The sequence below is a fragment of the Ranitomeya imitator genome, chromosome 2 (assembly GCF_032444005.1).
Source record: "Ranitomeya imitator isolate aRanImi1 chromosome 2, aRanImi1.pri, whole genome shotgun sequence".
In the NCBI taxonomy this organism is placed as follows: Eukaryota; Metazoa; Chordata; class Amphibia; order Anura; family Dendrobatidae; genus Ranitomeya; species Ranitomeya imitator.
In genome coordinates this window covers 599045730-599289522 of record NC_091283.1, presented here as the reverse complement: position 1 = coordinate 599289522, position 243793 = coordinate 599045730, and the positions used below count along the sequence as shown (strand labels likewise).

The following is a 243793-nucleotide window of genomic DNA, read 5'->3' as shown; positions in this document are numbered from 1 at the left end:
TGTCACAGGCTGATTGCCTCCATGCCACGCCGCATTGAAGCAGTCATTTCTGCCAAAGGATTCCCGACCAAGTATTGAGTGCATAACTGAACATTATTATTTGTTGGTTTTTTTGTTTGTTATTAAAAAACACTTTTATTTGATTGGATGGGTGAAATATGCTAATTTATTGAGACAGGTTTTTTGGGTTATCAGGAGTTGTATGCCAAAATCATCAGTATTAAAACATTAAAAGACCTGACAAATTTCAGTTGGTGGATAATGAATCTATAATATATGAAAGTTTAATTGTAATCATTACATTATGGTAAATAATGAAATTTAACACTATATGCTAATTTTTTGAGAAGGACCTGTATATATTTGTAAGAAAATATATAACATTTTTCATATAGAAATGTTTGCAAACAGTGCAAACACTGCATTAATACATTTAATTACTATTTTAAGCTTAATTCCACAAAAAACGAACTACAAGAAAACTGGTGGCACCTTCCCTTTAAGTTTACAACTTTCAGCTTTAGTTACATCTTAAACAGCAACTAAACTTTTGTGAGTTTTTTCATTTTTTTTTTATTCAATCACATTATTATTTTTAAGTACACTCTGTTGGGATGTGCAGCAAAAAAACAGAGAAGAGGCAAGTCTGCAGAGACGAGCTCGTACGGAGAAAAGTTACCCTGGCGTCAGGACCAGATGAAGATTTCCAATCAGAGAAAATGTCACCTATAAAATACCTGGATCTAAGAGTGCATTTACCCTGGTCAGTCGAGGATACTAAACGACCACCAATCGGCTATATGAAGCCTATTAACAGAAGTTTAATTGCTTGTTTAGACAGGCCCATTGCTTGTTTATGTGCACAGAAGGATTGATATCTTGATAGGTATGAGCGCATAGAATAGCTTTGCTCTCAGTAGCACATCATGCTGATAAAAGACGATATACTGTCAAAAATCACAATAGTTATGCAAACTTAGCATGATTGGCAATATGTTTGGAAAGGCAGAAAACTAGTTCAAGATTATCGGTTGTGCTATAAATGCACCTTCAACAGTTACTAAACTTTTTGGAGATTTATTTTATGTGATTTAGGCCCAGTAGACAGTTAAATACATATGCAGTGGGGAACAGATGCAATGGACAGTCATAGGTTTTCTTTACCCTCCTGAACAAGCCTTTTGAGTTATTGGTGGGGTTCTCTTGACCCAGACTATTTCAGAATTCCAGGGCCTAAAACATATAAAATATTGTGTTACCTATTTCATCTAATTATTACTGTAGTTAATGTATGGTCTGCAGTCTAATGACGGCTGGTAACAATAGATCACAGCATTTCCTTACCCTTTTCAAAAACATACTGTGGAAACAGATTATTGCTATACATTTGTATAGGGCGGAGACAGACCTGATATCGCAATTAATTACTGTAACCAAGTTTGTGCTTTATTCATGTACTGATGACCGTTCTGGTGCTATGTTCTTGTACTGATGATGGTTCTGATGGAGTAGTCATATACAGATGATGTTTCTGGTGGAGTATTCATGTACTAACAGCTATTCTCATGATATATTCATGTGCTGATGGTGGTCCTGGTGCTGTATTCATGTACTGATTGATGATGGTGGTTCTGGTGTTGTATTTATGTGCTGGAGATTTTAGCTCTAAACAAGGCAAATTGTTGTTCAGACTTATTTATGTATTTGGCAGACATAAATAAAGAGCTTCACTTTTAATATTAAAAAGTGCATGAGTGCTATTTAAGCTTTATTGTAAAATACCAGCCTCAGTCAAGAGGAAGTCATATAAAATATTTTACTATGTTCACACAAAATCAATTATACATGTATTTGTGTACCCATAAATTCCAAAATATATACAATATTAAATTATTTTTATATTATACTGTAGCTACATATAGGCACATAAAGATCTAAAAATCACAATCATGCTCACATGTGCTGGGTTTTCCAGCACGCAACCAGTGGATGGCAAACAAGAGACTACAATGAACAATATTTGATTCCATCATGTTAACTTCACAGTATACGACAAGTCCTAGAAAAATACGTAGATTACAGAATGCACCACACATTACTCACTGGATAAAATGAATGTAGATAGCATGAAGCTTAAAGTGGCACATGTGAGAATGTTCTTGGTGCAATGAGGCAACTTGCTATTGCTGGAAGCTATAACTAACAGATTGTCTTGACAGAGGCGGTTACAGGCCGCTCTTCAGGTGAGCAAAAAGGCTGTCATACAACAGTGTTGTCACTGTCTTTGCAGACATATGCCTGTCACTTTTATGGTGTGTAATGGGGTCTTAGCCTGTCACTGGTATGTGACTATATTTGGGTCTGTGGCTTTCACTGTTACTTGAGGTCCTATGGTGGCAGAGGCTTTAATAATTGTAGAAATTTTTATAAATTGTACAGTTACTTGGAACCCTTTTCCTCAACAAGAATAATAATGGTAATAATAATAATATTAATAATAATAATCTGCTGACACTACAATGTATTTGACAAAAAAAATATTGAAAATTTGGCAAAAGGGATGCTACGCTTAGTATAAGATTATATGATCAGAGGCATGTGTTTCAGAAAATATGAGGCGTACAAGGTTTGATTTGTGGGTTTGCTTTTCTATTTAAATTTCAGAAATAGAAATTAATAATTTATAATTCTGTTGCCATATGTTGTAAAAAAAAACCATTTTGTTCTATTTCATAAATCAATAGCACACATGAAAATAATTTTTTTGTAACATACTGTATGTTATCAGAGAAATCCACTTCTTTATTTTCCTGAACTAATTATTCATTCTCAATTCACTCATAAAATCTGTCTTCAGTGGGTACAGATTTTGCCATTATTGAGATAGGAGATGGTAGCTGGTGCTCCTTAAGTTCAATGAAACTAGCAGCAGAATGTCTGTGTCTGTCTCCAGCTACTCCCTCCTCTCCATAGAATTGTAAAAATATGACCTGCCATCTCCTACCTCAGTAATGGGAATATCTGTCTTCACTGAATACAGATTTTATCCATTAACTGAAAGTGAAAGATCAGTCCAGGAGGAGAACAAAGGCAATTTATCTGAAAAGATATACCATATATACTCGTGTATAAGACAAGATTTTCAGCACATCAATTTCAGGCATGAATATGCGCTCCATGCCTATGGGAGTGGAGACGTGTGCATATTCATTACTTTAATGAGCGGTACCACGTGACCGCTCAGCACAGGAAGGAAGACAGGAAGAGAGATGCTGGCATCCGAGATGCAGGGACAGATATGCAGCGCCAGGAGGGTGACTAGGACTGGGGGAGGGTGAGCCATGCGATATTTACCTGTTCCATTCCACCGCAGCGTTGTGTCTTCCGGGTCCTATGGCTGTGATGTTCAGTTCAGAGGGCGCGATGACGTGGTTAGTGCGCGTCCTCTGCCTGAACAGTCACTGCAGAGAGCCAGCGACGCTGAGGAGCAGTGGGCAACGACGAGAGGTGAGTATGTTATTTTTTTTTCTTTTTTATTCGCAGCAGCAGCATTATATGGGGCATATTTTAATATGGAGCATCTTATGGGGCCATCATTAACCTTTGTGCAGTATTATATGGGGCATATTTTTGTATGGAGCATCTTCTGGGGCCATCATTATCCTTTGTGCTGCATTATATGGGGCATATTTTAATAGGGAGCATCTTATGGGGTCATCATTAACTTTTGTGCAGCATTATATGGGGCATATTTTAATATGGATCATCTTATGGGGCCATCATTAACCTTTGTGGAGCATTATATGGGGTATATTTTTGTATGGATCATCTTATGGGGCAATCATTAAATTTTATGCAGCATTATATGGGACATATTTTTGTATGGAGCATCTTATGGGGCAATCATTAAACTTTATGCAGCATTATATGGGGTATATTTTTGTATGGAGTATCTTATGGGGCCATCATTAACCTTTATGCAGCATTATATGTGGCATATTTTTGTATGGAGCATCTTATGGGGCCCATCATGAACCTTATGGAGCATCTTATGGGGCCCATCATGAACTTTATGGAGCATTATATGGGGCGTATTTTGTATGGAGCTTCTTATGGGCCATCATTAACCTTTATGGAGCATTATATGGGGCATATTTTAATATGGAGCATCTTATGGTGCCATCATTAACCTTTGTGGAGCAATATATAGGGCATATTTTTGTATGGATCATCTTATGGGGCCATCATTAAACTTTATGCAGCATTATATGGGGCATATTTTTGTATGGAGCATCTTATGGGTCCATCATTAACCTTTATGCAGCATTATATGGTGCATATTTTTGTATGGAGCATCTTATGGGGCCCATCATGAACTTTATGGAGCATTATATGGGGTTCCTGATTCAATATGGATATTCAAAAACATTTAACTACCGATGTCTCAATTAGTTTTACTTCTATTGGTATCTATTTTTATTTTTGAAATTTATCAGAAGCTGCTGTATTTCCCACCCTAGGCTTATACTCGAGTCAATAATAAGTCTTTAACACTTTAAAGACCGAGCTAATTTTCATTATTGCCCTTACATAATTCCGTGTCCTTCTTTCAAGAGCCATAACTTTTTTATTTTCCTTCTCCTTCTATGAGCCGTAATTGTTTTTATTTCCATTCTGACTGAGCCATATAAGGGATTGTTTTTTGAGGGACTAGTTGTACTTTTGTATAAGGCTAGGGTCACATTGCGTTAGGGCAGTCCATTTAGCGCATAGCGCTACGGACTGCGCTAACGCAATGTCCCAAAAGGGATTGCGTTAGCCGATCCCGCTAGCGCAGATCCCCGTCACTCAAATGACGGCACATCGCTAGCGCACGCCCAATGTGGGCGTGCGCTAGCGATGTGTTCGCCATAGACAGTAATGGCGGCGTTAACGGACTACGTTACACCGCATTATGCCGCGGTGTAACGTAGTCCGTTAAACGGGGTCACATAACGCAATGTGACCCTAGCCTAACACTAACGATTTTATCTTGTAGTGTACTGGAAAATTGATTTTTGGATTTTACTTTTTCAGTGTTTCTGCTGCAGTAAAAATGGCCTGGAAATATGATCCTCCAGCTCAGTATGATTATATTGATACCAAACTTGCATTTGTTTTTATTTAAGTAGAGAAAATAATTTCAGAATTTTGTAAAAAAAAAAATATTTTTTTGCTTAAGTTGTCATTTTCTAAAGCCCATAACATTTTTATTTTTTGCTGATGGAGCTGTTTTTTTGTGTGGTGAGTGACCTGATGCTTTTATTGATACCATTTTTGGGTAGATACGCTGCTTTGATTGCTTCTTTTTGCATTTTCTCTGGACTTGCATCAACCAATTTTTTTTCCCTTTACAGTTTTTAAAGATCAGGTTAATTAATTTTATATCGAGATAGATCTGACTTTTCAGGACAAGTTGATACCAAATATGTGTATTTTTAATTTTTTTTTACATTTCTTTATTGTTAATTGTGGAAATGGGTGGTGATTTTTATATTTTTTAACATTTTTAAAAACTTTGTTACTTTACTTTTTACTTCATTTGTCAGTTAATTTAGGGGACTTGAACCTGCGATTGTCTAATCGTCTCTTCTATTTACTGCAGTATTGCTGTATATAGTAAAAACCACTGTCATCTAAGATGCCCAGACATAGAATGCAAGTCACAGGGGAGATTAGATGACAGACACTGGTGTGCAGCTGGCCCCTCCTGTCAAATATTCCATTTGCTCTCCTTGATCATGTCTCAAGGAAGTGGGTTGCCACCTGAACTAACGTTGGGTCGCGGTGCTTAAATGCCGCTGTCAGCAATTGACAGCTGCATTTCAGAGGTTAACAGCATCAATCAGCAGATGCGAGTCAGAGAGGCAAATGTCAGCTATATAATATAGACATTTGACCTATATGGAGTGGGCTCTCCTTTTGAGCCCTCTACAAAGGTCCTGACACACTCCATGACGGGTGTGTCCTTCAAAGAGCTTAAGTGGTTACCAAAAGTTACAGACTTATTAATTGTTTATTATGGACATTGGATACAAGTCCATTATTATTATGGCCTGTTACTGACTAACCCTGCATTACAAATCAGGACACACGCATTTCATTAAAAACTAAACAATAGTATTTCATTCATTATTTTCTACAAATAATTACAAAGATAAAAAAAAGTCTTTCGATGCTAGAACACAATGAGGGAATTCCATGTTTCCTCATCTCAAGTTCTTAATTTTCCCTCCTATTGTGCTGTCCTTCAATGCTCTTTATCCTCTGCATTTCCAGATCTTTATGCAGCACATTCTATGACATTCGAAACACTTCCAAAAGGCTGGCAGCTCCATGCATACGATAGAAAATGCCAAATGGTAAGCTGATGTTAGTGATTATAGCCCATACTGAAGGTCCATAGAACTTCAACTCTAAATCGTTCCTTAACTGTGGTCGAGCACCAAACGCAGGCAGTAACCAGAGCTTTGAGGGGAAAAAAAACGGAGATACATAAGACAATAGTATGAGCACAATGTTTTTACATAGGTAAATGTATTTAAATTGGCAACAATTCTTGATTTTTAGCAAAATGGTGGACATTTTCATCTAGCTCAATTTCCTTTCAGTGACGTATTCTGGGAAAATACTCTATAAACATATTGCACTTTGGTGTATAAAAAGGCAGATTATTCTGGTATAGGACTCTTGCACACTTCTTTCATTCGCATTCCCTTTTCCACCAGATGGCAAGAACTTGTACACGAATAAATGGGGTTGCTAACTTACCGTATTTCCCGGCGTATAAGATGACTTTTTGACCCCTAAAAATTGTCCCAAAAGTCGGGGGTCGTCTTATACACCGGGTACGGCGTGTGCAGGGAGCGATCCTGCATGTCGGTGTGTGGTTTTAAAAATAAAAAACATGGATATACTCACCCTCGGACGGCCCCTGGCTCACAGCGCTGCCAGCGTCTCCCTCCGTTCCTTAGGAATGCAGAGGGTGAAGGACCTTCGATGACATCGCGACCGGTCATGTGGCCACAACGTCATTGAAGGTCCTTCACTCACTGCATTCCTCAGGAACGGACGGAGCCGCTAGCAGCGCTGTGAGCCAGGGGCCGTCCGAGGGTGAGTATATCCATGTTTTTTATTTTTATTCTTTATTTTTTACATGAATATGGATCCTAGGGCCTGAAGGAGAGTCTCCTCTCCTCCAGACCCTGGGAACCACACGCCGTATAAGATGACTGGGTGTATAAGATGATCCCCGTCTTATACAGCGGGCATATCCCAAATTCCATATTTTATATGGAAATGTTGGGGGTCGTCTTATACACCCAGTCGTCTTATACACCAGAAAATATGGTAATTTTTTTTATGGATAATATGTTCACATATCATGGACAGCCAACAACATTTTAAAGACTAACTGTAAAACCCAAGTAAATGATACAGATTATGATTAATACATATTTACACATACATACTGATATACTGTAAACTTATTACCAGCTTCTAATTAGAAATGAGCAAAGCTTTTGAAGTTCAAATTTTCCATCTATACCAAAGTTTTGCCCTGAAAAAGGGGTATAATCTGTGGACTGAATCAAATCTTTGTCAAACTATCTAAAGCAAACACAACCTTATCAATGTCAAAGTGACCTCAACATTTATGGCTATGGGGAAATGGTAACTGGTAACTAAAGATGTGCGAACCCAAACAGAAGCACTTTCTGCTGAAAATTGGTGCAGTGTTCAGCGTAAGTCCAGAAAGAGAGAATATTTTTTTCTTTTCTTAGTAGTTCGGGAATTAAAAATCTGTAATCTAAAAGTTTAACTTCTATATGATGGTGGAAGAGAACTAGGCAGAACAGTTATTTAATTTGATGGTCAGAGGAAGCATCATCTTGCTGTGACTAAGATGAGTTGTGTGCCATGTTGTGGCAGACCACATATGCCATGATGTCCTTCGCTTCTTCCCCACTAATACATTTGCTGGTGGCAAAGGAGGACAATTAGTGCTATCGGTGAAGCTGCTTGTGGTTCTCACACTCTTATTGCCAGATGTTATAGTATGTTTTCTTTTCCTCTTTTATGTTACCTGGTCTATTGCAATTGAAACTTTTTCTTTTACAGTACATGTTTTACTATACCAGTATTAACTGTTGTCACTGTTTTAGAACACAGTTCCTCCTTCCCAAAAATGACTGCACAAAAATGCTGTGTACATCTTAAAAAAACAGCAGTGGAAATAGGTCACATAGAGAGTGGCACAGTTAAAGTTTTGGACTTTTTAAAGTTCTCTTTTGCGTTTTTTAACACAATTATTCCCTACACCCAAAACAGGAATTAACAAAAAATGCAAGATACACTGTATGCCTAAAAACAACCCTAGGCGCATTCAAGGCCATGTAAGCATTCTCTGGCTGATGCCAAATTCCACAATGTATAAAATGGTGCTGGATATTTTAGGTTATCACAAATTGTTCCACTTTTCCAGATTCAGCGAATTCTCAAAAATTGCACACAAACTTGATATGCATTCAATTAATTTGCTCATCTTTACTGTGAGCAGCAATAAAATTATGATAATTACAAGCCATTTGACCTACTTGAGCACCATCAGCCATCAAAAGCATGGAGATGTACATTTTTTTCTATTGTACTGAAAAATAGTTTAAAGGTATTATATATTGTAGAAAAGTTATAAATACTTACTATAATGTTACATAGGAGCAGAAAAAGGGAAATTTCTTGGACAAGTCTTCTTTTTAAATTCCATGGGCGTATATGTTCCATTGGCATTTGACTATTTTCGGTATTTGTTCCAAACGGGACTGCGGGCTCTGGAGACGTTTCCACTGGTAAGCTAGGTGCAACAGATTCGTTGGTGTAAACAAGTTCTTTATGTGGATCCAGAGGGGAATCTCTGAAAGGTTCCCTATGCAGTCCTTCAATTATAAAGGTATTTTGCAATGTAAGCTGCACAATCATAAGCAATGAGTACATCAGATTCAACGCATTTAGCAGCTCTCCAGGGGTTGTAGCCACCATAGCTACTATGGAGTAATATGAAATACAGTATTGACCAAGTGCTGCTCCAAGTAGCAAAGTCACATCTAAAGTGCGAGTTGGATTCTTGTGGCCATCCATGTCCCTCTTATCAAACCGGTAAATGATAGAGCCTGTGAGTGAGCCCATAGACATAATACTGAGGACAACCACATTGAATGAATAAAACATAATATGGGCCTGGTAGCTTTTATCTCGAATATTGACTTGTACTTTGTATGTCACAAGAGCCACAATGCCACCAAGAAAAACTATTCCTCCAAGCAAGAGTCCAACAAAGACACTATTAAAGCAGAAACAAGGGCTAATACGAGGGTGGCATGGCATGTTGTCATCCATCTCACGGCCAACGTTTTTCCACATAACATATGTCATAGCTGATGCGAAGAGGCTATATTCTATGTTAAATGGGTAGAGGTAATAATATCCGGTCTGGAAGATGTGGCACAAGTGATTACTGCAGCGGCAAGTATGGCCGTGTGCTCCACCTGCATCTAAAAAAGTACAGAAAATATTAATACAAAGATAAAGACTTGTGTTGATTGTTTTCTCTCCACATTCTTGTTTTATACCTCTATGATCATGGTATCCAGTTGTACTGGTTTGCTCTTTCAAATCTATATCCAGGCTTCGCGTCTCATGGACAGACTCATCAGTCACAGCAGCCATCCATATACTGAGATTTGTTATCAGCACTAACATCAGACCATACCTGAGGAGTCAAAATATATTTACATCACATTAGTATAATACTAAAAGACATTTTAAAAGATATTACGAAATATTGTATTATGAATAAGTACGACTTAAGAAGTTAGCGTAGTTTCAAATAACATTTCCGATTAGGCTGTTTTGTGTCTGTACATTGGAATTTAAACTATTTCTGGCCAATATATAATTTGTATTGTCAATTTTCACCAATTTTCTGCACTGCATGCTCTGCTTCTAATTTGGGAGCTGAGGGAAAGAAACAAGCTGCTGTGATTTCTGTTATGCACAGCACACAGAGATCAACTCCTTTTAATTAAATTTTTAGCACACACAGACAAGCAGCAGGGACATTGGGGAAACTATACAGCAGAGCTGAGCTGTTTTGATCTGAATCAAGTCCTGGTGCGAGGAGAAACACTTGTTTGAAAACTTTGCAAAATGTTTCTGTCTCTCTGCCTTTTTCCTCTCCCTGATCCTCATTTCTCCTATCCTCTCTCCTCTCTATAGTGTTTGACATGACACTTGTAGTCCGTTAGTCCATCTTTCAAGATCAATGTGAGATGGTTTTTAAGACTGCATGACAAGTTTAGGAGGAAGGGTGAAGGGCAAGATGTTGCTGATAACTGGGAAAGAAACCGATTTCTCTGATATGATATATTGCAAAATTTCTTATATTGATTTATGCAAACTTTTTTGAAAGTGCAGATCCATTTTAACGTCAGCCAGTCATCCCTATCCCTTCTTGCAATGGGCTGTAATTTGCTCACTTCCTGTGACAAGCATTCAGCCACAAGGGGCACAGCTTGAGATAAAGAAAAAACAAACATGGCACATAAAACAATGTTTATCCAGCATCTAGTCTACCATTAAGGATGATGATGTGTGAAAATGTTTAGATATTTATAATCAATTCACAGCTATCATCCTTGATTCACCCAATATCATATATATTTAAATGGGCAAATGTTAACCCTTTCATGCCCTATGATGAATATATACTGTACGTCATGGAGTGTTTCAGATACTTTGGAGCAGGCACAGAGTTAGAGTCCACTCCACACAGGGCAGATGTAAAAAGAATTAAAAGAAAATATTTGGTATTACTGCATAAAAAAAAAGCCAGTCTATCAAAATTAAAAATTAATTAACATGATTGATAAACATTGTAAAGAAGAAAGAAAGTTTTTGAACAAGGAGAGGAAAAAATGAAAATGGAGAAATAAAAACTAGCTGCCGTCTTTAGGGACATAAACATGTTACCAATTTTTTAATCTATTTAATACTTCGTACAAAAGCCTTTGTTGGTGATGACAACTTAAAGATGTCTCCTGTAGAGAGAAACTAGTCACATGCATTACTCAGATGTAATTTTGGTCCATTCTTTCACACGAACACTCTCCAAGTCCTGAAGGCTGGTTGACACACCTTTAAGGATTTGGCCCAACAAAGAGGTTTGCTGTGTTGTGTCAGCTTAATACAGTGTGATCAAAATTAGGGGTGAGCTGATCCATGGATATTTGGATTTGTCGGTTTCTGACGAACTGTCGGCCAAAGTTTGGTTCTGACCCGAACTTGACCCCGAACCGGAATCCAATAGAAATCAATGAAGACTCAAACTTCAGTGATGTAAAATGGTGGTAGTAAGGGCAAGGGGGGGGGAAATGGGTGTAAGGGCAGGACAACTGCCCTGCAAACAAATGTGGATAGGTAAATGACTTAAAATAACATAGATTAACTAGAACTAAAATAATCTTGAGCCAGGAGACTGAGGTCCAAACAGAGGAGGAGGTGTAGGTGGATGTGGCAGTGTAGGTGGAAGAGGTGAAGGAGGTGGTAGCCAACGCTGTTTTTTGTTGTTGTAGGGAAATGACTTAAAACGGTGTAGGTGGAATAGGCTGAGGAGGAGGTAACCACCACTGAGTTGTTGTTTTTTTTTGGGGGGGGGGATATTTTTTGTATTTTCTCAGAGAAATCCCTAAAAATAACAGAATAAGAAAAAATAACAATCTTGAACCAGGATGCAGTGGTACAATTGGAGGAGGCAATGTAGATGGGCATGGCATTCTAGGTAGAAGAGGCGGATCAGGAGGTAGCCAAAACTGTTTTTGTGTTGTTGCTTTTTGGGGGGGGAGGGGTTATGGGAAATTATTTAAAATAACATAGAATAAAAAAAATAACATTTTTGAAAAAGGAAGCGGTGGTTCAAGGGGAGGAGGAAGTGGATTTGGCAGTGTAGGTAGAAGAGACTGAGGTAGCCAACACTGGTTTTCTTTTTTTTTTCTTTTAAGGGAAATGACTTAAAATAACATGGAGTAAAAAAAACAATCTTGAAAAAGGATGCAGAGATCAAAGTGGAGGAGGAGGTTAAGGAGAAGGTGGAGATGGACGTGGTGTTGAAGGTGGAAGAGACAGAGGACGAGGTACATTTTTTAGATTTGGGGAGGCCCCAAAACATTAGGTATGGCAAATAGAACGAGCAACCTGCAGTGAAATATAACAATGGCTGGGTGCAGCTGGTCTACTTCTTTACTCAGCCATAGGTATGGACAAGTCCTGTGGAATCCACGCCTGGTTAATTTTATTGAATGTAAGCTTGTCAATGTTGTGGCAACCTGTCGTGCTAAACACACGTTCCGACAGTACACTTACCGCAGGGCAGGCCAGCACCTTCAAGGTGTAAAGGTCAAGCTCAGGCCATGTGTCCAATTTGGAGACTCAGAAGTTAAATGGGGCAGACCCATTAATAAGTACATGGAGATGTATGGACACATTCTCTTCCACCATGTTATTGAAACACTGTCTCCTGCTAATGCGGACCATATGAGATCGTGGTGCCGAATGTTATCGTGTGCTGAGGAAGGTTTTCCACATTTCGGCCATGCTAACCCTCTCTTCTGAGGTGGTGCCACTGCCCCATCTGCAATGGCGACTTCCTCTTCCTCCTCTGTCTTGGTCTTCCATTGAGCCCCCTCTGTCATATGGTGCATCTATGAGTGTGCTCTTCTATTTCTGCATTTTCCGATTCCACTTCAGTGACGGAAGTAGGGATGGTATGTTGTTCTTGTAGCGGGGATCCAGCAGGGTGGACATCCACTAATCAGCACTGGTAACAATCTAGGCAACTTGATGGTTTTTGGGCAGGCACAGTAGCATGTATTGGCTCATATGTGCCAGGTTGCCCAGACACAACACTAAGTTGTCTTTGGTGGGGAGATTATTATTATCATTTATTGTTATAGCGCCATTTATTCCATAGCGCTTTACATGTGAGGAGGGGTATACATAATAAAAACAAGCACAATAATCTTAAACAATACAAGTCATAACTGGTACAAGAGGAGAGAGGACCCTGTCCGCGAAGGCTCACAATCTACAAGGGATCGGTGAGAATACAGTAGGCGAGGATAGAGCTGGTCATGCAGCGGTTTGGTCGATCGGTGGTTACTGCAGGTTGTAGGCTTGTTGGAGAGGCAGGTCTTCAGGCTCTTTTTGAAGGTTTCGATGGTAGGTGACAGTCTGATGTGTTGTGGTAGAGGGTTCCAGAGTAGGGGTGATACGCAAGAGAAATCTTGTATACGATTGTGGGAAGAGCAGATAAGAGGGGAGTAGAGAAGTAGATCTTGTGAGGATCGGAGGTTGCATGTAGGTAAGTACCCGGAGACGAGGTCACAGATGTATGGAGGAGACAGGTTGTGGATGGCTTTGTAAATCATGGTTAGGGTTTTGTAGTGGAGTCTCTGGGGAGCCAGTGAAGGGATTGACAGAGGGGAGAGGCCGGGGAATAGCAGTGGACAGGTGTATTAGTCGGGCAGCAGAGTTTAGAATAGATTGGAGGGGTGCGAGAGTGTTAGAGGGGAGGCCACAGAGCAGGAGGTTGCAGTAGTCAAGGCGAAAGATGATGAGGGCATGCACTAGGGTTTTTGCAGATTCTTGGTTGAGGAATGTACGGATTCGTGAAATATTTTTGAGTTGAAGTCGGCAGGAAGTGGAAAGGGCTTGGATATGTGGTTTGAAGGAGAGATCAGCGTCAAGGATTACCCCGAGGCAGCGAGCTTGTGGGACTGAGGACAGTGGGCAGCTATTTACTGTAATTGATAGGTTCGTTGGGGGGGTCGCGTGAGATGGGGGAAAGATGATGAATTCTGTTTTGTCCATGTTAAGTTTCAGAAATCTAGCGGAGAAGAAGGATGAAATGGTGGACAAACATTCAGGGATTCTGGTTAGTAGGGAGGTGATATCTGGTCCAGAGATGTAGATCTGTGTGTCATCAGCATAGAGGTGATACTGAAAGCCATGAGATTCTATGAGCTGTCCCAGGCCAAAGGTGTAAATGGAGAAGAGCAGGGGCCCTAGGACTGAACCTTGTGGGACTCCGACAGATAGTGGGCGAGGTGAGGAGGTGGTGTGTGAGTGGGAGACGCTGAATGTCCGGTCTGTTAGGTATGATGAGATCCAGGATAGGGCCAAGTCTGTGATGCCAAGGGATGAGAGGGTCTGTAATAATAGGGAAAGGTCCACTGTGTCAAAGGCAGCCGACAGGTCGAGGAGGAGGAAGACAGAGTAGTGTCGCTTGCTCTTGGCGGTTAAGAGGTCATTGGTGACCTTAGTTAGGGCAGTTTCAGTGGAATGGTGTGACCAGAAGCCAGATTGTAAGCGGTCAAAGAGGGAGCAAGAAGAGAGATGGGAGGACATTTCAAGGTAGACGTGTTGTTCCAGTAGTTTGGAGGCATAGGGGAGAAGTGATATAGGGCGATAGCTAGATACAGAGGATGGGTCTAGAGAAGGCTTTTTGAGGATAGGTGTGATGGAGGCATGTTTAAAGCTTGAGGGGAAAACACCAGTTGTTAGTGATAGGTTGAAGAGATGGGTTAGGGTTGGGATGAAGACTGTGGTGAGGTTTGGGATGAAGTGGGATGGGAGTGGGTCAAGTGCACAGGTAGTGAGATGCGATCTTGAGAGTAGAGTGGAGAGTTGATCTTCTGTGATGGTGGAGAAGTTGGTTTTGGAGGCGGAGGGCTGGGAAGTCGGGAGGAAGGGCTCTGGGGGTTGTTGACCAAAACTGTCTCTGATGTTATCAATCTTCTGCTTGAAAAATGAGGCAAAGTTTTCAGCTGAGATAAGTGGGGAGGGAGGAGGTGCTGGGGGATGGAGGAGAGAATTGAAGGTGTTGAATAACTGTTTAGGGTTGTGAGACAGAGAGGATATGAGAGATAAGAAGTAGGTTTGTTTAGCTGTGGCGAGTGTGGTCTTGAAAGTAGTGAGAGACTGTTTAAATGCAATGAAGTGCTCGTTGGAGTGGGATCTTTTCCATCTGCGCTCAGCAGCCCTGGAAGCTCGCCTCAGTTCTTTTGTCAGGCTGGTGTGCCAGGGCTGTCTGTTGATTTTGCGAGCTTTGGTATGTGTAAAGGGGCAGCAGGTTCCAAAGCTACAGCTATTGTGGTGTTATATAGAGCGGCAGCGTCATGCGCATTGTGTGAGGAACTTATATCTGTGAGAGGGAGGAGGGATTCAGAGAATGAATGTAGGTCAAGATGTTTAAGATTTCTGCGAGGGTGTGAAAATTTGTGGGGTGGGGATTGTAGACATGGAGTGGAGAGGGAAGAGAATGTGAGAAGGTTGTGGTCAGAGAGAGGAAGAGGTGAGTTAGAGAGGTTAGATAGGGAGCAGAGGTGGGTGAAGATGAGGTCCAGTGTGTGACCATCTTTGTGGGTGGCTGTAGAAGACCATTGAGTGAGGCCGAAGGAGGAAGTGAGAGATAGAAGTTTAGAGGCAGCTGAGAGGGAAGTGTCAATGGGGATGTTGAAGTCGCCCATGATGATAGTGGGGATGTCCGCGGAAAGGAAATGAAGTAGCCAGGTGGTGAAGTGGTCAAAGAAGGTGGTGGCTGGCCCTGGGGGTGGTAAATGACAGCCAGTTGGAGGGTGGAGGGGGAGTAGATGCGCACAGAGTGCACCTCAAAGGAAGGGAGGGTAACAGAGGGTGGCAGTGGGATTGGGATGAAGGAGCAGTTATCTTACAGGAGAAAACCAACTCCTCCACCATGTTTGCTGCTGGGGCGGGGTGTGTGAGAAAGGTGGAAGCCACCGTAAGAGAGTGCAGCAGGGGAGGCTGTGTCAGAAGGGGTGAGCCAGGTTTCAGTGATGGCGAGGAAGGAAAGTTTGGTAGTAACAAAAAGATTATGGATGAAAGAAAGCTTGTTGCAGACAGAGTGAGCGTTCCACAGAGCTCCTGTTAGTGGGACTGGGGAAGCGGGGGCTGGGTGAATGGGTATAAGGTTAGAGAGGTTACGGAAGTTTGTGATAGAGCGTGGATGGGAGGTAGAAATGACTGTGGGAATGTGGTGAGGAGGACCAGGATATGGAGAGATATCACCAGCAGTGAGAAGGAGCAGAGAAAGTGTTAGCAGGAGGGACTTTGAGAGGGCATGAGGGGGCTGTCTGTGTTTGGAGGCAGGGGATTGTAGGTTAAGGAACAGTACTGAGGAGGAGGTGATTCGGATGGGGAGGATTGAAGCAGAGATAAACAGTTCCTTACTTGGTGTGGGGATTAGGGGAGGTAGCATAAAGTGAAGGATTATAGGGGTGAGAGTAAAAATAAACAGAAGCATTGTTTACAGTGACGGTGTCCAGTTACCTTCAGTTCCCTTCAGTTTTAATTCAGGTTTTAATTCTACTGTAATCTTCACACTTATAGGACACACTTATAGGAATCACACTGCAGACTGAAGTCTATGCAGACTTGAGCTATGCAATATATGTACAACTAAGTGCATTCAGGTGTGAAGCAGAGAGGAGTGGTCTCTGCTCATCATGGTCAGAGAATTAAGAGTGGGCCAGATGCATACAATCAAGCCACAGTAAACAACGTCATAAATAACACGGGTAGGGTAAAGCTGGGGTTAGCTGAAAAGCATACCATGTGAATGCTAGGTGCAGAGGCGGGTCTATGTACAAAGCTGGGTGATGTACTATGCGCACTTCATAGACAGACAGATGGGAGATGTATTGTCTGGGCCCGCTGTAACCCCCCAGCATTCCAGTGATGCCAGCAAGCATGTATGAGTGCCACTCTGGTGAATACAGATCTTCCTCCTCCTCCAAAACTGTTCCCTGGCTGGACAGTTGTCTACCTGGCTGCTGTTGGTACAGGAACTCACCCTAATAGCCATGCATGGGCTACTGGCCTGTTGATGATATGGATGGTCCCTGTTCCTCCTGAAGGAATTTTCCTGAATCCTTTTTCAAGCAGGCATAGAAGTGGGATAGTAATGCGGATGATCGCATCATCAGTGTTGGCCATGTTGGTGGAGTACTCGAAGCAGCACAACATGGCACACACATCCCACATGGAGGCTCACTCTTTGCTGGTGAAGTGGCATTCTTTGGCAGAGCGACTCACCCATGCATGCTGCATGAACGGCCCACACTTTTAGCAGCAGCACTGACATATTGGGGTAATTTTTAAGGAAGCTCTGCACCATCAAATTCAGCACATGCTTCAGGCAAGGGATGTGCGTCAACTGGCTAAGCCCAGAGCTGCTACAAGATTTCGCCCATTATCGCACACCACCAGGCAGGCCTGAAGTTCAGTGACACCAACCGCTCGGTCTGTTGTTTGATCCCCATCCACAGCTCCTGCACGGCATTTGATCTTTCCCCAAAACAGATGATTTTCTGAATAACCTGCTGTCATTTCCCCCTTGCTGTGCTGAAGTTGGTGGTGCAGGTTGTCTACTGACCGGATGAGAAGGCGGTGGAGGAAGCAGAGTAGGAGGAGGAGGTGACATAGACAAAGAAATGTACAACAGCCTTCAGTGGTGGTAGGACATGCAGCAGAATCCCTTCTGCCTCACGCCCAGCCACCACTACATTTACCCAGTTGGCAGTTTAGATGATGTAACGTCCCTGGCCGTGTTTACTGGTCCACGTATCGGTGTTTATTTTTTTAAATCTTGCTATTGATGTTGTTGCGCAGTGCACATCTGATTTTGTGCACAACATGTTTGTGCAGTATAGGGATGATATGCCTGCAAATGTAGTGGGGGCTGGGAACAATGTACAGTGGGCCAGCCACTGCCAGCAGTTTCATTAAACTGTCTCCATCAGCCGGAGTGACAGTATTTCAAAGGCTAGGAATTTTGAATTTCTGTCATTCAGGACAGTGAGGGGCAAGGGAGACCCCATTTTGGATTTATTAATTCAGGCCCCATAGATTATCCAGAGATCTATCTCCACTCCTGTAGTGGCCCCCCACCCTTGGGATAAGAACACAAATTCCCAAAAGAACATAACTTTTGCCAAATGGCCAGAGAATTAGAGGCCACGTGTTAATGATGGCAAGGAGGAGCAGAGCTGGGAACCCTTGCTGTCTTTTGTACAAGGCAGCCTACATCAATCAACTATCAAGGGAAAGTGTAGACACTAAGGCACCGACACCTAGAAATGAATTATGAGAGCACTGTGCATCTCAGGGTTAAGTCCAATATACCACCAGAACCCTGGGAGCCCTCCGCACACACCCCAGTATCTCATAATTCTCTAGCTGTCCCGGATACCGAGCTATTGAGACTGGCTCTCCAGAACCACTTAGCCAACCCAAGTTTGGACTCTCCGTATCAGTCCAACCTCAACGAACCCGTTGAGACATCAGTCGTCCCGTTCGGACCTCCCGCTAGGAAATTATGACCCATCCTAGATATTGGGAATTATTTCAGCTAGGAGGTCAAGGGAGGAGAATTCAGTCCAACCCAAAGGGGTGGTGGCAAATATGGGAGATTAAAAACTAGCTACACACCTTTAGCCTTTGTCATTGTTTTGCCATGGAAGCCGCATCGCGTCACATGTGGAGACAGACCAGAAACTAAGAAGGTGCCTATGGATACGCGAGCTTCCCTCCATCCACAAGTAATAAGAAACAGTAACGTGACACATACAGCTAACTGCTATCCCCAACCTGTACTCTACTTTTATCTGTACTTCTGGCTGTAATATCTGTATATTACTCTGTATATATTTGTAGTATCTAGTGCGCCTTTCGGCAATTAAAATATCAATTAATTTTGGGCTGGTCTTTTATCTCGAAACCCGATTTCCAACATTCGTGAGTCCGGCTAGTACTTATATGCTACCTGGGGTTGGTTTCTGACTCGATATAAGCTTATTAACAGACCGGGCTTATATCTATCGAGGAACTGGTGGCAGCATACCGTCCTGGTGTTTTTGGGGGATCCTGGCAGTGACGGACTTGAGGTTTATATATATATATTCCTGGCCTGGGACTGGTGATATATATACCCCCCTCACTGCAGAGTGCTCCGATAACCATTACGTGACAGGGCAGCCTCACCGGCGACTACTTATCCTAGGTGCAGTTCCCCAAATGACCTGAGGGTAAGGAGGGCACCAGAGAGCAATGACTGCGTAAGCACTGTCACAGATTGGTGACGGTGGGGGGATATCCATATTCCCCGGCTCTCCTCTCGCATGTGTTTTCCTTACAAGGACCATGGCTCATGGGTGTGAAGGGAGGTACTTTCTCTTTCTCTGCAGTGTTTGGGGGAACAGCTGAATACTTGCATGGGACAGTATGGAGATGCCCTATGAAACTGCTCATAGTGGTGCTATCACATACTCTCTTTGTGGTGGTGGCCCTGTTGATTGGTAGCGGGAGGAAGAGGTTCAGAAGATTTATACCTCACTTCAGGCTCTGAAGGCACAGTGTGCAAACCACCCATTACTTGTTATCATCACATTCCCTGGAGAAGTGCCAGGGAGCTATTTTGAGGTGGCTTTGCTGTGCTGAGCTCAGCAACGCAGTGGGAAGTAGCAGCCTACGTACCGGCTACGGCCACCTGCTGTGCTTTTGCACCCTAATACAATGGAAAGACCAATGTACATAGATTCAAGATCACCTATAGCATGCAGGGTGAGTATGCAAAGAACAAAGAAAAAAGATTATGCTATACAATGTATGTTTTTTATAGCATGATCTTTTTTCTTTGTTCTTTGCTTTTGCATCCTGCTCCTTCTTTTTCTGTGCACCTGGGGCAACATGGCCATCCCCTCGTCCTCCGAACTGCACGTGTTGTACAGATGGCCTTCACTCCATGTGGGGTCTATGACCCCACATCATCTTTCACTCAGCTCTGCCCTCCTTGCTGATCTGCATACTGTAGAAAAATGCAGCTATCTCACAAGTAAAAAGTGACTGCTGCATGACTTGAGGTGTCATTGCCACTGCCAACCATGTCCTTGCCCTGCAGCAGCTACACCACAACTAGCAGAAGCTACAGCAGCATCACAGCCACGTCCATGTCCCCTATTTGATACTCTCCTCATTTTTTCCACCTCAAAAAAGTGCACAGTAGAGAAAAGATAGAAGCCTTTTGTCAGAGTGTCACACAGAGACACGTGCAGAGTACACACACAGACTTTTTGGCACAGTACTCACACAGAAACACAAGCAGAGTGCACACACAGGCTTTTTGTCAAAGTACTCACTCAGAGATGTGTGCAGAGTACACACACAGGCTTTTTGGCAGAGTACCCACATGGAGACATGTGCAGAGTACTCACACAGAGATGGGTGCAGAGTACACACAGAGGCTTTTTGGCAGAGTACTCACATGGGGACATGTGCAGAGTACACACATAAGCTTTTTGTCAGTGTACTCACACAGGGACATGTGCAAAGTACACACTCAGACTTTTTGGTAGAGTTCTCTCACAGAAATGTGTGCAGAGTACACACAGGCCTTTTTGCAGAGTATTCACATAAAGACACCCATAGAAAACACACAGGCTTTTTGCAGAGTACTCACACAGAGATGCATGCAAAGTACACACAGAGACTTTTTGGCAGAGTACTCACACAGAGATGCGTGCAGGGTACACAGACTTTTTGGCAGAGTACTCACACAGTGATGCATGCAGAGTATGCACACAGGCTTTTTGGCAAAGTACTCACACAGAGATGTGTGCAGAGTAAACAGACAGACTTTTTGGAAGAATAATCACAAAGAGAAGCATGGAAAATACACATAGGCTTTTTGGCAGAGTACTCACACAGACTCATGTAGAGTACACACACAGAGGCTTTTTGACAGAGTACTCACATAGAGAAATGTGCATAGTAAACACACAGACTTTTGGCAGAGTACTCACACAGAGATGGGTGCAGACTACACACACACAGGCTTTTTGGCACAGTGCTCCCACAGAGACATTTGCAGAGCATACACACAGGCTGTTTGGCAGAATACTCCAAAAGAGACAGTTGCAGAGTGCACAAACAGAGACTTTTTGGCACAGTACTCCCTCAGAGACCTGTGCAGTGTACACACAAAGGCTTTTTGTCAGAGTACTTCACAGAGACACATGCAGATTATACACAGAGGCTTTTTGGCACAATACTCCCACAGAGATTGGTGCAGAGTACACACAAAGAACCTAACCCTGTCCCTACTCTAATCAGAGCAAAATAGAGCCGCAGTTATACAGGCCGAGTCATGTAGTTTGCCAGCCAATCACAAACTTGCCAATACATGGCATTGGCTTAGGAAGTAACCACAGCTTAAAAGTATGCTGATTGGCTGCACTAATTATCAGAGAGCATAAAGATTCCTGTTTCCCACAAGTAGAGGTCAGACATGTACAGTCAATTGCATACAGACAGAAGAGAGCTGTTTAGCAGCAGAAAAAGACATGTTAGATAGCAAGCATCAGTCTAAGTGGGGAGTTAGATGGAACATGAAGGCTGATGCTTGTGTATGGAGAGGGAAGAACACCTGACTGTGGAGAACTGAGCAACAGGCTGTGACCAGCACATTGTGTGAAAAACTGCATTGACAATTACACAGGGGCTGTGGCAGAAAGGAGGAAATGCTGCTGAACAGGGTGTCTGCAGTCTATGTCAGTAAAGTGTTGCAAGTGACAGCTCACCATTGTTTATAATAAAATATCTACAGAGGTTGAAACCAAGCTGCTTCTTCAATACTTTGTAACCATCAAGCTCATTGCTTCATTGTGAGCAAAGTTATTGAACTGTCATCTATTTGCCTGCTCCCTTCCACCATCTCTAAGAGGGAAACTACCGTACCATGAAGTGCATCCAGATACAGGGGCACGGCACCAGCTAAGAACCCCTAACGGGTTACATAGGTAAGCTCATAAAAGGCAATAAAGGGGAACATTATTTGAAATTTATAAAAATTCTAAACAACACTGTAGAATCTATTCATTGACTCACCTGGAAATGTTGGTATGAATCTGTACACAGTGTTTGCTGGAGACCCAGAGAAAATATGTCTGAAAATCAGAGATGAATACTGTTCATTACTTAATTTAAAATGATTAAAGTCTAAAATAGAATTGTCGGAAATCAAGGAAGACATTATTCCATTTGCATCTAGATGGAGTTGTTACCTGAAGGATTATGAATGCGCTCTGCACCATGGGATGGATGAGTTTGATTGGAGACTCACAATCAATATAACTAATATAATATCCAATCTTAAACACATCAAGAACCAGGCTGCAGATCCCAAAGAACACCAAGCCACCTGTCGGAGGAAATAAACAGAGACATTAATGACCTTTATTGAATAGGGTGTAAAATAATTTTGTAATTTAAGTTTGAAAGGAGTCAACTATTTTACAAATTATTTTTTAAATAACTTAAGATCAAATGGATCACATAGTTATCACTGAATTTTAAAGTGCTTGTTCTAAAAATAAACCTTATAGCTACATTCACACATTAGACTGTATACTGATCCATAGAGTTTCATTGATCTATACATACATTTTAAAAACAGCTGTGAGACTTAGAACATGCTGTATTCCCACCCGCTTTGCGGATCAGACTCAGCCATTAAAGTCTAACGGTATTTGTTAGATCAAAATCAGAAGACACTGCGGCCGATTTATCAAAGCTTTTACACCAGAAAGTTGTGCAAAAATTTAGGGGTGGGAGGAGCCAGGGTGGGACAGGTCACAACATTTTTCACCTATACATTGTTAAGATTATATAGATAGGTAAAAGCTCAGGCACTATAACTGCTTCAATTGTTAAAAATGAATGAGAGAAAAAAACTTATGCCAAATGGATGCAAAAGGGAATCAGGATAAATGACACGTGAGAAAAATAGTACATTTTACATGGATATAAAAAATATACAAGGATGTGTGAATATAGCCTAAAGCCCATGGGACGATTTTCGCTAGTTAATGAGCACCGGTTGGCTACATATAAGTGGTGCAGTGGTTGTTTACATGGACCCACATTGCCTATGTACATGGAGTGATGGGCTGCCAATAATAAATTTTATGCTGGCATGAACAGCCAATGAATGAGGAAACCACTTATTTTCTGGGTTTTCTCGTTTACTGGTGATCGACGACATGCTTCTACAGGCTAATAATTAGGAACAAGTATTTGTCTGAATGCTGGTTTGACGATCGGCCTTTGGAGTCCTTTTGAGTGAATGACGTTTGAATACAGGAACTTGTTGAAAACGCTGAAATGTTAAACAGCACTGTGTCCCCTTTATTCTAAACATTGGTGAAAGTGCTCGGAGTTTGAACCCCCAAAAATGATGGAATCTTCTAGCTTTACGTTATGACTTTCTGTGATAGTAAAACCAGCGTAAAGGGGTTGCCGGATTTAAATATCTTTTTTTGAATTGTTAAAATATTCAGAGTTACTAAAGTGGGGGGGGGGGGGTCCCAATTCTGGACCCTTATTAACTGGCTATACTGGAGTGCAGTAAAAATGAACGACCCAACATGTTAATGCATTTCATTGACAGTCCAATGAATTTAATGCATATGGCAATACTTCATTCTCCCTGTAGTATTATTGCAAGAAAATAAATGGTTGCAGCGCTCACAGCATATTAATCTAATTTTCATGGGACCCTGCTAACCAATCAGTCACCCCTTGAATACTAATATATTCCTATGGTTTTCCTCAAAGAGATTGTCAACGACTTTTATATGGATCCTTAGTATAAATTCGCCATAAATGGAATATAGGAGAGGATAGGAGCTGATCCCTATGGCTGTGATTTTTGGCTCCTTTCACTGATTGGAGTACCTGCCACGTAATAAAAGATTTTCACTGTTATCATATATAGATAAATTTCACCAGATAAAGCAGAAGAATGATTGTGGAATATGCTTCAGGTTATCAACCTAGAGCACTGGCGGACACAGACCAAAAAGGGCCCCTCTGCATGAACATTATTGGGCCCTTTACAGTCCTGTAGCTTATCAAAATGCAAATTTCACCTACTTTGGAGATAGAAATGAGCCTCCTTAACTCTTGGTCCCCTGTGCAGCTGCATAGGTTGCACCAATGATATGTCCGCCCCTGACCTGGAGCATTAGTTTTTTCAATGGAGGTGATGCCATATACAATGCAGCGCTGCAATATGAGGTATGCCATCATATGACGTAGTACCATGTAGCAGTAACATTTAATGTTATTATTACCAACTATGCTTTAGTTGGTTCTTAGTATCATTGTTTGTTCTGCTAGAGGATATTTAAAGAATAGACTGATGACTAGGCTAAGTTTTAAAAACCTTAAAGGAATTTTCCATCCTATACATTTACTGTAAATAATTTTTAGATTTTATTCTCACATTACCTCTTAACCAGACAGGGCCCGCATGTGAGTCTTTGTAGAGTACTGCATTTTTCCGACATGAGAAATAAAATTGGAATATCATCCAGAAGGTGGAGAGCAGCATCAGAATGACCAAAAAAGCAAGAACTTCAGTGTCCTTAACAGAGACTTTTTCTAAGGTGCCACTGCTCACAAGAACACAAGCAATCAGACCAACATTAATGGCCAGCAGTGCAGACAGCAAGCGGCCTCCTTTCTTCCAGATATCAGAGGGAGCCTGATGGTTAACTTGATGGTTGCCTTGGATCTGATTTTGGGCAGGAATTTCAGCCTGGTCCACTGAATTGCCCATAGTTCTGTCATCTGCTGGAGGAAAAGACAATGTGTCCTCATAACCTGAGTTCGGAGCTTTTACTTCCTGGCTTTGGCTAATCGGGGGCACTTCCATTTCTTGTTGGGCAGATTTTGAAATGTCCATCTTTCACTGACCAGATCTGAAAAAAAAGGAAAAAAAGAAGCTTAGTCTACAAACCCCTTTTTCTACGTCTCTTAATTAAGTAATGCATTTCCAGAACTGGCCAATGACGCTGGGATTCCATATCTTAGTTACTATGAACTTATAAAGGGATTTATGCAAGGTTAATTCCAACTTAATTTTAAGTTTCTCCTATTTCACCTCATGACACCCTACATACAAAACCCATCCTGGCAAAGCTCCATCGCAGTAAAGGGTGAACATAAAGGGTTAACTCTGCGGGAACAGCTGTAGCTGTTTTAATTAACAAAGCCCAAGTCATCTCATTTAAATGCAAATATGTTCAATAAATCCCTTGCAGAATTTGGAAAGGTCAAAGGTCAGAACTCTCCGCTCCTTTTAGATACATAGAATGTCATAGCTGTATTTCCTTGCAAACCATAGATGGCATTTTTATGATGTAAATAGACCTTTGGCCTTTGATTGATAATTACATTGTTGTGAGGAAGACCATTTTATCTTTTTATCCCTTGTTAAATTAGATTTCACCATGTTCAAAGAGGGGATATTAAATTACCAGATACTAGTGCATTGGTTTCAGTATCGTAAAACTATACGTTACACATTTAACAATATCTAGAAGTGACTGCCTATTTTAGCAGAACACAGCTAGATGTTATGGGGTAAAACAAATCTGCTTTACTGACCTTGAATGGTTGTGCAACATTGATTTATGTACAATACCAGTGAAAAGATTGGTCAGATCTGTTCATGCAATGGTTTTCCTTATTGTTATTGGGATGTGCGCATTGTAGATTCAGACTGAAGGTAGCAAAGCAATGAAGGAACAGATATGGAACCAAGGAGTAAAGAAACATCTGAAACAAGCCATGATGACTGCTTTACACACCCTTGACATTCTCTCCTGCAGCTTCATCAAGTATTCAGTCTAAAAGGAGTTCCCAGAGGAGCTGAGCACTTGTTGGCTGGTTTGTCTTCGCTCTGCTATAAAACTCATCTCAAATATCTCAAATAGGCTAAATCTTATGCCATGAATATACAGTTAGGTCCATATATATTTGGACAGAGACAACATTTTTCTAATTTTGGTTATAGACATTACCGCAATGAATTTTAAACAAAACAATTCAGATGCAGTTGAAGATCAGACTTTCAGCTTTCATTTGAGGGTATCCACATTAAAATTGGATGAAGGGTTTATGAGTTTCAGATCCTTAACATGTGCCACCCTGCTTTTAAAGGGACCAAAAGTAATTGGACAATTGACTCCAAGGCTATTTCATGGACAGGTGTGGGCAATCCCTTCGCTATGTCATTCTCAATTAAGCAGATTAAAGGCCTTGAGTTGATTTGAGGTGTGGTGCTTGCATTTGGAAGGTTTTGCTGTGAAGTAAACATGCGGTCAAAGGAGCTCTCCATGCAGGTGAAACAAACCATCCTTACGCTGCGAAAACAGAAAAAACCCTTCCAAGAAATTGCTACAATATTAGGAGTGGAAAAATCTACAGTTTGGTACATCCTGAGAAAGAAAGAAAGCACTGGTGAACTCATCAATGCAAAAAGACCTGGGCGCCCACGGAAGACAACAGTGGTGGATGATCGCAGAATAATCTCCATGGTGAAGAGAAACCCCTTCACAACAGCCAACCAAGTGACCAACACTCTCCAGGAGGTAGGCGTATCAATATCCAAATCTACCATAAAGAGAAGACTGCATGAAAGTAAATACAGAGGGTTCACTGCACGGTGCAAGCCACTCATAAGCATCAAGAATAAAAAGGCTAGACTGGACGTTGCTAAAAAGCATCTAAAAAAGCCAGCACAGTTCTGGAAGAGCATTCTTTGGACAGATGAAGCCAAGATCAACCTCTACTAAAATGATGGATAGAGAAAAGTATGGCAAAGGCGTGGTACAGCTCATGATCCAAAGCATACCACATCATCTGTAAAATACGGCAGAGGCAGTGTGATGGCTTGGGCATGCATGGCTGCCAGTGGCACTGGGTCACTAGTGTTTATTGATGATGTGACACAGGACAAAAGCAGCCGAATTAATTCTGAGGTATTCAGAGCCATACTGTGTGCTCAGATTCAGCCAAATGCAGCCTAACTGATTGGTCGTCATTTCATACTACAGATGGACAATGACCCAAAACATAAAGCCAAAGCAACCCAGGAGTGTATTAAAGCAAAGAAGTGGAATATTTTTGAATGGCCAAGTCAGTCATCTGATCTCAACCCAATTGAGCATGCATTTCACTTGTTAAGGACTCAACTTCAGACAGAAAGGCCCACAAACAAACAGCAACTGAAAACCACCGTATTGAAGGCCTGGAAAAGCATAAAAAAGGAGGAAACACAGCGTCTGGTGATGTCCATGAGTTCAAGACTTCAGGCAGTCATTGCCAACAAAGGGTTTTCAACCAACTACTAAAAATGAACATTTTATTTAAAATTATTGAATCTGTCCAATTACTTTTGGTCCTTTTAAAAACAGGGTGGCACATGTTAAGGAGCTGAAACTCCTATACCCTTCACCCAATTTTAATGTGGATACCCTCAAATGAAAGCTGAAAGTCTGAACTTCAACTGCATCTGAATTGTTTTGTTTAAAATTCATTGTGGTAATGTCTATAACCAAAATTAGAAAAATGTTGTCTCTGTCCAAATATATATGGACCTAACTGTATCCCTCCCTTCACCTATTGTTTCACAACTCCAACACAACTTTCCGTTTCAATGGGCCACTAACCACCTTGACTACCTAGGGGTGAAACTGACTGCCAGTTTAGACTCCCTTTATGCAGCTAATTATCCTCACATGCTCCGCAAACTCTGTCTACTACTTCAGTCATGGGAGAAGCTACATCTCTCCTGGCTCGGCCGTGTATGTGCACTAAAGATGACCATTCTTCCCAAATTACTTTACTTATTTCATGTCTTGCCAGTCCCTGTCCCTTCACACTTCCTCAAAATAACGATTAGTGGATGCTTTTATTTGGAGAGGAGGCCTCCCCAGGGTTAATAGAGCTACCCTCTACCGACACCATTTGAAAGGAGGCTTGGGAGTTCCCAATCTTTCAAAATATTACCGTGCAGCCCAATTGGGTCAACTGACCCTATATCATGCCTACTCCGAACCTCCACTGTGGCTATCTCTAGTGGCCCCTGAATTTTACTCAGGTACCCTCGACAAATTACTATGGATTCTCCCAGCCTAGCGTAAACACATCTCGAATCCCATTATAACGCACTCTCTTAGGATTTGGGACTCGTTGAAATATTCCTCGCAGCTAATGTCACTATTTTTACCCCTCACCCACCTTTGGGGCAATGTTCAGTTTCCCCCAGGCATGGAATCCCTTAGGAACTTTCATTTATGGGTCGCTGCAGGGATAACCAGAGTCCACCATCTTTTCAACGTTGATGGGATTATTCCATTCTCGGTCCTGAGTGAAAAATATCATCTCCATCCTGGAGAGGTATTTCGCTACCTACAACTTAAAAACTTTGTCAACTCATTACTAAAAAATTCTACCCCTCCCTACTCCTTTACTCCCTTTTGAACAAAAATGCCGTCAAAATCCACATGCTCCAGGTACTATATCTCTCCTCTACTCACATATCAACTCCTTCTCTCATAGGCGCTGCTTAAAATACACTTCTCGCTGGGAGTCCGACATTGGTTCCACCTTGACTGACTCGGAGTGGTCCAAAATTTGGTCCTCCTCTACTGGAGGAATATTAAATACCCTTATGCTGGAAACTAACTATAAGGTGTTAACCCGATGGTACCTGACCCCAGCCAGAGTGGCTAAGGCAGTCGCCAACTACCCTCCAAATTGTTTTAGAGGGTGCAACTCCGCAGGAGATATGTTCCATATATGGTGGTTATGCCCGATTGCACATAGATGTTGGATCAGAATCTACCATTTGGTTTCCTCTATAACAAATATAAACCTTAATAAAAACCTTGGAGAGGCCTTACTCAACAAACGCATCCCCAACATCCCTAAACACACTCAAGCCCTCATTGCATTCATATTCCTGGCAGCCAAACATACCATAGCTTTGGCATGGAAAAAAACAAATCTAGATTTATCTGCGGTTAAAACACACCTTTCTTGGTATATGATCAACGAAAAATTATCTGCCATACTTACAGATAAAGTCGGTAAATTTGAGGAAATATGGCTTCCCTGGGCGGAGTACGCCAACCACACCCCCTTTGCCACACCTGTACTTCATCTAACCAACCCTGATCCGCCTGATTCTGATTGAATCATTAATGATAACTGGACACAATATACCCCCCTCCTCGGGCTTCCCTCCTCCCCTCCCTTGCCTCCTACCATGTAGTTAGTTCATCTGTTTGTTTGTTAACCGTTTACATGCTCTTTTATGCATATTGCAAATACAGCTCTGTATTGAGATTTTTTATCACCTTATTTGTAAAATGTAAACTTTCAATAAAAATTTATTGTTCAAAAAATCATCTCAAATAGGCTGATGTTAAATCATTGTGGTCACATATTCCTTACGTAGTCTAGAGGTGTGTTTTAGTTAATTGTCCTGTTATAAGACAAATGATGCTCCCACTAAGTGCAAACAAGATGGGATGATATGTTTTTGCAGAATGCTGTTGTAGTCATACTGGGTAACTGTGGCATGAATTTGACATAAATCATCAACATTGTCCAGCAAAGCACCTCCGCACCATCACACCTCTTCCTCCATGCTTCACGGTGGGCACCACAAATGTAGAAACCATCTGCTCTGCACCTCCCAAACATGACTGTTGGCACAAAAAAAATTCTAATTTTTACTCATCAAACCATAGTACAAATTTCCATCAATCTAATGTTCAGTCCTTGTGTTGCCTGGCGCAAAAAGTCTCTTCTTGTTTGTGATCCTTAGTAGTGGCTTATTTGCAGCAATTCCGTCATAAAGGCCTGCTTCTCACATTTGCTGTTTTTGATGCTGGCATGTCTTATGAACTTATCCTGAACGGGAGAGTAAATTCTTGGTCGTCCTTTCATGTGGTAGTCCTCATGAGAGCCAGTTTCATCATAGCAATTGATGGCTTTCATGATTGCACTTGAAGATACCTTCAAAGCTATAGCAATTTTATGGATTGATTTTACTTCGTGTCATAAAGTAATGATGAATTATCCTTTCTCTTTTCTTAGTTGAGTGGTTCTTGGCATATTTTGGTTTAGCACAGTAGTGGAATAGCACACGGCATTGTGTAGAACTGTGCAGCAACACTGTCTCTGGAAAATGTACCTGATGATTCCACACACTCCAAATGGTGGTGATTCGACAATTTAATTTTTAGTGAGGCTAACTTGTTAGTTTGAAGCCATTCCAGATGTTGACTTGATGAAGCTACTTGTCAGAATGCAAAGGAGTTTAAAGCTGCCATCTGAATAAAATGAAGGTACTTTGAGGAATCTAAGGTTTTAACACACATTTTGGTTTCTTTCACACGTGTTTCTTTATGGCTTGTTTCCATATATGATCTTTTGTGGTTTTGCAACCTTTGGTCTGAATGAACAATCTAATAAGAGCAAGGAAAACCATTGCATGAACAGGTTTGTCCAAACTTTTCAATGTTATTATAAATGTTTCCATTGTGCAAATGATACAGTTCTTTTGAAACTGGGATTGTTTTTCTTTTGTTCTTGTGCCTCTCCAAGTTGTCCTTCTTGAGGACCATGTCAAATTTGGCTGAAAAGAATATGTTTACATACAGGAAAGATGAGGTAATCTCTTAGGAATGAAGAGGTACAGGAACAAAAGAGAAAAACAACAACAAACTCAGGAGAACAATATCATTTACATCAATCTAAAAAAATCACACATTTAGAGTGCCTTGCGAAAGTATTCGGCCCCCTGGAACTTTTCAACCTTTTCCCACATATCATGCTTCAAACAAAAAGATACAAAAAGTAAATTTTTGGTGAAGAATCAACAACAAGTGGAACACAATTGTGAAGTTGAACGAAATTTATTGCTTATTTTAAATTTTTGTGGAAATTCAAAACCTGAAAAGTGGGGCGTGCAATATTATTTGGCCCCTTTAACTTAATACTTTGTTGCGCCACCTTTTGCTGCAATTACAGCTGCAAGTCACTTGGGGTATGTGTCTATCAGTTTTGTATATCGAGAGACTGAAATTCTTGCCCATTCTTCCTTGGCAAACAGCTCGAACTCAGTGAGGTTTGATGGAGATCATTTATGAACAGCAGTTTTCAGCTGTTTCCACAGATTCTTGATTGGATTGAGGTCTGGACTTTGACATGGCTATCCTAACACCTGGAAACATTTATTTGTGAACCATTAAATTGTAGATTTTGCTTTATGTTTGGGATCATTGTCTTGTTGGAAGACAAATCTCCGTCCCAGACTCAGGTCTTTTGAAGACTCCAACAGGTTTTCTTCAAGAAAGGTCCTGTATTTGGCTCCATCCATCTTCCCATCAATTTTAACCATCTTCCCTGTCTCTGCTGAAGAAAAGCAGGCCCAAACCATGATGCTGCCACCACCATGTTTGACAGTGGGGATGGTGTGTTCAGGGTGATGAGCTGTGTTGCCTTTACGGCAAACATATCGTTTGGCATTGTTGGCAAAAAGTTCGAATTCGGTTTCATTTGACCAGAGCACCTTCTTCCACATGTTTGGTGTGTCTCCCAGGTGGCTTGTTGCAAACTTTAAACAACACTTTTTATAGATATCTTTGAGAAATGGCTTTCTTCCTGCCACTCTTCTCTAAAGGCCAGATTTGTGCAGTGCAGGACTGATTGTTATCCTATGGACAGACTGTCCCACCTCAGCTGTAGATCCTTGCAGTTCATCCAGAGTGATCATGGGCCTCTTGGCTGCATCTCTGATCAGTCTTCTCCTTGTTTGAGATGAAAGTTTAGAGGGACGGCCAGGTCTTGGTAGATTTGCAGTGGTGTGATACCCTTTCAATTTCAATAGGATCGCTTGCACGATGCTCCTTGGGATGTTTATAGTTTTCTAAATCATTTTGTATCCAAATCCAGCTTTAAACTTCTCCACAACAGTATCACGGACCTGCCTGTTGTGTTCCTTGGTCTTCATGATGCTCTCTGTGCTTCAAACAGAACCCTGAGACTATCACAGTGCAGTTGCATTTATACGGAGACTTAATTACGCACAGGTGGATTATATTTATCATCATTAGGCATTTAGGACAACATTGGATCATTCAGAGATCCACAATGAACTTTTAGATTGAGTTTGCTGCACTGAAAGTAAAGGGGCCGAATAATATTGCATGCCCCACTTTTCAGGTTTTGAATTTCCACAAAAATTTAAAATAAGCAATAAATTTCGCTCAACTTCACAATTGTGTTCCACTTGTTTTTGATTCTTCACCAAAAATTTACATTTGGCATCTTTATGTTTGAAGCATGATATGTGGGAAAAGGTTGAAAAGTTGCAGGGGGCCGAATACTTTCGCAAGGCACTGTATGTTGAGTCAAAGATCCTCTTCCTTTTTAGTATGCCTTACATTAATATGATTTGAGTGTGCATCCTGCAAGTGAATGAAGCTAATAAGAGACACAGAACACTTCTGTTTTAATTACAGGGCACAAAATTTTACTTACATAATGAAGTGCATAGCTTAAGCGAATTGTGGTGAAATATGTGTATATATATTATATATTTATATCTATATGTGTGTAGGGACATCTGTCTAGGATTATATGTGTGACTAGTGATAATGTAGCATCTGTCCTGAAGGCAATTCACACCTAGGTGTTAATAGGTACTTCCTTGGGTCAAGTAAGACCTCTGTCTCCAGATCTCACCAGGAGGCCTAGCTAGAGCCAAGAACAAAGAAAAACTTGACACCTCCTAGTGATTGGAGGGGAGATGTTAATTGCTTGAGGGTTAGCTATTCCTGGGAACCATCTCACAAGTGTATCCAGAGGAAAATAATATATATTCATTAGTAGCGCGGCCGTGGCCCAATCAAACAGGCAGCAGTTATGATATTGGCTTGAGGGGCCGTCTAGAAACCTGACCTCAGACCAAAGTTATAAATTTAGGCTGCAGACAGAGAATTGTGTTCACATGTGAGGGCAGCCTGAGAAGCTGCTGTGATCCAATCTATATTCACCCCCTCAGGGAGCAGAAAGCAGACTACCAGTTAGATGATTTCTGTAAGTTTATCCTGTTTATTTTGACATTGTTTGGATAAGTTGTGTGTCTTTTTATTATCATATTTTTATACCTTTTTCTTATTGTAAGCATTGAACCTTTTGCTATTAAAGTATAAAACTTTAATAAGTTGAACCTTGAATGTTCTAAAGAATCCATAGCCTAGAGGTGTGCGAGCCTTATGAGTGATAAACATATTTTTATTATTTATTTCTGGGACTCATCGCCCGTGTATTCGATGAGTGGTGGCAGCGTGTATGAGCAGGTGTGTGGCCTGGGTTGGTGTGTGATTTATGCTCCCATTACAGCATAGGACAGAGGTTGATTGCTGGACTGAGAGTGGGGAGATAGATTAACCCTTGCAGGCACAACCCCAAGTCATGTGTGAGAGCAGGCACGTGATGAATAAGTGACACCACGGAGAAGGGATCTGTGACATTTATGTTTGAAGCATGATATGTGGGAAAAGGTTGAAAAGTTGCAGGGGGCCAAATACTTTCGCAAGGCACTGTATGTTGAGTCAGAGATTCTCTTCCTTTTTAGTATGCCTTACATTAATATGATTTGAGTGTGCATTCTGCAAGTGAATGAAGCTAATAAGAGACACAGAACACTTCTGTTTTAATTACAGGGCACAAAATTTTACGTACATAATGAAGTGCATATCTTAAGCGAATCATTAGCAGTACACTTTAAATATAATTTTTTTTTAATTCCTGGCTCCTAAATACAAAGCAAAAACTAAATACAGGTTCAAAATGGAAGAAGAGATTTTTGGAAAAGTTTCTGGAAAGATATTTCCAGGTGTTGGCACTCAGGCTTACTGCTTCAATTACAACAAAATTGCTAACTAGTTATGATGTTCAATTTCACAACTTGACTTTGAATTAAATACTGTAATTTCTATATTTAAAACTGTCTTCAAGACTTTGCTATCTATGGTCTATTATTAGAATTAGATGGCTGGTGGTCCAATTTCTACCTGATATCAATGGCCCCTTTAAAGGAAAACCAATAGAAATCAAAGTTTCAGAAGACCATTATACACACAGGTATTTAAAGGGAACCTGTCACCCCCCTGGCATTTGTAACTAATAGAGCCAGATTGTGCACCCGGGCGCCGCCTCCTCTTCCTTCAGTAGCGTCCCCAGCACTTGCGCTGCTATTTTTTTTTCGGGCATGCGCAGTTGAGCTGCCCTTCGATCTTACAGTGCAGGCGCTGGGGATGCTACTGAAGGAAGAGGAGGCGGCACCCGGCGCGCAGAGGCCATGAGTGATGGATGTGAGGCATCTGGATTAGGAGGAAAGACCTGCCCCCAGACGATTTCACAGGTATGAGGGACAAATTTCAAAAGCGATTATCGCAGCAGTGCCAGGGACCCGAACTAAAAGAGTCACCTTGTCAGAATGCAGCATTAGTGCTGCACAAGGTGGCTCTTTTAGTTACAAATGCCAGGGGGGGGGGGGGGTGACAGGTTCCCTTTAATACCACATCCAAATCTGTAAATATACATAGCAACAAGTCTTGTAGAACATAGTATGCTGCACCTGCATTGCTGTTCCAGCTCTGTGGAACTTTGGCATTGGCATGGCTCTGTGACATTTTTGGTACCATGCAGGAATTAGTGGACAGGGTATTAATTATACCATTTTCAGTACTATTATTAGACAAGTATAGCGAAATAACCATAGAACTGTAAGCCCAAACATCTAGCGTAAAAAATATTTGAGAGGCTGCAAATAGACTGCATAAGGGACAAATAAGAAAATTATATTATTAGAGTATAGTCAGCATAGTAAAGTAGCACTGTGTTATGGTTAAAAAGAAATATCTAATAATCTGCAAACACCATAATGTACATCCTAAAGATAAAGGAGGAGAAAAAAATGAAAAATTCATTTGTAGAGAAAGATCTGGATTTATGTGAAGAACATAGACTTAACAACAACAGGCAATGACACCAATTTTTAGAAATAAAAGGTTGTTTTAGAATATCCCCCTTTGGAGTCAGACACAATTGGCCTACTAGGAAACACTTCCTTGGCCTCTCTGCGCCAGTTTTCAAATTAGACTAGTAAACAGGTGTGCTACAACACACATACACAGATAAATGTCTACATTTTTTCCTATTTTTTATCAAAATTGATGACCCCTCCCAAAATTAAAAATAAATGCTAGTTAGGCACATGTCCAAAAAGCAAGCACCAGCAATAGGCTGCTGTATTGGTGAGGCATGTGCAGATGAACCATTTCACTTCTTAACCCCTTTTACTCCAAGGGTAGTTTGCACATTATTGACCGGGCCAATTTTTTACAATTCTGAGCACTGTCCATTTATGAGTTTATAACTCTGGAACGCTTCAACGGATCCTGATGATTCTGACTTGGTTTTCTCGTGACATACTGTACTTCATGACAGTGGTAAAATTTCTTTGATATTACCTGTGTTTATTTGTGAAAAAAATGGAAATTTGGCAAAAATTTTGAAAATTTCGCACTTTTCCAAATTTGAATTTTTATACCCTGAAATCACAGAGATATATCACACAAAATACTTAATAAGTAACATTGCTAACATGTCCACTGTACATCAGCACTATTTTGGAACCCACATTTTTTTTCTGTTATGGAGTTATAAGACTTAAAATTTGACCAGAAATTTCTCATTTTTACAACACCATTTCTTTTTTGGGACCACATCACATTTGAAGTCGCTTTGAGGTGTCTATATGATGGAAAATACCCAAGTGTGACACCATTCTAAAAACTGCACCCATCATGGTGCTCAAAACCACATTCAAGAAGTTTATTAACCCTTCAGGTGTTTCACAGGAATTTTTGGAATGTTTAACAAAAAAATAATATTTAACTTTTCTTAAAAAAAAATGTATTTCAGCTCCAATTTGTTTTATTTTACCAAAGGTAAAAGGAGAAATTGGACCCCAAACGTTGTTGTGCAAGTTGTCTTGAGTACACTGATACCCCATACGTGGGGGTAAACCACTGTTTGGGCGCATGGCAGAGCTCAGAAGGGAAGGAGCGCCATTTGACTTTTCAATGCAAAATTGACTGGAATTGAGATAGGACGCCATGTCGCGTTTGGAGAGCCCCTGATGTGCCTAAACATTGAAACCCTCCACAAGTGACACCATTTTGGAAAGTAGACCCCCTAAGGAACTTATCTAGATGTGTGGTGAACACTTTGACCCACTGTTAGGGCTAGCGGAACGCACCAAATAATTAAATAGATACAATAAGGTGCGTTCGCAGCCCGGGGTCCACCGTGCAGGGATGGAACCTGCTGCTAAGTAATGACGGACTGTATGGTGGTACAATGAGGATACACACATGGGTTAACTTCACCCTGTATGAAGAAAGCGATCCCTGTTAAGTCACAGGGTCGCGGTACCGCACAGAGAGCGCAAGCAAGGAACCACATAACTCTATCCCAGGACACAGGATTAGAGTTAGTGTACACCTCTTGTGATCGACACCACAATTGGGGTATCAGAGTAACTAATATGCACAGAAGTGCATGCTGTGCCACGCTAGCGGACGCCACAAACCACCCAGACTTGGGTAAGGTAAGCGCTCTAATAGCGCACAGCGCTGCACTGGCGGTCACAGCAGTTAGACGCTGTTTCGTGCGTTAAAGCTGTGAGTTCAGCCGGGCGCTAGATTGCAGCCATACACCTTACGCGAACAGTCATACACAAGGGATGGGTTTTTTAAGGAACGACTTGCACTCATCAACACACACACGATAACAATTGTATACTAGCAATGGCCGTGTGGTCATGCGAAGCTTATATAGCTGCAGCACGTTCAGGACCTTCCAATAAAGGACTAATGGGAAGCTGCCACAGAAGTTTAGCACCTTCAGGACCTTCCAATAAAGGACCAATGGGATCTGCTACAATATCTGAGCATGTGACCCCCGACCTCCAATGGGAGGTCATCCCATGGGCATGCTCAGAAAGGGAAAACCTGGACTTAGTCCCAGAAAGACCTGCTCGCTGCTGAACATTGCTGGCTACAGAACAGAGCCTGGAAGGGCAGTAGTAACCAGTCATCCAGTATTAGCCTGAGCTAGATGCTGGGACCGACGTCTCCACTGAGCAGACTCCACTGCGGCTGGAGAAGAATGGGAGACCACAGCGGAGATGGTTCAAGATTCGCCCTGTGCAGAAGCGGGAACTTGACACCTAACACCCACCAAGTGCTTCACAGAAGTTTATAATGTAGAGCCGTAAAAATAAAAAATCATATTTTTTCACAAAAATGATCTTTTTGCCCCAAATTTTTATTTTCCCAAGGGTAACAAAAGAAATTGGATGCCAAAAGTTGTTGTGCAATTTGTTCTGAGTACGCTGATACCCCATATATGGGGGTAAACCACTGTTTGGGCGCATGGCAGAGCTTGGAAGGAAAGGAGCACCGTTTGACTTTTCAATGCAAAATTGTCTGGAATTGAGATCGGACGCCATGTCACATTCGGAGAGCCCCTGATGTGCCTTAACAGTGGAAACCCACCAATTCTAACTGAAACCCTAACCCAAACACATTTCTAACCCTAATCCCAACCCTAACCATAACCCTAACCACACCCCTAACTCGAACAAGCCCCTAACCCTAATCCCAACCATACCCCTAACCCCAACACACTCCTAACCCTAAAGCCAACCTTAACCACACCCCTAACCCTAATCCCAGCCATAATCCTAACCACACCCTAACCCTGACCCACCCCTAACTCTAATCCCAACCGTAAATGTAATCCAACCCCTATCCCTAACTTTAGCCCCATCCCTAACTTTAGCCCCATCCCTAACTTTAGCCCCAACCCTAACCCTAAATTTAGCCCCAACCCTAACCCTAACTTTAGCCCCAACCCTAACCCTAATGGGAAAATAGAAACAAATACATTTTTTTAATTGTATTATTTTTCCTTAACTAAGGGGGTGATGAATGGGGGTTTGATTTACTTTTATAATGGGTTTTTTAGCGGATTTTTATGATTGGCAGCTGTCACACACTAAAAGACTCTTTTTATTGCAAAAAATTGTTTTTGCGTCTCCACATTTTGAGAGCTATAATTTTTCTATATTTTGGTCCACAGAGTCATGCGAGGTCTTGTTTTTTGCAGAACGAATTGATGTTTTTATTGGTACCATTTTCAAGTACGTGACTTTTTTGATCGTCTTTTATTCCGATTTTTGTGAGGCAGAATGACCAAAAACCAGCAATTCATGAATTACTTTGGGGGGGGGGGGGGCATTAATATCCTTCGGCGTTTCGTAAAATTGATAAAGCAGTTCTATTTTTCGGGTCAGTACGATTACAGCGATACCTCATCTATATCTTTTTTAATGTTTTGGCGCTTTTATACAATATAAACTATTTTATATAAAAAATAATTATTTTTGCATCGCTTTATTCTGAGGACTATAACTTTTTTATTTCTTCGCTGATGACGCTGTATGGTGGCTCGTTTTTTGCGTGACAAGATGACGTTTTCAGCGGTACCATGTTTTTTTAAATCCCTCTTTTTGATCGCATATTATTCCACATTTTGTGTTCACTGAAGGGATTAACTAGTGGGACAGTTTTATAGGTCGGGTCGTTACGGACCCGGCGATACTAAATATATGTGCTTTTATTGTTTTTTTTATTTAGATAAAGAAATGTATTTATTGGAACAATATATATAAATATTTTTCTTTATTTAGGATTTTTTTTTACACATAAATATGTTTTTTTTACTTGTTTACTTTGTCTCGGGGGGACATCACTATATATTATCAGATCGCTGATCTGACACTTTGCAGTGCACTATGTCAGATCAGCCATCTGACAGGCACTGCAGGGAGGCTTGCTGGCACCTGCTTTGAGCAGGCTCTTGCAAGCCACATCCTTGCAGGACCCGGAAGGATCCCCGCAGCCATTTTGGATCCGGGCCCTGCAGGGAGGAGGTAGGAGACCCTCGGAGCAGCGTGATCACATCGCGTTGCTCCGAGGGTCTCAGGGAAGCCCCCTCCCTGTGCAATGCTTCCCTGTGCCAGCGCAACGCTGCGATCATGTTTTATCACAGTGTTCCAGGGGTTAATGTGCCAGGAGCGGTTTACTAACTAATTTAAGGAATTTAAGTCATTTTTCTATCCACATTTGTTTGCAGGGCAATTTTCCTGCTCTTACCCCCATTTTGCTTATTCTTAGAGCTCCTAGCTCTTACTGTGACCATTTTACAGTCATTTTACAGCACCAAAGTTTGGGTTCCCATTGACTTGTACTGGGTTTGGATTCAGGGTCAAGTTGGGACCCAACCAGAACTTTTAACTGAAGTTCAGCTGAACCTTCCTAATCTGAACTTCCTTGGGTTCGTTCATCACTATTGATTACCTATCCTCAGGATAGGTCATCATTGTCTGACTGGCTGGGGTCCGACACCCGGCACTTCTGCCGATCAGCTGATATCGTTGTCAGCGGCTGCTCCAGCTGGACGGAATTTCTCACTTGAGGAGCTGCTTCACGTTCTGGTAGTGACCGAGTCATGATACTACACATTCACCTCCTATTTAAATCAATAGGAGGCAGATGTGTAGTACCCAGCGATGGCTACTATCAGAAGCCGGCCAGCACCACAAGTGAGGACTCCTGGACAAACCCCAGTCGATCCTAAGGATAGGTCATCCATGAAAAGTAGTGGACAACCTCTTTAAACAAATGTGCAAATAAAAAAATGTTTGTGACATGCTCACTTTGTGGGATAGAAAGTCACAGTTAAATTTCTGCTTTGCGGGGAATTTTCTTTCATATTTAGATAAAAAACAATTATCCCCCTTCACAAAAAGGATTGCATGAAAAATGAAAAACCTCAATACAGGTGATGATCAGTAAACACACTATTTCAGACTAGCTGTGGCTTGCTGTTGCTTTCAAGTGGATTAAGTATGAAGAAAGATGTGTGATTACAATTCAAATGTATCAGGATAAATGCCAGCTCCACCATCACTGATGAATCACACTGAGTCTGGCATTGCTGTTGTTGGCTCTTCTGCTCTCTATTATCAATTGAATCTTTGTATTATTCACAGACTACTACATTCATCTTCTTCAGTGATGTAGTCTACAACATATTAGAGTCAGTTATATTTGTCCAAAGTTTTAGGGCTTTATCTTGTCATTTCTATTCCTGAGCTGTGAGCTCAGATATCCACTCACTATCCTAAATCATCCATAAATGGCTGCTGTATTCCCTGCTTCAACTTTTATTCACACTATGGTAGTCCATCCAACTTGGTTGCACAATACTATGTGATGTGATAACTGCAAGGCAGGGAACTGGAAATTTGATAACACTCAACTTTAATTTGATTTGCATCAGATCAATTCATTCATCTCTATTTTTTTCCATTTGTACTATCTGCGGCATAGTCATCACAGGATCTGGTCACATCGGTTTACAGAGGTATCTTAGGACAAAAAATGCTTTTGTATAGAGTTCTTGTATGTACTTGAACCGGTCTGTTCAATGCCTGTGATAAGGAATTTAACTTTTCTCTTTCTGGCTGATTTCCTTATACCTTATGTTTTATTTGTTTTGCCATTGTTTGGATAAGTAAAAAGAGTCTAAAATATACCATTCATCATCCTCTTCTTTCCTCTGGGTTGCCTTGATGCACATTTCGCTTTTTCTACTGAACTATGTTTGTAGCTATGTAGTATGTATTTTATCACTGGTTGCTTTGTATGGCATATTATTTTGTAGAACCGTGCAGTTTACATTTAAACTTAGGAAGATAAAATCCTGAAAGTTCAGTACACCTATTGAAATGATCACTAGACAAGTAGAGTCTTGACAGGCCAAACATGTAATGCCTCTGGACAGCTTATGAAACCGGGCAGGGAAGTCTGTAGAGTGCATTAATGCTGAGGAGGAAGGAACTTGTGGAGATTACACATGACATTTAATGAGTTTTCAGAAGGACTTGTGATTATCATAGTGAGCCAGTAATAATAAGTTTGCATTAGCAGAGTCCTTAAAGCCCTGCATCACAATGCAGTAACATAGCGCGTGAACATGAATTCAAGATTTGTAGCTAATGCCAAATGTATGCTGTATATGTGACTATGCAAATGAAACGTGGGGGGCCTAGTATGGCTTTTCCATTGGGGTCCAGAGGCTTCATGTTATGCCTACTTATGAGTGGTTGCAATATATATTATTTTTTGTGTACACGTTACATACAAAGTAGTCTAAGGCTGGTTTCACACTTGCGTTTTTGAACGCATGCGTTTTTTAAAAAAAACGCATGGTACAAAAACGCATGTAGACGCGTGTAAACGCTGCGTTTTTTTGACGCACGCGTTTAACGCGTGCGTCAAAAAACGCAGCGTTTACATGCGTTTTTGCATGCGTTTGCGTTTTTTTGGGGATTTAAAAAAAATAAATAAATAAAAAAAAAAGGTTACCAGACACAACCAATGGGAACAGAGAGGGCGTACATGATTGGCAATCAATATATAGACCCTAGGGGAACAGAAATTTTCAGAGCTTGCTACTGTTTACGGTGTCATGATGGATCTTTCAATGGCGAACTTTTATTTCAAACTGGAGTTCAGCTTCAAGATTTTCCTTGCCTGTGTTTTTGCTTGGGAGCAAGACCGAAACCGCCAAAGATGGAGAAGGAGACAGCGTCGGCGTTTTTGGAGGCACCCCATCATTGAAGTGCGTGAGACCCGTGGAGCATATCACACGCTCTATGCGGAGCTGAATGCCAACCCGGAGAAATTCCAGGATTACACCAGAATGTCTCAGGATTCTTTCCGGGATTTACTGTCTCGTGTAAAAGGTTCCATACGGCGACAGGACACACGGCTCCGTAGAGCAATTCCACCCGAGGAACGTCTGTTAGTGACATTACGGTACGTTCCAAAACTAAACCAATGACAGTCCAAATTTTTGGTTATGACATGTATTTTGGGTTTTTTTTTTTTACCTTTTTCTTATTTAAAAACACCATTAAGAGCAGATTTTAATTTTTGTTTTTGTTTCCTTTTCTTCTAGATTTCTGGCCACAGGAGAGAGTTTATCTTCCCTGCACTTCCAATACCGCCTTGGAATCTCAACCCTGTCCGGAATTGTTGTGGACACCTGTCGTGCGTTATGGAATGTACTCCGTGAGGAGTTTATACCCGTACCCACCGTGGACATGTGGCGGGAAATATCAAAAACATTTTTGAACGTGTGTGATTTTCCAAACTGTTTAGGGGCGGTGGACGGGAAGCACATCCGCATTGTTAAACCTGCCAGAACCGGATCTGAGTTTTTTAATTATAAAAAATATTTTTCGGTAGTGCTCATGGCAATAGCGGATGCGGAGTGTCGCTTCATCGCCGTGGACATTGGAGCTTTTGGCCGTGGCAATGATTCCCAGACATTCAAGAGCTCGGATATGGGCCGTCGGGTATATGGCAACAATTTTAATTTTCCCCCTCCACAGCCTCTCCCCAACACTCAAGGCCCACCGCTGCCATTTGTTATGGTTGGGGATGAGGCCTTCCAGATGTGTGAAAATCTCCTGAAGCCCTATTCTAGTAGGGACTTGGACCACACACGCAGAATATACAACTACAGACTGACCAGGGCCAGAAGAACCGTAGAATGCAGCTTTGGCATTCTGGTTGCTAAATGGCGCATTCTTGCAACAGCCATCAATCTAAAAGTGGAAACTGTGGACGAGGTGGTCAAAGCCTGTGTGGTTCTACACAATTATATAATGGCTAAGGAGCGACCCCACATTGAACTTGATGAACCAGTTTCACACCCATTGCCAGATTTTCAGCATCACCCGATGCGGTCAACTGCAGCCGTTGGTCTTATGCGGGACCAATTTGAGACCTATTTTGTGTCTGATATTGGACGGGTTTCATGGCAGGACAATGTTGTTTAAATGTCCTGTTGTATGTTAATGTTTACCAATTATTAAATACTGATACAAATTTTTCTAATTAATAAACTTTGTTGTGTTCACCAGGTCTCCTGTCTTTTTCCTCTCTAAAAAAAGGTTGAACAAAGATGGGCAGTAGATATGTATATCATAATTTGTAATCCAAAACCAGGAGTGGGTGATAGTTGATGAGGTAATAATTAGATTTTTTTTTAATCATAATTGACCTCTGTTGCACTCCCTATTTTGGTTTACAAAGAATGATATAAACACGCATACTTATAATAATGTAACCAGATTTAAATTTATTTATTGGTAATCTTCTTGACGTCATTGCGTCAAGACTGGCACGCTCTCTATACCCGTCAAGTGTAAGAAATAATGAATTCATGACGAACATATACATGATCATGAATTCAAAATTTCTTACACCTGCCCAGGTGAGGATAGATAGTTAGCGTGTGCCAACCATTGTCCTATCAGTTTGACAAAAATTGTCACATAATGTGCTATATAGAATAGGGTGAATATACAAGTCAGTAATCAACTAAACAGGTCAGGTGTCTATTTTGACATCTGACCGGTTCAGTTGAGTTCTGAACTTGATTGCCACCATTTTCTCTTTGGACAGTGACACTACACTAGTTAAAAATTAAAAATAAGAGTATGGAAATAACTGCTATTTTTTTGGCCAACTCATATCTGTATACTAAAGAAACACATATAGATGTTGTCTGGTATTTTATACTACTGGAGATATGTGTAGGCCAAAAGAATAAGTGTGTGACAAACTTTATTGGTGTGTATTGAGAGCGGTGAAAGACACAATAAACCAAACATAATTGTTGCAAATAATCTTTTTTTTTATAGAGGAAAAACAACAATTTATTTCTTGGTACCGCGCCGGGTTGAACCACGCCGGCTTGGGGTTGAGTGACGTAACTGGGGGGTATTCAGAACTGAAGCCTGGCTCACTGTGGAGGAGGCAGAGGTGGCAGGAGAATGGGCAAGAAAACTTGAAGGGTCTGGAAGTTCGGGGATGGGGCTTAAAACATGAGGGGCTTGAGACACACTGGAAGGTTGAGACACATCGGTAGGTGATGGGGGAGGAATAATCAAAGTTTTTTGTTTTTTATGAGTTTTGCCAGTTTTATGTTGGGTTTTCCGGGTTGGGGGAAGTCTTCTGGGGCTAGGTTGTAAAGTGTAGGCGGGAGACACGTCAGGACCCGGCTCCACAATTAAACAGTCAGTCTCCATTGTGGAGCGCTCGGCAATGTCTGAGTCCAATGGGGGAAAAGATAAAGTCCCGCCTGGGTCCTGGTGCCTCTTTGGGGGGGGGAAACAAAAACCCTCCCAGGATCCTGGTGCCTCGTTGGGGGGGGGGGAAACAAAAACCCTCCCAGGATCCTGGTGCCTCGTTGGGGGGGGGAACATAACACCCTCCCAGGTTCCTGGTGCATCGTTGGGGGGGGAACATAAAGCCATGGATGGGTCCTGCTGCATCGGGGTGGGCTGCATCGGGGTGGGTCCTGTCCGGAAAGGTATGGCTTGGTCGTGCTGCATCATGGGGGGCCCGGTGCGATACGCCATGGATGGGTCCTGCTGCATCGGGGGGTGTCCTGCCCGGAAAGCAACGCCTCGGTCCTGCTGCATCGGGGTGGGTCCGGTCCCATATGCCAGGCCTCGGTCCTGCTGCATCGGGGGTGGGCCGGTCCGATATTGCATGGATGGGTCCTGCTGCATCGGGAGGGTGCCGGGCCGATAAGCCACGCCAGGGTCCTGCATCATCGTGGTGTGAGCGGAGGAGGTCCAAGCCGGAGCAGCGGTCGTCACGGTGGTGGCGGTGGGATGTCCAACAGCACTCGTCATCGTGTTGGCGCTGTAGTGGAGTACACCTGTAGAGGGAATAGAGGTGGCCGTGCAGTGGTATGCAGCAGAGGTAGGAATAGTGTTTACTTGTGACAGTGATGGCACAGTTGGATATGCCGCCACATTACGACTCTGACTCTGCTGCATAGCCTGCACAAAAGCAACATTGCAGGCCTGCATCACACTCAGCTGGAGATCAGGGCTAAGGTGTTCCGACATGCCCTGTTCGATTTGATTAAAAAAATGATGAGCTGGCTTCTGGAGGTCGGCTTTCACTTGATCAACGCTTTTGGCGACATCCTGGATGCGGCACTCTAACAGGTTATGGGACACATCCATTCTGTCACCTAAAGCCTTGATAGCTTCGTGTAAAACCGAGCTCAAGTGCAAAAACTCGGGCATGAGGGACCTATCCGAAGCCCTCTGTCGCTGCCGGGATGAGCCCGCAAAAATGGGTGCAGCGAAAGAGGACTGCGAAAGGGGAAGACCTGATGGGCCAGCCCCCTGGTCTCCAGTGAGTGTGGAAGACCCACCTGGTGCTGCGCTGCTGGATGGCTGGGACGGGTCCGTGGCTGCCGGCTGAAGGACCGCTCCAGAACCTGTGGCGACAGTCGTGCAGTGTGTGCTGTGAAAAAAGAAAACAGAAAATTAATACCAAACTATAACAAGATGGTACATCCTGTGGAATTAAAAATGACAGATTATGTCTATGCAATACAACCGGAGGCATGTGAGAAATACTTACGTTCTCATGAGAAGGACCGGTCTCAGGAAGACCAACACACGGTGGTATTTGTAGAGCCGGTGCCTTGCTCCGGAACCACTAGCTGCACTCTTCTCTGCACGCAGGTCCTTGTTGAAGCGGTCCTTCATGGAACGCCAACGTGTCCTTACTTTGTCCACTGTGAAATAACAATAAAATATAATGGTCAGAATAAGGACTTTTGGCCGTGCTCTCGTGACTGTGTGTGATGACAGAAACTACGAAAAGTTTCTTTCATCACACACAGTCAAGAGAGCATGGCCAAGGTCTGTTGCTTCACACTACCGTGCAATACTTACCAAATGCATTACGGACCCGTGGCGGGGAATTCTCCCAGCCATCGCACAACGCTTGGGCCACCTCACTCCACAAACGACGGAGAATACTATTGACGGAGTGCTGTTGATCCTGGCTGTCCCACAACGGGACTCGCTCCTGGACCAGACTGATCAGCAGGTCATTATCAATCCGGTCGTCGTCCAGTTGTGAAACCTAAAATTAAAAGAAAATCATTTAAGTTTGCTCAACCACATTTGGAAAAAATAAGACACGAAGATGAGAAAGGGCAGGAATATGAAAGACAACTTTCAGAAAAGGATGATACAAGAAAAATGTAAAGAAAAACAAGGGTACAGAAAAGTAAAGAATATTACAATAAGGACAGTCTGCCTGGTATACATACCCGCTGCCGTCTTCCACCTGGACCTTGACTCCGCTGCTCAGTACCTCTCTGTCCCTCAGTTGAAGTGCTCTATAAAATTTAAAAAAAAAAATTGCCTCATGTGTCGATGTGACAGTCAATACTTACCAAGCTGACGGACAAAAAAATTACCTCGCTCACGTGATCCACTTCTGATTGCCGTGGCTGGAACTCCTCATCAGACGAAGAAACCGGAGAAGACATTCTGATGCGTGTTGAAAGAAAAAAATTGAAGAAATTAGGACATGTAGATCCAAAAAATTGAAAATGAATGCATTGGCTAGGATATACTCACATTGCTCTGTGTCTTGTCCAACAATGTGTCCGGGCAGGGTGCTGTCTTCTTTGGAGTCTGATGAGAAGTGACCAGAAACTTCCCCCAACCTTCCTTTTATAACCCTGCTGCTATGGGGGAGGCTTATCAGTGTCTAGACATCCTTATCTACAGTTAATTCAATGGTGCCAAAAAAAACGCATGCGTCAAAAAAACGCATGCAAACGCATGTCCAAAAAAACGCATGCGTCCCCACTGACTCCAATGCATTTTTTGTCCAAAAAAAAACGCATGTAAACGCATGCGTTTTTTTGGGGAAAAAAAACGCCCCTCAAAATACTACAAGTTGCATTTTAGAAAATGAACGCATGCAGTAAAAAAACGCATGCGTTCACAAACGCGTGCAAACGCGTACACCAAAAAACGCATGCGTTTTCAATGTTAAATATAGGGAAAAAAAACGCATGCGTTTTTTGGGTAAAAAACGCTGCAGACAAAAACGCAAGTGTGAAACCACCCTAAGTTCAGCTCACCGTTCTGCACACCTCCAATGCATGGCAGTAAGGCATTATGGAGTAATGCAAGTAAAAAATAATTATTGTTTAGCATCTAGGTATCATGTAAAATGTCAGGCTTTCTTCAGAATCCATATAAAATCTCTGCGAGAGTTGAGTCCTAGTAGTGGACAACCCCTTTAACCCTTGTCAGGCTGCATAATTTTACAACCTTAACAGGCTGCATAGGTACAATTGTACCTTCACATATACCTCCACTGTGGGAAGACTTTACTTGGTTTCAGAAACTAAAGTTCATTCAGCTACAAATGTTATGCTGATATCTATTGTTCAGTGTTGTTACTGGTCACTTATGTTGCTGTCAATTAAGTTAATTCAAACTGGGAGTGGCTTCTACTTGTCTTCCTGCCTCCCTCCTCTCATTAGCCATTTTGCTGTTCATCTCATTGCTGTGAGCACACATTTCTAGGCTTGTGAAGTCTTCAATTTCTTGGAAACGAAGGTAGGAAAGTCTCACAGCATCTAACAGCCAGTTATACCTTTATTCTCATTATGTGGGGACAGAACAGTCAAATTGTCTTTCAGCCTGGACTTGGCTTACATATATTTTGTATGAAACTTATCACTATAGGTATAATTTTTATACGAAAAATGGATAATAATTAGTATCTACATATTGTTTTACGATGTTTTATTTATATTCAGCACAAAATACGAAGCCAAAATTCATCTAGCAAGTCATCATGAGTGATAGTAATGCTGGATCTAGTTTCCGCCATAATCCAAGAAAACGTGTTTGCAGGTTAGTATAATTTTGTGAAAAGCCAATAATGTAGTATTTCGGAAAATTATTTATTTTACATTTTTTCATATTTACAGATTTACGTCTGACGAAATAATGCGAATGCTAGAAGAATCTGATTCTGAGCATGAGGATGAACCATATGTTCCATCTGATGATGAAAACTATGTACCACAAGTGGATGTTACTGAAGAAGATTCAGACATTGAACAAGAAATGGTCATAGAGCATGAAAATGAATACGAATCAGACGAAAGTGTTGAGGATGATTCTGTGCCTCAAAGTGCAGGCGACATTTGGACTGCTAAGGATGAAACTCAATGGTGCAGTAATCCACTGCCAAATGCACAAACAAAATCTCGTAATGTCCTACGACAAAGAGGTGGCCCTGCAGCAATCAGCAACCTATATACAGCAAAAGAGCTATTCAAGTCCATCATGACTCCCGAGATGTGTGACATCATATTACGGGAAACGAATCGAAAGGCCAAGAGAGTTTGTGATGCTTACAACAACGAACTGGTACAACGTTTTCCTGATTCTTCCAAACGGCCACCACAAAAAACATTCAAGCAATTTACTGAAACTGAACTTCATGCATTTTTGGGCATACTGATTGCTGCTGGTGTGCACAGAGCCAACAAAGAGAATCTGGAGGAAATGTGGAATGTTGCTGCTCTGCCTCTTATACGTGCAGCCATGTCTCGTGACCGCTTCAAGATGATACTCAGATTTATCAGGTTTGACAACGAAAATACACGTGCAGAACGTGTGCAAACAGATAAAGCTGCACCAATACGGGACATCTGGACAATGCTGAACAGTAATCTGGAGAGAGCCTACAAGCCATATCATTGTATCACCGTCGACGAGCAATTATTTCCATTTAGAGGTCATACTAAATTTACCCAGTATATACCTTCAAAACCAGCTAAATATGGCATAAAGATTTTCTGGGCTTGTGACTCATCAAATGCCTACCCTTTACAAGGTCAGCTCTACACTGGGAAACCAACTGATGGTCCTCGACAAGTAAACATTGGAGAACGAACAGTATTGGACCTAGTGAGCTCGTATAAAGGCTCTGGAAGAAATGTCACCACCGATAACTTCTTTACAACCATGGAACTAGCTAAGATATTGAACTCCTGGAACATGACACTAGTTGGTACAGTGAGAAAAAACAAAAGGTTCCTACCTAACAACATGCAGCCTGCCAAAGAAAGGCCTGTATACTCGACAAATTTTGCCTACAATCATGATGCAACAGTCTGTTCATATGTACCAAAGAAGAACAAATCAGTCGTGCTTCTATCATCTATGCACATGACGGGAGAAGTTGAAGAGACACTAGCAGCCAAGCCAGAGATAATAAAATACTACAACATAACAAAAGGTGGCGTTGATGTTATGGATAAAATGTTGGGAGAGTACACTGTGAAACGATGAACATCACGTTGGACTTTGGCATTTTTCTACAATATGATTGATGTCAGTGGGTTAGCATCCTACATCATCTACAGAGAACACAATCCAAGCTTCAGGGCAAAGGATCAACGAAGAAAGTTCCTGAAAGATCTCGCAAATCAGCTGTGTATGATTGCAATTGAAGATCGTAGTACAAACAAAATGATAATGAGAAACCATTTTCTTCGAGGTGCAGTAGAAATGGTGCTTGGACGATGCATTGTGGTAGCATCGCAGCCAGCAGCTGGCCCCAAAATACCTCATGGTAGTCGTGGACCCTCCCCTGTTGTTGGTAGTTGCTATGTCTGCAGAGACCTGAGGCGAAAACAACGCAAGACTAGAAAGTCTTGTGTGGTTTGTGTGAAACCCATTTGCGATGAACACTCTGTAGCAAAGCCAACATGCATTACTTGCAAAGAAAATCAATAAAAAAAAGTTTCTTACATTTTCTTTTATAATGTAAATGAACAGTTTTTTACTTGTTTATAATAGTTAAATAGCATTATCATTAAAAAAAAATTTATGCTTTTTCCCTTGCATTATCTTCATTCAAAATATATGAGGTACATTTGTACCTATGCAGCTTGTTATGGATGCAAAAAGATCTCGACCCCTTATCTCGGAAGCGGGTGGAGATATTTTATTGAAATTTGGCCAATATATTCTGGACCAAAAATGTAGAGATGTCACGAAATTTCAGCCCTCTACGTCTTTTCAAAAAAAAGTTATTGCAATTTTAAAACGGAATAGTTACAATTGTACCTATTCAGCCGGATAAGGGTTAAGAAGACTCCTGTTTGCTCTGAAGACTGTGTGGAGAAGCAGCTTACATTTGGAAAAATTATTCTATGTGAACTTGATATGTCTAATAGAGTAGTGGATCTATATGCATCAAATTTGATAGATGGGGATTTGCTATATATGCAGCATGTGCTATTTGTGGGGGAGGGGGACTAGTCTATATCCTGTATGCTATATATGTTTGAGACTTGGCTATATATGCTACACGTGGGGGGATGAGGACTTGTTTACATACTGTTTTCTATATGTGAGATTGGGGGACTTCGCTATATATGCTATGTGAGGGGGAGTGGGACTTGTTTATATACTCGTACTATTTGCTATTTGTGGGGTAGGGGGACTTGTTTATATACTCATACTGTATGCTATTTGTGGGGGAGGGGGACCTGTCTATATACTGTATGCTGTATGTGGGGAGGATTACATAGCTATATATGTTATGTGTGGGGGAGGTGGACTTGTCTATACACTGTATGCAATGTGTCTGAGAAGTATTACTTAGCTATATATGCTATTTGTCGGGAGAAGCACTTGGCTATATATACTATGTATGGGGGATGGGAACTTGGCTATATGTAAGTGTGGAGAAGTTGTATCCTCTATAAATTGATTTTATGGGGGTAGCTTTATTGTAAATGTATATGCAGTGTATGCAATGCGTTAATGTCAAAATGAAAATAGTAAACAACCATATTCCTCACCCGTCCGACAAGAAGATAATCCATTTCTTCCATGCCATAATTCACATCTGCTACATCTGGAAGTCTTGATGAATGGTGGCATGATGCATCTGTTCACCCTCACACCTAGGAGACACTGAGCTAAGTTTTGGGGTGCAGCTTCAGTGATGAGCGGTAACATCACAGAGGTTACCGCTAGTGATGAGCGAGTGTACTTGTTGCTCAGGTTTTCCCTAGCACGCTCGGGTGGTCTCCGAGTATTTGTGACTGCTTGGAGATTTAGTTTTTGTTGCCTCAGCTGCATGATTCACAGCTGCTAGCCAGCCTGAGTGCATGTGGGGGTTGCCTGGTTGCTAGGGAATCCCCACATGTAATCAATCTGTCTAGTAGCCGCAAATCATGCAGCTGCGGCAAGGAAAACTAAATCTTCGAGCACTTACAAATACTCGGAGACCACCCGGCGTGCTCGGGAAAACCTGAGCAACGAGTACGCTCGCTCATCACTAGTTACCGCCTGTCACTGCCAGCTGTTCCCATGCTCAGTTCACTGTGACATCAATAAGATCATCGCTAGCATCATGAGAAAATTCTCACGGTGCTAACAGTGACATCATGATTGATACCCCAGTTCAGCGGCAGTCTCACAGTGAACTGACCGTGGGAATAGCTGGCAGTGATGAGAGCTTCCATCAGCACTTGGTGCCTTGGATCAGCGCAAATTGTACCAATTCTTCCCAGGCGCCAGTATGTGTTACACATGGATGCTATTCGCGTGTCATCTGTGTGCACGTGTGCCTCTCTTGTCCGTGCAGCACAAAAAAGCGACATCTGCGGGTTTTTCACACGGACACACAGTCCGTGTGAAAAACCTGACATGTGCGTACCACCATTGAATACAATGGGTGATGTGTGTGCATGTGTCTGTGTTTGCAGACCTTTAAAAATGGACCACTTATGGAAACAAAAAACGGACGTGTCAAGGGGGGCCTAACACGTTGTATTGTATTATACCTCACATACATGTACATGAGGCTGAAGTATGAATAGGTAGAATGTCTACGTAGAGTAGCAGAAGGGTGGGCCCTGTAGAATCAATTACTTGTAAGTGAGAGGCCTATCAATCAGGGCTGGGAATAGCCAGCCGGGGTGTAACTAGACTAGTCTGGTCTCAAGCTATGACCAGATCTTCAAAGCATATGTTCTCCGAAAAGCCAGCACAATTTAACAAATAATATACCTGGCTGCAATTGTGTAGAAATACTATGATTCATTCTTACTGTGGTTCTGGGTAGCGTTGATTGTCTGACAGGTTCTCTTTAAAGTGTACCTGTCATTTATTTGGAAATGTATATAAAAAAAGCACAATGCTGTATAGCACGTGTTACTTATGTTATTCTATCACCTTTTATGCCTCCTGGTTGCTTTTATGTCTCCCCAGCAGCATCCTCCGCCAGCACTACTTGCGGTTCCCTCACTAATGTGCTGGCTGAGTTTGCCAGCAGTGGGGGCTCCAACCTTACTTCCCTTAGTTCACACAATGCACTGCTTAAAAGGTAAGTGCTACACACATTCGGAGAGTGATAGCAGACAAGGCTGAAATGAAGAGAGAAGGGGAGAATAGATGTGCCAATGTGAAACATTACACAAGAAGGCAAGTGGATGACATGTGGAGATTGATGTACCAAACACAGCAAATGTGTGGAGGAGGAAAGCAGAGGGGAATAGCAGACAAAATAAAATAAGACAAACACAGAGGAAAGGCCTATCCAGGCATGATAAAAGTGCAGTAATTTTCCTACTGTGTGCTGTGGAGAGACTTTGAGCTGCCGTAGAACCTGTAACACACTGTCTGTAAGAGCCGGAAGCATCCACCACTTGCTGTAATCCCTCCTGCTTGTCTGTAACCAGGGCCGGCTCCAGGTTTTCATGGGCCCTGGGTGAAAGAGTCCCAGTGGGCCCCTTTAACACATACCACAATTCATAATGCACCGATACGGCAGAGAAATATAGGTATAGTAATGCCAAAGATTTCACTTACTTCTTACATTATATGAGTGATATCTATTGAGCATTCTACATTAGCTCAGAAACGGGACAGTATAGTCCTCTATACAGAATAATGAGACCCATATATTGCTCCAAACAGAATAATGAGCCCCACAAATTGCCACATACAGTATAATGTCCCCATATAGTGCTCCATACAGTATAATTTCATAGAATGTACAGTAAGTCCGCAAGGACAGGGTCCTCTCCCCTCTGTACCAGTCTGTCATTGTAAACTTGTTTATTGTAAACAATATCTATAACTCTGTATGTAACCCCTTTCTCATGTACAGCACCATGGAATTAATGGTGCTATATACATGAATAATAATAATAATAATAATTTGCACCACATAGTCCTCTATATAGAATAATGAGCCCCATATATTGCTCCAAACAGAATAATGAGCCTCATATAATGCTCCATACAGTATAATGGGCACCACAGAGTGCTCCATACAGAATGAGCCGCATATATTGCTCCATACGGAATTGACCCCATATAATGCTCCATACAGTATAGTGAGCCACATATAATTCTCCATACAGTATATGATGGGCCACATCTATTGCTCCATATATAATGGGCCTCATATAATGCTCCATACAGTATATGATCAGCCCCATACAGTGTACTGAGTCCCATATATTGCTCCATACAGAATGCGCCCCATATGATGCTCCATACAGAATGGGCCCATATAATACTCCTTACAGAATGGGTCCTATGTTATGCTCCAAAAATAATTGACCCCATAAGATGCTCCATGTATAATGGGCCCCATATAATGCTCCATATATAATTGGAAAATGCTCCATATATAATTAGTCCCATAAGATGCTTCATATATTATTGGCCCCATATACTGCTCCATATGTAATTGGCCCCATATACTGCTCCATATTAAATTGGCTCCATAAGATGCTCCATATTAAATTGGCCCCATATAATGCTCCCTATAGAATTGGCTTCATAAGATGCTCCATATATTATTGGCCCCATAAGATACTCCATATAGAATTACCCCCATATAATGCTCCATATATGGGCCCCTTCTGATGGTCCCCATATATTGCTCCAAATATTAAAAAAAAAAAAATACTCACCTCTCGTTGCTTGTCGCTGCTCTGCTCTGGACTCCTCAGCGTCGGCGTCTTCCTGCCCTCTGTGCTGCGACTGCTCAGGCAGAGGGCGTGCACTACAGACGTCATCGCGCCCTCTGACCTGAACGTCACAGTCAGGGGATGGAAGACGCTGCAGCGCTGGAACCGGGAGAGGTAAGTATCGCAAGTGCCGGGGCCCGGAGCAGGCGGGGGGTCCACTCGCGGCGGCCGGAACTATAGTGCGCCAGTGTCCCCTGCTGACGCCCGGCCCTGTCTGTAACTATAGACTAATCAGCCCTAAGAAGAGGCAGTGGATAGTGAATTGCAAGAAACACAGAAAACTAGTGGCCATAACTTGGCCATTGTTCACCCTCCCGCCACACCTAAAAAAAACAACATTGCATTTGATGGAGAAAGTACATTACGTTTTTGATATTTTTGATAGTGTCTGTGTTGTCAGTATACAGCAGGTGAAATAAAAATTGAACCCAATACCAATTTTCAAAGTAAATATATTTCTAAAGGTGCTATTCACATGAAATTCTCACCAGATGTTGGTAACAACTCATTCAATCCACACAGGCAAATAAATCAAACCATAGATGTCCATAAATTAAGTAATGTGTAATAATGAGAAATGATACAGGGAAAAAGTACTGAACATGCTTACTGAAATGTATTTAATACTTCATTCAAAAGCTTGAGATGGGTGAACTCGAATAGTAAATTTCGGCGTCCGAACAGAGCACGTACTGTTAGGGAATGGACACCAAACACAGACTTCACCAGGAAGTCCGTGTTACTGTCTGGGTTCAGCCCTCCGAACACCGGGTGTTTGTTGCACTGTCATGTGCGTGACAGAGCGGCAAACATTGCTTCTGATCGGAGGTAGAATAATTGCTGCCAGCCAGACAACCGCAGTTCCGGTACTCTCAAATGACAGCGTGAATTTGCAGCTGTGATCATAGGTAAAAAGTTTACCTCTGGTCACTGTCATTGGCTGATGGGACTACTGCTCCCATCAACCTTTGCCTGCTGCCGCTACAAACAGTGAGTGCAGGTGGTGGTTGATGGGAGCATTCATCAGGCAGCGCCTGCACTCTGGATAAATAATTTAATTTTTTTTAAAACTGCATGGGTTCCCCTGTATTTTTGATAACCAGCCAGACAAAACTGACAGCTGGGGGCTATAACCATCAGCTGTCAGCATTAGCAAGGCTTGTTATCAAGAATATAGGGGTCCAAATAAATTATTTAAAAAATGTCATGGGGTCCCCCCCATTTTGACAACCAGCAAGTTAAATATGTCACCAGACAATACAAATGTGACATCAACCCCACAAATATGAACCTATCTTGCCACCGCTACAGGCAAGTGGGAAGAGGTGGGCAAAGCACCAGAATTAGCACATCTAATAAATGTGCCTTTTCTAGGCGGCTGTGGGATGCTATTTTTAGGCTGGGGGCAATATCCATGGCCCCTTACTAGCCTGGGAATACCAGCCCTCAGCTGTCTGCTTTAGCTTGGTTGGTTGTCAAAAATTGGGGGCACCCCACGCCGTTTTCGAAAATTGTTTATTTATGTAATTAAATTTAATTTAAAAAAACAGTGTGGGGAACCCTCTATTCTTGATAACCAGCCCTGCTAATGCTGAGAGCTGTCAGTTTTGCCTGGCTGGTTATCAAAAATACTGGGGAATACACGCCATTTTTAAAAATTATTTAATTAGAGCGCAGGCATCAGCTGATAAATACTCCCTTCAGCCGCTCCTGCTCTCGCTGTTATTAGCGGCAGCAGGTGTAGGCTGATGGGAATAGTAGTCCCATCAGCTGACGCCAGTGACCAGAGGTAAACTTTATACCTCTGAGCACCACTGCAGGCTCATGCTGTCATTTCACAGCGTGAGAACCGCGGCTGTTTGACTAGCGGTAATGATTTTACCATTGTTCAGAAGCAGTGTTTTCCGCGCCGTCATGATAGCGTGGTAAAAGCTGGATGTTCGGACACCCCATTCAAGTGAATGGGGTCCGGGTTTGGGTAAGGGTCCGGGTACTGTTCTTGAGCCCAAAGTTTTTTTAACTGTTCGTCCGAACCAACCGGACTCGAATATCCAGGGGTCCGCCTATCTCTAACAAAAGCCTTTGTTGGTGATGACAGATTACAAAATGCCTCCTGTGGAAGAACTAGTTGAATGCATTACTCAGCTGTGATTTTCCGTGGCCTCCATCTATGAACTCTGGCCTTTAGTTCCTTCCATACGTTTTCTATTGGATTCAGGTCTGGTGATTGGCTGGGCCATTCTACCCGCTTTATATTCTGCTTCTGAAACCAATTGTGAGTCTCCTTGACTGTGTGTTTGGGATTATTGTCTTGCTGGAATGTCCATTCTCATTTCATTTTCATCATCCTGGTAGATGGCAGATTTTTATCAAAAAAGTCTCAGTACATTTGCCCATTCATCCTTCATTTATGTATGTGAAGTTTACCAGTGCCGTATGCTGAAAAACAGCCATACACTATGATGTTCAAACCTCCAAACTTCACTGTTGGTATGTTTGTTTTGGGGTAATATGCAGTGCCTTTTTGCCTCCAAACATGGTGTGTATTATGGCAATCAAAGAGTTCAATTTTGGTCTCATCTGACCAGACTATATTCTCCCAGTATTTCCCAGGCTTGTCTAAATGTTGAGCAAACTTTAAACTCACTTGAACATGCTTTATGTTCAGCAATGGAGTCTTGCATGGTGAGCATGCATACATTCCATGGAAGTTGAGTGCAGTACTTATTGGTTTTGGCTGATTCCAGGTCTTTCTGTAGCTCTCCACAGGTGGTCCTTGGCTCATGAACAACTCTTATGATAATTCTTTTTCTCCCTCTGTCTGAAATTTTGGGGGGAGCACCTGGTTTTCACAGTTTATGGTGAAATGATGTTTTTTTTTAATTTCCAGATTATGGCCCCAACAGTGCTAACATGATCCCTAGGACTGAGATAACTGTAGGCCTTGTATACACATCTGTATTGTGATGCTGTACAGATTCCAAAGCGTAAGGAGCTGTTATATGGCACAAGTAGAAGTTTAAAGGTGCTTCCTGTATCTCATACCTTTGATTGCATTTTCAAAATTGAATCTTGCTCTGCCATGACTTGTCCTATTTCATTCCAATTGGTTTTAACTTGGTATTAGAATCCTACACCTCCACTTGCAACATAATACTTGCTGTTTTGTGTCTCTGATTATATGCTGCATGTGTTGACAACAACAAGAGCTTGCATTAAAAACAACAACATTTGACCTTCACCTGAAAATGTAAAAAAAATATATATATTGCACACATGAAACAACTTTTGCTCTATCACAATGCACATTTTTCCAAACACAGACAACATGTCGTCCATTAGGCTGGGGTCACACTTGGGAGTGCAATGCGAGAAACTCACACAAGTTTCTCGCCTCAATACCCGGCAGTGCCGCCGGCACTCAGGACCAGAGCGCGCAGTTGCATGTATTTCTATGCAGCCGCACGCTCCAGTCCCGAGTGCCGGTGGCAGTGTCAGGTATTGAGGTGAGAGACTCGCATTGCACTCGGAAGTGAGACCCCGACTCTAAAATGCAACTCAATACCTGCCTTTACTCAACTTTGCAACATATCCTCGTGAATGCATGCTGAAGCTGGGAGGAAAAGTCTATGGCTTGTCAGGAACCATCTGTTACATCATTACTCCCCTATTTTACAACAGACCAATGAACTGTTGTCATTGTTAGTTAGCCATGCAGCAATTAAGGCGTAGGAAATATATTACTAAATAACAAAATAAATTTAGTATACAGGAAATAAAACTATGAAAGAACTGTAGTGAAGTTGTGACAATGTAGTAGAAGACAGCTCTATTCTTGCTTTAAAATTGCAACCTCAAATGAAAAACGTAATCTGCAAAAGTCTTAAGGTACTGTCACACTAGACGATATCGCTAGCGATCCGTGACGTTGCAGCGTCCTCGCTAGCGATATCGTCCAGTGTGACAGGCAGCAGCGATCAGGCCCCTGCTGTGCTGTCGCTGGTCGGGGAAGAAAGTCCAGAACTTTATTTCATCGCTGGACTCCCCGCAGACATCGCTGAATCGGCGTGTGTGACACCGATTCAGCGATGTCTTCACTGGTAACCAGGGTAAACATCGGGTAACTAAGCGCAGGGCCGCGCTTAGTAACCCGATGTTTACCCTGGTTACCATCCTAAAAGTAAAAAAAACAAACACTACATACTTACCTACAGCCGTCTGTCCTCCAGCGCTGTGCTCTGCTCTCCTCTCCTCCTGCACTGGCTGTGAGCGTCGGTCAGCCGGAAAGCAGAGCGGTGACGTCACCGCTCTGCTTTCCGGCCGCTGTGCTCACACAGACAGTACAGGAGGAGAGCAGAGCACAGCGCTGGAGGACAGACGGCTGTAGGTAAGTATGTAGTGTTTGTTTTTTTTACTTTTAGGATGGTAACCAGGGTAAACATCGGGTTACTAAGCGCGGCCCTGCGCTTAGTTACCCGATGTTTACCCTGGTTACCGGCATCGTTGGTCGCTGGAGAGCGTTCTGTGTGACAGCTCTCCAGCGACCAAACAGCGACGCTGCAGCGATCCGGATTGTTGTCGGTATCGCTGCAGCATCGCTAGGTGTGACGGTACCTTTAAGCCCCACAAACACATTGGACTAATGATGGACGCCTATGGTGACGAATTTGGTTGAGACTGTAATGTGTATTGGGGTGCCGGTGAACTGATTGTAGAGGGAGAAAAATATTGGACATGTCCAATTACAGACTGGCAATTAATTTGTTCTCCTGGAGATAATCGACCGGCACAGATATCTGTCGGCAGCTTTTCTGTCGACAGAACAATGGAGCTTTCAGACGAACAATCGAACTTGTGTATGGAAGAGACGGCTGAGATGGCTGTCAGCCAAACGATTGGCAGAATAAGCATTCAACTGTCACAATAGCCATTTAATGTGTATTGAGCTTTCAGATAAAAGTTACAAAAGTTTGTGTCCTCATAATATACTATTAGTTTATCATGAGCAACTTCCTCACTGTTTGATTAATCTGCGTCACCTGGATGCAAATATTGCAGTCAATTAGACGGTATTTTGTTTGGGTGGAAGGAATTATGTAGGTGTGTTGGCGAGACATGCTAATTAAATTTAACTTCATCATTGTAAAATGAAAACATAGGCCCCAATTTATCATTAGCGGATTTTTTTTAAGTCTCTTTTCTTTTTTTATTTCATGGTATTTGTTGATGTTTTCTGCTCCAAATTCTTAAAAATAGCCACATGGCTCATGAATAGTGTTGAGCATTCCGATACCGCAAGTATCGGGTATCGGCCGATATTTGCGGTATCGGAATTCCGATACTGAATTCCGATACTTCCCGCGTATCGGATACCGGAATCGGAAGTTCCCAGAATTCAAATTGAACGCAGCAGCCAATGAGGAATGAATGAAAGTGTGGGCACATCCTGTTTAGCATGGTGGGCATGTAAGTACTGGCAAGGCTTGGATTGGCTGCTGAAATGATGTCACTCTGCACTATAAAAAAGCGCTGCCGCCATTTTGCGCTCACTCTGCTGTGATTTCAGTTAGGGACAGGACGCTGTGTTCTAACTGAGGGCCAGTTGAGCTAGCTAATTGCTTTATTTTCCTTTCCAAAGGCTAATTTAGCAAAACGCTGTGTGTTCTTCACTGTTCACCTTGCTCTTGCCTTGCAGCGCTGTTTTAACAGCGTTCTGCAAGGTCTCTGTGTGTGTGTGTGTGCAGCTCACTCTGTAGTCTGTGTGCAGCCATATACCCGGTTGTATTCAGCTCAGGGGGGGTTCACACTGCCTCACACAGTTGTTCTTTTTTGCTCTTAGTGCAGCCTGCTGCACATTTTTTCTCAAATTTCCTATTAGTGTTTTTCCACCAGTCTCCAGCTCTATTGTGGAAAAACACTACATAGGATAACCTAGAGGGGGGTTTTTGGGCCTTGCAGCGCCGTTTACGGCTGTCTGCACGGTCTCCGTGTGAGCCCAGCTCGCCCTGTAGTCTGTGTGCAGCCATAGCCGGTTGGATTCAGCTCAGGGTTCGTTACTGGCTCATACCTTGAGAAAAATTTTCCTTTTTTTCAAATAGTGCAGCCTGTTTAAAATTTGAAAAAAAAAAATCCTATTAGTGTCTTTCCACTCGTATCCAGCTAAATAGTGGAAAAACACTATATAGGATAACCTAGAGGAGGGTTTTTTGGCCTTGCAGCGCCGTTTACGGCTGTCTGCACGGTCTCCGTGTGAGCCCAGCTCGCCCTGTAGTCTGTGTGCAGCCATAGCCGGTTGGATTCAGCTCAGGGTTCGTTACTGGCTCATACCTTGAGAAAAATTTTCCTTTTTTTCAAATAGTGCAGCCTGTTTAAAATTTGAAAAAAAAAATTCCTATTAGTGTCTTTCCACTCGTATCCAGCTAAATAGTGGAAAAACACTATATAGGATAACCTAGAGGAGGGTTTTTTGGCCTTGCAGCGCCGTTTACGGCTGTCTGCACGGTCTCCGTGTGAGCCCAGCTCGCCCTGTAGTCTGTGTGCAGCCATAGCCGGTTGGATTCAGCTCAGGGTTCGTTACTGGCTCATACCTTGAGAAAAATTTTCCTTTTTTTCAAATAGTGCAGCCTGTTTAAAATTTGAAAAAAAAAATTCCTATTAGTGTCTTTCCACTCGTATCCAGCTAAATAGTGGAAAAACACTATATAGGATAACCTAGAGGAGGGTTTTTTGGCCTTGCAGCGCCGTTTACGGCTGTCTGCACGGTCTCCGTGTGAGCCCAGCTCGCCCTGTAGTCTGTGTGCAGCCATAGCCGGTTGGATTCAGCTCAGGGTGCGTTACTGCCTCATACCTTGAAAAACAATTTCCTTTTTTTCAAATAGTGCAGCCAGTTTAAAATTTGAAAAAAAAAATTCCTATTAGTGTCTTTCCACTTGTATCCAGCTAAATAGTGGAAAAACACTATATAGGATAACCTAGAGGAGGGTTTCTTGGCCTTGCAGCGCCGTTTACGGCTGTCTGCACGGTCTCCGTGTGATTTAAACTAGCTCTGTAGCCCGATCTGCACCAAAAAAAAGGTTAAGTTCACCAAACACAACTTACACTTGTGTAGGCCACATTTGAAAAATAATAAAGTTTAGTCCACAATTTACAACATTAGTGTTTCTTACACCTGTTAGGAGGAGCATTACAGGAATAAGCACACTAAGGCCTTAGTACTTTTCTGCTTATCTTTATCTGTCAACCAAGATGAAGAGGGCAGGGAGTAAGGCACGTGGGCGTGGGCGCGGAGCAGGGAGAGGAGCAGGGAGAGGACGTGGTGATTCTGTGCCTGCTGCGGGCGCCGGTGACTCGTCGTCACTCAGTTTCAGCAGGGAACAGTCCTTCATGCGCAGCTTTGTCGGAGAGCGCCGTGCACCGCTGCTGCGTGAAGACCAAATTGAAGCCGTTGTCGGGTGGATGGCAGCTAACGCCTCGGCATCGACTTCAGTTAGTGCCACATCCTCTCAGGCACAGAGCACTGGAGAGCAGCCATCTGTCTCTTCACCACCTGCCAAATTGGCCAGGCAGTCAGAGAGCCCAGGACAGGAGCCGTCTCTACTTCTGTTCTCTGAATCTCTTGGCTTGGAAACAGGGGGCCAGCCAAGCAGCATTGGAGAAATGGAAGAAGAGGCAGTGTGCAGTGATGCCCAACACCTTTTTCTCTCTGACTCTGAAGAGGCAGGTGGGCCAGTGCCTCCGGTGACCACAGCGCAGTACGCATCTGATGATGAAACTCAGGTGCCGCTTTCTCGTGCGTACTGTGCTGCTGAGACTACCCAGGAGGAGCAGTTGGTGGCAGAGGGTAGTGGAGATGATGAGGTCCTTGACCCATCGTGGCGTGAGGAACAGGAAGGTGGTGGGAGCAGCTCAGAGGAAGAGCTTCCTCTTACGGGCCAAAGAGGGAGAGGGAGGGGGAAGACTGCGGAGCCTGTAGCCTCCACTTTGGCACCCGTTAGGAGCCTGTCTCTTTCCAAAGCCAAAAAGGGCGCTCCCAAGACTTGCAGTGCCTGGTCCTTTTTTGACACAGTTGCAGATGACATTTGTTTTGTCAAATGCAAGCTGTGTCATCATAAAGTAAAAAGAGGGAAAAATGTCAGCAACCTCAATACCACAAATATGTGGAAACATGTGCGGACCAGGCACGCGGTGGAGTTACAGAAACACACTGAAGATGTAGGCCAACCAACAGCGGCAGCTACCACCTCTTCAGCTCGTGTTGCCTCTTCCTCCAGCTCACGCACAGCTGGTTTGGCTTCCTCCCAGAGACCTTGTGTAATTCCACCCACAGCACCACCTTCCCAGTCATCCTCACACTCCCAGTCTACTCTACAGCCATCGGTAGTACAGGCATGGGAGAAAAGGCGGGCATTCTCGGCCAACCACCCCCGAGCACAGGCTCTGAATGCAGGCATTGCCAAACTGTTGTCCCTGGAAATGCTCTCGTTCAGGCTGGTGGAGACTGACAGCTTCCGTGACTTGATGGCATTGGCAGTCCCACAGTACAAGGTGCCCAGCCGCTTTTACTTCAGCAGGCAGGCTGTCCCTGCCCTGCACAGGCATGTTGAGGCAAACATAAAACATGCGCTACTGAACGCCGTCAGTAGCAAGGTCCACCTCACCACCGATGCGTGGACCAGTCAGCATGGACAGGGGCGATATGTTTCCCTCACTGCCCATTGGGTTAATGTTGTTGAGCCAGGTACAGATCGTGCGAGTGGCGCAGGACGTGTCCTGCCCACTCCAAGGATTGCAGGAATCCAGTCTGTACGCATCGACTCCTCCTCTTACACCAGTTCCTCTGATTCCTCTCTGCAGGATCCGTCACAGTCCACCCCCACATGGACCCGTGAACGTTTACCTATGACCGACATGAGCACAGCCGTGGCCAAACGTCAGCAGGCCGTCTTGAAACTAGTTTCATTGGGGCATCGAAGCCACACAGCGCAGGAGCTCTGGAATGCCATAAAGCAGGAGAGCGATGTGTGGTTACTGCCAGCGAATCTCCAGCCAGGCATGGTAGTGTGTGACAATGGCCGAAATCTGGTGGCAGCTTTGGCCCTTGGCAACCTCACTCACATCCCATGTCTGGCACATGTGCTCAATTTGGTTGTGCAGAGTTTTCTGAGGGACTATCCGGATCTTGATGCCCTGCTGCACAAGGTCCGCCTAGAGTGTGCTCACTTGCGGCGTTCCAGCTTGGCCAGATCCCGCATTGCTGCTCTGCAGCGCCGATTCCGCCTTCCGGAACACCGCATCATATGTGACCTACCTACCCGGTGGAATTCCACGTTACATATGTTGGAGCGGTTGTGTGAGCAGCAGCAAGCAGTTATGGAGTACCAGCTGCATCAGGCGCAAAGAAGTCGCAGTCAGCGCCGATCAGACTTCACAACCACAGAGTGGGCCACTATGAAGGACGTCTGCCAGGTTTTGCGTCCTTTTGATTATTCCACGCGGATGGCAAGTGCAGATGATGCACTAGTCAGCATGACTGTCCCCCTTATCTGCCTGCTTCAGCAAACTTTGCAAGGGTTAAGGGATGATGTGGTGGAAGAGGTGGAGGATGAGGAGTCACCTTTTCCATCAGCTTCTGGAGAGTCAGCGCCACGTGGTTCCTCACAAAGGGGTACGCAGGGGCCAATTTGTGAGGAGGATGAGGAGGAGTCAATGGAGGAGGAAGAGCTCCGTCCAGAGGAGGGAGCGACACAATTGTCCAGTGGTCAGTGTGTACAGCGAGGGTGGGGTGATGACGAGCGGGCAGAGATCATGTCTCAAGCAGGGGACAGCGTTTCTGGGCCGGTTGGCACTCTGCAGCACATGGTGGATTTCATGCTGCAGTGCCTGAGAAACGACTGCCGCATCGACCACATTCTCAACATGCCTGATTATTGGGTGTTCACCCTCCTCGATCCTCGCTACCGGGACAACGTCCAAAACCTCATCCCTGCGTTGACCCGGGAGCGTAAATTGCGGGAGTACCACGACACACTGGTGAATTCCATCATCTTCTCCTGTCCAACTGAGAGGAGTGCTGCTAGTGCTTTACAAAGCAGCTCAGTGCGTCGAGGCAGTGGGGGAGGCTCTGCCCAAAGAGGGAGCAGAAGCAGTGCCTCTGCCCAAGGCAAGCCCAGTATGGCACAACTCTGGCACACTTTTGTGTGCCCGCCCCAAATGTCTACACCATCACCGGCGGCTCCAGTCAGCAGGAGGCAACGGTTCCGTCAGATGGTGACAGACTACATGGCTTGCCCTCTTACTGTACTCCCAGACGGCTCTTCCCCGTTCAAGTTTTGGGTCTCTAAGCTGGATACATGGCCAGAGCTAAGCCAGTATGCATTGGAGGTGCTGGCTTGCCCTGCGGCTAGTGTCTTATCGGAACGTGTCTTTAGTGCCGCAGGTGGTGTACTAACAGACCGTCGCATGCGACTATCCTCCGATAACGTTGACCGGCTTACTTTCCTGAAAATGAACCAGGCCTGGATCTCGCAGGAATTTGCCACTCCTCTGCCTGATTAAGTAATTGGGTGTCATCCAGGTCTCCTGCTGTGTTCATCTTTCTACCACCTGAACTGCTATTCCTGGGCTCCAACACCGCCAGTTGCGGCTCAGAAGTGCAGGCTGCACAGTAAAAACATACGACCCAGTGTTATTGGGTTTCAGTAACGTCAGCTGATCCCCAGCTGTGTAGCCGGCAATGTGTCCTGCGACCGCCACGCTGGCACAACAACCTAAATGTAAGGGAACCTGTCCCCCCCCCCCCCCCCCCGTCGTTTGTTACTGAAAGAGCCATCTTGTGCAGCAGTAATGCTGCACAAGGAAAAGGTAGCTCTTTTTTTTTAGCTCTTTGCACACGCAGAACTTAACACTTATAAAATGTGTTCACTGATACCGTTATACCGTCCCGGAGCTGGGACTTTCCTTCGTAATGTGACGCAGCACAGCCGTCATTCCTACCCCCTTGGTGCCATGCGCTGCCTCCTCAGCGTTGTTTTAAGCTGTCACGGAGCCTGCGCTGTTCTGTTATCCCTTGGGCATGCCCTATTTGCGCTGCCTGTCTTCTGACATAATTTGGTGTCAGGCTGGCTGCGCCTGTGCGGCCGCGGTGCCCGAGATCCCGCCTCGCAGTGTCTTCTGATTGAGTCACACTGCGGGCCTGGGATCCATGGGCATGCGCAGTGCATATCTTCCCCTCGGGCTCTCGCTCATTTCCCTCCGCCTTCTTTAGACTGTGCGCCGTCAGCTGATCCCTAGCATGCCACGGCCGTGACACCGCACAGTCTGAAGAAGAGGGAAGGAGGGGAGTGAGAGTCGAGGTTATGCACTGTGCATGCCCATGGTTCCAAGGCCCGCAGTGGGATTACGTTAGATGAGACTGCGAGGTGGGATCTGGAGCAGCGTGGACGCACAGGCACTGACAGCCTGACACCAAATTATGTCAGAAGACAGGCAGCGCTAATTGGGCATGGCCAAGGGCTAACAGAACAGCGCAGGCTCCGTGGCAGCTTAAAACAACGCTGAGGAGGCAGCGCACGGCATCAAGGGGATAGGAATGACAGCTGTGCTGTGTCCCATTACGAAGGAAATTCGCACCTCCGGAACGGTTTAACGGTATAAAGGGACACATTTTTAGTGTTTACTTCGGTGTTTGCAAGGAGCATAATTAAAAGAGCAACCTTTTCCTTTTGCATCCTTAGTGCTGCACAACATGGCTCTTTCAGCTACAAACGTCTTGGGGGGGGGGGTTAAAGGTTTCCTTTCAACTTGCTCCAATCAGGCTTCGGCCTACACTCTGTTCCTCTGCTCCTCCTGCTGTCCCTGGGCTCTAACACCGCCAGTTGGTGCCTGGAAGTGCTGTGTGCACAGTCAACAGTCGCTCCTCTGTTATTGGGGTTCAGTAACGTCAGCTGATCCCCAGCTGTGTGTGCGGCAATACCTCCAATCTGCTCCTCCTGCTGTCCCTGGGCTCTAACACCGCCAGTTGGTGCCTGGAAGTGCTGTGTGCACAGTCAACAGTCGCTCCTCTGTTATTGGGGTTCAGTAACGTCAGCTGATCCCCAGCTGTGTATCCGGCAACGTGTCATGCGACCGCCACGCTGGCACAACTAAAATGTAAGGGGACCTGTCCCCCCCCCCCCCTAGGCGTTTGTTACTGAAAGAGCCACCATGTGCAGCACTAATACTGCACAAGGGAAAGGTCGCTCTTGAAATTATGCTCCTTGCAAACGCTGAACTACACACTCATGTAATGTGTCCCCTCACACCGTCCAACCGTCCCGGAGGTGGGACTTTCCTTTGTAATGTGACACAGCACAGCCGTCATTGCTACCCCCTTGGCACCGTGCGCTGCCTCCTTAGCGTTGTTTGATTCCGTCATGGACCCTGCGCTGTTATGTTATCCCTTGGCCATGCACAGTTTGCGCTGCCCGTCCTCTGACATCATTTGTTGTCGTCCTGGCTGCGCCTGTGCGTCCACGCTGCCCGAAATCACACCTCGCAGTGTCGTCTAATGTGATCCCACAGTGGGCCTGGTATCCATGGCCATGCGCAGTGCATATACTAGCCTCTCACTCCCCTTCTTCACGCTTCTTCAGACTAGGCGGCGTCAGCTGATCCCTAATAGCATGCCACGGCCGTGACGCCGCACAGTCTGAAGAAGCAGGAAGGAGGTGAGTGAGAGGCGATGATATGCACTGCGCATGCCCATGGATCCCTGGCCCGCAGTGGGACTACATTAGATGACACTGCAAGGTTGGATCTCGGGCAGCTTGGACGCACAGGCACTGCCAGCCTGACACCTACATGATGTCAGAAGACGGGCACCGCTAACTGTGCATGGCCAAGGGATAACATTACAGTGCGGGCTCCGTGACAGAACCAAACAACGTTGAGGAGGTGGTGCCCGGCACCAAGGGGGTTGGAATGACGGCTGTGCTGTGTCACATTACAAAGGAAAGTCCCACTTCCGGGATGGTTTGACGGTGTGAGGGGACACATTATATGAGTGTGTACTTCAGCGTTTGCAAGGAGCATAATTTTCGGAGCCACCATTTTCCATGTGCAGTATTACTGCTGTACAAGATGGCTCTTTCAGCAACAAATGCCTGGGGGGGGGGGTTAAAGGTTCCCTTTCAACTTGCTCCACTGCAGGCTTCGGCCTACACTCTGCTCCTCTTTGATTCCCTGGGTTTCAACACTGTCAGTTGCCACCTGGAAGTGTTGTCTACACAGAAAAAAACACTAGGTGATGTGTCAGTGGGGTTCAGCACCGCCAGCTGTTCCCCTGCTGTGTAGTCGGCAACGTGTCCAGCACAAGCCACGCTGGCACAACAGAACAAAAGCTGCCACCAGTGCAGGCTTCGGCCTACACTCTGCTCCTCTCCTCCTCCTGCTGACCCTGGGCTCAAACACCGCTAGTTTTTGCCCGGAAGTGCTAGCTGCACAGAGAAAAACACCAGCCAATGTGTTAGTGGGGTTCAGCAACGCCAGCTGTTCCCCTGCTGTGTAGCCGGCAACGTGACCTGCAAACGCCATGCAGGCACAGGAACTGAAATTAAAAGGGAACCTGGCCCCACCCCCCCAGGTGTTTCTATGTATAACAGCCACCTAGTACAGCAGTACTGCTGCATTTGTACAAGGTGGCTGACTTTTTCTCCTTGCCCACGTGGAACTCAACACGTACAAAATGTGTCTCATTGAGACCATTCCACTGTCCCTGAGGTGTGACTTTCCTTTGTAATGATACGCAGCACCCCCCTTGGTAGCGTTTCCCGTCTTTTGTCATCATGGTTAGCTGGCTGCGCCTGTGCATCCGCCCTGCTAGAAACAACGCCCCTCGTTGTCATATTTATTTTGTCAGCGAGGGTGTGGTTTATGGGCACGAGCAGTGCATATGTTCGCCTGTCTTAACTCATCTCCTTCCGCCTTCTTCAGACTGTGCGGCCTCCTGGCCGTGGTAGGCGATAAGGGATCAGCTGAGGCCGCCCAGTCTGGAGCCGGTGTAAGGACATGTGTAAGCGGCAAACCTATTTACTGCACAAGGCCACGAATCCCAGCCACGTAGTGTGATTGTTTGAAAACACACTGTGGGTCTGGGATTCATGTCCATCGCTAACCGCAACGGCCGACATGAAATGAGGTCAGAAGACAGGAAGCGCTCACAGCGCATGGCCAAGGGATCACAATAGCGCAGACTCCTGTACAGCAAATAACAACGCTCAGGAATCTGCGCCCAGTACCTAGGTGCAAATTTTGACACCTGTGCTGCGTCTCGTTAAAAAGACAAGTCACGCCTCCACAACTGTTTGACAGTATAATGGGCTAAATAGTGTACGTGTTTAATTCAGCGTGTGCAAGGAGCAAAACAAATAGAGCAACCTTTTACTTGTGCAGCATTAATGCTGCACAAGGTGTGGCTCTTGTACCTTGCAACACCTGAGGGGGGGGTTAAAGGTAACCTTTGAAATTGGTTCAACTAGGCTTCGGCCTACACTCTGCTCCTCTACTCCTCCTGCTGACCCTGGGCTCAAACACCGCTAGTTTTTGCCCGGAAATGCTAGCTGCACAGAGAAAAACACCAGCCAATGTGTTAGTGGGGTTCAGCACCGCCAGCTGTTCCCCTGCTGTGTAGTCGGCAACGTGTCCAGCACAAGCCACGCTGGCACAACCGACCAAAAGCTGCCACCAGTGCAGGCTTCGGCCTACACTTTGCTCCTCTCCTCCTCCTGCTGACCCTGGGCTCAAACAACGCCAGTTTCTGCCCGGACATGCTAGCTGCACAGAGAAAAACACCAGCCAATGTGTTAGTGGGGTTCAGCACCGCCTGCTGTTCCCCCGCTGTGTAGCCGGCATCGTGTCCAGCACAAGCCACGCTGGCACAACCGACCAAAAGCTGCCACCAGTGCAGGCTTCGGCCTACACTTTGCTCCTCTCCTCCTCCTGCTGACCCTGGGCTCAAACAACGCCAGTTTCTGCCCGGACATGCTAGCTGCACAGAGAAAAACACCAGCCAATGTGTTAGTGGGGTTCAGCAACGCCAGCTGTTCCCCTGCTGTGTAGCTTGCAACGTGACCTGCAAACGCCACGCAGGCACATGAACTGAAATTGAAGGGAGCCTGCCCCCCACCCACAGGTGTTTCTATGTATATCAGCCACCTTGTACAGCAGTACTGCTGCATTTGTACGAGGTGGCTGACTTTTTCTCCTTGCCCACGTGGAACTCAACACGTACAAAATGTGTCTCATTAGAGACCATTACAATGTCCCTGAGGTGTGACTTTCCTTTGTAATGACACGCAGCACCCCCATTGTTAGCGCTGCCCGTCTCCTGACATCATTGGTTGGCTGGCTGTGCCTGTGCGTCCCCCCTGCCCGACACAACGCCCCCCGTTGTCTCATATATTTTGACTGCGAGGGTGTGATTGATGGGCACGAGCAGTGCATATGTTCCCCTGTTTTCACTCCCCTCCTTCCGCCTTCTTCTGACTGTGCGGCCTCATGGCCGCGGCATGCGATAAGGGATCAGCTGAGGCCGCCCAGTCTGAAGCAGGTGTAAGGACATGTGTGAGCGGCGAACATATTTACTGCACAAGGCCACGAATCCCAGCACCGCAGTGTGACTTTAGGAAAAGCCACTGTGGGTCTGGGATTTATGGCCATCGTTAACCGCACCGGCCAACATGAAATGAGGTCATGAGACGGCCTGCACTAACAGGGTATTGCCAAGGGATAACACAAGAGCGCAGACTCCTGTACAGCAAATAACAACGCTCAGGAATCTGCGCCCAGTACCTAGGTGCAAATTTTGACACCTGTGCTGCGTCTCGTTAAAAAGACAAGTCACGCCTCCACAACTGTTTGACAGTATAATGGGCTAAATAGTGTACGTGTTTAATTCAGCGTGTGCAAGGAGCAAAATTAAATAGAGCAACCTTTGACTTGTGCATCATTAATGCTGTTCAAGGTGTGGCTCTTGTACCTTGCAACACCTGAGGGGGGGGTTAAAGGTAACCTTTGAAATTGTTTCAACTAGGCTTCGGCCTACACTCTGCTCCTCTACTCCTCCTGCTGACCCTGGGCTCAAACACCGCTAGTTTTTGCCCGGAAATGCTAGCTGCACAGAGAAAAACACCAGCCAATGTGTTAGTGGGGTTCAGCACCGCCAGCTGTTCCCCTGCTGTGTAGTCGGCAACGTGTCCAGCACAAGCCACGCTGGCACAACAGAACAAAAGCTGCCACCAGTGCAGGCTTCGGCCTACACTTTGCTCCTCTCCTCCTCCTGCTGACCCTGGGCTCAAACAACGCCAGTTTCTGCCCGGACATGCTAGCTGCACAGAGAAAAACACCAGCCAATGTGTTAGTGGGGTTCAGCACCGCCTGCTGTTCCCCCGCTGTGTAGCCGGCATCGTGTCCAGCACAAGCCACGCTGGCACAACCGACCAAAAGCTGCCACCAGTGCAGGCTTCGGCCTACACTTTGCTCCTCTCCTCCTCCTCCTGCTGACCCTGGGCTCTAACACCGCTAGTTTTTGCCCGGACATGCAATCTGCACAGAGAAAAACACCAGTCAATGTGTCAGTGGGGTTCAGCAACGCCAGCTGTTCCCCTGCTGTGTAGCTTGCAACGTGACCTGCAAACGCCACGCAGGCACATGAACTGAAATTGAAGGGAGCCTGCCCCCCACCCACAGGTGTTTCTATGTATATCAGCCACCTTGTACAGCAGTACTGCTGCATTTGTACGAGGTGGCTGACTTTTTCTCCTTGCCCACGTGGAACTCAACACGTACAAAATGTGTCTCATTAGAGACCATTACAATGTCCCTGAGGTGTGACTTTCCTTTGTAATGACACGCAGCACCACCCTTGTTAGCGCTGCCCGTCTTTTGACATCATTGGTTAGCTGGCTGCGCCTGTGCATCTCCCCTGCTCGAAACAACGGCCCTCGGTGTCTTATTTTTTTGGACAGCGAGGGTGTGATTGATGGGCATGTGCAGTGCATATGTTTGCCTGTGTTCACTCATCTCCTTCCGCCTTCTTCAGACTGGGTGTCCTCATGGCCGCGGCAGGCGATAAGGGATCAGATGAGGCCGCCCAGTCTGAAGCAGGTGTAAGGACATGTGTGAGCGGCAAACATATTTAGTGCACCAGGGCACGAATCCCAGCACCGCAGTGTGATTTTTTAAAAACACACTGTGGGTCTGGGATTCATGTCCATCGCTAACCGCAACGGCCGACATGAAATGAGGTCAGAAGACAGGAAGCGCTCACAGCGCATGGCCAAGGGATCACAATAGCGCAGACTCCTGTACAGCAAATAACAACGCTCAGGAATCTGCGCCCAGTACCTAGGTGCAAATTTTGACACCTGTGCTGCGTCTCGTTAAAAAGACAAGTCACGCCTCCACAACTGTTTGACAGTATAATGGGCTAAATAGTGTACGTGTTTTAGTCAGCGTGTGCAAGGAGCAAAACAAATAGAGCAACCTTTTACTTGTGCAGCATTAATGCTGCACAAGGTGTGGCTCTTGTACCTTGCAACACCTGAGGGGGGGGTTAAAGGTAACCTTTGAAATTGGTTCAACTAGGCTTCGGCCTACACTCTGCTCCTCTACTCCTCCTGCTGACCCTGGGCTCAAACACCGCTAGTTTTTGCCCGGAAATGCTAGCTGCACAGAGAAAAACACCAGCCAATGTGTTAGTGGGGTTCAGCACCGCCAGCTGTTCCCCTGCTGTGTAGTCGGCAACGTGTCCAGCACAAGCCACGCTGGCACAACCGACCAAAAGCTGCCACCAGTGCAGGCTTCGGCCTACACTTTGCTCCTCTCCTCCTCCTGCTGACCCTGGGCTCAAACAACGCCAGTTTCTGCCCGGACATGCTAGCTGCACAGAGAAAAACACCAGCCAATGTGTTAGTGGGGTTCAGCAACGCCAGCTGTTCCCCTGCTGTGTAGCTTGCAACGTGACCTGCAAACGCCACGCAGGCACATGAACTGAAATTGAAGGGAGCCTGCCCCCCACCCACAGGTGTTTCTATGTATATCAGCCACCTTGTACAGCAGTACTGCTGCATTTGTACGAGGTGGCTGACTTTTTCTCCTTGCCCACGTGGAACTCAACACGTACAAAATGTGTCTCATTAGAGACCATTACAATGTCCCTGAGGTGTGACTTTCCTTTGTAATGACACGCAGCACCCCCATTGTTAGCGCTGCCCGTCTCCTGACATCATTGGTTGGCTGGCTGTGCCTGTGCGTCCCCCCTGCCCGACACAACGCCCCCCGTTGTCTCATATATTTTGACTGCGAGGGTGTGATTGATGGGCACGAGCAGTGCATATGTTCCCCTGTTTTCACTCCCCTCCTTCCGCCTTCTTCTGACTGTGCGGCCTCATGGCCGCGGCATGCGATAAGGGATCAGCTGAGGCCGCCCAGTCTGAAGCAGGTGTAAGGACATGTGTGAGCGGCGAACATATTTACTGCACAAGGCCACGAATCCCAGCACCGCAGTGTGACTTTAGGAAAAGCCACTGTGGGTCTGGGATTTATGGCCATCGTTAACCGCACCGGCCAACATGAAATGAGGTCATGAGACGGCCTGCACTAACAGGGTATTGCCAAGGGATAACACAAGAGCGCAGACTCCTGTACAGCAAATAACAACGCTCAGGAATCTGCGCCCAGTACCTAGGTGCAAATTTTGACACCTGTGCTGCGTCTCGTTAAAAAGACAAGTCACGCCTCCACAACTGTTTGACAGTATAATGGGCTAAATAGTGTACGTGTTTAATTCAGCGTGTGCAAGGAGCAAAATTAAATAGAGCAACCTTTGACTTGTGCATCATTAATGCTGTTCAAGGTGTGGCTCTTGTACCTTGCAACACCTGAGGGGGGGGTTAAAGGTAACCTTTGAAATTGGTTCAACTAGGCTTCGGCCTACACTCTGCTCCTCTACTCCTCCTGCTGACCCTGGGCTCAAACACCGCTAGTTTTTGCCCGGAAATGCTAGCTGCACAGAGAAAAACACCAGCCAATGTGTTAGTGGGGTTCAGCACCGCCAGCTGTTCCCCTGCTGTGTAGTCGGCAACGTGTCCAGCACAAGCCACGCTGGCACAACAGAACAAAAGCTGCCACCAGTGCAGGCTTCGGCCTACACTTTGCTCCTCTCCTCCTCCTGCTGACCCTGGGCTCAAACAACGCCAGTTTCTGCCCGGAAATGCTAGCTGCACAGAGAAAAACACCAGCCAATGTGTTAGTGGGGTTCAGCACCGCCAGCTGTTCCCCTGCTGTGTAGTCGGCAACGTGTCCAGCACAAGCCACGCTGGCACAACAGAACAAAAGCTGCCACCAGTGCAGGCTTCGGCCTACACTTTGCTCCTCTCCTCCTCCTCCTGCTGACCCTGGGCTCTAACACCGCTAGTTTTTGCCCGGACATGCAATCTGCACAGAGAAAAACACCAGTCAATGTGTCAGTGGGGTTCAGCAACGCCAGCTGTTCCCCTGCTGTGTAGCTTGCAACGTGACCTGCAAACGCCACGCAGGCACATGAACTGAAATTGAAGGGAGCCTGCCCCCCACCCCCCCAGGTGTTTCTATGTATAACAGCCACCTTGTACAGCAGTACTGCTGCATTTGTACAAGGTGGCTGACTTTTTCTCCTTGCACACGTGGAACTCAACAAGTACAAAATGTGTCTCATTACAGACCATTACAATGTCCCTGAGGTGTGACTTTCCTTTTTAATGACACGCAGCACCCCCATTGTTAGCGCTGCCCGTCTCTTGACATCATTGGTTGGCTGGCTGTGCCTGTGCGTCCCCCCTGCCCGACACAACGCCCCCCGTTGTCTCATATATTTTGACTGCGAGGGTGTGATTGATGGGCACGAGCAGTGCATATGTTCCCCTGTTTTCACTCCCCTCCTTCCGCCTTCTTCTGACTGTGCGGCCTCATGGCCGCGGCATGCGATAAGGGATCAGCTGAGGCCGCCCAGTCTGAAGCAGGTGTAAGGACATGTGTGAGCGGCGAACATATTTACTGCACAAGGCCACGAATCCCAGCACCGCAGTGTGACTTTAGGAAAAGCCACTGTGGGTCTGGGATTTATGGCCATCGTTAACCGCACCGGCCAACATGAAATGAGGTCATGAGACGGCCTGCACTAACAGGGTATTGCCAAGGGATAACACAAGAGCGCAGTTTCCTGTACTGCAAATAACAACGGTAAGGAATCTGCGCACAGCACCTAGGTGTAAATTTGTACACCTGTGCTGCGTCTCCTTAAAAAGACTAGTAGTCACGCCTCCACTACTGTTTGACAGTATAATGGGCTAAATAGTGTACGTGTTTAATTCAGCGTGTGCAAGGAGCAAAATTAAATAGAGCAACCTTTGACTTGTGCATCATTAATGCTGTTCAAGGTGTGGCTCTTGTACCTTGCAACACCTGAGGGGGGGGGTTAAAGGTAACCTTTGAAATTGGTTCAACTAGGCTTCGGCCTACACTCTGCTCCTCTACTCCTCCTGCTGACCCTGGGCTCAAACACCGCTAGTTTTTGCCCGGAAATGCTAGCTGCACAGAGAAAAACACCAGCCAATGTGTTAGTGGGGTTCAGCACCGCCAGCTGTTCCCCCGCTGTGTAGCCGGCATCGTGTCCAGCACAAGCCACGCTGGCACAACCGACCAAAAGCTGCCACCAGTGCAGGCTTCGGCCTACACTTTGCTCCTCTCCTCCTCCTCCTGCTGACCCTGGGCTCTAACACCGCTAGTTTTTGCCCGGACATGCAATCTGCACAGAGAAAAACACCAGTCAATGTGTCAGTGGGGTTCAGCAACGCCAGCTGTTCCCCTGCTGTGTAGCTTGCAACGTGACCTGCAAACGCCACGCAGGCACATGAACTGAAATTGAAGGGAGCCTGCCCCCCACCCACAGGTGTTTCTATGTATAACAGCCACCTTGTACAGCAGTACTGCTGCATTTGTACGAGGTGGCTGACTTTTTCTCCTTGCCCACGTGGAACTCAACACGTACAAAATGTGTCTCATTAGAGACCATTACAATGTCCCTGAGGTGTGACTTTCCTTTGTAATGACACGCAGCACCACCCTTGTTAGCGCTGCCCGTCTTTTGACATCATTGGTTAGCTGGCTGCGCCTGTGCATCTCCCCTGCTCGAAACAACGCCCCTCGGTGTCTTATTTTTTTGGACAGCGAGGGTGTGATTGATGGGCATGTGCAGTGCATATGTTTGCCTGTGTTCACTCATCTCCTTCCGCCTTCTTCAGACTGGGTGTCCTCATGGCCTCGGCAGGCGATAAGGGATCAGATGAGGCCGTCCAGTCTGAAGCAGGTGTAAGGACATGTGTGAGCGGCAAACATATTTACTGCACCAGGGCACGAATCCCAGCACCGCAGTGTGATTTTTTAAAAACACACTGTGGGTCTGGGATTCATGTCCATCGCTAACCGCAACGGCCAACATGAAATGAGGTCATAAGACAGGAAGCGCTCACAGCGCATGGCCAAAGGATCACAAGAGCGCAGACTCCTGTACAGCAACTAACAACGCTCAGGAAGCTGCGCCCATGCAAAAAGGTGTTTTCGACACCTGTGCTGCTTTTCTTTAAAAAGACAAGTCACGCCTCCACTACTGTTAAACAGTATAATGGGCTAAATAGTCTACGTGTTGCATTCAGCTTGTGCAAGTAGACAAATTAATAGAGCAACCTTTTACTTGTGCAGCATTAATGCTGCAGAAGGAGTGGCTCTTGTTCTTTGTAACACCTGAGGGGGGGTTAAAGGTAACCTTTGAAATTGGTTCAACTAGGCTTCGGCCTACACTCTGCTCCTCTCCTCCTCCTGCTGACCCTGGGCTCTAACAACGCTAGTTTTTGCCCGGAAATGCTAGCTGCACAGAGAAAAACACCAGCCAATGTGTTAGTGGGGTTCAGCAACGCCAGCTGTTCCCCCGCTGTGTAGCCGGCATCGTGTCCAGCACAAGCCACGCTGGCACAACCGACCAAAAGCTGCCACCAGTGCAGGCTTCGGCCTACACTTTGCTCCTCTCCTCCTCCTCCTGCTGACCCTGGGCTCAAACACCGCTAGTTTTTGCCCGGAAATGCTAGCTGCACAGAGAAAAACACCAGCCAATGTGTTAGTGGGGTTCAGCAACGCCAGCTGTTCCCCCGCTGTGTAGCCGGCATCGTGTCCAGCACAAGCCACGCTGGCACAACCGACCAAAAGCTGCCACCAGTGCAGGCTTCGGCCTACACTTTGCTCCTCTCCTCCTCCTCCTGCTGACCCTGGGCTCAAACACCGCTAGTTTTTGCCCGGAAATGCTAGCTGCACAGAGAAAAACACCAGCCAATGTGTTAGTGGGGTTCAGCACCGCCAGCTGTTCCCCTGCTGTGCAGCTTGCAACGTGACCTGCAAACGCCACGCAGGCACATGAACTGAAATTGAAGGGAGCCTGGCCCCCACCCCCAGGTGTTTCTATGTATAACAGCCACCTTGTACAGCAGTACTGCTGCATTTGTACAAGGTGGCTGATGTTTTCTCCTTGCCCACGTGGAACTCAACACGTACAAAATGTGTCTCTTTGAGACCATTCCACTGTCCCTGAGGTGTGACTTTCCTTTCTAATGATACGCAGCACCCCCCTTGGTAGCGCTTCCCGTCTTCTGACATCATTGGTTGGCTACTTGCGCCTGTTCGTCCGCCCTGCCTGAATAAAATGCTCCTCGTTGTCTTAATTATTTTGACTGCGAGGGTGTGATTGATGGGCACGAGCAGTGCATATCTTCGCCTGTCTTAACTCATCTCCTTCAGCCTTCTTCAGACTGTGCAGCCTCATGGCCGCGGCATGCAAGAAGGGATCAGCAGAGGCCGCCCAGTCTGAAGCAGGTGTAAGGACGTGTGTGAGCGGCCAAAATATTTACTGCTCAAGGCCACGAATCCCAGCACCGCAGTGTGGCTTTATGAAAAGACACTGTGGGTCTGGGATTTATGGCCATCGTTAACCGCACCGGCCAACATGAAATGATGTCATAAGATGGGCAGCGCTAACAGGGCATTGCCAAGGGATAACACAAGAGCGCAGACTCCTGTACAGCAAATAACAACGCTCAGGAAGCTGCTCCAAGCACCAAGGCGTTATTTTGGACACCTGTGCTGCGTCTCATCAAAAAACCAAGTCACGCATCCACTACAGTTTGACTGTAGAATGGGGTAAATTGTGTATGTCTTTCATTCAGCGTGTGCAAGTAGACAAATTAATAGAGCAACCTTTCACTTGTGCAGCATTAATACTGCACAAGGTGTGTCTCTTGTACTTTGTAACACCTGAGGGGGGGGTTAAAGGTTTCCTTTGAAATTGGTTCAACTAAGCTTCGGCCTACACTCTGCTCCTCTCCTCCTCCTCCTGCTTCAACACGGGCTCTAACATCGCTAGTTTTTGCCCGCAAGTGCTAGCTGCACAGAGAAAAACACACGCCATTGTGTTAGTGGGGTTCAGCAACGCCAGCTGTTCCCCCAGTGTGTAGCCGGCAAAGTGTCCTGCAAACGCAACGCAGACACAAAGCTGCCTCCAGTGCAGGCTTCGGCCTACACTCATCTCCCCCTGCTTACCCTTTGCTCCAACACCGCTAGTTGGGGCTCTAGGAAGACAATCTTTAATAGGCAAGGCAACGCATCCGGGTTCCAGCACCGCCAGCTGGTTCTCGGCAGTGTTCTTGTCACAGGTACTCCCTCGTGCCAAGCCTGGTTTCAGCACCGTCAGCTGTTTCCGGGTTGTGTCAACTTCACTGAGACGCCTATGCTTGCCCCGTCGTGGTGCGGTCGAGTTAGCCAACTCCAGGGTGCCTCCAGTTTAGGAGCTTCCTATGTGGGCTGCGTGAACTGGTAGTCAAGGCTGGTTCTGTAGTGCCAGTAGGCCCAGCTCCCCCTGTAGGACTGTTGGGGTTCGGTAACTGCGGCTGCCTCGCGGCCTAGCTGTTCTCTCCTCTCCTGTGGGCCTTGGGGTCCACCACCTGGTTCCAGCACCGTCAGCTGGTTCCGGGCCGAGCCTTTGGCTTAGGTGCCTCCTCCTGGGTATCCGAGTTCCGCCAACGCCAGGCGGTCCTTGGTAGTGCTTTTAAGCGCGGGCACCTACAGCTTAGTAACCGGGTTCCAGCACCGTCAGCTGGTCCTCGGTCGTGCCATTGGCTCTTGCACACTGGGGCAACGCATCCGGGTTCCAGCACCGCCAGCTGGTTCTCGGCAGTGTTTTTGTCACAGGTACTCCCTCGTGCCAAGCCTGGTTTCAGCACCGTCAGCTGTTTCCGGGTTGTGTCAAGCTCACTGAGACACCTATGCTTGCCTCGTCGTGGTGCGGTCGGGTTAGCCAACTCCAGGGTGCCTCCAGTTTAGGAGCTTCCTATGTGGGCTGCGTGAACTGGTAGTCAAGGCTGGTTCTGTAGTGCCAGTAGGCCCAGCTCCCCCTGTAGGACTGTTGGGGTTCGGTAACTGCGGCTGCCTCGCGGCCTAGCTGTTCTCTCCTCTCCTGTGGACCTTCGGGTCCACCACCTGGTTCCAGCACCGTCAGCTGGTTCCGGGCCGAGCCTTTGGCTTAGGTGCCTCCTCCTGGGTATCCGAGTTCCGCCAACGCCAGGCGGTCCTTGGTAGTGCTTTTAAGCGCGGGCACCTACAGCTTAGTAACCGGGTTCCAGCACCGTCAGCTGGTCCTCGGTCGTGCCATTGGCTCTTGCACACTGGGGCAACGCATCCGGGTTCCAGCACCGCCAGCTGGTTCTCGGCAGTGTTCTTGTCACAGGTACTCCCTCGTGCCAAGCCTGGTTTCAGCACCGTCAGCTGTTTCCGGGTTGTGTCAACTTCACTGAGACGCCTATGCTTGCCCCGTCGTGGTGCGGTCGAGTTAGCCAACTCCAGGGTGCCTCCAGTTTAGGAGCTTCCTATGTGGGCTGCGTGAACTGGTAGTCAAGGCTGGTTATGTAGTGCCAGTAGGCCCAGCTCCCCCTGTAGGACTGTTGGGGTTCGGTAACTGCGGCTGCCTCGCGGCCTAGCTGTTCTCTCCTCTCCTGTGGGCCTTCGGGTCCACCACCTGGTTCCAGCACCGTCAGCTGGTTCTCGGCAGTGTCTTTTGCTCTTGTACCTTCTGCTCCCCATCCTGGTTCCAGTACCGTCAGCTGGTTCCGGGCAGAGCCTTTGGCTTAGGTGCCTCCTTCTGGGTATCCAAGTTCCACCAACGTCAGGTGGTCCTTGGTAGTGCTTTCAGGCACGGGTACCTCCTGCTTAGTAACCGGGTTCCAGTAACGTCAGCTGGTCCTCGGTAGTTCCATTGGCTCTTGGACCTTCGGCTACCCATCCGGGTTCCAGTACCGTCAGCTGGTTCTCGGCAGTGTCTTTTGCTCTTGTACCTTCTGCTCCCCATCCTGGTTCCAGTAACGTCAGCTGGTTCCGGGCAGAGCCTTTGGCTTAGGTGCCTCCTTCTGGGTATCCGAGTTCCGTCAACGTCAGGCGGTCCTTGGTAGTGCTTTTTAGCACGGGTACCTCCTGCTTAGTAACCGGGTTCCAGTAACGTCAGCTGGTCCTCGGTAGTTCCATAGGCTCTTGAACCTTCGGGTAGCCATCCGAGTTCCAGTTCCATCAGCTGGTTCTTGGCATTTTCTCAGCCTTCTTGTACCTTCTGCTACATTTCCAAGTTGAAGACCCTAACGTCGACGACCCGGAAGACCACCACGATGACGACGACACGGAAGACCACCCCGATGACGACGACGACGACGGCGGAGATGACGACACTGGAGACGACGACCCTGGAGACGACAACATGGAAGACCGAGAAGCAGAAGAACAAGAGGCTGCAGAACAAAGAGCAGAAGAACATTAAGCATAAGACTTAATATCAGAGCAAAAGATATTATCTAAATTATATGCAGAAGAAGACTAAGCAGTGTATGGGGGTGAGTCCGTTCCTCCTCGTGGTGCCCCTGGATAAAGCCTGATGCTGCAGGCCAAACTGAACGCGGACAAATGTAACTTTTGTGACTGGCAGAACGGAAGGTGTAATCTTCAAACTTTTATAGATAACAACTACGGGAATGCCTGTCACAAATGAGAATATGATGAAGAAGTAGAATAGGAAGAATAATAACAGTGGAATAAAAAGAATATGTAGAATAAGAAGAATAATAATAGTTGAATAAAATGAATATGAAGAATGTAATAAAAAAAAAAAAAATAGGTAGAAGATGAAGAAGAAGATGAATAAGGTGAAGAAGTTGATGTCAAAGATGCTGATGATGATGAAGATGAAAGTGTGGGAAAAGAAAAAAAAAAAGAAAAAAAAGAAGGGGAAGGGCGTGGAATAGTGAAACATCAATATCTGACAAAATAAAAAAAAAATTTACATAGTCAATATCTTTGTCACTCCGAACGTCTTAAAAAAAAACAAAAAACATGCTATTCTATTTGATTGGGATAAACCTCTATGACTTTAATGTCTCCGCCACCTCCCCAAATACATCCGGCATTATTCTTAGTTGTTTTCCTTCATGTAGAATGAACCTACAAGGAAAGAAAGGGTTTATTTTAATTCCGATATTTTGGTCCCATTGACTTGCATTGGGATCGGGTATCGGTATCGGCGATATCCGATATTTTTTGAATATCGGCCGATCCAAACCGATACCGATACTTTCCGATATCGGAAGGTATCGCTCAACACTACTCATGAATTTTGCGCAAAGATAAAAAATTCTCATCATTTTGTACTTTATATTGTTTTACGACTTTATTAGCGCAAAAAATTGAATGTTCCGCTCAAATGTTGCAAAATTTGCTCAAAATTTACAGATGTACATAATATCTCTCCAGGGGTTACAGGAGTACATTTGCACTAAAAGTTTCTGACTTTTTCAAAAGTCACAATTGAGGAATCATCTGAAAACATTTAGAAACCCAAAAATGTCACCGACAGTGACAAACATGAAAAAAACAGGCAAACACTTATAAATTACCTTTTAACCCCTTAGTGACAGAGCCAATTTGGTACTTAATGACCAGGCCAATTTTTGCAATTCTGACCACTGTCACTTTATGAGGTTATAACTCTGGAACGCTTCAACGGATCCCGCTGATTCTGAGATTGTTTTTTCGTGACATATTGTACTTCATGTTAGTGGTAACATTTCTTCGATATTACTTGCGATTATTTATGAAAAAAACGGAAATATGGCGAAAATTTTTAAAATTTTGCAATTTTCAAACTTTGTATTTTTATGCCCTTAAATCAGAGAGATATGTCATGAAAAATAGTTAATAAATAACATTTCCCACATGTCTACTTTACATCAGCACAATTTTGGAAACAAAATTTTTTTTTGTTAGGGAGTTATAAGGGTTAAAAGTTGACCAGCAATTTCTCATTTTTACAACACCATTTTTTTTTAGGGACCACATCACATTTGAAGTCATTTTGAGGGGTCTATATGATAGAAAATAATGAAGTGTGACACCATTCTAAAAACTACACCCCTCAAGGTTCTCAAAACCACATTCAAGAAGTTTATTAACCCTTTACGTGCTTCACAGGAACTGAAACAATGTGGAAGGAAAAAATGAACATTTAACTTTTTTTTGCAAACATCTTAATTCAGAACCATTTTTTTTATTTTCACAAGTGTAAAAACAGAAATGTAACCATAAATTTTGTTATGCAATTTCTCCTGAATACGCCAATACCCCATATGTGGGGGTAAACCACTGTTAGGGCGCACCGCAGAACTTAGAAGTGAAGGAGCGCCGTTTGACTTTTTCAATGCAGAATTGGCTGGAATTGAGATCGGACACCATGTCACATTTAGAGAGCCCCTGATGTACCTAAACAGTGGAAACTCCCCACAAGTGACACCATTTTGGAAACTAGACCCCTTAAGGAACTTATCTAGATGTGTGGTGAGCACTTTGAACCCCCAAGTGCTTCACAGAAGTTTATAACGTAGAGCCGTGAAAATAAAAAATCGCTTTTGTTTACACAAAAATGATCTTTTCGCCCACAAATTCTTATTTTCACAAGGGTAACAGGAGAAATTAGACCACAAAAGTTGTTGAGCAATTTCTCCTGAGTACACTGATACCCAATATGTGGGGGTAAACAACTGTTAGGGCGCACCGCAGAGCTTGGAAGAGAAGGAGTGCCGTTTTACTTTTTCAATGTAGAATTGGCTGGAATTGAGATTGGACGCCATGTCGCGTTTGGAGAGCCCCTGATGTGCCTAAACAGTGGAAACCCCCCACAAGTGACACCATTTTGGAAACTAGACCCCTTAAGGAACTTATCTAGATGTGTGGCGAGCACTTTGAACCCCCATGTGCTTCACAGAAGTTTATAACGTAGAGCCGTGAAAAAAAAAATTGCATTTTTTCTACAAAAATGATCTTTTTGCCAACAAATTTTTATTTTCACAAGGGTAACAGGAGAAATTAGACCACTAAAGTTGTTGTGCAATTTCTCCTGAGTACGTCGATACCCAATATGTGGGGGTAAACCACTGTTTGGGCGCACCGCAGAGCTTGGAAGAGAAAGAGTGCCGTTTTACTTTTTCAATGTAGAATTGGCTGGAATTGAGATCGGACGCCATGTCGCGTTTGGAGAGCCCCTGATGTGCCTAAACAGTAGAAATCCCCCACAAGTGACCCCATTTTGGAAACTAGACCCCCCATGGAACTTATCTAGATGTGTGGTGAGAACCTTAAATGCCCAAGTGCTTCACAGAAGTTTATAATGCAGAGCCGTGAAAATAAAAAATATTTTTTTTTTCCACAAAAAAGATTTTTTAGCCACCAAATTTTTATTTTCACAAGGGTAACAAGAGAAATTGGACCCCAAAAGTTGTTGTCCAATTTGTCCTGAGTATGCTGGTACCCCATATGTGGGGGTAAACCACTGTTTGGGCGCACGGCAGAGCTCGGAAGGAAGGAGCGCCGTTTTGGAATGCAGACTTTGATAGAATGGTCTGCGGGTATTATGTTGCGTTTGCAGAGCCCCTGATGTACCTAACCAGTAGAAACCCTCCACAAGTGACCCAATTTTGGAAACTAGACCCCCCAAGGAACTTATCTAGATGTGTGGTGAGAACTTTGAATGCCCAAGTGCTTCACAGAAGTTTAGAATGCAGAGTCGTGAAAATAAAAAATATTATTTTTTTCCACAAAAAAGATATTGTAGCCCCCAAGTTTTTATTTTCACAAGGGTAACAGGAGAAATTGGACTGCAATAGTTGTTGTCCAATTTATCCCGAGTACGCTGATGCGCCATATGTGGGGGTAAACCACTGTTTGGGCGCACGGCAGAGCTCGGAAGGGAAGGAGCGCCTTTTTGGAATGCAGACTTTGATAGAATGGTCTGTGGGCATTATGTTGCGATTGCAGAGCCCCTGATGTACCTAAACTGTAGTAACCCCCCACAAGTGACCCCATTTTGGAAACTAGACCCCCCAAGGAACTTATCTAGATGTGTGGTGAGAACTTTGAATGCCCAAGTGCTTCACAGAAGTTTAGAATGCAGAGTCGTGAAAATAAAAAATATTATTTTTTTCACAAAAAAGATTTTGTAGCCCCCAAGTTTTTATTTTCACAAGGGTAACAAGAGAAATTGGACCCCAGAAGTTGTTGTCCAATTTATCCCGAGTACGGTGATGCCCCATATGTGGGGGTAACCCACTGTTTGGGCGCACGGCAGAGCTCAGAAGGGAGGGAGCACCATTTGACTTTTTGAGCGCAAAATTGGCTGTCGTATTTGGAGACCCCCTGATGTACCTAAACAGTGGAAACCCCCCAATTCTAGCTCCAACCCTAACCCCAACACACCCCTAACCCTAATCCCAACCTCATCCATAATCCTAATCACTAACCCTAACCATAATCACAACCCTTACCCCAAAACAACCCTAATGTCAACCCTAACCATAACCCTAATCAAAACCCTAAATCCAACACACCCCTAATCCTAATCTCAACCCTAACCTCAAACCTAACCCTAATCCCAATACACCCCTAATCACAACCCTAACCTTAACCCTAATCCCAAACCTAACCCTAATCCCAAGCGTAACCCTAATGCCAACCCTAACCCTAATACGAACCCTAATCCAAACCCTAACCCTAATCCCAGCTCTAACCCTAACTTTAGCCCCAACCCTAGCCCTAACTTTAGCCCCAACCCTAACCCTAGCCCTAGGGCTACTTTCACACTTGCGTCGTTTGGCATTCCATCGCAATCCGTCGTTTTGGACAAGAAACGGATCCTGCAAATGTGCCCGCAGGATGCGTTTTTTGCCCATAGACTTGTATTGCCGACGGATCGTGACGGATGGCCACACGTCGCGTCCGTCGTGCACTGGATCAGTTGTGTTTTGGCGGAGCGTCGGCACAAAAAAAGTTCAATGAAACGTTTTTTTGTACGTCGCATCCGCCATTTCTGACCGCGCATGCGTGGCCGTAACTCCGCCCCCTCCTCCCCAGGACATAGATTGGGCAGCGGATGTGTTGAAAAACTACAGCTGCTGCCCACGTTGTGCACAATTTTCACAATGTGCGTCGGTATGTCGGGCCGACGCATTGCGACGGCCCCGTACCGACGTAAGTGTGAAAGAAGCCTAACCCTAAGTTTAGCCCCAACCCTAACCCTAAATTTAGCCCCAACCCTAACCCTAAATGTAGCCCCAACCCTAACCCTAAATTTAGCCCCAACCCTAGCCCTAACCCTAGCCCTACCCCTAACCTAACCCTACCCCTAACCCTACCCCTAACCCTAACCTAACCCTACCCCTAACCTAACCCTACCCCTAACCCTACCCCTAACCTAACCCTACCCCTAACCCTAACCTAACCCTACCCCTAACCCTACCCCTAACCTAACCCTACCCCTAACCCTACCCCTAACCCTAACCCTACCCCTACCCCTAACCCTAACCCTACCCCTAACCCTACCCCTAACCCTAACCCTACCCCTAACCTACCCCTAACCCTAACCCTACCCCTAACCCTAACCCTAACCCTAACCCTAACCCTAATTTTAGCCCCAACTGCTGTTCTCCTGCCAGCCGGCAGATGGAGACAGATGGCGGGCGCACTGGGCATGCGTCCGCCATGTTCTGCTGCCGGCGGCCAGGAGGAGCAGCAAGAGGATCCAGGGACCTAGGTGGGTATGCTAGGGTCCCCGAATCCCCCTATTTCTCTGTCCTCTGATGTGCGATCACATCAGAGGACAGAGAATTACACTTTACTTTTTTTTTTTTTTTTGCGGTAATACCGACCCCGATTGTGCTCTTTGGGGTCTCGGCTACCCCCGGCAGCCGAGACCCCAAAGATTCTCCCGGTGCCGGCCGGCGGGCGCACTGCGCATGCGCCCGCCATTTTGAAGATGGCGGCGCCCACCGGGAGACACGAGGAGCATCGGGGGAGCTAGGTGAGTATTGGGGGGCCACCTGGGACCCCTTTTCTCTGTCCTCCGATGTGCGATCACATCGGAGGACAGAGAAATTAAAAAGAGATCGCTTTTTTTTTTTTTTTTTTTTGCGATCGCCGGTAAACGGTTAATTACCGGCGATCGCAAATGCGGGGTGGGTTAAAAACCCCCCGAATCATGTTCTCTGGGGTCTCGGCTACCCTCGGCAGCCGAGACCCCGGAGAAAATCGGCCTCTGGGGGGCGCTATGGACTTTTTCCACAGCGCCGTTAATTAACGGCGCTGTGGTTTAAGTACCCTTAGCGGCCGCCGTTAAAAGGCGTATCGGCGGTCGCTAAGGGGTTAAATAGGTGCAAATTAAAAGAATATGTTGCAAATGAAAAACCAAGAAATAAATTGACATTAAAAGATACAAATGCAATAACGAATCTGACCCATAGAGTTTAATTTCCCTACCATTTTCAACATGCGTGCAAGCAGTCAGTGAAAGACAAAAAGATATTTTGCTGTTGATTTATATACTTCATAGGGTATATTAAAACTTGCTACTATTGTACTTTTGTGAAGTATTTAGCTTTTATGTATAAACAGTTATATATCTTTATATAAACAGTTAATAAGGGGGAGTTTAACATGATCATTATTTCTCCAGAATATAGACCTAAGTGCTGCCCCATTTTATATATTGGATGGCACACAAGAAAATAGAGTTTCATGGATCTATTCACACAGATCATAAAAAAATCATAAATCAGAGTCGGAGATTCCTGACATTCATAGCATGTCATATTCTGGTCCAATTTTGAGGATCAGAATAGAACGCATACTCAATGGGTCTGTGCATTGTCTGAGAACAAACTGGACAGCGCACCAACACTGCACTTGGATGAGTAAATGTAGCCCAATTAATACACAGAGCCCATGGATTTAAATGACCGCTATGTGAGGTTTCATTTCAGCTATGATGGCACTGCAGGGCAGGGTCCTATTTAGAGTTTATGCTGCCCTAGGCACTTTTAGTGCTGCCTCCCCCGTTGGTGAGTATGGCTAATGCAGACACTGTCAGCAGTGACTTAGGCTACTTTCACATCAGTGATTTTTTTCCATTCGTGGTAGATATTAAAGACAAAATGTAGAAAAATGCAGTGTTTCTGCATTTAGGACCATGGAACAGGGGGCAGAGAACCTGGATATATCAACAGCACCCAGGGTGTAGGATTTGGGGCCATTTTGCTGACAAAAATTACTTGTGAATAAAACTAGTGATAAATCTTATGAATGAGGGCTTAGGAATAGTATAATAAATGCTGTAAGAACAATGGAGTTTCCTCCTGCTTTGTCCCGACTCCGCATCTTCCTGGGAGCAAACATTGCCTGTGTGCACACAGGCAGGGCTGCCACTAGGAATATCGGGGCCACATACTGGCAAAAGTTTTGGGGCCCCCTTAAGACTCCACCCCAGCCCCGCTCCCACCCCTCAAACTGTCTACAATCCCACCAATCTCTCTTGGAAAAACTCCACTTCTCACCAATCACACATTAATAGTTCCCATCACCAGATCACACATGTAGCCAGCAGCTTTTGTTTTGGCTAAAAGATTTTTTTAAGCCGCCATCACAACAAGGGCCTTTTTTGGCAGGGCCCTACTCTACTCTGACCTATTAAACATTTGTTAAAATATCCAATACAATTTAGGTATATTTTTATGTATTTTTCAATTTTTAAAATGACCAATAATATCATATACAAGGGACAAATACCACCACACCATGACCAGACACCATATTATCACCACATAGTGACCTATAATACCACAGACAAGGAACAAATACCATATAAAGTGACTAGCACACTCCAGGGTGTTGTGATGCAAAAAAGTGGGGATTTATTACATACAGTAAATCACAAACGTTTCGGTCGATACTGGACCTTCATCAGTGTGCTAGGTATAATTGTATATTTGTATGGCCCCAAAAACAATAGAATACTCGGTTTTGCATCAATCAGACTTGCTGGAAAAAAAAAAAAAAACTCACTCTGACACACTCTATTAGCGGTGGATACCGCATTTATCCCTAGTGTCCCGGCGTACTGACAGCTCTTTTAAGCCTCAGCGCCACCCATTATTCTGACTCACCGTCAGTTGACCAGCCTGGTTCTGTTTCTTCCCGGCTTGTTGCTTTTTTTTTTTTCCAGCATGTCTGATTGATGCAAATCCGAGTATTCTATTGTTTTTGGGGCCATACAAGTATACAATTATACCTAGCACACTGATGAAGGTCCAGTATCGACCGAAACGTTTGTGATTTACTGTATGTAATAAATCCCCACTTTTTTGCATCACAACCTGGAGTGTGCTAGTCACTTTATATTGTATACGTTCAGGTTTGGGCACCTATGACTGTGCACCTCCCCTATTTAGGCTGTGCTTAGCATCTTCTATATCAAAGGAACAAATACCGTCACATCATGTCCAGACCACATATTACCACCACAGTGACCGAATAATACCACATACAAGGAATAAATACCACCACTCCATGAGCAGACAACATATTACCACCACATGGTGACCAATAATACCACATACAAGGAACAAATACCACCACACCATGGCTGGCCAACATATTACCACCACATAGTGACTGAATACTACTGTACAATACTGATCATTAATAAAAAAAAACCCCACAATACTAATATCACCATAAATGCTATTATACACAGGAGATCTTTACTTAGTATGCAATGTCTGTGCACAGGTAGTGCTGTGATCACCGGTGACATTATACACAGGAGCTCTGTATATAGTGTCAGTGTACAGGTAATAGTGATCGGTGACATTATACACAGGAGGTCTGTATATAGTATCAGTGTATAGGTAATACAGTGATCACCGGTGACTTTATACACAGGAGCTCTGTATATAGTGTATAGTGTAAAGGTAATACAGTGATCACTGGTGACATTGTACACAGGACTGCTCTATATAGTATACAGTGTATAGTGTCAGTGTACAGGTAACACACTGACTCACCAGTGACGTCATCTTTGCTTTTCATCTTCATCCAGCCAGGGCTCATCTCTGCAGGAAATAACACAGTTATCTAGAGCTTCGCTTGCAGAACACATTACTTAATTTTTCCCAAATTCTAAACTAGACCAGATGAAGAAAAAAGGCGACAGTGTCGCTCTGCACTCTAACAGAACCGCCTCCCCATTTAAAACAGTATCATCAAAAAAAAAAAAAAAATACATCACTGCATTAACAATATCCCTTAATTAACCCCAATTGTAATAATATCCCCCGTGTGTCTCATTCCTGGCTCCAGCCACATGTTCTCCCATCTTGCCCTCATGAGTATCCATCCTGGCCCATCTGTCCCATGATCCTGCCCCATGTGTCTCCATCCTGCCAAATGATCCAGCCACATGTGTCTCCATCCTGCCCCATCCATCTCCATCCTGCCCCATCTGTCTCCATCCTGCCCCATGATCCTGCTCCATCTGTCTCCATCCTGCCCCAAGGTCCTGCCCCATCTGTCTTCATCCTGTCCCAAGGTACTGCCCCATCTGTGTCCATCGTGTCCCAAGGTCCTGCCCCATCTGTCTCCATCCTCCCCCATGATCCTGCCCCATCTTTCTCCATTGTGCCCTATGATCCTGCCCCATCTGTCTCCATCCTGCCCCATGATCCTGCCTCATCTGTCTCCATTCTGCCCCATGATTCTGCCCCATCTGTCTCCATTCTGCCCCATAATCCTGCCCCGTCTGTCTCCATCCTGCCCCACGATCCTGCCCCATCTATCTCCATCCTGCCTCATGAACCTGCCCATCTGTCTCCATCAGGCCCCATGATCCTGCCCCATACCCCACGATCCTTTCCCATCTGTCTCCATCCTGCCTCATGATCCTGCCCATCTGTCTCCATCAGGCCCCATGATCCTGCCCCATCTGTCTCCATTCTGCACCATGATCCTGCAACATGTCTCCATCCTACCCCCTGTGTATCCATCCTGCCCCCTGTGTCTCACATCCTGCCCCGTGTTTCACATCCTGCCCCCATGTCTCCCATCCTGCCCCCATTCTTCCCATCCTGCCCCTCGTGTCTCCTATCATGCCCCAGTACCTCACATCCTGTCTCCATGCCTCCCACCCTGACCCCATGCCTCCCATCCTGACTCCATGCCTCCCATCCTGGTCCCATGCCTCCCATCCTGCCACCGTGCCTCACATCCTGCCCTTGTGTCTCCCATTCTGCCCCTGTGTTTCCCATCCTGCCCCCATGTCTCCCATCCTGCCCCCATGCCTCACATCTTGCCTCCGTGTCTCCCATCATGTCCTGTGCCTCACATCCTACCTCCGTGCCTCACATACTGCCCCCATGCCTCACGTCCTGGCCCCGTGCCTCCCATCCTGACCCTGTGCCTCCCATCCTGACCTCGTGCCTCTCATCATGCCCCATACCTCACATCCTGCCCTATGTCTCCATTCTCCATTGAGCCATGCAGCAGCGCGGGAGGGCAGCAGATGTTTACTTACTGCTCTGCAACTGCAAGTCTCAGCTATGTGTGTCCCAGGGCCCCGGTAACAGTCACCTTCCAGACACCGGGCACAACACAGCAGGGATCACAGGGAGAGTCGGTACCATGTTATCTGAATGCAAGGGACTCACCACCATGTGAGGCAAAGTACTCAACTTGCCTTATTATAGGTGCACCCCTGGTCCTCACTCCTGCTCAGCAGTGCCTGTGTCTCGCCCTCCACAGCAGTGACAGCACGTGATCCGAGACCCCCACAGCAGCCAGAAGACTGAGAAGGGTGGGCCCCAGACTAAAAAAAAAACAAAAAACCTTGCTCAGGTGCCGTCCCCCGCATCCTGCCTCCCTAGGCATGTGCCCTCAAGTGCCTAGTGGCAAATACGGCCTTGCTGCAGGGAGAATAAACTATTGCTGTGATGTCCCTTTATACATTACAGCAGATCATATATGGGGACACATTATGATCAGCCGATTGTGAAGCAACAAGACCAGCAAAACCTGGAATGGAAATTTACAATTTTGAAAACGCAAATGAAAATAGCATCAGTAATCCTTTTCTGAATTATGTAAGAGGAATAATAAAAACAACACATCAAGGATTGCAAATACATGTAAAACCTGCTATATATTAGTCTTGATGATTCAAGAGGTAGTTTTATGGTGTGGCCCTATTAATATATACTGAATGTATTTATATCCCAGCTTTCGCAATGGGCGTGTTGGCACGAGATAACTTATTGCAGTAAACACTTTTCACTACATAATTACGTCTAATATTATAGCTTGAGCACAACATCTACACAACCTATGGAGCACCTGGACAATTAGGTTGATATTTAGTATTTTAGCCATATCAATAACATTTTCCTCAATACCATATCATTCTTTTATTTCTTACGGGAGAGACCTCTCCACCCTGTGAAGTGACTTCCTGCATCTAGTGAGAGGTTCTAGTGTGACCTTCCACTCCCAATTTAATGTTCCCATGAGTCTGTGTATGTTTTACATCGAGGCCCTTATAGGTATGAATCCAGATTTAGCCAAATATGAATCTTTAACCATGTTCTCTTTAATATTTTTGCTCATTTTTTTTCTCATTGATTTCCATCTTTTGCAACTTTAATTTCCACCATTTTTGATATATTGCTCATGTGATTGCCGTTGGTGATGGGATGATGCAAAGAGGGTTCCTCACGTCATCACAGAAGAAGATTATTTGAGAATATGAATTAGTGATGGAACCAAAAAAACAGCCAATCACATCCCAGTATGACGTAGTGAAGGAATTAATAAATTCATTTATGGAGAAAGGCGGAGTGGTTAGTGGTAGTGCAAATGATGAAGACATCTTGGAGTCAGAGATAACTATAAAGCCCCGCTACAGCCTCTGCCTGTCAGGACAGATACAGAGTGTGACTGCATATAAGGAGAGCCACTAGAGACATTGTGGTCTGACTGTCCTCTCATCTACGATTGTCCGCCATGTACTCAGATATAGGAAACCTCCTTTGAGACCAAGTTTAGTTTTTCTACTACAGCTTAGGGAGAACTACGTCATTACTAGTTTGACTGACTGATAATTCACAAAGGGGACCTCTGTGAGCAGCACCAAGGAGGAGTGCCCTGTCAGTGACTCCAAGAAGAAACGCTCTGTTAGCAACACCAAAGAGGAGCACTCTGTGAGCTTCATCAAGGAGGCGCGTTCTGTGAGCTTCAAGTTGGAGCACTCTGTGAGTGATACCAATGAGGAGCGCTCTGTGAGCTTTGCCAAGGAGGAGTGCTCTCTGAGTGACACCCAGGAGGAACACATAGTTTTTAGACAGCTACTACCCTCATTAATCTCAGACTCTGTGTGGACCAGACCATATGTTGTACAAACACACCCCATCTAAGCTGGCTAACGGTACCAGAGCTGTTTTTTGGCTGATCTCATCCCTCAGAGTAAGGAACTAGTTAAGTAAATATGCTTCTACTAGTGTGTGTCCCATGTGCAGCGCCCCAGAGACCTGGTCGTTGCAGTAGTATCGCTCTGCCACTAAGGGGAGTGATGGTACGTCTGATGGCACTAAAGGAGTTCATCTGACCAGGTATCACCAGCACACATTACACTTCACACTCCGGCCACTAGGGGGAGCAAAAGGTTTTATTTACTAGGCCACTCCTCACACTGGTAAAACTAGGGGTTGGATAGGAAGTTAGTGAGAAGCTGACTGGGTTTTGTCCAGCCAACATCCCGTGGCAGGGGGTGTTGCAGGGAAGATTCAGGGGGGTCCCTGTCAGGCGTGGGAACCTGGCAGGTACCTAGCGACTAGAACAGAACGTTACGGAACCGCGCCTGCACACCCCGCGGCGGTATCCTAAGAAAGAGACACGAAGCGAAGGATATTGTGGACAGTGAGAAACAAGATCAAGCACAAAGGAGAGCCAGTAGGAGTCATGCCCGGAGAACGGCAACATCCTACTGAGGCACGTAGCCGGTGGCCGGAACACCAAGGAAGTAACTGACTCTATGCCTTACTTCAAACTCTGCAGGACAGTTAATTATAGGTTGGCTGTCTACCTTACATCACCTAAGCAGACATAGGGGGCAACGCGTGGAGAGGGGCGTCTCTAGGGTCCCGGAAGAATTCCGAGCCTTCCCGTCAAATGGGTGCGTCCTAGCAATAACATACCTGGGGGACGGAGAACTAGAAAGAACTGGAACAAATTAGAAAGAACGAGAATAGAAGTTGTGAGGACTATCCCGAATGCTCAGCAGGGAAGCACTACAACACACAGGCGCTAGTGGTAGGCAACGATTTCCACCTGCAAAGGGAACTCTGGATGTGCCCTTGGACCGGCCGGTCTCAGACAGCCCTGTTAACAGTGCTCTGGATTGAGGATCCTGAAGCCTTCAGTAAAGAGGTAAAAAGACTGCAACCCTGTGTCCTCGTTATTGACTGCACCTCACACCATCACCATCCACATTACTGGGAAGCCCTGGGGACATACTTCACCTGTGGGAAGGTATACCATCTAGCTGCCATCACATTACCCCAGTGGACCCCGAGCAGCGTCGGTCACCCTGACCGAACACCACAGGTGGCTGTTGTGAATTCTGTTGTCAAGCTCCCTCCTGTGGTCGTGAATGGTACTTCGGCGAGTTCCGTCTATGGGCTCCCTCTGGTGGCTATGAGTGAAGCTGCGGCTTCTGAGGTTCCTTACACAGGTGACGTGGTTTATCCTTTGGTTGGCTGTTCTATTTAACTCCTCTCAGATCGTTACTCTAGGCCAGCTGTCAATGTTTTTGCATTCGTTCAGTTCGCTCCTGGATCTCTCTGGTGACCTGCCTTCTCCTGCAGAAGCTAAGTTCCTTATAGTCTTATTTTGTTCTCTGTTTTCTTGTCCAGCTGGTTTTCATGATTTTGTCTTGCTAGCTGGAAGCTCTGGGATGCAGAGTGGCCCCTCCGCACCGTGAGTCGGTGCGGAGGTCTTTTTTTGCACACTCTGCGTGGTCTTTGTAGGTTTTTGTGCTGATCGCAATCAGGAAATCAGGAACGTGTGAACATAGCCTAAAAACATTCTCTCCCTCTCATCATTCTGGCATTTGGCAAATATTAATAACTATGGTAATCCTAATTGACCTAAAATGGGAAAGTTTTATTTTGATTTCATGTCAGATATTGAGAACAACATGCATATGTGTCTTTTATATAGTGTATGATAACTTCTGGTTATAACTGTATATGCATTTTTAATTTTTTTTAATTGTTTTATTTTGAATGGGGCAAAAGGAGGGTGATTTAAACTTTTATATTTAAAAAAAAACATTTTTTCTACTTTTTACTTGCTTCAATAGTCTCCTTAGGGCTTCAGCCCTGCTCTGTGTAACAAAAATGCTCATCTTCTATGAGCACCAGCCACAGGGAGGCACTCATAGCAGTTCAGTAATGACAGTCACAGGGGTCTCCTGCAGACCCCAGGTTGTCAAAGTTACCCATCGGTGACCCTCAGTCATGTGACACGAGCGCCGATTGGTGGAACTAAAAGGCGCTTCCATGTTAAATGCCACTGTTGGAATTTGATAGCGGCAATTAACAGGATAACTTTACCCATCGGTGACCCTCAGTCATGTGACACGAGCGCCGATTAGTGGAACTAAAAGGCGCTTCCATGTTAAATGCCACTGTTGGAATTTGATAGCGGCAATTAACAGGATAACTGCTGCATATGGATTGGACTTCATGTGTTGGAAAAGGTGTGGGTTCAACACCGGATTCTGCACTAAAGAGGGGGAGGTGACCTATGATGGATATATCCATCATAGGTTGTTAAGGGTTTAACCCCTTTACCCCCAAGGGTGGTTTGCACGTTAATGACCAGGCCAATTTTTACAATTCTGACCACTGTCCCTTTATGAGGTTATAACTCCAAAACGCTTCAACGGATCCTGGTGATTCTGACATTGTTTTCTCGTGACATATTGTACTTCATGATAGTGGTAAAATTTCTTTGATAGTACCTGCGTTTATTTGTGAAAAAAACGGAAATTTGGCGAAAATTTTGAAAATTTCGCAATTTTCAAACTTTGAATTTTTATGCAATTAAATCACAGAGATATGTCACACAAAATACTTAATAAGTAACATTTCCCACATGTCTCCTTTACATCAGCATAATTTTGGAACCAAATTTTTTTTTTGTTAGGGAGTTATAAAGGGTTAAAAGTTGACCAGCAATTTCTCATTTTTACAACACCATTTTTTTTTAGGGACCACGTCTCATTTGAAGTCATTTTGATAGGTCTATATGATAGAAAATGCCCAAGTGTGACACCATTCTAAAAACTGCACCCCTGAAGGTGCTCAAAACCACATTCAAGAAGTTTATTAACCCTTCAGGTGTTTAATAGGAATTTTTTGAATGTTTAAATAAAAATGAACATTTAACTTTTTTACACAAAAAATTTACTTCAGCTCCAATTTGTTTTATTTTACCAAGGGTAACAGGAGAAAATGGACCCCAAAAGTTGTTGTCCAATTTGTCCTGAGTACGCTGATACCCCATATGTGGCAGTAAACCACTGTTTGGGCGCATGGGAGAGCTCGGAAGGGAAGGAGCGCCGTTTGACTTTTCAATGCAAAATTGACAGGAATTGAGATGGGACGCCATGTTGCGTTTGGAGAGCCACTGATGTGCCTAAACATTGAAACCCCCCACAAGTGACACCATTTTGGAAAGTAGACCCCCTAAGGAACTTATCTGGATGTGTGGTGAGCACTTTGACCCACCAAGTGCTTCACAGAAGTTTATAATGCAGAACCGTAAAAATAAAAAATCATATTTTTTCACAAAAATTATATTTTTGCCCCCAATTTTTTATTTTTCCAAGGGTAAGAGAAGAAATTGGACCTCAAAAGTTGTTGTCCAATTTGTCCTGAGTACGCTGATACCCCATATGTGGCAGTAAACCACTGTTTGGGCGCATGGGAGAGCTCGGAAGGGAAGGAGCGCAGTTTGACTTTTCAATGCAAAATTGACAGAAATTGAGATGGGACGCCATGTTGCGTTTGGAGAGCCACTGATGTGCCTAAACATTGAAACCCCCCACAAGTGACACCATTTTGGAAAGTAGACCCCCTAAGGAACTTATCTAGAGGTGTGGTGAGCACTTTGACCCACCAAGTGCTTCACAGAAGTTTATAATGCAGAACCGTAAAAATAAAAAATCATATTTTTTCACAAAAATTATATTTTTGCCCCCAATTTTTTATTTTTCCAAGGGTAAGAGAAGAAATTGGACCTCAAAAGTTGTTGTCCAATTTGTTCCGAGTACGCTGATACCCCATATGTGGCAGTAAACCACTGTTTGGGCGCATGGGAGAGCTCGGAAGGGAAGGAGCGCCGTTTGACTTTTCAATGCAAAATTGACAGGAATTGAGATGGGACGCCATGTTGCGTTTGGAGAGCCTCTGATGTGCCTAAACATTGAAATCCCCCACAAGTGACACCATTTTGGAAAGTAGACCCCCTAAGGAACTTATCTAGAGGTGTGGTGAGCACTTTGACCCACCAAGGGCTTCACAGAAGTTTATAATGCAGAGCCATAAAAATAAAACAAAATTTTTTTCCCACAAAAATTATTTTTTAGCCCCCAGTTTTGTATTTTCCCTAGGGTAACAGGAGAAATTGGACCCCAAAAGTTGTTGTCCAATTTGTCCTGAGTACGCTGATACCCCATATGTGGGGGGGAACCACCGTTTGGGCGCATGGGAGGGTTCGGAAGGGAAGGAGCGCCATTTGGAATGCAGACTTAGATGGAATGGTCTGCAGGCGTCACATTGCGTTTGCAGAGCCCCTAATGTACCTAAACAGTAGAAACCCCCCACAAGTGACACCATTTTGGAAAGTAGACCCCCTAAGGAACTCATCTTGATGTGTTGTGAGAGCTTTGAACCCCCAAGTATTTCACTACAGTTTATAACGCAGAGCCATGCAAATAAAAAATATTTTTTTTTCCACAAAAATTATATTTTAGCCCCCAGTTTTGTATTTTTCCAAGGTTAGCAGGAGAAATTGGACCCTAAATGTTGTTGTCCAATTTGTCCTGAGTACGCTGATACCCGATATGTGGGGGGGAACCACCGTTTGGGCGCATGGGAGGGCTCGGAAGGGAAGGAGCATCATTTGGAATGCAGACTTAGATGGATTGGTCTGCAGGCGTCACATTGCGTTTGCAGAGCCCCTAATGTACCTAAACAGTAGAAACCCCCCACAAGTGACCCCATATTGGAAACTAGACCCCTCATTGAACTTATCTAGATGTGTTGTGAGAACTTTGAACCCCCAAGTGTTTCACTACAGTTTATAACGCAGAGCCGTGAAAATAAAAAATCTTTTTGTTTTCCCACAAAAATTATTTTTTAGCCCCCAGTTTTGTATTTTCCCAAGGGTAACAGGAGAAATTGGTCCACAAAAGTTGTTGTCCAATTTGTCCTGAGTACGCTGATACCCCATATGTTGGGGTAAACCCCTGTTTGGGCACACAGGAGAGCTCGGAAGGGAAGGAGCACTGTTTTACTTTTTCAACGCAGAATTGGCTGGAATTGAGATCGGACGCCATGTCGTGTTTGGAGAGCCCCTGATGTGCCGAAACAGTGGAAACCCCCCAATTATAACTGAAACCCTAATCTAAACACACCCCTAACCCTAATTCCAACGGTAACCCTAACCACACCTCTAACCCTGACACACCCCTAACCCTAATCCCAACTGTAAATGTAATCTAAACCCTAACCCTAACTTTAGCCCCAACCCTAACTGTAACCCTAACCCTAGCCCTAACCCTAGCCCTAACCCTAGCCCTAACCCTAGCCCTAGCCCTAACCCTAGCCCTAACCCTAGCCCTAACCCTAACCCTAACCCTAGCCCTAACCCTAGCCCTAACCCTAGCCCTAGCCCTAACCCTAACCCTAGCCCTAGCCCTAACCCTAGCCCTAACCCTAGCCCTAACCCTAGCCCTAGCCCTAACCCTAGCCCTAACCCTAGCCCTAATGGGAAAATGGAAATAAATACATTTTTTTTTATTTTTCCCTAACTAAGGGAGTGATGAAGGGGGGTTTGATTTACTTTTATAGCGAGTTTTTAGCGGATTTTTATGATTGGCAGCCGTCACACACTGAAAGACCCTTTTTATTGCAAAAAATATTTTTTGCAATACCACATTTTGAGAGCTATAATTTTTCCATATTTTGGTCCACAGAGTCATGTGAGGTCTTTTTTTTTGCCGGACGAGTTGACGTTTTTATTGAAAACATTTTTGGGCACGTGACATTTTTTTATCGCTTTTTATTCCGATTTTTGTGAGGAAGAATGACCAAAAGCCAGCTATTCATGAATTTCTATTGGGGGAGGCGTTTATACCGTTCCGCGTTTGGTAAAATTGATAAATCAGTTTTATTCTTCGGGTCAGTACGATTACAGCGATACCTCATTTATATCATTTTTTTATGGTTTGGTGCTTTTATACGATAAAAACTATTTTACAGAAAAAATAATTATTTTTGCATCGCTTTATTCTCAGGACTATAACTTTTTTATTTTTTTGCTGATGATGCTGTATGGCGGCTCTTTTTTTGCGGGACAATATGACGCTTTCAGCGGTACCATGGTTATTTATATCTGTCCTTTTGATCGCGTGTTATTCCACTTTTTGTTCGGCGGTATGATAATAAAGCGTTGTTTTTTGCCTCGTTTTTTTTTTTTTTTTCTTACGGTGTTTACTGAAGGGGTTAACTAGTGGGACAGTTTTATAGGTCGGGTCGTTACGGACGCGGCGATACTAAATATGTGTACTTTTATTGTTTTTTTTTTTTTATTTAGATGAAGAAATGTATTTATGGGAATAATATTTTTTTTTTTTTTCATTATTTTGGAATATTTTTTTTTATTTTTTTTACACATTTGGAAAATTTTTTTTTTACTTTTTTACTTTGTCCCAGGGGGGGACATCACAGATCAGTGATCTGACAGTTTGCACAGCACTCTGTCAGATCACTGATCTGACATGCAGCGCTGCAGCCTTCACAGTGCCTGCTCTGAGCAGGCTCTGTGAAGCCACCTCCCTCCCTGCAGGACCCGGATCCGCGGCCATCTTGGATCCGGGGCTGGAGGGAGCAGGGAGGGAGGTGAGACCCTCGCAGCAACGCGATCACATCGCGTTGCTCCGGGGGTCTCAGGGAAGCCCGCAGGGAGCCCCCTCCCTGCGCGGTGCTTTCCTGCACCGCCGGCACATCGCGATCATCTTTGATCGCAGTGTGCCAGGGGTTAATGTGCCGGGGGCGGTCCGTGACCGCTCCTGGCACATAGTGCCGGATGTCAGCTGCGATAAGCAGCTGACACCCGGCCGCGATCGGCCGCGCTCCCCCCGTGAGCGCGGCCGATCGGCTATGACGTACTATCCCGTCCAGGGTCAGATAAGCCCAGGGCACCTCGACGGGATAGTACGTCTAAGGTCACAGAGGGGTTAATGGTGTTGCAGCCTTTGTAGCTTTTCGGAAAAGGTGTATATACTGACGTACCATGTGACACTTAGAATGCACACAGGTGGACTTCCTGTCACTAAGCATGCGACTTATCAAGGTAATTGCTTGCACCAGAATATTTTTAGGGGCTTCATAGCAAAAGTGGTGAATACATATGCACATGCCAGTTTTTAGTTATTCAATCCCATAAAATTAATTTATGCATATATTTTTATCTCTTCACTTCACCAACTTAGACTACTTAGTGCTGATGCATCACACACAAATCGGATTACAAAAGTATCTGAACACAGGTTGTAATGTAACAAAATAGGTAAAAAGCCAAGAAGGGGGGATACAGCATCCTCTTAGGTCTAAGATATTAATTTAGTAATTAGTGTATGCCATTTGCATTGTGAACTCTGGTGACAGATCTGGTTTAACAAAACCCAACAGGTGAAAATTCATTTGAAAAACAATTAAAAATAAACTTTGTACAAAAAGATGATTTTTTTTGTTTTGTAATTGCTTTCCATCACTTAGTTTTGTATTGTTTATGGTACAACACAGGTACAGACTTGGGCTGAAATTCAGTCCTGGCATTTGAAATCACACAGGCCCATGTTGTCCCCGTCCCCATGAACCAGATGGGATATATTACTAATATTACCCTGGATGGAGGAAAGGAAGATTTTCTACAAGACCAATATTTCTAATGATTCCTGTGGCCTGCTTGGGTAAATGACGGAGTAAGCGAATTTGTGCTCCGTCGCAACTCTTAATAGTATGAGTGTCTTGAGAACACTGATTCTGTTAACATAGCAGACAATGCAGCCCATGACCAGACAGGCCCTTATGGCATTTGCCAGAATTGCCAGATGGCCAGTCCAGCCCTGTCCCACTATGGCTGTCCCCTGTGGACCCTGCATCCACCACATTAACCCAGTGCACCGTGATGGACACGTAACGCCCCTGGCCATGCCTACTGGTCCATGCATCTGTTGTGAGGTGCACCTTTCTACTGACTGATTGCCTCAGTGCATACTACAACATCTTTCTTCTCAATTTAGATTCATGGTGGAAGTAAACTTCTGCTGACATGAACTCTTTGACAGTTATGACTGTGCACAGTGTTCTACACTCTCTTGCTGCATTGGTCTTGAAAAGCATTTTTGGAAATACAGCTTCTAAGGACATCAATGTGCGTTTCTCCTTTATTCACTTCTTTATCCCAGGCAGGCCACCGGTTTGCTCCTTGGCTTCTGGAGTACAGGCCTGCTTTTCACACACCTCTAGAATAAGTTTCTCTGTCACTTGATGAGGTCTGTCCGCACACACTCATACCTGTGGTGCCAAAGACCATCTCCTTTATGGACTTTCTCCATCCCCTATCATGCCTGTGCATGTGGACTTTGCAGCTAAGGGAATCTTCGTGCTGACTGCTGCAACTCTTGAACCAAACTCCTACAAACAGTCTATCTTAAGTGTAACCCCTGTGTACCTCATTGTCTGCGGTTGTTTAGATAATTTCACTATTCATCTGCACAGTGCCTCCATGAGTCCTGCTAGAAGGGTGGATAGTGGTGTTCCTTCTACCAGGAACACTCAGGTAACCACTGACCAACACTTAATAAGTGGTAATGATTACAAAATAAAGCTGGAGGTAGGTATAGAGAAAGGGAATGGCTTTTATTTGGTATATCAACATTTATAATGGTTTTATTACCATATCAACAATTAGGCATAAGTTGTCGGCCAGCTATACAACACAATGAGTAAATGAGTGTAATGAGTAAAGTGAAAAAAAAATGAATTACTGAAAAGCAGATTCATTTTGGAAATAACAGTCATATAACAACTAGTATTCACAGCATAGGATTATTACTGTGCGGTTTAACACAAAAAATGAAAAATTGTCATACCAAACTTTCATACCATGTGCATGTGGATCGCCCCCAGACACAGGGCCACAGGTTACTCGGTACCGGTCCTCTCTGTCTCAGTTCTGGGGTTGTCACGGTGGCTGAACCCGGTCCGTGACCCTGCTAAGGGGCGTCCAATAAAAGGGGTGATGGTAGTTTGTCAAGGTTTCGTGACGCCACCTCCCTCCTTTTTTTTCAGGACTAAAAACCGCAGCTCTTGGCAGAAAACGCAGGTCCTTTTTTTGGTGCTTTTTTGGTGCGTTTTTTGATGCATTTTTTTTATGCGTTTTTTTATGCAGTTTTCTATGCAGAGTCTGTGTTTCCTAGGAAGTTTTTTAGGGTTAAAATGGCTGAAAATACCCTAACCCTACCCCTAACCCTACCCCTAACGCTAACCTTACCCCTACCCCTACCCCCAGGGGCGGATTATCAGAGGGTCAATATGGGCGGTAGCCCAGGGCCCAGTGGTCTGGGGGGGCCCTGGGCTACCGCACTGTTGACCCTCTGATCATCTGTTATTCGAATGCCGCTGCCGGCGGCCGCCGCCGGCATTTATGTGCCCGCCCCCGGCCCCCTGCCGTTGCCAGTGGGCAGAGAGAGGGGGCCCGCATGGGGCCCCTTCTCATCTGCTCACCGGGCCCCTTCCGGCGCTGCCTGCGGCGGTTTCCTATTGACGTGCGGGCACGCGCCCGCACGTCAATAGTTAACACCAGCAGCCAGCCAATTGGAGGCTGGCGGCTGATGTCGGCCGCAGGCGCACACGTCGCCGGCGTCTGATGTCATTGTCAGTCGCCGGCGAGTGTGCTCTGTTGGAGGGAGCTCACCGCGGCGCTGGAGCGAGGACAGGTGAGGAGACTTTGTTTTTTTTTTTTTTTTTTTTTTTTTTTTTACAACGGTGGACTGGACACACTGAGGGCAATGCTGGAGGACACTGGGGCAGATGGCAGGAGGACACTGGGGCAATGCGGGAGGACACTGGGGCAGATTGCTGGAGGACACTGGGGCAATGCTGGAGGACACTGGGGCAGATTGCTGGAGGACACTGGGGCAATGCTGGAGGACACTGGGGCAGATTGCTGGAGGACACTGGGGCAATGCTGGAGGACACTGGGGCAATGCTGGAGGACACTGGGGCAGATGGCTGGAGGACACTGGGGCAATGCTGGAGGACACTGGGGCAATGCTGGAGGACACTGGGGCAATGCTGGAGGACACTGGGGCAGATTGCTGGAGGACACTGGGACAATGCTGGAGGACACTGGGGCAATGCTGGAGGACACTGGGGCAGATGGCTGGAGGACACTGGGGCAGATGGCTGGAGGACACTGGGGCAGATGGCAGGAGGACACTGGGGCAATGCTGGAGGACACTGGGGCAGATGGCTGGAGGACACTGGGGCAATGCTGGAGGACACTGGGGCAGATGGCTGGAGGACACTGGGGCAATGCTGGAGGACACTGGGGCAATGCTGGAGGACACTGGGGCAGATTGCTGGAGGACACTGGGACAATGCTGGAGGACACTGGGGCAATGCTGGAGGACACTGGGGCAGATGGCTGGAGGACACTGGGGCAGATGGCAGGAGGACACTGGGGCAGATGGCAGGAGGACACTGGGGCAGATGGCTGGAGGACACTGGGGCAGATGGCTGGAGGACACTGGGGCAGATGGCTGGAGGACACTGGGGCAGATGGCTGGAGGACACTGGGGCAGATGGCTGGAGGACACTGGGGCAGATGGCTGGAGGACACTGTGGCAGATGGCAGGAGGACACTGGGGCAATGCTGGAGGACACTGGGGCAGATGGCTGGAGGACACTGGGGCAATGCTGGAGGACACTGGGGCAATGCTGGAGGACACTGGAGCAGATGGCTGGAGGACACTGGGGCAATGCTGGAGGACACTGGGGCAATGCTGGAGGACACTGGGGCAATGCTGGAGGACACTGGGGCAGATTGCTGGAGGACACTGGGGCAATGCTGGAGGACACTGGGGCAATGCTGGAGGACACTGGGGCAGATGGCTGGAGGACACTGGGGCAGATGGCTGGAGGACACTGGGGCAGATGGCTGGAGGACACTGGGGCAGATGGCTGGAGGACACTGGGGCAGATGGCTGGAGGACACTGGGGCAGATGGCAGGAGGACACTGGGGCAATGCTGGAGGACACTGGGGCAGATGGCTGGAGGACACTGGGGCAATGCTGGAGGACACTGGGGCAGATGGCTGGAGGACACTGGGGCAGATGGCTGGAGGACACTGGGGCAGATGGCTGGAGGACACTGGGGCAGATGGCTGGAGGACACTGGGGCAGATTGTTGGAGGACACTGGGACAATGCTGGAAGACACTGGGGCAATGCTGGAGGACACGGGCAGATGGCTGGATGACACTGGGGCAATGCTGGATGACACTGGGGCAGATTGCTGGATGACACTGGGACAGATTGCCGGATGACACTGGGGCAGATTGCTGGATGACACTGGGGCAGATTGCTGGAGGACACTGGGGCAATGCTGGAGGACACTGGGGCAATGCTGGAGGACATTGGGGCAGATTGCTGGAGCTGGAGGACACTGGGGCAATGCTGGAGACACTGGGGGAAATGCTGGACTTACTGGGGCAGATTTCTGGACACACTGGTGGTAATATTCTGGACACACTGTCTGGGGGCAATGCTGGACGCACTGGGGCAGATTGCTGGACACACTGTCTGGGGGCAATGCTGGACACACTGGGGGCAATATGCTGGAGACACTGGGGCAGATTGCTGGACACTGGGGCAATATGCTGGACATACTGGGGCAGATTGCTGGACACAATGGGGGCAGGACTGGAGGCATGGGCAGAATGTAGACACGGGGCATGATTGGAGACACGGGGCAGAATTAAAGACATGGGGCAGGATTGGATCATGTGGCAGGATGGATACGATGGAGACATATGGGGCAGGATGTGGAGATCATATGGGGTAGAATGGATACTCATGAGGGCAGGATGCGAGAACATATGGCTGGAGCCAGGAATGAGACACACGGGGCCAGGATGTGGAATATTATTACCATAGGGGCTAATTTAGGGATATTATTACTGCAGTGATGTATTTATTTTATTTTTTGAGTATACTGTTTTAAATGGGGGGGCGGTCCTGTTACTGTGCAGAGTGACACTATATCACCTTTTTTTCTTCATGTGGTGTAATGTAGAAGTTGTGAAAATTAAGTAATGTGTTCTGCAAGCGGAGCTCGAGATAACTGTGTTATTTCCTGCAGAAACGAGTCCTGGCTGGGAGAAATGATGGCGGTCTGTGCTGGCTGAAAGATGAAGGACTTCACCTAGAGACGTCACTGGTGAGTCAGTGTTACCTATACACTGACACTATACAATGTATACTATATTGAGCTCCTGTGTATAATACCACCAGTGATCTCTGTATTACCTCTACACAGACACTGCATACTAAGTACAGATCTCCTGTGAATACTGGCACTTATGGTGATAGTATTGTGTTGTTGTTTTTTACTGATCAGTATTGTAGTATTCAGTCACTATGTGGTGGTAATATGTGGTCTGGAAATGGTGTTGTGGTATTTGTCCCTTGTATGTGATATTATTCGATCACTGTGGTTGTAATTTGTGGTCTGGTCACGGTGCGGTGGTATTTGTTCCTTGTATGTGATATTATTGGTCAAAATATACCTAAATTGTATTGCAGATTCTAACAAATATTTAATAGGTTACAGTAGAGTAGGGCCCGGCCATTTTTCTGGAATAATCTGGTTCGGGTATATCATGACCCCCGTCACATGACCCCCGTCACATGACCCCCGTCACATGACCCCCGTCACATGACCCCCGTCACATGACCCCCGTCACATGACCCCCGTCACATGACCGGGGGGGGCCCACAGTGTCTGAACAGCCCGGGGCCCTGGCTACCCTTAATCCACCCCTGCCTACCCCTAACCCTACCCCTAACCTAAGATTTAGTTTTTGTTGCCTCAGCTGCATGATTTACAGCTGATAGACAGCTTGAATACATGTGGGTATTCCCTTGCAACCAGGCAACCCCCACATGTACTCAGGCTGGCTAGTAGCTGTAAATCATGCAGCTGTGGCAACAAAAACTAAATCTTCAAGCAGTTACAAATACTCGGAGACCACTCGAGCGTGCTTTGGAAAACCCGAGCAACGAGTACACTCGCTCATCACTATTTGTTATCCTTAAGCCACTTTGTTACCATTTTGGCAGTATGCTTTGGGTCATTGTCCATTTGGAAGACCCATTTCCGCCCAAGGTTTAACTGTTATGATCTGGTGGCCTAGGAGCAGCATGAGACGGACTCTGGAGAAGTCGGTCCCTGTACTGACCGCAAACCCTGAACTAGCAGCGCAACTAGAAGTAGCCGGGGGGGGGGGGTACCTAACACTCCCTAGACCCCTCGGCACAGCCTAAGATCTAACTACCCCTAAAGACAGAAACAGGAAACCTATATTGCCTCAGAGAAAATTCCCAAAGGATAGATAGCCTCCCACAAATATTGACTGTGAGAGGAGAGGGAAATAACATACGCAGATATTAAATCAGATTTTAGCATAGGAGACCATACTAGCAAAAAAGAAAGAAAAGAACAGAGTACTATGCGGTCAGTACAAAAACACTAGAAAATATCCACCGCAGAAAATACGGATCACCACATCTGACTAAAGACATGGGGGGTATATCTGCATCTCCAGAGAAATATCTAGGCTGCAAAAAATCCTTCACAGACTAAGCTGGACAAAACAAAAACATGAAAATGCACAGAACTATTAAGTCCACAGCAGGTGGACAGCAGAAACCAAGCAGGACTTATCTTTGTAGAAAAGCACAGCAAACTGGAGGGGCCAGCAGGGAAGTGAATCCTTCCAGAACAATGGACAACTGGCACTGACTAAAGGATCCTGCAAAGCTATATACCCCAGTCAGTTTTGCAATCAGCAGATACACCTGTCCACTCCTGCAGTCCAGGCACAACTGCATTACCCTCTACAATCACCGGAGGGAGCCCAAAAGCTGAATTCACAACATTAACTTCCTGGCTGATGTGTTGCTTCAGTATTGCCACATAATCATCATTTCTCAGGATGGCATCTATTTTGTGAAGTGCACCTGTCCCTCCTGCAGCAAAACAAACCCACAACATGATGCTGCCACCTCCGTGTTTCACAGTTGGTATGGTGTTCTTAGGCTTCCAAGCTTCTCCCTTTTTGCTCCAAACGTAACGATTGCCCAGAAAGTTCAATTTTCATTTCATCAGATCACAGGACATGTCTCCAAAAATTAAGGTCTTTGTTCCAATGTAGATTTGCAAACATTAATCTGAATTTTTTATGCTTCTCTTGGAGTAATGGCTTCTTCCTGGTAGAGTGGCCTCTCTGCCCATGCTGATACAGTATTCCTTTCACTGTTGATAATGACACAATCTTACCAGCTTTTGCTTTTGTCCTTGGGTTGATATGCACATGTCAGACCAAAACAAGTTCATCTCTGAGACACAGAACCTATCTCCTTCCTGAGCGGTATGATGGATGGACATTTCCATCTTCTTTGTACTTGCATATACTGTAATTGTTTGTACAGATGAATGAGGCACCTTCAGGTAGCCAGACTTGTGTAAGTCCACAATTCTCTTCCTGATATCTTGGCTGATTTCTTGAGACTTTCCCATGATGCTACGCAAAGAAGCAGTGTGTTTCAGGTGTGCATTAAAATACATTCATAGGTGTGTCTCTAATTAACTCAGATGTTGCCAAAAAAGCAGAAGCTTCCAACCACATGACTTTATCATATGGGCAGTCCAGAATTGTTTAAAGAGCAAATAAGACGTGAGCACTACTGGAAGGGTGCACAGGTAGCTTGGGTTCCCACACCATGTGACATAAATATAAAGAGAACCGGCACTTAACTTAAGTATATGTAGCTCAACATTTATTTGTAGTATCAGTAAACGTTTCGGTCATAAGAGACCTTCTTCAGTTACTACAATTATAGATATAAAATAAACATAATATAGCAATAACGTAGATGTCCAATCAGATCGTCTTGTGTCATACAAACCCAAAAAAAAAACAGAAAAAACAGAACAGAAATATATACATTGATAGGATTTGGTCATAATGGTATGATTAGGTATCTCATAAATGCAGATGGAGCCACAGAATATTCCAGTGTAAAGAGGTAAAGTGCATTATAATAAGAAGAGGAATAGCATACCGTACTGACTGACTTGTAGAGAAAAAAATAGGTCGTTGATCAATTGAATCCCGATCACTTACTCTGTGAATATAATAAGCATATCGGGTGTCACTTGATGGTGATTGGCAAGCCTAAGGTGTGCACATGCCTGGGATTAAGTTACCTTAACAATAATGATAGGTCTTCCATCCAGTCAGATGGAGAAGGAGTATATGCTGTAAAACCGAGACATTGAATTACCTCCTTCATACTGGTGCATAATCAATATGGCAATATATAGATTGCAGGTGATGTCCAAACATTGCTTATAGCCTACAACACAGTCCAATGAGATGGTCACACTTCCAAAACAACCATGCACACAAAGTATGGGGCACTAAGTATGGGGCACTAAGTAATTGTTTATCCAAGTTGTTTAGTCCAAAACCTGGCATAACACCAACAGATCGACATCACTATTATATATAAGATAGTCATCAGTCTTCACCATTTCACGAACAGAATAATTGAAAACCACTGCCTCCAGTAGAAAACTAATGTGAGCTCATGTGTGCAAAGCACAATAATTTTATTCTATCATAAAAAAGGTTCTCTGTAACATGGCACATCTAAATATTCATGGAATGACACCATGCCCCAGAAGAAACAAGCTGTGCGAAACTTGTGTTGACTCGCTGCAACAGTCACTTGATGTCCCTCACTTGAAGAAAGATTTTTTTTCAGAAGGTGATCACAATATGGGTTACAGTATGGGTGCAACTCTACAGTGTGAGTATAGCATATATTGTTATCTTATTATAATACTGGTAGTCCATTCAGCTTTATGGTAATGCTAGTGAAGAAGCTGTCAGATCTTGCTGGCCTAGTCGTGGATCATTAATTGTGGTAAAGTCAGCAGTGGAGCCTAAGGACTCATACTCACTTGTGCGAAACTCGGATGAGTCTCGCATGGCAATACCCGGCACTGCACCTGGCACAGGGGAGCGGAGTGTGCGGCTTCATGTATTCCTATGCGGCCGCACGCTCCGATCTGAGGGCCAGCAGCAGCGCCGGGTATTGCCATGCGAGACTCATCCGAGTTTCGCACAAGTGAGTATGAGCCCTAAGGTGATTGGTAAATTACTGAACACTAGGAACCAGTCTTGTAGAAATGTGCCCGTTACTATCCGGCATGTTATGATTATCTCTCTTCTACAAATAGTTCTAATTTTTAATATATTTTATGGTTGGTAAGGGTTGGCGGTAGAAATGTTATTTTTCTGCCTTTACTAGCCTCTGCCTGGGCATGCAATTAAAAAAAACAAGTATTGTCCATGGAGACATATAGCGTCCCCGCTGTGGCGACTCAGCACCATCCTGTGCGGTATATTATGTCATTTAAGCGCACCTATAAAAACCTAGTGGAGGTGAATAAGTTCAGTATATTACGCAGCTCTTATCATCCTTTTCCTATTACTTACAGACGGGTCTACAAACTCGCATGTGGACAGCATGTAATCATCTCAGGGATAAATACATATAATAATAATATAGTTTGTGGCCTATTGATTATCTGATTCATACAGTTTAATATGTGTTAAACAGGGTTAATTGGAAATTTAATTAATAACAGATGTAATGGGGTTAATATTTGAAATATGAATGCTGCGTGCATCATGTTGTCTCACGTGTGGTCCATTGTCTGTTAACGCAACGTAGCATCCAAAAAAATTGCCTTTCAGCACCTCTTGTCTTTATGTTTGCCAATGAGAAAACTGTTGTGCTATGATAATGAAGGATAAGCCCGTGTTACCTCACACATAGTACTTGACACATTCTCCCCATTATGTACTGTGTTATTATGCTGCTTTTCTAGGAAGGCGTTTCATGCTATGAATCTGATGACAGATCACTGCTAGTTCTTTACAAGTTCTGAAGAAGTAGGATCTCATTTGTGTGTTTTATGTATTAAATAACATTGACTAATACTACTTTATAAATCAGATTTGTTATCTCTGTTGGATACTGTTGAGGATTGGGGCTTATATGACTGCAGACACCTATGTTGACTTAGACTTTTCCAAACAAGGCACGTATTGCAGTAGAAATGTATTATTATTACACAATGAGAAATGTGATGTCGTCACTGCTCCATAGCTCCTTCTCGGATGGGAGGGCCGGAATCTATATATCTCTGCATACACTTAGGCTATGTGCACACGTTGCGGATTCTCTGCGGATCCGCAGCGTTTTTTGGGGTGCAGAAACGCTGCAGATCCGCAATTGATTTACAGTACAATGTAAATCAATCAGAAAAAAAAAATGCTGTGCACACTTTGCGGAAAATCCGCTGCGGTTTAAAAGAAGTAGCATGTCACTTCTTTTTTGTGAATCTGCAGCGTTTTTGTACCCATTCCATTATAGAAAACCGCAGGGGTAAAAAACGCAGCAAATCCGCAAGAAAACCGCAGCAAAAGCGCACAAATAACGCTGCAGAACCGCACAAAAAATGCGACAAATCCGCAGGTGCGTTTTCTGCCAGGAGAGGCAGAATCCGCACCAGAAATTCCTAAGCCTAATCCACAACATGTCACGTAGCCTAACAATTCATTAAATATGTAATTCTCTTTTGTTGAGATCTCCCTGGGAATTGAACCCAAAACCTGTATTTTTGCAGGAAGCAGCAAAAGCTCAGCCTATAGTGACAGGGATGAGAGTATTTTCTATACTGGAACTGAACTACAGGTTCTGAACCCACAGGCAGATTATACTGGCACATAAAGGTACATCTGTATATACCAGTGTATTTCTATGTACCTGTATTCTAGAGGGAAAATAACTGTTAGTTTTTATTCTACCCATAAGATTACTAAAACAAATGAAAAACAATCACAACAATGTAATATTCCCTTCCTGAGATATGGCTATCTCAGGAATCAAACCTATGACCAGTAACATTGCAGGCAACAGATAAAGCAATGAGCCACAGCCTACATTGATGAGAATGTGAAGATTTTCTATACTTAAAGCCCACTCGCAGATTATACTGATATACAAATGTACATCTTTTTATAGTGGTGTCGTATGTACCTGTATCGTAGAGGTAAAATTAAAGTTAGATTTTTTTCTTCCTATAAAAATACTAAAAAATAATAATGAAAAAAACGATTACAATAATAACATTTTTAATGTGCTTTTAAAAATTAAACAATAAACATCACAAACCAGTAAGTAATATACACATAATTGGCATCCCTCTAATCATAACAACCCATAAAACACAATGATAAGATTATTTATGGGGAGATCTAAAAGGCATGATTGTTTTTTTTTCTCTCCATGAAACTCAAAAAATGTAATAAAAACGCAACACTAAGACTTTAACCCCTGTAGTGTAAATAATGCTGTTTTTGTGCTGTTTTTTTTCTGCACAATTTTTGCAGGTGTCCACACCACACAATGCAATAACAATCTCTGACAATCGCATGTTTGCTGCATTTCTTTTATGCATTTTCCACCTTATTTGATGTGTTTTCAGTGCAGATGTGAAGGTGCATTTTTGATGCCTTTTTAATAGTACAGAATTTTGATGCTGCACTTACAATTGCAACAGTATTTTTTTTTTTTACATGGATGTGTTTTCATGAAAACTGTGCCCACTGTGCGACTGTAGACGCTGCCGAAACGTGCAGTTTTGCCACTTTTTTTTTCTCTAGATGCTTCTATGTGGAGCCTAAGGCCGGGGTCACACTTGCGAGTATGATGCAAGAAACTTGCATCAATTACCGGCACTGCTGCCGACACTCGGACCGGAGCGTTGTTTTCTTAAGGTTCAAGGAATTGTGATGAATAAATAAATGCTCACACAAAAATTGAATAAACAAAAATGTATTCACTTAATAAAAGATAATAAATAAACAGTCACTCAAACAGCACATAATCAATAAAGTCATACATTACATTAGTATGGTAGAAGTGAATCAGGCTTGTCTCTCTGTCTCAGGAGAGGGTATAAAAGTGGTGGCAGCAGTGGGATTTGTTTTGAATAAAAATGTTTGCAAAATTGAATAAGTTTGTTAAGAATAGGAAAGCAGTTGAGAGTGTCAGATCTTTGCCAGAATGGGTGCTATCAGGACCATGGACCCCGATGGCACAGGAATGTAATAAATATATGGAGGGACAGCGTTTACCAAATCTCCAGGATGTAGCTACCAAATTTAATCTCTCAAGGTATGATTCAAAGGAACAGAAATCAGCAGCAGCCGTTGGATGGGTATGTGTCCAGGCACTTCAAAGTTTGCAGGAGGAGATTGATAACTGCATACAGCTATAGAGCAAAGGATCAGCTTGCAATCAGCCTTGAGAGACCAAGTGAAACAGCATGATGATATGCAAAGGAGTTTTGAAGCTTATGTGGTAAAAAACGTGAATAAGAATAAGCACAGGAGGACAAGTAGCCAGTGTCAGCTATTCATACTGCACAGATTTGAACCATGATCACATATGAGAAATAGTCTAATTGGCTAGAATGGGATGTCTCTGAAAGTGAGACAAATGAGGGACAAAGGCATGCCAGACCAATTGTAATAACAAAAACTAGGAGAGAATTCACACAGCGTAGGGGAGATAGGACGGATGCAGGAAATGCACCTGTTGAGGCAAAAGCCGCAATGACAGAGGAATCTAGGAGTTTTACCGCAGGAAAGTTGGTGGAATTAGCTACTAGGTACAGGCAGCAAGCAGGAGAGCATTTGTTAGCATGGATTCTCAGATTATGGGATCAGGGTGCCGATATGATAATTTTGAACCCTTTGAGGCAGTAGGAATTGGTAATATTTGCATTGATCCCATGGTACATCTAAAAATGAGACGTGCAAGGGACACTGCAGAGAATTTTTCTCTATTGCATTTGGTGAGGGATTCTGTGGCACAAGTGTATGATTCTCCTACTGAATTAATACCACAAACATGATGGGAGTCTCTTGCAGGCGGAGTTCAGAGACTGAGAGAAATTGCATGCTTAGGTGGTATAACTCGCAATCCCTTGCCAGATATGAGTGATCACGTTGCTGTTGTTGAGGATTGGAATCAATGATGAAAAATAAGTTCATAGAAGGTGCCCCAGCTGCTTACAAATCCCTATTATTTACCATGTTCAGTGCGCTTATGGGAAATTCTACTGTCTATACAGCATGCAATTTAATCTCCCAGTTATCTGCTCTAGAAAAAGCAAACGTGTAAAAAAGTTGCACAGTAGATTAAAAAAAAAAGGGGATAATACCCAAATTAGAAAGAGTTGTTTTGTGACCTGATAGCTAGTGGAGTTCCATTAATGGAGATAGAATGGATCTCTACTAGTGACCTGTTCAGAAGAAGGCAAGATCTGAGGAGAAAAGGCAAGTTGCAGACAGCTCCACCAAGGAGGGTGGTGACAAATGAGATAGGGGGTTGGAAAGATAGAGGTGGGACACCTGATGACAAGTCCCTACTGTACCGGACCCTTTCACTCCAAGTCTTTATTCCCTCATGGACTAATCTAATTGAAGATTTTTAGATAAAAGTTGTGGAACATTCCATGAGAATTGTGTTTGAACAGCTTTGTCATTTTTGATGTCTAATGATGTTTGTTTTAATTCGAGAGGTTTTTTTTAAGAAGAGAAATATTCCTGTGAGCATACTATGATGTATGCACTGGCTGAGATATATGATTAATTGGGTTTGGTCTTGGTGATGCATAAATGTGCATTTCTTATTTGAGGGTTTGTAATACCTTCCAACTGACAGACTGCTGTCACTTGGTGCTAGACCTTGATGTTTTTAAATGGCAAAAGACCACAACAGATGCAAGATGACTCTGTATGTGGAAGCCATGTGAAAGAGACATACAAGGAAAAGAGGGAGTGAAATGACAATGAATTTAAGACTAGTAAGATGACTTATAATATTATGGGGGGTTGACTGAAGTAATAGATGACTTATTATGGTTTTGTCACTGTATATTGTTTGTACAAACCCCTGTATTTGTCATGGATATCCTTTGTTTAAATTGGTTCATAGCCAAAGAGAAAATCCAAGAGGTATTTTAATTTTTTCTTTGTTTCTCATTCTTTTAAATTTGTTTGTATTGTGTTTGGTTTTAAAAGGAATAATGGACTGAGTTATCATGGACCAAGTTAATCTATCTTGGACTGTTGCTTTGGACTGAATTTATCTCTGCCAGGATTTTGGAACTTTTTTCAAGTGTGACTTTGAATTTCATTTTCCCATAATACAGGCTGTATCTGTGCATATGCTGCAAATGTCCAGCTGAGACTGAGCCCAGATGCTGCTAAACCGTCACTAGGGTGAACCTCAGAACCGCCAGCTGATGACAAGCGAGGGGAGAACTAACCCTAGAAGCTTTTGCCTGAATCCAAATGACATATAAAGTGAGGCCCTGACCAGCTGCAGCAATAGAAGATGAATGGACACCTGCATTCCTCTCACCCATTGCTTTGAAGAAATGAGGGGTTAATGTCATAAAGGGCAGGTACAGATTACTTTTATGAGTCTGTTCTTTTGCTATTCCAGGGAAAGTAGTGACGTCATCTTGGCATTTAAGATGATGAGGGCATAATAATCCCCTTGCTTTCCCTGCACCAGAGACCAATTTAGATTTGTGGTCTAAGAAGATCTGAAGAAAGGAAGATTTCTGCAAAGACATTTGATATTCCAGTACCTGTTGGTCCAATGTTTTTGTTTTTTTGTGTTTGGTCCAATGTATTTTTTTTGTCCATTGTTTTTGTACCAAAGTGTTTTTCTATTGGTAGCAAACAAATAAATATATAGGGAACAATGTTAAAATGGTTTATGAAGAATTTGCATAGTTTAGTGGTAGGATAATTAATTAAAGTGGTTGAAACCAGGGGTGGAATGTGTAGCATGCTATATTTTTTAATGATTTCAACACTCCAATGAATTAATACTAATTATTGAGATATTGATATGGTTTCAATCAGTTCATTATATAATATTCAGTATATCTTTACTGTATAGAGTGCGCAGAAGGTCATTGAAGCTTAAATGTACCTTTAGCCAGATGGTCAATCTAACAAAGGAAAGTAAATGACCAGTAATTTGTTTATCTACTAACAAAGGATTGTTGGCATTTCAAAGATGAGAGCTACCTGATAAGATCTTTCTCAGGAGAGGGTATCATATATATATGTTAAGGTACCTTCACACTGAACAACATTACAACGATAACGATAGCGATCCGTGACGTTGCAGCGTCCTGGATAGCGATATCGTTGTGTTTGACACGCAGCAACGATCAGGATCCTGCTGTGACATCGCTGGTCGGAGCTAGAAGGCCAGAACTTTATTTCATCGCTGGACTCCCTGCAGACATCGCTGAATCGGCGTGTGTGACGCCGATCCAGCCATATCTTCACTTGTAACCAGGGTAAACATCGGGTTACTAAGCGCAGGGCTGCGCTTAGTAACCCGATATTTACCCTGGTTACCATTGTAAATGTAAAAAAAAAAACACTACATACTTACATTCCGGTGTCTGTCGCATCCCCTTGCGTCCGCTTCCCTGCACTCTTCCTGCATCCTGTGTCAGTGCCGGACGGCCGTAAAGCAGAGCACAGCGGTGACGTCACCGCTCTGCTTTACGGCCGGCGCTTACACAGGATGCAGGAAGAGTGCAGGGAAGCGGACGCCGGGGATGTGACAGGCACCGGAATGTGAGCATGTGTTTTTTTTTTTTTTTACATTTACAATGGTAACCAGGGTAAACATCGGATTACTAAGCGCGGCCCTGCGCTTAGTAACCCGATGTTTACCCTGGTTACCCGGGGACTTCGGCATCGTTGGTCGCTGGAGAGCTGTCTGTGCGACAGCTCTCCAGCGACCACACAAGGACTTTCCAACGATCATGGCCAGGTCGTATCGCTGGTCGTGATCGTTGGAAAGTTGCTGAGTGTGATGGTACCTTTACTTATATGTTAGATAGATACTTGTTTATATCTATTTGTCCTAAGGGAGTTTCATACTGGTGGACCATGATAAAGATCAAAAGCTTTTACATTAGTTGGCAGGACAGTTTTAACATATAAAAAGAGATGCCACAGAGACAGGGGGACACACACAGATGGAAGAGATGAGGAAGGACACACACAGATGGAAGAGAGATGGGACAAGCCTGATTCACTTCTATTGACTTTATTGATTATGTGCTATTTGAGTGACTGTTTATTTATTATCTTTTATTAACCCCTTCCCGACCTTTGACGCCACGTAGGAGTCATGAAAGTCGGTGCCAATCCGACCTGTGATGCCTATGTGGCGTCATGGAAAGATCGCATCCCTGCAGATCGGGTGAAAGGGTTAACTCCAATTTCACCCGATCTGCAGGGACAGGGGGAGTGGTAGTTTAGCCCAGGGGGGGTGGCTTCACCCCCCCGTGGCTACGATCGCTCTGATTGGCTGTTGAATGTGAAACTGCCAATCAGAACGATTTGTAATATTTCACCTATTAAAACTGGTGAAATATTACAATCCAGCCATGGCCGATGCTGCAATATCATCGGCCATGGCTGGAAACACTGGTCTGCCCCCCCACCCCACTGATCGCCCCCCCAAGCCACCGATCTGTCCTTTACGAGCTCCGCTCCCCTCCATCCTCCTGTCCGCTCCCCTCGTGCTCTTGTCCACTCCCCCCGTGCTCCAATCCCACCCCCCGTGCTCCGATCCAACCCCCTGCACTTCGATCCACCCCCCGTGCTCCGATCCACCCCCGTGCTCCAATCCACCCCCCATGCTCCGATCCACCCCCCATGCTCCGATCCACCCCCCGTGCTCCCCCCACCCCATCATACTTACCGAGCCTCCCGGGGTCCGTCCATCTTCTCCATGGGCACCACCATCTTCCAAAATGGCGGGCGCATGCGCAGTGCGCCCGCCGAATCTGCCGGCCGGCAGATTCGTTCCAATGCATTTTGATCACTGTGATAAAACCTATCACAGTGATCAAAATAAAAAAAATAGTAAATGATCCCCCCCCCCCCTTTGTCACTCCCATAGGTAGGGACAATAATAAAATAAAGAATTTTTTTTCCCAATAAGGTTAGAATTAGGGTTAGGGTTAGGGTTAGGGTTTCGGTATGTGCACACGTATTCTGGTCCTCTGCGGATTTTTCCGCTGCGGATTTGATAAATCCGCAGTGCTAGACCGCTGCGGATTTATGGCGGATTTACCGCGGTTTTTCTGCGCATTTCACTGCGGTTTTACAACTGCGATTTTCTATTGGAGCAGTTGTAAAACCGCTGCGGAATCCGCAGAAAGAAGTGACATGCTGCGGAATGTAAACTGCTGCGTTTCTGTGCAGTTTTTCTGCAGCATGTGTACAGCGATTTTTGTTTCCCATAGGTAAACTCATGGGAAACTGCTGCGGATCCGCAGCGTTTTCCGCAGCGTTTTCCGCAGCGTGTGCACATACCTTTAGAAGTAGGCTATGTGCACACGGTGCGGATTTGGCTGCGGATCCGCAGCAGTGTTCCATCAGGTTTACAGTTCCATGTAAACCTATGGAAAACCAAATCCGCTGTGCCCATGGTGCGGAAAATACCGCGCGGAAATGCTGCGTTGTATTTTCCGCAGCATGTCAATTCTTTGTGCGGATTCCGCAGCGTTTTACACCTGTTCCTCAATAGGAATCCGCAGGTGAAATCCGCACAAAAAACACTGGAAATCCGCGGTAAATCCGCAGGTAAAACGCAGTGCCTTTTACCCACGGATTTTTCAAAAATGGTGCTGAAATATCTCACACGAATCCGCAACGTGGGCACATAGCCTTAGGGTTAGGGTTGGAATTAGGTTTGTGGTTAGGGTTGTGATTAGGGTTATTGCTACAGTTGGGATTAGGGTTAGGGGTGTGTTGGGGTTAGTGTTGGAGGTAGAATTGAGGGGTTTCCACTGTTTAGGCACATCAGGGGTCTCCAAACGCAACATGGCGCCACCATTGATTCCAGCCAATTTTGTATTCAAAAAGTCAAATGGTGCTCCCTCACTTCCGAGCCCCGACGTGCGCCCAAACAGTGGTTTACCCCCACATATGGGGTACCAGCATACTCAGGACAAACTGCTCAACAATCACTGGGGTCCAATTTCTCCTGTTACCCTTGTGAAAATAAAAAATTGCTTGCTAAAACATCATTTTTGAGGAAAGAAAAATGATGTTTTATTTTCACGGCTCTGCATTGTAAACGTCTGTGAAGCACTTGTGGGTTCAAAGTGCTCACCACATATCTAGATAAGTTCCTTGGGGGGGGTCTAGTTTCTAAAATGGGGTCACTTGTGTGGGGTTTCTACTGTTTAGGCACACCAGGGGCTCTGCAAACGCAACGTGATGCCCGCAGACCATTCCATCAAAGTCTGCATTTCAAAAGTCACTACTTCCCTTCTGAGCTCCGACGTGTGCCCAAACAATGGTATACCCCCACACATGGGGTATCTGCGTACTCAGGAGAAACTGGACAACAACTTTTGGGGTCCAATTTCTCCTGTAACCCTTGGGAAACTAAAAAATTCTGGGCTAAAAAATTATTTTTGAGGAAAGAAAACGTATTTATTATTTTTACGGCTCTGCGTTATAAACTTCTGTGAAGCACTTGGGGGTTCAAAGTGCTCACCACATATCTAGATAAGTTCCTTTCGGGGTCTAGTTTCTAAAATGGGGTCATTTGTGGGGGGTTTCTACTGTTTAGCCACATCAAGGTCTCTGCAAACACAGCGTGACGCCCGCAGAGCATTCCATCAAAGTCTGCATTTCAAAACGTCACTACTTCACTTCCGAGCCCCGGCATGTGCCCAAACAGTAGTTTACCCCCACATATGGGGTATCATCTTACTCAGGAGAAACAGGACAACAAATATTGGGGTCAAATTTCTCCTGTTACCCTTGGGAAAATAAAAAATTGCAGGCTAAAAAAGAAAAAATTTTTTTTATTTTCATGGCTCTGCGTTATAAACTTCTGTGAAGCACTTGGGGGTTCAAAGTGCTCACCACACATCTAGATTAGTTCCTTTGGGGGTCTAGTTTCCAAAATGGGGTCATTTGTGGGGGATCTCCAATGTTTAGGCACACAGGGGCTCTCCAAACGTGACATGGTGTCCGCTAATGATTGGAGCTAATTTTCCATTTAAAAAGCCAAATGGCGTGCCTTCCCTTCCGAGTCCTGCCGTGCGCCCAAACAGTGGTTTACCCCCACATATGGGGTATCAGCGGACTCAGGACAAACTGGACAACAACATTTGGGGTCCAATTTCTCCTATTACCCTTGGCAAAATAGGAAATTCCAGGCTAAAAATCATTTTTGAGGAAAGAAAATTTTTTTTTTATTTTCATGGCTCTGCGTTATAAACTTCTGTGAAGCACCTGGGGGTTTAAAGTGCTCATTATGCATCTAGATAAGTTCCTTGGGGGGTCTAGTTTCCAAAATGTGGTCACTTGTGGGGGAGCTCCAATTTTTAGGCACACGGGGGCTCTCCAAACATGACATGGTGTCCGCTAAAGAGTGGAGCCAATTTTTCATTCAAAAAGTCAAATGGCGCTCCTTCCCTTCCAACCCCTGCCGTGCACCCAAACAGTGGTTTACCCCCACATATAAGGTATTAGCGTACTCAGGACAAATTGGACAACAACTTTCTTGATTCAGTTTCTCCTTTTAACGTTGGGAAAATAAAAAAATTGTTGTTAAAAGATCATTTTTGTGACTAAAAAGTTAAATGTTAATTTTTTCCTTCCATGTTGCTTCTGCTGCTGTGAAGCACCTGAAGGGTGAATAAACTTCTTGAATGTGGTTTTGTGCACCTTGAGGGGTGCAGTTTTTAGAATGGTGTCACTTTGGGGTATTTTCAGCCATATAGACCCCTCAAACTGACTTCAAATATGAGGTGGTCCCTAAAAAAATGGTTTTGTAAATTTCATTGTAAAAATGAGAAATCGCTGGTCAAATTTTAACCCTTATAACTTCCTAGAAAAAAAAAATTTGTTTCCAAAATTGTGCTAATGTAAAGTATACATGTGGGAAACGTTATTTATTAACTATTTTGTGTCACATAACTCTCTGGTTTAACAGAATAAAAATTCAAAATGTGAAAATTGCGAAATTTTCAAAATTTTCGCCAAATTTCCATTTTTATCACAAATAAACGCAGAATTTATTGACCTAAATTTACCACTAACATGAAGCCCAATATGTCACGAAAAAAGAATCTAAGAACCGCTAGGATCCGTTGAAGCGTTCCTGAGTTATTACCTCATAAAGGGACACTGGTCAGAATTGCAAAAAACGGCCAGGTCATTAAGGTCAAAATAGGCTGGGTCATGAAGGGGTTAATTAAATTCATTTTTGTTTATTCAATTTTTGTGTGAGCATTTATTTATTCATCACAATTCATTGAACCTTAACAAAACAAGCGTGCGGCTGATTAGAAATACATGCAGCCGCACTCTCCGGTCCGAGTGTAGGCGGCAGTGCCGGGTATTGATGAGAGAGACTTGCGTGAGTTTCTCGCATTACACTCCCAAGTTTGACCCTGGCCTTAAAGAAATGCACATAAAACTGTTGCTTAAAATCTACACCAAGAACCATCAAATGAGGAGGAAAGTGCATAGAAAATGCAATAACCAGAGAATATTGTTATTGTGTAGTTTGGTGTTGGCACCTACAAAACATAAAAAAAGAAACACATTATTTATGCAATGCGTGAACCTGGCCTTACAGACACAAAAACCCAGCAGTCATATAGTGAAGCTTACATAAACATGACAAAGTTCTGTCTGCTAAGACTATCAATGAAAGAACAAAAAGACAACTCCATATGTCTCAGCTGGAGATGAGTATGATGCACAGGTGATGTCACACCAGCCATGGTGGGGAAGCCAGACGGTAAGAGAGTCACTGAGTTCCCATCCAGCCACCAGGTAGCAATGACCTGGAAGCTGCACCGAAGCCCCATGAGTCAAGCCACTCATCTCTGGTCCTAAATGTCCTAGATACAGCGGACAGTGTCAGAATTCAGTCTACACCCTGCAGTCTTCTGCATCTACTGAATGTCCCTTAGTCATGTGTCCATCTCCTAGGTTGGGTGTAGTGGAAGACCTGTTGGTTCCTATTATACTATTTCTACTGTGGTGAAATTGATGCCATTTTGGTAGTGTCTGCCAACAATTTTTGGAAATGTAAACACTCCTGGTTGGGTGTCCATCTGTTGGACTGGGTGTAGTGGAAGACCTGTCAGTCCCTATAATACTATTTATACTCTAGTGAAATTTATACCACTTCTGTGGTGTCAGGCTCTCTTTTTTTAATTTGAAAACTCTTGGTTGGGTGTCCATCTGCTGTGTTGGGTGTAGTAGAAGACCTGTCAGTCCATATTATACTATTTCTACTGTGGTGAAATTGCTGGCACTTTGATAATATCTGCCAATAATTTTTTGGAAATGGGAACACTCCTCATTGGGTGCCCATCTGATGGATTGGGAGTAGAGGAAGACCTGTAAGTCCCTATTATACTATTTCTACTCTCATGACATTTATGCCACTTTTGTGGTGTCAGGCTATCATTTTTTACATTAGAAAACTCCTGGGTAGGTGTCCATCTGTTGGGTTGGGTGTAGTGGAAGGAAGACCTGTCAGTCCCTATTATACTATTTCTACTGTGCAGAAATTGATGGCACTTTGGTGGTGTCTGCCAATAATTTTTGGAAATGTGAACACTCCTGGTTGGATCTCCTTCATGTGTGCTGCCTGCAGCAGTAGGCCTCCGAGACCATCAGGAATCCACTTCATTAGAGTCAACTACCCATGTTACTACTATCCCTTGATTTTTCTGGCAATGGTAGTCTATGAAACTGATATTTGTGCCACCTGAGTATGGCTCAGCATGAAAGCAGGTTCAGCTGTGTATCAGGGCTCCCAGCACAGCCTTCCTACACCAATCCTTCACCCACCTCGTCTTACTTTGGTTCAATTGAAAGCTGTAAATGCTGTCCCAGACCCCAATACCTCATGCCTGGCTGATTGCTGAAGTGCCGTGCTACAATTTGTACTGTGGGTGAATTGAGGCCACTTTCCTGGTGTCTGTCCCTCTTTTGGTGTGTTTTGGCAGCTTTTGGGGCCATTATAAGGTGTTGTGCATGTGTTTATTTTTGCCTCCCACTGACTTGAATGGCATTCGGCTATTTTCGGCTACTATTTGATGAACAAATCGACAAATATTGCAAATTCGGCTATCATAATAGGAACAAACATTGAAATATTCTCTCATCTCTAGTCCTTACCACCATAGTTGTTTTAAATTTAGACCCTTAATCTCGAAGGTATTTTCATTTTTTGCGTTTTCGTTTTTCACTCCCCTTCTTCCCAGAGCCATAATGTTTTTATTTTTCTGTCAATATGGTCATGTGAGGGCTTTTTTTTTGCCGGACAAGTTGTACTTTTGAATGACACCATTTGTTTTACCATGTCGTGTACTAGAAAACAGGAAAAAATTTCCAAATGCGGTGAAATTGCAAAAAACTTGCAATCCCACACTTATTTTTGTTAGGCTTTTTTAGTAGGTTCACTAAATGGTAAAACTGACCTGCCATTATGATTCTCCAGTTCATTACGAGTCTAGGTTCTGTTTTATCTAAGTGGTGAAACAAAATTCCAAACTTTGTAAAAAACTAAAATAAATTGTGACTTTTCTAATACCTGTAGCGTCTCCATTTTTCATGATCTCGGCTTGGGTGAGGGCTTGTTTTTTGCGCGCTAAGCTGTCGTTTTTAATGATGCTATTTTGGTGTAGATACGATCTTTTGATCACCCGCTATTGCATTTTAATGCAATGTCACGGTGACCAAAAAGCTTAATTCTGGTGTTTTCTGACTTTTTTTATTTATTGATCGGACGATTCTGAACGATACTAAATATGTGTATGTTTGTTTTTTTGTATTGTTTTATTTTGAATGGGGCGAAAGGGAGGTGATTTGAACATTTAAAAAAATGTTTTATATAGTTTGAAAAACATCTTTTTTTTATTTTTGGCATGCTTCAACAGTCTCCATGAAGCTGCAATAACCCGATCGGCTCTGCTACATACAAGCAGTGATCAGTTTGTCTATATGTAGCTGAATTACTCACTTGCTATGAGCTTCGACCACTGGGCGGAAGTCACAGCAAGCCAGCAGTGACAACCATAGAGGAAGCCGTAAACGCTTTTTAAATGCCGCTGTCAGCGTTTTCACAGCTGCAATTAACGGGTTAATAGGCACAGGTGGATCGCGATTCCACCCCCTGCTCTTCCTGGCACATGTCAGCTGTTCAAAACAGCTGACATGTGCCGGGAAAGATGTGGGCTCACCGCCGGAGCCGGCATCAAAGGGAGGGAGTCCATCATCAGCATAAATATACACCTGATGTCGGAAAGGGGTTAAAAAGTTATTCCCATCTTCATGTATAATGATTCTGTCAGATTATGCCTGTAAAAACAGCACATTTGCAATTTACTGGCTATTCAAATTTGCAGATTGTTCTTCAGATATTAACACTTTTCTTTTGGACACAGCTCATTGCCTAGGAAACTGACAACTCCTGCTGTCAAGCTTTTAAGTACTGCATTGAAACTGGCTGAAATTTGGAGGTAACATTACGCTCCAATAACCCCAGCCAGCTTCAAAACAGTGCTTATGAGCTCATGAGAAAATATTTTCTAAGTACTGCCATGTTCCACTATCTAGCAATGGTGGTCTTTCTCCAACTCATTGAGCTGTAAACAAAAGAATAGAAAAGTGTTAGTATTCCCAAGACTGCTAAAAATTTTAGTAAACAGTGAATTGAAAAGGTATTATTATTATTATTAATTATTATTATTATTTATTCACATAGCACCATTAATTCCATGGTGCTGTACATGAGAAAGGGGTTACATACAGAGTTATAGATAACGTTTACAGTAAGCAGGTTTACAGTGACAGACTGGTACAGAGGCTAGAGGACCCTGTCCTTGCGGACTTACATTCTATGGAAAATTTGCTTGCACTATCCTACAATATTCATTTATAAAGATAGGAATGACCATTTAAGCAACAGTTAACTCTTTTGGCAAATATTGAACTCAACATAAATGTATCTGTATGAGGGGCTTTTTGCCATGGTTCCTTGACCTCTACCCCAATTTCTAAACTTTTGTTAACAGGGAAACTGATATTTGCAGATTCTTAAATATCATTCATTACATATGTGCATAGGAGTTGTGGAAGGTGAGCAGTAACCTGATCATAGTAAGGACGTTGTTCATTACTTGGACAACTTCTTCCCATACTTCATGCTTGACCCCTATAAAATAGTAAAGCCGATAACCACCTCCCGTGCCGGCGCCGTTCCCACGGTGTCGGCATTAGTTCTCATGGGGCTCCTGTGCTGTTGTTATGACACTTGACGCCAGAGCCCAATCAGCGCTGGTGTCATTGACTCCACCTTCGAACAAATGAAACATGAAGAGGAAGTCTGGGCTTCTTTTTTTCGATGTGCCCAAAGGCGGAGACAGTGACATCAGTGCTGATTGGACGTCGGCATCACGTGTCACAACACCGCACAAGAGCCCTGGGGAGAGAAAGTGCCGACACCGCGGGAATAGCATTGGCACGGGAGGGGAGTATTGGCTTTATTATTTTATTGAGGCCAAACATTTTGATCAATAAATCCTAGTAGTGGACATCCCCTTTAAGCATCAAGTTATCTTTCCTTGGACATAAAGAGTGTGACTATTCATGACTACATAAAGAGCACTTAGTATTGCATTAGAAGACTTTTCTTTTGGAAAATCAATTTTTAATTTTGGAATCCTTACATTTATTCAAAGAAACTGAAAGATTTAGCTTCTATCACTGATTGCTTATAATGGAGAACATCGAAGATCTAGCAATTAAGGAATTTCCAATAAAACATCACTTTTTCTATGTTGCAGTAAAAACATAACAACAGGACAGGATCCTCTCTGCACGCAAGCATATTTCAGTAATTAAACCTTAGTCATGGCTGAGTGCAAACTCCCAGACTCCCCCATACCCTTTTACAATGCTGTTATATTGAAACAAATGATTCACAAAGAGGGTGGGATACAGTTAAGGAGGGCCTGTCACCAGGTCCAAAGTAGCCAGTTTTTACTCTTATTTTATTCCCACTGATTCTCTGAGTATTCCAAGTTTTTTATTAATTCACCTAATGATTCCAGAGATATAGACCTTTTTTACTTAGTGCTAATTTTTATGGTTTTTACTTAGGGTCATGGTTAGCAAGATTCTTTAGTTGTTTGTCCTTAAGCTGCTTTGTATAATTACCCCTGCCCCCTTGATAATGACCATAAAATTCGTACTAAATAAAAAGGCCCATATCTCTAGAATCATTTAAAAAAATTAAAGAGGGATTTATCAGAGGATCCGTTCTCTGGAACAGAATAGCAGATTTAAAAAAACAGCAGCAGAATTAAGATAAGAGCAAAAATTGCCCACTTTTCATCTGGTGACAGATCCCCTTTAAAACCATACATGCAAAAGTCATGTATAAATGTCAATGACAACTGATATTTTTTGCAGATTAAGAAATATATATGCTTGATAACTAGTCATGAGCAAGTGTACTCGTTGCTCGGGAAAAGCACGCTCGGGTGGTCTCCGAGTATTTGTAACTGCTCGGAGATTTAGTTTTTGTTGACACAGCTGCATGATTTACGGCTACTAGCCAGCCTGAGTGCATGCGGGGGTTGCCTGGTTGCTAGGGAATCCCCACATGTATTCAAGCTGTCTATCAGCTGTAAATCTTTCAGCTGAAGTGAGGAAAACTAAATCTCCGAGCACTTACAAATACCCAGAGACCACCCGAGCATGCTTAGGAACACCCGAGCAACGAGTACACTTGCTCATCACTATTGATAACATTTTTAGATTTTAGCAGCAAAACAAACTGATTTTATTCCACTGTTTAATACAGTGGCTTGTGAAAGAATTCACCTGCCTTGGCTTTTTACGTATTTTGCTACATTGCAACCTGTGTTTAAATATTTTTGTAATCCGATTTGTGTGTGATGCATCTGCAATAAATGGTCTAAAGGTACCGCCACACATAACGATTTCTTTAACGATATCGTTGCTTTTTGTGACGTTGCAACGATATCGTTAACGAAATCGTTCTGTGTGACAGCGACCAATGGTAAACAGGGTAAACATCGGGTTGCTAAGCGCGGCCCTGCGCTTAGTTACCCGATGTTTACCCTGGTTACCCGGGGACTTCGGCATCGTTGGTCGCTGGAGAGCTGTCTGTGTGACAGCTCTCCAGCGACCACACAACGACTTACCAACGATCACGGCCAGGTCGTATCGCTGGTCGTGATCGTTGGTAAATCAAATCGTTAAGTGTAACGGTACCTTTAGTTGGTGAAGTGAAATTTGAAAATGTAGGCATAAATTAAATGTATAGGATCGAATAACTAAAAATTGCCATGTGTAGATGTATTCACCCTGTTTACCATGAGGCCTCTAAAAATTTCTGGTGCAAGAAACTACCTGCATAAGTCACATGCTTAGTGAATGGAAGTCCACATGAGTGCAATCTACAGAAAGTATCACAGGGTCTGTCAGTATATACACACCTTTTCTGAAAGGCCACAGAGGCTGCAACACCATTAAGAAAGAAGCACCACTAACCAAACAACACCATGAAGACCAAGGAGATCTCCAAACAAGTCAGGGACAAAGTTGTTGAAAAGTACAAGTCAAGGCTGGGATATAAAAAAAAAATCCCAATCTCTGATGTTCCCCATCATCAGAGCACCATCAAGTCTATTATCATCAAATGGAAAGAGCATGGTACCACAACACGCCATACACTCCATAGAGGTGGCCTTTATGAAAGAGTTGGCAAAAAAAAGCTTTTACTTACACACAAAAAATGTAAGGCTCATTTTGAGTTTGCCAAAAAAAAAATGTTGGAGATTCTTCAAATGTATGGAGGAAGGTGCTGTGGTCAGATGAGACCAAATTAACTTTTTGGCCACCAAGGTAAACACTATGTCTCATGCCAGACCAACACAACTCATCACCCCAAGAACATAATCACCACAGTGAAACATGGTGGTGGCAGCACCATATTGTGGGAATGTTTTTGACAGCATGGGCAGGGAAAATGGTCTGAGTCAAAGGGAAGATGGATGGTGCAAAATACAGGAATATTCTTGAGCAAAACCTGTTTCAGTTGGTCAATGATTTGATTCTGGGATAGAGATTCTCCTTCCAACAAGACAATGACCCAAATCATACAGCTAAAGCAACACTCGAGTGGTTTAAGGAGGAACGTGTAAATGTTTTGGAGCAGTCAAAGCCCAGACCTTAATCCAGTTGAGAATATGTGGTGAGACTTGAAGATTGCTGTTCAACAGAGGAAAACATATAATTTGTAGAAGCTGGAGCAGATTTACCTGGAGGAATGGACAAAAACCCAGTGACAAGATGTGAAAAGCTCATAGAGACTTATCCAAAGCGACTTGCAGCTGTAATTACTACAAAAGGAGGCTCTACAAAGTACTGACTTTAGAGGAGTGAATAGTTCTACACACTGAATTTTTCAGTAATTTTGTCCTATTTGTTATTTGCTTCATAAAAAAAAGCAAATGTTCACAGTTGTAGGCATGTTCTTTACATGAACTGATGCAGCCCTTCAAAAAACCAGTGAAATATTGAATGCGGTGAATATTTTTGCAAACCACTATAATATTTTCATGCTGTCTAGTCATTAACAGGGTGAGGATATTATCAAATGAGCCAAAATTCTTATCCCTTAAATGGTACATCCTTACTATTCTGTACATCTTGTGAGCTTTATGCAAATTATACCTCAATGTTTTCAACCTGTTATGGAGATAGAAGTGGGACTTCTTACCACTGACGGAACGTCCCTGCGCAGCTGCATAGAATGCATCAATGGTATGTTGGCCTCTGTCTAACGGAATCTCTATTAAATGAACACTGACCACCAAATAAAAGGTGGGGACCCAATCCTGACTGTCAGTCAGCAGGCAAACACTGCCTCAAACATATGTAACCATTCAAACTGATGTCTGGCTGCAAGGAGAAAACCAAAACCCACACACCCCCAGTGGTCCACAAGCCACAACCAACTGTGCAACACCAGGAGCCACTAGCCACAAGTGCCTCACTAAGTGACCATGCTAATATTACTGTTGCCGTCTTGACCTACACACCATAGTAGCGCACACTGCAGAGCAGGACATCAGCTGAAAAACAATGTAAGCACCTATAATGCAAATGTTCTCAATGAGAGGAAAAAAGTGACACCACCCCATAAAATAGATCTGCGAAATGGTCATTGTCCACAGCGCTACCCTCGTCCCCCTGCAACCAGCTTCTAATCATGTGTAATAAAGGATCTTTTTCATCTAGATCTAGTTCAGTATCATGATATCCCAGTGGTCATACGGTGCATCCTAGCTTTTTATTTATGAGTTTTTCATGATACCAAATCGGTCTTGGTTTATTAAGCACCAATTCTGCATCCAGCACATACAGAGCTCTTATGCCCATAGTTCTCTCCACCGCCCACCCACGTGAAACCAAGCGCTCACAGGGCCACCTTCCCTCGCAGCTGAACATTTAGCCACACTACCATACTGCCATACACATGTTCAGGGCAGTATACTTTTACTCTACCACTAAACCTCAAATTAAAATTATTGCCAATGTGTTGTTGCTCAAAATGGCGAGAGAACATGGCAACAGTAACAGTATTACGGTTGCATGCATAACTCTCATCTTTACCTACCTTTAAAGCATTCGATGTGAAATCCATATATTTTAAATTACACATTGTACATGTAACATAGTAACATAGTAACATAGTTATTAAGGTTGAAGGAAGACTTTAAGTCCATCTAGTTCAACCCATAGGCTAACCCAACATGCCCTAACATGTTGATCCAGAGGACGGCAAAAAAACCCATGTGGCAAAGAGTAAGCTCCACACTGGGGAAAACAATTCCTTCCCGACTCCTCATACGGCAATCAGACCAGTTCCCTGGATCAACGCCCTATCAAGGAATCTAGTGTATATACCCTGTAACATTATACTTTTCCAGAAATTTATCCAGCCCCTCTTAAATTTAAGTAATGATTCACTCATTACAACATCATACAGCAGAGAGTTCCATAGTCTCACTGCTCTTACAGTAAAGAATCCGTGTCTGTTATTATGCTTAAACCTTCTTTCCTCCAGACGTAGAGGATGTCCCCTTGTCCCTGTCTCAGGTCTATGATTAAAAAGATCATCAGAAAGGTCTTTGTACTGTCCCCTCATATATTTATACATTAAAATAAGATCACCCCTTAGCCTTCGTGTTTCCAAACTAAATAGCCCCAAGTGTAATAACCTATCTTGGTATTGCAGACCCCCCAGTCCTCTAATAACCTTGGTCGCTCGTCTCTGCACCCGCTCCAGTTCAGCTATGTCTTTCTTATACACTGGAGACCAGAACTTGTGGCAATTTATTTCATGAACCACCCAACTATTGGAAAAATAAACTAAGTCCTTCCGTATTTGTACACTTATGGTAGTCACATTTATAGAAGCCAGTACATGACAACCAAGATTGTCTATTCAGCCTAAAGTCAGTGATCGTCTAGATACTATTTAAACACCTGGACTTAGAATTTCTCTTAACTACGCATACTGTTACAAAATGGGCTAACATTTAGTCATGATACACTTCACTTCAGGAAACTGTTTGATTTATGGAGTCACAAATATCACATCCTGTTTGGATTTACTTCAACCTCTATAAGGAGTTTATTCTTTAATGAGATCACTCTGTATTAAATTTCATGCTCTATTTCTAGCTTCATCAAATAATGCTCTTAGACGTTCCTAAGTATTTCCAAGTTTACTTCAAAAGTGCTATCTTTTGTGCCTTCACGGACTCTTAATCTTACTCATTCACAATAAGGGATACTTTATTTGACATGCTTTGGATGACAATATGTGGCTAAAAGAATTTCCAGCCACCTCTTTTCTGTATTGAGATACCACAATTGACAATTGACATTACAATTTAATGTCCAGGAAAAAAGTCCTGTGTCTGTCAAATACAGAATTGAATCTTTAATTCATAATTAAATACAGCTCTGGCAAAAATTAAGAGACCACTGCAAAATGTTCAGTTTGTCAGATTTTTCTCTTTATAGGTATATTTTTCAGTAAAATGAAAATTGTTCAATTATTCCATAATCTTCTGATAATGTCTTCAAATTTCCAAGCAATACATTTTTTGTATTTTTTTTCTGAAAAGGCTTTCAGACCTCAAATAATGTAAAGAAAACAAGTTCATAATCATTTAGAAACAACAATACTAATGTTTTATCTCAGGAAGAGTTCAGAAATCAATATTGTGTGGAATAACCATGATTTTTAGTCACAGCTTTCATGCGTCTTGGCATGCTTTCCACCAGTCTTTCACACTGCTTCTGGTGCAAAAATGTAAGCAGTTCTTCTTTGTTTGATGGCTTGTGACTATCCATCATCCTCTTCATTACATTCCAGAAGTTTTCAATGAGGTTCAGGTCTGGAGATGAGGCTGGCCATGACAGGGTTTTGATGTGGTGGTTTCTTAACTTTTGCCAGAGCTGTATATGTGAAAAAATCTGAAAAGGCATTCTTAGTACCATGCCAAATTAAAAGGCAGTTGTTAATGAATCTTGCCTACATTTGATATGACCAATGATTGGACTATCAGCACTAAACAAAAAACATTCCTCCCAAGCCACCTTAAACATATTTTCAAATGAGAGGGGTATTTTGCCTCTATTGAGGCACGCTTCGCTTGCAAATAATACTCCCTGATACATTAAATGCAATTATGTAGGCTGTAAGCATAATGAAGCTCTTAAATTCATTACTCTAAGTACTATAAGTATCCAAGTAACATTTCAAAAGCTTGATGCCTAAAGCCTGGGTTATAGATGAATACATTGACAAAATACTATAAGTCAAAATCATAATCTTCATACCAACGGAGCTTATGTATGACATATAAAACATTTTTAGTATTCTGTTAGTAACTGGGTGTTTGAGGACCAAAAAGTGTAGACAATGATTCAACTAGGCCCCCAAACGTTCATTGAGGCACCCTATCCCCACAATTATAGGCCTGAAAGTGAGAAACAAATTATTGTGTACTTTTGAATAAGTATGAAAAATGTGACAGTATTGGGGGTAACAGAAAATCTGTAACTTTTTTGATAATAGCACTCATAGGTATACCTCTTTGAAGTAGATTCCCAATGTGCACTGATAAATCTACAGTGGGCACCTATTTTAGTTTATGGTAAGTATTGTTAGCCAATACTTACCCGAATCCAAAATAGCCACTAAACCACCGTAGTCTTCTTCCTTTATCAAAAGTTCTTCATTGTTCCCTAGTTCCTCTAAAGCTAATTTCTCAGATGTAGTTAGATTACTAATGAAATTACATGTACTGACAGTAACAACCGATTTAACCCATTCCTCCACCACCAGTCCCTTAAATCCATTCATGGCTAAAGACCAAATAAGCACATAGTACAAATCAGGATTACTCCAGGAGAAGGACAAAAGTAACTCATCTTTGCTATCCATAGATTCACATTGTAATCTCTGCAATAGAAGAAAATTTCACTCATCCCTAGAATTGTCCTAAATGAATCAGTCTGTGATTCTAATAAAGTATAATTAGATAAATTACAATACAGATTTCTGCCGATTCTGAGGGTATCTTCTCTAAGATGATTATGACCAGCTTTCCTATATATCTTTCTGGTCTACTATTGTTTAGAATTGTGTTATGCTTCTATTCAAACAATCACTCGTTGACTTATGGAAGGAGTCTGGGTGACCTGATAAAATGAGATGAAAGAATACCATGGTATTTTATGAGTCATCTGTGTCACCCAAGCAAACATTTTTTCAACAACAACAAGCATGTTTTCTACCCTTTCTCTGCAATTTAATGTAAGTTAAACACCGCATTTTGTTAATAATATGTTATGCCCCGAAGGAAGTAATGATCATATCTTCTAGTTCAACAAAATGTTGACTAATTTTACCATCCAAATTTTTAAATTGTTCTTGTGATTCATAAAGTGCCAATCATGTTTGTAAGTTCCTCTCCACTGATTTTTACAAACATGTTGACAAAGAAAAAGGGTGGTAGAAGACAGTAAATACATTATACTATCTAAATCAGTAGTTCTGGAAGGTTGATATTTTCACTAAGTAAGCCCTAACTCAAGAATCATATCATATTGTAATGCTCAATCAAATGCCAAATGAACACTACCAAATTGATCTACCATTGATCATTTCTAAATGCAAGCTATAAACCCTCTACTGGATTAATAAGGCTATACAAGGCTCTTTCCTTTTTTTTCTCCGACCATTCTACTGATTAAGCGTGAAGTATATATGTGTTGTTTCTATATAAATTATTTCACAAACAATATTAGGACACCAATTCCTTATACCTACTAGTATTATTATGATATCCTATTCATCTTCTCGGAAAGCTTACTATAGGATTTTGGAGGGCGTTGGCAGAAGTTTTTGCCCATTCATCCAGAAGAGTATTTGTGAGGTCAATAGTAGATTCATATGCACCATTGTTTAGCAGGGTCTCCCACCAGGTCCAAAAATAACTTACAAGATTCAGAGAAGCCAAGTCACCAAAACAGCAGGTTCTTAATAACAAAAAAACTACTTGAACTTTATTCCATATTAGTTAAAACTGGAAAACAAAAAGTAATGTTTCAGCCACAATTGGCCTTTCTCAAGCCTAAGAACATACAGCTCAAGTATTTGTGAGGTCAGATACTAATGTTGGACTAGAGGGCTGGGCTCTAAATCTCAGTTCTAGTTGATCCTAAAGGTGTTTGATGGGTTTGAGATCAGATCTCTGTGAGGGCCATTCAAGTTCTTCCAAACTAACATCATCCAACATACCTTAAGAAAATTTGCTTTATGCTCTGAATCACAATTATGCGGGAACAGAAAAGGGCCTTCACAAACTGTCATCATAAAATTGAAAATTTAGAATTGTTCAAAATATCTTGGTATGCTGAAGATGGGGATCGGATTTGGCCAGCTCTCACAGGTTTGCTCAAACCAGTTGTTTAAATGACAAATGGTAGAACACAGAGTGCCAATTTGGTTTCCTGCTTTCTACATGAAATTGTATTTGAATCATTCACTTGTATTCATATCTTACTGTAGATTGGGGTAGATATACAGAGACAGAAACTGTGAAGATACAAAATAAAGAGAGATATAATGAGGGAAACAATATGAGGGCATAGTGGAGAGACGAGAACACTCTGATTTCACAGTATGGAGAGGCTGCACAGTATGGACAGGAGGCAGCATAGGAGGACAGTTTGAGGGCACAGTGTGAAGAGGCAGTAGAGCACAGAGAATGGCCAGTGTGGTGGGCAGTGTGATGGCACAGTATAAAGAGAAGGCACAATATGGTGGGGAGCGGCATGTAATTAGGGGTAAATTGTGGAAAGGGTTCAGAGTCGGGGGCAATGTGAAGATGAGGACAGCATTGAAAGAGGCAAGTGAGAGGCAAACAGTTTGGTGAAAGTGATTGCATGAGGATAAACAGTGGAGAAGTGGAGGACAGCATAAAGTGGCGGCCATAGTTAATAAGGAAGGAACAATGTGTAGGAGAGACAGTATTTAAGCCATAGTTCATCAAATAAAGTTGGTGTGGCAGTTGTAATAATTAATAAGATGTGGTGTTTCTAGTTCATAAAGATGACGTGGCATCATAGTTCATAAGCCAGACAGTGTGGCAGTTATAGTTCATAAGTGGCTGCAGTGTAGAGGTTAGGGTTCATAGTGATGGATTTTGTGGCAGATATAGTTGATATAGGTGGATGGTGTTAGTGTTTACAGTTCATAAGAGCTGACGGAGTGGCAGATACAGTGGGGGAAATAAGTATTTGATCTCTTGCTGATTTTGTAAGTTTGCCCACTGACAAAGACATGAACAGTCTATAATTTTAAGGGTAGGTTAATTTTAATATTGAGAGATAGAATATCAAAAATAAAATCCAGAAATCACATTGTATAAATTATATAAATTTATTTGCATTTTGCAGTGAGAAATTAGTATTTGGTCCCCTACCAACCATTAAGGGTTCTAGCTGCTAAAGACCAGTTAGATGCTCCTAATAAACTCATTACCTGCATTAAAGACAGCTGTCTTACATAGTCACCTTTATAAAAGACTCCTGTCCACAGACTCAATTACTGTATATACTCGAGTATAAGCTGACCCGAGTATAAGCCGACCCCCCTAATTTTGCCACACAAAACTGGGAAAACTTAATGACTCGAGTATAAGTCTAGGGTGGGAAATGCAGCAGCTACCAGTAAATGTCAAAAGTAAAAATAGATACCAATAAAAGTAAAATTAATTGAGACATCAGTAGGTTAAGTGTTTTTGAATATCCATATTGAATCAGGAGCCCCATATATATATGCTCCATAAAGTTTATGATGGCCCCATAAGATGCTCCATAAAGATATTTGCCCCATATAGTGCTGCACAAATGTTATGGCCCCATACAGTGCTGCATAAACGTTATGGCCCCATATAGTTTAGTTCTGCACAAATGTTATGGTCCCATATAGTGCTGCACAAACGTTATGGCCCCATATAGTGCTGCACAAACGTTATGGCCCCATACAAACACTTGCCCCATATAGTGCTGCGATAAAATTTTCTTATCTTTTGCTGTGATAAAAAAAAAATCACATACTCACCTCTCCATTGCTCAGGCACTAACTACGTCACTGCGCCCTCTGACCTGAGCGTCACTGCTGAAGATGGAGCGGCTAAGGAACGAGGAGCAGGTGACTATCGCGCAGCGCTGCGTTCCCCTCCCCGTTATACTCACCTGCTTCCCCGGCGTTGCAGCTTCTTCCTGTAGTGAGCGGTCACCGTTACCGCTCATTACAGTAATGAATATGCGGCTCCACCTCTATGGGAGGTAGAGCCGCATATTCATTACTGTAATGAGCGGTACCATGTGACCACTCAGTACAGGAGGAAGCTGCCGGTGCCAGGAAGCCAGGGACCTGCAGGGACCGCGCCAGGAGTAGGTGAGTATAATTAGACAGCCCCCACTCCCCCTCACCTGCTGACCCCTGGGTATGACTCGAGTATAAGCTGAGAGGGGGACTTTCAGCCCAAAAAAGTGGACTGAAAATCTCAGCTTATACTCGAGTATATACGGTAATCAGTCAGACTCTAATCTCTACAACATGGGCAAGACCAAAGAGCTTTATAAGGATGTCAGGGACAAGATCATAGACCTACACAAAGTTGCAATGGTCTACAAAACCATAAGTAAGACGCTGGGTGAGAAGGAGTCAACTGTTGGTGCAATAGTAAGAAAATGAAAAAAATACAAAATGACAGTGAATAGAAATCGATCTGGGGTACCATGCAAAATCTCACATCGTGGGGTATCCTTGATCATGAGGAAAGTGAGAGATGAGCCTTAAACTACACAGGGGGAACTTGATAATGATCTCAAGGCAGCTGGGACCACAGTCACCAAGAAAACCATTGGTAACACATTACGGCATAAAGGTTTAAAATCCTGCAGTGCCCGCAAGGTCCCCCTGCTCAAGAAGGCACATGTACAGGCCCGTCTGAAATTTTCTAATTAACACCTGGATGATTCTGTGAGTGATTGGGAGAATGTGCTGTTGTCAGATGAGACAAAAATTGAGGTCTTTGGCATTAATTCAACTCGCCGTGTTTGGAGGAAAAGAAATGCTGCCTATGACCCAAAGAACACTGTCCCCACTGTCAAGCATGGAGGTGGAAAGGTTATGTTTTGAGGGTGTATCTCTGCTAAGGGCACAGGACTACTTCACTGCATCAATGGGAGAATGGATAGAGCCTTGTACCGTAAAATCCTGAGTGACAACCTCCTTCCCTTCACCAGGAAAATAAAAACGGGTCGTGGCTGGGTCTTCAGCAAGACAATGACCCAAAACATACAGCCAAGGCAACAAAGGAGTGGCTCAAAAAGAAGCACATTAAGGTCACAGAGTGGCCTAGCCAGTCTCCAAACCTTAATCCCATAGAAAACTTATGGAGGGAGTTGAAGCTTCAAATTGCCGAGCGATAGCCTCAAAATCTTAATGATTTAGAGATGTTCTGCAAAGAGGAGTGGGCCAAAATTCCTCCTGACTTGTGCGCAAATCTCATCATCAACTACAAAAAATGTCTGACTGCTGTGCTTGCCAACAAGGGTTTTGCCACCAAGTATTATGTCTTGTTTGCAAGAGGGATCAAATACTTATTTCTCACTGCAAAATGCAAATAAATTTATATAATTTATACAATGCAATTTTTGGGATTTAATTTTTCATATTCTATCGCTCAATGTTTAAATTAACCTACCCTTATTTCCCCCACTGTATACCTCATTAGAATGGACAGTGAGGTGGTTGTAGTTCATAAGGGGGACATTGTGACAGTTGTAGTTCATTAGGGGGATGAAGTGAGAGTTGTAGAACATGGATATGGTTCATAAGAAGAGAGGACAGTGTGGTACTTATAGTTCATAAGAGGGATGATGTGGTTGTTACAGTCCATAAATGGGGATAGTGTGGTGATTGTAGTTCATGAGGCGGAAAGGTGAGGAGGCAATAATTTATAGAAATGTACAATATGAGGAACAGTCTAGGGTAATGTTTTTTATAGGATAAACAGTGAGGGGCAAACATTTTTTCAGGGACACAGCATGGGCAGATATATTTTTTTCAGAGGGTATTAAAATACCACAGTTATTTTAAAGGTCATTGAGTCAGGATTTGCTAGACATGGCTGGAGAATACAAAAGTCTGTAGAGACAAACTGTGGATGTGAAAAGCCATTTTGATTTCTGAACCATATGGAGTAAAAAAGGAATGAGAACAGCTCTGTTCAGAGAAGAAATCACTTGTAAGGTATCTGGATGTAAATGCTTATATATCATACTATGTATAATCAGTAGTATGGTTCCTGTATGGTTTGAAATGTGATGATGGCTGGTAACAACTGAATTGGCTTAAAAATGTAATTGTAAATTGTAGAGGTGCATTACAGTCTAGGCAATTAAATGGGAAGCCAAAAGGCTTAAACATTACAAATGTAAATATTAATAGCAGCTCTGTAAAAGTATGTGCAAAATTATCAAACCACTGATTTTTGCATAAGAAGTGTACGCATTAGTTAGTCGTATGGTGCAATAGAAATGCTTACCCATACATGTTTACATCTGTTGGTGAATGGTGACGGTCATTTCAGGGAGTGATGAAGGATTGCCCCAATAACTGGCTGTTCATGTAACTCTGATTCATACTAACGCTTGATGAAAGTTTGCGCCGAAATGTGCTTCCAGGTTCATGTCATTCCAACAGGAGGAGATATTTAAGGATAAGCATTTCTATTGCTTGCTATAGACTAACTATTGTATACACTTGTTATCCTACCATTGGTGCTTTGATCATTTTTGGGTAATTTATGTAACTGTTTTAGAGTTGCTGTTTATAAATACAGGTATAAACCTGTTGGTAGATATTGCATTTATAATGTAATTGCTCAGACTGTAATCAACTTCTATGATTTTGTTTATCTATTTACATGGCTAGGTGGTTTATTTTATAGACCTATTGCAATGGGACTGAGATAGAAACCTGAATTCAGAGAGTAAGCAGTATTTCTCAATACTTTTGTCCATAGAATGTACTTATAAGGAAGTACCGTATATAGTTGTAAGACAGTGGTCCAAAAAGTTTAAAAAAGAGATTACTGTCTTGCAACAAACAAGAAAAAGGATACAAAAAGCAAAGGCAAGTATGTAAATTATTCTACTGAACTTAATTTGTAACGGGGGATGAATAATTTTGATTGCAACTGTATATATACAGCACATGCATATATCTTGGGTCCTATAGTCTTATTTTTGGTTTGGTTTACTCCTACATCAGAGCCATTCAAAGTACATGTGACTAAAAGATGTTCCTGCTACTTGTCTGAAATACAACGTCACCAACGGTCCCAGACCATAAAACATACTTATAGCCTGAACCTCAAAGCTCATATTAATATAAAAGTTATAGGACAATTAATACCATCTGTTTGATTATTCATAATCTTGATAACCACATCAGGAAACAGAACAGTCCATTCACACCTTAATCCAACTAATATATGTACAGAACATGAAAAAGACCCAACAGGCTGCAAATTTTGTAACCTTTTGACTGCAGCTAGAAGATCACATATGAAATGGACTAGAAGTAAAGAATGGACAAGGTCAAATCAACACCAAATTCAGAAATATCCAGTATATATTTCCAACAATAACTGCTATTCAAACACTGTATCAGCTGAAGTGAATATTAAGTCCAGATTGATTGGAGTAAAGTTGTGATGGTACATTTACACTAATGATTATGCATTGTTAAGATGAAAAATATTTAAAAGTGACTTTTTAGATACATGGATGTTATAAGGTAAAACCCTAAACAGACGATGAGATGACTATACTCAAAAAAAGTAAAAAAAAATCTATACATGATCAATTTACTATGTAATTACTTGAAAATATGTGCCATCAGGCTAAATCGTTGAAGGACAAGTATGAAGTCCTTACCTTCAGCAGGTCAGAGATGAAAGTGTCAGTACCAGTGGCGAGCAGTGTATGTTTGTGAAGTGCTACCTTATTCTGAGAGAGAGCCAATTATTCCAGCCCTTCCTGAGTGTTTGAAGCTGCAGAAGTTCCCGAAAAGTAACTTGGGCTGAGAGCTAAGTAGTTGTGGACCAACAGGTTCTATATAATTGACACTCCCAGGAGAGCAGTGACAGGATGTGTTGCGTGTATGCATTTAAGAGCACTGTACCAAGGAAAGTATCACTAGTGAAACCAGCACCTACAGCCTGGACGATTACTGTAATCTGTAATACCTGCCTCGGTGGGGGTTTCTTGATTTTCCACAAAGTACGAGATCCAAGTACAAGGAGGGGGGGTAAGAAGATGGTGTTACGTACATAAATTGGCTAACTGATTTTTAAGTCTTAATAAAGTCAATGATTGTTTGAAAGTTCGATGAGAATTATATCCTATCTAAAGAAAAATATGGAGATCTGAAAAACTGCTTTATTATCTGTACTCTTTTAAATATCTTCAATTGATTATAAACACTTTTTTTTGTAATCAGATTCCTCAAAAATTACAGGTGATTCTCTTACGTATATAAAGACCTCTAAAAATTAGATTAGATCCACTAAAAATTTCAGATGACAGAGCAGGGCCCTTTTATACACTCCTAAAATTTACAGACCCATGATTATACACATCTATTTATAGTAGCCAGACCCCCCATAGTAATAATGTGACCAATTCATATATATGGAGGATCATGATGATGATGATTAGGGAGGAAAAGCCAAGTGCAGCCAAATAGGGAATGAATGGATCAGTGGTCAAGGCCCCGTTTTGTCTAAAACAGGCCCTACCTGCACTCACACATACAACTTTGTGACATATGGTGGTTCTACTAGTGTTTTATCTATCCTGATTTTTTTACCACTGTCAAGTGATTTCTATCTAATATACCCTGCATGAACTGTCATTTTATGTATTTTTTGTATTTTTTGTACTTCTTGTGCATGTTGTTTGTATAGACAGAGTGAATGGATCTATTTTGCAGAACTGGATATTGTTGTCTGATATAATATATACGTTGGTTTCTGCTGCTGTATGCCTCACCACATTTAGATATCCATATATTCAACGTTCAACTTTCATAATGAGATGAGTGAAGTTTCCTTTATAATATTCTATTTGCACTTGTTACCCTCACTTCCCCTCCTTGGGTAGCTTTATTTTATTTTAATGATTTAAACAAAAATTATTTTTTAACACGTTCTCTAAGGCTTACACACTATATTGTAAAAGATATTCTATTGGGCTTTGACCCATTTTTTTTTGCTGGCTTTCTTTTACAAATACTAATGCAAAATCCTGACCAAATACTGAACTTGTCAACATGGCCTTAGGATAGATGATTACTTGTTTTGACTGTAGAACCCCTGTAAGTGCATATTTGTTACTGTGTAATAGTCACAGGACAGGGAGGGGTTGAACATCCAAATAATTAATCTCTATTTGAAATCAAGAATTTTCCCCTTACTGATATCAGAGAGAACAAGTGACCTCCATGCACAGCACAATCCACTATACCAAGACCAATAATACCACATACAAGGGACAAATACAGCCACACCATGACCAGACTGCATATTATTACCAGACAGTGACCAAATAATACCACAAATGGGATAAATACCACCACACCATGACTAGACCACATATTACCACCACATAGTGACCAAATAATTGCACATACAGTGGATAAATACTGCCACACAATGAACAAACCACATATTACCCTCTCACAGTGGCCGAATAATGCGACATACAGGAAATAAATACTGTCACACCATGACCAGACCACCTATTACCACCTCATAGTGACTGAATACTACAATAATGATCATTAATAAAAACCACAATACTATTGACACTGTTATTACCACTGGTGAAATTACACACAGGAACTCTGTATATAGTTTCAGTGTAAAGGTAATACAGTGATCACCTGTGACATTATACACAAGAGCTCTGTATATAATGTCAGGGTACAGATAGTGCAGTGATCACTAGTGACATTATATACAGGGCCTCTGTATATAGTGTCAGTGTACAGGTAATACAGTGATGACCAGTACCATTATACACAGGAGCTCTGTATATAGTGTATATAGTATAATGGCCAAATATAGTGCTCCATACGTATAATGGGCCCCATATATTAATCCATATACTACAATGCCCCTATATATTGTTCCATACAGTATATTTTGGCCCCATGTAGTATAACGTCCCCATATATTAAAGAAAAAAGGAATGTAGTCAGCTTACCGGTCTTAGACGAAATCCCCAGACCTGCCAACACCCAGCACGGTTCGGGGTGAGCACCCACAGCAAATGAAGACAGAAAGAGAAATGATCCAGCTGGAGGGGATCATGAGTAAGACTTCATAGTTGAAACGCGTTGATCCTCCTCACTGGTGTGCCAGGTGTTTGCTATGTAAAGATTTTTCTTGTTGAAGAACTTTTTATCGCTTTAGTCGTCTAATAAAGTCTCACAAAGTCTGAACTGCCTCCACCTCCAGCTGGATCATGTCTCTTTCTGTCCCCATATATTGCTCCATGCAGTATAATGGGCCTCATATATTTCTCCATACAGTATAATGGGCCCCATATATTAGTGCATACAGTATAATGGACCCAATATGTTGCTCAATACAGTATAATGGGCCCCATATATTTCTCAATACAGAATAATGGCCCCAACATACTGCTCCATACAGAATAATGGCCCCATATATTGTTCCATACAGTATAATGGGCCCATATAATGTTCCATACAGTATAATGACCCCATATATTGTTCCATACAGTATAATGGGCCCCATGTAATGCTCCATACAGTATAATGTGCCCCATATAATGCTCCATACAGTATGATGGGTGTTGTGGCTGGCAATCAGGCAACACAGCGTGCAGTAATCAGCGCACATACAGAGATCTGGCAATAACCCAAAACAATAGGACGAGCTCTGAGACGTGGAATCTCTGTAGACTGCAGTACCTGATCTATCCTCACACAACTGGAAGCAGCAGTGGATTGCGCCTATCCACTACCTATGCAACTCGGCACTGCCTGAGGAGCTGACTAGCCTGAAGATAGAAATACAAGCCTGACTTACCTCAGAGAAATACCCCAAAGGAATAGGCAGCCCCCCACATATAATGACTGTTAGCAAGATGAAAAGACAAACGTAGGAATGAAATAGATTCAGCAAAGTGAGGCCCGATATTCTAGACAGAGCGAGGATAGCAAAGAGAACTATGCAGTCTACAAAAAACCCTAAAACGAAAACCACGCAAAGGGGCAAAAAGACCCACCGTGCCGAACTAACAGCACGGCGGTGCACCCCTTTGCTTCTCAGAGCTTCCAGCAAAAGATAATAACAAGCTGGACAGAAAAAACAGAAAACAAACTAGAAGCACTTATCTAGCAGAGCAGCAGGCCCAAGGAAAGATGCAGTAGCTCAGATCCAACACTGGAACATTGACAAGGAGCAAGGAAGACAGACTCAGGTGGAGCTAAATAGCAAGGCAGCCAACGAGCTCACCAAAACACCTGAGGGAGGAAGCCCAGAGACTGCAATACCACTTGTGACCACAGAAGTGAACTCAGCCACAGAATTCACAACAGTACCCCCCCCTTGAGGAGGGGTCACCGAACCCTCACCAGAACCCCCAGGCCGACCAGGATGAGCCACATGAAAGGCACGAACAAGATCTGGGGCATGGACATCAGAGGCAAAAACCCAGGAATTATCTTCCTGAGCATAACCCTTCCATTTGACCAGATACTGGAGTTTCCGTCTAGAGACACGAGAATCCAAAATCTTCTCCACAATATACTCCAATTCCCCCTCCACCAAAACAGGGGCAGGAGGCTCCACAGATGGAACCATAGGTGCCACGTATCTCCTCAACAACGACCTATGGAATACATTATGTATGGAAAAGGAGTCTGGGAGGGTCAGACGAAAAGACACCGGATTAAGAATCTCAGAAATCCTATACGGACCAATAAAACGAGGTTTAAATTTAGGAGAGGAAACCTTCATAGGTATATGACGAGAAGATAACCAAACCAGATCCCCAACACGAAGTCGGGGTCCCACACGGCGTCTGCGATTAGCGAAAAGCTGAGCCTTCTCCTGGGACAAGGTCAAATTGTCCACTACCTGAGTCCAGATCTGCTGCAACCTGTCCACCACATTATCCACACCAGGACAGTCCGAAGACTCAACCTGTCCTGAAGAGAAACGAGGATGGAACCCAGAATTGCAGAAAAATGGAGAGACCAAGGTAGCCGAGCTGGCCCGATTATTAAGGGCGAACTCAGCCAACGGCAAAAATGACACCCAATCATCCTGGTCAGCGGAAACAAAACATCTCAGATATGTTTCCAAGGTCTGATTGGTTCGTTCGGTCTGGCCATTAGTCTGAGGATGGAAGGCCGAGGAAAAAGATAGGTCAATGCCCATCCTACCACAAAAGGCTCGCCAGAACCTCGAGACAAACTGGGAACCTCTGTCAGAAACAATATTCTCAGGAATGCCATGTAAACGAACCACATGCTGGAAGAACAAAGGCACCAAATCAGAGGAGGAAGGCAATTTAACCAAGGGCACCAGATGGACCATTTTAGAAAAGCGATCACAGACCACCCAAATGACAGACATCTTTTGAGAAACGGGAAGGTCAGAAATGAAATCCATCGAAATATGTGTCCAAGGCCTCTTCGGGACCGGCAAGGGCAAAAGCAACCCACTGGCACGTGAACAGCAGGGCTTAGCCCTAGCACAAATTCCACAGGACTGCACAAAAGCACGCACATCCCGTGACAGAGATGGCCACCAGAAGGATCTAGCAACCAACTCCCTGGTACCAAAGATTCCTGGATGACCGGCCAGCACCGAACAATGAAGTTCAGAGATAACTTTACTAGTCCACCTATCAGGGACGAACAGTTTCTCGGCCGGACAACGATCAGGTTTATTAGCCTGAAATTTCTGCAACACTCTCCGCAAATCAGGGGAGATGGCAGACACAATGACTCCTTCCTTGAGGATACTCGCCGGCTCGGATAACCCCGGAGAGTCGGGCACAAAACTCCTAGACAGAGCATCCGCCTTCACATTTTTAGAGCCCGGAAGGTATGAAATCACAAAATCAAAACGAGCAAAAAACAACGACCAACGGGCCTGTCTAGGATTCAAGCGCTTGGCAGACTCAAGATAAGTAAGGTTCTTATGATCAGTCAAAACCACCACGCGATGCTTAGCACCCTCAAGCCAATGACGCCACTCCTCGAATGCCCACTTCATGGCCAGCAACTCTCGGTTGCCCACATCATAATTACGCTCAGCAGCAGAAAATTTCCTGGAAAAGAAAGCACATGGTTTGAACACTGAGCAACCAGAACCTCTCTGTGACAAAACCGCCCCTGCACCAATCTCAGAAGCATCAACCTCGACCTGGAACGGAAGAGAAACATCAGGTTGACACAACACAGGGGCACAGCAAAAACGACGCTTCAACTCCTGAAAAGCTTCCACGGCAGCAGAAGACCAATTAACCAAATCAGCACCCTTCTTGGTCAAATCGGTCAATGGTCTGGCAATGCTAGAAAAATTACAGATGAAGCGACGATAAAAATTAGCAAAGCCCAGGAATTTCTGCAAACTTTTTAGAGATGTCGGCTGAGTCCAATCCTGGATGGCCTGAACCTTAACCGGATCCATCTCGATAGTAGAAGGGGAAAAGATGAACCCCAAAAATGAAACTTTCTGCACACCGAAGAGACACTTTGATCCCTTCACGAACAAGGAATTAGCACGCAGTACCTGGAAAACCATTCTGACTTGCTTCACATGAGACTCCCAATCATCTGAGAAGATCAAAATGTCATCCAAGTAAACAATCAAGAATTTATCCAGATACTCACGGAAAATGTCATGCATAAAAGACTGAAAAACAGATGGAGCATTGGCAAGTCCGAACGGCATCACCAGATACTCAATGCAGAATCTCCTGGTGCAAGAGAAAACGCCCAGTCCTGTGGGTCGCCGCGCAAAAAAGAAATAATAATCAAAACCTGTTGAATAGGATTACCAGAAGAATGAGGTTTCAAGGCCAAAAATAGCTTACAATTATTTCTGAAGCTCAGGAACTTCGTTCTGTCACCAAAAAACAAATCAGGAATCGGAATTCTTGGTTCTAGCATCGATTTCTGATCAATAGTATCTTGAATCTTTTGTACATTTACAACGAGATTATCCATTGAGGAGCACAGAGCCTGAATATCCATGTCCACAGCTGTGTCCTGAAGCACTCTAATGTCTAGGGGAAAAAAAAAAAGACTGAAGACAGAGCTAAGAAAAAAAAATGATGTCAGGATTTCTTTTTTCCCTCTATTGGAAATCATTGAATGGCTCCTTGTACTGTTGTGGCTGGCAATCAGGCAACACAGCGTGCAGTAATCAGCGCACATACAGAGATCTGGCAATAACCCAAAACAATAGGACGAGCTCTGAGACGTGGAATCTCTGTAGACTGCAGTACCTGATCTATCCTCACACAACTGGAAGCAGCAGTGGATTGCGCCTATCCACTACCTATGCAACTCGGCACTGCCTGAGGAGCTGACTAGCCTGAAGATAGAAATACAAGCCTGACTTACCTCAGAGAAATACCCCAAAGGAATAGGCAGCCCCCCACATATAATGACTGTTAGCAAGATGAAAAGACAAACGTAGGAATGAAATAGATTCAGCAAAGTGAGGCCCGATATTCTAGACAGAGCGAGGATAGTAAAGAGAACTATGCAGTCTACAAAAAACCCTAAAACGAAAACCACGCAAAGGGGCAAAAAGACCCACCGTGCCGAACTAACAGCACGGCGGTGCACCCCTTTGCTTCTCAGAGCTTCCAGCAAAAGATAATAACAAGCTGGACAGAAAAAACAGAAAACAAACTAGAAGCACTTATCTAGCAGAGCAGCAGGCCCAAGGAAAGATGCAGTAGCTCAGATCCAACACTGGAACATTGACAAGGAGCAAGGAAGACAGACTCAGGTGGAGCTAAATAGCAAGGCAGCCAACGAGCTCACCAAAACACCTGAGGGAGGAAGCCCAGAGACTGCAATACCACTTGTGACCACAGAAGTGAACTCAGCCACAGAATTCACAACAGATGGGCCCATATAATGCCCCATACAGTATACTGGGCCCCACATTGTGCTCCATACAGTATATCATAACCCCTAATATTGCTTCATACAGTATAATGGGCCCCATTTAATTTTACATACAGTATAATAGGCCCATATAATGCTCCGTACAGTATAATGGGCCCCATATAATGCTCCATACAGTATAATGGACCCCATATAATGCTCCATACAGTATAAGGAGCCCCATATAATGCTCCATACAGCATAATATGCCCCATATAATGCTCCATGCAGCATAGTAGGCCCCATAAAATGCTCCATGCAGTATAATGACCTTATATATTGCTCCATACAGTGTAATGGCCCCATATATTGCTCCACACAATATGTAATTGTACCTGTATAGTGTTCCATACAGTATAATGTGCCCCATATACAGTTGTGGCCAAAAGTATTTAAAGCCCATGGCCCATGGCATGGAATTGCAGAGGTGTCAATACTTTTGGCCACAACTGTATTGCTCCACACAATATAATGGACCCAGATAATGCTCCACACTGTATAATAGCCCTATATAATGTTCCATGCAGTATAATGGCAACATACAGTTGGGCTCAAATTTTACATACCCCGGCAGAATTTTTACTTCCTTGGCCATTTTTCAGAGAATATGAATGATAGCACCACAACTTTTTCACCACTCATGGATAGTGGTTGGGTGAAGCCATTTATTGTCATACTACTGTATTTTTTTTTTTTAAATTGTATTGACAACCCAAACCAAAACATCCAAATGACCCTGATCAAAAGTTCACATACCCCATTTCTTAATACCGTGTATTGCCCCCTCTAACTTCAATGACAGCTTCAAGTCTTTTGTGGTAGTTGTGGATGAGGTTATTTATTTTCACAGATGGTAAAGCTGCCCACTCTTCTTGACAAAAAGCCTCCAGTCCCTGTAAATTCTTGTGCTGTCTAGAATGAACTGCTTACTTGAGATCTCCGAAGAGTGGCTCAATGATAACGAGGTCAGGAAACAGATGGCCAATCCAGAACCTTCACTTTGTTTTGGTGTAGCCAATGACAGGTCGACTTGGCCTCATCTGGACCCGTTGAGGAGTATACCACGCAAAACGGCCGTAGTCCATTAACCTAACCAGTTCGTCTTGCAACTATCCTGCCCTCTGTAACAATGTCCACAGCACATTGTTGAAATAAAGGATAAGGGTTTTTTTATTGGAAGACTTGTGTGGTGCTGCTATTTTCTTTCTGTCTGGATTTCCACTCATGTTTTTTCAAGCAAGCACGCCTTATTGGATTACCGTTTGGTGGGGTTGTCGACTCAGCTCATCCTACTGGACTCTGCTAGACTGCTCAAACAGTGAGTACTCACCTGTTTCTTAGTGCCATTCAGCTTTTTTTTCTTGTTTTTCAAAGATGAAGACAGAGACACAGGGAGAAGAAGAAGGAAGTGACATGACACCCAGCAGAGAGAGACAGGGAGACAGAAAGGACAAACTTCATGGAAAGGGAGAACACATAGCAACAATAAACAATATGAGAGACTGCAATACATCATGTAAAATGTAGAGGACAGTCTGTAAAATGTCTCATTCATGGGACATAACACTCCCCGTCTGAAATCTTTAGATTTCATATATCTTATGATGTTCTCTGGGGATGTCACAGTAGACCTGAAAAACAAAAGGAAAACAAGCATGCAAGTAACAACAATTGTAGTCCAATTGCCATGGTCAAATCTTCAGTTGGAGGCATGAAGTCCTAAACATCGGGATAGTCTGAGTGCAAACGTAAATCCATCTTCAGATTGGGGAAGCCACAATGTGCAAACACTTCCACCAACCCAACAATACACTGGAGAAAGTTTAAATGTTCGAATGTTCCAACACAGCTGGAGGAATATATGGTGGTAGGCTCCCCGCCGTGAGCTGTGTCCATAAACAATGACTTTCATGTGAGTTCCTCCTTTGGTAAAAGTAACACAAGCTCAGTGACTGGACGGAAGAAAATACAAGTTGAACCACCTTTCGTAACCTTGACTTCTACCTTACGGATCTATCCGTCATTGCTTGGTGTAACCTTGGTGATAAGACCCATTGGCCGGTTGTTGTGATGAGCTTCTTTATCTTTAAGGAGGACGAGGTCTCCCTCATGGAGATTAGGTTTTGCAGTCTGCCATTTTTGACTGCTTTGAAGCAAGTGCAGGTATTCAGTTTTCCAGCAGTGCCAAAAGACATTGGACAAATGTTGTACCTGTTTCCACTGACGTCTGTAAATGTCCCTGTCCACAAACTTCCCTGGAGGGGTTGCAGCAGCTCCAACCTTCTGAGTAAGAAGTGTAGCAGGAGTAAGGATCATTAGTGCATCAGGATCCGATGTTACTAGTACCAATGGTCTTGCGGTTATCATGGCAGACACTTCGGCCAGGATGGTAACCAACACTTCATGGGTGAGGGGTAACTTGTGATCCAGTAACATCGAATCTAGGATTCTTCGAGTAATGCCGATCATATGTTCCCAGGACCCTCCCATATGCGAGGAATGTGGAGGGTTGAAAACCCAAGTACACCCATTGTCAGTCAAAAAGTTATCCAACTGTAGTTCTTTGCACGCTCCCACAAAGTTAGTGCCACAGTCAGATCTGAGCTGCTTGGCGGGTCCCCGGATAGAAAAGAATCTTCTGAGGGCATTGATGAAACAAGAGGAATCCATGGATTCAATTACCTCAATGTGAACTGCTCGGATGCTAAGACAGGTGAACAGCACGGCCCTCCACTTACTATTTGCAGCTCCACCACGGGTCCTTCTTGTAACAACTGACCAGGGGCCAAAAACATCAACGCCAACGTACGAGAATGGCTGGTCTGTGTTTAGCCGGTCTGCTGGAAGATTTGCCATTTGTTGATGTTGTTGTTTTCCTCTTAATTTTTGACATTTAATGAATTTATGGAGCACTGAGGAGACACATCTCTTCATTCCCACGATCCATAGGCCAGCGAACCTTATACCTCCTTCGGTAAACTGCCTTCCTTGGCGCTGCACTCGTTCATGATAGTGACGGACCAACAGCGTAGCAATGTATTGCCGACCCGGGATGATGATAGGATTCTGCTCCTTATCACATAGGTCAGACTTCTCTATACGACCACCCACCTTTAACAATCCGTGATGATCGATCATTGGGTTCAATTCAAACAGAGAACTGTTCTTAGACAGGCTAGTACCCCTTGTGATACTGTAAATCTCGTGACCATATTTTTCTTGTTGCACACATCGGATGATGAATTGCTCGGCATATCTGATATCAGCAATGGTAGGGTGTCCTCTACACATATGCCAGCCATAACACTCTGATGTCTTGTTACCGAGAAAGGAATGGGTGATGTGAATTAGACGAGCTATGGCCCGCACGACAGCTGACCATTTTGAGAAGCACTCAAAGTGGAGAGATCTGTTTCAATTTTGGCATCACAGAAGTGTAGTGAGTAGAAATGATTGGTCTGATCTCTTTGTCAGACGCTGGTTCCACCAGCTCGTAAATGTTGTTGAAGTCCCTTGAACTGGAATCCTCATACAAGAGCCTTGGAGGTGACACCCACATGTTGTCATTGAGTTTAGATGCGGCAGTGAGTCTCGTCCCTCGGTCAGCTGGATTAATGTCAGTAGGGACGTAGTACCACTGGTCAGGGGTAGAAAAGCTTCTGATATGCTCTACTCTTGCTGATGTAGACATAAAATTGTTTTGTTTGGTTATAGATGTAACCAAGTACCACTTTACTGTCTGTGTAGAAGGTAAATGAATCAATAGCAATGTCCATTTCGTCCTTTATAGCTTCAGCTAACTCCACTGCCAGAACGGCGGCACAAAGTTCAAGTCTTGGAACGGAGTGAGCAAGTTTCGGGGTTAGTTTTGCCTTACCGAGGATGAATCGACAATGCACCTTGTTACCTTCTTCCAAGGTCTTCAGGTAGGCTACGGCAGCTATAGCCTCTGTAGAAGCGTTGGAGAAAATGTGGACTTCTCTTCTGATGGTGGCTGAAAGGGTGCCTGGGGAATAACAACGTGGGACTTGGAAATGCCCTAAGACCTTCAGAGACTTCTTCCACGCCTCCCACCTTTGTTGTTTCTGAGATGGTAGTGGAGTGTCCCAATCCGTACTCTCGGCAGTCAACTGTTTCAATAGTATGTTGCCTTGAATGGTGATTAGTGTGATAAACCTGAGAGGATCATAGATGCTGTTCACAACAGATAGGACTCCTCATTTAGTGAAAGGTTTATCACAAGCTGACACCTGGAAAGTGAACGTGTCCTGCTTAATATCCCAAAGCAGACCAAAGCTGCATTGCATGGGAGGAACGTCAGAACCCAGAACAAGATCCCTTACATCAGCAGTGTGATCCTCAGATGGAAATGCTTTCATTACCTTTTTACTGTTGGAGATGATCTTGTAGTCTATGACCTTGTTGCGGACGTTGTTGTCTTTGTGCCATAGGAATCTGAGGTAGTTTCTGCTGTCTTCTCACACGATAAAACAATGAAACATTTGTTGAATGTCGGCCATTACTGCGACAGGTTCTTGTCTGAAGCGAATCAGTACTCCTATAAGGTTTTTGTTTAGATTAGGCCCAGTGAGGAGCAGGCTATTTAGGGAGATGCCTTCATACTGAGCACTGGAGTCAAACACCACTCTAATTTGGTCGGGTTTGCGAGGATGGTAGACACCAAAGGATGGGAGATACCAGCATTCTTCACCTTCTTTTAGCGGGGGTGCGGGTTTTGCGTGATCTCTGTCGAAGATATTCTGCATGAAGTCGACAAAATGTTTCTCCATCTCTGGCCTTCTCTTTAAGTTGCGTTATAGGGATGAAAACCTTGCCGTTGCTTGCTGCAGATTATCAGGTAGCCTTGTTCTTGGAGAACGAAAAGGTAAAGGTGCTGCCCAGCTGTTTGAATCGTCTTGGGCGAATTCCTTTTCCATAATTTTTATGAACTCTTTGTCCTCCCTTGCAGGTGCTAGCTGGTTGCCTTCTTTTGTAGAGTTGAACACTGTTGACCCGAGGTCATCATTGTGGAACAGTAATATGTTCGTGTCGTCAGAGGTTTCTTTCTTCCACTTGTTATCGCTTATCTTCTCTTTCACCCAGTAATGATGTGGGCATGGTTGAAAGTAAGTGCTACGACCATTTGGTAGGATGTGAGTCTTAAATGAGGAAATCCTCGTGGGTCTCTTCATCTTTCCTTTATAGACAACCCAGCCTAGGTCAAAGCGTTGAGCAAATGGAGCGTCGTGTGGCCTGTTGATTTGCTGACGTACCTTGTAAAGTCTCTGCCAAGCAAGATCAGAATGTTTGCGCTGTTGTCGAGAGCTGGTATCTTGCCTGCCAAAGTCCTTAGATGAGGGTGATGGAGTGCAGCCTCTGGAGTTGGGATTTCCTCTTTGTTGGATGGTATCTGGTTGCATTCGACCAGAGTGGGTAAGGGTATCTCCAGATTGTTCTGAAGAGAAGACACCATGAGTCCATTGGCTCTTCTCCCAGAGACCTCCGTAACACTGCTGCAGGTGCCCAGGGCGTAGGGGTGAGTTTCCCTTTAAGTCAAACATATCAAAGAGTTCTGACCTTGCAAGTGACCGGTTGCTCTGATCGTCCAGGATAACATACACCCTTGCGGTTTTCTCTGGTCGACCCTTGGGATACACATTCACCAGGCATATCTTCGCACACTTACAAAAAAATTAATTCAGCTCACCCATTAGAAGTTAAATCGCTGTGGTGGTATCATCCGAGCACGGAAATGACATCTCTGCCAGGACGTAGAAAATTGAAGAAGAAAAATATAGGAATCTAGCTCTAGGATGTAAAATATAAAAAAATACTTTATTCAAACATTTAAAAATTAGAACAAGGGCTTGCAAATGACCAGCAAAATAGTTAGGGAGCAGCCATGGACAACTGAACGCATTTCGAACAACTGCTGTGTTCTTAGTCTTCAGTAGCCATATCTTCGCACACGACTTGTCCCAGAGGCCTTCTCCGTAGACTTCTGTGCATGAAGAAGATATTGTAATAGAACTCACTGTTTGAATAGCATCCTCCCCGCCTTGCCTTGTGGTGGGCTAAGGTGTAAGTTGTGCAGCGTTAGATTGGGATGGATGGAGTGCTTGCATATGCTCCTCACTGTCGCACTCCAAACACTTAATAGATATTTTATAGTCCTTAGCAAAGTGTTCAGTAGAAGCGCAGCACCTGTAACATATCCCAAAGTTCTTCAGAAGCTCTTTGCGCTCCTGGAGGGGCTTCTTTCTGAAGCCAATGCACTTCTTTAAGGGGTGAGGTTTCTTGTGAATGGGACACATACAATTAGGATTCTCAACCTTCTCACCTTTGTTGCTCTTATCTTGTGATACTGTAGGTGTGGGAAGAACATCAGTCTTCTTGATGGACATTGGAGCTCAGCGGTTCCTGTAGTTAAGACGTGGACTCTCGTGTTTAGGAGATGAAACAGGGTCGCTGAGTTCTCCATAGGAAAAACTTGGATCAGTCTTACACTCTGCAATATTTTCGATGAACTCGCAGAAGTAGGAAAATGGAGGGAAGGAGACTTGGTTTTCCCTTTTGTATTTTGATCCAAGCATGACCCACTTATTTTGGATATTGGACGGCAGCTTGGAAACTATTGGGGTTACCCCATGAGCAGTGTACAGGTAGCAGAGGCCAGGAAGGTACGGGTCTGCTTTGACCAGATGAAGCTCTAACAGAAGGTCACTGAGCTCTTGGAACCTTGTACTGTCCTTACTAGATACCTTTGGAAAATCCTCTAGTCGCTTGAACAGGGCTTTTTCTATGGCTTCAGGACTGCCATAGCTTCTTTATAGCCTCTTCCATGCAGCGGTGAAACCCGCGATAGGATTATTGATGTGGACGGATTTAAGTCTCTTGACCAGATCCGTGGATTGTGGTCCAAGTCACCTGATTAGCAGTTCTAGCTATTCAGCGACGGTGATGCCGAGGTCACTGATTGTGGTTTTAAAGGTGCACTTCCAACCCCTGTAGTTCTCAGGTTTATCGTCAAACTTTGTAAGATTGATTGGTCTTAGTTAGATCACGCCGAATCATGTACCTTGCAAAGCCAGTCATATCGGCATTCTCTGATTTTGGAAGGACTGTTGCTGGCTGGGTAGCATTGTCCATACAGTCTGTGCTTTGACCTGGGAATGCAGGAACATATGGGGCAGCGTAGGCGTTCAGTCTATTAACTGGCTTAATGAGCTTAGTTTCTGCCACACATGGGACTGGAATTGTGTTACTGACCGGAGTGTGGTGACTTGCCTGCATATTGGCCTGCACGTATGTTTCTGTGTATAAGGTTTGGTAAGGTGCAGGTTTCCGGCAGGGTTGGCAGCGTATTGTACTGACCTTGGGTGCAGGATGCGAGTAAACACTCTGTGTCCTGTTGTCTCAGGGGAGCATCTGTGCGGTTTAGGAAGGCACTAGAAATAGAGGGCACCATCAACAACAATACTCCATGTGTTCAACCTGCAGCATGTCAAAATACAAGCAATACAAAAAGGGCAAAAGAGACATGTGCATACGCAGGGATCAACATGAAAAAATTAACAAATTTTATTTATTTAATGACTTTTGACCACACAACTCTCAAAGTTTAAAAACATTTAAAATCACAAATAACATAATATACCCAAAAGAGATAGGGGGAAAAAGAATAGAACACATGGGTCCGGTCCATTATCTAAGACTTCTTTACATCATATGTTCTCCTAAACAGTGTAATAAACAATATCACATTGGTTTAATCCAATTTGTACTGAGAAGAGAATATATCAATCCTAATACTACAGATTGGTACCCAATATAGATCCAGAAAGTGCACAATACAATCTCTGTAGCAGCCTAAGAGGAGGTAATAGATATACTAAATACACAGGGAATAGTTAATGCCATAGCAATAAAGACATCTTAGCAAAGATAACCACAGTTTACAAGTAAGCAAAACATTTTCCCAAAACATTCAATATAAGCACCTCATGGACATGCTCACACCGTGCATTTAGCTGGAAAGGACAGGATAAAAGTCCGGAACCGGCTCCCATGTAACCAACCCAACGCGTTATAGAATTCAATGCAGCTGCAGCACAAGTCACGCCAGAGCAGAACGCTAACACATTATCCATATTAAATACCGGAAATAGCTGATGCGCATGGGCAGAAATCAGCATAGAGATGAGACGGCGTCGACTCTGTTGCGCAAGCAACTTTGAGAGTTATGTGGTCGAAAGACATTAAATAAATAAAATTTGTTAATTTTTTCATGTTGATCCCTGCGTATGCGCATGTTTCTTTTGCCCTTTTTGTATTGCTTGTATTTTGACATGCTGCAGGTTGAACACATGGAGTATTGTTGTTGATGGTGCCCTCTATTTCTAGTGCTTTGCTACATGTTTTTTTGGTGGACTCTTTTTCCACCATTTCTTGAGTGTTGGCACATCATTATTCTTATCTATTTATAGTATTTTTGTATTCAGTTGAAACAATGAATCTTGCGGCTAGAGAGACCGCTTGGAGCCAACGAGCACATGGTATTTTTTCAGGACCTGCTGACAGTGCAGAATCCCCAGAAACAAACCCTGACTTCCACACAGTTTCTTTGGAGGTCACTAATTTATATAAAACTTTAACTCGTGTATGGTGGAATGTGAGGAGTTTGGAGGAATATAAAAAAGCAGGCTTTGTACCTAAGGGTCTGCAAGTGCAAATCTTCCCTGCATGGGAGGCAACTGGAGCCTTTAAAAAAACTTGGGAAACAGGGCTTTTGAAATGCTCTACAATACTAATGGACATGCTCATAGAACACGATCAGGCCCTCCTGTTAAAAATTAAGGAGGATATAAAAACCTGTGAAGTCAAACTTGGTTCCTTTGACAAAGAGACCATGGTTACTCCCTTTCACTCAAAATAGAAAATTACGTTAGATCAGTTTGAAAAAGAAATAATTAATGGAAAAAGGAACAAATTCCACAGGGATAAGGTAGACTTCAACAGGGGTCAGGCCTGTAAATGGGTACACCATGGCAATAGACAGTATACTAACAGTGACCAACTCAGCTCTAACACTAACCCAAGTAAACAGCCTCAGAGATACGAGTTATCTTCCAGCGATTTTTTTGTCCTCGGATCAGAGTGATATCGAGTGAGCTATAGGAGGAGGAGGAGGAGGAGGAGGGGCAGACGGAAGACCGGGTCCAAACAAAAGGAAGGGGAAAGGTTATCGGAACTGGTCACCAACCTACAAGAGAGAGTCCAGATTCAATCAGAAACGCTGACTAAACCAGGTATGTCAACGCAACCAACGACCAGAGAGGATTTACAAGTGATAAAATTATCTACATATATCTTGTCAGATGTTGAGAAATCAGTGTTAACACGGGGTCTTTCTTTTTCACCTATGAACATCTTAGATAAATTTACTCTGGTTAAAGACCTGTATTTATTTTGTCGACAGATGACATTCAAGTTATTATGTCATAAACCATCTTTAGTTGACTCCTTTCCTGAGAATGAGAAGCAGACCTTCCGGGACCTCCTAGAACTCCTACAGGAGAATGAGAATTCATCAGACTATACGAGGTTCACCAGGAGAACCCCATCACAGGTGACACCCTCTTTGTCGCTTTTTCCAGCGGTGCAAATTTTTTTTGAGAGTGTATGCATAGCCATCAAAAGCCTCAAATTAGATACTAACAGATATAATAATTTGAACATTGAAGAAAGCAGAGCCTTACAGGAACTGCGTACTAATGAGGAATTTTTAATTCGGGAGGCAGATAAAGGAGGAAACGTGGTCCTTTGGCCACATGATATGCATGTTATGGAGGCACTACACCAACTTAATAATACTAACTATTATCATGCTCTTCCCTCAGACCCTACATGGGTATTCAAGGATAAATTGGATCATTTGATAAAAAACGCAATGCATGAGGGCACCTGAATAAGAAAGAAGCTGATTTCCTTGTTACTCACCATCCTGTGGTTCCTACATTCTACATATTGCCAAAAGTGCATAAGTCACTCATCAAACCCCCTGGGAGGCCGATAGTATCCGGCATTGGTGGCATTATGGAACGGCCATGCCTATATTTGGATCATTTTCTTCAGCCATTAGCTCTCTCCTTAGATTCTTATGTAAGAGACTCAGTGCATCTGATGACACATCTTGAGGAGCTGTTCATCCCGGAGGGCAACATCTTGATTAGTCTTGATGTGGAATCTTTCTAGATTGCACATGATCAAGGAATCCAAGCGGTCTCCTTCTTTTTGGATAAACATCAAGGTGACGGTGAACACAATCTGTTTTTGTTGGAACTACTCCACTTTGTCCTCGACAAAAATTATTTTATTTTTGACAGGAAATATTACAGGCAGATCTCTGGGACGGCTATGGGGGTGTGCGCCCTCATATGCAAACCTGTTTTTAGGGTGGTGGGAGGAGACTGTGGTGTATAAACATGAGATGTTTTCCACAAAAATTATTACCTGGCGATGATATATAGATGACATCCTTTTTTTGTGGACAGGATCCCTAGATGAATGCAGGAACTTCATTGAAGATCTTAATCGCAATTCCTTGAATATCAGGCTCACCTCAACTATCTCTGAAATCACAGTTGACTTCTTTGACATCAAATTATCTGTGAAGGAAGGAGAATCGTGTCTCTTCATGTCTATAGCACAAATCTACAGCGACAAATAATTTATTAAACTACTCCAGTTTTCATCCAGCACACTTGAGGAATGGAATACCGAAAGGTCAGTTCTTGAGACTCCGTAGAAACTGTAGTTTGCCAGATGATTTTCGGACGATGGCAAAAGACTTAACCACTCATTTTATTAATAGGCAATACCCACGCAGAATTGTATCAAAGGATTCCAGGAAGCCAGACAGAGGGACAGACCGAGTCTCCTTAAGAAACAGGTGCGTGAACAAGACCATCCGTTGTCTCTCATCACCACTTACAACAACCAGTGGTCAGACATTTACAAAATCTTAACAAAAAATTTGAATATTTTGTTGTGCGAACCAAGACTCTCCTCGCATATTGCACCAACCCCTAAAATAGTGGCTAAGAGAGCTTGCAATTTGAAGGACCAACTGTGTCATAGCCACTTCCAACGTCCTAAAGGGAAACTCAGAGTGGGTAAAAAAAACTCTTGGTACTGACCCCTGTGGGGGGTGCAACATGTGCCAATTTATGGTTGCACAGGAGCGAATCTCTATTGCCACATTACCCTTTCAACTGCAGGTCAAGAAACCTTGTGTATGTGATCCTCTGCGATTGCATAAAACTATATGTTGGCCAAAAAACTCAGGAGTTGAGGAGGAGAAGCCAACAACATATCTCCAATATTACAACAGCAAAGCAGGATCGGAAAAAAGGGAAGACAATTACTTCGGTGGCGGCACATTTTTTGGACACTCATAGAAGCAGCACCAGAGGTCTAAGAATTATGGGACTAGAGGGTATCAATATGACCATTAAGGGTGGAAATGTAACAAACCAACTACTGAGATGTGAATCCAAATGGATATACAAGATACGGAGCCTCACACCTGTCGGACTGAATGAAGAACTTCTGTTCACCGGTTGCTACAAGCAACTTTAACATCATTTTCGCTTTGGGGGACTCTGCCTATGGAAATATCAATTTGTCAAAAGAGATTTGTTGATGATAATTCCCCCTTTTCTTCTTTTTTGATTGGTACGCAATATAGGGAAATAGTCTCCTTTCTGCCATCTTAGGAATTACCTTTGTGACTGTATGCTATTTTGATGCATTTTTTTCGCGCCGTTACTACACATGTTTGGGGTAAAATTAAACAAAAGGCACTTTCTGATATACCCTAGCTATGTTTTTGTGTCATATTCATAGGCAAATATTACAGGCAGGAGTGTTCTTTAATTTAAACGGTTGGTACATGGTTAATTTCAAACTGATTGGTACCCAATGTAGGGCATGCAGAGGGGCCTACAAAATCAGCTGAAATTGATTGGGAAAATTAATTTAAGTTGTTTGTTTCTTAAAATAATAACATCTATGTAAAAATACTGGTGTAGGGGATATAAAAAGTATTCCTGATGGCGATGATAGTTCCCTCTTTTTGGAGGGTTAAAACTGGTCGGGTTCAAACTATTATTGGTGGAACTTTGGTTCCACCTGTGCCCTTTTGACATATACTTTAGTATTGCTAAATGTGGTTAGGACTGGAAATGGACTATACGCCTAAATTTAGAATGAGTTCTGTGCCTTGAGGGGCCTTTGTTTTGGGGGACGCATGCACAGTCGGCAGATTCTTTTTACTTGGAAGGTGAACGGACCCGAATCTGTATGTGTGGCGATGTGTGTTTCATGGCGCGTGCGCAATAGGTGAGACACTGATTTATCTCCATGGCAACCCCTGCCCTTGCGCGGTGATAATCTTTTATATTGTGAATGTCATGAAAGGGGTATCTGTACATTTAAGTACCCCGCAACAAACCCATCGCTTTGAGGAGCGCTGTGTATATTTGCGTATATAACCGCTTTGTCAATTGCGTTCTCTCAGTAGTGATTCGTTGCTAATTTAGGTCTTTGGTGTTATCCAAGTTGCTGCGCTTGCGCAACAGAGTCAACGCCGTCTCATCTCTATGGTGATTACTGCCCATGCGCATCAGCTACTTCCGGTATTTAATATGGATAATGTGTTAGGCTACGTTCAGACTAGTGTTGTGCGCCGCTGCGTCGGCGACGCAACGCACAACGCACGCAAAAACGTGGCAAAACGCACGCAAAAACGCGTGCGTCGTTTTTTGCCGAAAATCGGACGCAAGAAAAAAGCAACTTGTTGCGTTTTCTTGGTCCGACGCTTGCGGCAAAAAAGACGCATGAGTCGCAAAACGCAACAAACAAAAACGCATGCGTCCCCCATGTTAAACATAGGGGCGCATGATGCGTGCGTCACCGCTGCGTCGCCCGATGCTAACCCGATGCACACTAGCACAACGCTAGTCTGAACGTAGCCTTAGCGTTCTGCTCTGGCGTGACTCGTGCTGCAGCTGCATTGAATTCTATAATCTGTGAATGTATAAATACCATAATGTTTGTCAGTTAACCACACTACTTTGCCCCTGATGAAGTCACCGATGTGACGACACGCGTTGGGTGGGTTACATGGGAGCCGGTTCCGGACTTTTATCCTGTCCTTTCCAGCTAAATGCATGGTGTGAGCATGTCCATTAGGTGCCTATATTGGATGTTTTGGGAAAATGTTTTGTTTACTTGTAAACTGTGGTTATCTCTGCTAAGATGTCTATTGCTATGGCATTAACTATTCCCTGTGTATTTAGTATATCTATTACCTCCTCTTAGGCTGCTACAGAGATTGTATTGTGCACTTTCTGGATCTATATTGGGCACCAATCTGCAGTATTAGGATTGATATATTCTCTCCTCAGTACAAATTGGATTAAACCAATGTAATATTATTTATTGCACTGTTTAGGAGAAAATATTATGTAAAGAAGGCTTAGATAATGGACCGGACCCATGTGTTCTATTGTTTTTTCCCTATTCTCTTTTGGGTATATTATGTTATTTGTGGTTTTAAATGTTTTTAAACTTTGAGAGTTGTGTGGTCAAAGGACATTAAATAAATAAAATGTGTTAATTTTTTCATGTTGATCCCTGCGTATGCGCATGTCTCTTTTGCCCTTTTTGTAGTGTGGTAAGGAAGGGTTGCAGGAGCAGGGAGAGCGCTGTATTGGCTTTGTACATAGTCTCTAGTACGCCTAAGAGGGTCTTCAGTATCAAAATCACTTAAACTGACACTGTTTCTTTGGCTGCCACTGATGGCTTGTTCCAGGACCTTTAACCTTGCCACGGCAGTGGCGTGTTCGCATTCCTTCTCTAGGGCCTCTATTTCTGCTTTTTTTTTCTTCTCTAGGGCCTCTGTTTCTGCCTTTCTTTTCTTATCTAGGGCCTCTGTTTCTGCCTTTCTTTTCTTCTCTAGGGCCTCTATTTCTGCATTTCTGCGCACTGCTTCAGCTGCATCTATTTCCATCTCAGCTTTCTTTTGAGCGAAGGCAGCTTGTATTTTAGTGGCCTCAGCTTCTGCACGTGCTCTTACTTGCTGTTCGCTGAGGGGTGAGGATTTTGAAGAGCGTGCCTTAGATGATCGCTTTGACTGTCTGGCTGAGCCGGAAATACAAGATGACATCTCAGCTATTAGCACAAATCTTGCCTCTGTCTTGGCTTTTATATCGCGCACCATGCTTTCTCGCTCAGAGTTAAGTTGTTGGAAAGCTTGCAGCTCTTTGCAGGGAAGTGCCGGGTTAAGTCTCTGTATCACGGAGATGTACTGATCTGCTGTTTCTGCATACAGTTGATAGTCTGAACACAGTTGTGCAAGGGTTCCCTCTGGTGATAGATTGAGAAAAGCAGGCTGAGACAGGCTGTCTATGTGACTCAGCAGTTTTTGCCATAGCTCTGCTATAGCACGGAGAAGATCACGTTTACTGGATTCTAGATTCTCCCTTACTTTCCATGTGGGCTTTGTGGGATGTCTAGCCTTCTTACTAGATGGTGGATCAAGTTCTATGCAGTCTTCTTCTAACAATGGGTCTGGCAGATTCACAGGGAGAAGGGGAGCTGTATAGTCTCTTGTATGCTGAGAGCGTATGCTCTGCAGGAAGTTCTGTAGCTTTATAGAAGCTGTGGGTGGCTTTATAGATGAATCTGGTAAGTCTTTTTTTACCATTCTGTCCCTGGGGCCTGTGGCTGCAAATATGGCTCTGTGAGATGCTGATTCTCTTCACCTTACTTACAGTTGTCGACGGTCGCAGATAGCTTAACTCAGCTGCTGGCACACATGTTATGAAGAATCCAGAAGAGATTTTGATTTCTTTAAGAATTCTTGTTGAATGCATACAAACAGCAGCAGGTAAAAAAGACTTTCTTCAGACAAGCACATGTGCCTCTAATGAAGACAAGATGGAGACAGAGGGAGAAGAAGGAAGTGACATGACACCCAGCAGAGGGCGACAGGGAGACAGAAGGGACAAACTTCATGGAAAGGGAGGATATCAGCTATGCGAAACACAGGAACACATACCAACAATAAACAATATGAGATACTGCAATACAGCATGTAAATTGCACAGGACAGTCTGTAAAATGTCTCATTCATGGGACATAACAGCTGACAAAAAGCAAAAATGACACGGCAGTGAAAAATTATGAAAATGATAGAGGCTAAAGATGCTATAGAAAGAAAAAAATAAAAGAAAAAATTATATATAAATGTGACGCCTACCCAGCACCGGACCAATGGGGTCTGTCTCTTGAGGGAGATGTCACGGGTGGCTTGACCCGGTGCTGTGGCCTCAGGCAATGCACAGTGTAAGGGGTATCATGAGGGAACAGGCACTTACTTGATCAGCAGCAGGTTCTCTCAGCGGTGATGATCCTGATCCTGGATAGATAGCTATTGTCCAAATGAAAGTCTGAGGCACTGAAACGTTTAACCAGTTTACTTCAACATAAAGGGATTTACAACCAGTCCTGTCACCGGAGTTTGTATAGGAACTCTGAGTTACTTTGACCCTGCCGGGGTCTTCGCCTCTTATTGTACGCAGTTTCTGTGTGGCCCTGCTGCTGTATGTGAACTGGCTGCCGGCCCAATCTGTCCCCTCCGGGTCCTGGTTCGACGGGCAACCCGAGTCCTTTTATCAGCTTACCCCCTCCGGGAGTACCGCTGAACTCTGTGTCTGTTGCTGCGTCCGGCCCTAGTGAAGCTGATATCACCTCACGTTTTTCCGGTTGCTGTATTATATATAATGAATACAGCCACGGATCCGGTATCCGTCTTTGCGCCTGTTCTGGGTAGTGATTAATGCTACCCGGTTCTCACAATGTCCTTTTTCTCTGTCCCTCTTCTCCTCAGGCCGGTGATTTAGGCCTGGAAACAGACACAGGACTGTTAGAAATTCAGCTGTATGACCTCTCACTTTCAGCTCCTTAGCCCAACTGCCATTTCTTCTCTCAGACCAGAATGGATCAAGGGGAGTCTCTGGAGCTCCCCCTTCTGGCCGGAGGTGGTAGTGCAGTCTTGCTATTTTAGTATTTGTATTTACTGTCAGTAACTATTTTTGTGGCAAATACCCCTAGGGGTGCCACATTCCCCCTTAGTTAAGAACAGTACTCCGGGACTGTGGGACGATAACATTTTGAAATAACAATTAATATGTACAGAGTCTTAAAAATGAAAAGTTACAAAAACCACTCAAGGAAACAAAAATAGAGTTCTGTAAAAAGTCACTTCAAATAGCGTCCATTAATACAGTTCTACCCTTGAAGGTACTAGGAAAGGCACTGCACCTGGTGTCCAGGAATTCAGTTCAATTTTTCCAACGGAGTTATCAATATAACGTCTAAAGAAAGTTCAAAAAGAGCAAAAAGCAAAGTTCAAAAAGCAGTCTTTCCGGAGCTTTTATTTAGTGCCCCCCGGGCTGATAACAAGTTCAAGAATATGCAAGAAGTTCATACAGACAAGTCTCTGTAGGTACTGGGCTTAAACGTTGCAGAATGATAACAATGACTATAGTTTTATAATTGGTAATCTGCATACCTGGCCGGTAATTGACCCTGGGTACTACGCTGTGATCTACGTAATAGCGGTATCTCTTCATGTGGTGTACTACTGTCTACTGCGGATGTAGTATCTGCCCGCTCTGCTAAAGATAATTCCATGACTATGGAGTTGGCAAGTCCACCGTGAATGGGATTACTCTGATCAGGAATCTGTTCTTCCTGGCCTGGAACCTCCCGTAGTACGGGGTCAGCCTCTTCCTGTCTTGGGACTTCTGGTATTGGGTTCGGTGTTGGGTAAAAGGCCACCATGGGAACCACTACTGCACCATGGTATGTTAGTAGGGTTTTGGGAAAGTCTCCTATACAGGTGTGATACATTTCCTCTTCTTTTTCCTTTACTCGTTGAACCTGTATGGGTTGAATAACTTCCGATTCTGGCTGGACAACTTCTGGCTCTTTCAATGCTTCCGGACATAATTTAAGATTGTCTCTTGACACTAGTACAGATGTTAAGCCTCCGTTTTTGCTAATGAGACACATTTTAGGATTATCCATTCTTGTTGGTAAAACTGTGTAGGGTACGGCTTCCCACTGATTGTCTAGTTTATTGGTTCGACGATTTCTCTTGAGCACTTGGTCACCCGGTCTTAATGGGGTCGCTACAGCATTCTGGTTGAAAGTTCGCTCTTGTCTTTCTCTAGTTTGCTGAAGGCTTCTTTCCACACTCTCTTGCACTTGGCGATACTGCTTTTGCCGTATGATATCCCAATTGGAGTCTTGAACTTCTGCGTCTGGTTTCAGAATTCCCATTTCTAGATCGATTGGTAATTGGCCGGGTCTTGCACGCATAAGGTAAGCTGGGGTGCAGTTGGTGGAGCTCACCGGGACATGATTATACAGATCCACCAAGTCAGGCAATTTCTCTGGCCATTGATTCCTTTCTGTCTCAGGTAAAGTCTTTAGTAGGTCTATTACAATATGGTTCATCTTCTCGCATAAGCCGTTTGTTTGTGGATGATAGGCCGTCGTCCGGATCTTTTTGCAACCATACATATTACAGAATTCTCTGAAGATCTCTGATTCAAAGGCTGTACCTTGGTCGGTGAGAACCTGTTCCGGATATCCATGGGGTCTACAAAAGTACGTTTGGAACGCTTTGGCTGCTGTTTTTGCTGCCAGATCTTTTACGGGTACTACTACCAAGAAGCGTGAATAATGATCCACGATGGTCAAGGCATAGACATAGCCGGACCGGCTTGGTGTCAACTTCACGTGGTCCATGGCTACAAGTTCAAGTGGTTGTTTGGTGATTATGGGCTGCAGTGGTGCTCTTTGGTTCTTTTGATCGTTTCTTCTGAGGTTGCACGGGCCACAATTTCTGCACCACTGTTCGATTGATTTTCTCATCCCGACCCAATAAAATCTTTCTCTTAGAAGTACTTCTAACTTTTTCCAACCAAAGTGACCAGCACCATTATGGTAAGCTTCGAGGACCATCTTGACATCTTGTTTAGGCACGATAATTTGCCAAACCAATTCATGTGTTTTCGGATTGGTGTACCTTCTACAGAGCTTCCCTTGATACAGGAACATTTTGCCTCTCTCTTTCCAGAGTTGATGCGTCTCTTCTGGGGCATCCTCATCGGGATATGCACTTTGCTCAGTCAGCAGTTCCTTCACCAACTTCACAGCCGGATTGCTGTCTTGGGTGTCAGCCCATCTATGGTGTGCTAACGGATTAAAATTCACCTCTTGTTGTTTCTGATAGGTACTTGACTGATGATGTTTTGCCTTGGGATAATGGAAGGCTGGTAGTTCAATTTCTTCAAGCTCCCCCGTTTCTTCTTCTACATCTCTCAAGTGTGGCATCCGGGATAGGGCATCGGCATTTCCATTCTTGCGACCTGCTCGATACTTGATCTTGAAGTTGTAATTAGATAACCGGGCTATCCATCGCTGTTCTAACGCACCTAATTTGGCTGTGTCCAGGTGGGTCAACGGATTGTTGTCAGTATAGACAATAAATTCTGCAGCGGCCAGATAGTGTTTGAAACGTTCCGTCACAGCCCAAACTACTGCCAGTAGTTCCAATTTGAAGGAGCTATAATTTTCTGGATTTCTTTCAGTAGGCCGGAGCTTTCTACTTGGAAAGGCGATGACTTTCTCCCGACCTTCTTGCTTTTGTGACAGCACCGCTCCTAGTCCCACATTACTGGCATCGGTGTAGAGGATGAAAGGTTGATGGTAATCTGGGTATGCCAGAACCTCTTCTCCGGTTAGTGCCTTCTTTAGTTGTTCAAAGGAGTCTTCCCTTTCGTCGTTCCACTGGAAAGGAGGGTTTCGGTTTGAAGGTTTCTTCGTCTGCCCTACCAAGGCGTCTTGCAAGGGTGCTGCCAACTTGGTAAATCCTTTTATAAATCTGCGATAGTAACCCACCAATCCCAGGAATTGCCTCACTTCTTTTGCGCTGGTAGGTCTCGGCCAATCCCTTATGACGCTTATTTTCTCGGGATCCGGTGCTACTCCCTCCGAACTCACGATGTGTCCCAGGTACTGTACCTTTGGCTTGAGAAGGTGACATTTGCATGGCTTGATTTTCATGCCATACCTGGATAAGGCTTCGAACACTTCTGCCAGGTCTTTTAAGTGTTGTTCGTAAGTCTTTGAGCAGACGATCACATCATCTAGGTACAGGAGGACGGTCTCGAAGTTCTTGTGTCCGAGGCAGCATTCCATCAGCCGCTGGAAGGTACCGGATGCGTTGCAGAGTCCGAATGGCATGCGATTAAATTCACATAGACCCATTGGTGTGGTGAATGCCGTCTTTTCCTTATCTCTCTCAGCCACAGGGACTTGCCAATACCCACTTGTTAAGTCTAAGGTTGAAAAATAATTAGCAGATTTCAAAGCAGTCAAGGACTCTTCTATCCTAGGCAAGGGGTAGGCGTCTTTATGGGTGATGTTATTAATCCGACGGTAGTCTACGCACATTCTCATGGTTCCGTCCTTTTTTTTGACAATCACTAGAGGGGCCGCCCAGGGGCTACAGCTGTCTCTTATTACCCCGGCCTGTTTCATCTCCCTCAGCATATCTTTTGCACATTGATAGTGAGCGGGCGGTATGGGTCTATATCTTTCTTTTATTGGGGGATGGTCACCGGTGGGGATTGTGTGTTCTACCCCTTCTATCCGTCCGAAGTCCAATGGGTGTTTACTGAAGACTTGTTCATATTCCGTCACTAGCCTATACACCCCTTGTTTTTGATGGGTAGTTGTTGAATTTATGCCCACGTGTAGCTGTTGGCACCAATCCTCCAATTCTCCATCTGAGCCGTTGACTTCCACCTGACAGGTTGGTTCTAAGGGCTCAATGGTTGTGATGGCATTGTTGTCAACAGTATATAGCTTTGCCACTATAGCATACCTTGGCAAAGTGACCTCTTCCTCTCCACAGTTCAAAAGTCGTACCGGCACTCGTCCCCGGTGTACCTCGACTACCCCTCGTGCTGTGAGTATAGTGGGCCTGCTGTCGGTGTACACTGGTTCTATTAAGGCTTGATAATCTCGTCCCTTAGTACCAATGGCTGCTCTACACCATACCAGCATTTCTGTTTTTGGTGGGATTACAATAGACGTTGGATCACTTACCCTCACACTGCCGATTTCTCCACCTGCAACTTCTACCTGTTGCCTTAACATCAATACTTTTATTTCCCTCCGGAGAACTCTCTGCTGGCAGGATTGGGCAGTTTCAGCAATTTGCTGTAAGACAGAAATGACTTCGGAAAAGCAGTTCTCTAACACATTCATTCCTATCAATACAGTTGGTTCACAGTTCCGCCGGTCAACATCAACAACAATTATACCCTGTTTCTTCAATTCTACTTTACCAATCTTTATGGTCATCTCCCTGAATCCTAGTTTCGGTACCAACTTACCATTACTGGCCCATATATCTAGTTCAACATCAGAGGGCCCTTTATCAATATCTGCATCAGCCCAGTACCTCTTATAAAGGATATACGGTATAGATGAAATCTGGGAACCTGTGTCCAGCAAAGCGTTGAGGGGCATTCCATCCAGCACGATAGGGATAATGGGTCGTCCTCCGATGTACCTGTCGTGCCAGGGTGTTGGGCCTTGAAAGTTCATTCCTGCGAAGCGGCCCGCATTCCCAGGGGATTCCCGTTTAAATCACAATCTCGTGCAAAGTGGCCTGGCTGCTGGCAACGGCGGCAAATGGGCTGTCCATCCGGTTGGTAGCGGTCGCGGGGTTGTCCTCTCCATGTCGGGTATCTCCGGGGTCTCATCCATGGAACACCTGCTCTACGGTTTGACAACTCCATCTTAGGTCCTCTCATCTCCTGCATGGTTTTAGCCATTGAAGCAACAACATCAGTTAAAGAGTCAAGCTTTTGTTGAAGAGCCTCATTAGTACTGGGCCCCAGGGGCTTAGCAATGGCCCCGGACATAGCTGATGTCACTGGTACTCCATGTTGTTGAGGAGCCTCTGCCATGAGTTGCGCAGGCTCCTGATCCCGAGGTGCCTCTGCCAGCTGGAGACGTATAACACCCTCCTTTAATTGGGCAAATGTCAATTCAGGGTTCTTAAAAACAAGCATGCTCACATGCCCCCGGTGAGAAGGGGTGTAGAGTCCCTCAATAAATTGATCTCTTAGCAGTTTATCCGCTCCGGTGTTAAAAATGGGTTCAGCCAGTGTAAGTGATTTAAGGGCTTCCTGCAGGTTTAAGGCAAAGTCTCTCACGCCCTCATTAACTTTTTGTTTGCAATTAAAGAATCGTACTTTAGCTTTGCTGCTGGCAGTGGTTTCAAATGTAGCTTTTAATCCAGCAAATATGCGTTCAACAGTGCCTTTTAGATCAGCTGCCCATGCTGTGACTTCTCGCTTAGCATGGCCACTTAACTGCATCATCAGGAGACTAACACGCTGAACTTCACCCACGGGGAACATGTCAAAATGGGCAAGCATCTTTTCTCTGAAATTGTCAAGGGTATTAGGCTCACCTTCATACATTGGAAGCCACGGGCCACCCGGGGTATATGGCATCAGCACCGACATGATGGGCGCCACTCCTTGCACCGCTGCACTGCCGGACTCTCTATCGACACTCTGTCTTTCAGCTGCATTAGCGTCACCGGGTGCTGCGGCATCTCCGTGCTGCGACATACTGTGCCCCCTTAGTTAATCCGGACCCTTCCGGTCCTCCGCTTCCGTCGGGATAGTGTAGATTCGTTCCGCTGTGCAGCAGGATTGGTTTTCCCCTTGCTCTGACGTCAGAGCGATCAGCTTGGTACCGCCCACAATGACACGCCCCCTGCTGCTCCCGCCGACCACGCGCTTTGTAATGGCGGATTCTGAAGTTTTTCAGTCAGACTGGGGCTCAGGTAATGGCGTAACTCAATTAACAGTCTCGTGCCTAACGGTTATGAGGTGATGGCGGCCATCTTTACTCCATTATAACCAATTTGAAAAGTCACTTTCAATAGTTTTTAATGGGAAATGGAATTTTCTTTAATAAAGTCAATTTTCAAGATTTTTCATCCAAGTTTTCACAGTTTTGGGCTCCAGTCACGGCACACAATACCCGGTATACGGGCTGGCTGAATCCTGTTCGTGACGCCAAATGTGACGCCCAGGAGACCGGGGTACCCAGCACCGGACCAATGAGGTCTGTCTCTTGAGGGGGATGTCACGGGTGGCTTGACCCGGTGCTGTGGCCTCAGGAAATGCACAGTGTAAGGGGTATCATGAGGGAACAGGCATTTACTTGATCAGCAGCAGGTTCTCTCAGCGGTGATGATCCTGATCCTGGATAGATAGCTATTGTCCAAATGAAAGTCTGAGGCACTGAAACGTTTAACCAGTTTACTTCAACATAAAGGGATTTACAACCAGTCCTGTCACCGGAGTCTGTATAGGAACTCTGAGTTACTTTGACCCTGCCGGGGTCTTCGCCTCTTATTGTACGCAGTTTCTGTGTGGCCCTGCTGCTGTATGTGAACAGGCTGCCGGCCCAATCTGTCCCCTCCGGGTCCTGGTTCGACGGGCAACCCGAGTCCTTTTATCAGCTTACCCCCTCCGGGAGTACCGCTGAACTCTGTGTCTGTTGCTGCGTCCGGCCCTAGTGAAGCTGATATCACCTCACGTTTTTCCGGTTGCTGTATTATATATAATGAATACAGCCACGGATCCAGTATCCGTCTTTGCGCCTGTTCTGGGTAGTGATTAATGCTACCCGGTTCTCACAATGTCCTTTTTCTCTGTCCCTCTTCTCCTCAGGTCGGTGATTTAGGCCTGGAAACAGACACAGGACTGTTAGAAATTCAGCTGTATGACCTCTCACTTTCAGCTCCTTAGCCCAACTGCCATTTCTTCTCTCAGACCAGAATGGATCAAGGGGAGTCTCTGGAGCTCCCCCTTCTGGCCGGAGGTGGTAGTGCAGTCTTGCTATTTTAGTATTTGTATTTACTGTCAGTAACTATTTTTGTGGCAAATACCCCTAGGGGTGCCAGATTCCCCCTTAGTTAAGAACAGTACTCCGGGACTGAGGGACGATAACATTTTGAAATAACAATTAATATGTACAGAGTCTTAAAAATGAAAAGTTACAAAAACCACTCAAGGAAACAAAAATAGAGTTCTGTAAAAAGTCACTTCAAATAGCGTCCATTAATACAGTTCTACCCTTGAAGGTACTAGGAAAGGCACTGCACCTGGTGTCCAGGAATTCAGTTCAATTTTTCCAACGGAGTTATCAATATAACGTCTAAAGAAAGTTCAAAAAGAGCAAAAAGCAAAGTTCAAAAAGCAGTCTTTCCGGAGCTTTGATTTAGTGCCCCCGGGCTGATAACAAGTTCAAGAATATGCAAGAAGTTCATACAGACAAGTCTCTGTAGGTACTGGGCTTAAACGTTGCAGAATGATAACAATGACTATAGTTTTATAATTGGTAATCTGCATACCTGGCCGGTAATTGACCCTGGGTACTACGCTGTGATCTACGTAATAGCGGTATCTCTTCATGTGGTGTACTACTGTCTACTGCGGATGTAGTATCTGCCCGCTCTGCTAAAGATAATTCCATGACTATGGAGTTGGCAAGTCCACCGTGAATGGGATTACTCTGATCAGGAATCTGTTCTTCCTGGCCTGGAACCTCCCGTAGTACGGGGTCAGCCTCTTCCTGTCTTGGGACTTCTGGTATTGGGTTCGGTGTTGGGTAAAAGGCCACCATGGGAACCACTACTGCACCATGGTATGTTAGTAGGGTTTTGGGAAAGTCTCCTATACAGGTGTGATACATTTCCTCTTCTTTTTCCTTTACTCGTTGAACCTGTATGGGTTGAATAACTTCCGATTCTGGCTGGACAACTTCTGGCTCTTTCAATGCTTCCGGACATAATTTAAGATTGTCTCTTGACACTAGTACAGATGTTAAGCCTCCGTTTTTGCTAATGAGACACATTTTAGGATTATCCATTCTTGTTGGTAAAACTGTGTAGGGTACGGCTTCCCACTGATTGTCCAGTTTATTGGTTCGACGATTTCTCTTGAGCACTTGGTCACCCGGTCTTAATGGGGTCGCTAGAGCATTCTGGTTGAAAGTTCGCTCTTGTCTTTCTCTAGTTTGCTGAAGGCTTCTTTCCACACTCTCTTGCACTTGGCAATACTGCTTTTGCCGTATGATATCCCAATTGGAGTCTTGAACTTCTGCGTCTGGTTTCAGAATTCCCATTTCTAGATCGATTGGTAATTGGCCGGGTCTTGCACGCATAAGGTAAGCTGGGGTGCAGTTGGTGGAGCTCACCGGGACATGATTATACAGATCCACCAAGTCAGGCAATTTCTCTGGCCATTGATTCCTTTCTGTCTCAGGTATAGTCTTTAGTAGGTCTATTACAATATGGTTCATCTTCTCGCATAAGCCGTTTGTTTGTGGATGATAGGCCGTCGTCCGGATCTTTTTGCAACCATACATATTACAGAATTCTCTGAAGATCTCTGATTCAAAGGCTGTACCTTGGTCGGTGAGAACCTGTTCCGGATATCCATGGGGTCTACAAAAGTACGTTTGGAACACTTTGGCTGCTGTTTTTGCTGCCAGATCTTTTACGGGTACTACTACCAAGAAGCGTGAATAATGATCCACGATGGTCAAGGCATAGACATAGCCGGACCGGCTTGGTGTCAACTTCACGTGGTCCATGGCTACAAGTTCAAGTGGTTGTTTGGTGATTATGGGCTGCAGTGGTGCTCTTTGGTTCTTTTGATCGTTTCTTCTGAGGTTGCACGGGCCACAATTTCTGCACCACTGTTCGATTGATTTTCTCATCCCGACCCAATAAAATCTTTCTCTTAGAAGTACTTCCAACTTTTTCCAACCAAAGTGACCAGCACCATTATGGTAAGCTTCGAGGACCATCTTGACATCTTGTTTAGGCACGATAATTTGCCAAACCAATTCATGTGTTTTCGGATTGGTGTACCTTCTACAGAGCTTCCCTTGATACAGGAACATTTTGCCTCTCTCTTTCCAGAGTTGATGCGTCTCTTCTGGGGCATCCTCATCGGGATATGCACTTTGCTCAGTCAGCAGTTCCTTCACCAACTTCACAGCTGGATTGCTGTCTTGGGTGTCAGCCCATCTATGGTGTGCTAACGGATTAAAATTCACCTCTTGTTGTTTCTGATAGGTACTTGACTGATGATGTTTTGCCTTGGGATGATGGAAGGCTGGTAGTTCAATTTCTTCAAGCTCCCCCGTTTCTTCTTCTACATCTCTCAAGTGTGGCATCCGGGATAGGGCATCGGCATTTCCATTCTTGCGACCTGCTCGATACTTGATCTTGAAGTTGTAATTAGATAACTGGGCTATCCATCGCTGTTCTAACGCACCTAATTTGGCTGTGTCCAGGTGGGTCAACGGATTGTTGTCAGCATAGACAATAAATTCTGCAGCGGCCAGATAGTGTTTGAAACGTTCCATCACAGCCCAAACTACTGCCAGTAGTTCCAATTTGAAGGAGCTATAATTTTCTGGATTTCTTTCAGTAGGCCGGAGCTTTCTACTTGCAAAGGCGATGACTTTCTCCCGACCTTCTTGCTTTTGTGACAGCACCGCTCCTAGTCCCACATTACTGGCATCGGTGTAGAGGATGAAAGGTTGATGGTAATCTGGGAATGCCAGAACCTCTTCTCCGGTTAGTGCCTTCTTTAGTTGTTCAAAGGAGTCTTCCCTTTCGTCGTTCCACTGGAAAGGAGGGTTTCGGTTTGAAGGTTTCTTCGTCTGCCCTACCAAGGCGTCTTGCAAGGGTGCTGCCAACTTGGTAAATCCTTTTATAAATCTGCGATAGTAACCCACCAATCCCAGGAATTGCCTCACTTCTTTTGCGCTGGTAGGTCTCGGCCAATCCCTTATGACGCTTATTTTCTCGGGATCCGGTGCTACTCCCTCCGAACTCACGATGTGTCCCAGGTACTGTACCTTTGGCTTGAGAAGGTGACATTTGGATGGCTTGATTTTCATGCCATACCTGGATAAGGCTTCGAACACTTCTGCCAGGTCTTTTAAGTGTTGTTCGTAAGTCTTTGAGCAGACGATCACATCATCTAGGTACAGGAGGACGGTCTCGAAGTTCTTGTGTCCGAGGCAGCATTCCATCAGCCGCTGGAAGGTACCGGATGCGTTGCAGAGTCCGAATGGCATGCGATTAAATTCACATAGACCCATTGGTGTGGTGAATGCCGTCTTTTCCTTATCTCTCTCAGCCACAGGGACTTGCCAATACCCACTTGTTAAGTCTAAGGTGGAAAAATAATTAGCAGATTTCAAAGCAGTCAAGGACTCTTCTATCCTAGGCAAGGGGTAGGCGTCTTTATGGGTGATGTTATTAATCCGACGGTAGTCTACGCACATTCTCATGGTTCCGTCCTTTTTTTTGACAATCACTAGAGGGGCCGCCCAGGGGCTACAGCTGTCTCTTATTACCCCGGCCTGTTTCATCTCCCTCAGCATATCTTTTGCACATTGATAGTGAGCGGGCGGTATGGGTCTATATCTTTCTTTTATTGGGGGATGGTCACCGGTGGGGATTGTGTGTTCTACCCCTTCTATCCGTCCGAAGTCCAATGGGTGTTTACTGAAGACTTGTTCATATTCCGTCACTAGCCTATACACCCCTTGTTTTTGATGGGTAGTTGTTGAATTTATGCCCACGTGTAGCTGTTGGCACCAATCCTCCAATTCTCCATCTGAGCCGTTGACTTCCACCTGACAGGTTGGTTCTAAGGGCTCAATGGTTGTGATGGCATTGTTGTCAACAGTATATAGCTTTGCCACTATAGCATACCTTGGCAAAGTGACCTCTTCCTCTCCACAGTTCAAAAGTCGTACCGGCACTCGTCCCCGGTGTACCTCGACTACCCCTCGTGCTGTGAGTATAGTGGGCCTGCTGTCGGTGTACACTGGTTCTATTAAGGCTTGATAATCTCGTCCCTTAGTACCAATGGCTGCTCTACACCATACCAGCATTTCTGTTTTTGGTGGGATTACAATAGACGTTGGATCACTTACCCTCACACTGCCGATTTCTCCACCTGCAACTTCTACCTGTTGCCTTAACATCAATACTTTTATTTCCCTCCGGAGAACTCTCTGCTGGCAGGATTGGGCAGTTTCAGCAATTTGCTGTAAGACAGAAATGACTTCGGAAAAGCAGTTCTCTAACACATTCATTCCTATCAATACAGTTGGTTCACAGTTCCGCCGGTCAACATCAACAACAATTATACCCTGTTTCTTCAATTCTACTTTACCAATCTTTATGGTCATCTCCCTGAATCCTAGTTTCGGTACCAACTTACCATTACTGGCCCATATATCTAGTTCAACATCAGAGGGCCCTTTATCAATATCTGCATCAGCCCAGTACCTCTTATAAAGGATATACGGTATAGATGAAATCTGGGAACCTGTGTCCAGCAAAGCGTTGAGGGGCATTCCATCCAGCACGATAGGGATAATGGGTCGTCCTCCGATGTACCTGTCGTGCCAGGGTGTTGGGCCTTGAAAGTTCATTCCTGCGAAGCGGCCCGCATTCCCAGGGGATTCCCGTTTAAATCACAATCTCGTGCAAAGTGGCCTGGCTGCTGGCAACGGCGGCAAATGGGCTGTCCATCCGGTTGGTAGCGGTCGCGGGGTCGTCCTCTCCATGTCGGGTATCTCCGGGGTCTCATCCATGGAACACCTTCTCTACGGTTTGACAACTCCATCTTGGGTCCTCTCATCTCCTGCATGGTTTTAGCCATTGAAGCAACAACATCAGTTAAAGAGTCAAGCTTTTGTTGAAGAGCCTCATTAGTACTGGGCCCCAGGGGCTTAGCAATGGCCCCGGACATAGCTGATGTCACTGGTACTCCATGTTGTTGAGGAGCCTCTGCCATGAGTTGCGCAGGCTCCTGATCCCGAGGTGCCTCTGCCAGCTGGAGACGTATAACACCCTCCTTTAATTGGGCAAATGTCAATTCAGGGTTCTTAAAAACAAGCATGCTCACATGCCCCCGGTGAGAAGGGGTGTAGAGTCCCTCAATAAATTGATCTCTTAGCAGTTTATCCGCTCCGGTGTTAAAAATGGGTTCAGCCAGTGTAAGTGATTTAAGGGCTTCCTGCAGGTTTAAGGCAAAGTCTCTCACGCCCTCATTAACTTTTTGTTTTCAATTAAAGAATCGTACTTTAGCTTTGCTGCTGGCAGTGGTTTCAAATGTAGCTTTTAATCCAGCAAATATGCGTTCAACAGTGCCTTTTAGATCAGCTGCCCATGCTATGACTTCTCGCTTAGCATGGCCACTTAACTGCATCATCAGGAGACTAACACACTGAACTTCACCCACGGGGAACATGTCAAAATGGGCAAGCATCTTTTCTCTGAAATCATCAAGGGTATTAGGCTCACCTTCATACATTGGAAGCCACGGGCCACCCGGGGTATATGGCATCAGCACCGACATGATGGGCGCCACTCCTTGCACCGCTGCACTGCCGGACTCTCTATCGACACTCTGTCTTTCAGCTGCATTAGCGTCGCCGGGTGCTGCGGCATCTCCGTGCTGCGACATACTGTGCCCCCTTAGTTAATCCGGACCCTTCCGGTCCTCCGCTTCCGTCGGGATAGTGTAGATTCTTTCCGCTGTGCAGCAGGATTGGTTTTCCCCTTGCTCTAACGTCAGAGCGATCAGCTTGGTACCGCCCACAATGACACACCCCCTGCTGCTCCAGCCGACCACGCGCTCTGTAATGGCGGATTCTGAAGTTTTTCAGTCAGACTGGGGCTCAGGTAATGGCGTAACTCAATTAACAGTCTCGTGCCTAACGGTTATGAGGTGATGGCGGCCATCTTTACTCCATTATAACCAATGGGGAAAAGTCACTTTCAATAGTTTTTAATGGGAAATGGAATTTTCTTTAATAAAGTCAATTTTCAAGATTTTTCATCCAAGTTTTCACAGTTTTGGGCTCCAATCACGGCACACAATACCCGGTATACGGGCTGGCTGAATCCTGTTCGTGACGCCAAATGTGACGCCCAGGAGACCGGGGTACCCAGCACCGGACCAATGAGGTCTGTCTCTTGAGGGAGATGTCACGGGTGGCTTGACCCGGTGCTGTGGCCTCAGGAAATGCACAGTGTAAGGGGTATCATGAGGGAACAGGCACTTACTTGATCAGCAGCAGGTTCTCTCAGCGGTGATGATCCTGATCCTGGATAGATAGCTATTGTCAAAATGAAAGTCTGAGGCACTGAAACGTTTAACCAGTTTACTTCAACATAAAGGGATTTACAACCAGTCCTGTCACCGGAGTCTGTATAGGAACTCTGAGTTACTTTGACCCTGCCGGGGTCTTCGCCTCTTATTGTACGCAGTTTCTGTGTGGCCCTGCTGCTGTATGTGAACTGGCTGCCGGCCCAATCTGTCCCCTCCGGGTCCTGGTTCGACGGGCAACCCGAGTCCTTTTATCAGCTTACCCCCTCCGGGAGTACCGCTGAACTCTGTGTCTGTTGCTGCGTCCGGCCCTAGTGAAGCTGATATCACCTCACGTTTTTCCGGTTGCTGTATTATATATAATGAATACAGCCACGGATCCGGTATCCGTCTTTGCGCCTGTTCTGGGTAGTGATTAATGCTACCCGGTTCTCACAATATCCTTTTTCTCTGTCCCTCTTCTCCTCAGACCGGTGATTTAGGCCTGGAAACTGTCACAGGACTGTTAGAAATTCAGCTGTATGACCTCTCACTATCAGCTCCTTAGCCCAACTGCCATTTCTTCTCTCAGACCAGAATGGATCAAGGGGAGTCTCTGGAGCTCCCCCTTCTGGCCGGAGGTGGTAGTGCAGTCTTGCTATTTTAGTATTTGTATTTACTGTCAGTAACTATTTTTGTGGCAAATACCCCTAGGGGTGCCACATATACATATGGTAGAAATATATATATATATATATATATATATATATATATATATATATATATGAAAAAGTATATGTGGGAAATGTACTATACAAATTATGCTTATATGCATGAATAAATAGAGACTAAAGGACATAAAATTGTAAACAATGCTTACACAATTTGTAAAATCTATCAAACTGACGTCAAAGATACATATATGAAGATGATATAAGCATAAGAAGTAAAGTGCATGTGTGTCCCCTTTTAGAGTAGAATGAACGCGAATGTCAGCATATCATATGCCCTTAGACTGGCCATTATGAAACAAAAAAAAAAGGTAAAAAAACTGCATGAATAAAGTTGCACTAAATAAGAGATAGAGATAAAGTGAATATGCAATAGATGTGATAGATTGTACGACCACAGTGGCTAGTCTATCTACAGTGAGAAAGTACTAATACGTGTATGTAGTGTCAACATGTGAGCCTGTACCATACATATAGAAGAAAATAAACTTAGGCACTCAACTTATGCAGAGTTTTTTGTGATTTAATGTCTACATTCATGCAAAAAACTCTGCATAAGTTGAGTGCCTAAGTTTATTTTCTTCTATATGTATGGTGTGGGACCCTATTTATGCACCACGTCTCGTAGTACATACGGTGTTTTTCTATAACATGTGAGCCTGAACATAGTGCAGCAGCAGTAAAAGTGCAGGATAACGGATGCAGCCATAAATGATCATATGTTGTTTAATAATTGCTGTAATAAGTGGTTACCTGTATGGTCACACCGGTACAGAGCCTTGCGAAAGTATTCGGCCCCCTGGAACTTTTCAACCTTTTGCCACATATCAGGCTTCAAACATAAAGATACCAAATGTAAATTTTTGGTGAAGAATCAACAACAAAAGGAACACAATTGTGAAGTTGAATGAAATTTATTGCTTAATGTAAATTTTTGTGGAAATTCAACAACTGAAAAGTGGGGCGTGCAATATTCTTTGGCCCCTTTAACGTAATACTTTGTTGCGCCCCCCTTTTGCTGCGATTACAGATGCAAGTCACTTGCGGTATGTCCCTATCAGTTTTGTACATCGAGAGACTGAAATTCTTGCCCATTTTTCCTTGGCAAACAGCTCGAGCTCAGTGAGGTTTGATGAAGATCATTTGTTAACAGCAGTTTTCAGCTCTTTCCACAGATTCTCGATTGGATTAAGGTCTGGACTTTGACTTGGCCATTCTAACATCTGGATACGTTTATTTGTGAACCATTCCATTGTAGATTTTGCTTTATGTTTGGGATCATTGTCTTGTTGGAAGAAAAATCTCCGTCCCAGTGTCAGGTCTTTTGAAGACTCCAACAGGTTTTCTTCAAGAATAGTTATATGGCTCCATCCATCTTCCCATCAATTTTAACCATCTTCCCTGTCCCTGCTGAAGAAAAGCAGGCCCAAACCATGATGCTGCCACCACCATGTTTGACAGTGGGGATGGTGTGTTCAGGGTGATGAGCTGTGTTGCCTTTACGCCAAAGATATCATTTGTCCAAAAAGTTTGATTTTGGTTTCATCTGACCAGAGCACCTTCTTCCACATGTTTGGTGTGGCAAGAATTTCAGTCTCTCGATGTACCAAACTTATAGAGACAATTGCAACAAAAGGTGGCGCAACAAAGTATTAAATTAAAAGGGCCGAATAATATTGCACGCCCCACTTTACGGTTTTTGAATTTCCACAAAAATGTAAAATAAGCAATAAATTTCGTTCAGCTTCACAATTGTGTTCCACTTATTGTTGATTCTTCACCAAAAATTTACATTTGGTATCTTTATGTTTGAAGCACGATATGTGGGAAAAGGTTAAAAAGTTCCAGGGGGCCGAATACTTTCGCAAGGCACTGTACATAGTCATTTGTGTCATGCATACGAGAACCAAAATGGTAAAAGTACATGCATCATGTTTGAGAATAAAGAACTGATAAAACAGAAACTACCGAAAATCATATTCTATAGACCTGATATCCAGATTTTATAAACATTGTTACCAGATTCTGTGGACATGATGACTAGATCTTTCGACACGATAACCCTTACCCACGATATTAAAATCTGAACATCAAATCAGAACTTTTTACATTCTTTCCACCCTCATCTATATGGGAGTTGTTTGCACCTGGCCTTACAATTGTTTAGGACTATTACGAATATAATTCTCAGAAATGTGTACTTCCAACAAAAAGATTGAAATTGTTTGCCATTGAAGAGCCGCCTCACAGATAATCTACAAGAGACCCACCTAATAATTATTGATTTACATAGAATGCTTTGGGTTGTTCATGTGTTTATCTGTGATGCTCTGGTGGAAATGAAGAAACAATTTTTATATCACAAGAATATTATGTGATAGAAGTGGGGTCTTACGAACTTTTCAGGAATCCAATGATATTAAAGGAATCCAGCTTATCATTTTTTTTCAAAACTAGCTGCCATTGTTCTAAAATAATGAAAGCAACAATACTCAACTCTTCTCTCCACCAGTGTTTCAGCGCCACCTGTCTTTGCTTACATGCCTATGGTACATGACTGTTACAGTAAGTCAGTAGACCCAGAAGCCATTTGCTATATTACTGTGATTATGACTTCCATTAGTGCTCAATAATTTGATTAATATTATGGCATGTGACTGTCATGGGCACTGTTTGGTCTCAGCGGTTATGTGCCATCAACATTTGAACAAATACCGAAAGCCCTGCAGGAAGGTCAGCAATGGATTGCTGTGTGTCACGTCCTCCTAGGAGATTTAGGGTTAGACGACCACTATGTATGATGAATTGCAGATCCTCCATTTAACCTGTGTGTTTGTATCCCATATTAAATGGTTTTGGTTTCCCTTGGTGCTGAAGAGCTGCTGGTCAGAAATTTGCAGCTCCATTTCACCTGCTTCTGATCTGGCCATTATGTCTCCCTATAAAACCTGGTAATAACCCCTCTGCCTTGCCAGTGAAAGCTTTGCTTCCTATCTCCTTGGAGATGCTATGCTGAATAGGAGATTGTTGTTGCTACTGGAGATTGTTGCGTGCTGTTTTTGTGTGTATGGTTTCCTCATTGTCCTATTCCTATTTGGTTGGTACATTCCTCTCCTTCTTGTATACCTCTTTACATTTGGTGAGTGTTTGTATGTTTGTTGCTTTCTGTTATCCCTGTTATATCTTTGTGTCTTGTCTACCTTATATTTCTGTCCCAGGTCTCATGGTATGGGGGAGGGGACAGATCAGGGTTTAACAGGAGCATAGTAAAGTCAGAGACTCGGACCTCTCTACATTCAAGAGTACCCCTGTGACAGGGATACTTAGGGTCCCAGTTCCAGGGACAGTTTGAGGTCCCCCTTCCTTGCCAAAGACCATCAAAGCAGGACACTGGGGGAGAGAATAGGTGAGTAGCATTTCTTTTCATATTTTGGAACAAAGGCAGGTAGTTTGAAATAAATATTAAATTGGAATACCACTTTAACAATGCCTGGTAGACATTGGTGGAAGGCCAAGATTTCACATACTTCTCTTTTGCCAACATCAATTACCTCCTAGCCGCAGAGCAATTGATTCAAAGTGATCAGCATTCAACATTACTTGACATCGTCTCAGATCTCAGTTTATGGCATCATAACTATTCATTGCAAATAATATAAGAACTAATTATTTTTTTCTGACTATTGATATGCTCTTATCTACCCTCCAATAGCACTCATAAGGAACACAGACAGAATGGCTTGCCATAAGGATGGTTTAGCTGTCAGCCGAATGCCTATTCGGCCAACAGCTATCTCAACACCCTCAACTTATGAGAAAGGTGAAGAAAGTTGCTGCCTCATTCCTCTGGAAACAGCTTATCTCCCCTGACAATTATTCAATTAAATCAAATGGTGGGCCAATCCCACTGAAAGTAATGGGTTCAGCTAACTTTTTTCTAATGTGTATGGGGGCCTTTACTCACTCCCAGTCAAGTGCTCTGCACAACTCTACAGACTCTACACACTCTACACCTGATTTAAGTGAAATTTCAAGTTTTGAAGTTTATATTGTTATCCCAAGAATAAAATATTTTTTTAAATCCTGAAATTATAGTGCATACAAGAAAAACTTTACCACTCTTTAAAATCACTACGGATTTCCAGCCTGCAAAGATTTGAGGTAATATTACAAGGTACTCAATATACTTTCACAAACAGCGATCCCAGTCGGTGAAGTGAAGTCCTACATACGAATTACCCTTATGCAGTTTCAAATATCAAACTTCTCAAGGTATTAACTAAGTCTAGAGAAGACTCCCATTCTCCAGGGTATCTTCCCCATTTGTTTGATAAATCAGGTCTGGCCGGTTTCACATTTGCGGTTGTGTCCGCAGCAGTTCATCCGCAGTAATCCGCATACGTTGTGTATTCCTATATTTAACATTATAAATGCAATTGTTTGCATTTGATTGCGTTTCGTCGTCTGTAGTTTGGCGTGGTGAACACTACAATGTAGTAATTTTGTAGGCGTCAATTAGCCGCCTAGAAACGTATGCGGTTGTTAGCGGCACAAATGCGCAAAAAAAACGCATTGCTGTCTATGTGAACGCATGTGGCCACGAGCACATGTGTTTGCTTGCGTTCGTGAACGCATGCGTTGAACCAGAGAAAAACATGTCTAGACACTGATTAGCCACCCCCCCACATACAAGGTGATAAAGGGAGGGAGTGGGCATTGCCAGATCACTACACAGCAGACTGGGAAGCAGTCCACACAGAGGAAAGCAACTTGGAGGAAAAGAGACTCTGAACAATGTGAGTATATCAAACCCAATGCCTGTATTTTCTATTTTCTGTCTCTACATGTCCTAATGTCTTCCATTTCTTTCTTTCTACATGCATCAGAATGTCTTCTTCTTCTGATGAGGAGCAACGTCCTGGGCCTTCTGAAGCCGAACATGTCAGTGAAGTGAGTATTCACCTCGTCAGATTGGTAAGTATTCACTATCACATCTACACATTTTTTCTCTTCCTTTTTTTAGAGTTCTTCTACTGCAGCAGAGGCTGGGCAGGAGCAGCGGACTCACAGTCGGGTGGCAAGGCGGCAGCGTGTACGTATACAAGGCTGACTGTTTACTGTATCCTCACTTTAGTATTCTTGAATCTTCCTTTCTTTACTTTACTCTTCCTTTACATTTGTCTTCTGTGCTCCTTTTGTATCTTGACTTTCCTTATTCATGCCATTTCTCATCCTCTGTTTTCTTTCTTTTCCTTATGTTAATGTATCCAACATTAATGTCTTTATTTATTTTTTAGGTTCCAGAACGGGATGAAGACCTAATGGAAAATGACCTCCTCATCTTCCTGGTCCAGGAGCGAGTCCCGTTGTGGGACACTCGGGTTCCACAGCACTCGGACAACGTGATGATCCGGCGCCTATGGAATAATGTGGCCAAAGCGATGTGGGATGGCTGGGGCAATGCCCCTACTCGGGTCCAAAATGCATTTTGTAAGTATTAGAATGCAGTGTGAAGCAGCAGAGACCTTGGCCGTGCTCAAACAACTGTGTGTGATGAGAGAAACTCTCCGGAGTTTCTCTCATCACACACAGTTGTGTGAGCATGGCCAAAAGTATATTGTCTAACCATAATTTTTTTTTTTTAACAGTGCTCAAAGTCAAAACACGTTGGCGTTCGATGATGGGCCACTTCAAAAAGGACCTGCGTCAAGAGAGCCATGTTCCCAGTGGTTCAGGAGCAAGGATCCAAAAGTACAAATACCATCGCGTTCTGGCATTTTTAAGACCGGTCCTTGCCCAGAGAATGTAAGTATTTCTCCCGTGCATTAGGTTGTGTTGTATTGCCATAATCTGTATGTTTCTATTCCACAGGAGTTGGCGTCTGGTTAATTTTTGTTATTAATTGTTTTTCCTTTTTTCACAGCACATGGAGCAGCACTGTTGGCCCAGGTTCTGGAGTGGTCCTTCATCAGACAGCCACGGACCCGTCCCAGCCATCCAGCAGCGCTGCAGCAAGTGGGCCTGCCACACAAACTGGAGAGCAGGAAGCTGGTCCATCAGGTCTTCCCCTTTCCCAGTCCTCTGCCTCTGCCCCTTTTTTTTGGGCTCCTCCCGGCAGCGGCGGAGGGCATTGGACGAGTCCCTCATGCCCGAGTTTTTGCACTTGAGCTCGGTTTTTCACGAAGCACTCAAGGCTTTGGGTGACCGAATGGATATTTCCCTTAGCCACATGAATATACGTATCCAGGAGGTCACCAAAAGCCTTGACCAAGTAAAAGCCGACCTCCAGAGGCCAGCACATCATTTCTTTAACCAAATTGAGCAGGGCATGTCGGAACACCTTACTCCTGATCTCCAGCTTAGTGACATGCAGGCCTGCAATGCTGCTTATGTGCAGGCTATGCAGCAGAGTCGGTACTTTCAGCAGACAGTGTCGGCATATCCACCTGTGCCCTCACTGTCACGATTAACCTCAATGCCGACCTCTGCTGCATACCACTGCATGGCCACCTCCATTCCTAGCACTGCCGGACACCAGTACAGCACCACCACCATGCCGAGTGCTGTAGGACAGCCCACCGCCACCACCATGACAACCGCTGCTCCTGCTTGTACCTCCTCCACTGACACCACGATGCAGCAGCAGGACCCTGGCATGGCCTTCCGTACCGCCTCCACCACGATGCAGCAGCAGGACCCTGGCATGGCCTTCCGCTCTACAAGCGCTATGGACTCTGGCATGGCTGCACGCTCTACGAGCACTATGGACTCTGGCATGGCTGCACACTCTACGAGCACTATGGACTCTGGCACAGTGCAGCTGGACCCTGACGGGTCATCAACCATGACCATGCCACGACATATGAGCCCACCGAGGCTTAACAGAACCCGGCGATCCCAGAAAGGGAGAAAAAATAAAAAAAACGGACTCTTAGTATACCTCCCCCCTCACCTCCCAGTGTGTCTGTTATGTCAGGTTTGTCTCACCCTTCCAGTGCATCTCAGACCTCTCATGTGTCAAACCCTATCCTCGAACTACCAGACCCCACAAGTTTCATTGTCCCTTCTCCTGCCACCCCTGCGTCATCCACACTTAGCCAGGCCTCGGTGCTTCACACCCCCTGTTTCCATCACTCTACCCCAAGCAGGCGCAGTTAAACAAATATTTTGGTTGTTAAAAAATAAATACAAGTTTTTTGGCCCCAATTATGTTTTGTTTATTGTGTCTTTCGCTGCTGGCAACACACACTGTGCGCCAAATAAAACACTGCGACGCACACTTTATTTTTGGGCCACATCATAGCTCCAGTAGTTAGCAAGTATAAGACTGTCTACATAATCTATTTCACACAAACTGAAGGGACGATGACGGTCATACACGGCACATCTATGCTCACCTGCACGTGTCAGAAATAGTTAATTCATTAGGCTGTTATATGTGCATCATGAATTCATTATTTCTGCCACCTGACTTGATGAGTATAGATCTGTTTTGTATGACAGCCATTGTCTCTTCAGTCTGTATCCAATGGATGCTGCATAGCAGAACAGAATCAGGACGCAATGACGTCAACAACCTTATCACTAAAACAACATGGCTGCCGTCACACTAACAGTATGTGGTCAGTATTTTACATTAGTATTTGTAAGCCAAAACAAGGAGTGGAACAATTAGAGGAAAAGTATAATATTAGCATATCTAGCACCTTAGCCTTTTTCACCCACTCCTGGTTTTGGATTACAAATACTGATAATAAATACAGACCAATTACTGCTAGTGTGAGGACAACCTCGGTTTGTAGAGGAAATACATATGAGACACGGTCAAGACACCAAAAAATAAAGTTTATTAACAAGAAACATTAGTAACATGTAAGAAATTAACTTGTACAGATAAAATAACAACAGGACAATTACTGTTGTGAATTCTGTGGCAGAGCTCCCTCCTGTGGTCACAAGTGGTACTTCGGCTGATTCTCTCTGTGAGCTTCCGTTGGTGAAGGAAAGTGGTACTGCGGCTTCTGAGTTTCCTTCCTCAGGTATGTGGTGAAGTTGTTAGGTGCTGCTCTATTTAACTCCACCTAGTGCTTTGATCCTGGCCTCCAGTCAATGTTCTAGTATTGGACCTGTTTCCTCCTGGATCGTTCCTGTGGCCTGCTGCTCTGCATAGCTAAGATCCGCTTTGATATTTTGTTTGCTGTTTTTTTCTGTCCAGCTTGTCTATTTGTTTTTTCCTGCTTGCTGGAAGCTCTGGGACGCAGAGGGTGTACCTCCGTGCCGTTAGTTCGGTACGGAGGGTCTTTTTGCCCCCTTTGCGTGGTTTTTTTAGGGTTTTGTGTTGACCGCAAAGTTACCTTTCCTATCCTCGCTCTGTTCAGAAAGTCGGGCCTCACTTTGCTAAATCTATTTCATCTCTACGTTTGTCTTTTCATCTTAACTCACAGTCATTATATGTGGGGGCTGCCTTTTCCTTTGGGGTATTTCTCTGAGGCACGGTAGGCTTATTTTCTATCTTCAGGTTAGCTACTTTCTCAAGCTGTGCCGAGTTGCATAGGTAGCGTTAGGCGCAATCCACGGCTGCCTCTAGTGTGGTTGGAGAGGATTAGGGATTGCGGTCAGCAGAGTTCCCACATCTCAGAGCTCGTTCTATGTTTTTGGGTTATTGTCAGGTCACTGTATGTGTTCTGACCTCTATGTCCATTGTGGTACTGAATTACCTTTCACAACAGTACTGGAGGCCAAAAGTACTAATGATTCTCAATAGAGGGAAAAAAGAAGTTCTGAGACCATTTTTTTTTCTCTGCACTGTGTTTTGCCTTTTTTTTCCCCTAGACATTTGGGTGGTTCAGGACACAGGTGTAGCGATGGACATTAAAGGTCTGTCTTCATGTGTGGATCAGCTCACGGCAAGAGTACAAAATATTCAAGACTTTGTGGTTCAGAATTCTATGTTAGAACTGAGAATTCCTATTCCTGATTTGTTTTTTGGAGATAGAACTAAATTTCTGAGTTTCAAAAATAATTGTAAACTATTTCTGGCTTTGAAACCTCGCTCCTCTGGTGACCCAGTTCAACAAGTTAGGATCATTATTTCTTTTTTACATGGCGACCCTCAGGACTGGGCATTTTCTCTTGCGTCGGGAGATCCTGCATTAAGTAATATCGATGCGTTTTTCCTGGCGCTCGGATTGCTGTACGATGAACCTAATTCAGTGGATCAGGCAGAGAAAAATTTGCTGGCTCTGTGTCAGGGTCAGGATGAGATAGAGGTATATTGTCAGAAATTTAGGAAGTGGTCCGTACTCACTCAATGGAATGAAGGTGCACTCGCAGCTATTTTCAGAAAAGGTCTCTCTGAAGCCCTTAAGGATGTCATGGTGGGATTTCCTATGCCTGCTGGTCTGAATGAGTCTATGTCTTTAGCCATTCAGATCGGTCGACGCTTGCGTGAGCGTAAACCTGTGCACCATTTGGCGGTATTACCTGAGCTTAAACCTGAGCCTATGCAGTGCGATAGGACTTTAACCAGAGTTGAACGGCAAGAACACAGACGTCTGAATGGGCTGTGTTTCTACTGTGGTGATTCCACTCATGCTATCTCTGATTGTCCTAAGCGCACTAAGCGGTTCGCTAGGTCTGCCACCATTGGTACGGTACAGTCAAAATTTCTTCTGTCCGTTACCTTGATCTGCTCTTTGTCATCGTATTCTGTCATGGCATTTGTGGATTCAGGCGCTGCCCTGAATTTGATGGACTTGGAGTATGCTAGGCGTTGTGGGTTTTTCTTGGAGCCCTTGCAGTGTCCTATTCCATTGAGAGGAATTGATGCTACGCCTTTGGCCAAGAATAAGCCTCAGTACTGGACCCAGCTGACCATGTGCATGGCTCCTGCACATCAGGAGGTTATTCGCTTTCTGGTGTTGCATAATCTGCATGATGTGGTCGTGCTGGGGTTGCCATGGCTACAAGTCCATAATCCAGTATTAGATTGGAAATCCATGTCTGTGTCCAGCTGGGGTTGTCAGGGGGTACATGGTGATGTCCCATTTCTGACTATTTCGTCATCCACCCCTTCTGAGGTTCCAGAGTTCTTGTCTGATTACCGGGATGTATTTGATGAGCCCAAGTCCGATACCCTACCTCCGCATAGGGATTGTGATTGTGCTATCGATTTGGTTCCTGGTAGTAAATTCCCAAAAGGTCGACTGTTTAATTTATCTGTGCCTGAGCACGCCGCTATGCGGAGTTATGTGAAGGAGTCCTTGGAGAAGGGGCATATTCGCCCGTCATCGTCGCCATTAGGAGCAGGGTTCTTTTTTGTAGCCAAGAAGGATGGTTCACTGAGACCTTGTATAGATTACCGCCTTCTAAATAAGATCACGGTTAAATTTCAGTACCCCTTGCCGTTGTTATCTGATTTGTTTGCTCGGATTAAGGGGGCTAGTTGGTTCACCAAGATAGATCTTCATGGTGCGTATAATCTTGTGCGTATTAAGCGAGGCGATGAATGGAAAACTGCATTTAATACGCCCGAGGGCCATTTTGAGTATCTAGTAATGCCATTCGGACTTGCCAATGCTCCATCAGTGTTTCAGTCCTTTATGCATGACATCTTCCGAGAGTACCTGGATAAATTCCTGATTGTGTACTTGGATGACATTTTGATCTTCTCGGATGATTGGGAGTCTCATGTGAAGCAGGTCAGAACGGTGTTTCAGGTCCTGCGTGCTAATTCTTTGTTTGTGAAGGGATCAAAGTGTCTCTTTGGTGTTCAGAAGGTTTCATTTTTGGGGTTCATCTTTTCCCCTTCTACTATCGAGATGGACCCTGTTAAGGTCCAAGCCATCCATGATTGGACTCAGCCGACTTCTCTGAAAAGTCTGCAAAAGTTCCTGGGCTTTGCTAATTTTTATCGTCGCTTCATCTGCAATTTTTCTAGCATTGCTAAACCATTGACCGATTTGACCAAGAAGGGTGCTGATGTGGTCAATTGGTCTTCTGCTGCTGTGGAAGCTTTTCAAGAGTTGAAGCGTCGTTTTTCTTCTGCCCCTGTGTTGTGTCAACCAGATGTTTCGCTTCCGTTCCAGGTCGAGGTTGATGCTTCTGAGATTGGAGCAGGGGCTGTTTTGTCGCAGAGAAGTTCTGATTGCTCGGTGATGAAACCATGCGCCTTCTTTTCCAGGAAGTTTTCGCCTGCTGAGCAAAATTATTATGTGGGCAATCGAGAGTTGCTGGCCATGAAGTGGGCATTCGAGGAGTGGCGTCATTGGCTTGAAGGAGCTAAGCATCGCGTGGTGGTCTTGACTGATCATAAGAACTTGACTTATCTCGAGTCTGCCAAACGGTTGAATCCTAGACAGGCTCGCTGGTCGCTGTTTTTCTCCCGTTTTGACTTTGTGGTTTCGTACCTTCCGGGCTCTAAAAATGTGAAGGCGGATGCTCTGTCTAGGAGTTTTGTGCCCGACTCTCCGGGTTTATCTGAGCCGGCGGGTATCCTCAAAGAGGGAGTAATTGTGTCTGCCATCTCCCCTGATTTGCGGCGGGTGCTGCAAAAATTTCAGGCTAATAAACCTGATCGTTGCCCAGCGGAGAAACTGTTTGTCCCTGATAGGTGGACGAATAAAGTTATCTCTGAGGTTCATTGTTCGGTGTTGGCTGGTCATCCTGGAATCTTTGGTACCAGAGAGTTAGTGGCTAGATCCTTTTGGTGGCCATCTCTGTCGCGGGATGTGCGTACTTTTGTGCAGTCCTGTGGGATTTGTGCTCGGGCTAAGCCCTGCTGTTCTCGTGCCAGTGGGTTGCTTTTGCCCTTGCCGGTCCCGAAGAGGCCTTGGACACATATCTCTATGGATTTTATTTCAGATCTTCCCGTCTCTCAAAAGATGTCAGTCATTTGGGTGGTCTGTGATCGCTTCTCTAAGATGGTCCATTTGGTACTCTTGTCTAAATTACCTTCCTCCTCTAATTTGGTGCCATTGTTCTTCCAGCATGTGGTTCGTTTACATGGCATTCCAGAGAATATCGTTTCTGACAGAGGTTCCCAGTTTGTTTCGAGGTTTTGGCGAGCCTTTTCTGGTAGGATGGGCATTGACTTGTCTTTTTCCTCGGCTTTCCATCCTCAGACTAATGGCCAGACCGAACGAACCAATCAGACCTTGGAAACATATCTGAGATGCTTTGTTTCTGCTGATCAGGATGACTGGGTGTCCTTTTTGCCTTTGGCTGAGTTCGCCCTTAATAATCGGGCCAGCTCGGCTACCTTGGTTTCACTGTTTTTCTGCAACTCTGGGTTCCATCCTCGTTTCTCTTCAGGGCAGGTTGAGTCTTCGGACTGTCCTGGTGTGGATACTGTGGTGGACAGGTTGCAGCAGATTTGGACTCATGTAGTGGACAATTTGACCTTGTCCCAGGAGAAGGCTCAACGTTTCGCTAATCGCAGACGCTGTGTGGGTTCCCGACTTCGTGTTGGGGATTTGGTTTGGTTATCTTCTCGTCATATTCCTATGAAGGTTTCCTCTCCTAAGTTTAAACCTCGTTTCATTGGTCCGTATAGGATTTCTGAGGTTCTTAATCCTGTGTCTTTTCGTCTGACCCTTCCAGATTCTTTTTCCATACATAACGTATTCCATAGGTCATTGTTGCGGAGATACGTGGCACCTATAATTCCATCTGTTGATCCTCCTGCCCTGGTTTTGGTGGAGGGGGAGTTGGAGTATATTGTGGAGAAGATTTTGGATTCTCGTGTTTCAAGACGGAAACTCCAGTATTTGGTTAAGTGGAAGGGTTATGCTCAGGAAGATAATTCCTGGGTCTTTGCCTCTGATGTCCATGCTCCCGATCTTGTTCGTGCCTTTCATATGGCTCATCCTGGTCGTCCTGGGGGCTCTGGTGAGGGTTCGGTGACCCCTCCTCAAGGGGGGGTACTGTTGTGAATTCTGTGGCAGAGCTCCCTCCTGTGGTCACAAGTGGTACTTCGGCTGATTCTCTCTGTGAGCTTCCGTTGGTGGAGGAAAGTGGTACTGCGGCTTCTGAGTTTCCTTCCTCAGGTGATGTGGTGAAGTCGTTAGGTGCTGCTCTATTTAACTCCACCTAGTGCTTTGATCCTGGCCTCCAGTCAATGTTCTAGTATTGGACCTGTTTCCTCCTGGATCGTTCCTGTGGCCTGCTGCTCTGCATAGCTAAGTTCCGCTTTGCTATTTTGTTTGCTGTTTTTTTCTGTCCAGCTTGTCTATTTGTTTTTTCCTGCTTGCTGGAAGCTCTGGGACGCAGAGGGTGTACCTCCGTGCCGTTAGTTCGGTACGGAGGGTCTTTTTGCCCCCTTTGCGTGGTTTTTTTAGGGTTTTGTGTTGACCGCAAAGTTACCTTTCCTATCCTCGCTCTGTTCAGAAAGTCGGGCCTCACTTTGCTAAATCTATTTCATCTCTACGTTTGTCTTTTCATCTTAACTCACAGTCATTATATGTGGGGGCTGCCTTTTCCTTTGGGGTATTTCTCTGAGGCAAGGTAGGCTTATTTTCTATCTTCAGGTTAGCTAGTTTCTCAGGCTGTGCCGAGTTGCATAGGTAGCGTTAGGCGCAATCCACGGCTGCCTCTAGTGTGGTTGGAGAGGATTAGGGATTGCGGTCAGCAGAGTTCCCACGTCTCAGAGCTCGTTCTATGTTTTTGGGTTATTGTCAGGTCACTGTATGTGTTCTGACCTCTATGTCCATTGTGGTACTGAATTACCTTTCACAACAATTTACACAACATTGTCCTGCCATGACACACGTCCAATATCCGAATCAAAAAAGGCAGCAAATTGGTCCCGCATGTGGCCACCTTCAGCTATTGACCACAGCGGGTGATGCTGGTAATCGGGCAGTGTGTGTGCAACTGGTTCATCCAGTTCAATGTTGGGCCGTTCCTTAGCCATTATGTAATTGTGCAGAACCACACAGGCTTTGACCACCTCGTCGACTGTCTCCATTTTTAGATTAATGGCTGATGCAAGAATGCGCCATTTGGAGACTAGAATCCCAAAGGTACACTCTACAGTTCTTCGGGCCCTGGTCAGTCTGTAGTTAAAGATCCTTTTAGTCTGGAATATGGCTTTAGTAGGTTTTCACACATCTGAAAGGTCACATCCCCAACCATAACAAATGGTATCGGTGGACCTTGAGTGTTGGGGAGAGGTCGTGGCTGTGGAAAATTCAATTTTTGCCATACACACGGCGGCCCATATCCAAATTCTTGAAAGTCTGGGAATTGTTGCTACGGCCAAAAACTCCAATGTCCACGGCGATGAAGCGACAGTCCGCATCGGCTGTTGCCATGAGCACAACAGAAAAATATTTCTTATAGTTGAAGTACTCCGATCCTATTCTGGCTGGTTTGATAATGTGGATGTGCTTTCCATCCACTGCTCCCAAACAGTTGAGGAAATCACACACTCCAGAATTTTTCCGCAATTCCAATCCACATGTCCAAGGTGGGTAGGGGTATAAACTCATTCCGGAGTACATTCCACAAAGCCCGGCAGGTGTCCGCAACTATTCGCGACAGGGTGGATATTCCAAGCCGGTATTGGAAATGGAGGGATGATAAACTCTCTCCGGTTGCCAGAAATCTGGACGAAAATAAATAATAAAGAAAAATTACAATCAATTCTATTTATGGTGTGGTTATGCTAAAGACATAAAGGAAATTTCCAAACAAAAGAAAACACATGTCAGAACACCCAAAATTAGCACTAGCATTGGTTTACATTTCTTATGTACCTTAATGTAACCAGCAGACGTTCCTCGGGTGGAATCGCTCTACGGAGCTGGGTGTCCTGTCTCCGTATGGCTCCTTGAACACGAGCAAGCAAATCTCGAAATGAGTCTTGCGACATCCTTGTGTATTCCGGGAATTTGTCAGGGTTCTCATTAAGCTCGCCATACAGTGTGTGATAAGCCCCACGTCTCTCAAGTAATTCAATAATGGTGTGTCTCCAAAAATGCCTGCGCCGTCTCCTTCTCCATCTTTCGCGATTTCTGTCATGCTCCCAAGCAAATGCACAGGCAAGAAACAGCTTAATGCTTAAATACAGGTTGAAATAAAAGCTCTCTATGCGAAGATGCATCATGACACAGGATACAGTAGCACACTGTTAAGATTTCAGCAGTTCTAGGGTCTATATATAGATAACCCATAATACATGCCCTCTGTAGTTCCATTGGCGGTGTCTGGTTATCTAGATTTTTCTCCTGTAAAATTTGTCACCATGCGCACAAAAAACGTAAACGCAGACAAAAACACATAGAAAAGCGTACAAACGCAGCGTTTTTTTAACCGCATGCGTCAAAAAAAACGCCGCGTTTGTACACTTTTCTATGCATTTTTTCCAGCACTTGCGGATGTGGATTAAACGCTGCGGATTCTAACGCAAATGTGAAACTAGCCTTAGGGTGCGAGGACAGTCACACACGTTTGCAAAACCACCCACCTGTGGTTGCAATTGCCACACGATTCTGCCTCATAATTGGCTAACGTGTAATCATTCTTAATTTATAAGAATATTACTGATGCATAGCTTAATCTGTTTAATTGCAGACAGTAATAGACAGAAGATAAACTACTAGCAAAGTGAATGAAACAGGAATGTGAAAGGGAGAGTTGCCAAGTTGATTGTGAAAGTGAGGTGGTGACACTGGTGTTCTGATTTCACTTCCGTGTGGATGTTTATGATTAGTATCTTTATGTATGCTACTCTGACATCTCAGCATTACTATGAATCGTCTAGAACATTGCAGTCTGTTTTCAGAACATTGATGTCTATTAAGGATCAGCAGTAAGTTTTGCTAATTATACAACTTTATTAGATTTGTTTATAACTACACATCACCTGTAAAAAGACACAGATTCAATAAAACCACATTATTAGGTAAATATGCAGCTCTACAAAACATGTGGAGTTGCAGTGATATTCCTGTATGGGACCATGGGAGCAACCAGCTCTCTAGATGCCCAAATTCCCTGAGTCGTAAATACTGGATGGACATCCATTTTTTCAGCAACTCTCAGCCCTGATTCACCCAGTAAGGCCAATGCTGGAACTATGCATCAACTTTGTCAGCAATATAGGGCGTGCGACCAACAATTGCTATAAGTTGCGGTTACCTCACAGCTCAATACAAGTGGGATCCCTAGGGTTTTAGCGACCGGGGCAAACAAGTTGAAAGAAATCCACCAAAATAACTGTACAATAGATTTTAAAGGGAGGCTGTCATCCGAAAGTGACCTATTGTTTAAATCAGGTTTTCATGTTACATTTATTTTTTAATAGATGTTGGCAATTTTTTTTTTACACTTCCCACTCTGTATTAACAATAAAAAAAATAGAACTCTTTCAGTTTTTATGCTTGCTGCTGAGGATTTTTGTAGACCTTAACTTAATCTTGTTTTAGGAAACAACACATGTACAAAGCCACAATGGCCAGATCTGATCTTTTTGTATTGAGATGCCTAATGAGACTATGCAAAGGTCATTGTGAAGGGAGATGGAGCGGGTTCAGCTATGCTATCACCTATTGTAATTGGTGGATCCTGTGCTATCAGTTGTGTATTGTGGACTGTGAGCCCTAATCCCTCGAACTAGGGACACCCTAGTCTATCCCTGTTTCCCAGATTACCCTGGAAGATGGAGACACTGGGGTCAGGTATCTTGCTATGTTCCTATCTTAGCTCTTATCTGTTCCCTCCCCCACCCAGAGAGATGTGAGGCTGAAGTTTTTGGGACTACCAGACAGACAAGGGAAGACAGACAGGGTAAAAGAAAACTACAATCATGCAAATACACTCACAAAACAACAGAGTGGAACATAGGGGAGGGATAGATAGGAGAAACAAAATAGGTGAGGATAAGGATAAGCAGTCAAACCAACTCTACGCAGCAATTTCCAGAACAACTCTCCAAATGCCTACTTGAAGCACGAACTACTCATCCAACACCAAACCAGACAGAATGAGCTATCACTGGCATGGTCAGAAGCAAAGAGGAGGGTTCTTATAACCTGCCTGGAGTAACAAACTCTGAACAACTGATATAACCCAAGACAGAACTCCAGGAGTCCAACTAAAGTAGTTGAACCCTTGCAGCATCAGAACAAAGAAAGCCAGCTAACTGCTAATAGAACGGTGAAGCTCTCCTAACTACCGCAGGTGTATGTGACACCAGATGCTGCGATCATCTCACCCCACTCTGTCCCGGTATCCCTGTGACAGTAATCCTGCCTGTGTTGATAACAAGCTTTTCTGAGAACTCTTCCTAAAAGGACAGGACGTATGTTTGAAAAAGTCCTAATGGTCAGTGTGAAAATTGCAAAATTACTAATTTTCTTTTATTTTAATAAAGAACGTAATACGGAAAAAATAGAATCAACATTTAAGAAAACATGTGTAACACAAAAACCTGATTTAAACAATAGGTTATTTTCTGATAACCTTTTGGGTGTTAATTTAAAAATCTATGACTTGCCTAAAGATAATTTTGGTACTTATTGTTCCATGCAGTGATTGAATCAGAACTGTATAATATACTGCAAAATGATCCAGAGAAACTAGAGGGTTGGGCTCAGAAATGGCAAATGTAATATAACACTGAAAACTCTAAGAACAAATACTGTATAATACCAATTTTTATCAATTAATTTCTATGGAGCCATGTTGAAAAACTTGGAAACGTTGTTTTGTCACAATTGTCCATGCGACACCAATGTGGATTTAATCCATAGTGACATAATATCATAAGGGAGACAACTGATGCAAGGCATTTAGAGGTCTTAAATGATGTCAGGCTGGTACGTATTATAGAATTGGCAAGGTGAGCACAGCTATAGAACAGGTATTGTGCAGAAACAGAAAAAGAAGTACAGTCATGGTCGAAAGTGTTGGCACGCTTGTTCTAGAAAAGGAAGTATTTCTTCCAGAAAATTATTGTAATTACACATTTTGTTATACACAAGTTTATTTCCTTTGTGCGCATTGAAACAACACAAAAAAACAGTGAGAGAAACAGTGGCAAATTGGATATAATTTCACACAAAACCCCAAAAAGGGGCCAGACATAATTGTTGACACCTTCAACTTAATATTTGGTTGCGCACCCTTTTGAATAAATAACTGCAATCAATTGCTTTCTATAACCATTGTGAGGGGTTTCTTCCAAATGTAGACACAGGAACACTTCTTGTGGTAAAACACCTGCTGGTTTATTTTGGAACAGAATAACAGAATAAACCATAGCAGGGTTCAGCAAAGTAAACGTGGCCTTTCTGGCATAACGGCAAAAGAAAAAGATAATGTATAGCAAAGTCCCATATGTCTGAGGTGTTCACCCGCTCTGACCACCATGTGTCTTCAGCTTCAATTGGAGCCATGTCTGGAGTCTCTCCTCTCCAAATGACAACACAGAGAAAAAGCACAGTGGCTGTACATTTAACATCCTAGCCTTACCCTTAAGGTGGAAATTTGGTGAGTAGGCGTCTCACCCATCTCTTACCTTTTCACTTACAAACCCATCCCATAACATGGCTGATTAACTCCTTCAGCACCAAGCATGCTGAAGAGAAATGTATGGGTTTCTAGATCACGGAAGAAAGCAATCTTTGTGACACATATCTCCCCTTCCTCATATACCGTGCCAGTGACCATGTCACGTATTCCCCTCATCTGCCCAAAACCAGGGGTTTTGCCACCTTCAAACACCAAACAGGGGATTCGAGGGAGAGCATCCCCGTTACCATGTAACTTTCCTGGTTTATGCTCTACGCCGAAACTGAAATCTTGAAGGTCTAGTCACCTAGTCTTACCCATCTTTTTTCTAAACCATCTCAGAGGGAGCATGCTCTGACACTAGTTTGAACTTTCTGCCTAGTAGGTAATATTTTAGTGTATCCACGGACCACTTTATGGCTAAGCACTCCTCAACAATCGTATAGTTTTTCTCGCAGGAAGAGAGTTTTTGGTTCAGGTACCAGATGGGATGCTCTTCTCCATTTATTTCCTGAGACAGCACAGCTCCCCACCCGATTTCTGAAGTATCCATCTGGACCATGAATTCTTTGCTAAAGTTCGGTGCTACCAGAACCGGATGATTGCACAGAGACCGCTTAAGCTCCTGAAATACGACCTCTGTGTCAGCAGTCCATTTCACCATTGTAGATTTGATGCCCTTAAGAACATCCGATTATGATGTGGCAATTATGGCAACATTTGGGATAAACTGCCGGTAATGCCCCACAATTCTAAGAAACGCCCTCTCTTGCTTTTTAGAGAGCCATTGTGGCCACTTCTGAATTGCCTCGATCTTGTTTAACTGTGGCTTGATTTAGCCTCTCCCAACGATGTAGCCTAAGTACGTGGCCTCTTCCTTCCCTATGGCACACTTTTTCAGATTTATGGTGAACCCAAATTTTCTTAACACATCCAGGATCACCTGTACCTTTGGTAGATGACAACTCCAGTCAGGGCTGAAGACGACAATGTAATCATTTAGGCTGCTGCATACTTCCTATGTGGACACAAGATCCATTGCCCTCTGGAAGGTAGCTTGGGCCCCCTGCAGTCCGAAGGGCATTCTGGCTTACTGGAAACACCCATCAGGCATCGAGAAGGCTATCTTCTCCTTGACACTCTGGGACATGGTGATCTGCCAGTACCCCTTCTTCAGGTGAAGGGTTGTAATGTACCTAGCAGGCCCGAGTCACTCAATGAGTTCGTCTACGTGGGGCATCAGGTATGCATCAAAACTGGACACCTCATTCAGCCTGCGGTAGTCATTACGAAATTGCCACTTGCCGTTAGGCTTCGGCTTGAAGATGATGGAACTCGACCATCCACTTTTTGACTCGTCTATCACACTGAGTTCTAGCATTCTCTTAACTTCCTTTGTTATTATCGCCCGGCATGCTTCGGGAATCCTTTAGAGCTTGAGGTTCACCCTTACATGCGGCTCTGTTAACACGTCAATCTCTACCACCTGTGTATGCCCTGGCAACTATGAGAACAGATCACTGTTTTGCTGGAGTGGTTCCCAACATTGTTGCTTCTGGGCTGGTGTTAGCATCTCTGTAATGGTGACCTTCTCCACTTTTGCTTCGGGATAGGTCCCCAGATAAGGAGCTTCCAGCAATTCCTGATCTCGCAATGGTTTAAGCAAGTTCACATGGTACACTTGGTGTGGCTTCAGGAGCTCAAACAGCGAGAAGCCAGTGGAGGCACGAGGGACTTCTCTGATAGAAAAGAGCAGAAATGGAAGCAGATTGTCTCAGTCTCGACTGTTCTTCTCAACGACCTTCTTGGGCATGGCCTTCAAGGTCTTATTGAAGCGCTTCACCAGGCCATCGGTCTGCAGATGATTAACCGAGGTTCACAGTTGATCAATCTGGAGGACTTTACACAGCACCATCATCACTTTGCTCATGAAGAGGGTTCTCTGGCCCATCAAAATCTCCTTTGGCAAGCCTGTCCTAGTAAAGATATGGACAAGTTCCCAGGCAATAATCTTCGCAGAAGAGTTCCTTAGTGATACCACTTCAGGGTACTGGATTGCATAGTCCATGACCACTAGGATGTACTGATGGCACCGTGCAAACTTAACTAGGGGACCTACTAGGTCCATGGCAATCCTCTTAAAGGGGACCTCTATCACAGGCAATGGGACTAAGGGATTTCAGAAGTGAAAAGTAGGAGCGATTATCTGACAGGTGAGGCAGGACTTACAATAATTTGGAATCGGTCAGTAACATTCTGGCCAATAGAACCTCCGCCCTACTTTCTCCTGAGCTTTCTCTACCCCCAGATGTCCTCCCAAAACATGTAAATGGGCCATGTCTAAAACCCTTCGCTGGTAGGGTCCTGAAACTAACAGCTGCTCTTCTATCTCAACTCCTCTCAGTTTGGTCACCAATAAAATAAATCACCATTGACGGAAAAGTGTAGAAACCTGGTGTCAGCCCCTGGCTCTTGAGCAACCCCAATACATACAATAATATTATCAAATACCCCCCTTAATGTAAGATCTCTAAGTTGAGCAGTCCCAAAGTTGTCTTTGGGCACTTCTAACTCAGGGAAGATGGGCTCCTCTGTCACAGTCTCAGCCTCCTGTCCAGCAAGGACACATAGCGGAAACTCCTCCATCTTTACTTTTGATGGAGCCTCTTCCAGAGGGACCTGGCTTATGTCTGGGACACTCTGTGAAGCCCACTTTGCCACAAGTTCCAAAATAGTAAAAAAATCACAGCTGTATTAAGCCTTTTCCTACCCCTTTTCCTACCTCAACCCCCAAGGGACTTAGTACCACAGTACGTTCCCATGGTCACTCTGGCTAGAGGGTAGTCCTTGGCATTTCCGTGTATGCAGCGGACGCCCACAAACTTATTAGGGATTAACTGGTGGGACAGTATAGCACTGATTAGGGTCACTAGACTTCCAGAGTCCAAAAGTACAAGAACCAGTACCTCATTGACAGACAGTGTACATCCCTGCAGCCACTTGCCAAGTTGACAGTCCACACTGCAGGCTGGATAGGCACAATAGGAGCAATGCCTGCCTAGGCTGCAGTATATTGGTTCAGGCGGCTATGTGTCCAGGATTGTGAGCTCACCAACAGACCATGTCCTTAATAACAGCCTTAGGGGACCCCTCAGCAAGATTGGGACACCCCATTTGTGGGTATAACCACCGTCCATGGTGAGCCCACCCCCTTGGGTATCCCAGTACTGGGAAGTGGCAGTATCTGGTTTCCAGAGGGATTTCTTAAAAATCTGGTATCTCTCAACCAGGCTGACCAGTTTCTCTGCACTCCGAGGGTTGCCCTGGGCAACCCAGGTCTGTATTGGCCTGGAAAAGGAGTGGAGATCCTGTCCTTCACTACCCACTTGACCATCTGGGCAGGAGTGATAGTCTCTGGCTACAACCACTTTTGGACTAGGTGCAACAAATCAAACATTTGTGAACGAGGGAGTTTGTCGCCAGCATAAGCCCAGCAGTGGACTCACTGAGCTCTATCGGACATCATTACTCCCTGGTGTACCAAGACTTCAGTTTTTAATTTGGCGTATTCAGTGACATCTTGGAGGGCTAATTCATAATACGCCTTTTGAGGTTCTCCCGAGAAATATGGTGCCAGCACCTCCGCCCACTGCTCTGGCGGAAGTTTCTCTGGATCAGCAACCCTCTCGAAAAAAGCTTCCACATCATCCCCGGGGTCATTTTTTGCATGGCTTGTCTTACCATTTTCCGGACGTACGAGTCATCACCTGGAGTTGGGGAGGAGACTGCCAGCCTCCCACAAACCGACTCTGTGAGGAGTTCCATTTGCCGTGTTAGCACCTCCTGTGGCTGCTGTTGTTGGAGCTGTTGTGCCTATAGTTTATTTGTCTCCTGTTGCACCTTTTACTGCTGTTGACAGGCCAGCTGTTTCTGCTGTTAAACCTGGAAAATAATATCACTGAAAGAGAAAAAAACGCCATTCTTGCAATATCATATCCAGACACAAATGCACAAACAGGATGCAGTGGGACCCCAAGATAAAAGCAAGGGCAGCATAGGTGCAAAATAATGAAAACAGGCCACATATTAATCCACCAAACATCCGTGGGGGGCTGCCTAGTATTCCATTTGCACACATGTCTGCATAGGGTGTTGTTCACACCAGGATGTGGAACCACCTAACACTCCGTATGGAAAATTATTTGTGCCTAAAGCCCTGAGGAGAGCTTTGTTTACGGAATGTCAAGAGTCTTGTTTGGTGGGTCATCCAGGGATTGCCAAAACAAGAAAGTTGATCAGTTAGAGTTTCTGGTGGCCGGGGTGGCTAAGAGAAATTGTCAAGTGGGTGCGTCAGTGTACCGTGTGCGCTAGGTTTAAGGTTTCTCATGCTCCGGCGGCAGGGTTGCTTTGCCTCTTAGAGGTTCCTAGTTCTCCATGGATGCATCTTGTAATAGATTTTATCACCGACCTGCCGGTCTCTAAGGGTTTTTCTGTTGGTTGTTGTGGACCAGTTTAGTAAGATGTGTCATCTGGTCCTGTTCAATAAATTACCCTGCTCTAAGACACTTGCCAGGACATTTGTGAAAGAGATTGTCAGACTCCATGGTGTTCCCACGGACATTGCCTCCGATAGGGGACCACAGTTTGTGGCTCGCTTTTGGCGTGCCTTTTGTGACAGACTTAAGGTTCATTTGTCATTCGGGCTATTATCCGCAGTCCAATAAACAGACCGAGAGGAAGAACCAGGACGTTGAGATGTGGTCGGAATATCTACCATTAGCTGAGTTTGCTCTCAATAATTATACGTCTTCTTCAGCTGGGTGTTCTCCTTTTGTTGTACTGGGAAGAATCCATTTTTCGGTCCTTTTTCTAGGATTGGGGCAGTGGTTCCTGAAGAGGAGCGTTTTTCAAGAAATTTGGAAAGGGTTTGGAGCAGTGTGCGCCATAATCTTAAACAGGCTAATAGGAGATCTAAGAAATGTTTTGACAAGAGAAAAAGGGAGGTGAGGTTTATTGTTGGGGAAATGGTTTGGTTGTCCTCTAGGAATCTGTGTTTGAAGATCCCTTCTAAAAAGTTGGGGCCGAAGTTTGTAGGACCTTTCAAAGTGGTTCACATTGTCAATTTGGCAGCGGTGAAAGTAGACATTCCTTCGTCCTGGAAAATTAATTCAGTTTTTCATGTATCTTTGCTGTAGAAGGTTGACACACCAGATAAGGTGGCTATGCCATCTGCTCCTCCAATTGATGAAGACTGCGAGTTTGAGATTTCACGCATTCTTGATTCTAGGTGGCATAGAGGAGGGTTACAGTATCTTGTGTCTTGTAAGGGTTTCGGTCCCGAGGACAATTCCTGGGTGAAAGCTGTGGATGTCTCAGCCTCAAGGTTAATTATTAATTAAAGCTTTTCACAGATTTCCGAATAAGGCCCGGCCTAGAGGATCCAGCGAATCCTCGTTAAAGGGGAGGTACTGTTAGAATCTGTTTAGTTTGTTACTATCCGCCATTTTCTTGTGGAGTTCTGGCTGCTGGTCTTTTTCCTCTGGTGCTGGGTTTGTCTTGGGTCAGGTGTTTGTTTCACTCCTTATTAACTAGCACCTGCAACCCAGTCCTTGCTGGCCAACAGTGTTTATCTGCTTGAGCTCTAGATTGGTGCTTTGCATTGTGTGTTATTTGTGCAGTGCTGGTATCTCATAGGGTTTCAGCCTAGTCATAGTGCAGGGTCAGTTTTCCCCCTTCTACCTTAAGGTACCTTCACACTAAACGATGCTGCAGCAATCCAGACAACGATCCGGATCGCTGCAGCGTCGCTGTTTGGTCGCTGGAGAGCTGTCACACAGACCGCTCTCCAGCGACCAACGATGCCGGTAACCAGGGTAAACATCGGGTTGCTAAGCGCAGGGCCGCGCTTAGTAACCCGATGTTTACCCTGGATACCATCCTAAAAGTAAAAAAAACAAACGCTTCATACTTACCTTCAGCTGTCTGTCCCCGGCGCTGTGCTTCTCTGTACTGGCTGTGAGCACAGCGGCCGGAAAGCAGAGCGGTGACGTCACCGCTCTGCTTTCCGGCCGCTGTGCTCACAGTGAGTGCAGGAAAGCAGAGCGCCGGGGACAGACAGCTGAAGGTAAGTATGAAGCGTTTGTTTTTTTTACTTTTGGGATGGTATCCAGGGTAAACATCGGGTTACTGAGCGCGGCCCTGCGCTTAGTAACCCGATGTTTACCCTGGTTACCAGCGAAGACATCGCTGAATCGGTGTCACACACGCCGATTCAGCGATGTCAGCGGGAGAGCCAGCGACCAAAGAAAGTGCTGGCCCTCTAGCCCCGACCAACGACACCACAGCAGGATTCTAATCGCTGCTGCGTGTCAAACTGAACGATATCGCTAGCCAGGACGCTGCAACGTCACAGATCGCTAGCGATATCGTTTAGTGTGAAGGTACCTTTAGTCCTGTGTTGCAGATCCGTAGCAATTGGCTGGCGGCTTTTAACTATTGCCGTGCGGGCCCTGATGGCGGCCCTGCCTGTAAGTGGTATTATTCGGTCACTATGTGGTGGTAATATTATTATTATTATTATGATTTATTTATATAGCACAATTAATTCCATGGTGCTGTACATGCGAAAAGAGGTTACATACAGGGTTATAGATATCGTTAACAGTAAAAAAATTTACAGTTACAGACTGGTACAGAGGGGAGAGGACCCTATCCTTGCAGACTTACAATCTTCAGGATAGTGGGGAAGAGACAGGAGGTTGGTGTGCTGCAGCACTGGTGGTGGTGAAGTGGCAGCTCGGGTGGTCATAGCGGCAGCTCGGGTGGTCGGTGACGTGGTGGCAGCTCGGGTGGTTGGTGATGTGGCGGCAGCTCGGGTGGTCGGTGACATGGCGGCAGCTCGGGTGGTCGGTGACGTGGTGGCAGCTCTGGCAGTCGGTGATGTGGCGGCAGCTCGGGCGGTCAGTGACATGGCGGTTGAATGGTTATTGCAGGCTGTAGGCTTTCCTGAAGAGATGGGTTTTCAGGTTCCATCTGAAGGATCCGAGGGTGGTGGATAATCAGACGTGTTGAGGTGTGGAATTCCAGAGGATGGGGGATATTCGGGAGAATTCTTGGAGGCGGTTGTGTGAGGAACGAATAAGTGTGGAGGAGAGAAGGAGGTCTTGGGAGGATCGGAGATTACATGAGGGAAGATATTTGGAGATTAGTTCAGAGATATAGGGAGGGGACAGTTTGTGGATGGCTTTGTAGATCAGTGTTAGTAGTTTGAACTGGATTCGTTGGGGAATTGGGAGCCAGTGGAGGGATTTGCAGAGGGGTGAAGCAGGGGAGTAGCGAGGAGAGAGGTGGATTAGCCGAGCAGCAGAGTTGAGGACAGACTGGAGTGGTGCAAGGGAGTTAGCGGGGAGGCCACAGAGGAGGGTGTTGCAGAAATCAAGCCGGGAGATGATGAGGGCATGCACAAGAGTTTTAGTAGATTGTGGGCTGAGGAAGGGACGGATTCTGGCAATATTTTTGAGTTGGAGGCGACAGGAGGTGGCAAGGGTTTGGACGTGCGGTTTGAAGGACAGGGCAGAATCGAAAGTTACCCCAAGGCAGCGGATTTCAGGTGCGGGAGAGAGCGTGATGCCGTTTACTATAATAGATAGTTCAGGCAGGGGGGATACGTGAGATGGGGAAAGATGATGAATTCGGTTTTGTCTACATTGAGTTTTAGGAAGCGAGAGGTGAAGAAGGAGGATATGTCTAACAGACACTCCGGGATATGTGGTCTGGTCATGGTGTGGCAGTTTTTGTCCCCTGTATGTGGTATTATTCTGTTGCTATGTGGTGGTAATATGTGGTCTGGTCATGGCCTTTTGGTATTTACTCCTTGTATGAGGTATTATTAGGTCACTATGTGGTGGTAATATGTAATCTGATAATGGCGTGACGGTAATTATCCCCTGTATGTGGTATTATTCAGTTACCACTATGTGGTGATAATATATGATCTATGTGGTGATAATATGTAGTCTGGTCAAGGTGAGGTGGCATATACGGCTCAACCATTGATTCATTCATTTCCTAAAGGGCTGCACTTGCCTTTTTCTGCAAACCCCCAAAGAGGATTTTAGAATGGGAATAAAATGGGGATAAAAGTGCCCTGTAATGGATAAAAGTTCTCCATTCTTCCGATCATTGCGGTTTCCAATGCTCGGATTCCACCGATCCATAAGTTATCAGCTACCTAACCTGTGGATTGGTGATAACTTATTTGCATTGACCCCTTTCTGACATGTGATGTAATAATCCATCCCTGTGCCCTGGGCCTTATTGACCCGGGAAGAATTATTACGTTATGGGGATCGTGTGCGCACAGGCTGTGCGTGTGCGATCGCGCCGGGTGTTAGTTGATTCTGACATTTGACACCCAGCACTAAGTGCCAAGTGCAGTCCCACACCACTCCCGGCATTTTAGCCCCCTGAGATAGGATTCTGCTCTTCTAGCAATTAGGGACTCTGCATATGGAGTCCGCAAATTGTTCTACAAAAACTGCGCTCCAGGAGGCAAAATCGCTCTATTCCCCCTGAGACTCTCTGTGTGGCTAAGTAGTACTGTACAGCCACATATGGGTCATTGCCACCGTTCAGTAGAAATTTTTGGACAAATTGAGGTGCCATTTTCACCCATTTTTTGAGTGAAAATATAAAATCTGGGGCTAAAACAAAATTTTGGTGGTAAAAATATAGTTCTTTTTCTTCATTAATTGTATAAGGGGTGCTCACTGTTAGAAAACAGGTGCTCTGGAGAAAAAAGGAATCAATCTAGAGCAGTGTTTTTCAACCAGTGTGCCGCGGCACACTAGTGTGCCGCGACACATGGTCGGGTGTGCCGCGGGGAACGGGAGTCAGCTGTTCTCTGTGCCGACTGTCAAGCTGACAGTCGGCACAGAGAAGCTGCAGCGCACCGGCTCCCGGAGATCAATTGTACTTGCAGACATCTACCAGCTGCGAGTACAATTGAGGCTCTGAACGCTGGGTCAGAGCGACGCCAGCAGCGTGATCAAGTCATGTGATCACGCTGCTGGCGTCACTATCCGGCGCGCAGGAGACAGAAGACACTTGGTGGTAAGTGCTCCTGTGCTGTGGAGCTGAAGACACCGAAGATTCAGCGTGGGGCGGGTTTATGGGGAGTATGTGGGGGGATTTATTAAGTGTGTGGGGGGATTTATTAAGTGTGTGGGGGGATTTATTAAGTGTGTGGGGGGATTTATTAAGTGTGTGGGGGGATTTATTAAGTGTGTGGGGGGATTTATTAAGTGTGTGGGGGATTTATTAAGTGTGGGGGGATTTATTCAGTGTGTGGGGGGGATTTATTCAGTGTGTGGGGGGATTTATTCAGTGTGGGGGGGATTTATTCAGTGTGTGGGGGGGATTTATTCAGTGTGTGTGGGGGATTTATTCAGTGTGTGGGGGGGATTTATTCAGTGTGTGGGGGGGATTTATTTAGTGTGTGGGGGGGATTTATTCAGTGTGTGGGGGGATTTATTCAGTGTGTGGGGGGGATTTATTCAGTGTGTGGGGGGATTTATTCAGTGTGTGGGGGGGATTTATTCAGTGTGTGGGGGGATTTATTCAGTGTGTGGGGGATTTATTCAGTGTGTGGGGGGGATATATTCAGTGTGTGGGGGGGGATTTATTCTGAGGGGGAGGATTTATTCAGTGTGTGGGGGGGATTTATTCAGTGAGTGGGGGGATTTATTCAGTGTGTGGGGGGGATTTATTCAGTGTGTGTGGGGGGGATTTATTCAGTGTGTGGGGGGATTTATTCAGTGTGTGGGGGGGATTTATTCAGTGTGTGGGGGGATTTATTCAGTGTGTACGTGGGGGGGGGCTGGAATTTATTTAGCATGTGTGGGGCAGGGTGCATTTATTCTGTGTGGAAGGGGATGGATTTATTCTATCGGAAGGGGAGTGGATATATTCTGTGGGGCTGAGTGGGGAGATGGGGGTGGACACAGTAGCGAGGGGAAAAATGTGTGCTGACAGTACTGGGAGCAACGGTGATGGGATGTGTGAGGACATTATGGGGAGTTGGGGGAATGTGTGAGGGGGGAATGTGTGAGGAGGAAATATGGAGAGAGCAAAGGGGTATGTTAGCAGGGGGGGGATGTACAGGAGGAGGCTATTAGAAATGTGTGCAGACAGTATGGGGGGATGAAAGTGTGAGTGGACACATAATAGATACTGAGTAGTGTGAGGGTAACAGCCAGGAGGAGACAGTATGCCAAGTAGGAGAAGTGTAATGAAGGGGCACAGTAGAGAGACTGGGCTCTCTATGAGGGACACCGTATGAGAAGGCAGTGTGAAGTATGGAAAAGAGAGAGAGGGTAGTGTGGATGGCATGTACCATAAGAGGGACAGTGAGGGTCATATTATGTGCTGGGAATAAAGTGAGGGGCAATTATTTACTCAGGGGCTCAGCCTAGGGCAGATATTGTTATTCCGGAGCATTATAATAACACTGCTATCTTTAAGGGTGTTGTGTCGGGATGTGCTGCAGAAGACAGGAGAAGATGGAAGTCTGCAGAAACGAGCTCTGCCGGTGGATGAGAAGAGTCATCATGGCATCTGGACAAGGTGAAGATGAAAAGAAAGAGGCGACTCCACAAACAACGTCATCTATCAGGTACCTGGATGTAAATGTGTTTTTTTTGTGATACTAATTCTCATTTTTATTTGTTAGGAACATTAAAGGGGATGTCCAAGGTTGTGATGAGTCTGCAGTCATACTATGTGACTGCAGACTTCTGAATTCTCACAGTGCACACTGCTATCATAATTCTCTGATGTTGGTGATTTCAATACATGCGGTCACGTGCTGACTAGACATGTGTGGCCTCATTCAATGAAAATGAATTGACTGAGGCTGGACACGTCTAGTTAGAATGTGGCCAGAAGTATCCAAATCACATACTTGTGCTGTCATGACCGTCCACTCTGGCCACCGGCAAGGGAGAATCCTGAAAGTGTGCAGTGCTTGCGCTGTGAGAATTCAGAAGCCTGCAGTCACATAGAATGACTGCAGACTTTCATCTCAAACCTGGACGCACCATTTTGTGCCATTTTGGTTGGTGGTGTGCCTCGGGATTTTTTAAGTATAAAAAGTGTGCCGCGGCTCAAAAAAGGTTGAAAATCACTGATCTAGAGAACAAACTCCGGCACACAATAAATTCCAGGTCAATAATCCAGTTTATTTCATGCTTTCAAAAAATTAAGTGGTGCAATTTATTATATGCTTGCAACAATTTATCCAATCATTTATCTCGCACTTGATAACTTGATAATCAGACAAAAAAATTAATCAGGTTCAACATTTCTGCTTTATATAAGCCTTTATCAAGAAATACCTGTATCTGCAATGACATGAACATTGATTACATTTTCAATTTTATATCAAGAGAAAATAAACAAAAAACAATAAACAAGAAATTGTAACCAAAAATCCATAATATGAAAAATCCATAATATAAAATAACACCATTCTGTACAATGATAAATAGGTGGTACATCCAACACCATATAAAATACAATACCAGATTATACGTGTCAATATGCCATATCCTGAAAAAACATCAGGTAAAAAATTATATATGCCAAAAAATATATGTATTATACATATGGTCATCCCAATTATTCCCACAATAAGTCTATACACTCGGGGGAATAGTGTGCCCCTGGTGGTAATCTGAGAAAACATTGCGCATTGATGATAAGTATATAGAAAAATGAGGGCAAGAAAAAGGGTAAGAAAAACAAAATAAACATAAAGTGCCCAAGAGTATATGTCCATAGTACCACAGGCTTTTAAAGAGACTCTGTCACCTGAATTTGGAAGGAACAATCTTCAGCCATAGAGCAGGGTTTCCGGGTGTTTGATTCACCCTTTCCTTACCTGCTGGCTGCAATATTGGATTGAAGTTCATTCTCTGTCCTCCGTAGTACATGCCTGCACAGTGCAATCCTGCCTTGCGCAGGCGTGTACTATGGAGGACAGAGAATGAACTTCAATCCAATATTGCAGCCAGCATGCAGCCAGCGGGTAAGGAAAGGGTGAATCAAACACCCAAAAACCCCGCCCCTATGGCTGAAGATTGTTCCCTCCAAATTCAGGTGACAGAGTCCCTTTAAGTTCATAATAAGTACTGGAAATTTCCCAGAGCCGATGATGCAGCAGTCACAGAAAAAATAAAAAGAGTAAAGAGACGTAAACGAGGGATATCACAAGTAAATGTATACAATACCTCCCATGTGGAGAGTTCCGGGTGCTCAGAACAAATAGCGCGGTGCTCTGAAGCCATATGCGTCTCCTCTTATACACACGCCATGACCTCAATGAGAGAGGACTTCCGGGTGACCGGAAAGTACAGGTCCTTCTCAAAAAATTAGCATATAGTATTAAATTTCATTATTTACCATAATGTAATGATTACAATTAAACTTTCATATATTATAGATTCATTATCCACCAACTGAAATTTGTCAGGTCTTTTATTGTTTTAATACTGATGATTTTGGCATACAACTCCTGATAACCCAAAAAACCTGTCTCAATAAATTAGCATATCAAGAAAAGGTTCTCTAAACGACCTATTACCCTAATCTTCTGAATCAACTAATTAACTCTAAACACATGCAAAAGATACCTGAGGCTTTTATAAACTCCCTGCCTGGTTCATTACTCAAAACCCCCATCATGGGTAAGACTAGCGACCTGACAGATGTCAAGAAGGCCATCATTGACACCCTCAAGCAAGAGGGTAAGACCCAGAAAGAAATTTCTCAACAAATAGGCTGTTCCCAGAGTGCTGTATCAAGGCACCTCAATGGTAAGTCTGTTGGAAGGAAACAATGTGGCAGAAAACGCTGTACAACGAGAAGAGGAGACCGGACCCTGAGGAAGATTGTGGAGAAGGACCGATTCCAGACCTTGGGGAACCTGAGGAAGCAGTGGACTGAGTCTGGTGTGGAAACATCCAGAGCCACCGTGCACAGGCGTGTGCAGGAAATGGGCTACAGGTGCCGCATTCCCCAGGTAAAGCCACTTTTGAGCTACAGAGAAGCAGCACTGGACTGTTGCTAAGTGGTCCCAAGTACTTTTTTCTGATGAAAGCAAATTTTGCATGTCATTCGGAAATCAAGGTGCCAGAGTCTGGAGGAAGACTGGGGAGAAGGAAATGCCAAAATGCCTGAAGTCCAGTGTCAAGTACCCACAGTCAGTGATGGTGTGGGGTGCCATGTCAGCTGCTGGTGTTGGTCCACTGTGTTTCATCAAGGGCAGGGTCAATGCAGCTAGCTATCAGGAGATTTTGGAGCACTTCATGCTTCCATCGGCTGAAATGCTTTATGGAGATGAAGATTTCATTTTTCAGCACGACCTGGCACCTGCTCACAGTGCCAAAACCACTGGTAAATGGTTTACTGACCATGGTATTACTGTGCTCAATTGGCCTGCCAACTCTCCTGACCTGAACCCCATAGAGAATCTGTGGGATATTGTGAAGAGAAAGTTGAGAGAAGCAAGACCCAACACTCTGGATGAGCTTGAGGCCGCTATTGAAGCATCCTGGGCCTCCATAACATCTCAGCAGTGTCACAGGCTGATTGCCTCCATGCCACGCCGCATTGAAGCAGTCATTTCTGCCAAAGGATTCCCGACCAAGTATTGAGTGCATAACTGAACATTATTATTTGTTGGTTTTTTTGTTTGTTATTAAAAAACACTTTTATTTGATTGGATGGGTGAAATATGCTAATTTATTGAGACAGGTTTTTTGGGTTATCAGGAGTTGTATGCCAAAATCATCAGTATTAAAACAATAAAAGACCTGACAAATTTCAGTTGGTGGATAATGAATCTATAATATATGAAAGTTTAATTGTAATCATTACATTATGGTAAATAATGAAATTTAACACTATATGCTAATTTTTTGAGAAGGACCTGTATAATAGTGCAAGTGCACAGGTGCATGGAACCGAGGAGAGCCGAGTGTAAGCGAAGAATGCCGTCCGCTAGTATAACAACCGCGCATGCGTGATAAGGGAATCACACACGCTGATCCATGCCCGCCTGCTGAGAAAGGAAAAAAGGGGGAAAAGAAAAAAGCAGTGATTACAAAGTGCCTCGATTCATAGAGAGTGGATCACATATGCAAATAGGCCAAAAATTGTTGAATTAATACAAAAGGGATAAATAAATAAATATATGAAAGTATGGGATGCCATATATATTATTATTATCTATTATATGGAATACTTATGAGTGTCAATGATAATATAGGTAAAGCAATTCAATTTACCCAATAAAGAAAGTGTCAGTATCTAGGGGCCATTATACATAGAAAGATATCAGAATAAATAGTAAAGGGTCTAGACAAGAAAGTTATTATCGTACTTTAACCTCAATACATAATCTCATATTCTCTGTTAAGACCCAGGGGAGATAATGTCTGTAGCGTGTGCATCCAATAGGCTTCACGCATCTTAAGTCTACCAATCCTGTCGCCCCCTCTTCTAATCAACGGAATCGAATCAATGACTTGATACCTGAGTGTTGTGAATTCCACTCTTGGGCTCCCTCCGGTGGTTGTAAGTGGCACTTTTGTGAGTTCTGCTCTTGGGCTCCTTCTTGTGGTTTCTAGTGGTATGGCTGCTCCTTGGAGTTAGCTGTCATCAGCTGCCTCCACTTATCGCCCGCTATTTAAGTCTGGCTCTTTCTTCAGCCTGTGCCAATTGTCAATGTTTCCTGGCTGGATTCACATCTCTGCTTGGATTCTTCTGGTTTCCTGACCAGTTCTGCAAAGATAAGTTCTGGCTTTGCACATTTCAGTCCACATGTTGTGGACTTATTGTTCTGTGTATTCTATATTTGTAAAGCTTGTCAGTATGGATTTTTTCTGTTAGCTGGAAGCTCTGGGAAGCAGATTTACCCTCCACACCTTTAGTCAGGTGTGGAGATTTTGTAAACTCTGTGTGGATTGTTTTGTAGTTTTTATACTGACCGCACAGTATCCTTTCCTGTCCTATCTATCAAGTTAGACTGGCCTCCTATGCTAAAATCTGATTTCATTTCTGCGTATGTTATTTTCCCCTCCTCTCACCGTCAATATTTGTGGGGGGCTATCTTTCCTATGGGGATTTTCTCTGAGGCAAGATAGGTTTCCTGTTTCCATCTTTAGGGGAAGTTAGATCTTAGGCTGTGCCGAGGGGTCTAGGGAGCGTCAGGTACCCCCCACGGCTATTTTTAGTTGCGCTGCTAGGTTCAGGGTTTGCGGTCAGTACAGATACCACCTCCTTCAGAGCTTGTCTCATGTTGTTCCTAAACCACCAGATCATAACACCTGAGTTGTGCAATAGTATGATTGTGTTGGAAGAAGTGGGCAGGGATTGGCAACAGAGTACGTCCACACCTAATAGTAGATTCATGCTGAGAAATGCGTTCTCGGATATGCTGGTGGTCTCACCAACATATCCAAGACCGCATGGGCACTTGATAAGATATACTACATATGATGACTCGCAGGTAAAATGTCCTTTTATAGGAAATCTGCGGCCTGAACGTGGATGTGTGAATGTATGACCTTTAGAGACATTAGAGCACTGTAAACATCCGAAGCATGGGAAAGTCCCATTACGTGGGGTACTAAAAAAACTTTGCTTAAGTGTAGGTTTAGAGGGGCCAACGTCCGCCCTTACCCGGTGACTTCTTATGTTTTCAGATCTCTTGTTACAAATAATGGGTCTCATATTAAATTCCAGGATATGAGGATAAGAATTTATGTTCCAATGTCTAAATATACATTGATGGATACTAGGGTTGAGCGACCTTGACTTTTTTAGGGTCGAGCCGGGTTTCGCGAAACCCGACTATCTCAAAAGTCGAGTCGAGTGAAATCGGCCGATTATGGCGAAAAGTCGAGGATCGACCGAAACACGAAACCCAATGCAAAGCCAATGGGAATTTTTTTTTTTTTTTCTCTCTCTCTCTCTCTCTCTCTCTCTCTCCCCTCCGTCCGTCCCTGAACTGAAAAGCTGGTGTTACACAGTGCAAATCGCTACACCGCACAAGCGACAACATGGCGATAGGCGTCCACGCCCCTAAGACCTATGTCATCACTCTGCCCACGCCCCTTCATTGGCTGAAAAAAATGGCGCCAAGTGCATCATACGAAACGCGACTTTGGCGCGAAAGTCGCGTACCGCATGGCCGACCCCACACAGGGATCGGGTCGGGTTTCATGAAGCCCGACTTTGCCAAAAGTCGGCGACTTTTGAAAATGAACGATCCGTTTCGCTCAACCCTAATGGATACATTGTTTGAAGGGGTGAAACACATTAACAAAAGCAATCCTAGAAGTTTTGCATGCGGTCGGACGTGTAGTTCTCCCCTCTCTTCTAATGTCACCACTAGTTTAGGCTGGATAGCACCGATCCTGAAATTTGACATCCATCTCCTTTTATCTCAACTGACGATTGACTGGATTGGAGACAATTCACTCTATCCTGTCATGCTGTAACTTAGGTAGTGTCCTTTTTACATGTCGGCGGTGACTACTAGTATACAAAAGTAAACTATTCTTATCTGTAGGTTTGATGTATAAGTCAGTTTCCACAATGCCCCCTGGCTGGACAATAACTAACGTGTCTAGAAAATTAATAGTGTAATCATTGTCTTGAATGGAGAAAGTGATACCTGTTGTACTAGAATTCAAGTCCCCATGAAATTTAAGTAAAGTCTCCACATTACCAGTCCAAATCAAAAACACGACGTTTCCAAAATATCACATTATTTAGAAAAAGAGGGTGGCAGTACACAAAGGATGTTTCAAAGATGTCCATAAATGTTCGCATATGGGGGCGCAACATTCGACCCCATTGCTGTACCCTTCTTCTGTATATAGAACTGATCTTCAAATAAAAAATCACTTTTTGTAAGGATTATTTTAAGATCTATATAGAATTGTAGTTGATCATACATGAATTTCGCATGTTGAATGATAAATGCCTTTACTGATTCAAGACCCTGTTGGTGCCCAATGTTGGTGTAGAGACTAGTGACATCCATGGTAATCGGTAAGCAACCTGGGGAGGAGGTCCATATCATTAAGTAATTGCAAGAAATGTGAAGTGTCCTTCAAGTAAGATCTCATATTGGGGACAAGTGGAGATGAATTTTTTTCGAGTGTTATGGCTAAAGGTGACAAAAGTGAATTGGTAGAGGCAACTATAGGTCTTCCCGGGGGTATAAGAAAGGTTTTGTGAACCTTCAGAAGTGTATAGAACACCGGAATTACCGGTTGGGTATTAATCAAATTATCACCCAGTTTCTGGTCAATAGTACCAAGTTGCCGGTGATATGCAACCAATTCCTTAATCAGTCTTGCTATGTCAAAAGCAGGGTTATTAGATATGGGTTTGTAAGTACTCGTATCCCCAAGTTGTGAGCGAATTTCATCAATATAATACGACCGATCTAGCACTGCAACTGCACCCCTGCAGGCTTTATGATTAAATTTCATTTAGTTCTCAAATCAAGTAATGACCTGTACTCCTCCTTAGTTAGATTGTTTTTCACTTTAATAAGACCCTTGCCTATCGATTCCAAAATGACCTGAACATCCCTCTGTACAACCTCAATAAAAGTTTCCACCGGATGGTAAGAACGGGGTGGTTGAAATGTGCTAGGGGTCCTCAGACCTAGGGATTTCAATGAAAAGCATGTTAGGGCCGGTGTCGAAATCATAGAATTATCCTGTAGTTTGTTAGAGAAATGTGCTTTGAGTCTCAGAGTTCTAAAAAACGATGCAGTTCCTAATCAACTTGGAAAGTATCAAAACGTGGCACAGGACAAAAGGATAAACCCTTTTGTAGAAGTGTTACTTCTGCGGGGGAGAGGATCTGCGATGAAATGTTGTATACGATGTTGGTGGAAGGGGAGATATAGTTGCCCCTACCTGGGATCTCGTGGTCATTCTCTGTCGATCCGCGTTTTCTCCTTCCCCTCCACGTCTTCCTCGATGTGGATGGCCGCGACGTATCTCTAAAAAAGATGCTTGTGGGGCTCCAAAGTCGCTGTCTGAATTGGTAGAAATTGAACTGTTGTTTCTCTGGAATGTTCTTGACCTTCTGAAGAAGCCAGTGAAATAAACTGGACTATTGATCTGGAATTTATTGTGTGCCGTAGTTCGTTCTCTAGATATTTTTCTTCATTGCCCAATAGTATAAAATTCTGTGACCCACCCGTGGGGTTAATATATGATCACTGCACCCCTAGATGAATTAATTGAGAGGTGTAGTTTGCAAAATAGGTTCATTTATGGGGGAAGTTCTGCGGTTCTGGCACCTTATGGGCTCTCCCAGTGGGTCATGGCACCTGCAATCCATAACAATAAAATCTGGCACTCCTTGCCTTCTGAGCTTTGCACTGTGCCTGAAAAATATTTCTCGATTACATGTAGGGTATTGGTGCACTCAGGAAAAATGGACCTAAATTTGTTGTAAAAAAAAATTCCTATTAGCCCTTAAAGAAATTAAAAACTTGGGGCTAAAACAACATTTTAGTGGTAAAAATGGAATTTATTCTTTCTTCACCAATCAATGCTATAAAATTCTGTGAGGCACATGTGGTGTCAATATGATCACTGTACATCTAGGTGAATTCAGTGGGGAATGTAGTTTGTAAAATGAGTTCACATATAGGAGGTTTCTGTTGTTCTGGCACCTCAGGGGCTCTGCCAATGTGATGTGGCACCCTCAAATCAGTCCAGCAAAATCTGATCTCTTCCCTTCTGAGCCTTGCACTTTGCCCCAAAAGTAGCATCCCCCCACATATGGGGTATCAGCGTACTCAGGAGAAATTGCACAACAAATTCTATGGTGTATTTACTCCTGTTACCCTTTTAAAATTTGAGGGTAAAATAACATTTTTTGGGGAGAAATGTGATTTTATTATTTTCACAGCTCAACGTTATAAACTTCTGTGAAGCGCCTGGGGGTTCAAGGTGCTCACCACGCATTTAAATACATTCCTTGAGGGGTCTAGTTTCTGAAATGGGGTAAGTATTGGGGGGTTTCCACTGCTAAGGCACAACAAAGGCTCTCCAAACAGGACATGACATCCCTCATATGGGGTATCTGCATGCTCAAGAGTAATTAGACAACAAATTTTGGGGTCCATTTTTTCCCTGTTACCCTTGTCAAAATAAAAAAATGTGGATCTGAAGTACATTTTTGGTAAAAAAAAAGTTAAATGTTCATTTTTTTCCCACATTCCAAAATATCCTGTGAAGCACCTGAAGGGTTAATAAACTTCTTGAATGTGGTTTTGAGCAACTTGAGGGGTGCAGTTTTTATATTGGTGTTTTGAGTATTTTCTGCCATATAGACCCCTCAAAGTACTTCAAATGTGATGTGGTTCCTAAAAAAATGGTTTTGTAAATTTTGTTGGAAAAATGAAAAATCGCTGTTCAACTTTTTACCCTTATAACTTCCTAACAAAAAAAATGTGGTTCCATAATTGTGCTGATGTAAAATAGACTTGTAGGCAATGTTATTTATTAACTATTTTGTGTGACATATCTCTGTGATTTAAAGGCATGAAAATGCAAAGTTTGAAAATTGCAAAATGTTCAAAATTTTTGCCAAATTTCCATTTTTTCACAAACGCAAGTCATATTAAATACGCTTTTACCACTATCATGAAGTACAATATGTCACAAAAAACAATCTGAGAATCACCAGAATCCATTGAACCGTTCTAGAGTTATTACGTCATAAAGTGACAGTGGTCAGAACTGTAAAAATTGGCCTTACCATGAAGGTGCAAACCACCTTTGGGGGTAAAGAGGTTAAAGAATCCTTTAATGTCAACTACCGTAATTGTAAATCCCAGTTATGGTGGCGCACAGTAGATGTGCAGGAGCTGCTTGTGTTTTACAGTCGACGCTCCGCTATATCGGGGATAACGGTTAAGAGGTATTTGCAAATAGCTGTAGGGTGGGCCCCTTGAGTCCATTCCCGCTGTGGGCCTCAGACAAACCAGTCCGACCCCGGTGGGCATTATATTGTATACCGATGCTTGCTATAGGGCCCCATAATATTTATGTATGCCCTTTTTCTATATTTAGAAAATAGTATCCTATTAGTGGGTCATTATGGTAAGTTATCACTTGCTAGATAATGTGATTTTCAATGCCAGTAACTGCAACCCTTGAACATTTTCTGTTGGCTGCTTGGATGAATCACTGGTTTTAAATGTATGTTGTGACAGAAGTACCATATTCTGCAGAGGTGATTTCTTAGTGTCAATACTTGTGTCAGAAGGGAACATGTGATGTAAAGTCCAAGATTAGCACACCCTGGCATAAATTTAGTAATATATTCACAAAAGCCTTCCTTCCAGTCAGACACTTGATATCTTGTGAAACTGTCAAACTGTTAAATTAGCTTTTAAAAGTTGTTAAAATACAAAGCTTTAAAATAAAACAATTGACTTTAAAGATCACATGGTTACATGAGCTCACTTTAGGGAACTTTATAAAACGGAAGGAGGAAATTGTGTTGATTTGTAATAGTGCCAGTTTAAACAACTGATACTTGGAAAGAGCTATCAAAATTGTAGGAATTTTCCTTCTACTTTTCGAAGTTTAGCAAAACTCAGGAACATGTATTTAATGGTATGCACCTCTATTTTTATGCACTTAAAAAGGAGGTCTGGTATCTTTAAAGCCCTTTATAATTATCTATCATTAAGCTCTACTTAGCTTATTTGTTTAAGGGAAGTGATAGAAGCAGAGTAAGTGACAGCAGCGCCGCCCCACAGCTTATATTACCACCCTCAAACCAATTGTCATCAGGTGTCAGCGCTGATGTCACTCACACTGCTTCTATCACCATCCCCTTTCTTCTGCCGGCGCCTGCGTAGAGGAAATAAGAATCCAATGCTCATAGAAGGGTGGAAACATCATCTTTAAACGATTGCAGGGCGCAGTGTGAGATTTCCGGGCCACCACTACATGTCACAGTGCATTGTAATGCAGATGAGAGGGGACTGGTACACTAATGAAGACCAGAGTCAGAGTTTTCTTCCAGACACTGCACGCCTCAGAGGCTGGAAGAACTCATTACCAGAAAAAAAAACAAATAAAAGAGGAATTCTCCACATACCGGTATGAGTATTTTAACCATTCTATAACCTGTTTGCCCATTTTAAAAGGTTACATACATCCAAGCGGATGACAGATTCCCCTTTAAAGAGAATTTGTCACAATATTTGACCTATCTAAACTATTAATTTGAACATACAGGTTATAGAATGTTGAGGCGAATGATGCCTGTATGTCTCATATCCAATGCCTTGTGGTTGAGAAATCATCTTTTAGCACTTTCTGTAAATGAGCTCTTCTAGGATCTGGGGAGGATGATGCCTGGCAGATAACTCTGCCTCCAGAGCTTATTTTACATGAAGGGGAGTTACCAGTGTGATATGTGATGGTTACCAGTGTTATCAGGGTGATGTGTAATGGTTGCTCTCTACTCTCCTGATCTCCCTGCAGAGCTGTGTGTGACTATAGCTGACACATCTGCAGGTTCCTCTCTGCTTCAGCTTCCAGCTCACAGGCAGACAAGGCTGCAAAATTGTTACAATACAGTAGTCAGTGCTCAGAGAGCTGCAAAAATGGGTTTGCAAGAAGATAAATTTCATTTCTCCTGCTCCGTGTTAGTTACACGTCTCACTCCGGTAACTCCCCCTTTTATTTAAAATAGGCATTGGAGGCAGAGCTATCTTCCAGGCAGCGTCCTCTCTCTCTTGAAGAGGTGACTTATATAAAGTGATGAAAGATGATTTATGAACAACAAGACCAGATATGAGGAGCAACGGTATCACTCTCCTCAGCAGTCTATAACCTGAATCATAGCTTTAAACCATCCCAGATTCAGTGGGACTATCCCTTCATGTCTCAGCTGTTCTCTGGCTTCTATACTCACCACTTTGACAGGGCCGGCGTTAGGGGCAGGCAGACCAGGCAGCCACCTGTGGCCACCGTTCCTCCAGGGGCCCCCAGCCAGTGGCCACTATGGAGCCCCTGAGTAAGAGGGTCTGGCTGCACACCTCCCTGCACCAAACATTCAACTTATCAGCATCATAGATGCCGATAAAGTTGAAAGCAGTGATGAAGGAGAGAGCGTCATGTGACGCTCACTCTCCCATCACTGCCCTACTGAATGTGGCTCAGCGTGTTTCAGCAGTGGAGCTAATGAGACTCTGAGATGCTCTGCAGAAGTCAGAGCTGCAGTGGAATGAGAAGAGAGGTAAGTATTGTGTGTGTGTGGATGTGTGTGTCTGCATTAGTGTGTGTGTCTGCATTATAGTGAATGTTTGTGTCTGAATTATAGTGTGTGTGTCTGCTGCAGGATAGTGTGTGGGGGACTGCACTATACTGTGTATGTGGGGGGCTGCATTGTACTGTATTGTGTGTGTGGTCTGCACTGTACTGTGTGTCAGGGCTGCGCTATACTGTATGTGTGTGGGGGGCTGCATTATACTGTGTTGGGGATACTGTTGTGAATTCCGCTCTTGGGCTCCCTCTGGTGGTTGTAAGTGGCACTTTTGTGAGTTCTGCTCTTGGGCTCCCTCTTGTGGTTTCAAGTGGTATGGCTGCTCCTTGGAGTTAGCTGTCATCAGCTGCCTCCACTTATCGTCTCTTCTGCTCGGCTATTTAGGCCTGGCTGTTCTTTCAGCCAGTGCCACTTGTAAATGGTTCCTGGTTGGATTCACATCTCTTTGGATTTCCCTGTTATCCTGACCAGTTCAGCAAAGCTAAGTTTTTGCTTGCGCTTTTCTGTTCACAGATTGTGGACTTATTCGTTCAGTGCTTTCTATGTTTGTCCAGCGTTATCAGTATGATTTAATTCTGTCTTGCTGGAAGCTCTGGGAAGCAGATTTACCCTCCACACCTTTAGTCAGGTGTGGAGATTTTTTTGTAAACTCTGCGTAGATTTTTGTAGTATTTTATACTGACCGCACAGTATTCCATCCTGTCCTATCTATCAAGCTAGACTGGCCTCCTGTGCTCATCCTGGTTTCATTCTGTGTATGTCTTTTTCCTCTCCACTCACAGTCATTATTTGTGGGGGGCTAATCTATCCTTTGGGGATTTTCTCTGAGGCAAGATAGTTTTCCTGCTTCTGTCTTTAGGGGTAGTTAGCTCTTAGGCTGTGACGAGATGGCTAGGGAGAGTTAGGAGCATTCCACGGCTACTTCTAGTGTTGTGTTGAGCTTAGGGACTGTGGTCAGTACAGTTACCACTTCCTTCAGAGCTCGTTCCATGTTGCTCCTAGACCACCGCATCATAACAGTACAAGTGGCCAAAAATGAATTACATGCATCTCAAAAGAAGGAAAAGAAAGTTCTGAACCATTTTTTTTCTGTGCTCTGGTTTGTTTTTTTTTTCTCTTGATATCTGGGTGGTTCAGGATATATGCTTTGGCATGGATGTTCAGGGTTTGTTTTCTCGTGTGGATCAACTTGCTGCAAGAGTACAGAGTATCCAGGACTATGTTGTCCAGACTCCGGTTTTAGAGCCTAGAATTCCTACTCCTGATTTGTTTTTTGGGGACAGATCCAAGTTTTTGAACTTTAAAAATAACTGCAGATTGTTTTTTGCTTTGAAACCACGTTCTTCTGGTGATCCCATTCAGCAAGTAAAAATCATCATATCCTTGCTGCGTGGTGACCCTCAAGACTGGGCTTTTTCTCTTGAAACAGGGGATCCGGCATTATTGAATGTTGATGCATTTTTTCAAGCGCTCGGATTATTGTATGACAAACCTAATTCTGTGGATCATGCAGAAATAACCCTGTTGGCCTTGTGTCAAGGTCAGGAAGCGGCAGAGTAATACTGCCAGAAATTTAGAAAATGGTCTGTGCTCACTAAATGGAATGAAGAGGCTCTGGCTGCTATTTTGAGAAAAGGTCTTTCTGAATCCCTTAAAGATGTTATGGTGGGCTTTCCTACGCCTGCCGGTTTGAGAGAATCTATGTCTCTAGCCATTCAGATCGATCGGCGTCTGCGCGAGTGCAAAGCTGTGCACCATATGGCAGTATCCTCTGAGCAGAGTCCAGAACCTATGCAATGTGATAGGATTTTGACTAGAACAGAACGGCAGGAATTCAGACGTCAGAATAGGCTGTGTTTTTACTGTGGTGATTCTGCTCATGTTATCTCTGATTGCCCTAAGCGTACTAAGAGAGTCGCTAGGTCTGTTACCATTAGTACTATACAGCCTAAATTTCTCTTATCTGTGACCCTGATTTGCTCATTGTCGTCCTTTTCTGTCATGGCATTTGTGGATTCAGGCGCTGCCCTGAACTTAATGGACTTAGAATTCGCCAGGCGCTGTGGTTTTTCCTTGCAGCCTTTGCAGAGCCCTATTCCTTTGAGGGGTATTGATGCTACACCCTTGGCCAAGGATAAACCTCAGTACTGGACACAGATGACTATGTACATGGCTCCAGCACATCAGGAAGATTGCCGTTTTCTGGTGTTGCATAACCTGCATGATGTTGTTGTACTGGGTTTTCCATGGTTACAGGAACATAATCCGGTGCTGGATTGGAATACTATGTCGGTGACTGGTTGGGGTTGTCAAGGGGTACACAGTGACGTTCCTTTGATGTCAATTTCCTCTTCGCCCTCTTCTGAGGTCCCTGAGTTTTTGTCGGATTTCCAGTATGTATTTGATGAGCCCAAGTCCAGTTCCTTTCCTCCGCACAGGGACTGTGATTGTGCTATTAACTTGATTCCTGGTTGCAAGTTCCCTAAGGGCCGACTTTTCAATCTGTCTGTGCCAGAGCATGCCCCCATGCGGAGTTATGTTAAGGAGTCTTTGGAGAAGGGGCATATTTGGCCCTCTTCGTCACCATTGGGAGCGGGTTTCTTTTTTGTTGCTAAGAAGGACGGCTCCTTGAGACCCTGTATTGATTATTGTCTTCTTAATAAGATCACGGTCAAATTCCAATACCCCTTGCCTTTGCTTACTGATTTGTTTGCTCAGATTAAGGGGGCTAGTTGGTTTACTAAGATTGACCTCCGAGGGGCATATAATCTTGTTCGTATTAAACAGGGTGACGAATGGAAAACTGCATTTAATACGCCCGAAGGCCATTTTGAATATCTTGTGATGCCATTTGGGCTCTCTAATGCTCCATTTGTGTTCCAGTCTTTCATGCATGATATTTTCCGCAATTATCTTGATAAATTCATGGTCGTATATTTGGATGATATTTTGATTTTTTCCGATGATTGGGAGTCTCATGTGAAGCAGGTCAGGATGGTGTTCCAGATCCTTCGTGATAATGCTTTGTTTGTGAAGGGGTCTAAGTGCCTATTCGGAGTTCAGAAGGTCTCTTTTTGGGGTTTTATTTTTTCTCCCTCGTCTATAGAAATGGATCCTGTTAAGGTCCAAGCTATTCATGACTGGATCCAACCCACATCTGTGAAGGGCCTTCAAAAATTTTTGGGCTTTGCTAATTTCTATCGCCGTTTCATTGCCAACTTTTCCAGTGTGGTTAAGCCCCTTACTGATTTGACGAAGAAAGGCGCTGATGTGACGAATTGGTCCTCTGAGGCTGTTGAGGCCTTTCAGGAGCTTAAACGTCGATTTACTTCTGCCCCTGTGTTGCGTCAGCCGGATGTTTCTCTTCCTTTTCAGGTTGAGGTCGACGCTTCTGAGATTGGGGCAGGGGCCGTTTTGTCTCAGAGGGAGTCTGATGGTTCTTTGATGAAACCGTGTGCTCTTTTTTCCAGAAAGTTTTCGCCTGCAGAACGCAATTATGATGTCGGCAATCGGGAGTTGTTGGCTATGAAGCGGGCGTTTGAGGAGTGGCGACATTGGCTTGAGGGAGCTAAACACCGTGTTGTGGTCCTGACCGATCATAAGAATCTGATTTACCTCGAGTCGGCAAAGCGGCTGAATCCTAGACAGGCTCGATGGTCCCTGTTTTTCTCCCGTTTTGATTTTGTGGTCTCGTATCGTCCAGGATCTAAGAATGTTAAGGCTGATGCCCTCTCTAGGAGTTTTTCGCCTGATTCTCCTGGAGTCCTTGAGCCGGTTGGCATTCTTAAGGAGGGGGTGATTCTTTCTGCTATCTCCCCTGATTTGCGGCGGGTGCTTCAGGAATTTCAGGCTGATAGGCCTGACCGCCGTCCAGTGGGGAAGCTGTTTGTTCCTGATAGATGGACAAGTAAGGTTATTTCTGAGGTTCATTGTTCAGTGTTGGCTGGTCATCCTGGGATTTTTGGTACCAGAGATTTGGTTGCTAGGTCCTTTTGGTGGCCTTCCTTGTCGCCCGATGTGTGTGCTTTTGTGCAGTCCTGTGGGACTTGCGCCCGGGCCAAGCCTTGCTGTTCCCGCGCTAGTGGGGGGGCTGAATTATTCCTTGTGGGGGAGGGGCTTGCATTATACTGTGTGTGGGGCTGCATTATACTTTGAGGGGTGCTGCAGTCTACTCTATGAGAGGGGCTGCAGTATACTCTGAGGGGGGCTTCAATACACTCTGAGGGGGGCTGCAGTATACTCTGAGGGAGTTGCAGTATACTTGTCACGATACCCAGGTATTAATGCTGCAGGGGAAACTGCACCCAGCAGCAACGGAGCTGAACCAGAAACTGGGTAACAAACATGAACACCAACGGGACCTTTCAAATGAGACAGAGTGGCCAGGTAAAGCAGAAGGACCTACGATCATATGACAGAGTGGGAGGTGGCCAGGGGGCGGAGCCAGACGCCAGAGAAACAGAGAAGGAACAAGCATAAAAGAATAGTGAAAACAAGCCGAGGTCGTAGCCAGGAGATTATAAGATACCAACAGGGAGAGTCAGAGAATAGTCAGAAGCAAAGCCAAGGGTCAGTAATCCAGGAAAGCAAATAAAGCACGTGACAGCAAGACACAAAGCAAGCCAGCACACACTACAGAGGTCAAGCATACAGACTGCAGAAAACCTATAGCTGACAAGGATACCAGGTTAGGAGCGAGTATAAATAGCCCTCCCATCTTGAAAGAGAGTGTATCATGGGTCAGAAAAGAGGCCGAGAGACAATAGATTAAGAGTTCAAGAATATTAATAATGATATGCAGGTAAACAGCTATGACACAACAGGTTAGTAGCAGACAGAGCTGGATAAGCAGTAAACACGTGTACAGACCGTGGAAGTCCAAGTATGTCAGGTCCAGAGACCTGGAGACCTGACCAGGCCTCCTAGCAGGGAGCAGTCCAGCGGCAGAGAAGAGTGCAGAGCAGATCCAGGGAAACAAGTCTTTGCAATGAAGAGATGTAGAACCGAAGACAGATGGGGTATCCCAAAGTAACAAAGAAACCAGCAAGATAGCAGTTCTTCCAGCTTGATCACAAGTCAGGAACAAGATACTCAAGCAATGAGTACATATACAGAGCTCCCTTAACTGCACCACAGACAGGAACAAGGAAAATCTGACAGGAAACAAGATGGCCCCAGTGAGGCCAATGACTCCATCTTAGGTAAGGGCAAAAGTAACTGAACTGAGGGCAAACAGAAACAGATATACAGTCCAAGTCCTTACAGGGAGGCTAAGAACATTAACCTTTGAGAGTACAAGACATAACCTTGTCCTAACCATGACAATACTCTATGAGGGGGGCGTCAGTATACTCTATGAGGGGGCTGCATTATACACTGAGGAGGGCTGCGGTATACTCTGAGGGGCTGCATTATACTCCATGGGGAGTGCATTTTACTATATGTACTATATGGGACCTGCTTAAACTGTATCAAGGACTATCTGTACCAATCATTCTTCCTCAGCCGGAGTAAGGGTCAGTGCACATGGTCAGTAAACGATGCAGGTTTGGACGTTGCATACTTGTACAGCATCCAGATGTTACAGCATAGTGGTGGGATTTAAAGACATCCCATGCCCACTATGCATGCACAGATGCCCGCAGATCACCCGTGGAATTGGACATGCGGCGTTTCTTTCCAGAAGCAGCATGTCAATTTATCTTTATTTGTCTCCACAAGATAAATTTCACCCGTGCAATGTATTGGACGCAGTGAATCCGCACGGTTCAATGAACACATGCTGATTTACCTGTTTTCAATAGCCTGCAGCGCTTTGGATGCAGCGGACATGTGCTACGTTCAAAGCACTGCCAATTACTGAACGTGTGCAGGTACCCTAAAGAGGCAAAGAAACAAGCATTAAATTACTTTAATATTGTCGATCACGCTCGTTTAGCGGCCTCAACTTAGCGTTTGTAAATACAACAGAAATGTTTCTGTCTGCTGGTGCTATATGTTAGCATTTGGGGCCCCACTTTAAACTTTTGACCAGGGACCCACTTTTTCTAAAAGCGGCACTGCTCTCCGATAATGATGGGTCATTCGAGATCTGTCCAGTACACAAAGCCGGCTCCCTGAGGAAACAAAGGGAGCCAGCACCCCAGTGAGAGCCACTGAATTCTCTGAATGGCTCTCACTGGGTGCAAAATTCCGCTATTTGGCGGATGTATCTCCGCACACCTGACCTAAACTCCACCCACTTGTCAATTTAATTCGCTGACTGCAAGTAGGCAGGGTTTCGGCCATGGGTGGGCAGAGTTTTGGCCACATTCACGTCATTGTAAATATGTGTTCATATACTGCGAACACATATTTAATAGGAATACATTTAGGATCCAAAAGAGCCGGCTCTTCTTGGTGAGCGGAGCAAAGCGAGCCAGATCACCAAAAAGAGCCGAACTGCCCATCACTACTCTCCGAGGTCTTCATTGCTCCAGGAGCTCCTCCTGCGGGGTGGGACAGCTTCTCCTAGCCCAGCGCATAAATTATATTTAATTTATTCACTTGCCATTGGGTCCGCCAGGTGGAAATCTCTATTTTCTTTGTATGCAGCATTACCAATGAGCCACAGCTTACAATAATACACATAGAAGATTTTAGTAATCTTGACCTCTATAGCAGGCAGTGAACCCATAAGCAGAAAATACAAGTACATTGGATACATCAGTGTATTCCTTTGTACCTGTATTCTGAGATGAAAAAAGTCAGATTTGTGTTCCTATAAAACAATATTTTTTAATATAAGCAATTACAAACGTGTAATTTCTTTTTTATAACAGCCTTCCAAGGTCTGAAACCCAGATCCCTACATATCCCAGGCAGAAGCAGAACATACTGAGCTACTGTAAGGGGTTACAGAGACTGACATGTGCCCCAAACACGTCCCGATTCTACATGTCCTATGTTGTAAATAATGTCATGTACTGTCACGGAGTTACCGCGACAGAGCAATACCACAGTATCTGATGGCTCCTGCTTCACCGCTGAGAAGAAGCACTTCTCTGGTGTATTAAACATGTTTGTTTTCTTTCAGCAGGACTGGGGTTAATCGGCCATGTGGAAATCCCTGCTATCAGATGTGCTTGGTCAGCCACTCCTCTCTCCTATAAAAGCTAGGCCTTCTGGCCAGATCCTTGTCTGAGCTAGCACTTGCTAGGTAGACCTTGGAGAGTGAAGAGCTGATGTCTGGAGAGCTGGAGGAGTTTATTGTGCGACTGTTGCTTGGTTGGTATGCTTGGAAATTCCTCATCCTTACCTACCTTTTTTCTTTCCCCAGCATTCACACCCTGGTGAATACCTCTGTTATTTGTGAGAGTATATTTGTGTGAGTGGAATTTCCTTTTACCCTTGTCTTTGTTCCCCTGTCTGTCGGGTTGGTGTACTGCAGTAGACGGTCACGCCTCTCTTCCTCGGTTGGGGGAAGGGGACAGACGCAGGGCTGCAGTTAGGAGACAGGGTAAGGGCGGAGGCCCTAGCATCCTCACCATCTGAAGTGAGGTGCTCCTGGTCCCTGATTATTCGCCAGCCCTATAGTGACATGTACCTTATGTTGCTGTATGTGTATTATAGTTCAGGGAAAGTGTAGTAATTTAGTAAGTCTATTAGATGGGAACACATTAGTATACAGGGTAGAGTAAATGGTTAACATAGAAGGGGTCTACTGTGGGTAAGACAGGAGCATTTCCTGAATGCAGTCCAGTAGATCCAGGGAGCCCAGACAGACCAGAGGGCCTTAGAGCCCGGGCAACACTGTGGGCCCTGTAACTTTTAAAGCTGGGAGCCCAGATGTCCAGGGCTTGGGAACTGAAGAAGCAGCAACCGTGGAATGCAGGGCAGCACCAAGACGTGGCAGCTTACTACATGGGCAAATGCTCTTATGTCTGGTGTGAAATGGACAGGGGAATACCTATAGATAGTAAAGCTGGACTGAGGCAATGCTGCGGTATGACCCAGGAGCATTCTAGAAGAAGTAGGTAAAAGCACAAGAATAGCCAAGGATGTGTACTGTGATGATCCCTGTGAAATTGCTGTAACTGAGCTGGAGGCACTGCAAAAGAATTCAAGTAAAGTTGTCTGTTATAAGTTGAAACTGGACTCTCTCTCTTTGTGTGGAACCAGAAGATGTGGACCCACAGCAGACCAGATGGGACCCTGATGGTGCAGAAGATGTTATAGAAGGTATGCTGCAAATGGGACAGTGTATGTATGTGTTGGGTGGCCAGGGTGTGCTCCAGCAGCTATCATTGTGGGCCACGACTTCGGCCCTGGCTCCCCTCACACTACAAGTTCAGATGATAGAACCAGAAACACATGGGCTACTTGCACATTGAACAAGTCTGTAGGAACCTGTTCACACACCAAGAAACTTGAAGACAAAAAAGAGCACAGTGAGGTTAAAAATACTCTGTTGTAAAAACAAATCACAGTAATAAGCAAGTGCTAGTCAAAAGTTCCTACAGACTTGTTCACTGTGCAAGTAGCCCAGGTGTTTCTGGTTCTGTAATTGTTCTCTTGTTTCTACAAAACTAGGGAGTCCTCCACTCCATATGGGTCACTTGCTTCAAAGCTGTTCCATCCAGCATGTCCACATGAAAATTCCCTCTCTGAACCCTGCTTATACAGGTACTATATAGATGATCAGGTTTTTAAATATATCAGATAGGGATTATATACATTAGGTAGGAGTGGACTGCTCTATATGGGTATACCTTGACGATTGGTGGAGCAGCTTAGTATACTTTTTTTTTTTGCAAAAAAATGTATCAACTAAATACCCTGTTTTTTCCAACTATTGACTAGCACTTGCTTATTACTGTGATTTTTTTTTTTACAACAGAGTATTTTTGACCTCACTGTGCTCTTTTGTGTCTTCAAGTTTCTTGGTGGTGTGTGAACAGGCTCCTATTGACTTGTTCATCGTGCAAGTAGCCCATGTGTTTCTGGTTCTGTATTTGTTCTCTTGTTTCTACAAGACTAGGGAGTCTGTTATGATCCGGTGACCTTGGAGCTGCATGAGAACTTTCACTGGAGAAGGTGGCCACTATACTGACCGCAATCCTGAACTTAACACCGCAACTAGAAGTAGCCGTGGAGTGTACCTAACACACCTAGACACCTCGTCACAGCCGGAGGACTAAATACCCCTAAAGATGGAAATTGGAATACTATCTTGCCTCAGAGAAAATCCCCAAAGGATAGACAGCCCCCCACAAATATTGGCGGTGAGTCGGGGAGGAAAAAACATACACAGGCAGAAAAACAGGATTTAGCACAGGAGGCTAGGGTTGAGCGACTTTTACTTTTTCAGGATCGAGTCGGGTTTCGCAAAACATGACTTTGTCAAAAGTCGGGTCGGGTGAAATCGGCCGATCATTGCGAAAAGTCGGGGGGCCGACTGAAACACGAAACCCAATGCAAGTCAATGGGGAATAAAAGTCGGCAGTGAGTGGAGGACAGAAAAACACCTACAGAGTAGAGTTGAGCGACCTTGACCTTTTTAGAGTCGAGCCGGGTTTTGCGAAACCCGACTATGTCCAAAGTCGGGTCGAGTGAAATCGGCCGATTATGACGTAAAGTCGGGATCGACCGAAACACGAAACCCAATGCAAGTCAATGGGGCAGCATAGTCGGCAGTGAGTGGGGGCCAGGAAAACACCTAGAGTGCCCATTTTAATGTCAAAACCATCCATTCTTCTTAATGAAGCTTGTCAAGCGTAATTTACCTTATAATAATTGGAAGGCATTTGAAATTGGGGGTCATTTGGCTAAAGTTGTGGGGGGTAGGGCTGGTTCAAGTAATTAGTGGGCCCAGGAAATCTGGACCACGTCACGGCAGTGGAGCAGGGAGAGGTAAGTATTTCAACTTTGCAAGTGCTGTGAAGCTGAGCAAGCAGGGGGGGCCCACTCGTTGGCATTGGCACTGGCACAGGGCCCCTCAAAGTACAGCGGTGTGTTTGCACGGCGGGGGCGCCTCCCACCGGCAGCAACACTTTTGCGTACTATGAGAGGCCCTGTGCCAGTGACGTCGCCAACTAGTATTCCTCCCCCCACCTGATGAAGGAACCTGCACTTTCATCTGCACCTTCCTCTTTGTCCCCGTGTAAGGTGGTATGGTATGCGGGAAGAGCAACCTGACTTTCAGCAGGGTCACAATGTTGTTGTGTAGCGTGCACGGGGAATGTTGCGTTATGGGTCAATGTACCAGCAGACTCATCTATCACTGGCTGGGCAATGGGCACGATGAAGTGGAAACACAGATATAGGCCCAAAGAAGAAAGTGGGCTAAATGCAGTTCAAAATTGGTAACACAGGAATAACCAGGGGGCATTGCAGTGGAGGACAACTGGAATGAGAGGCTGACACAGAGAGTAGGGCCAAATCAGTAAGTAGTCGAAATGCAGTTCAAAATTGGCAACCGTAGTAAACAGGCGGCACAGCTTTGTTCAGTGGAGGAGAACAGCAAGGAGTGGCAGACACCGATAGTAGGCCCCAAACCAACTAGTACGCCAAATGCAGTTGTTCCATTTAACCACAATTTAATGAGAGCCTGAAGATAGAAGCTCAGGAAAGGCAACCTGGGGAACACCTTGGAGTGTAACACACCATCTCTCTCCACCCCATACCCATTTTGTATGGCCTAATGCAGTGTACTTTTCTACAACTACTAAACGAGAGTCGGAAGACCGAAGCAATGGCAAGGAAACCTGGGGAACACCTTAGAGTGTAACACACCCTCTCTCTACACCCCATACCCAATTTGAAGGTCTAATGCAGTGTAGTTTCCAAGAACTACTAAACGAGAGCCGGAAGATCGAAGCTCAGGAAAGGCAACCTGGGGAACACCTTGGAGTGTAACACAACGTCTCTCTACACGACGGAAGGGCTGATTCTTAGGAAGGAAGGCTGTTGGAAATAAGCATTGCGCGTCCGAGGGTGATTAGATTCTTATTAGGTATATACTCACCCTCGGACGCGCCCTGCTTCTTTATTTGGAATGAATGTTTATTTGCAATGTGGTGTTGACTTTCTCTATTATTTTGGTAATTAATGATTTTATTATTTTCATTATTTTGCATCTTCTCGGCAATAATATAAAGAAGACGCGACAGGACAACACTCGGTGGATGCCATATGTGTGTTTTCAATTTAAAAAAACTTTCAGTTAACTACTTGCAGGAGAAAGTAATTGTAGCTGGTGGCCATTTTTAGTACTGTACCAGATTTTAGTTGTGTGTTTGTTTTTAATGTTAAAATGTCTGCATTTGATATCTCACCAGTATTTTCTTTTTTATAAGCAAAATACTTATTTTTATATTTTCTGATGTTGGTTCCAGGGGTACACGGCCAGCAGTGCCCTGGTCAGTGTAGTAGTAGTTGAAAGAATGGACCGCAGACAGGCATCGAAGGCCTAAAATAAAAACACATGGCTGTAGGCAATTTTAAATTGGTTCCAGGGGTACACGGACAGCAGTGGTGTGGTCAGTGGAGGCCTAGTGGAAGGAGTGACCGCAGACAGGCATCGAAGGCCTAAAATAATAACACATGGCTGTAGGCAATTTTAAATTGGTTCCAGGGGTACACGGGCAGCAGTGACCTGGTCAGTGTAGTAGTAGTTGAAAGAATGGACCGCAGACAGGCATCGAAGGCCTAAAATAAAAAAATTGGGCTGGCTGTAGGCACTTTTAAATTGGTTCCAGGGGTACACGGGCAGCAGTGGTCTGGTCAGTGGAAGTCTAGTGGAAGGAGTGACCGCAGACAGGCTTCCAAGGCCTAACATAACAAACTTGGGCTGGCTGTAGGCACTTTTAAATTGGTTCCAGGGGTACACGGGCAGCAGTGACCTGGTCAGTGTAGTAGTAGTTGAAAGAATGGACCGCAGACAGGCTTCGAAGGCCTAACATAACAAACTTGGGCTGGCTGTAGGCACTTTTAAATTGGTTCCAGGGTAACACGGCCAGCAGTGCCCTGGTCAGTGTAGTAGTAGTTGAAAGAATGGACCGCAGACAGGCATCGAAGGCCTAAAATAATAACACATGGCTGTAGGCAATTTTAAATTGGTTCCAGGGGTACACGGACAGCAGTGGTGTGGTCAGTGGAGGCCTAGTGGAAGGAGTGACCGCAGACAGGCATCGAAGGCCTAAAATAATAACACATGGCTGTAGGCAATTTTAAATTGGTTCCAGGGGTACACGGGCAGCAGTGACCTGGTCAGTGTAGTAGTAGTTGAAAGAATGGACCGCAGACAGGCATCGAAGGCCTAAAATGAAAAAATTGGGCTGGCTGTAGGCAATTTTAAATTGGTTCCAGGGGTACACGGGCAGCAGTGGTGTGGTCAGTGGAGGCCTAGTGGAAGGAGTGACCGCAGACAGGCATCGAAGGCCTAAAATAATAACACATGGCTGTAGGCAATTTTAAATTGGTTCCAGGGGTACACGGGCAGCAGTGACCTGGTCAGTGTAGTAGTAGTTGAAAGAATGGACCGCAGACAGGCATCGAAGGCCTAAAATGAAAAAATTGGGCTGGCTGTAGGCAATTTTAAATTGGTTCCAGGGGTACACGGGCAGCAGTGGTCTGGTCAGTGGAAGTCTAGTGGAAGGAGTGACCGCAGACAGGCTTCCAAGGCCTAACATAACAAACTTGGGCTGGCTGTAGGCACTTTTAAATTGGTTCCAGGGGTACACGGGCAGCAGTGGTCTGGTCAGTGGAAGTCTAGTGGAAGGAGTGACCGCAGACAGGCTTCGAAGGCCTAACATAACAAAATTGGGCTGGCTGTAGGCACTTTAAATTGGTTCCAGGGGTACATGGGCAGCAGTGTATGGTCAGTGGAAGTCTAGTGGAAGGAGTGACGGCAGACAGTCTTCGAAGGCCTAACATAACAAAATTGGGCTGACTGTAGGCACTTTTAAATTGGTTCCAGGGTAACACGGCCAGCAGTGCCCTGGTCAGTGTAGTAGTAGTTGAAAGAATGGACCGCAGACAGGCATCGAAGGCCTAAAATAAAAACACATGGCTGTAGGCAATTTTAAATTGGTTCCAGGGGTACACGGACAGCAGTGGTGTGGTCAGTGGAGGCCTAGTGGAAGGAGTGACCGCAGACAGGCATCGAAGGCCTAAAATAATAACACATGGCTGTAGGCAATTTTAAATTGGTTCCAGGGGTACACGGGCAGCAGTGACCTGGTCAGTGTAGTAGTAGTTGAAAGAATGGACCGCAGACAGGCATCGAAGGCCTAAAATAAAAAAATTGGGCTGGCTGTAGGCAATTTTAAATTGGTTCCAGGGGTACACGGGCAGCAGTGGTGTGGTCAGTGGAGGCCTAGTGGAAGGAGTGACCGCAGACAGGCATCAAAGGCCTAAAATAATAACACATGGCTGTAGGCAATTTTAAATTGGTTCCAGGGGTACACGGACAGCAGTGGTGTGGTCAGTGGAGGCCTAGTGGAAGGAGTGACCGCAGACAGGCTTCCAAGGCCTAACATAACAAACTTGGGCTGGCTGTAGGCACTTTTAAATTGGTTCCAGGGGTACACGGGCAGCAGTGGTCTGGTCAGTGGAAGTCTAGTGGAAGGAGTGACCGCAGACAGGCTTCCAAGGCCTAACATAACAAACTTGGGCTGGCTGTAGGCACTTTTAAATTGGTTCCAGGGGTACACGGGCAGCAGTGACCTGGTCAGTATAGTAGTAGTTGAAAGAATGGACCGCAGACAGGCATCGAAGGCCTAAAATAAAAAAATTGGGCTGGCTGTAGGCAATTTTAAATTGGTTCCAGGGGTACACGGGCAGCAGTGACCTGGTCAGTGTAGTAGTAGTTGAAAGAATGGACCGCAGACAGGCATCGAAGGCCTAAAATAATAACACATGGCTGTAGGCAATTTTAAATTGGTTCCAGGGGTACACGGACAGCAGTGGTGTGGTCAGTGGAGGCCTAGTGGAAGGAGTGACCGCAGACAGGCATCGAAGGCCTAAAATAATAACACATGGCTGTAGGCAATTTTAAATTGGTTCCAGGGGTACACGGGCAGCAGTGACCTGGTCAGTGTAGTAGTAGTTGAAAGAATGGACCGCAGACAGGCATCGAAGGCCTAAAATGAAAAAATTGGGCTGGCTGTAGGCAATTTTAAATTGGTTCCAGGGGTACACGGGCAGCAGTGGTGTGGTCAGTGGAGGCCTAGTGGAAGGAGTGACCGCAGACAGGCATCGAAGGCCTAAAATAATAACACATGGCTGTAGGCAATTTTAAATTGGTTCCAGGGGTACACGGGCAGCAGTGACCTGGTCAGTGTAGTAGTAGTTGAAAGAATGGACCGCAGACAGGCATCGAAGGCCTAAAATGAAAAAATTGGGCTGGCTGTAGGCAATTTTAAATTGGTTCCAGGGGTACACGGGCAGCAGTGGTCTGGTCAGTGGAAGTCTAGTGGAAGGAGTGACCGCAGACAGGCTTCCAAGGCCTAACATAACAAACTTGGGCTGGCTGTAGGCACTTTTAAATTGGTTCCAGGGGTACACGGGCAGCAGTGGTCTGGTCAGTGGAAGTCTAGTGGAAGGAGTGACCGCAGACAGGCTTCGAAGGCCTAACATAACAAAATTGGGCTGGCTGTAGGCACTTTAAATTGGTTCCAGGGGTACATGGGCAGCAGTGTATGGTCAGTGGAAGTCTAGTGGAAGGAGTGACGGCAGACAGTCTTCGAAGGCCTAACATAACAAAATTGGGCTGACTGTAGGCACTTTTAAATTGGTTCCAGGGTAACACGGCCAGCAGTGCCCTGGTCAGTGTAGTAGTAGTTGAAAGAATGGACCGCAGACAGGCATCGAAGGCCTAAAATAAAAACACATGGCTGTAGGCAATTTTAAATTGGTTCCAGGGGTACACGGACAGCAGTGGTGTGGTCAGTGGAGGCCTAGTGGAAGGAGTGACCGCAGACAGGCATCGAAGGCCTAAAATAATAACACATGGCTGTAGGCAATTTTAAATTGGTTCCAGGGGTACACGGGCAGCAGTGACCTGGTCAGTGTAGTAGTAGTTGAAAGAATGGACCGCAGACAGGCATCGAAGGCCTAAAATGAAAAAATTGGGCTGGCTGTAGGCAATTTTAAATTGGTTCCAGGGGTACACGGGCAGCAGTGGTGTGGTCAGTGGAGGCCTAGTGGAAGGAGTGACCGCAGACAGGCATCGAAGGCCTAAAATAATAACACATGGCTGTAGGCAATTTTAAATTGGTTCCAGGGGTACACGGGCAGCAGTGACCTGGTCAGTGTAGTAGTAGTTGAAAGAATGGACCGCAGACAGGCATCGAAGGCCTAAAATAAAAAAATTGGGCTGGCTGTAGGCAATTTTAAATTGGTTCCAGGGGTACACGGACAGCAGTGGTGTGGTCAGTGGAGGCCTAGTGGAAGGAGTGACCGCAGACAGGCATCGAAGGCCTAAAATAATAACACATGGCTGTAGGCAATTTTAAATTGGTTCCAGGGGTACACGGACAGCAGTGGTGTGGTCAGTGGAGGCCTAGTGGAAGGAGTGACCGCAGACAGGCTTCCAAGGCCTAACATAACAAACTTGGGCTGGCTGTAGGCACTTTTAAATTGGTTCCAGGGGTACACGGGCAGCAGTGGTCTGGTCAGTGGAAGTCTAGTGGAAGGAGTGACCGCAGACAGGCTTCCAAGGCCTAACATAACAAAATTGGGCTGGCTGTAGGCACTTTAAATTGGTTCCAGGGGTACATGGGCAGCAGTGTATGGTCAGTGGAAGTCTAGTGGAAGGAGTGACGGCAGACAGTCTTCTAAGGCCTAACATAACAAAATTGGGCTGACTGTAGGCACTTTTAAATTGGTTCCAGGGTAACACGGCCAGCAGTGGCCTGGTCAGTGTAGTAGTTGTAGAAAGAAGGGACCGCAGACAGGCTTCGAAGGCCTAACATAACAAAAATGTCAAAACAATGGTATTGTCAGTGCCAGGCATTGAAGGATGTCAGCGCCTAGACTACACATTGGTGAAGCTGTGAGAGATAATTTTGCTAGTGGTAGAGCACTGTTTGAGCTGGGGGGGGGAACTGTCTTGTGGCCGGCGTTACAGGCACAGGGCCCCTCATATTACAACGGTGTGTCTGACGTTGGGTGCGCACCACCACCGCCAGAGACACTTTATTGTACTATGAGGGACCCAGTGGCAGTGCCGTCGACCAAAAGCGGCCACACCCACCTCTTCAGACAAACAGCACTCTCAAGGGTCCAAGCGCAAAGTGGCGATAGCACGGCCCCGTGTGGGGAGTTTGGCCATTTCGTGAGGTGGAAACATGTCGTATGCTGGACAATCAGGTGAAGAAAATTACGAGATTGGAAAAGTAATTCAGAATAGTCCACAGGCAAGACCTTTTCATAGGAAAGCTAGGTGTCAGCCGGGCAGGGTGGGGCAAAAGATTTTGAAATCCAGTTGTGGTTCATTTTAATGAAGGTTAGATCATCTACATTTTGGGTAGCCAGACGAGTCCTTTTTTCTGTTAGTATTGAACCTGCAGCACTGAATACTCTTTCTGATAGGACACTAGCTGCCGGGCAAGCAAGCTCCTGCAATGCATATTCTGCCAATTCTGGCCAGGTGTCTAATTTGGATGCCCAGTAATCAAATGGGAATGACGGTTGAGGGAGAACGTCGATAAGGGATGAAAAATAGTTTGTAACCATACTGGACAAATGTTGTCTCCTGTCACTTTGAATTGATGCTGCAGTACCTGTCCTGTCTGCGGTCATAGAAAAATCACTCCACAACCTGGTCAGAAAACCCCTCTGGCCAACGCCACTTCTGATTTCTGCCCCTCTAACACCTCTGGTCTGCTGGCCCCTGGAGCTCGTGTGAGAACGATCACGGGCGCTGTGTGCAGGGAATGCCAGAAGCAAACGGTCAACAAGAGTTGATTGTTTTGTTGCTAATATTAGTTCCAAGTTCTCATGTGGCATAATATTTTGCAATTTGCCTTTATAGCGAGGATCAAGGAGGCAGGCCAACCAGTAATCGTCATCGTTCATCATTTTTGTAATGCGTGTGTCCCTTTTGAGGATACGCAAGGCATAATCCGCCATGTGGGCCAAAGTTCCCGTTGTCAAATCTGCGGTTGTGCTTGGTTGAGGGGCAGTTGCAGGCAAATCTACGTCACTTGTGTCCCTCAAAAAACCAGAACCCGGCCTTGCCACGCCACCAATTTCCCGTGCCCCCGGGAAAGCTTCCTCATTAAAAATATACTCATCCCCATCATCCTCCTCATCCTCCACCTCCTCTTCGCCCGGTACCTCGTCATGTACACTGCCCTGACCAGACAATCGCTGACTGTCATCAAGGCTTTCCTCTTCCTCTGGTGCAGACGCCTGATCCTTTATGTGCGTCAAACTTTGCATCAGCAGACGCATTAGGGGGATGCTCATGCTTATTATGGCGTTGTCTGCACTAACCAGCCGTGTGCATTCCTCAAAACACTGAAGGACTTGACACATGTCTTGAATCTTCGACCACTGCACACCTGACAACTCCATGTCTGCCATCCTACTGCCTGCCCGTGTATGTGTATCCTCCCACAAAAACATAACAGCCCGCCTCTGTTCGCACAGTCTCTGAAGCATGTGCAGTGTTGAGTTCCACCTTGTTGCAACGTCTATGATTAGGCGATGCTGGGGAAGGTTCAAAGAACGCTGATAGGTCTGCATACGGCTGGAGTGTACAGGCGAACGGCGGATATGTGCGCAAAATCCACGCACTTTGAGGAGCAGGTCGGATAACCCCGGATAACTTTTCAGGAAGCACTGCACCACCAGGTTTAAGGTGTGAGCCAGGCAAGGAATGTGTTTCAGTTGGGAAAGGGAGATGGCAGCCATGAAATTCCTTCCGTTATCACTCACTACCTTGCCTGCCTCAAGATCTACAGTGCCCAGCCACGACTGCGTTTCTTGCTGCAAGAACTCGGACAGAACTTCCGCGGTGTGTCTATTGTCGCCCAAACACTTCATAGCCAATACAGCCTGCTGACGTATGCCAGTAGCTGCCCCATAATGGGAGACCTGGTGTGCAACAGTGGCAGGTGCGGATGGAGTGTTTGTGCGACTGCGGTCTGTGGACGAGCTCTTGCTTCTGCAGGAGGACGAGGAGGAGGAGGAGGAGGGGGTGCGAACGGCTACAGACAACTGTTTACTAGACCGTGGGCTAGGCAGAACTGTCCCAAACTTGCTGTCCCCTGTGGACCCTGAATCCACCACATTTACCCAGTGTGCCGTGATGGACACGTAACGTCCCTGGCCATGCCTACTGGTCCATGCATCTGTTGTCAGGTGCACCTTTGTGCTCACAGATTGCCTGAGTGCATGGACGATGCGCTCTTTAACATGCTGGTGGAGGGCTGGGATGGCTTTTCTGGAAAAAAAGTGTCGACTGGGTAGCTCGTAGCGTGGTACAGCGTAGTCCATCAGGTCTTTGAAAGCTTCGCTTTCAACTAACCGGTAGGGCATCATCTCTAACGAGATTAGTCTAGCTATGTGGGCGTTCAAACCCTGTGTACGCGGATGCGAGGCTAAGTATTTCCTTTTTCTAACCATAGTCTCATGTAGGGTGAGCTGGACTGGAGAGCTGGAGATCGTGGAACTAGCGGGGGTGCCGGTGGACATGGCAGACTGAGAGACGGTGGGAGATGGTATTGTTGCCGCCGGTGCCCTAGATGCAGTGTTTCCTACTACGAAACTGGTGATTCCCTGACCCTGACTGCTTTGGCCTGGCAAAGATACCTGCACAGATACAGCAGGTGGTGCGCTAAATGGTGGTCCTACACTGCCGGAAGGGATGTTGCGTTGATGACTAGCTTCATTGGCCGAGGGTGCAACAACCTTAAGGGACGTTTGGTAGTTAGTCCAAGCTTTCAAATGCATGGTGGTTAAATGTCTATGCATGCAACTAGTATTGAGACTTTTCAGATTCTGACCTCTGCTTAAGGAAGTAGAACATTTTTGACAGATGACTTTGCGCTGATCAATTGGATGTTGTTTAAAAAAATGCCAGACTGCACTCTTTCTAGCATCGGATACCTTTTCAGGCATTGCAGACTGAGCTTTAACCGGATGGCCACGCTGTCCTCCACCAGGTTTTGGCTTTGCCACGCGTTTTGGGCAAGATACGGGCCCGGCAGATGGAACCTGTGGCGATGTTGATGCCTGCTGCGGCCCCTCCTCCTCCTCTGCTTCAGAACTGCTGCCGCCTGCACCCTGTTCCCCCAATGGCTGCCAATCGGGGTCAAGAACTGGGTCATCTAATAACTCTTCTTGTACCTCCTGCGCAACTTCGTCTGTGTCACCGTGTCGTTCGGTGGTATAGCGTTCGTGATGGGGCAACATAGTCTCATCAGGGTCTGATTCTTGATCAGCACCCTGCGAGGGCAATGTTGTGGTCTGAGTCAAAGGACCAGCATAGTAGTCTGGCTGTGGCTGTGCGTCAGTGCACTCCATGTCAGATTCAATTTGTAATGGGCATGGACTGTTAACTGCTTCACTTTCTAAGCCAGGGACGGTATGTGTAAAGAGCTCCATGGAGTAACCCGTTGTGTCGCCTGCTGCATTCTTCTCTGTTGTTGTTTTTGCTGAAGAGGACAAGGAAGTGACTTGTCCCTGACCGTGAACATCCACTAACGACGCGCTGCTTTTACTTTTACCAGTTTCACGAGATGAGGCAAAAGAGCTAGAGGCTGAGTCAGCAAGATAAGCCAAAACTTGCTCTTGCTGCTCCGGCTTTAAAAGCGGTTTTCCTAATCCCAGAAAAGGGAGCGTTCGAGGCCTTGTGTAGCCGGACGACGAACCTGGCTCCACAGCTCCAGACTTAGGTGCAATATTTTTTCCCCCACGACCACCTGATGCTCCACCACTACCACTACCCTCATTACCAGCTGACAATGAACGCCCCCGGCCACGACCTCTTCCACTAGACTTCCTCATTGTTTTAAAAACGTAACCAAACTAACGTTATTTGTTGCAGTCACACAACTTACACGGTGAGCTATAACTTCAGTATGATTTAGCTACCCCTTTACAGGTTGGTGAGACCACAGCGAAAATCAGGCCCAATGTTACACACTCTTTTTTTGGTGGCTGCAAATTAGAGAGATGCCCCACACGCAGGACTGTCACTGAAGCACAAATGTTAATATTAATGTCACACTATTATTTTTTTTTTATTTTTATTTTTTTCAGGAACACTTTAGAAACCCCCCCAAAAAAAAAAAAAAGATTTTTGCAGGGAGAATTTAGAAAACAAATGTAACAAACTATATGCTTTCTATGGGCCACTGAGTGAGAGATGACGCACACAGGAATCAGGAGTGGCACACAAGCCCAGAGGCCAATATTTTTCTACCAATGATTGATGGAGTTATTTTCTCTGGTAGATTTTGGAACCCAAATCAAGGAAAAAAAATGTAGGCTTTCTATGGACCACAATTGGAGAGAGAGAGAGAGAGAGAGAGAGAGAGAGAGAGAGATGGCACACCCAGGAGTCAAGACTGGCACACAAGCAGAAAGGCCAATATTAATCTCCCACTGTTTTTTTTGGTTGTTTTTTTTTTTTTTTTCAGGGAGACTTTAGAAAAAAAAATAATAAAAAAAATATGATTTTATCAGGAAGAATTTAGAAACCAAATAAAATAAAATGATTTTTTCAGGGAGAATTTAGAAAACAAATAAAACCAAAAATAGGCGTTCTATAGCCCACTGACTGAGAGATGACGCACCCAGGAGTCAAGACTGGCACACAAGCAGAAAGGCCAATATTAATCTCCCACTGTTTTTTTTTTTTTTTTTCAGGGAGACTTTAGAAAAAAAAATAATAAAAAAAATGTGATTTTATCAGGAAGAATTTAGAAACCAAATAAAATAAAATGATTTTTTCTGGGAGAATTTATAAAACAAATAAAACCAAAAATAGGCGTTCTATGGCCCACTGACTGAGAGATGACGCACCCAGGAGTCAAGACTGGCACACAAGCAGAAAGGCCAATATTAATCTCCCACTGTTTTTTTTTTTTTTTTTCAGGGAGACTTTAGAAAAAAAAATAATAAAAAAAATGTGATTTTATCAGGAAGAATTTAGAAACCAAATAAAATAAAATGATTTTTTCTGGGAGAATTTATAAAACAAATAAAACCAAAAATAGGCGTTCTATGGCCCACTGACTGAGAGATGACGCACCCAGGAGTCAAGACTGGCACACAAGCAGAAAGGCCAATATTAATCTCCCACTGTTTTTTTTTTTTTTTTTCAGGGAGACTTTAGAAAAAAAAATAATAAAAAAAATGTGATTTTATCAGGAAGAATTTAGAAACCAAATAAAATAAAATGATTTTTTCAGGGAGAATTTAGAAAACAAATAAAACCAAAAATAGGCGTTCTATGGCCCACTGACTGAGAGAGAGAGAGAGAGAGATGGAACGCTTAGTACTGGCACACAAGCCCAAAGGGCAATATTAATCTCCCTTTTTTTTTCCAGGGAGAATTTCTAAAACCCAAAAAAAAAAAAAAATAGGCTTTCTATGGCCCACTATTTGTGAGAGAGATGGGACGCTCAGGACTGGCACAGATGGCACGCTCAGGACTGGCACAGAAGCCCAGAGGCCAATATTAATCTCCCTTTTTTTCTGGTAGAATTTATAAAACCAAAAAAAAATTTAAATAGGCTTTCTATGGCCCACTATTTGTGAGAGAGATGGCACGCTCAGGACTGGCACAGATGGCACGCTCACAACTGGCACACAAGCCCAGAGGCCAATATTAATCTCCCTTTTTTCAGGGAAAATTTATAAAACAAAAAAAAAAAATAAATAGGCTTTCTATGGCCCACTATTTGTGAGAGAGATGGCACGCTCAGGGCTGGCACAGATGGCACGCTCAGGACTGGCACACAAGCCCAGAGGCCAATATTAATCTCCCTTTTTTTCAGGGAGAATTTATAAAACCCCCAAAAAAAATAAAATAGGCTTTCTATGGCCCACTATTTGTGAGAGAGATGGGACGCTCAGGACTGGCACAGATGGCACGCTCAGGACTGGCACAGAAGCCCAGAGGCCAATATTAATCTCCCTTTTTTTCTGGGAGAATTTATAAAACCAAAAAAAAATTTAAATAGGCTTTCTATGGCCCACTATTTGTGAGAGAGATGGCACGCTCAGGACTGGCACAGATGGCACGCTCACAACTGGCACACAAGCCCAGAGGCCAATATTAATCTCCCTTTTTTCAGGGAAAATTTCTAAAACAAAAAAAAAAAATAAATAGGCTTTCTATGGCCCACTATTTGTGAGAGAGATGGCACGCTCAGGGCTGGCACAGATGGCACGCTCAGGACTGGCACACAAGCCCAGAGGCCAATATTAATCTCCCTTTTTTTCAGGGAGAATTTATAAAACCCCCAAAAAAAATAAAATAGGCTTTCTATGGCCCACTATTTGTGAGAGAGATGGGACGCTCAGGACTGGCACAGATGGCACGCTCAGGACTGGCACAGAAGCCCAGAGGCCAATATTAATCTCCCTTTTTTTCTGGGAGAATTTATAAAACCAAAAAAAAATTTAAATAGGCTTTCTATGGCCCACTATTTGTGAGAGAGATGGCACGCTCAGGACTGGCACAGATGGCACGCTCACAACTGGCACACAAGCCCAGAGGCCAATATTAATCTCCCTTTTTTCAGGGAAAATTTATAAAACAAAAAAAATAAATAAATAGGCTTTCTATGGCCCACTATTTGTGAGAGAGATGGCACGCTCAGGACTGGCACAGATGGCACGCTCACAACTGGCACACAAGCCCAGAGGCCAATATTAATCTCCCTTTTTTCAGGGAAAATTTATAAAACAAAAAAAAAAAATAAATAGGCTTTCTATGGCCCACTATTTGTGAGAGAGATGGCACGCTCAGGGCTGGCACAGATGGCACGCTCAGGACTGGCACACAAGCCCAGAGGCCAATATTAATCTCCCTTTTTTTCAGGGAGAATTTATAAAACCCCCAAAAAAATAAAATAGGCTTTCTATGGCCCACTATTTGTGAGAGAGATGGCACACTCAGGACTGGCACACAAGCCCAAAGGCCAATATTAATCTCCCACTGTATTTTTATCAGGGAGAATTTATACACCCCACAAAAAAAAATACAGAAAAATGAAAAGGCTTTCTATGGCCCACTATGTGAGAGAGATGGCACACACAGGGATGGCACTCTAGCAGAAATGCCAAATTGCCAATCTTAATCTCCCACCAAAAAAAAAACAAAAAAAAAAACAGGGAATGTCCTACAATTACTATCTCCCTGCCTGCAGTAATCTCAGCCAGGTATGGCAGGCAGCTACTATCTCCCTGCCTGCAGTAATCTCAGCCAGGTATGGCAGGCAGCTACTATCTCCCTGCCTGCAGTAATCTCAGCCAGGTATGGCAGGCAGCAATAAGGAGTGGACTGATGCACAAATGAAATAAAAAGTGTGGACAAACAAAAAAGATAGCTGTGCAGAAAGGAAGGAACAAGAGGATTTGTGCTTTGAAAAAAGCAGTTGGTTTGCACAGCGGCGTACACACAGCAATGCAGCTATCAGGGAGCCTTCTAGGGCAGCCCAATGAGCTACAGCGCTGAGGGGAAAAAAAAAAAAAAAAACTTCCACTGTCCCTGCACACCGAGGGTGGTGTTGGACAGTGCAAATCGCTGCAGCACAAGCGGTTTTGTGGTTAATGGACCCTGCCTAACGCTATCCCTGCTTCTGACAAAGCGGCAGCAACCTCTCCCTAAGCTCAGATCAGCAGCAGTAAGATGGCGGTCGGCGGGAACGCCTCTTTATAGCCCCTGTGACGTCGCAGACAGCAAGCCAATCACTGCAATGCCCTTCTCTAAGATGGTGGGGACCAGGACCTATGTCATCACGCTGCCCACACTCTGCGTTTACCTTCATTGGCTGAGAAATGGCGCTTTTCGCGTCATTGAAACGCGACTTTGGCGCGAAAGTCGCGTACCGCATGGCCGACCCCGCACAGGGGTCGGATCGGGTTTCATGAAACCCCGACTTAGCCAAAAGTCGGCGACTTTTGAAAATGTTCGACCCGTTTCGCTCAACCCTACTACAGAGCCCATTTTAATGTCAAAAATGTCTTGTTACTTAAGCTTGTCAATCTTAAGTAACCTTATAATAATAGTTAGGTATTGAAAATTGGGGGTCATTTGGTTAACCCCTTTCTGACATCGGACGTACTATCCCGTCCATGTGGGGTGGGCCCCTATGACCATGGACGGGATAGTACGTCCAGCGCGATCGGCGGCGCTCACGGGGGGAGCGCGGCCGATCGCGGCCGGGTGTCAGCTGCCTATCGCAGCTGACATCCGGCACTATGTGCCAGGAGCGGTCACGGACCGCCCCCGGCACATTAACCCCTGGCACACCACGATCAAAGATGATCGCGATGTGCCGGCGGTGCAGGGAAGCACCGCGCAGGGAGGGGGCTCCCTGCGGGCTTCCCTGAGCCCCCCGCAGCAACGCGATGTGATCGCGTTGCTGCGAGGGTCTTACCTCCCTCCCTCCCTGCTCGAGCCCCGGATCCAAGATGGCCGCGGATCCGGGTCCTGCAGGGAGGGAGGTGGCTTCACAGAGCCTGCTCAGAGCAGGCACTGTGAAGGCTGCAGCGCTGCATGTCAGATCAGTGATCTGACAGAGTGCTGTGCAAACTGTCAGATCACTGATCTGTGATGTCCCCCCCTGGGACAAAGTAAAAAAGTAAAAAAAAAAATTTTCAAATGTGTAAAAAAAAATATTCCAAAATAATGAAAAAAAAAAAAAATATTATTCCCATAAATACATTTCTTTATCTAAATAAAAAAAAAAAACAATAAAAGTACACATATTTAGTATCGCCGCGTCCGTAACGGCCCGACCTATAAAACTGGCCCACTAGTTAACCCCTTCAATAAACACCGTAAGAAAAAAAAAAAGAAGACGAGGCAAAAAACAACACTTTATTATCATACCGCCGAACAAAAAGTGGAATAACACGCGATCAAAAAGACAGATATAAATAACCATGGTACCGCTGAAAACGTCATCTTGTCCCGCAAAAAACGAGCTGCCATACAGCATCATCAGCAAAAAAATAAAAAAGTTATAGTCCTGAGAATAAAGCGATGCCAAAATAATTATTTTTTCTATAAAATAGTTTTTATCGTATAAAAGCGCCAAAACATAAAAAAATGATATAAATGAGGTGTCGCTGTAATCGTACTGACCCGAAGAATAAAACTGCTTTATCAATTTTACCAAACGCGGAACGGTATAAACGCCTCCCCCAAAAGAAATTCATGAATAGCTGTTTTTTGGTCATTCTGCCTCACAAAAATCGGAATAAAAAGCGATCAAAAAATGTCACGTGCCCGAAAATGTTACCAATAAAAACGTCAACTCGTCCCGCAAAAAACAAGACCTCACATGACTCTGTGGACCAAAATATAGAAAAATTATAGCTCTCAAAATGTGGTAAGCAAAAAATATTTTTTGCAATAAAAAGCGTCTTTCAGTGTGTGACGGCTGCCAATCATAAAAATCCGCTAAAAAACCCGCTATAAAAGTAAATCAAACCCCCCTTCATCACCCCCTTAGTTAGGGAAAAATTAAAAAAATGTATTTATTTCCATTTTCCCATTAGGGCTAGGGTTAGAGTTAGGGCTAGGGCTAGGGTTAGGGCTAGGGTTAGGGCTAGGGCTAGGGTTAGGGCTAGGGTTAGGGCTAGGGTTAGGGTTAGGGTTAGGGTTAGGGCTAGGGCTAGGGTTAGGGCTAGGGTTAGGGTTAGGGTTAGGGCTAGGGTTAGGGCTAGGGTTAGGGTTAGGGCTAGGGTTAGGGCTAGGGTTAGGGCTAGGGCTAGGGTTAGGGCTAGGGCTAGGGTTAGGGCTAGGGTTAGGGCTAGGGTTAGGGCTGGGGTTAGGATTAGGGTTAGGGCTAGGGTTAGGGCTAGGGCTACAGTTTGGGTTGGGGCTAAAGTTACAGTTAGGGTTGTGAAGAGCAGAACAAAAATGATTACCTCAATGAACAAAAATAAAAAAAAAGAATTTGTGATAAATATTGACCTGTCCATTCAAGGACATTTTAGCTATAGTATGAAATCCTGTTTTTCTTGTCTGTGGAATTGCCTTTGTACTGTTTGTTGTGAAACTGCCGCCCACGAAACTGTTTTCTTTTCTTTTCTTTCTTTCCTGTTTTGTCTCTTTGTTTAAACATGCAAAACTTGTATAACCACTAAACCTACTGAAACCACTATATAAAGAAGGGATAGCACTTTGAAGGCAGGCGTGCTTCAGAGACTTCCCAGTGATACACTATACAAGACGTGTCTTGTGTATTATTTCTGGTGATTTCCCACTTCCAAAGGCTGCTCCGACTGAGTGTGATCCCGACATTTCCTGGCGCCCGAACAGGGACCCGAGGTCTGTGTATTCCTTCAAGAACACCGGCAGAATACGAACGAAAAGAGAATCTGGGATAATGGACGGCAGATGAACAAAAACCTGGCCAGGTAAGAGACACTGTTAGATCTCTTATATCTGCCCTGCACTGTCCGTAAGATTTTCTGTGTCGTGTTCTTTAGCGGGTAGTTCTAGTAGAGGAGGATACCTATAGCTCGGGTTCTTGAACTATTTAGGAATTGATCACCTCACGGAGTACGGCATTGAATGAGAGTGAATGTGAATAGAAGGTGTGTGGAAGTTGGGAATAGCCCTATAAGCCGCCCAGGGGGTTGAAACAGAAGAAGTGACTGTCCCACTGGGCAACGTGGTTGCGTCCTTTCGGGGAGACCTCCGCGCCTATGTTCAATCTCTGATCCTGTCTTTGACAAAAACCTGGTGACGGATAAGTGTATGATAGTATGAGCCCAGGACAGATAAATTAGCCTGGGACAAGAATACGTTGTATGTGATAGTATAAGCCCAGGACAGATAAATTAGCCTGGGACAAGATACGTTGTATGTTCTTTTTCTTTTTCTGTCTGGTTGCATTTGTGTTGTTTGCTATAGGTGTAGGAATCAGGATTTTCTTACATCAACACAGTTTAAACATCCTAGCTCCTTAGGAAGAAGGTAACGAGGTATTCTCATACTCAAACGCCACCTAGGGCAAGAAAAAGACATCCTAGCTCCTTAGGAAGAAGGTAACGAGGTATTCTCATACCCAAACGCCACCTAGGGCAAGAAAGCTCAGGATAAGAAAATGGGGAATAAGCAAACAAAGTCGGAACCAGAAGAATTAGATATCTATACTATCATAAAGGAGAGAAGTGGTGAAGATGCCACTAAGGGGCTGAAAAAGATT

At 44.3% G+C, this 243793-nt stretch overlaps 1 protein-coding gene across 1 annotated transcript; it reads right to left on the bottom strand.

Moving 5' to 3' along the window:
- Window positions 1-5506: 5506 nt before the first annotated feature.
- On the bottom strand, window positions 5507-138383 carry LOC138665144 (proton channel OTOP2-like). The gene is made up of 7 exons (XM_069752384.1): window positions 138124-138383; window positions 24457-24929; window positions 22230-22366; window positions 22054-22112; window positions 9669-9808; window positions 8743-9590; window positions 5507-6507 (listed from the first exon to the last, which is right to left on the bottom strand). Exons 2-7 carry the CDS (start codon window positions 24911-24913, stop codon window positions 6337-6339), a joined length of 1812 nt encoding a protein of 603 aa, XP_069608485.1. The 5' UTR covers window positions 24914-24929; window positions 138124-138383; the 3' UTR covers window positions 5507-6336.
- Between the last annotated feature and the right edge of the window lie 105410 nt (window positions 138384-243793).

What these genes read in the sequence shown, in the direction of transcription:
- LOC138665144 (XM_069752384.1), bottom strand. Translation starts at nt 24,913, where the DNA reads ATGGACATTTCAAAATCTGCCCAACAAGAAATGGAAGTGCCCCCGATT. An exon ending in GCGCATTCATAATCCTTCAG is followed by an intron (nt 22,113 to 22,229) that starts GTAACAACTCCA and finishes TCTGATTTTCAG; the next exon opens with ACATATTTTCTCTGGGTCTC. An exon ending in ATTCATACCAACATTTCCAG is followed by an intron (nt 9,809 to 22,053) that starts GTGAGTCAATGA and finishes TTGACTCCTCAG; the next exon opens with GTATGGTCTGATGTTAGTGC.